The following is a 209,892-nucleotide window of genomic DNA, read 5'->3' on the forward strand; positions in this document are numbered from 1 at the left end:
GGGCAGAGAGAGAGAGGGAGACACAGAATCCAAAGCAGGGTCCAGGCTCCAATTTGTCAGCACAGAGCTGGACATGGGGCTTGAACCTATGAATTGTAAGATCATGACCAAGCTAAAGTGGGACGCTTAACCCACTGAGCCACTCAGGCACCCCTCACTTTTGCTTCAATTTCGATTCCATAAAAACTCCTATGTTAGTCTGGCCCTAATCAAAGGCTCCAAACAAGAGACACCTATCTTCCTTGATAGATGTTTATTTTATCAGATAGATGTAAATTCTGCTGTTTATAACATAAATAAAAATTTGTTTAAATTAATATAAAAATTGATGACACACACGTAACAATACGTTTTTCCTATTCTATAGTTTATTTTGACATTTCTCATCTCATACTTACAGGTTTTGATTTTCAGTTCCTCCTTGTGGAGGAAATGCAGGCTGTCTACTCTGATGCTTAAGAAAGGCTGATGATAGGTGGCTGGGCCCAATGGGTCCTATGCTCTACACAAAACGCAGAGGCCAAGGCCCTGTTCCCTGGAAATGGAGGTACCAGCAACTCTTTCCTTTTTCTTTTTTTTTTTTTTTAAGTAAGACAAATTCTTTATGAAAACAGTCAACTTGAAACAGTATAATAAAATACTGTATTTAAAAGATGAAATTTCTTTATTTGTATAGCAAGCTTTTAAAGAAAGCAAATAGTTATGGATACTTTGCTACCTTTCCCTCTAATCTTTTATCAGTTTGGTCCAGTCCATAATGTTATTAACACACTTAGATTTGACAGCTCCTTTGTGATTTACTAACGTCCTTAAAATGTAGGGTCAAACACCCCCATTCCCTCGGAATTTTAAAATACTGTAATTTGGTATCAAAATGCCTCAAGGGATGTCTCGGCCAGGTGACTACCTAGGAGCTAGCTAACTCCTTATCAGCAAGGAAGGTTGCTTTTTTCTCCTATCACTTAATTTCATCTTCTCTCTACACAGGCCAAAAAAGAAATTGATAGTATCCTAAAGCTTCTGTAATTGCAATCTCTCCCTGTATCTTCCTTTCTGTTAAGAAAGCAACTTTCTTTTTTCCCTGAAGGGATGAAGAACCCTCAAATAGTTTTCCCCATTAACTCACCTAGAAATCACTGGCATTTAAATTCAAAAGTACAGCTTACAGACTAAATATTTTACTGATCTCCTTAACAGTTGCTCTAATATAAAAAGCTTGTTCAGCTACAGACTGCTTTCTGGTATAGCAAAATAATTTAAATTTTAAATTAGAGAACAATTCTTATGGTTAAAGTTTCTGACAGAGTACTCACAGTGGGAGGATTTCAGTGTGCCCAGGAGCATTCTGGGATGGAGTACTGGGTGGGATGGAAAAGCAAGATTTGAATCATGAATAGGTGGGATTCAGACGGGATTGAAGGGGTGGGTGAAGGGAGCAGATGAACAAAAGACCATCAGTGAAATTGAAGGCAGAAATGAGCATGGTAAGTTTAAATGATTGTGGTAAGAGTGGTTGAGATTGATTTGGGAAAGGCCTGGAAGAAGATTTAGGGTGAAGCATATGTCATTTAACTAAAAAAAAATACGTATTAAGTGCTTCCAAAGTGACAGGCACTGCTCTAAGCACTATGGATGCCAAGGTGAAGAGTACTTTCTGCAGTCAAGAAACTTAATGTTTGTGGTGGAGTGGGGGATAGGAAATAACTACATAAATATTTTCAAAAGACAATTTCAGACTGTGATGAAGTTTGATTGATTTATCAGATTGTGATAAAAGAGAAACAGACTATAGATTTTGTAAATTGTGGGCCTTTCTAGATAAAATTATAACGGGCATCCTCTGTATGTGTTTTATTTTGTTAGTTTATGTTTGCATTATTATTATCTTCCATATGAATTTTATTTAATGTTTATTTATTTTTGAGAGAGAGAGAGAGCAGGGGAGGGGCAGAGAGAGGGAGACAGAGGGTCTGAAGCAGGCTCTGCAGAGCCCAATGTGGGGCTCAAACTTAAAACTGTGAGATCATGATGCAAGCTGAAGTTGGACACTTAACCAAGTCACCCAGGTGCCCCCCCCCCCCCATATGAATTTCTTAATAGGAATCTTTTAAAGTCACTTACCCATTTTGTGAAGGCTGGCTTGCTTAGCACTCTATCTTACAATCTTCATAATTCTGGTTGTAGTTTAGAGTTAGCCAGAGAAGACTGTGCCCATATAAGGGGCAACCCATTGTTGCAATGCACTGAAAGCCACTGACTGACTGAGGACACGTGTCAATGCCTCCCAGTTGTGTATGTCTCACTTTTTCTGCAGGAAATCTCCATGTGACCCATGACCACTTGACAAATGCATTAAGTGAAGCTGTAAGTATCAACTACTAGGTTCAGATTTATAGCAAATCTTCAGCTCTTTCTTATTTTTTAGACAAAAATATTCATGAATATTCTCATTTCACCCACTCCAGAGGGTGTACACAACTCGACTTTGGAAAGCACTATACTAGAGAGGGTCTGGGGACAAGATGACAATTTCATTACAGAGTCTCTGTGAAGTGACATTTAAGCTGAAACTCAAATAATGAGGTAGGAACAGCTATGCGAAGAAGGTGGCACAGGTGTATCAGTTAGGAAAACAGAGGCTCTCTGAGTATTGTGGGAATAAAGAATTTACTATAGGAATAACATCTTATACAGATGAGGAAGGATCTTTGGAAGCAAAAGTCTGGCAGAATATTTAAGGGGTTGGAGAAATATTCACCAATCAATCCTTCAGAAGTACTTCCAAGTATCTGGTGGAGGGTTTGGGACCATTGTTAGTCACAAGGCCAGCAGTCATGAAGATGAGGTAAACATGGAGGACTGCAAGGGCAAGCTGGAATCCCCTGGATACCACTGTGTCTGTCATTATACCTATTCAAGAGTAATGGTCATTCCCTCACTTCTGCCTTCCAAATCTCACGCCTCTTTGGTTAACTCTAACCTAGAACTACACAGGGAAGAGAATTCTGGAAAACAGAGTTCCCAGATTAACCGAGTTGATATAGCACAGCCCAGCACAACAGAGAATAGCATACACAAAGACCCTGAGAAGGAAATGAACTCAGTGTGCTTGAGAGACAAAAAGGTGAGGCTGAAGCTAGTATTTGAACGGGAAGGATGGAGGGAGCATGGTCAGAAAGGCACACAAAGCCTAAACTCATATGGGGCTTTGTAGACCCTGGTATGTTTGACTTAATTCTAAATTACAGGATTTTGAGCAAAGTGGTGGTATTCTATGAATTATGCTTTGCAAGGATCATTCTAGCTGTCAGAACGGTAAGGAAGCAAGAGAAAAGTTGACTAAGAGAGACAGGAGGTAAAATAGGGAGGCTATTGTCATCTAGGAAATGGACAATGATGGTCTGGAAAATGAGTATAAAAAATGTAGATACACAAAACTTGTCAAATGAGCTTTTGGTCTCATTTTTCCAATACATTTTTTTAGTCCTGGGAACATCTTTCCATGTATGAGATGTGGAACCCTCTGTTGCAAGGAAAGTGCAGCAGAGCTAAGTGGTCAGGGAAGGTTGGGACTAACATTGAGTACTTTCTATGCATCAGGTATATGCTGGGCCAGTTCCTCACAACAATCCTGAATAAGGGAACTGGTGTATAGGGAGATTAAACAGTATATTTGAACTGAGGTCACATAGCTAATTAGTGGTAGGCTTCTGATCTTAACTAAGATATCTCAGAATCCAGAATCTTAGCTCTTTTCACAGCATCCTGTAGTTTCTTAGGTTAAGGCCCTTGTGAGTAGTCATGTCCACCATCAGCAGCTGCTACCTGCCCAAACATCATACCTTTCTGGCCTCTCAAGTGTACTTCAAATGTACAAGGCTGATATTCGTTGTTCATTCTCAACCTTCTTAGTCCACACTGCATAATACCTCCAGCCTAAGTTTCCTGGACCCTTAAAGAAGTTTAGAGCTCCATCATAACTACTTGAGGCTTTATAATATTTCAATATATATACTTTCAGGATATGGAAAAGGGTTAGGACAGTTTTGGTTTCCTGGTTTATATCTCATTGGAATAACATTAACTTTCAGGACTAGGAAATAAATTGCATTCTACATAACTCTTCAAAATCAATGTTGTTATAAGGCATTGTTGTCATATTTTCCATAGAAGTTTTTCTTCTGTCTCCAAAGAGCTCTATAAAGGGCTTCCATGTCTTTATCTCAACTATAGCCTATCTGACATGGAAACAAATGAAAAAGGACATCTAATAATTACTGTTAAACATGTAATGATTGAGGTGCATGTCCAAGATATTAAAAAAATCAGTATTTTTTTAAAATGCAGGTCTTATTTTGAGAGAGAGAGAGCGAGCACGCGCAAAAGCAGGGGAGGGGCAGAGAGAGAGGAAGAGAGAGAATCTGAACCAGGTTCTGTGCTGTCATGCTGTCCTATGAACTGTGAGATCATAACCTGAGCCGAAACCAAGAGTCAAACGCTTAACTGAGCCACCCAGGTGCCCCAATCAGTATTTGTTTTCTGATCAACGGTCTATTTATTGATGCCCTTGCCTTTAAAGAAAGAAAATATTTCAAAGTACAAGGTATATATGCCAGAACTGCTTTGAACTTAATAATTATTTGCTTAGAGAGTATACATATATATATAAATGATGAATGCTTATCACGTATATATATGTCATAGGTACTTAGTCAAAACATGTTGTCTCTGGTTGTTACACACTGTCCACTTTACCTGTGGGAACTGGGTCACACTCTCAAATTATGAAATGTTCAGAGTTTTCAGGGGTTTCATGGAAGGAGCTAAAGAGTTTCACAATTAGATATGATGATGTTTGGGTGCGATCATCGCTGGGCAACACTAAAAATCACCTGCAGTGTAAGAAGTGACAGAATCTGGCAAAGTAGGTGTAAGTTTAAATTCTGGCCAAAGATGTCCTTTCCTACATAATTCACTGAACCTCTTCTTCAAGAGGGTTTCCAAGCCCTTTTGAGGCTAACTGGGCACCAGCCATGTCACCACTAACAGGATTTGCTACTCTCTCCAGCTCTTGGTTTCTTCATATCCTTCCCCCTTTCTCATGAGACCTGGGATGGCAATTGATAATCACAATACTTTACAAACTCTGAAATAGGTTAAACTGAGAATGAAATTTATATTTATCTAAAATGAGTTTTCAAAAGGAACTTGGTGGTTTTCTTGTCAGACACAGACAACTGAGGCTTGTCCCAGGAATAGTATTAAAGGAATTTTTGTACGAGGTGGGTAAAAGTTGGACAGGAAAGCTCCTTCCTATTGTAAGATTCTGTGATACTCAGTATCCTGTATTATTTTATGAAAATAGTTCAGAATATCCGGTGTTCTAAGCATTTTTGTTTGTTCAAAAGGTGAAGTTAACATCCTGTCATGAAACAAGAATGTTGCATCAGCTCCTATTCCTGCAGTGACAATGGCGTAAAGATAATGAGTAGAAGAGGTTACCAGGGGTTAAACATTATGGAGCAGCCAATATAGCCAGATCCTGCCCTGAGGAGGCAGTCTGGCTGCCCTCCTACTTGTAAAATTTGTAATTAAAAAATTATTCAAAACCTAGTTCATAGTATACTAGGCATGGTGACAGAATCAAGGAAATGAACTGTGGTCCCTGCCCTCAAGGGGCTGACAATCTGGTTTGAGAAATAAACATGCAAAAAATAATCAGAAAACAATTGAGTGTTCACCTGTATTGCATTGAACACAAGTGAACTTGGAGTTTTAAAATAATCCAAGTGTCCAGAAGATTTTAGTTAAGAGGCAGGATTAAACTGAACCAAAGACTGGGTCAAATGAGGATGAGTGGGGAGAAGAAGGCATTCCTATGGAGTGCTAGCATAAGAGTGAAAAGGAGTAGACCCAGGTAAATGAGGACATGACGTTATAGCAGAGATAGGCACTAAATTGTGGTAGAATGGTGAGGAACAGGCTTGACTGAAGCAAAGGTGAACAATAAGATCAGCGTGGGCAGGCATGCTGGAGTCTAATGTCCTCAAAAGCTGGACAGAAGGTTCTGAAAGCCAAGTGCTAGTGTTCTTCAGCTGTGGCCCCCAGAAACAACCAGCATGGGTCTGTCAGATACACTGTGAGGCCTGTGGGCAGATTCAAATACAGATGCAGATGGCCATGGCAGCTTGGTGAGGTCCGGCTCGATTCCAAACTGCTAGGCTTATTAGCATGCTGACAGGCTGGGGCTTGCTGACATGTGCCTCAGAATATTCTCTAGAGGCTGGAATTTGTGGCCTGGGAAGTGCAGGGCTGATCTTCTAAGCAGCTGTTGTGTGTGGGATGTGACTGTGTACAGGATATGATTCTGTGCACATTTGTCCAGATGTGGGTGTTAAGACCGTGGTCTTAACATGATGAAATTCAGTTGGCTGGAGGTGGAAGAACAAAGTCAAACTATAGCCTGTAACAATTCTTAATGTTTAGATTTCAAAAGCAACTTTCTAGCTTTAATTACAATTTCATAATAATGCTTGAAAATTTCCAGTCAAATAAAAAGCTTATGGATTAAGATGCCATCTCCTTTTGGAATTATTTCATCATAATTAAGAAAACCTTTTGGGCATAAGGTTGGTAAAGTGGTTGCTCATGTGGTCTTCTTTTGATGAGGATGTTGAGATTTTTTAACTTTAAAAATTTTCCTGCTTTTTTGAGTTTTTTTCCCTTTCTTTTGCTTTTTCTTTTGGCTCACCTGTAAGGAGAAGGAAAACAAGGGTAATGTTTCTTTATCTTACCATTTTTCCTTCTTTACATTATATTTGGACTTTCCAGACTGTGGTTTTGTTTTGTTTTTAAGTCTTCAAACCTGGTTTAAAGTTGCTTCACTCTCAGAGGGGCTCCTTTTGCTTCTCTTTATATCACTGACTTTGAGCAGGAGGCCACAGCCTTGTAACTGATCTTCTTTTGTCTATTCTCTTGGCCTATTACTGCCTTTACTCTCATTCTGCTTACAACCCACCTGTCCAAACTACAACCTTCTGAGGCTGGTACTATTATCATCCACTTTTTACAGAGGAGGAGAGGGAGGCCTAGAGAGGGTGGCTTGCCCAAAGTTGCATAGCTAGTATGTGGCAGAACCACCAGACTGTCAGACTCCTGAAGCCAAGTTCCCAGCTACATATTCTGTGGCCCTCTTCAAATTTAACTCCTGAGCACATTACACAGGATTCTTCCCACTTTGTCCTGGTCTACTTTTCTACTTTTCACTCCCTTCATACAACTCCAGCCACATTACTTGAGGCTCCCCGAATACAGCAAGCTCTCTCATGGTCTATGCTTCTTTTTCATGCTGTCCTTACTCTCTTGGTGAACTACTTATTCTTCAAGACCCCAGTCATATGAAAAGTCTTCCTTAACACTTTCTCCCTGCCCCTCCTTCTGGCAAAATTAATTACCCCTTCTATAATCTTCAAGACTCTTGTACATATCTTTATTTTATATTTCTCACATTGTGCTATAACTGTTAGTGCATTTGCTACATCAGGGAGGGCTTATACTTTATTACCTTTCCATCCTCAGTGTCTACCTTTCAATTCAATACACATGTACTTCTAGTGGGGGAGACAGACAAGTGATACTACATGCAAAAATACAATTATACCTTACAGTGATGACATTATTCTAGGAACAAGATAGAAGTGCAATAACATAAATGAAAAACATATCCTTAAAGGAACCACATAAATTCTTTGTCTTTAAAAGTTAATTTCTGAAAGAAAGAAAACTTTGTTCCTCCTAGTCACTAACCTGTTTCTCCCACTCTTTAATCAATTCTTTCACATCTGCTGAATCTGGGTTTAGACACGTTTGATCCCCATTCTTCATTGTCACACTGCCAAGGAAATAGCAACAAGATTTATTTTACTTCCAATAATTTAAATTCCTCATCTTACTCTCAGAATGAAGTCCCCCAATTAAAATGTATTTGTGTTATCACAATAAGCATCTGAGACTTCCAGTCTTCCTTCCTGCCTATTCGTTTTCTTAGTGAGTGAGGGGACTTAGGCAAATTTCTAGGATAGCACACAGCCCTAAATTAAAAAAATCCAACTGAAATATGCAATAAGAGAAACTTAAACTTATATGTAACGACAATATTAGTGCTGCTCTGTTGGAAATAGTTATTTATGTTTAAGTGAAGAAGCAAAATAGAAAAGCTGTCAATATAGCTACTTTTTTTTTTTTTGTAGAAACTGTGAAAATCAACATGCGTTATGCTAAATTTTCTAATGAAACTCCCTAAAACATAAAATATTTTTCTGAAACACAATTAACGGACTGGTTGAATTTTTTAAATTACTCACAGCAGACTCTCCAGGAACAATTAAAAATTTTTTTCTTTAATTTCTCTGTATAATCTGAGGATACGAATACCTGTTCTATAGATCAGCCTTGATTTAGGTTTCCAAAGACTGAAACTAGCGATTCTAATCTTTAGAAATGTTATTATTGAGTTTTTATTTAAATTCCAATTAACAGTGTACTATTAGTTTCAGGTGTGCAATATCGTGATTCAACACTTCCATATAACACCCCATGAAAAGTTATTATTAATAGGAAAGAACTAAAGACACAATACTGCCACAGTAACAGTTTGATTTCAATAGCAAAATATTGGAAATAATCTACATTTAAGCATTGCTCATATAAATTATGGTACATCCATAGGATGGAATATAATTTGGCCATTAACAATGACATCAGAAAAAATGGTATTATAGAAGATTTACCGACATGAGGAAATGTTCATGATATGGTGTTAATAAAAAGGCAGTCTATAAGAGTATGTACTGTATGATTTTATTTTTGTGTATGTATATGTATATATATGTGGCAACTATATATGCACACAAACACAAATAAGGGAAATTTGGAAGACAAGGGCAAGGAGTGACTAGCATTTATCACTGGTGGTAGAATTATAAATGATTTTTATTTTCTTCTTTTGGGTTATCTGCATTAAATATTTTCTACATGCTTGATTATATATTATCCTTGGTTCTAATCTCTACCAGAAGTTCCTTATTATTTAGAACTAAAAAAAGAAGTAGCTCAGATTTATGGAGGGGAAATCATCTGAATTTGAACAAGTGTTCTGAGGCTAATAGTCACACTAAATTTAATGTTCCTGCCAATATGGTACATGTGTTTTGGATGAGTTGTTACTTACATGATTTCAGTTTTCTCACAAGAAGGGCTTGGGGCAAATTGTTTAAGGTCCTTTAAGGATTTTAGGTGGATTGTCCCTTGGCTGGTGTTGATGCAGAAACAGCGTCTATTCCTCATTATTAGGGTTCCTAAGGGAAAGAAGGTAGAGCACATTGATTTAAGGCAATGTCTCTATTTATTTATTTGTTTATTTAGAGCATGTGCTAGAGTGAGGGACAGAGGGAGAGAATCTTAAGCAGGCTGTACGCTCAAGTGGAGCCTGATGCAGGGCTCCATCCCATGACCCTAGGATCATGACCTGAGCTGAAACCAGGAGTCAGATGCTCAACAGACTGAGATACCCAGGCACCCCAAGGCAAAGTTTCAATTTAGGTGATCCATCAAAATGATACATTTGACTGAGTCATGATTATTACTGTCACATTAGTGTCTGTCTGTTGGGGAAAGAAAAAAGGTTACTGCTAATTGACCTATGAGCTGGACCTGGGCCCCAGGAGACTCCTCTTCCCCTCCCCTGTCCTTGGAATAAGGGTTCCTCTTGCTTTTCTGGCTCCCAGAGGCTTCTCCAAGCCAAGGACACAGCCTTGAGATGGTGATGTGATGTTGAAAATACCTGCATTGCATACATGACTAAGCCAAGTTAGGGCCTCTTTATAAGTTTTTAGGGGTTGGTGGGCACTCAAGACAAGCCTCCTATGTAAGTTCCCTTTGATATTATTACAACTGCAACCTACCAACTTGGAGTGGCCTGCCTCTTTTTTGATCTCTCCCTGCCCTCTGATTAAGGGGGCCCGTTTTAGATCACACCAGAAAGGCTCCCAAGCTGTGAACCCACACTGTTAATCATTTCCACAAACTCTGAAGGAGGTATTATCCTCATTTTATAGCTAAAGAAGCTAAGGTTCAAAGAAGTTATGTAAAGAACACAGTAATTTAGCTTTTGGGGGCAGGAGCAGTATTTCAGTTTAGGTTTTTTTGAGTCCAAATGCATTGCTTTTAACTACCATATCTTACAACCTTAGGAAAGGAAATTAAAAAAAAAATTTTTTTTAACGTTTATTTTTGAGAGAGACAGAACGTAAGCGGGGCATGGGCAGAGAGAGAAAGGGAGACACAGAATCTGAAGCAGGCTCCAGGCTTTGAGCTGTCAGCCCAGAGCCTGATGTGGGGCTTGGACTCATGAACTGTGAGATCATGACCTGAAGTTGGACACTTAACCAACTGAGCCACCCAGGCGCCCCTGGAGATTTTTGCAATATTTAACAAATGCCTATCACAGGTCAGACACACACCTGATTCATGTGTGCTATTTGGACCACAATTTCTTAAGCAACTCCTAAAGCCATTTATTACTGACATTAGGGGAATGGAGCTGGTTTTAGAAAGCTATACTTATAATAACCAATTGCAACCATCATCCTCATCCTCCCCACTGCCTTGCTTTTTGATAGTGCTTTAAACCTTTAAAAACCCTTTGAAATACACTATCTTCATTCCTTAATTCTTTCATTCATTCAACATATATTTACTCAGTGCTTACTATATGCCACACATCGAGTGGTAGGTAGTAAAAGCATGACTATAAATCTCCATTTTACAACTGAGGAAACTCAAGTCTAGAAAAGTTCATTAATTTGCCCAATGGTAGTTAGTAAACAGATTAGAGACCTGATTATTGGACACTTAATTGGTTAACCACAGACATATTATCAAGAAACAGTATTAAGGGCTATAAAAATGATTTAGGGGACAAACCTTGTGATCTCATTATCACCCCATTCAACACGCATTTACTCAACAGTTACTGCATGTCAGGAATTCAGACATCCAGACCGAGAAGATCAATGTTTGACTTAGCAGGTCTTAGAAATCAACTTTGTAGGGATGCCTGGGTAGCTCAGTAGGTTAAGCATCTGTCTCTGACTCAGGTCATGATCTCATGGTTCGTGAGTTCGAGCCCCGCTCTGGGTGAGCCCCACTTTGTGTGAGCCCCGCTTCTCTCTTTCTCCCTCTCTCTGCCCTTCACGGGATTCTTGTGCTCTCTCTCTGCCTCTTGCTCACCTGCACCCCCTCCTCTCTCTCTCAGGAAAAAAAAATCAACTTTGGGCAATCAACTACATCACTTAGAACCTTTCATGAATGACTTATATCACTATCTGATGCATGTAATCAACTCTATTGGGAAAATCAAGAGACTTCAATAGCAATTTATATCTCTAACTTTACTAACCTAATATAACTCAGAACCCCTTACCTTGACCGCCAAGCAGAGTCAGGAAGATGATACTCAACAAGAGAGGAATACCACTTTTCTTCATAGTGATAGAATGGAGTTCTATTGAATCACTTCTGTATTGGATTTCAAGCCTGAGAATTTCTATAGAGAACACGCTCCTGGGAATCATATTTATTTGGAAAATCCAATTCTCTCCTAAACTCTGATTGGCTGGTATTTTTAGCTGATGTAGCTAAACTGACCACAAACTTAATTGTGCTGGGGGAAACCCTACTCTCATATCCAAGGGAATTTCTGCATGTTTTACTTCCATTTCACATAAATGGGTAGTTTATTATAAAGATATGAAACCAGAATCACCAGCAGCCTTTAGCAAAATCACAGCTACTCACCTGGGTGAAGAATAGGTTACATAATGAATATTACACAACAAGGGTTGCAGATGTGCTTCCAGACAGAAAATACTAAAGTCCAGATAAATAATACACTTTCCAAATTTTCTTACTATTTATAAAATATCCTTCTGTATGGCTACATTTATTTTTTCTGTATTTTCTACCCAAAAATCTTAAACAGTCAGCATCTTAATATCCTTAGGGACCAGGTCATTTTCTACTGTGGCAAGCTCATTTTTTTTTTTTTTTTGTATCACTCCTGCTACAGTTTATTATTTTCTAAAATGGTTAGACTAGTTAGTATAGGGACCAGTTGAAAAAAGATAAATGGGACTACATCAAACTTAGAAATTTTTACAATCAAAGGAAACAATAGAGTAAAAAAGGAACCAATGGAATGAATTCAAATGACATATCTGATAAGGAGTTAAGATCCAAATATATAAGGAACTTCTATAACACAACAACAAAACTCCAATAACTGGTTTAAAAAGCAGGCAAAGACTTGAATAGACATTTCTGTAAAGAAAATATACAAAAGGCCCAAGCACATAAAAAGATGCTCAACATCACTAATTGTTAGGGAAATGCAAATCAAAACCACAGTGAAATATCACCTCAAACTCATCAGGATGCCACTATCAAAAACCAGAAAATAACAAGTGTTGGAAAGGATGTAGAGAAGTTGGAACTCCTGTACACAGTTGGTAGGAATATAAAATGGTGTAGCCATTACAGAAAAAAATATGGAGGTTTCTTAAAAAATGGAAAATGGAATTACCATTTGATCCAGCAATCCCACTTCTGGGAATATATCCAAAAGAATCCATAGCAGGCTCTCAAAGAGATATTTGCACACCCATGTTCATCTTAGCATTATTTACAATACCCAAGAGGCACAGCAACCCAAATGTCTGTTTACAGTTGAATGGATAAAGAAAATGTAGTATATATACATAATTATGTTGTCTTAAAAAAGGAAATCTTGTCACATGCTACAACATGGATGATCCTTGGTATTATGCTAAGTGAAATAAGCCAGTCACAAAAGGACAATATTCATATGAAATATCTAAAGTCAAATCTTAGAAACAGAGAGTGGGAAGGTGGCTGCAAAGGGCTGGGGGAAAGGGTGAGGTGAAATTAGTCTTTAGTGGGGAAAGAGTTTTGGGGTTATAAGATTAAAAACTTCTAGAGATCAGTTGTACAACAATGTGAATATAACTAAACACTACTGAACTGTACACTTAGAAATGATTAAAATGGTAGATTTGATGTTATGCTTTTTTTAACCATAATAATAAATTTAAAAAGGAACAAGGGATTAGTTGCATATAATGGAGACCCAAATTGATAGTGACTAATACAGAAGTGTATTTCTCCCTGACAGAGGCAGGTGGACTAGGGCTTGTATGGTGGTTCTGCTGCATTAAGTCTCTCAGGCTCCTTTTTTTTTTCTTTTTTAAAATTTTTTAATGTTTCTTTATTTCTGAGAGAGAGAGAGAGAGAGAGAGTAAGCATGAGCAGGGGAGGAGCAGAGAGAGGGAGACACAGAATCCAAAGCAGGCTTCAGCTTCTGAGCTGTCAGCACAGAGCCCCATGCGGGGCTTGAACTCACGAACTGCGAGATCATGACCTGAGCCAAAGTTGGACGCTTAACTGACTGAGCCACCCAGGTGCCCCAACTTAGGCTCCTTCTATCATTTGCTTTATTATCATCTCTAGGTTCATGTCCCCAGTATATGTCTAGGTATATGTTCATGTCTAGGTATATGGCTCAAAGGGGCTTGCCATCATGTCTACTTTCTAGGGACAGGATGGTGGTATGGCAGAAAAAGGGCATGTTTCTCATTTTCAGACCTATCTGGAAGTTTTACTCATCACTTTCCATGGGTCAGAGCTTATTCATGTGGTCACACCTAGCTGCACAGGAAGTTAGGAAATGTGATCTTTATTTTGGTTGATCCACTAAAATTTGGAGGTTCCATTACTGCAAAAAAACAGTTCTTTTTTTTTAAAGTTTTATTTTTTTAATGTTTATTTATTTTTGAGAGAGAACACAAGCAGGAGAGGGGCAGAGAGAGAGCTAGACAGAGAAACGGAAGCAAGCTCCAGGCTCTGAGCTGTTAGCACAGAGCCCGATGTGGGGCTTGAACTCACCAACTGTGAAATAATGACCTGAGCTGAAGTCGGACACTTAACCGACTGAGCCAACCAGGTGCCCCTAAAGTTTTATTTTAAGGCCCAGTAACATATAGTGTAATATTAGTTTCAGGTGTACAACATAGTGTCAACAATTCCATACACCTGGTGCTCATCACAAGTGCACTCCTTAATCCCCAGCACCTATTCAACCCATCCCTCACTCACCTTCCTTCTGGTAACCATCAGTTTGGTCTCCATAGTTAAGAGTCTATTTCTTGATTTGCCTCTCTGTTTTTTTCCCCTTTGCTCATTTGTTTTGTTGTTTAAATTCCACATATGAGTGAAATCATATGGTATTTTCTCTGACTTATTTCACTTAGCATAATACTCTCTGGCTCCATCCGTGTTATTGCAAATGGCAAGATTTCATTTTTTTTATGGCCAAATAATATTTCGTTGTCTATACCTCATTGTTTTCATCCATTCATCAATTGATGGATATTTGGGCTCACAACATCTAACTTTTTTTTTTTTTTTTGTTATTGCCTCTCCTGAGATTAAATTAAAACGAACCCAAATCGTAATTAAATTTCTTCTTAAAGAGAAAAATTAGATATTAAAAAATAAGATTTTGTTGGGTAGGATTAAATTGGCTGGGCCACTAATATGTGTAACATCTAAAATTTTTTCAGTTCCCCAAGGACCAATTTTTGTTCCCTTGAGGGTAATCTCCTTCCCCATCCCATCCCCAATGCGAATGCATGCTGTAGAATAATGGGGAACATATATTAGGATTTTCTGTAACATGGTGTGCATTTTTTGACCGATTTTTTGATGACTTTTAATGCAGAACTCTTTTCAAAGAAAACTTGTGGTGACCTTTGATACAGCTTATTCACTCGGTAATGCTTAATTCTGGTAATGACTGACCGTGCATAGCGCAGAGCTGAGTTTAAGTCCCAGCTTTGCTACTTAATGACTGCAAAATACTTAACTTCTGCAAGCTTCTGCTCCCTGTGCTGATAAAACTATTACTGACCTCACAGGTCGTTAAAGTTAATGGCAACAATTCATTGTCAACCGCAAAGTACCACAAAGCTAGAGATCATTCTTTCTAGCAAAGAAAAAGGAGACAAAAATTTCTTAGGATAAACACTAAGGTCCAGCATGGTCGGCCCTTGCCCACCTTTCCAGACTCTGCCTGCAGGACTCTGCTCCCACACCCTTTCTTCCCTCCATTCTTCAAAGGGACCATGCCTCTTACCCATCGCGCTGTTTTTGCTCGTGGCCTCCCTGCCTGGAATGCTGCGCCTGCGCTGCCTTGCTAGCCTAGTAGTAGTAACCTTACCTTAGATATCCAGGATGGCATTAACTCTGGGAAGATTTCACTGACCCCCAGACTTGTTCAGGGTTCTTACAGATAATCTCACACCACCGAGTGCTGACATTGAAGGCAATGTCACCTTCACCAGAAATCCTATAGTCCAATCTCCATCCGCCACAGGAACGAGGAAGGCTTTCGAACATCTCCGTCCCACCACCGTGCCTGGCGCGCAGGACAGAGGGAATACAAGAATGAACGAAGGCTCCCGGCCTGTCTCGACACTGCGCGTGCGTGCGTGCGTGGCACTGTCTTGTATCGCGGAAGTTGAGAGGGGGGAGGCGGGAGGCCAGACCAGGTGACCTCCCTAGAGGCTGTGGTGCGAGCACTGCGCATGCCCAGCCAGCCCGCTTCCAGAACTTTCAGTGGAGAGGCTACAGGCGCAGCTCGCTCCCGCCTGTGGTGCCCGTGCTGAGGTGGCTGGAGGAACGCATCGAGAGAAAGGTAGTGGCTGAGCTCCTTGGGAGTTCTCCTCTCTGCCCCGTATCTGGCCCACAGCCCCCCGACCCCGGAGGCCACGTTTCCTTGGGGGACGCCAGGAGCGGGGCCTGTTTTGCAGTTTCCACACGAGGCTTGGGTTGACGCTGGAGTGATCAATGGCCTCCAAAGGGCTTGGTTATCGGGGCTGAGGCGGCCAGGTGAGGCTTGGGAGGGTCCTCCGACCATGGTTTGTAGTGACAGGGACAAGGCGTTTTGGACAAGAGAAAGGGGGTCCTAGGATCAGGAGCCGCGGAAGGCCAGCCTTGTTTATATTACACAGAAGGGGCTAATTTACGCCGCAAACAAGCCGGATGGGAGGGCTCGTGTGGAGGCCCCGCTGAGGGGTGGGACTGTTCCCCACCAAGCACCTAGGGGTAGGGGTGGCCCGTGGAAATGAAGGCTGACGCTGTTGCCCTCAGCCCAGGCCTGTGCTGTCGCTTGTTTCCAAAGAAGCCTTTCCGAAAGTGCCTTGAAAGCTTTGAGAAAAAACCCCACTTTTCTGCCTGGGCAGAAGGACAGGGAAAATCCCATCGAAGCGCTGTTTATGGCTAGAGAGGGCTTTTAGGAGAAACAGAAACTCAGCAAGAGGATATTGCAGGCAGTTCTCACAGTCCTGGGAAAAGAGCCAAGGATTATCAGCGCAGTTGAAATCAACAGATAATTCCACTTTCCCTTTGGACGTGGTTTTAACCTGTTTTGCCCCCCAAAAATCCCCGACCCCCAAGGAACCAAATGCTCAGGTAACCTTCAAGAGCAGGACTGCAGGATTTTGTTTTCGTGTGTGTGGCAGGATTTTGCAGAGGCAGGGTTTTGTTTTCATGTGCGTGTCTGGACTTCCGCCTTTCTCTTTTTGATTATGGAATCTGTGTGGTCTGTTTAATTATGGACATAGTTTTAGAGTCTGTCACAGTGACAATAAGTCTTCCTTTTTGCTTGTGAAAGGGGAAGTTTCTTTTCATAATGAAATCCCCAGGCCTGTTTGAATTTTTGCAGGGTGGACTTCCCCTTCTCTCAGTAGGTATTGCTAGTTTTAAAGGACGCTGACTTGAAAAGGGTTTATTTCTTGAAAGTCTCAGAAGCCCCTACTTAGCATTCTGATTTTTTCTTTTTTCCTCTTTTTTTCCCCCCATGCAGGGAGTCATTTCTTCCTTCCACAATATTCTTGTATGGTAAGGTGTCTGCAGGCAAATAATAGGTGTGTGTGGGGGGGGGGGGGGGGGTTCAAGTCCTGTCCACTTCTCAGATAACAGAAGGGAACAAGTTTTACCTTTACTGATCTTGATACCTGGCCTCCTGGTTTATATTTTTTAGGTAAAGCTAGAGGATTGGATTAAATCTATTAACTATTCTGAGAGGGAATGTTAGGACATCATTTAAAGGACAGCTGTGGCTAAATTCTGGCAGTAATACATTTTTGCTCTGTGGTAGTCTGACGACCTGTTACCATAAGTTTTAAGCTGCCGCCTGATTGAAGAAAAATTATCCTGAAGAGCGAGAAAATATTTTTGTTTAAAAATCAATATTTATTTAAAGTGACTTACATTCACATTGTTTCGGTAAAATTACAAGAAAAATTCGTATTCTTCATTTACTCTTTATCATTCATTAATGTCATTTATCAAGCTGTTATTCTATACTTTTAGGACACAAATAGGAACAAAAATCTGCCCTCAAAGAGCTCACAGTTTTGTGGGGAGAAAGTGTAGCGAGTCCTGTATTGGAAGTGGTATGATAAAGGACTGTACTCAATTATTGGAGGCGCAGAGAAGGTCACAGCTCTGGTTGAATTCGGTGTGGAAGGGAGAGTTGGTTGGAATTTGTTACTAGAAGATGAGTGGGGGAGGCATTTTGAGCAAGAGGCATGAGAAAAAGGATGTCAAAATTTGGAAACTGCAAGAACCTTGGTAGGATGAAGGGTACAGTGATAATAAAATTGGAGTGGTGAGAAAGGAGGCTAGAAATACAGTAGCCACCGGACGATGAAGGGCCTTGTACATCTCTATGTGCTGAGCAAACCTTGAAGAGTTTTAAACAAAGGAGTGAGGTGAGGAGATTCACAAAGACCCCTGTTTATGCTTATATCCACATCTGACCCTTGTCATTAAGCAATATCTTTAAATAATCTTATTTTACATTAACATTTCCTTATATCTACATAGTTTATATTTTAAAAATGTTTTTTCTATTTGTAGCCTGTTTATTCTGTCATCCCTGGAGTTGTTTCTATTGGAGTTGTTTCTATTTCAGAATTCAAAAAATACCTCTTAATAGTTTTTGAAAGATTTTACTTTCTTGGGATATTTTCCTTTTTGGGAAGTATAGAGACAAGGGTTAAAACATCTTTATATCTTCTATAACATTTTAACAGATTACATGCCAGAAAGAGTAGATTAATTTTGTAATGCCCCCATCGATATATACATGTACCGGTTTCCCAATTCTTTTGTCATTTGTATTTATTTTGTTTAATATGTGAGACTTGGCACCTGAGATCAGTGCTTATTTCAGTTTCTTGTTGACCTTTTAGTTTGTGTTGGCTTAATACCTGAATCTGCTACCTTTTCAAGATCCCTTGTCAAGTGGAGTCAGAGTGTTGACTTTCTAAATGTATGTCAATTCTTTGCATATTTTATAGGAAACTTTAATCCATTTTTAGTTAAAATATCTGCCTTTTTGTTGCCTTCATTTCTTGCATAATTTTTATTGAAGTGTATCACATGTTCTAAGCAATTCTCTGTCCACTCAAAATATGGTATGTTGAAGTTCTAACCACCAGTACTTCAGAATGTGACTGTGTTTGGGGACAGAGACTTTAAAGAGGTATGAGGTCATTAGGTGGGCCCTAATCCATTATGACTGATGTCCTTATGAGAACATAAGGATGTAGCGATGTACAGAGAAGACCATGTGAGGACACAGGGAAAGGAGGGCTGTCAACAAGCCAAGGAGAGAGGTCTCACAAAGAAACCAACTGAGTTCACTCCTTGATCTTGGAATTCTAGTCTCCAGAATTGTGAAAAAATAAATTTGTTGCTTAAGCCACTCAGTCTGTGGTATTTTGTGTGACAGCCTCAGCTAATTAATATAACCAATAGACAGGGGGAAATAGGTGTATGTATAGAAAAGTGTATCAGCATTGTGGCTCAGTGGATTTTCACCAAATTTCAGTGACGTGACAATACTTTTCTTCTTCCCTAAAGCTATACCGTCAATGAATTTGCCTATTTTTGAACTATATAAATGGTACTGTGTATGTCCTATTTAGAGTCTCATCCCTATCACTAAACGTTTGTGAGATTCATCTGTGTCATGTATGGAAGAGTGTTCATTCACTTTAATTGCCCTGTTATATTCTATTGTATGACTTACCACGAGGTATATATTCAGTTAATGGACATTTTGATTTTTTCCCAATTTTGGGCTAAACTGAATGTTGCAGTTATGAATGTTCTTGTGCATATTTTTTGGCGCATATATGTATGTGTTTGTTGAGTGTATTATTAGGAGTGGAATTGCTGGTTCTTAGAGTGTGTGTATATACAACTTAATTTGTACTGTTTATGCTTCCACCAGCAGTGAAAGAGGGTTTCATTGACCCTATATCCCCATCTATATTTAATATTATTAGGCTCATTGCCTTCTTTTTATCTTAAGTTTTTGCTGTTAACTGTTGAGAAGTTTTTCATTTTTACATAATACTGACCTATGTTCACTTCAGATATATTTTTTCCCCTTTCTTTTTTAAGTAGGCTTCATACCCAGCATGGAGCTTGAATTCACAACTCTGAGATCCAGAGTCACATGCTCTGCTGACTGGGCTAGCCAGATACCCTGTAGTGTATAGATATTCAATAGTTGATGGTTTCAAGCTGTAAATTATTGTCTGATATCGTATAAAGAGTAGATGTAAGTTTCTTTTTTTTTAATGGTCACGTTTTTATTTAAATTCCAGTAAGTAGGGGTGCCTGGGTGTCTTGTTAAATGTCTGACTCTTGATTTCAGCTCAGGTCATTGTTTGTGGGATTGAGCTCCACATTGGGCTCTGCACTGACAGTGTGGAGCCTGCTTGAGATTCTCTCTCCCCCTCTCTCTCTGCCCCTCCCCCACTCATGCTTGTGTGTTCTCTCTCTCAAAATACATAAATACACTTAAAAAAAATTCCAGTTAGCATATAGTGTATTAGTTTCAGTAGTAGAACCCAGTGATTGATCCTTTACATGTAATACCCAGTGCTCATTACAACCAGTGCCCTCCTTAATACCTATCATCCATTTAACCCATCTCTCTGCCCACTTCCCCTCCAGCAACCCTCAGTTCTCTATAGTTAAGAGTCTATTTTATGGTTTGCCTCTCTTCCCCCTGCCACCATGTTTATCTGTTTTGTTTCTTAAATTCCACATATGAGTGAAATAATATGGTTTTTGTCTTTCTCTGACTAATTTCACTTAGCATAGTACACTCAGGCTTCATCCATGTTGTTACAAATGGCAATATTTCATTCTTTTTTATTGTTGAGTAATCTTTCATCGCGTGTGTGTATGTGTGTATGCCACAAGTTCTTTGTCCATTCAGTAATTGATGGACATTTGGGCTGTTTCCATAATTTGGCTATTGTCAATAAAACTAAAAGGCAGCCTTTGGAATGGGAGAAGATATTTGTAAATAACGTATCTGATAAAGGATTAGTATCCAAAATCTATAAAGAACTTACCAAACTCAACACCCAAAAAACAAATAATCCAGTTAAGACATGGGAATAAGATATGAATAGACATTTTTGAAAAGGAGACATATAGGTGGCTAGCATTCACATGAAAAGATACTCAACATTGAAAAGATACTCACATGAAAAGATACTCACCTCACACCTATCAGAATGGCTAAAATTAACAACACAGGAAACTGATGTTGGCAAGGATGTGGAGAAAGGAGAACCCTCTTACGTTGTTGGTGAAAATGTAAATTGCTGCAGCCACTGTGGAAAACAGTATGGAGGTTCCTCAAAAAGTTGAAAATAGAATTATCCTATAATCCAGCAATTGCACTACTAGATATTTACCCAAAGGATACAAAAATACTGATTAGAAGGGGTACATGCACCCCGATGTTTATAGCAGCATTATCAACAGTAGCCGAATTATGGATTTAAGTTTTTTGATCTCCAAATTAATATCTAATTTTCCCACCAAAGTTTTTTAAATAGTGATTTTTCTCCAGTTGCAATCAAGTAGTAGTGGCTGGGTCTGAAGACATCTGGAGGGTTGGCCAAAATAGCATCATGGACTGCCTCCATGTGGCCTCCTTCCCTAGCAGTATAGCCCAGGGGTTAAATGGCCCCTGAACACTTCACCTTGTGGGCTCTCTCTCCAGCAATATAGCCTAGGTAGCTGTAGTTCCTCCTATTCCTCCTCCTCCACTTTTTTCTGCCTTCATCCTTCCTTCTCCTTTTTCTCTTCCTCCTCCTTCACTACGTAGTTACCCACATTGGGCTCTGCACTGACAGTGTGGAGCCTGCTTGAGATTCTCTCTCCCCCTCTCTGCCCCTCCCCCACTCATGCTTGCATGTTCTTTCTCTCAAAATACATTTTTCTCTTCCTTCATACTGCTTCAGTTTACTGACTAGTGTTCTTTCATTTTAGCCTGAAGGACTCCCTTTAACATTTTTTTGTAGGGCAAATCCAATGGTAATGAACTCTCTTAGCTTCTGTTTATCTTGAATTGTCTTCATTTCTCCTTCATTCTTAAAGGGTAGCTTTGCCAGATCTAGAATTCTTCGTTGACAGATCTTTTTCCAGCAACTTAAATATGTAATCCTATTCCTTCTGGTCTCTAACATTTGTGAGAAATTGGCTGTCAGTCTTATTGAGGATCCCTTGTATGTGAGGAGTCCCTTCTCTCTTGATGCTTTCAGGAGTCTCTGTCTCTGTTTTGACCATTTGACTACCATGTGGATCTCTTTGGGTTTATCCTTCTTGGAGTTCATTTAGATTCTTGGGTGTGTGGATTCATGTAGTCCATCAGATTTGGGAAGTTTTCTGTCATTTATGCATATATTCTCTCTGCTCCTTTTTATTCTCTTTCTGGGCCTTGCATTATGAGTCTACTGGTTCATTTGATGCTATTCTAGGTCCCTTAGGCTCCACTTTTTTTTTTTCCTTTCTGCTTTTCAGACTCAGTATTTTTAGTTGTCCTGTTTTCAAATTGCTGATTCTTTAGCTGACTCACAGCTGCTGGTGAATCCCTCTAGTGAATTTTTCATTTCAGTTTTTTACTTACCTGCTCCAGAATTTCTATTTGGTTCCTTTTTATAATTTGTGTCTCTTTATCGATGTTCTCATTTTATTCACACATTTTCCCAGTTTCCTCTTATTCTTTGTACATGGGTTCCTTTAGCTCTTTGAGGATACTTAATGCAGTTGACTTAATATATTTATCTAGTAAGTCCACTGAATGTCTGGGCTTCCTCAGGAATGATTTTTTGTCAGTTCTTTCTTTTGATTGGGCCATACTTTCTTGTTTATTGTATGCTTTGTGATTTTTTGTTAAAAACTAGACATTGAGGGGCGCCTGGGTGGCGCAGTCGGTTAAGCGTCCAACTTCAGCCAGGTCACGATCTCGCGGTCCGTGAGTTCGAGCCCTGCGTCGGGCTCTGGGCTGATGGCTCGGAGCCTGGAGCCTGTTTCCGATTCTGTGTCTCCCTCTCTCTCTGCCCCTCCCCCGTTCATGCTCTGTCTCTCTCTGTCCCAAAAATAAATAAAAAATGTTGAAAAAAAAAAAAAAAAACAAAAAACTAGACATTGAGTATTGTGCTAACTCTGGGAATCTGATCCTCTCACTCTTCAGGGGTTGTTGATTTTGCTTGTTGACTGCTGGAACTATCCATTGGTAACTTTCCCAAATATTTGTGCAAAGTAGATATTTCTTGTGTGTGGTTACTGAAGTTTCCATTCAATTGTGGTCAGCCAGTGACTTGACATACCTGTATAAATATTGGTCAAGAGAAGTAGAATGACACACAAAGCTTGCTCTTGTGTGATAGGATAAAACTTATTTGGAGTAAATTTCAGGAAGTTATCTGTGAAACCTGAATCAAAGTTGAATTCCGAAAATTACCTTTGTGTATTTTCTCTCAAAATGAGGAAATTACATCTGTCTTTGCAATATATATTTAATTCATACCTTAAGTAAAAGTTTTTCCTTTATCTACACATGTATGTTCACAACCTAATAACCATCCCCTTCAAATCTTACCACTAACTGGTACTCAACTCAGAATTAAATGGTGTTGTTTTGAAAATGTGCTCATTTTCTACCATTCAGAGGACCTGCAAATTGTGAAATACAGGAAATAGCAACAAAAGCTAGCTTTTGGGAACTAAAAGCCCCTTTTGTATTGTACTCTGGTACCAGAAAAATCAAACTTGAATTTAAAATAAAACATATACTTCTTTTGAAACCAAAAGTGCCTATTAGTGTTTACAGCAAATAAATGTTAATATATCGCATTAACAACAAAGTTTATTCCAAATCTTTTTCTTTTTCTTTTTCTTTTTCTTTTCTTAGAACCTCTGTCAGCCATGAAGATTGTATACGTTTTTTTAAAATAATTTTTAATTACAAAAATAATAGTTGCTACTGTTTTTCAGATTATAGAATTGAATGTGTATTTTCAAACCAAACTTGCCACTTACTGCAAGATACAATGTGCTTCTGGTAGGAATGGTGGTAGTGCTCCCAGCTGAAGTTGTGCTCTAACATTCTTAACTCATGAGGTCCATCATTGTGTATATGTTCTATTTTACTTTTTTCTTTGGTTTTGTGGTATTTGTTACTAGGTTTTGTGGTTTCTTGTATGTCATTGTTGAAAATCCTTTGTTCTTAGTTTGATAGTAAGTTTTTTTTTTTTTTTAAGTTTATTTTGAAAGAGAGACCGAGCACACACATACACAGGTGAGGGGGGGCAGAGAGAGAGAGGGAGAAAGAGAGAATCCCATTCAGGCTCCACACTGTCAGTGCAGAGCCCGATGTGAGGCTTGAACTCATGAACCTTAAGATTAGGACCTGAGCTGAAGTCGGACACTTAACTGACTGAGCCACCCAGGTGCGCTGATTGTAAGTTTTTATTTTGAGTTATTTAGCCAGATGTAGACATATTATTAGTTACATTTGTTCCCTAAAAATGTATAATTCCAATTTAGTTTTTGCTTATTCCAAAAAAATACAGAATATGCTTTTTAAAATAGAGTCTCAAGTCTGTGACTTGAGATTTTAATGTTTCTAGTATTTGTTTTTCCTCAATCCGGTCTTTCTCTAAATAGCTAAATAATACTATACAAGCTAAATAATACGTTAGTGCCATAGGTATGTTTATTTATAGAAGTCTGTATGTGTACATAGACAGTGTATGTCTACAATGCTGATTCTGTGATTCTTGCCCCCTGGCTAAGCTGAACTTCTCTGAATGCTCCTTAGTTAAGTTTCACTTAGGTTACTTTGAGCAGACAACTACAAATTCTGCTTACTTTGTCAAATCTTCCTTGACTATACCACGGCTCTAGGTCATCTATTCCTTTCCTGAATCCTTTACACTTATTTCCAGCATTTGTAATGTTGAATCATTTGCCCTATTCCCATTAGCATTCCTTGTGAGTAATCATGGAGCGTTGACAAGAATAGATGAGACAACATGTGTCCACACACATTTCATTTATTTGTATTGATAACCCATCATCAGGAGATACAACTGCTCTACAAGATCTAAATTCATGAGCAGTATGCTTAGTATAATTCTTTATAACTATAATTGAAGATTTCTTTATGAACTGTTGAAATAAATAAGGAGGCTGTTAGATTGAGGTTGCTTGGAAGCCTACGCAAGCAAACCAAAATCTAAGCTGTAGTCAATACACTTGAATCTGAGAAAATAAAACTTAGGAACAACCAATCACAGATAGACAAGTAGGCTTTCCCAAATAAGGCACCTATTAAAGTCATAGCCAATCGGATAATTTCCTTGATTCATTTCAATGTCTTTTCTATAAAAATCTCTCCCCTAGCTCCTGTCAGTGGAGTGTTCCTAACCACCTTTCGTTTGGTGCTGCCCATTTTGAATTGATGTATGCTCAAATAAAGTCTTGACAATTTCAGTGTGCCTCAACTCTTCCTTGCACAGAAGCTTTCCAAGCTCCTCCCTAGAACTGCTTTTAAGGTGGAGCTAGCTAGATCGTATATTATTCTCCTACTATGGTTGACTTTATTGCTGTGTGAAATTTTTTCTTTTTTTTTTTTTTTTTTTAATTTAATTAATTTAGAGAGAGTGCATGCATGCAGGGGAGGGGCAGAGGGAGAGAGAGAGTCCCAGGCAGGCTCTGTGCTATCAGTGCAGAGCCCATGTGGGGTTCAGTCTCACAAATTGTGAGATCATGACTTGAGCCAAGACCAAGAGTTGGAGGCTTAACTGACTGAGCCACCCACACACCCCTATGTGTGTAATTTGTTTACTATCATTGACAAGATGAGAAGTTCTATTACCATATGGTGAGTGGCACATTCATGGTTTAGTCCTGATTTTACTCTTTATTCATTCCATTTTGTCAAGTTATAACTTTGACCTTTGTTCATTTCATTCTCATGATTGCAAGAATATAAGCATTCTTTAATTTTATCTTTAAAACTTTACCTTGTTTTATATCCCTACAGAGCTTTCATTATATTTACATGTTTCTCTGATTTAACACCTATTTCTACTAACTGTATCCAACGCATTTGTCACTTCCAACATGCTAGATTTCTTTTTTGATCAGTTTTATTTACAAATACCACTTATCTGAGTACTGGTATGCTTATCTTTTGTTGTTGGCGGCATTTGAATTACATATGTTTTTTGTTTCCTCAGCTAGATTATTATAATTTTATGGCCAGGCATCATGTGTTGATTGTCCTTGTTTGTGCCATTGGATCTTGAAGTTAGGAGGGGCATAGCAATTATTTATTAAGTTGAACTTGATTGCATTGAGAATATTCTAGGCTTAGTTCCCTTTCACCTCATATAATTAAAGGTCTCTAATTTCTAACAACAGAGCCAAGTTTGTGCCTTAGTGGTTCTAGAGGTAAAAAAAAAAAAAAAAAAAAAAAGTGTGTGTGTGTGTGTGTTATTATTATGATTAATGCAGTAGGTCAGATGGTCTTGTAAATTTTAGGAATACTTGGGAAATAACCATTAATGTCTCCTTTAGGACCCAGATCTCTGAGATGAGCTTAGGTTTGTTAAATCCCCACACTGGCCTAGTATTTCCAGTATTTGAATGTAAGATTACATAGATATGAAGTACATATATTAGTATCCATATGGTCTAAAGTGAATGCTCTACAAAGTGATGTGGTGTGTTGAAGGTCTGTGATGAATTAGGACAGACTTATGAATTTTAACCACTTGAAGGTTGTAGAACTGAGACTGGTAAAAAACTATGGATACATGTATGTTTATATATTTTGCTTATAATTTTAGGGAAGTTGCTGAGCCCTAAAAATGACACATCCCAAGATCATCTGCTCTGGGAATAACAGCATTGCAGGTTCAGACTGATGTTGAACTTTTTTCAGCTGTCCTTTTTCTTTTCTCCCCGTTTCCCATTCTACAGTTAACTAAGGGGATTTCTTGGATCTGAGTCTAGAGAATGAGATAGCCACGCTATTCTGGCTTTAATTAGATTTGAGTGTCCTGGGAAAATGTTGCATAATATGTAAACAACATGCTCTTCTCTATCTCAAGTGAAAATAACACAAGTTATTTTTTATTTTGAAAGAATCATCTTTCAGGATGAAACTTGGAGTGGAGGGGACTTTCCCCTCCTCTGAACAGCTGTTGCTACTATTAAAACATTAAACTTAGTTTTGGAACATTTTTATTTTTGAAAGTCCTGTAAGCCCCTGCTTAAAACCTTAATTCTTTTCCCACGGGACTCTCATAGTCTAGTAAACAGTTTGCCAGTGCACATGCTGGATATTGTAATGGAAGAAGGTCATAATTTCTTCTGTGGGTATATGGTGATTCAACAAAACTAGTAAGCTCTTTATTTCTAAGTTTACTTTCTTCTAAGGTTTAAGAACTATCTAATGTCTTTGGGAAGTGGTCCTGTCCTTGGAGTGAATACCAATTTCCAACGGATTCTAGCTATGGCAAATGTCAGTAACTTATTCATTCATTCAGTGAGTATTGAGCATTACTGTGTGTCAGGTACACCGGTAGATACCAATGATACAGTGGTAAATAAGACAGGTGTAGTTTCTGCTCTCGTAGACCTTTTTGAGGATATGGAATAAACAGATGAAAAAGTATGTAATATATTTACAGATAGTGATAATGGGTATAAAAAGGAGGGTAAAGAGATTGAGAGTGATAGAAGTGATATTATTTTTAATAGATTGGTGAAGAAAGCCGCTTCTGAGAAGGTGATATTTGAGCAGGGACCTGAATAAAGTGAAGGAATAAACTATGGAAATGATGGGAATGTGTTTGCTGTGCTTGAGAAGCAATAAGAGGCTGTATAGCTGGAATGGAAACATTGAGGGGAGAATGGTAGGAATGAGGTGGAAGAGTTATGTAGAGCTTTACAGACTATAAGGAAACATTTTGGGTATCATTTAAAGTGTGATGGGATGCTTTTGGAAAGATGAAACCAGGGGTATCCATAATCTCATTTATGTTTTAAAACTACTACATTGGCTGTTGTGTAGAGAGTAAATGGTAGCAGGCAAGAGGGTGAGCAGGGAAACTAATAATGACATATTATTGTCTGGTGACCTGAAATATATATCTAGTAGTTGTTTAATGATTTTTTAATATAAGCAATTAAATTTTAGTACAGCATTGGACAAAAGTTCTGAGGTATATGTATGTATATGTGTGTATGTATATGTACACATGCATGTATGTATCTGTATGTATACACACATGTGTGTATACATACATGCATACAGTGGCAAATTAGGTGTAGTTTCTGCTCTCATAGACCTCATTTTGGGAGACTGTTTTTATTTCAGATCTTTTCCAGAGATGCATCATTTCATGAAGGTCACTAACAACATAAATCCTAGTCCTTTAAGATAAGCATGCATATATATAGTGTCTTTGAAAATTGGTTTTCACTTAATTTTTTTTCTCTCTGATTAGAAATGGTAGAAATATTCCTTGTAGAAAACTTGTAAAATAAAAGTAAAAAATAAAAATCATCTATAATTCTATCACCTGTAAATAGTATTTGAACTATTAATAATTTATTTTAGTGACATTTAGTAATATTTCTGGAGGATTCCTTTTTTTTTTAATTTAAAAAAATTTTAATGTTTGTTTTAGAGAGAGAGAGAAAAGGGGAGGGGCAGAGAGAGAGGGAGACACTGAATCTGAAGCAGGCTCCAGGCTCTGAGCTGTCAGCACAGAGCCTGCTGTGGGGGTCGAACTCACAAGCCATGAGATCATCACCTGAGCCAAAGTTGGATGCTTCACCAACTGAGTCACCCAGGTGCCCCTGGAGGATTTCTGTTTCTACCTATATAAATGAGAAAACAGGTGCAGGAAGACTTTAATGACTTGTGCGAATCACCAGAGTAATCATTGTCATATTCTTACTGCTTTAGTGAGGTTCTTGACCTGCCCCTGAATGAAGCAAGAATGGTGTTATCAAATTCTAAATATGAACAGTGAATTAACTAAGTAGACTATGACAAAGAAAATTAAGAGACACAATTACAATCACTTTCCCCTTTTCCTTAAGGCCAGTATTCTTAGATCATGTTGCAATATATAGATCATTGTGGGCCATGTATTTTCCTAGAAAAAGGAGATTTCTCTCCCTCGGATTTATAACATGACCATACTACAGTAGATGGGTTCATTTGTTCTCTGTGTACCTCAAATTTTATTTACTTCGGACATTGGTGAACTTTCTACCCAGAAAAGGAATTCTTCTTCACCCCTGATCTAATTTATTTCAGAAAATAGACTTAAAATCTGTTTAGACTTTTTCTGAGCTGGATTTCTGCATGAGCCTTGGTTTTTGTCTTACAATTAAAAAAAAAAAAACTTATCTAAGAAATTACCTACTTATGCAGAGACAAGTGCACTTCCCCTTCCAGTTTCTATCCCTCATTTAGATTAGGGAAGGCAAGACCTTGTTCAGGACAAGGTAATGTGGGCTGTAGCATTTAAGAGCCAGTATGCCACTTCTCCCTTTGTCTTTTCTGTCATGACAGTGTGCAGTTGAGACAGGGGGGACTGTATTATTGAGTCAACATAGAGGCATTGCCAAGCTACATGGAACTTTGAGCAAAAAATAAACTTTCATTGTGTTAGATCTTTAGTATTTTGGGAGTTTGGTCTAACAATCTGTTATTTTTTGTGTATATTTTATAACATGCATACAGCTTATAAATATACATTGATGGTGATGGCATACCTAGCAAATAAAGGCTCTCATAATGTAATTCTTATCTGTCTCTCCATCATTTTCTTTTTTTTTTAAATTTTTTTTTTTTAATGTTTATTTATTTCTGAGACAGGGAGAGACAGAGCATGAGTGAGGGAGGGGCAGAGAGAGAGGGAGACACAGAATCAGAAGCAGGCTCCAGGCTCTGAACTGTCAGCACAGAGCCCGACGCGGGGCTCGAACTCACAAACCATGAGATCGTGACCTGAGCCGAAGTCGGTCTCTCAACCGACTGAGCCACCCAGGCGCCCCTCTCCATCATTTTCTACAATATTCATATCTCTAGTTTTATATTTACATTATTCCAGGTTGAAAACACTGTGCTATCTCACCCCTATGTCTTTGATCACATTCTTTGCGCTAGAATTCACTTTTTTCCTTTTACCTATTCTCTCTCTGTCTTTTTGGTATTACATTAGGGTTTTTTTTTCTAAGTTTCTCCCATTGACGTATAGTTGACAAATAACATTATGTTGGTTTCAAGTGTATAACATGATTTGATGTTTGTTTATGTTGTGAAATGATTTCCCACAATAAGTCATTGTAGTAAGAATATTTTTCTTTTGATGAGAATTAATTTTTATTTGATTTAACTTTATTTTTTGTTTTTTAATATTTACATCCAAATTAGTATATAGTGAAGCAATGATTTCAGTAGATTACTTAATGCCCCTTAACCGTTTAGCCCACCCCCCCTCCCACAACTCCTCCAGCAACCCTCAGTTTGTTCTCCATATTTATGAGTCTTTTTTGTTTTGTCCTCCTCCCTGTTTTTATATTATTTTTGTTTCCCTTCCCTTATGTTCATCTGTTTTATTTCTTAAAGTCCTCATATGAGTGAAGTCCTATGATTTTTGTCTTTCTCTAATTTCACTTAGCATAATACCCTCCAGTTCCATCCACGTAGTTGCAAATGGCAAGATTTCATTCTTTTTGATTGCTGAGTAATACTCCATTGTGTGTGTGTGTGTGTGTGTGTGTGTGTGTATACCACATTTTCTTTATCCATTCATCCATCTATGGACATTTGGGTTCTTTCCATATTTTGGCTATTGTTGATAGTGCTGCTATAAACATGGGGGTCTTGTGATGAGAAATTTTAAGATGTATTCTCTTAGCAGCTTTCGGATACTCAGTACAGTATTATAAACTGTAGTCACCATGCTATAGTTTACATCCCCAGTGATAGCTCTCTTTATTCTTCTATTTTGCTATGTAAAGTTGTTTGATATTCATGAAGATATCTCACAATTGGTTATATCCTGGAATTTTTCATTTCTTTGCTAGTTTGTTATGCTCTTTTAATGTAAAACATAACATTTTTAAAAAGATATATTTATAAAGTTATTTTGAGAGAGAGCAAGTGTGCATGCAAGAGTGAGGGAGGGGCAGAGAGATAGTCCCAAGCAGGTTCCTTGCTGTCAGCACAGAGGCCTAAGTGGGCCTTGATCCCGTAAACGGAGCCCATATCAAGAGTCAGATGCTTAACTGACTGAGCTACTCAGGCACCCCTATATAAGTTTTTGTTTAAATTCCAGTTAGCTAACAAAGTGTAATATTAGTTTCAGGTGTACAGTATAGTAATTCAGCGCTTCCATACAACACGTGGTGCTCATCACAAGTGCACTCCTTACTCCCCATCACCTATTTAACCCATCCCTCTACCCACCTCCCCTCTGGTAATCATCAGTTTGTTCTCTATAGTTAAGAGTCTGTTTCTTGGTTTGCCTTTTTCCCCGTGCTCCTTTGTTTCTTCAATTCCATATATGAGTGAAATCATGTGGTGTTTGTCTTTCTCTGACTTACTTCACTTAGAATAATATTCTCTAGCTTCGTCCATGTCGTTGCAAATAGCTATATTTCAGTATTTTTTGTGGCTGAATAATAGTCGTGTGTATATACTTACATCACATTTTCTTTATCCATTCATCTGTCATTGGATCCCTGGGCTTTCCATAATTTGGCTATTGTTGATAATGCAGTTATAAACGTCGGGGTGCATATATCCCTTTTAATTTTTTTGTATTCTTTGGGTAAATACCTAGTATTGCAATTCCTGGATCCTAGGGTATCTGTTTTTAACTTTTTGAGGAATCTCCATACTGCTTTCCAGAGTGGATGCACCAGTTTGCATTCCCATCAACCGTGCAAGAGGGTTCCCTTTTTCCACATCCTCACCGACATCCTGATTTGTATTTCCCTGATGATCAGTGATGTTGAGCATCTTTTCATGACTGTTTGTCATCTGTATGTCTTATTTGGAAAAATGTATTCATGTCTTCTGCTTATTTTTCAATTGGATTGTTTGCTTTTTTGTGTATTAAGTTGCATAAGTTTTTTTTTTTTTTACATATTTTAGATGTTAATTAACCCTTTATCAGATATATCATTTGCAAATATCTTCTCCCATTCCGTAGGTTGCTTTTTAGTTTTGTTGATTGTTTTCTTTGCTGTGCAAAAGCTTTTTAGTTTCATGAGGTCCCAATAGTTGATTTTTGCTTTTGTTCCCCTTGCCTCAGGAGACATATCTAGAAAGAAGTTGCTTTGGCTGATGTCAAAGAGGTTACTGTCTGTGTTCTTCTTTAAGATTTTGATGGTTTCATGTCTTACATTTAGGTTTTTAATTACTTTTGATTTTATTTTTTGTGTCTGGTGTGAGGAAGTGGTTTCATTCTTTAGCATGTTGCTATCCAGTTTTCCCAGCACCATTTGGTTGAAGACACTTTTTTCCATTTGATATTCTTTCTTGCTTTGTCAAAGCTTAATTGACCATATAATTAGGTTCATTTCTGGGTTTTCCATTCTGTTGTATTGATTTATGTGTCTGTTTTTGTGCTAGTACTATACTGGTTTGATTACTACAGCTTTGTAATAGAACTTGGAAGTCTGGAATTGTGATGCCTCCAGTTTTGTTCTGCTTTTTCAAGACTGGTTTGGCTATTTGGGGTCTTTTGTGGTTTCATGTAAATTTTAGGATTGTTTTTTCTAACTCTGAAAAACGCTGGTGGTATATTGAGGGGGATTGTATTAAATGTGTAGATTGCTTTGAGTAGTATAGACGTTTTAACAATATTTTTTCTTCCCATGCATGAGTGTGGAATGTCTTTCCATTTCTTTGTATCATCTTGGATTTTTTTCATCAGTGTTTTACAGTTTTCAGAGTATAGGTCTTTCACCTCTTTGGTTTGGTTTGTTCCTAGGTATCTTATTGTTTTGGTATAGTTGTAAATGGGATGGATTCCTTCATTTCTCTTTCTGCTGCTTCATTATTGGCACACAGAAATGAAACCAATTTCTGTATGTTGATTGTTTTTCTGCGACTTTACTGAATTTGTGTATCGGTTTTAGCAGTTTTTTGGTAGTCTTTCTGGTTTTCTGTGTAGAGTATGATGTCATCTGCAAATAGTGGAAGTTTGACATCTTCCTTGCTAATTTGGATGCTTTTTGTTTCTTTTTGTTGTCTGATTGCTGTGGCTAAGACTTACATTACGATGTTGAATAAAAGTGGTGAGAGTGGACATCCCTGTCTTGTTCCTGATTGTAGAGGAACCTACTGAAAAACTGAGACCTCTCGGTTTTTCCCCATTGAGGATGATATTAGCTGTGGGTTTTTCATATAAGGCCTTTATTATGTTGAGGTATGTTCTCTCTAACCCTACTTTGTTGGGAGTTTTTATCATGAATGGATGTTGTACTTTGTCAAATGCTTTTTCTGCATCGATCCAAATGATCATATAATTTTTATCTGTTCTTAATGAGGTGTGTCATGTTGAGTGGTTGATTTGCAAATGTTCAACCATCTTTGCAACCAGGAAATAAATCCCACTTGATTGTGTTGAGTTTTTTTTTTTTTTTTTTTACTGTGCTTGATTTGGTTTGTTAGTATTTTATTTAGAATTTTTGCATCTGTGTTCATCAGGCATATGGGTCTGTAGTTCTCTTTTTTGGTGAGGTCTTTATCTGGTTTTGGCGTCAGGGCAATGCTGGCTTCATAGAATGAATTTGGAAGTTTTCCTTTTTTTCTATTTTTTGGAATAGTTTGAGAAGAATAGGTATTAATTCATCTTGAAATGTTTGGTACAATTTGCTTGTGAAGCCATCCGGTCCTTGACTTTTGTTTGTTGGGAGTTTTAAAATTACTGATTTAATTTCTTTGTTGGTAATTGGTATGTTCAAGTTTTCTATTTTTTTCTGTTTCAGTGTTGGTAGTTTATGTATTTCTAGGAATTATCCATTTCTTATAGGTTGTTCAGTATATTGGCATACAGTTTTTCATAATCTCTTATCATTGTATTTCTGTAGAGTTGGTCGTTATTTTTTCTCTCTCATTTGTGATGCATTTGGGTCCTTTCTCTTTTTAATAGAGGTTAGAGGTTAGAGGTTAATTTTTTCAAAGAACCAGCTCCTGGTTTCATTGATCTGTTCTGTTTTTTAAGTTTCTGTATCATTTATTTCTGCTCTAATCTTTTTTACTTTATTCCTTCTACTGGCTTTAGGCTTCACTTTTTAAAAAATTTATTTAAATTCAAGTTAGTTAACATACAGCAAGTATTGGTTTCAGGAGTAGAACCCAGTGATTCATCACTTACATATAATATACAGTGCTCGTCTCCCTTTCCTCCCCTCCAGCAACCCTCAGGTCTCTGTATTTTTTATTTTTTTCCCCTCGTTTCTTCAGGTGTAAGGTTAGGCTGTCGGTACTTTTATTCTTGATGTAGGTGTGTATTGCTATACACTTCCCTCTTTGGACCACTTTTGCTGCATCCCAAAGATTTTGTACGTTTGTATTTTCATTTGTTTCTGTGTATTTTTTTATTTCTTCTTTGATTTCTTGGTTGACCCATTCATTATTGAGTAGCATGTTGTTTAATCTCCATGTGTTTGTGGTCTTTATGAATTAAAAAAAAATGTGTAGGTACAGATTAAAGAACAAATTTTCACGTACTCACTACCTAGGTAAAAAATAGAACTTTACTTTTCTCACTTTCTGAAGTAGTTACCATCCCGAATTTTATGGAAACCATTCCTTTTGTGTGTGTGTGTTCATCATATATGTCTTCATTCCTAAATCCAGTGTTAAGTTTGCCTGTTTTAGAATTTCATAGTAAATAGAACTATGCTGTATGTACTATTCTGTGACATGCTTCTTTTGTGCAAGACTGTTTTTGAGATCACCCATGTTGATGTATATAGTTCCATTTTGTGTATTTCTACTGTTGTGTAATACTTCATTGAATTAGTATACCCTTATTTACTTATCCATTCTATTTATGGACATTTGGATTGTGTCCAGAGTTTGCTATTATAAACAATGCTGCTGTAACATTCTTTAATATATGTAATATACAAGAATTTATCCGTGGTGTATGCATAGTAGCAGAATTGCTAGGACATAGAGTGCACACGTTAAATTTTACAAGATAATACCAACCTGGTTTTCTTTTTTTTTTTTTTTTTTAACGTTTATTCAGTTTTGAGAGAGAGTGTGAACAGAGGGAAGGGCAGAGAGAGAGGGAGACACAGAATCCGAAGCAGAATCCAGGCTCTGGGCTGTCAGCACAGAGCCCAACGCGGGGCTTGAACTCACAAACCGTGAGATCGTGACCTGAGCAGAAGCTGGACCCTTAACCAACTGAGCCACCCAGGCGCCCCCCAACCTGGTTTTCGAACCAGTTACGGTAGCTCTTTCCTCTCTCACCAGCAGTAGAGGGGCATTCCTCATTGCTCTACTCTTCCTGTCTCTTGGTATTTATCCAACTTAAAGAATTTTGCCGGTCTTGTGGTGTCAAATGGTATCCCAAAATGATTTGAATGTGGATGTCCCTGATTACTAATGATGCAGAACAATTTTATATGTTGAGGACTTGTGCATTTTTTTTTCCTGTGACATTCCTATTCATTTCTATTTCCCATTTTTCGCTTAGTTATCTATCTTTTCCTATTTTTCTTTTTATATATTCTAGATACAATTAATTTGCTGACTAAATGCATTGTAAATACCTCCTTAGTGATTAATTGGATGTGGGAGGTGAGAGAGGAATGTAGAATTACTTCCAGGTTTCTGGTTCGGGGAACTGAGTGGATGATATTGCTGTTAAACTAGGACATTTAAAAAAGGCAGAGAACTAGATCTGGGGAAGAAGAAAATTTGAGATATTTTAGAGTTTGATATTTCTGTAGGATATTCAGGTGGAGATATCACATAGATCTCTCCCTATAAGGGTCTGAAGCTCAGGCAAAGTCTGTTATGCCACATCAGTCCTGAAGGAATCTTGTATGATGGGTCTTTCAGCAGACTGCAGTTGGAAGGAATATGGTAATTCTCAAAGTCATTTGTCTTCTACTGTGAGATTCTTTTATGAAATATATATTAGTTATTATTTTAATACCTTTTTGATTTGTTAACAATTGTATAATCTTTCTTAATGTTGCCGAGGGAGGGTGTCTGGGTGGCTCAGTCGTTAAGCATCTGACTTTGGTTCAGGTCATGATCTCATGGTTCATGAGCTTGTGCCCCTCTTCCTCACCTCCCTCCCTCCCCTGCACCCCCTCCCTCTGCCCCTCTTGGGATTCTCTCACTTTCTCTGCCCCTCACTCACTTGCACACATACTCTCTCAAAAAAATTACTGCTAAAGGAGTACAGCATTTTTATTTTGAAAAACATCCAGGGTATGCCTTACATAACATGCATAGTATATATCTAGACTTAAAATTTTTTATTCATTCATGTGTAGTACTTCATTACACAAGTTATTCCATACACACTGAAAACAATATAAGACATATGTACGTCTGAGAACTCAACTTTGTGCAGTTTTCATTAAATAATAGTATTTTCACATACATTTTCAGACATTTTTAGGTTCTTTTATGTATTTGGAATTGTGTATATATAACCACTGGAAGAATATGGGCCCCTTGGGAGGATAGCAGTAGAATCCCATGGAGTAAAGATCTTTCTTAAAAAAAGAAATTGTATTATGGCTATTTGTTTTTCTTAAGTTCTGAGAACTTGGATAAACCCAGAGGTGGGAATATCTTTAATAACCTTTAGAAGATATGAAAGGTGAGGAAAGTGTTAGTAGCAGGGCTAGGACCTGGTACATTCACTAAAAATGTAGCACCTTTAGCTTACAGTGCCAGAGCAGAGTTCGTACTAAACAGCTCAGGGTGATGAACCATCCACCTCCCTCAAGGAGTAGTAGCAGCTTATTTGGTGACAGTGGTTGGTCACCTTTTAGGAGAACTGCAATCCAGGGACAATTAGGGCTTGACAAGTATGTAGGGAAATGATGGCAGAGGTAGTCTCTTTCTGGTCCATCTTTGTCAGTACAGTGATTATGCTTCTGTGTTCAAGGAGATCTTTTAGACCTGTAGGAAGAGAAAGGGGATGTAAAAGTGTGATATGCTCAACTCTGGCTTCAGCCTGGGTTCTGCTTAGAACATTCTGAGTTCATAGGTAACTCGTAAGTCCCCAGGCAAAGTGGTGAGCTTTCCTGATGCTACATAGTCATTGTGGATTGCAAGAGCTGCTTTTTTAGGGACAGGAGAGGCTTGGGGAAAATTTGGTAGCTTTGCTTGGATAGTTCTAGCTCTGCCTCAAGGTTAAAATGACCTATTGACACTTCTAGTTAGGTAGCTAACTTTTGATACCACAGACGATGGCAATCTCAGTATAAAAATAAATACAGGTAGTGGCAGGCATGGTGGTAAACACACTTTTAAGCCAAGGGATCCCACAGGAAAGCTCACTGCAAATATTTCTGACTTCCCCAAATTGACATTTCTTAAAGAGCAATTCTGCAAATGACAGCAAACCTACCTTTCCTTGCTAATTGCTTTCACTAAATTCTTGATGGTCTTAGACTCTGGATTCAGGCATGTTTTCTCCCCATTCTTTTTCATTGTAGCACTGTAGAAGTAAGAGGGAAAATATTTAGAATGATGTTGGGCCAATAAAACAGGTGTAATATACAGTTTTTAAGCCAGATGTTTATGTTTCACTCTAGATGTTTCCCTTTGCTATGTAGAAGTCTTAGAATCATACAAAGCATTTATTGATTTTGTGATCATACATATTTAATATATGATTACAACTAGAGAAGTGACTTTCAGAAGGCATTTACTCACATGATTTCAACACGTGGACAAAAGTGACTTGCAGGAATCACTTCAAGTTTTTCTAAGGACCTTAGATTTACAGATAGTTCACTAATCTTGATACAGGTACATCGTGGTGTTCTAGAGAGAGGTATTCCTGTGGGGGAAAAAAGACAAGTACAGTAGGGGAGGTTAGTGCAGTTTTCGTTTTAGTCGTTTAGTGTGGATTGGCTACTACTTAGCAGAACCTATATCCCCATGTTATTTGAGGTAATCTGAGAGGGAATGATCCTATTATAATACAGCTCTGAATGATTGATTAGTTGATTATCTGAAAGAATGGAATTGCAACTTGTGAATTGTAAACTTATACCCCTGAGCCCAGTTCCTATGGTTAATTGAGTTACTTAAGAAGTATCTGTCTCATTCTCTCTGTCCTCATTCCCTTACATTTTCTCTATCCTCTTACTCTTCTGTTCCCCCATCCTTTTATTCCATTTGCCTTTCTGACCTGTGACCAGAGAGAATCTCTGCTCATTTAGTCTTCATTTATAGGCAGGCTGTAAAACTTTTGCAAATATGCTATTCCTGTAATTATAGAACTTCTACGCAGTCCTATTTCTGACCTTAGAAATTAAATACCCTTTCATGTTCCTTACCTTGAGTTCCACTCAGAGTCAGAAAGATAAGACAGAAAATAAGAACAGCTCGTTGGTTCATGGTGCTGTGACTGGAGGTTCCTCTGTGGTAGGCTCAGAATGTCTAAGCAGTTGAGTGTCTCAGAAAACGTGGGGCTGGGATGCAGTATTTATTTGTAAAGGCACTTTCCCTCTCTAACTCTGATTGGATAACATTCTAGTTGACTAAGCAAAACCTGATGCCTGTTTCTTGGGGAAGTCCCATGTTGCAGAATCAAAGGTATTATTAGTATTTATTGTGGCTCGGAGTTATGGAATTTCCCTCCACCCCCATTTTTCACTAAGAGTGAGTTAGGTTTCACTTTCTAAAACATGAACTATTTCTTGAAAAACAGAACTTCATTGCATATGTGGTTATTTTTAATGAAAAAAAATTTAATGAAACTTTTTATTTTTTTTTTAATTTTTTTCTTTAATGTTTATTTATTTTTGAGACAGAGAGAGACAGAGCATGAACGGGGGAGGGTCAGAGAGAGGGAGACACAGAATAGGAAACAGGCTCCAGGCTCTGAGCTGTCAGCACAGAGCCCGATGTGGGGCTCGAACTCACAGACCGCGAGATCATGACCTGAGCCGAAGTTAGCCGCTTAACCAACTGAGCCACCCAGGCGCCCCTAATGAAACTTTTTAATTTATTTTTTTTTGGGGGACAGAGAGAGACAGAGCATGAACGGGTGAGGGGCAGAGAGAGAGGGAGACACAGAATCGGAAACAGGCTCCAGGCTCCGAGCCATCAGCCCAGAGCCTGACGCGGGGCTCGAACTCACGGACCGCGAGATCGTGACCTGAGCCGAAGTCGGCCGCTTAACCGACTGAGCCACCCAGGCACCCCTTGAATCTATCTTAATTTGCAGCAGTAAGGCATGAATATGGATATATTCACTTCATGAGTTTCAGAGATGTCATTTTTTAAATTTCTACAATAACTTGTTTCTAAAATTTTTTTTTTTTTATGTTCATTTATCTTTGAGAGACAGACAGAGAGTGGGGGAGGAGCAGAGAGAGAGAGTGACACAGAATCTGAGGCAGGCTCCAGGCTCTGGGCAGTCAGCACATTGCCCAACATGGGGCTCGAACCCACAAACTGCAAGATCATGACCTGAGCCGAAGTCAGACACTTAACTGACTGAGCTACCCAGGCGCCCCTATTTTTACAATAACTTGTAAAAAAAAAATAGGAAAGTTATTTTCATTTTGTATATGGAAAAAGAACCTTAGGGATGAGATAATTGTGTTAGGTCACACAAAGGTTGTCATCTATTTAGTCTACCTATAATGCTTTTTCTCAGCATTTATCTTACATTTCTGTAATTACTTTCAGAGGGTAAGAAAAAATTTTTTTTAATTTAAAAAATTTTTTAAATATTTTTTATTTTTTTATTTTTTTAATTTTATTTTTTATTTCTTAAAATGTACATCCAAATTAGTTAGCATATAGTGCAGCAATGATTTCAGGAGTAGATTCCTTAGTGCCTCTTACCCATTTAGCTCATCCCCCCTCCCACAACCCCTCCAGTAAACCCTCAGTTTGTTCTCCATATTTATGAGTCTCTTCTGTTTTGTCTCCCTCCCTGTTTTTATATTTTTGTTTCCCTTCCCTTATGTTCATCTGTTTTGTCTCTTAAAGTCCTCATATGAGTGAAGTCATATGATTTTTTCTTTCTCTGACTAATTTCACTTATCATAATACCCTCCAGTTCCATCCACCTAGTTGCAAATGGCAAGATTTCATTCTTTTTGATTGCTGAGTAATACTCCATTGTATATATATATATATATATATATATATATATATATATATATATATACACACCACATCTTCTTTATCCATTCATCCATTGATGGACATTTGGGTTCTTTCCATACTTTGGCTATTGTTGATAGTGCTGCTATAAACATGGGGGTGCATGTGTCCCTTCAAACCAGCACACCTGTATCCCATTGATAAATGCCTAGTAGTGCAATTGCTGAGTCAGAGTGTAGTTCTATTTTTAGTTTTTTGAGGAACCTCCATACTGTTTTCCAGAGCGGCTGCACCAGCTTGCATTCCCACTAACAGTGCAAAAGAGATCCTCTTTCTCCCAGTCCTCGCCAACATCTGTTGTTGCCTGAGTTGTTAATGTTAGCCATTATGACAGGTGTAAGGTGGTATCTCATTGTGGTTCTGATTTGTATTTCCCTGATGATGAGTGATTTGAGCATTTTTTCATGTGTCAGCTGGCCATCTGGATGTCTTCTTTGGAGAAGTGTCTATTCATGTCTTTTGTCCATTTCTTCACTGGATTGTTTGTTTTTTGGGTGTTGAGGTTGTAAGTTCTTTATAGATTTTGGATACTAACCCTTTATCTGATGTGTCATTTGCAAGTATCTTCTCCCATTCTGTCGGTTGCCTTTTAGTTTTGCTGATTGTTTCCTTCACTGTGCAGAAGCTTTTTATTTTGATGAGGTCCCAGTAGTTCATTTTTGCTTTTGTTTCCCTTGCCTCCGGAAACGTGTTGAGTAGGAAGTTGATGCAGCCAAGATCAAAGAGGTTTTTGCTTGCTTTCTCCTTGAGGATTTTGATGGCTTCCTGTCTTACATTTAGGTCTTTCATCCATTTTGAGTTATTTTTGTGTATGGTGTAAGAAAGTGGTCCAGGTTCATTCTTCTGCATGTCGCTGTCCAGTTTTCCCAGTACCACTTGCTGAAGAGACTGTCTTTATTCCATTGGATCTTCTTTCCTGCTTTGTCAAAGATTAGTTGGCCATAGGTTTGTGGGTCCATTTCTGGACTCTCTATGCTGTTCCATTGATCTGAGTGTCTGTTCTTGTGCCAGCACCATACTGTGTTGATGATTGCAGCATTGTAGTATAGCTTGAAGTCCAGGATTGTGATGCCTCCTGCTTTGGTTTTCTTTTTCAAGATTGCTTTGGCTATTCAGGGTCTTTTCTGGTTCCATACAAATTTTAGGATTAATTGTTCTAGCTCTGTGAAGAATGCTGGTGTTATTTTGATAGGGATTGCATTGAATATGTAGATTGCTTTGGGTAGTATTGACATTTTAACAATATTTGTTCTTCTTATGCAGGAGCATGGAATCTTTTTCCATTTTTTTGTGTTTTCTTCAGTTTCTTTCCTAAGGTTTCTATAGTTTTCAGTGTATAGATTTTTCACCTCTTTGGTTAGATTTATTCCTAGGTATTTTATGGTTTTTTGTGCAACTCTAAATGGAATCGATTCCTTGATTTCTCTTTCTGTTGCTTCATTGTTGGTGTATAGGAATGCAACCAGTTTCTGTGTGTTGATTTTATATCCTGAAACTTTGCTGAATTCATGAATCAATTCTAGCATTTTTTTGGTGGAATCTTTTGGGTTTTCCATATAGAGTATCATGTCATCTGCGAAGAGTGAAAGTTTGACCTCCTCCTGGCCAATTTGGATGCCTTTTCTTTCTTTGTGTTGTCTGATTGCAGAGGCTAAGACTTCCAATACCATGTTGAATAACAGTGGTGAGAGTGGACATCCCTGTCTTGTTCCTGACCTTAGGGGGAAAGCTCTCAGTTTTTCTCCATTGAGGCTGATATTAGCATTGGGTCATTCATATATGGCTTTTATGATCTCGAGGTATGATCCTTCTGTCCTTACTTTCTTGAGGGTTTTTATCAAAGGATGCTGTATTTTGTCAAATGCTTTCTCTGCATCTATTGAGAGGATCATATGGTTCTTGTCCTTTCTTTCAGTGATGTGATGAATCACATTAATTGTTCTGTGGATATTGAACCAGCCCTGCATCCCAGGTATAAATCCCACTTGGTTGTGGTGAATAATTTTTTTAATGTATTGTTGGAGCCAGTTGGCTAATATCTTACTGAGGATTTTTACATCCATGTTAATCAGGGAAATTGGTCTGTAGTTCTCCTTTTTAGTGGGGTCTCTGTCTGGTTTTGGAATCAAGGTAATGCTGGCTTCATAGAAAGAGTTTGGAAGTTTTCCTTCCATTTCTATATTTTGGAACAGCTTCAAGAGAATAGGTGTTAACTCTTCCTTAAATGTTTGGTAGAATTCCCCGGAAAGCCATGTGTCCCTGGACTCTTGTTTTTTTGGCAGATTTTTGATTACTAATTCGATTTCCTTACTGGTTATGGGTGTGTTCAAATTTTCTATTTCTTCCTGTTTCAGTTTTGGTAGTGTATATGTTTCTAGGAATTTGTCCATTTCTTCCAGATTGCCCATTTTTTGGGCATATAATTGCTCATAATATTCTCTTATTGTTTTCATTTCTGCTGTGTTGCTTGTGCTCTTTCATTCATGATTTTATTTATTTGGGTCCTTTCCTTTTTATTTTTGATCAAACTGGCTAGTGGTTTATCAATTTTGTTAATTCTTTCAAAGAACCAGCTTCTGGTTTCATTGATCTGTTCTGTTTTTTTTTTTTTTTTTTTTTTTTTTGTTGTTGTTGTTGTTGTTGTTGTTTCAATAGCATTAATTTCTGCCCTAGTTTTTATTATTTCCTGTCTTCTGCTGGTTTTGGGTTTTATTTGCTGGTCTTTTTCCAGCTCCATAAGGTGTAAGGTTAGGTTGTGTATCTGAGATCTTTCTTCCTTCTTTAGGAAGGCCTGGATTGCTGTATACTTTCCTCTTATGACCGCCTTTGCTGTGTCCCAGAGGTTTTGGGTTGTGGTGTTATCATTTTCTTTGACTTCCATATACTTTTTAATTTCCTCTTTAACTTCTTGGTTAGCCCATTCTTTCTTTAGTAAGATGTTCTTCAGTCTCCAAGTATTTGTTACCTTTCCAAATTTTTTCTTGTGGTTGATTTTGAGTTTCATAGTGTTGTGGTCTGAAAATATGCACAGTATGAGCTTGATCTTTTTGTATTTACTTAGGGCTGATTTGTGTCCCAGTATATGGTGTGTTCTGGAGAACGTTCCATGTTCACTGGAGAAGAATGTATATTCTGCTGCTTTAGGATGAAATGTTCTGAATATATCTGTTAAGTCCATCTGGTCCAGTGTGTCATTCAAAGCTATTGTTTCCTTGTTGATTTTTTTTTTTTTTTAATTTTTTTTTTTAACATTTATTCATTTTTGAGACAGAGAGAGACAGAGCATGAACGGGGGAAGGTCAGAGAGAGAGGGAGACACAGAATCCGAAACAGGCTCCAGGCTCTGAGCTGTCCGCACAGAACCCGACGCAGGGCTCGAACTCACAGACCGCGAGATCATGACCTGAGCCGAAGTCGGACGTCCAACCGACTGAGCCACCCAGGCGCCCCTCCTTGTTGATTTTTTGATTAGATGATCTGTCCATTGCTGTGAGTGGGGTGTTGAAGTCTTCTACTATTATGGTATTACTATCGATGAGTTTCTTTATGTTTGTGATTAATTGATTTATGTATTTGGGTGCTGTCACATTTGGCACATAAATGTTTACAATTGTTAGGTCTTCTTGGTGGATAGACCCTTTGATTATGATATAATGCCCTTCTGCATCTCTTGATACAGTCTTTATTTTAAAGTCTAGATTGTCTGATATAAGTATGGCTACTCTGATTTTCTTTTGTTGACCATTAGCATGATAGATGGTTGGTTCTCCATTCCCTTACTTTCAGTCTGAAGGTGTCTTTAGGTCTAAAGTGGGTCTCTTGTAAACAGCATATAGATGGATCTTGTTTTCTTACCCATTCTGTTACCTTATATCTTTTGATTGGAGCATTGAGCCCATTGACATTTAGAGTGAGTACTGAAAGATATGAATTTATTGCCATAATGATGCTTGTAAAGTTGGAGTTTCTGGCGGTGTTCTCTGGTCCTTTCTAATCTTTGTTGCTTTTGAGGTATATATATGTGTGTGTGTGTATATATATATATGTATATATATATATATATGTATGTGTGTATACACACACATACGTATATATATATATATATATATACATATATATATACACATATATACACACACACACACACACATATATATATATATATATATATTCCCCCCCCCCCCATATTTTCTCCTCTCAGTCCCCCTTAAAATTTATTGCAGGGCTGGTTTAGTGGTCACAAACTCCTTTAATTTTTGTCTGGGAAACTTTTTCTCTCTCCTTCTATTTTGAATGACAGCATTGCTGGATAAAGAATTCTTGGCTGCATATTTTTCTGATTCAGCACACTGAATATATCCTGCCACTCCTTTCTGGCCTGCCAAGTTTCTGTGGATAGGTCTGCTGCAAACCTGATCTGTCTTCCCTTTAGGTTAGGGACTTTTTGTCCCTTGCTGCTTTCATGATTCTCTCCTTGCCTGAGTATTTTGTGAATTTGACTATGATATGCCTTGCTGATGGTTGGTTTTGTTGAATCTCATGGGGGTCCTCTGTGCTTCCTGGATTTTGATGTCTGTGTCTTTCCCCAGGTTAGTAAAGTTTTCCTCTTCTGGGACCCCTATGATTCTGATGTTCCTTTTTAATGAGTCACTGATTTCTCTGATTCTTACATCGTGCTCTTTTGGCCTTAATCTCCCTCTTTTTTTCTGCTTCATTATTCTCTATAAGTTTGTCCTCTGTGTTGCTAATTCTCTGTTCTGCCTCATCCATCCTTGCCGCCGCGGCATCCATGCGTGATTGAAGCTCAGTTACAACATTTTTAATTTCGTTCTGGCCATTTTTTACTTCTTTTATCTCTGCAAAAAGGGATTCTAATCTATTTTTGACTCCAGCTGGTATTCTTATCGTGATTCTAAATTCTGGTGCAGACATCTTGTGTGTATCTGTGTTGGTTAAATCCCTGGCTGTTGTTTCTTTGTGCTCTTTCTTTTGGGGTGAATTCCTTTGTTTTGTCATTTTGAAGGGAGAAAAGGAATTAATGAGGTAGAAAAATAGAAATAAAAAAATTTTAAAAATTAAAAACACACACAAATTGAATAAATGATGCTATATCTTAGGTGTGTTTTGGTCTGGGTGTTTGTAAGTGGTTTGACAGAGAAGAAAAAGGGGGGGTCAAGAAAAGAAAAAGGAAATCGTTTGAAAATTTGAAAAAGTGAATACACTGTAGTAGACTAAAATAAAATGATGGAAGTAAAATAGAATTTGAAAAAATTTACATAAAAGCAAAAAATATAGTGAAAAAATTAAAGAAAAATATTTTTAATAGAAATTGAAACTAAAAATTAAGCTTTTCTGTTTCTGCATTCGAGAAAAAGAAAAGAAACGAAAAGCAGAAAAAGGAAATTGTTTGAAAATTTGAAAAGGTGAATACACTGACGTAGACTAAAGTGAAATGATGGAAGTAAAATAGAATTTGAAAAAATTTACAGAAAAGTAAAAAATATAGTGATAAAAAAATTTTTTTTTCAACTTTTTTTTTTTTTTTTTTTTAAATTTATTTTTGGGACAGAGAGAGACAGAGCATGAATGGGGGAGGGGCAGAGAGAGAGGGAGACACAGAATCGGAAACAGGCTCCAGGCTCCGAGCCATCAGCCCAGAGCCTGACGCGGGGCTCGAACTCACGGACCGCGAGATCGTAACCTGGCTGAAGTCGGACGCTTAACCGACTGCGCCACCCCGGCGCCCCGAAAAATATTTTTAATAATTGAAAATAAAAATGAATTTTTTCTCTTTGTGTATTCAAGAAAAAGAAAAGTGTAGAAGAGAAAAAAAAAGAAAAAAAATTGAATAGATAGACTTGCTAACAGATTGAAGTAGGACTGAAATTACTTCGTTTTCCTCTAGAAGTCAGTTGATGTAGTGCTTTATAGTCCATAAAGGAAGCTGGCGGTGAGACTTGTGTTCCTGAAGAGCCAAGTTGGCCCAGTTGGGCAGGGCTCGGTGTAATGGCTCTGCTTTCCACTAGATGGCGCTGCTAGCCTCCTGGGGTGTATTGTTGCTGCGCTTGTAGGAGTGTATGCGCGGGAGTGGTGAAAATGGTGCCACCCAGCTACCCAGTCTGTTCTCCCAGATCAGCAATTGCGCACCCGTCTTCTGTCTTCAGCTTTTGTCCACTCCCCACGTTTTCACTCTCCATGACCAGGCCCCAGGCAGTACCTCTCTCCCGAGTTTTGTCTCAGATGTGGCTGTTTTCCCTGGCCCCTTGTGAAGGACTGCAGCTTTGACCTGTTCCGCCCCTCTGCAGGAGGGTCTCATCAACCAGTGGCCAAATGAGCAATGGCCGAATGTTAGCTGCTCCCAGGAACGCTTGCTGGACCCTGCTGCTGCTGGTGCCCCAGACTGTGGCCAGACGCCAGCCGCCCCAGAAAAAGTTCGCGAGATAGTGTAGCAGCAGCGTTTCAGGGATTATGGAAAATTACAACACACATCTGGCACCAGGCTTCACTCTTAACGACCTTGTTCCAGCACCAGTGAATGTGGCCGTTTTCTGGGGTCTGCTGGGACCAGGTGGCTTCAACAGTTTCCACCAAATGTCCTTCCAGCAGTGGAGCTGCTTTTCCCCATGTGGCCGGAGAACCTCCCGGCCCCCACTCTGTTCCTGGGGATTTGCCCTTCCCACCAGAGCACCGACAGGTATCGAGCTGCAGGGTTGCAGACTTCGCGCTCCCCTTGTTTACAGTCTTAATGGCATTTAAACCCTCTCCTTTCTCCCTTTTTAGTTTAGTCCCTGCAGCTGTTTCCAATTTTCCACTTTCTCTCCAGCTGCTTTTGGGGGGAGGTGCTTTTCCCATATTCTCATCCCCTCCCCAGTCTCCATCCTCTCTCTGCCCACAGAAGCAGCTCCCTACCCTCTTCAGCTTCTTGCTCCCCAAATTCACCTCTTTGTGCCGTGTACCTGCTGAATTCTGTGGTTCAGGTTGTGTTAATCCTCCAATCAGTTTTCTAGGTGTGTTGGTCCGGCTGTATATCATGGACGCAAGACACACAAAAAACTTCCATGCTGTTCCACCATCTTGCCTGCTCCCCTGAGAGTAAGAAAATTTTAAAAATTCTTAAGTAATAGCAATTTTTCATCCTTTGTAGTTAAATCCAATTTTTGGAAATAGTTCAGCCAAGCATTGTCTTTTTATCAAATACTGTAAGTAATAGGTTTGCTCTTCTTGGACAAGGTCAAAGGTATGGAACTGGCAAGTTTTAAAGAATTCCAGATACGGAGTAAGCATCTGACTTTGGCTCGGTTATGATCTCGTGGTCGGTGGGTTTGAGCCCCGTCTCTGTGCTGAGAACTCAGAGCCGGGAGCCTGCTTCAGATTCTGTGTCTCCCTCTCTTTCTCTGCCCCTCCCCACTTATGCTCTGTCTCTCTGTCTGTCTTCTCAAAAATAATGTTAAAAAAAAAATTAACTCCAGACATGTTTTGGACAATTGTAACATCATTAGAATAAGTGAATAGTCTCCAACATGTAACTATTTTGACAGAAAACATTACTCATTTGGCTATCTGATTACTGTTAGTAAACAGAGTCTGATTTTTGTTAGTGTTAGTAAACAGTTTTTGTGTATTACAGGAAAGTCCCTGAATGAAACATTATAAGACAACATCTAGACTGGCATAGGAAAATGATTAATAACTGTAATAAGGTTATTGCAAAAAACCAAAGGATTTCCTTTTTGAAGAAAACTTTTAAAAGGGTTCATGAGTAGAGAGACCTTGGTGGGAGAACAGGATGGAAACAGGTTGACTTGACATTGATACAGCTCTAAGACATTGTCAAATGCAAAGCAAAGGGGAAAAAAGGTATTCAATTAGTAGCAGTAATAACAACTTAGCATAATTTTAAGTTGGCAAATAGGGGCAAAAACTGGTTTCTTAGTATTCAGTAGCACTTGGCAGATTATTCATAGCAGACAACATCAGTAGGAGGCAGATGATACCCGTATAATGTAACATGTTGGGCCTAACAGTGGAAGTTCAGTACCCAACTGATAGAACAGTCTGATTATGTTCTTTGCAAGTGATTGGCAATGGGATCCAAGATGAAATGCTGTTCAAAATACAGGCATTACACTGCAGTGGGAAATCTGTTTAGGTAAATACTTGGAATCTAGGGAAATATCTGGGGAGGTCTTTTCATAGTTAGCTAAGTTACAACAATCTTCAGATAAGCCAGGGAAAGGCAAAACTTCCATCCTAGGATTAAACTAGTTTAGCTGGTACATACAGGTTTAAAACTTGGCATAGACACCAAGATAAAGCCTATATCTGCAAACTGGGCACACGTAAAACTTGGAACCTCAAATGTAGGAATTTCATCATCAGAACTGTGTCTGAGTTGCCTGAGGCAGGCCAAAATTGCTGGAGTGCTGAATCCCAGGTCAGTCTGTTCCAGGGATAAGCTTTCCAGTCAGTAAGTCAGGGGATTTGTGGGAAACTGGAAAGACAAAAGGGAGAGAAATGAGGCAGGAACTGATAGAACCCAGAAGACTTTCACCCAGGAAAGAGACTTTCATCTGATGAGGAGGGAGAGGCTTATGAGAGACAGGGACAGAAGGGGACCTCCCATAGCTGTTTGTGCAGAATTAAAAATTAGACTGTGAGTAAAAATGCCAAAAATTTCAGAGAAATGTCTGACATGAATGGAAGAGGCTTTGAACAGTTCCAACATCAAACAAACAAAAAAGTATGTGGTGATAATTTCACTTTTGTTAGGATCTAAGTTCTCAGATAAGATGCTCTCTGTTTAGCAAAAGTAAAGAGAGTTTGAGGCACATTACATATGAAGTGGACCAAGTATCTCTTATTGATGAGAAAATATTTTTTATTTAATATTTTTTATTTAGTTAAACATTACATAGCAAAAACTGTGGGTCAGGCTATGTTTGAAGTGCTTTATGATTATTGGCTCAGTTATTCTTTAAATAATGACTCATTTAACCCAGTAATTCTAACTCTAAAGTCCATGTTCTTAACAGCTCTGTTATGCTACCTCTTTACAGAGAGTATTGTTCTCGATTTTGATTTCTGATTTCCGTTTTCTCTAAATGGCTAAAGCCATCTTTGTAGTTACTTTGGGTGCCTCAGTAATTGAACACTCAGAGAAAAAGTTTAATAAATAAATAAAAATAAATAAATAAAACTTAAATAAATAAATAAAACTTAAAAACTGGGTTTAATATTAAAGTGAAAGATGGTATTGTACATATAAGTTATTCATGTAAACATACAGATACACATGAATGTTAGCTAGTAAACAATTAGATAGTGTGTATATACTTCAAAGTACTTTTATTCACTTAATTTTTTTAAGTTTTTAATTTTAATTCCTGTATAGTTAGCATAGTGTTATATTTCAGTACAATATGGTAATTCAACAGTTCTATATATTACTCAGTGCTCATCGTGATTAATATACTCTGTAATCCCTATCACCTATTTCACCCATCTCCCTACCCACCTCTCCTCTGGTAACCATGAGTTTGTTCTCTATAGCTGAGTCTGTTTCTTAATTTGTCTTTTTTCCTATGCTAGTTTGTTTTATTTCTTAAATTCCACATACAAGTGAAATTGTACACTGTCTTTCTCTGACTTATTTTGCTTAGCATTATACTCTCTAGTTCCATCCATATTATTGGAAATAGTGGAAATGTGTGTACACACACACACACACACACACACATATATATGCACATACATACACACCCCCCCCCCCCAACATTTTCTTTATCCATTCATTTATTGGTTGATACTTGGCCTGCTTTCATAATTTGACTATTGTAAATAATGCTGTGGTAAACATAGGAGTGCCATGTATCCCTTTGAATTAGTGTTTTTGTATTTTTTGGGTAAATACCCAGTAGCATGATTGCTGAATCCTAGGATAATTCTTTTTTTTAAATTCATTTTAATTTTTAAAATTTTTTTTTGAGAGAGAGCACACAGGCAGGGGAGAGGGGCAGAGGGAGAGAGAGAATCCCAAGCAGACTCCATGCTCAGCACCAAGCCCAATGTCGGGCCTGATCCCATGACCCAGGCGTAAGTTGGGAGTCAGACACTCAGCTGACTGAGGCACCCACGCACCCCCTGAATCTTAGGGTAGTTCTCTTCTTAATTTCTTGAGGAATCTCCATATTGTTTTCCACAGTGGCTGTACCACTTTGCATTCCTACCAGTAGTGCATGAGGGTTCCTTTTTCTCCATATCCTCACCAACACTTGTGTTTTGTTTTTAGCCATTCTGACAGTTATGAGGTGATATCTCATTGTAGTTTTGATTCGCATTTCCCTGATGAATGATGTTGAGTGTCTTTTCATGCTGTCTGTTGGCCATTTGTATGTCTTCTTTGGAGAAATGTCTATTCATGTCTTCTGCCCATTTTAATCAGAGTATTTGTGTTTTGTTTGTTGAGTTGTATCAGTTCATTAGGTGTTTTGGATACTAACCTTTATCACATGTGACATTTTCAAATACATACTCTCATTTAGTAGGTTGTTTTTTAGCTTTGTTGATTATTTCCTTCATTATGCAGAAGCTTTTTATTTTGATGTCCCAATGGTTTATTTTTCTTTTATTTCCCTTGCCTCAGGAGATGCATCTAGAAAAATGCTGCTATAGCCAATGCCAGAAATTACTGCGTGTGTTCTCTTAAGGATTTTTATGGTTTTACATCTCATATTTAGGTCCTTAATCTGTTTTGAGGATTTTTTTTTTTTAAGTTTTTTTTTTTTTAACGTTTTATTTCTTTTTGAGACAGAGAGAGACAGAGCATGAACGGGGGAGGGGCAGAGAGAGAGGGAGACACAGAATCGGAAGCAGGCTCCAGGCTCTGAGCCATCAGCCCAGAGCCCGACGCGGGGCTCGAACTCACGGACCACGAGATCGTGACCTGAGCTGAAGTCGGACGCTTAACCGACTGAGCCACCCAGGTGCCCCTGTTTTGAGGATTTTTTTAATGTGGTATAAGAAAGTGGTCTAGTTTCATTCTTTGCATTTGGCTGTCCAGTTTTCCCAGCACCATTTGTTGAAGAAACAGTCTTTTTTCCATTGCATAGTCTTTCCTCCTTTGTTGAAGATGAATTGACCATATATTTGTGTGTTTATTTTTTGGGTTTTCTATTCTGTTCTTTTGATCCATCTGTCTGTTTTTGTGCTAGTACTATACTCTTTTGATTACTGTAGCTTTGTAATACGACTTTGGAAATCTGGGATTGTGATGCCTCCTGTTTTGTTCTGCTTTTCCTTTTTAAAAAATTTTTTAAATGTTAATTTATTTTGGCGGGGGGAGAGGAGGGAGGGACAGAGAGAAATGGAGACCCAGCATCCAAAGCAGACTCCAGGCTCTGAGCTGTCAGCACAGAGCCCAATGCAGAGCTTGGACCCACGAGCTGTGAGATCACAACCTGAGCCAAAGTCGGATGCTTAATCAACTGAGCCACCCAGGCACCCCTGATTGTTTTTGTTTTTTTTTTTTTTACCAGAAATCTAGATCCCTTACAAAAGTTCTTGATATTATTCTTAACCATTGCAGTTTGTTAAATCATTATAAAATGTCATTCTTTATCTCTAACACTTTTTGTCTTGTCTATTAGTGTAGCTACTCAGCTCTCTTTTGGTTACTATTAGCATGATGTTTTTCTGTTCTTTAAACTATTTTGTCTTTGAATCTAAATTATGTCTCATCTAAAAAGTGTACAGTTGGATCAGGTTTCTTTAAAAATCCATTCTGCCAATGTCTGACTTCTGATTGGAGTGTTTAGTCCATTTACATTTAATGTAATTAATAATAAGGTAGGCTTTACATCTGACATTTTGCTATTTTCTTCCTCTATGTCTTGTCTTTTTTACTTCTCTTTTCTCGTATTACTGCTACCTTTTGTGTTACACAGATATTTTTAGTTCATTATTTGATTTCAATAAAGAAAATGTTTGATTAACGCATTTAAAGTATATAGTTCAAAGGTTTTTAAGTATATTCACAGAGTTGTACAACAGTCATCTCTTTCATTTTGAAATATTGTTTTGCAGGATAATTCTTGGTGATAGTATTTTTCTTTTAATACTTTAATTTAAAAGCCAGAGGGCAGGAATGTGACATTTTCATAGTTTCTGATGAGACCTTAGTTGTTCATCTTTTTTTAAAATTAATTAATTAATTTATTTAGAGAGAGAGAGAGTGTGTGCAAGCGGGGGAGGGGCAGAGAGGGAGGGGGAGAGAGAGAATCCCAAGCAGGCTCCACACTGTCAGTGCAGAGCCCAGTGTGGGCCTCAAAGTCACAAACTGTGAGATCATGACCTGAGCTGAAATCAAGAGTTGGACACTCAACCAGCTGAGCCACCCAGAAACCCCTATTTGTTAGTCTTACTGAGGCTCCCTTGTGCATGATAAAGCACTTTTCTCTTGCTGCTTTAAAGATTCAGTCTTTGAATTTTGACAGTTTGACTATAATATTTTAGTTGTAGATCTCTGGAGTTTGTTGAGTTTCTCAGATACTCAGGTTAATGTTTTCATCAAATTTTGGAATATCTTGGCTATTATTTCTTCAGATATTCCTTCTGCCCCTTCTTTCTCTTTCCTCCTATTACGTATATGGTGGTATGCTTTATGGTGTTATGTTCATCTCTGAGTCTCTGTCCATTTTTCTTTATTCTTTTTTTTTTTTTTTTTTTTCTGAAAATTTCAGTTACCTTGTCTTCAGGTTTGCTGATTTTTTTCTTTTGCAAGTTTAAATTATCTGTTGCACCTTTCTAGTGAATTTCTTACATCGGTTATTATACTTTTTAAAGCTGGAGATTCTTTTTTATAATTTTTTACTGATATTCTTTATTCAGTAAGGTGGTGTTCTCATTCTTTCTTTTAATTCTTCAGACATGGGCTTCCTTTAGTTCTTTGAACATGTTTATAATAGCGGCTTAAAGTCTTTGTCTAGTAGGTCCAGTGAAGAAGTCCCTGGGCTTTTTCTGGAATAGTTTCTATTGAATGCTCTCTAAGTGTGTATGAGTCATACTTTCCTCTTTCTTTGCATGTTTCTTTGTATTTTTTTGTTGTTGTTGTTAAAGCTCGATATTTTAAATAATGTAGTAACTTGGGAAATCTGGTTTCTCCCCTCCTGGGGATTTGCTGTTGTTGCTGTTTCTTTAGTGATTTTCCTGAACTAATTCTGTAATGTCTTTATCATTTATTGTGTATAGCCACTGACATCTTTGTTTAGTTAGCTTAATGGTGAGCTAATGATTGGGCTAAGATTTCTTTTTTCTTTTTTTTGATGTTTACTTATTTATTTTGAGAGAGAGAGCACATGCAAGTAGGTGAGAGGCAGAGGGCGGGGAGAGAAAATCCCAAGCAGGCTCTCAATGCTGTCAGTGTGGAGCCCATCGCGGGGCTCGATCCCACGAACTGTGAGATCATGACCTGAGCTGAAATTAAGTGTCGGACACTTAACGAACTGAACCAACCAGGCACTCTTGGACTAAGATTTCTTTAAATGCCTTGAACCAATAAATCTCCCAGCCTTTAACAAGGGCTCCGTGTATGTGTTGGGTTATGCCTTCAGGGCTCTGAGAGGCTGTCTACAGTTCTGCTTTAGCCTTCATTTCCAGTTTGTGCAGAGCCTCAGGGTCAGCTTGAGGTGAAAGATTAGGGCCATTTCAGGTTTCTTCTGAATGTGCACACAGCCCTGCACTAGTGTGTGAACTTCTAGATTCTTAGGACTATATTGGAGCTTTTCAAAGCCCTCCATAGACCTCTCATTCCCTAGTCTTTCCTTTAAAATAAGTTTCAGTTTTTTATTAGACCCACCTACTTCAGGCATTTAATAATTGTTAAACAATTACTTTTTCACAGTAAGTGAGTCCAGGGTCAAGTTAAATAAAGACAAGCCATGTGAGGTTTTAAGAAAGCTTTTAACCAAGTCACTAGTGATAATCATCTAGGATGGGCTTTTTGAGAGCTCCAAACTGATTCTCCCTCTCCATTGGTTTTGAGGCAGCTTTTCAGAGATACATAGTTGTGAGGCTGTTATTTTTCAAAGCTACTGGGAGAGGGGAATGAGAATAGGACAGTGAAAAGTGCCAGAAAATTTTCTGTTCTTACTGAGATCAAGCTGTTTCTTAGATATTTTCCCTACTGCTGCAGACTGTTGGTTAATTGAAGAGTTTTGAAAAATAGGGTTTTGACAATTTTTTCCAGTGCTGTTTTTGCTTTTACAGAGGTCATTACTTCATCATCCCAGAAGTGCTTTCAATAGTTAGGTTTTATAGTTCTTTTTTTAAATTTTTTTTTTTTTTTTTTTTAGAGCGAAAGAGAATACAAGCAGGGGAGGGGCGGGGGGGGGGGGGGGACACAGAATCCAAAGCAGGCTCCAGGCTCAGAGCTGTCAGCACAGAGCCTGATGTGGGGCTTGAACTCATGAACTGAGAGATCATGACCTGAGCTGAAGCCAGACACATAAGTGACTGAGCCACCTAGGTGCCCCTTATGGTTCCTTTTTGAGGTAAAATTCATGTATGTTGAAAAGTTCAGATCCTAAGTGTACCAGTAAATCAATCTTAGAATTACATACACTTGTATATCCAAGTTATCCAAACCCCTATCAAGTTATAGAACATCACCACCACTCCAGAAAGTTCCCTCACGCTACCTGCCAGTCAGTCCTCACCCCATCTCCTCTTCTCTTGACACCACTACTCTTTTGAATTTTTTAAATATAGATTTGTTCTCTTCTAGAAATTCATATAAACAGAACAATTTTAGTATGTATTCTTTGGTTCAAGGCTTTTTCTCAGCATATTTTTAATATTTATTTATATGTTTACATATTTTATTTTTTTCACATTTTAACTTAAATTCTAGTTTTAATTAAATTCTAATTTTAAATTCTAGTTAGTTACCCTCTAGTTAACATAGAGGGTACAATTGGTTCCATGGATAGAATTTATTAATTCATCACTTACATATAAACTCAGCTCATTACAAGTGCCCACCTTAATACCCATCACCCATGTAGCCCATCGCCCACCCACATCCCTTCATCAGCCCTCAGTTCTCTATAGTTAAGAGTCTCTTACAGTTTGCTTTTCTTTCTCTCTTTTTTTTCCCTTACCTGTGTTTATCTGTATTGTTTCTTAAATTACACATATGAGTGAAATCATGGTATTTGTTTTTCTCTGCCTGACTTATTTCACTCAGCATAATACACTCCAGCTCTGTGTTGTTGCAAAAAGCAAGATTTCTTTTTTTTTTTTTTTTTTTTTAAATTTTCGAGCGACAGAGAGCAGGCAGGGGAGAAGGGCAGAAGGAGAGAGGGAGAATCTTAACCAGGCTCTGCATTCAGTGTGAAGCCTGACACAGGGCTCAGTCTCATGACTGTGGGACCATGAACTGAGCCAAAATCAAGAGTTGGTGGCTCAACTGACTGAGCCACCCAGGTGCCCCAAGATTTCATTTTTTTTGATGGCTGAGTAATATTCCATTGTATACATATACTGCTTGTTCTTTATCCACTTAGCAGTTGGTGGACATTTGGCTCTTTCCATAATTCATCTATTGTTGATAATGCTGCTGTACACATCAGGGTGCATGTGCCCCTCAGAGTCAGTATTTTTGTATCCTTTGGGTAAATACCTAGTAGTGTAGTGCAATTGCTGGGTCTTAGGGTAGTTGTATTTTTAATTTTTTTTTCTTTAGAGAGAGGATGTGAGCAAGGGAGAGGAGCAGGGGGGAGAGGGAGGAATCTCAAACAGGCTCCATGCTGAACATGGCATGATGCAAGGCTTGATCCCACAACCCTGGGATCATGACCTGAGCCAAAATCAAGAGTTGGATGCTCAACCAACTGAGTCATCGAGGCACCTCTATTTTTAACCTTTTGAGGAACCTCCATACTGTTTTCCAGAGTAGCTGCACCAGTTTGCATTTCCACAAACAGTGTTAAGAGTGTTCCCTTTCACCATGTCCTTTCCAAAACCTGTTGTTTTATTTGTTGTTAATTTTAGCTATTCTGACAGGTGTGAGGTGGTATGTCATTGTGGTTTTGATGTGTATTTTCCTGATGATGAGTGACGTTGAGCATCTTTTCATGTGTCTGTTAGCCAGCTGGATGTCTTCTTTGGAAAAATGTTCCTGTATTATGCCCATTACTTAACCAGATTTTTTATTTTTGGGGTGTTGAGTTTGATAAGTTCTTCATTAATTTTGGATACTAACCTTTTATCTGATATGTCATTTGCAAATATCTTCTTCCATTTTGTAGATATTCTTTTAGTTTTGTTGATTGTTTCTTTCACTGTACAGAAGCCTTTTATCTTGATGAAATCACAATAGTTCATGTTTGCTTTTGTTTTCTGTGCCTCCAGAGACATGTCTAGTAAGGAGTTGCTGCAGCCGAGGTCATAGGAGTTGCTGCCTGTGTTATCTAAGATTTTGATGGTTTCTTGGGTCACATTTAGGCTGCTTTCATGTAGTTTGAGTTTATTTTTGTGTACAGTGTAGGAAAAGTGTCCATCTTCATTCTGCATGTTCAGTTTTCCCAACACCATTTGTTGAAGAGACATTTTTTTTTTTTCCCATTGGGTATTCTTTCTTGGTTTGTCAAAGATTAGTTGGCCTATAGTTGTGGATCCATTTCTGGTTTTTTTATTCTCTTCCACTGATCCAGTTTCATTGGCAATACTATGCTATCTTAATGATCATAGCCTTTATAATATAGCTTGAAGTCCAGAATTGTGATGCCTCCAGGTTTGCTTTTATTTTTCAAGATTTCTTTGGCTATTTGGGATCTTCTGTGATTCTGTATAAATTATAGAATTGTTCTAGCTCTGTGAAACATGATAGTGGTATTTTGGTAGGGATTACATTAAATACATAGTTTGCTTTGGGTATTATAGACATTTTAACAATATTTCTTCTTCCAGTTCATGAGCATGGAATGTTTTTCCATTTATTTGGGTTGTCTTCAGTTTCTTTCATAAGTGTTCTATAGTTTCAGAATGCATATCTTTTGCCTCTTTTGTTAGGTTTATTCCTAGATACCTTATGGATTTTTGTGCACTTGATTTCTCTTCTTGCTGCTTTATTGTTGGTGTATAGAAATGTAACAGATTTCTGTATTTTCATTTTATATCAGACTTTGCTGAACTCACATATCAGTTCTAGCAATTTTTTGGTGGAGTCTTTTGGATTTTCTATGTAGAGTTATCACATAGTCTGTGAATAGTGAAAGTTTGACTTCTTACTTGCCATTTTGGGTGTCTTTTAAATTTCTTTATGTTGTCTCATTGATGAGGCTAGGACTCCTAGCCTAGCCCTCTCAGTGGATATTCCTGTCTTATTTCTGACTAGAGGAAAAGCTCTCATTTTTTCCCCATTGAAGATGATATTATTTGTGGGTCTTTCCTATGTGGCTTTTATGATCTTGAGGTATGTTCCCTCTATTTCTATTTTGTTGAGGGCTTTTATCAAATGGATGCTGTCTTTTGTCAAATTCTTTTTTGCATCTAGTGAGAGGATCAAATAGTTCTTACTGTTTCTTTTATTAATGTGGTGTATCACGTTGATTGATTTGCAAATATTAGATCACCCTTGCAGCCCAGGAATAAATCTCACTTGATAGTGGTGAATGATTCTTTTAATGTACTATTGGACTTGATTTGCTGATATCTTGCTGAGAATGTTTGCATCCATGTTCATCAGGGATATTGGCCTGCAATTCTCCTTTTTAGTGGGGTCTTTGGTTTTGGAATCAAGGTAATGCTGGCCTTGTAGAATGAGTTTGGAAGTTTTCCTTCCATTTGCATTTTTTGGAACAGTTTGATAAGAATAGGTATTCACTCTTCTCTAAATGTCTGGTAGAATTCCCCTGGGAAGTCATCTGGTCCTGGACTTTTGTTTGTTGGGAGATTTTTATTACTGCTTCAATTTCTTTGTTGGTAATGGGTCTGTTCAAATTGTCTATTCCTGTTTCAGTTTTGGTAGTTTGTATGCTCCTTAGAATTTATCCATTTCTTCCAGATTGCCCAATTTGTTAGCATATAGTTTTTCATAATGGTTTATATGATCTCACAATGGTTTGTGTTTCTCCTGTATTGGTTGTGATCTTTAGTCTTTTCATTTGTAATTTTATTTGGGTCCTTTCTCTTTTCTTTTTGGTAAGTCTGGCTAAAGGTTTATTAATTTTACTTATTATTTTAAAGAAGTAGCTCTTATTTTCGTTGAGCTGTTCTGCTGGTTTTTTATTTTGTTTCTGTATCATTTATTTTTTCTCTGATCTTTATTATTTCTCTTCTCTTGGGCTTAGGCTGTATTTTCTGTTCTTTTTTTAGGTCCTTTAGGTATAAGGTTAGATTGTATATTTGAGAGTTTTCTTCATTTTTGAGGTAGACCCATATTGCTATATACTTCCCTCTTAGTACCACCTTTGCTGTATCCCAAATGTTTTGGACTGTCCTGTTTTCATTTTCATTTGCTTCCATGTAAATTTTAATTTCTTTTTTAATTCCTTGGTTAACCCATTCATTCTTTAGTAGGATGTTCTTTAACCTCCATGTATTGGTGGCCTTTCCATATTTTTTCTTGTGCTTGACTTTAAGTTTCATAGCATTGTGGTCTGAAAGTATGCATGATATGATCTCAGTCTTTTTATACTTGTTGAGGGTTGATTTGTGTCCCAGTATGTGATCTATTCTGTTCCATGTGCACTTGAGAAGAATATGATTTCTGCTGCTTTAGAATGAAATATTCTGAATATATGTGTTAAGTCCATCTTGTCTGGTGTGTCACTCAAAGCCATTGTTTCTTTGTTGATTGTCTGCTTAGATTATTTGTCCATTTCTTAAGTGGGGTGTTAAAGCCCCCTATTATTATTATAATTATCAATGAGTTTCTTTATATTATTTATTGATTTATATATTTGGGTGTTTTCAAGTTGGGGGCATAAATGTTTACAATTGTTAGATCTTGTTGGATAGACCCTTAATTATGATATAGTACCCTTCATCTCTTGTTACAGTCTTTGGCTTAAAATCTAGTTTTTTTGATAGAAGTATGGCTAGTCCACCTTTCCTTTGATGTCCATTGGCATGATAGATGATTCTCCATTCCCTCACTTTAGATCTGCAGGTTCTTTAGGGCTAAATTGAGGCTTCTGGGGAGCCTTGTGGCTCAGTCAATTAAGTGTCCAACTTTGGCTCAGGTCATGATATTGGGGTTCATGGGTTCAAGACCTGTGTTGGGCTTTGTGCTGACAGCTCAGAGCCTGGAGCCTGCTTTGGGTTCTGTGTCTTCCTCTCTCTCTCTCTGCCCCTCCCCTGCTTGCACTTGGTCTCTCTCTCAAAAATAAAAATTAAAAAAAAAAAATTTAAATGAGTCTTCTGTAAGCAGCTTATAGTTAGGTCTTGTTTCCTTATCCATTCTGATACCCTTTTTCTTTGGTTTGGAGCAGTTAGTCCATTTACATTCAGAGTAATTATGGCTAGATAAGAATTTAGTGCCATTGTGTTATTTCTAAAGTTGCTGTTTCCAGAGATTTTTTTCTGTTTCCCCCCACCCCCTAGTCTTTGTTGCTTTTGGTCTTTCCCACTCAGCATGTCCCCTTTAATATTTCTTGCAGGGCTGGGTTAGTGGTCTCCTTTTTGTTTGGCTGCCAGTGAAACTCTTTATCTCTCCTTTTATTCTGAATGACACCTTTGCTGGATAAAGCATTCATGGCTGCATTCAACAGGTTGAATATATCATACCACTCTGTTATGGCCTGCCAGGTTTCTGTGGAGAGAGATGCTGTGAACCCTATTTTTCTTCCCTTGTAGGTTAGTTGTAGGTTTGTTGAATTTAATGGGAGTTCTCTGTGCCTCCTGGAGTTTGATATCTGTTTCCTTCTCCAGATAGGGAGTTTTTTAGCTAGTTTTGCTCAAATAAATCTGCTCTTCTCCTCTTGCTCCTTTTAAGACTTTTATGATACAAATATTATTATACTTTATGGAGTCGCTGAGTTCCTTAAGTTTGCATTTGTGATCCAATAATTTCCCTTTCCTCTTCTTTTCAGGTTCATATTTTATATAATTTTATCTGTTCTGTTACTAATTTATTCTTCTACTTTGTCTATCTTCATTGTCATTATATCTAGTCGTTTTTGCATCTTTGTTATAGCATTTTTTACTTGGCCTGATTAGTTTTTAGTTCTTTTATCTCTGAAGTAAGGGATTCTCTAGTGTCTTTTATGCCTTTCTCAAGTCTATCTAGTATCCTTGATTGTTGTTGTAAATTCTGGTTCAGGAATATTACTTATCTATTTTGATTAGATCCCTGACTTAGAGCTCTTCCTCGTCTTTCTTTTGGGGTGAATTCATCCATTTTGGCATTTTGTCTGTGTGTCACTGTTTTTTTGTGTATTAGGAAAGCCTAGTATATTTCATTCTCCTGAGAGTAACGACTATATTAAGAAAAAGATCTATACTGTCTAGGGCCTTGTGTTTCGGAATTGTTTCAAAGTGTGCACTCTTTTGTTGTGTTTTGGCTGTTCTTTCCCTCAGGTCAGTTCACTGCAGAGTTTCTCCTTGCCTGCATAGGGAGTGTTTGGACCTTGTCCACTGTGTGGCAAGTTTTAATTAGGTGTGTTTTGGTTTGCTTGTTAAAAGAGGCTAGATCCTATTTCCCCTAGAGCTGAAGCTTTGCGGAACTCTATGATCAGTAGCCTTCGTGTGTGCAAGGGGTTTATGCTGGTCTTCTGGTGGAGGGGTTTGCTGAGCTGGTTCTCAGGCCAACTTGGCCTAATAAAGATGCATGCACAGGGTGCAGGGAGATGGGGCTTGGTGTAAGTGCCTCCAGCCTCCACTTGGGGATGCTGTGTTGCTCACTGAGGTCTGTCAGTGCTAGTGGGTGGGAGTGGGGAGGGTGGGGAGTTGGGAAGGGAACGGCATTAGCCCACTCTCCTCCCCAGAGATGGGAGTTTGTACCCACCGCTGTTCAGGAAGCCCTTCACAGAAGAGTGAACAATTTCCCCTTTTGTGTCCCCAGCTTCCATCAGATCCCTGCCTTCACCCAGTGTCCAAGCTATCTGCATGTTAGGAGGCACGCTAGTCCCGTGTTTTTTTCTTTTTTTTTTAAATTTTTTTTTTTCAACGTTTTTTATTTATTTTTGGGACAGAGAGAGACAGAGCATGAACGGGGGAGGGGCAGAGAGAGAGGGAGACACAGAATCGGAAACAGGCTCCAGGCTCCAGGCTCCGAGCCATCAGCCCAGAGCCTGACGCGGGGCTCGAACTCACGGACCGCGAGATCGTGACCTGGCTGAAGTCGGACGCTTAACCGACTGCGCCACCCAGGCGCCCCCCGTGTTTTTTTCTTAGGCATGCACCTGGGTTTCAGAACTCCAAATTTTGGGGACCTGGCCAGGTTGGAACAGGCACTGATCCTCGGGGGGGGGGGGGGGGGGGGGGGGAGTGTCTTACCACTCTGCAGCTGGTGCTGGTTAGTCCAGAAAAGCTGTAGCAGCTTTTGCACAGGTGTTGGGGTTGATGGTAAAGCACAGCAAAGAGCTGGCACCAAGTTTGGTGCTTTCAGCAGGTATCTCTGTTCCTATGCTAATTCGCACATTGGTGCCCATCAGCTCTTTTGTCTCCTGAAAGACCATGCCACTTCTCCCAGGTGCACTCCAGGAAGAGAAACTGTCTCTCACAGTGTGACTTAGGGGATCCTCAGATCACGTTGTCTGCTCTGGGCCTTTGCCCTCCTTCCCCACAGGAGCACCACTGTGCCTGTCAGGCTCTACCTGGTGGTGGTGCAGACTTTTAAAACTTCAGACTTTGAGCTCCACTGCTTGTTAAAACTTGGAATAATCAGGCTTTCTAGTTTTCCCAGTCAACAGTTTTTGGGAAATGTTTCTGTTCTGCAATCCCCTGTGCTGCTTTCTGTTTCTCTTTCTCTCTCCTCTCTCAGAGATCAAGGTTCCTTCCCCTCCACAGTAGCCGCAATTCTTTTATCCCCAGAATCACATCTCCATACCTCCTACCTTCCACGATGTGACTTCTTTTCTCCCTCTAGTTCTTCAGTTTATTCTCACAGCATTCTTATCAGTTTCTTGGATGTTGGGAATTATTGGGTATTTATCTAGCTGTGTTCAAAAGTTGAGGCAAGCATAGGGTCCCCCTACTGCTCTGCCATCTTAACTCCTCCTCAAACCCTCTCAGCATATTTTTTTAGATTCATCTACATAGTTGCATGAGTCAGTATTTTGTATGTCTTTACTGCGGCATAGTATTCCATTGAACAAATACACCAGTTGGTTTATCAATTCTCTTGTCAGTGGACACCTCATCTCTTTCGAGATTTTAGTTCTTACATATAAAGCTACCACAAACATTTTTGTAGAAATCTTTTTCTAGATGTATGCTTTCATTCTTTTTCATTCCTGTAGCAGAGCAGAGTGATTTTTTTTTTTCTCATACCCTGAGATCAAGACCTGAGCTGAAATCAAGAGTCAGATGCCTAAGCCACCCAGGCACCCCAAGAGGGATATTTTTAAAACATAAGTCACATGGCACTCCTCTTCTTATGACCCTCCAGCAACTTCTAGTTATGTTTAGAATTAAACCTAATTTTGTAACTGACTTTTTTAACGGAGTTCTCTGTGATCTGTCCCTTACCTATTCATCCGTCTTCATCTCATATTGTTTTCTCTCAGCTACTATACTCCAGTCACAGTGATTAGCTGTTTTCTTTATCTGGAATGCTTTTTCCTGTTTATGCATGGGTGATTTCCTTCTTGGCATTTGGAGTTTAGTGCCTTTTTTTAATTTTTAAAAAATATTTATTTAGTTTTGAGAGGCAGACACACAGAGCATGAACAGGGAAGGGGGCAGAGAGAGAGGGAGACACAGAATCCAAAGCAGGCTCCAGGCTCTGAGCCATCAGTACAGAGCCTGATGGGGGCTTGAATCCACTAACCATGAGATCATGACCTGAGCTGAAGTTGGAAGCTTAACCGACTGAGCCACCCAGATACCCCTTTAGTGCCTTTTCTTAGCGTACGGTCTAAAGCAGCCATGATCTTACTTTAATTCTCTGCCTGGTATTTCTCTTTATCTGATATTTGGTTAGTTTTTTATTAGTTTAGTGTCTATTTCTCCACAATAAAATGTAAGGCCCAAAAGAGCAGGTACCTTATCAGTCTTATTCACAACTGCATCCCTAGCCATTTAGAATATCACCTGGCATATGGAAGGTATTCAGTAAATACTGGATAAGAAGATGGATAGATGAATGAATCTATACAGACTTTAAGAAACAACATAAATAAGAATTGTATGTCTTGAAAAAGAATTTCCATTGATTCAGATTTCTACATTAGGACATGGGTATTATTGATTTTTCTAGATTGAAGAACGAAGTTTAATTTAAGATTGTAATTTCCCCAGAAGTTAGTATGGATTCAAGTAGGTAGAATCAATACAAATATTCTCAGCTAGCTATAGTCCAGAGTCTTCATTCCAAGGACTATGGGGTAAATATACAAAGGGTGATACTCCTAAAAAGCTTCTTAAGTAAATGAAGGAATGCAAACTCTTCCATGTACATTACATATACGGCCATGGATAGTGTTGGAGGAATAATGAGGAGAGTTGTGCTTGTTCTCGTTGTTTGTGTACTTTATGTTAGTAATCAAGCTAATCCCAGGGGATATATCGATCCAGTGTCTGTTGTTAATGGTTGAATTCTAATTGCAAAGAGCAAAAATTATGAAACAGTATCAATAAAAGAAACTATGATCAGTGCCAATTGAGTGATTCAGACAATAAGTAATATGGAGGTTCATAGAAGAATGTACTCCTTATGATCAGGAGTGTTCACATGAATATTGTATTCATTTAGAAAGATGGCCAGGAAGGGAAAACAGCACATGCAATTAGAGAAATGTCACAACAAAAGGCAGGAAGCCAGCCAACCAGTCAGGCTGGTTGGTAGAATCTCATGGGAATGGTAACACCTTTTTGGGATTCTGTAGGGCCTAGTTCTCAGTTTTACAGTCCAGAAACTCCCATTTTTTTCCTAATCATCCAGAGTAAAGAATTAATTTTGTCAAATAATTAGTTCAGTTGACCAAATCTACAGGAGACTAAGACTATTTATTTATTTATTTATTTATTTATAATTAGGATCTCCCAGTGACTGGGAATATTCAGTCTGGTATCCATGTCACTCTTTTCCAGTATCACGGTATCTAGAAAGTTGAATTAGCAATCAGAGTGTTGTCTGGTGAGCATAGAATCAAAACAAAGGATCCTTCTATTCTTGTTTTGAATGGGGATTTGCCTCAGGGGAGAGAAACTTTGTGTTATCAATATGAAGAAAAATTAGGGGAAAAAAATCAACCGTTTAGGGACAATAGCAAGCCAGCTCTTCTTGTTACATCCACAGCCAAGACTACATGAATCATTTGAATAAAAATCTAAATTACAGTTTTCCTTAAATTCATATTCCAGTTTTTTCAAAGCTTTGGATATATTCTCTTTCTTTGTATTCATTGATCTGAGTCCAGTTTTTATTTTTATTTATTTATTTTTTTTTTTTAATTAATTTTTTTTTTTTAACGTTTATTTATTTTTGAGACAGAGAGAGACAGAGCATGAACAGGGGAGGGGCAAAGAGAGGGAGACACAGAATCTGAAACAGGCTCCAGGCTCTGAGCCATCAGCCCAGAGCTTGACGCGGGGCTCAAACTCACGGACCGTGAGATCGTGACCCGAGCCGAAGTCGGACGCCCAACCGACTGAGCCACCCAGGTGCCCCAATCTGAGTCCAGTTTTTAAAGAAAACAAGAGTTAAGGAAATATTCTGTCTTTAGTTTCAGTTTCAGATGCTGCTGATTGATCTTTAATCCTCCAATTATGGCATCAGGCCAAAAGAAACAGAGCACTCTGACCTATTTGTTGTAGACCAAGAAAAAAATGCTTTCCGAGAAACCAGTGTGCTTAGAAGAAATTTCCTAAAAAAGTGAGCAGGAGTTCAGTGATTTCTGTAGACTTGGGAATTCCCTCAGTTGATGTATAATATTCCTTGGACGTGTGGGAGAGGAGGGCATAGCTTTCCCTTTCATAGTTTTTATTGAACTCCCATAAGATTCTCTTAGCTGATGTTTGGTAATACTGGTTACACACTTTTAAATTATTTATATGTTTCCTCGTTCATAGCCAGCATGAGCAAAGTGCAAAGTGGGTGGGTAGATCCTTAAAATCATCATGATTGGGAAGGCTGAGAATAACTTCTGTTTAGATGCATTTTAGACCATATGGTGTTTTGCTTTCTTCACACTTGATAGGATGATGAGATGGGCTAGACATTTAGATATATAATATATAAATCTGCCTCTGACTTGCTCTGTTATCTTAGACAAATGTTACATCTGTATGCGTTTCAGTTTTCTTATTCTCAGGTACTCCTTGTAACACCTAACCCATCCACGTTTCAGGCTGTTCTAAAGATGACAGCAGATTAGAAGGGTATTTTAACAAATCTAAATGAGTTTTTCACCAGCCAGCGTTTCACAAATGTAGCCGCTCTCTGACCAGATTTCAGCTTTTCTCCCATGTGCAACAAATAGTATTTCCTTTCTGGATGATGAAGTTATTTGTGTTGTCAGATGTTTCTGTTAGTCTGCAGCTAAAGGTGTGACTCTCCTGTTAGAACTGGGGGTTGGAATCATGCAGCAGATACACTTAGGAAAGGGCTTATTTAGCTAACTTGTCTTACCTATTATAAAGAACACTGGGAATTTACAAAACAAGACAGAGATGCCCATTTTTCACTTCTTTTTTATTGTGCTGTAGGTCCTAGCCTGAAAAATTAAACAAAAAAGAGGAATTCATAAGAATTGGGGGTGGGGGGAGGAAGAAATAAAATTTTGCAGAGAAGATTGTCTGCATAGAATACTCAAAAAGAAATTTATTAAGTGTTGGAAGTAATACCAAAGTGGATAGGTAGAAGGTCAATGCATTATGCTTCCTTTTTCTTTAAGTTTATTTGTTTTGAGAAAGAGAACCAGTTGGGAGGGGCAGAGATAGAGGGGGACAGAAGATCTAAAGTGGGCTCAGAACCCAATGTGGGGCTTGAACTCACAGACTGTGAGATCATGACCCGAGAGATCATGACCCGAGCTGAAGTTGGACACTTAACTGACTAAGCCACCCAGGCACCCCTAGATCCAAGTCTTAAAACTATCCAGGGAATTGATATAGAGGTCTCATTTCAGTATGGAAATTTATATAAGTTTATGATCTATATTTAAATCTATATGCTGTATATCTATATTATATATTATGTCTTTATACTGTATATATATTATATATCATAGTGTAAATATGTGATATAGATTATAGAGACTTATATACAAATATCTTGGATAACAGCTGACTTCTCATTATTGCTTGTGGGCACCAGTAAAAAAGCCAGTCATTTAGAGGGCTTGTTTGGTGTCAGGCACCCTGCTCTGCTATTTACTTTTCTGTCCATTCTCTGATCTTCTTTATGGTTGGCTCTTCGATATCAATGGGAAAGATACACAAATGATACATTAAAATCTTTTTTGTTTTTAAATTAACAAATACCTGATTATGATAATTTTGTAACAAATATTTTCATTTTTCAAATGTATAGGTGTCTATATAAAGTGCTGTATCAGCTGAGATTTTTAGTTACATGCAGAGAAACCAACACTGTTTAGCTTCAGGAGAAAACAAATTTAGTTGTTAGTTGAAGAATCTACAGAAAGACTGAAGAATCAGGCTTGGAAAATAGACAAAAATCTAAAGGGAACTAGGTTGCAGGAGGGACTATCCATAGTCATGCTACAGGAATATGTCTTAGGAAGCCATTATTCTGATTTACACTACTACTACTGTAACTTTAAATACTTTTCTATTGATAGTATCTTTGTGGTGGTAGCTGGAGTTAAAAGTCTGGGATCAGAGTGGTCTGGCTAAGACCTTGCTTTGGTTACTGGAAGGATCTTCCTTTGGTTTTCTCTTGGGCCTCCAACCCAGACTCCAGGGGTTTGAACCTAGGAAGGCCCCTTTAAAAAAAGGAGACAGTTGTTTTTCACAACTACCCATTATAATATAGTTCTTAACAATTCTGTGTGATGCCAGGTGACTGTATATTTCTTGAAATACAAGTTAAAAATTTTAAAGGTATTTTAATTTTTGGAAAACATAAGATTGTTTCTGTTTTAAGAAGGGTTGTGGGATTTTGGTAGAAAAAAAACTGATTTGGATTCTTTTCAAAGTAAAACTGTGTAGGTATCCCAAAATTTTAGGATGTAAGCATGACTAAAAAAGTAGGTTAGGTGTTTTTCTAAGAAAAAGAATCCCAGATTACAGATCTTTTATCTCTTTTGTTAGGTTTATTCCTAGATATCTTATGTATTTTGGCACAATTGTAAATGGGATTGATTCCATGTTTTCTTTTTCTGCTGCTTCATTATTGGTGTATAGAAATGCAACGACAGTATGGACGTTCCTCAAAAAACTAAAAATAGAACTACCCTACAACCCAGCAATTGCACTACTAGGTATTTATCCAAGGGATACAGGTGTGCTGTTTCGAAGGGACACATGCACCCTAATGTTTATAGCAGCACTGTCAACAATAGCCAAAGTATGGAAAGAGCCCAAATGTCCATCGATGGATGATGAATGGATAAAGAAGATGTGGTATATATACATATATATACAATGGGAGTATTACTCGGCAGTCAAAAAGAATGAAATCTTGCCATTTGCAACTAGGTGGATGGAACTGGAGGGTATTATGCTAAGTGAAATTAGAGAAGGACAAAAATCATATGACTTCACTCATATGTGGACTTTAAGAGACAAAACAGACGAACATAAGAGAAGGGAAACAAAAATAATATAAAAACAGGGAGGGAGACAAAACAGAAGAGACTCATAAATATGGAGAACAAACAGAGGGTTACTGGAGGGGTTGTGGGAGGGGGGATGGGCTAAATGGGTAAGGGGCACTAAGGAATCTACTCCTGAAATCATTGTTGCACTATATGCTAACTAATTTGGATGTAAATTTTAAAAAATAAAAAATAAAAAAAATGCAACAGATTTCTGTACATTGATTTTGTATCCTGTGACTTTACTGAATTTGTGTATCAGTTCTAGCAGTTTTTTGGTAGAGTCTTTCGTTTTCTATGTAGGGTATCGTGTCATCTGCAGATAGTGAAAGTTTGACTGCCCTCCTTGCTGATTTGGATGCCTTTTCTTTTTGTTGTCTGATTGCTGTGGCTAGAATTTCTAGTACTGTGTTAAATAACAGTGGTGAGAGTGGACATCCCTGCCTTGTTCCTGGCCATAGAGAAAAAGCTCTCATTCTTTCCCCATTGAGGATAATGTTATCTGTGAGTCTTTTGTATATGGCCTTTAGTATGTTGAGGTATGTTCCCCCTAACCCTACTTTGTTGAGGATTTTTATCATGAATGAATATTGTACTTTGTGAAATGCCACATTATGGAAAGAGCCCAAATCCATTGACTGATGAATAAAGAAGAAATGGAATTATTTCTCAGGTATCCAGAGGAATGAAATCTTGCCGTTTGCAATGGATGGAGCTGGAGAGTATTATGCTAAGCGACATAAGAGAAAGACGAATACCATATGATTTCACTCTTTTGTGGAATTTAAGAAAACAAATGAACCTGGGAGGGAAAAAAAAGGCAAAATGAGAAACAGACTCTTTAACTCTAGAAAACAAACTGATGGTCACCAGAGGGGAGGTGTGGGGGTGGGGGGGCTAAATAGGTGATGGGGAGTAAGGAGGGCACTTGTGATGAGCACCGGATGTTGTATGAATCACAGAATTCTACACCTGAAACTAATACTACACTGTATGTTAATTAATTGGAATTTAAATTAAAAAAGAAAAGAATCCCAAAAACTAAAGGTGACTGCCAGACATTTGCATATATTTATTTTTCAACATTTTTTTGGTAGACAAAAGTGTTGTTATATTTAAAATGTGTCCAAAATATTGCTACAGTTTACAAGAATAGATAAAATACACAATAGACACACACACCTTTATTGCATTAAAACATCTCAATGAAAAGTTGCTGAAAAAAATCAAATTAAGACCAAAGCTACTAATTCAGTTATAAAATATTTGCACTCATACCAGTTTTCCTTAGCTTATGTTTTTCATAGTACATTTCATAAATTATAGCCTTTTATAAAATGGGAATATATATAAGAACTTCTTCCCTAGATATATATGTGCTGTATGATTTTAGGGTAAAAAATGGATTTGTATTAAAACTATTTGGGGAATGTTTATTACACACATGTATGCTTTTGACTTATAAGGTCTTCTTGAGTCCAGTAATGTTATGTCTCCATTGTAACTAAAGGTTGTAATATGGCAGATAGATCAAGTACAGAGACATAACTTCTAGAGACAGAAATGTTTTCATTGTCACAGAATAATTATAACCATCAGAACTCTGAGGTTCACTGATGCAGAAATGGATGAATGTACATTGCAACAGGCAGGAGAAAATCACTTTCCTCTTGTGGAATTCTTATCACTTCAGTTGTCACGGTTAAACTTGTTCTAGGTTTTCAAATTTTCTTTCCCAGGACTTCATACATCTTGATATTTTAAAAAATTCATTCTTTTAATTTTCTGAAATGAGAAAATGAGAGTTTTAAAAACATTGTGCTATTCTTGTTTCCAAGTGATTGAGGTGACATGTAAAATATATGGCAGGAGAGGAAAACTAGTCATAACCAAAGACCTCTTATCAAAATGCTTCACATAAAATCATAGCAGAATCCTATTTGCAGCTGTTTTTTCAAAAGATCTGTCGTGGATAAAACCAGTTATAAAATGGAAGTAATCTGGTACCCTACCTTGATTATAATGTTTGCTTGCTTCGATTTGGGATTTAGGCATCTTTGTCCTTTATGTGCTTTCAAGGTGATACTGTTAAGGAAGATCCAAAACAGTCTTAAATTTTGGATGGAAAAACATAAGTAAAACAAAAACACAAAACAAAAAAGCTTCTACCACTGTCATCTTTAGCGAGTTCATTACTTACATCACTTCTATTTTGTTACAGTTGTTACTTGGGTAAATTATGGTGGCTTTCTCAATATCTGCCACTTTCACTCCTTTTACTCCAGGGCCTATGCAAAGACAGCGTCCCCCTTTGAACATGGGGAAACCTAGAACAGATCATAGCATCAGTTACTAATACATCTGATTGCAGCAGATCTCTGTAGTTTATAATCCTGGTGAAAAACATAAGCAGGGTTTTCATTAAGGATAAAGATAGCAATTTGTCAAATAGCACTTGACACTGCTGTCACTGGGAAAGGAACTAAAGTCAGGTGTTAATTTTTCTCTTTAAATTTGTGAACAAACCACATTAAAGAATAAAGGGAAACATGAAGGTTTATTGGAGGTTAAGCTTATTTGCCTCTTGCTTTTAGGCTCAAGAATTTTTCCAGTAAGCTAATAACATTACTTCATATAAATCTTAACAGACATTTAAGATTATTGCTTAAGGCTCTTGGCAGATATTGTAGCCAAATCAAAAATTCCATGAAGTATATCATTTCTAGTTTCAATAATCATCTCTAGTGCCTTACATACTTCAAACATTTTCTGCCAAAGCAGTAGTAACTTCTAATGTATGAGGTTAAATAAAAATTGAATCTTTTAGGAAAAGATGGAAGAAAAGACATTTGAAGCACTAGAAAAGAAATTTATAGGTTAAGAAATAAAAAGTAGCATATACCTTGAACAATTGTAGCACAGAATATCACAGCCAAGACTATAACCATGCCCTTCACACTCATGTTTGTCTTTCACTGCTGTTGCTGCTGCTTCAGCATTAGTACTCTTCTTGGAGGGAATAGAAATGCTGAACATGAAAGGCAGTTCTTTATCAGCATATGTAGGGCATTTTTATACACGTGCATTCCTCTTAGGGCAACAGGAATTCCCCTCCTTGAGTCATGGTGCTTTTTTGCTTCCATGAGTTTCTGTTTTGTTATTTTCTAAATATCACTGTCCTTTCCTATATGTTACAGTGCTGCAAGTAATAGGAATGTGAAAGCACTTTTTAAAGAGTAAAGAGCTATATAAATATAGAATAGGGGCACCCAGATGGGAACTAGCCTTCTCAAAGTAGCATTTCCTAGAAATGTATTTCATTATGGAACTAACAACGAACAATGAATTCTGATTGCCATTCAGGAAGATTGTCTTCCAATTTTCAGTCTATTCATCCTCCCTTCTTCACATAACTGTATAAAAGAACATTTTTATTTTTATTTTTTTATCACTTTACTTTTGCTTTTAGGTCCAGATTCTCACCTGTAAGGGGTACCTTATTTGACATCAAATGACATTTATTTAACCTTATTTATATGCTGACTATAATTGCACATTTAAACAAGTGTCCCTGTACTTCTGAATTTATATCCATTTCTTTTTGCACATTTAACAGTTTTTACTTTATATATATTTTAGCACTGTTATTTACTGTATAAAGTTGTGGGACTTGTTGATTTAAAAAAAAAATGACCGTCTTTTCTTATGTATCTTTACCTTTTCCACTTAAGCTTTCTAGAGCTTTTTGTTTTAAGTGGGTCATATATGCTGGGGTGCCTGGGTGGCTCAGTCAGTTAAGCGTCCAGCTTTGGCTCAGGTCATGATCTCACGGCTTGTGAGTTCGAGCCCTGTGTTGCACTCTGTGCTGACAGCTCAGAGCCTGGAGCCTGCTTCAGATTCTGTGTCTCCCCTCTCTACCCCTCCCCTGCTCACTCTCTGTCTCTCTGTCTCTCAAAAATAAATACTAAAAAAAGAATAAATGGATCATATGCAGATACTTTAAAATGTCATACCTAAAGGACTTTTAATGGGTGAATTTATTTAGTGGATAACTGGTTGTCTGTAAACTTTTAAAAATGCTTTCCTGCTATTTTTTGTTTTCTTTTTTCTAAGTTACAGTACAGTTAATAGTGTTCTATTAGTTTCTGGTGTACAATATAGTGATTAAAAAATTACGTACTTTTACTCAGTGTTCCTCATGATAGATGAATTCTTAAGCTTCTTCACCTATTTCACTCATTCCCCCCACTCACCTCCTCTCTGGTAACTGTCAGCTTGTTCTCTATAGTTAAGGGTCGGTTTTTTGGTTTGTGTCTTTTTTTTCATTGTTTTTCGTAAATTCCATATAAAAGTGAGATCATATGGTATTTGTCTTCTCTGGGTGACTTATTTCACTTAGTATTACACTTTTTAGATCCATCCATGTTGTTGCAAATGGCAAGATTAAGATTTCATTCTTTTTTATGGCTGAGTAATATTTTGTGTGTGTGTGTGTCACCTTTATCCATTCATCTCTGGATGGACACTAGGGCTGTTTCTGTGACTATTATAAATAAGGTTGCATATATCCTTTTGAATTAGTGTTTTTGTATTCTTCGGTTAAATACCCAGTAGTGTGATTATTGGATCGTATGGTAGTTCTATTTTAAAATTTTGAGGAATCTCTTATTTTTTCCATAGGCACGGCAGCGGTTTGCATTCACAGATTGCCTTCTCAATTTAAATTTCTTTTCTTTAACGTTTTTTTTTATGTGACTTGAAAAGAATACATTGTTTTACATTTTGCTAGTAATCTTTAAAATTTTTGTTACCTTTTCTATTTACATCAACTGTAAATAGTAGCTTATAGTTCCTCCTTTTGTAAGATGAGAATATAACCTAATTTTGTTACATAATCTGGGATATATAGATAGTGTTTTCAGGTGATTATTTTTTATTATTGAGCTTCTTTTTTGAGAATTATCATTTACATTTTATCCTGAAATCACATACTTATTTACATATATTCCACATACAAAATTCTTTTAAAAATTAAAAATTTTTAAATTTAATCTTTATTATTTTCACAGTCTAATTTTTATTGAGATATAATTTAGATCTCCCAAAATTTACCTTTTTAAAGTATACAGTTTAGCGGTTTTTAGTAAGGTGGTATATAATATCTGATAATAAAAACTATTTTGTTTTCATTCCATTAGTCTTGGCTTCAGGAGTAGATTTACTGGATTCGTCACTTACATACAACACCCAGTGCTCATCCCAATAAGTGCCCTCCTCAATGCCCATCACCTATTTTCCCCACCCCCCAACCCTCCACCCTAATAAACCTTCAGTTATCTGTATTTAAGAGTCTCTTATGGTTTCCCTCCCTCTCTGTTTGTATCTTATTTTTCCTTCCCTTCCCCTATGGTTTTCTGTTAAGTTTCTCAAATACCACACATGAGTGAAATCATATGGTATCTTTCTCTGACTTATTTCACTTAGCATTAATACCCTCCATTTCCATCCACATTGTTGCAAATGGCAAGGTTGATACTATACATGGAAAACCAGAAAGACTCCACCAAAAAACTGCTAGAACTGATACATGAATTTGGCAGAGTCGCAGGACATAAAATCAGTGTACAGAAATTGGTTGCATTTCTATACACCAATAATGAAGCAACAGAAAGATATCAAGGAATTGATTCCATTTACAATTGCACCAAGAACCATAGTATACCTAGGAATAAACCTAACCAAAGAGGTAAAAGAAAACAACACTGAAAACTATAGAAAGGTTATAAAAGAAATTGAAGAAGACACAAAGAAATGGAAAAGCATTCCTTGCTCATGGACTGGAAAAACAAATACCGTTAAAATGTCGATACTACCCAAAGCAATCTACACATTCAGTGCAATCCCAATCAAAATAGCACCAGTATTCTTCTCAGAGTTAGAACAAAGAATCCTAAAATTTGTATGGAACCACAAAAGACCCCAAAAAGCCAAAGTAATGTTGAAAAAGACAGCCAATGCTAGAGGCATCACAATCCCAGAATTTAGCCTGTATTACAAATCTGTAATCATCAATACAGTATGGTATTGGCACGAAAACAGACGCATAGACCAATGGAATAGAATAAGAAAACCCAGAAATTCCTTGAGGCTTCTAATGTGTCACCTGTTATTTACTGCCTTTGCCTCCAGCTCATGTCTAACTGACTGCCTACTCTGTCAGTCCTTTCTTCTCTTTCTGTCATGGTTTGCTGGCTTTCTTCAGTGTTACATTTGCATTTCTTTTTATTTATTCTTTTCATGTCTATTACTGGATTTTGATTTATTGTTACCATTATGGTTGTATGTAATCTTTTGTGCACATAGCTATCTATATTATGTTGATGATCTTTTAAGTTTGAAACCAATTTTTAGTCCCTTTATCCCCATGTTTTAGGTATATGGTGTCATATTTTACATCTTTTAATTTTGTGAGTTCCTTGACTGATTTTTTTAATAAAAATATTCATTTTTGCTGCTTTTGTGTTTCTTATTTTCATACTGTCATTTTGGTCTTTCCACTCAGAGTCCTCTTTAATATTTCTTTCAGGTCTAGTTTAGTAGTCCATGAACTCCTTTCATTTTTGTTTTTCTGGAAAACTCTTTATCTCTCCTTCTATTGTGAATGATAGCCTGGCTAGATAGTGTATTTTTGGCTGTAGATTTTTTCCCATTCAGCACTCATGTTAGTCTTGCCAGCTTTATGCTGAAAAATCACTGATAGAGTTAGGAGATTTCCCTTGTATGTAATTGTTTTCTTTGGTCTTGATGCTTAATTTTTCAACATTCTGCCATTTTAATTACAATATATCTTGGTGTGGATCTGCTTTTGTTGATTTTGTTGTGGGTTCTTGGTGCCTCCTGGCTCTGGATATTAGTTTCCTTCTCCCAGATTAGTGAAGCTAATAATTTCTTAAAATAAATTTTTCTGCCCCTTTAACCTTCTTTTGGAAGAATGTTATTTTATTTTATCCATCAAATGTTATACATTTGATGGAATCACTGAGTTGCCTAAGTCTGTTCCACTTTGTAGATGTCTTTCTCCTCTTTTGTTCAGCTTGATTACTTTCCATTACTCTGTTTTCTAGGTCACTAATTCATTCCTGCGCTTCTTCCAGCCTGCTGTTCATTCCATCAAATGTGTTTCTCATTTCATTTAGTAAACCCTTTGTCTCTGTGTTATTCCTTCCGTAGCCATAATAACCATACTGACCTTCCCATGCTTGAGAGAGCCACTGCTAGCCATTTATCTTTCTTTTCCTTCTCAGAATGCCAGAAATAATGGAATCAGAATCTTGGCACACCTTGTATGAAAGATTACTGAACTCAACCAAAGTTCTGGTTTTAAAGGAAAGACATCTGAAAGATAAACACAAAGAGAAAAAATAAGCTTTGAGTTTCCAGTGATTGAAGATTTGAAAAATAGTTACAGTTCAGTTTCCTTTTCTTCTTAACTATGCTTGTTCATCATCAGATACAGGCTATCTATTGTATCTTGTTCCTGGAGTTGAATGGTGGTTTTCCATTGTCTTAATTAAATTTATTGCAAAGGAGAGGGTTTCCAGGAATAGCTAAGCTACAGGTGATTTATTGAACTACAGCTTTTTCATTTTTTTGGAAATTAGTCAATTAAGATTTTGATCTACCATTCCTTGTCAGAAAGGAAGGCTAATGTTTACCTTCTTGGAATGAGAGTTATCAAATAACAATCATTATTTGCCTTTTAAAATCTGGCAAAGCATAGCATATAAATATTATTTGTGTTTTTTAGGGCCAAATTTACTTGCCTTGGCATGTTACTTTTTGCCAGGTTTACTGCCAAGTTATTTTAGTAGGTTATAATTAACAAGTGTCAAAGAAACTACTTGATTTGTTTTTTCAGTAATTCAGAAGGAAAAAAAGAATAGGGGTTTACAATGAATTACTTCCCTTTAAAATTAAGATAAAATTTAAAAACCTCAAATATTAAAATTTAGAACCCAGAAGAAGAGACAATCAAGTTCTATTATATCATTAAATAGATTAACCCTCTTTCCCATGTCTTCTGTACTCCTCACAGAATGCTGCCAGTAGCGTGTATTGGGCCGGGAGCAGTGGGTTGTACAGAGCAACTTCAATATCACCATAAACTTCAGAGAAATTATTTTTCTCACAACAAAGGCAGCTTTGTGCGTGGCCTTCAACTGGCCGCCTGGAAAATGACTGCAGTCTACAACTGCCAGGTCAATGTGGATGTTCATGTTAATTTTCCAAGTTGGGAAACAAGATGCCCTATTGTTAAGGGATAGAAACATGTGAGAGATTAGCAATGAACAACTACAAACAACTAACTGAAAAGTTTCATTCAGTAAGGGAAAATTGTGCAGTAGCTTTACTTATCATTAGTTTATTTCCATTGCTCTTCAGAAAAGTTGGAAAAGAGAAGAAAATAGATCTGGCTGGTATTATTTCAGGGCTGGTTGGAAAAAGAGTATTGCACAAGAGGATTGTTCCTGGAGAGATGAGTCCCGCATGTGCATGTTAGAGGAGCTATGTGTGTAAGGTATGAAGCTGCATTGGATTTATTTGTACTGCATATATTTTTTAGTAAGATAAGTAAAATAGCCATTTATAAGGAGCATTTTGGTACATGTGGCTTGCCAGTTGCAGCTAAAGGTTAGTCAGTGTAATGTTTTAAATAGATATAGACAAGACTATAAAAACAGAAAGACTGGAAGGGTATTTTTGTTACAAATATTTCTTAGATTATCTTGATACTTAGAATAAATGACTTTCTTTTGGAAAGGAAACAATTGTTTAAGAAAACAATTCTTAAATATTTAGATGGGCTGTGTATTATTTTTATTTTGTATATTATACTGAATGCCATTTTCCTTTTTTATTAAAAGCCAACAAAACTTTATTCTCATTTCTAAGATTTTCCTCACTTCTTGAAAGGTTCCATCTTAGAAACATATCTATCCTACCTTACTTTCTATGTTTCCTAACTGCCCTATTCTTATTTTTAATGTGGGGGTAGGTGAGCGCTCAGAGGTGTGGTTAGGGAAGCATGGCTCACTCATCAGCTCTAGTTCTGCCTTTCACCTTGCATCTGTAGCAGTTATGGGCTGAATAATGGTAACAGGATTGGCGATACAGACCAAAACTGCTGTCATTTGTTGGATGCCTGCCATATGCTATGTATTGTACATAGTGTCTCACTAGTGCTCACAATAATCCTGCAAGAAAGGGTACTACCACTTGCTTTTTAAAGAAGAAAATGAGGCTTCAAGAGATTATGTAACCCTCCTTCAAAAATTTAACACATTTAGTAACACTTTAGTACTAAAGTTGCAGAGTTGAGACAACAGCAATGATAAAGCACACTCACGTTCCCTTCTTCTGTGATGGAAGAGGGGAGTGAAAGGCAATCTCAAAGGTCTGACTTTGTAACTCCTAGATACAGGCCACCTTTGAAAATAGAAAACTCCAAAGAAGATTGAAGTAGAAAACTAAGTATGGAACAGTTTTGAATAAATGGAATCTGAGAGTCCTGGTGAGAAAGCAGCTAAGAAAGCTTGAGAATGTCTAGAGCTCCATTTAATTTACGCTGTGAGGCTTCTTAAAATTTCCCCTTTGTTAGTAATGTTTATCCTCTATTTCTCCATCATGGGTAGTAGTAGTGACCCTTAGAAAACTTAAGTACAACTGATACTTACTCCAAGTATAGAGAAAAAGGAAAGAAGCCTATGTTCTTTTAACAATTAGCTGAGATGGACAGAAACTCTGGTCTTAGGTAGTAAGTAGCTAATGTCAGTGCAGTAGGCCATTCTTCGCCATTTGAGCCCTGTTTCCTAACCCTCAATTTTGGCAATATGTTCAGAGCCTCTCAGGATGTGAGAGCCTCTCAGGATGTGAGAGGCTCTGAACATATTGCCAAAATTGAGGGTTCGGAAATAGGGTTCAAATGGTGAGGAATCCAACAGTTATGGAAAAGAGGCAGTTTTAGAGTAAGTGGAGAGCAGTCCTGGGAATTGCTAACAACAAGTATTATTACTTAACAGCAGCTAAATAATGAAATGTTGAATGTATTTAGATAGACCAGGAAAGAGACAGAGTTCCTGTTGCCCATCAGGTTGGGGACAGAGTGAATAAGACAGAAATGTATTCCTGACATTTTGAGACCTGTAGTATATTTCTCCCTAGAAAAATAATACATATTAGATTAGTTGGATTTCTAGGCTAGTCTGCTAAACTAGAGTTACTTCATAAGCCTGCTAAAATAGAATTACCTCTTGACTTGAAATATAGACCCTGTTGTGGGGGAAAAAAAATCATCTTGATCGAAAATAATGAGTCTTCAGGGTGCTTGGATGGCTCAGACGGTTGAGCACCTGACTCTTGATTTTGGTCAGGTCATGCTCTCATGGTCGTGGGATTGAGCTCCTCATCGGGCTCTGTGCTGACAGCCTGGAGCTTGCTTGCGATTCTCTCTTTCCCTCTGTCTCTGTCCCTTCCCTGCTCATGTGCACGCGCTCTCTCTGAATAAACATAAAAAAAAAATAATGGGTCTTCAAATGAATTTTTGAATTAAGTTCCACTGATAAGTGGAGAACTACATGTAAATTAGAATTAAAGAAAATGTAGTCAAACTTTGGGAAGTTTTCATGGTTTATAGATATTCTTTAACATGATAATTTACTCTTAATTTTTATCAAATCAAAAATAATAGTGACACTTTTGAGTAATACTGATCAGTTATTTTATAGAATGTTTCACAATTTTGGCTTATTTTTATGTCAATGAGGTTATGCATTTTTTGGTAAGAAAACTGGAAAATGTGGTTATGTGTTTCTCAGTGTATCATATAAAGGAATTCATAATGTTAATATGTTTTATTACTAGTAATACTCATTTTAATCATTTTGTTAAGTTTGTGTCTGCCAGGAAGAACTGCCACAGACTGGGGCAGATTAAGAAGAAATAATGAAATACAGTGTGGGTCTTGGATAGGATCCTAGCAGAAAGGACATTGGTGGAAAAATCGGTGAAATTATTTCTTCAGTAAAGTGTGTAGTTTAGTCACCAATGTTCATTTTCTTTTCCTGATAACTGTACTGAGGTGACGTAAGATGTTAACAGTGGGAGAAGAAGAGTGAGGGAGATAAGGATACACTGTACTATTTTTTCAACTTTGTAAAAGTCTAAAATTAACTCAGAAGTTAAAAATAGTACCTAATACTTACATAGTGCCTAGTATGTACCAGACTATGCATCTGTTTACTCTTTGATTCCTCTCAACAACCTTGGGAGGGGAGCTATTATTATGCCCAGTTGGCAGATAAGCAAACTGGATACAGAGAGGGGCACCTGAGTGGCTCACTTAGCTGTCTGACTTCTGCTCAGGTCATGATTTCAGTTTGTGGGTTCAAGTCCTGCATCGGGCTCTGCGCTGACAGCTCAGAGCCTGGAACCTGCTTCAGTTTCTGTGTCTCTGTCTCTCTCTGCCCGTCTCCTCGCACTGTGTGTCTCTATCAAAAATAAACATTAAAAAAAAAAAAAAAACTCAACACAGAAGTAAAAAACAAGCCCAGTGTTATGTGGTTATTAAGAGGTCACATAACGATTCAAGAGGAAGGGAAGATGGCGGCGTAGGAGGACGCTGGGCTCACCGCACGTCCTGCTGATCACTTAGATTCCACCCACACCTGCCTAAATAACCCAGAAAACCACCAGAAGACTAGCAGAATGGAGTCTCCGGAGCCAAGCGAAGACAAGAGGCCCACGGAAGAGGGTAGGAAGGGCGGTGAGGGGTGCATGATACACAGACTGGCGGGAGGGAGCCGGGGCAGAGGGGCAGCCGGCCGGCAAAGCAGAGCCCCCGAGTCTGACTTGCAAAGGCAGAGGGGCTGGACGGAGTGTGTTCTGACAGCAAGCAGGATTTAACATCTGTAAGGTTATAAGTTAACAGCTCTGCTCGGAGAGCGGGAGGGCTGGAGGACAACGGGAGGGAGAGTTGTTGAGCCCCGGAGGGAGAGTTGTTGAGCCCCGGATGGACGACAGAGTTCAGCTTGGCGGGGAACAAAGGCGCTCGCCAGCGCCATCTCCCTCGCCCATCCCTCAGCCAAAATTCCAAAGGGAACCAGTTCCTGCCAGGGAACTTGCTTGCACCGAGCAAACACCCATCGTTGTGCTTCTGCGGATCCATCCCTCCAGCGACAGGTCTGACTCCCTCCTGGTGCCACAGGGCCCCTCCCAAAGTGGATCTCTGAAGGAAAAGCAAGCTGAGCCTGCTCCTCCTGCCCCTGTGCACCTTGCCAATCCACCCCAGCTAATACGCCAGATCCCCAGCACCACAAGCCTGGCAGTGTTCAAGTAGCCCAGACGGGCCACGCCACCCCACAGTGAATCCCACCCCTAGGAGAGGGGAAGAGAAGGTACACACCAGTCTGAGTGTGGTCCCAGCGGTGGGCTGGGGCAGACATCAGGTCTGACTGTGGCCCTGCCCACCAGCGCAGGTTACTCCAGACAGCACAGAGGAAGAGCCCTGCAGTTCCGCACCACTCCAGGGACTATCCAAAATGACAAAACGGAAGAATTCCCCTCAAAAGAATCTCCAGGATATAGCAACAGCTCACGAACTGATCAAAAACGATTTAAACAATATAACAGAAAGTGAATTTAGGATAATAGTCATAAAATTAATCTCTGGGCTTGAAAACAGTATAAATGACAGCAGAGCATCTATTGCTACAGAGATCGAGGGACTAAGTAACAGCCAGGAGGAGCTAAAAAATGCTATTAATGAGCTGCAAAATAAAATGGAGATGACCACAGCTTGGATTGAAGAGGCAGAGGAGAGAATAGGTGAACTAGAAGATACAATTATGGAAAAAGAAGAAGCTGAGAAAAAGATAAAAAAATCCAGGAGTGTGAGGGGAAAATTAGAGAACTAAGTGATGCACTAAAGAGAAATAATCTACGCATAATTGGTATTCCAGAGGAGGAACAGAGAGGGAAAGGTGCTGAAGGTGTGCTTGAAGAAATAATAGCTGAGAACTTCCCTGATCTGGGGAAGGAAAAAGGCATTGAAATCCAAGAGGCACAGAGAATTCCCTTCAGACATAACTTGAATCGATCTTCTGCATGACATATCATAGTGAAACTGGCAAAATACAAGGATAAAGAGAAAATTCTGAAAGCAGGTAGGGATAAACGTGCTCTAACATATAAAGGGAGACGAATAAGACTCGTGACAGATCTCTCTACTGAAACTTGGCAGGCCAGAAAGGGATGGCAGGAAATCATCAATGTGCTGAACAGAAAAAAATATGCAGCCGAGAATCCTCTATCCAGCAAGTCTGTCATTTAGAACAGAAGGAGAGATAAAAGTCTTCCCAAACAAATAAAAACTGAAGGAATTCATCATCACTAAACCAGCCCTACAAGAGATCCTAAGGGGGATCCTATGAGACAAAGTACCAGAGACATCACTACAAGCATGAAACCTACAGACGTCACAATGACTCTAAACCCATATCTTTCTATAATAACACTGAACGTAAATGGACTAAATGCGCCAACCAAAAGACATAGGGTATCAGAATGGAGAAAAAAACAAGACCCATCTATTTGCTGTCTACAAGAGACTCATTTTAGACCTGAGGACACCTTCAGATTGAAAGTTGAGGGGATGGAGAACTATTTATCATGCTACTAGAAGTCAAAAGAAAGCTGGAGTAGCCATACTTACATCAAATAAACTAGACTTTAAATTGAAGGCTGTAACAAGAGATGAAGAAGGGCATTATATAATAATTACAGGGTTTATCCATCAGGAAGGGCTAACAATTATAAATGTTTATGCACTGAATACGGGAGCCCCCAAATATATAAAACAATTACAAACATAAGCAACCTTACTGATAAGAATGTGGTAATTGCAGGGGACTTTAATACTTCACTTACAACAATGGATAGATCATCTAAACACATGGTCAATAAAGAAACAAGGGCCGTGAATGATACATTGGATCAGATAGACTTGACAGATATATTAGAACTCTGCATCCCAAAGCAACAGAATATACTTTCTTCTCGAGTGCACATGGAACCTTCTCCAAGATAGATCACATACTGGGTCATAAAACAGCCCTTCATAAGTATACAAGAATTGAGATCATACCATGCACACTTTCAGACCACAATGCTATGAAGCTTGAAATCAACCACAGGAAAAAGTCTGGAAAACCTCCAAAGCATGGAGGTTAAAGAACACCCTACTAAAGAATGAATGGGTCAACCAGGCAATTAGAGAAGAAATTAAAAAATATATGGAAACAAACGAAAATGAAAATACAACAATCCAAACGCTTTGGGACGCAGTGAAGGCAGTCCTGAGAGGAAAATACATTGCAATCCAGGCCTATCTCAAGAAACAAGAAAAATCCCAAACACAAAATCTAACAGCACACCTAAAGGAAATAGAAGCAGAAGAGCAAAGACAGCCTAAACCCAGCAGAAGAAGAGAAATAATAAAGATCAGAGCAGAAATAAACAATATAGAGTCTAAAAGAACTGTAGAGCAGATCAATGAAACCAAGAGTTGGTTTTTTGAAAAAATAAACAAGATTGATAAACCTCTAGCCAGGCTTCTCAAAAAGAAAAGGGAGATGACCCAAATAGATAAAATCATGAATGGAAATGGAATTATTACAACCAATCCCTCAGAAATACAAGCAATTATCAGGGAATACTATGAAAAATTATATGCCAACAAACTGGAAAACCTGGAAGAAATGGGCAAATTCTGAAACACCCACACACTTCCAAAACTCAATCAGGAGGAAATAGAAAGCTTGAACAGACCCATAACCAGCAAAGAAATGGAATCAATCATCAAAAATCTCCCAACAAATAAGAGTCCAGGGCCAGATGGCTTCCCAGGGAAGTTCTACCAGACGTTTAAAGCAGAGATAATGCCTATCCTTCTCAAGCTATTCCGAAAAATAGGGAAGGAAAACTTCCAGACTCGTTCTGTGAAGCCAGTATTACTTTGATTCCTAAACCAGACAGAGACCCAGTAAAAAAAGAGAACTACAGGCCAATATCCCTGATGAATATAGATGCAAAAATTCTCAATAAGATACTAGCAAATCGAATTCAACAGCATGTAAAAAGAATTATTCACCATGACCAAGCGGGATTTATTCCTGGGATGCAGGGCTGGTTCAGCATTTGCAAATCAATCAACGTGATACATCACCTTAATAAAAGAAAAGATAAGAACCATATGATCCTGTCAATCGATGCAGAAAAAGCATTTGACAAAATTCAGCATCCTTTCTTAATAAAAACCCTTGAGTAAGTCGGGATAGAAGGAACATACTTAAACATCATAAAAGCCATTTATGAAAAGCCCACAGCTAATATCATCCTCAACGGGGAAAAACTGAGAGCTTTTTCCCTGAGATCAGGAACACAACAGGGATGTCCACTTTCACCGCTGTTGTTTAACATAATGTTGGAAGTTCTAGCATCAGCAATCAGACAACAAAAGGAAATCAAAGGCATCAAAATTGGCAAAGATGAAGTGAAGATTTCACTTTTTGCAGATGACATGATATTATACATGGAAAATCCGATAGACTCCACCAAAAGTCTGCTAGAACTGATACATGAATTCAGCAAAGTTGCAGGATACAAAATCAATGTACAAAAATCAGTTGCATTATCATACACTAACAATGAAGCAACAGAAAGACAAAGAAACTGATCCCATTCACAATTGCACCAAAAGGCATAAAATACCTAGGAATAAATCTAACCAAAGATGTAAAAGGTCTGTATGCTGAAAACTATAGAAAGCTTATGAAGGAAATTGAAGAAGATATAAATAAATGGAAAAACATTCCGTGCTCATGGATTGAAGAATAAATATTGTCAAAATGTCAATACTACCCAAAGCTATCTACACATTCAATGCAATCCCAATCAAAATTGCACCAGCATTCTTCTTGAAGCTAGAACAAGCAATCCTAAAATTCATATGGAACCACAAAAGGCCCCGAATAACCAAAGTAATTTTGAAGAAGAAGACCAAAGCAGGAGGCATCACAATCCCAGACTTTAGCCTCTACTACAAAGCTGTAATCATCAAGACAGCATGGTATTGGCACAAAAACAGACACATAGACCAATGGAATAGAATAGAAACCCCAGAACTAGACCCACGAAAGTATGGCCAACTAATCTTAGACAAAGCAGGAAAGAATATCCAATGGAAAAAAGACAGTTTCTTTAACAAATGGTGCTGGATAGCAACATGCAGAAGGTTGAAACTAGACCACTTTCTCACACCATTCACAAAAATAAACTCAAAATGGATAAAGGACCTGAATGTGAGACAGGAAACCATCAAAACCCTAGAGGAGAAAGCAGGAAAAGACCTGTCTGACCTCAGCCGTAGCAATTTCTTACTTGACACATCCCCAAAGGCAAGGGAATTAAAATCAAAAATGAACTATTGGGACCTCATGAAGATAAAAAGCTTCTGAACAGCAAAGGAAATAACCAACAAAACTAAAAGGCAACCAACTGAATGGGAAAATATATTTGCAAATGACACATCGGACAAAGGGCTAGTATCCAAAATCCATAAAGAGTTCACCAAACTCCACACCTGAAAAACAAATAATCCAGTGAAGAAATGGGCAGAAAACATGAATAGACACTTTTCTAAAGAAGACATCTGGATGGCAAACAGGCACATGAAAAGATGCTCAATGTTGCTCCTCATCAGGGAAATACAAATCAAAACCACACTCAGATACCACCTTATACCAGAGTGGCCAAAATGAACAAATCAGGAGACTAAAGATGCTGGAGAGGATGTGGATAAATGGGAACCCTCTTGCACTGTTGGTGGGAATGCAAACTGGTGCAGCCGCTCTGGAAAACAGTGTGGAGGTTCCTCAGAAAATTAAAAATAGACCTACCCTATGACCCGGCAGTAGCACTGCTAGGAATTTACCCAAGGGATACAGGAGTGCTGATGCATAGGGGCACTTGTACCCCAATGTTTATAGCAGCACTCTCAACAATAGCCAAATTGTGGAAAGAGCCTAAATGTCCACCAACTGATGAATGGAATAAAGAAATTGTGGTTTATATGCACAATGGAGTACTACGTGGCAATGAGAAAGAATGAAATATGGCCCTGTGTAGCAACGTGGATGGAACTGGAGAGTGTGATGCTAAGTGAAATAAGCCATACAGAGAAAGACAGATACCATATGTTTTCACTCTTATGTGGATCCTGAGAAACTTAACAGAAACCCATGGGGGAGGGGAAGGGAAAAAAAAAAAAACGAGGTTAGAGTGGGAGAGAGCCAAAGCATAAGAGAGTCTTAAAAACTGAGAATGAACTGAAGGTTGATGGGGGGTGGGAGGGGGGAGGGTGGGTGATGGGTATTGAAGAGGACATCTTTTGGGATGAGCACTGAGTGTTGTATGAGTGTCAAACCAATTTGACAATAAATCTCATATATTAAAAAAAAAGGTCATTGGGGCGCCTGGGTGGCGCAGTCGGTTAAGCGTCCGACTTCAGCCAGGTCACGATCTCGCGGTCCGTGAGTTCGAGCCCCGCGTCAGGCTCTGGGCTGATGGCTCGGAGCCTGGAGCCTGTTTCCGATTCTGTGTCTCCCTCTCTCTCTGCCCCTCCCCCATTCATGCTCTGTCTCTCTCTGTCCCAAAAATAAATAAAAAACGTTGAAAAAAAAATTTTTTTTTTAAAAATAAAAAAACAGGTCACATAGCTAGAAAATGTCTATGTTGGGGTTTAAACTGAGGCGTTTTGGATCTGGAAATTCATTGCATCATACTGGCTTTCACTGTGCGCCTATGCATGTGCACAGATTTCCCCCTACCCTGTTTGTCTTCCCACCCCTGTATGTATGGTTTAAGACTAATTTATAAAGAGATGAGTTCAAGATGGCCATATAGGAGGATCCTGAACTCACTTCCTCTCATAGACACAACAGATTTACAACTACATATGGAATAATTTCCTCTAAAATAAGACCTAAAAACCAGAGGAACAGAATCTCTACAACAAAGGATAAAAGGTCAGCATTGAAACAGGTATGAGAGGCAGAGACACAACCTCTCAAAAAAAAAAAAAAAAAAGAAAGAAAAGAAAAGAGAAAACAGACCATAGGCAATCCACAACCAGGAAGGATCTGAAAAATATGGAACTTTTCCTTGAGAATCAAGGATCTGTGCTGCATATCAGGCACTGTAGCTTTCATAAGAGAGATGAATCCTCAATATGCCTGGCTTTGAAAATCAACATGGATTATGTTCAGGAAAACCACAGAACTTTAGGGAATAGAGAATTTACTCTTAAATAGCTTGTACATAGATTCACTCATCCTTTGACCCCGTGCTAAAACACCAGTTTGGAAAGCACCTAGATTATAAGTGAAGAACATCTACTTAATTAATCTTAAGGTGTCTGCCTGAGATGCAGGAACTTGTTGGGATTCTGCTGACATGGAGGCACTTATAGGTGCCATTTTTGCAATCTTATTCTAATATGCTGGTGCTAGCCCTAGTGGTTGCCATTTGGAACTCTTTCTCTAGCCTGTGGGTCCAGGAGGGTACAACCCGCACTGCAGCCTTGCATCACAGCCAGACCAGTGACAGCTCCAGCCACCCTCATGTTGTCGCCCCACCAAGGTAGGTGGGTGTGCACAGTTCCCACAGGGGGTGTCCCTACAGTGCTTGGCACAGGTGGCCAGAGGATATACCACTTCTGAGTTTCATGGGATATCTCCTACACAAAACTACTTCAGGGCTGGGAGAGTTAGCTGATTTGCCTAATACAAAACACAAAGACAGGCAAAATGAGGAAATGGAGGAATATCCAAATGTGAAAGAATAAGACAGAACTTCAGAAAAAGACCTTAATGAAACAGGTAATAAATCTGCCTAATAAACAGTTCAAAGTAACAGTCATTAATATGCTCTAAACTTGGATAAGAATGGGTGAACACAGTGAGAGCTTCAACAAAGAGAAAATGTAAGAAATTAACAAACAGAACTTACAGGGCTGAAGAATACAATAACTGAAAAATTTACTAGAGGGGTTCAACAGCAGATTGTAGTGAAGCAGAACATATCAGTGAGCTAGAAGACAGAGCAATGGCACTCATCCACACAGAGCAACAAAGAGAAAAAAGAGTTTTAAAAATAGTGAAGATACCTTAGGGGCTTTTGGGACAATATCTGGAGGAATAACATTTACATTACAGGGATCCCAGAAGGAAAAGAGAGAGAGATAGTGCCACAAAACTTACTTTAAGAAATAATGGCTGAAAACTTCTCTAATCTGGGGAAGGAGACAGACATTCAAGTTCTGGAAGCCCACAAAGTTCCAAATAGGATGAATCCAAAAAGATCTACACCAAGATACATTAATAATAAGAATTGTAAAAGTTAAATAGAGTCTTAAAAGCAGCAAGAGAGAAACAACTTGTTGTGTACAAAGGAAATTCCATAATGCTATCAGCAGATTTTTTTTAGCAGAAACTTTGCAGACCAGCAAGGAGTGGGATGACATATGAAAAGTGCTACAAGGAAAAAACTTCCAATCAAGAATTCTTTAACTGGCAAAGTTATCATTTAGAATTAAAGAGGAGATCTGATGCGTTTTCCAGATAAGCAAAACTAAAGGTGTACATCACCATTTACTGGACTTACAAGAAATGTTAGAGACTTCTTTAAACCGAAAAGAGATGACACTAGTTAGTAACAAGAAAACATACAAAAGGGTTGGAATGGAAAAGGTAAATATATAGTAAAGATAGTGGAATAACTTATAAAGGAATTATGAAGGTTAAAAGACAATAGTAGTAAAAGTAACTAAAACTACAATAATTAGTTAAGGGATACATAAAATAAAACGATGTAAAATGTGACATTAAGAATATAAAACATGGGGGGTGAATAAAAATGTAAAATTCTGGAGTATGTTCAAATTTAAGCTCCTATGAAAACCAACTGTTATATACATAGTATGTTATACATGAACCTCATGGTAATCATAAGCAAAAACTTATTGTAAATACACTAAGGAAAATGAGAAAGAAATCTAACTATAACCCTGAAGAGTACCATCAAATCACAGTGGAACAGGGGTGTCTGGGTGGCTCAGTTGGTTAAGCATTCGACTCTTGATTTTGGCTCAGGTCATGATCTCACACTTGGTGAGATTGAGCCCCATGCTGGGCTCTGCACTGACAGCATGATGCACATGTGTGCATGCTCTCTCTCAAAATAAATAAATATACTTAAAAAAATCACAGGAAGAGAGAGAAGGAGGAAGGAATAGAGAGGAACTACAAAAACAACCAGAAAACAGTTAACAAAATGGCATAATTACATACCTCTCAATAGTTAAGTGTAAATTCTCTAATCAAAAGATAAATAGTGGATGAATGAATTAAAAAAAGAGACCCATTTGTATATGATGCCTATAAGAAACTCTCTTCTGAAGTAAAGACACACAGATTGAAGTGAGGGGATAGAGAAAGATGTTCTATGTAAATGGAAATTTAAAGAAATCTGGCATAGCTATACTTACATCAGACAAAATAGATTTTCTTAAAAAATTCATTTTAGATAAAATAGACTTGAAAACTGTAAAAAGACAAGGGCATTACAAAACAATAAAGGGGTCAGTCCAGTAAGAAGAGATAATGTAAACATACATGCACCCAGCATAGAAGCACCAAAATATATAAAGCAAATATTTATAGACCTAAAGGGAGATATTGACAATATTGACAGCAATACAAGAATAGTAGGGGATTTTAACACTCCACTTATATCATTGGATAGATCAGCCAGACGGAAAATCAATAAGGAAACATCAGCCTTACGTGGCAAATTAGATCAGATAAACTTACAAGATACATACAGAATACTACATCCAAAAGTAGCAGAATACACATTCTTCTCAAGTGCATATTCTTCAGGATAGATTGTATGTTAGGCCACAAAACAAGTCTTAATAAATTTAGAAGACTGAAATCATGTCAAGCATCTTTTCTCACCACAATGGTATGAAACTAGAAATTGATTAAAAGAAGAAAACTGGAAAAAAAAATCCCACAAAAATCTGTATTTTAAACAACATGCTACTCAACAACCAGTGGATCATGAAGAAGTCAAAGGAGAAATCAAAGAATACCCAGAGACAAATGAAAACAGAAATACAGTATACCAAAATCTGTCAGATGCAACAGAAGCATTTCAAAGGCAGAGGGGTGGGGTGGGGTGGGGTGGGGGGAGGGGGGTGAAGTTCATAGTATTACAGGCCTTCCTCAAGAAACAAGAAAAATATCAAATAAATGGGGGCACCTGGGTGGCTCAGTCAGTTAAGCATCCGACTTTGGCTCAGGTCAGGATCTCACGGCTTGTGAGTTCAAGCCCTGTGTTGGGCTCTGTGCTGACAGCTCAGAGCCTGGAGCCTGCTTTGGATTCTGTGTCTCCCGCTCTCTCTCTCCCCCTCCCCTGCTCACTCTCTGTCTCTCTCTCAAAAATAAATATTTAAAAAATTAAAAAAAAATCAAAGATCACACTTTACACCTAAAGGAACTAGAAAAGGAACAAATGAAGCCAAAGATTTAGTAGAAGGAAGTAAATAATAAAGAGCAGAGCGGAAATAAATAATATAGAGACGAAAAAGACAAGATCGAAAAATCAGTAAAATGAAGAGCTGGTTCTTTGCAAAGATTTAAAAAAAAAAAAAAAAAAAAAAGACATTCCTTTAGCTGGATGCACCAAGAGAGAAAGAGAAGGTTCAAATAAATAAAATCAGAGATGAAATTAATTAAACTAACGTATCTCTGTATGCTAACTATACTGGAATTAAAACTTTAAAAGTCAGAAAAAAAGAAATTAACAGAAATATACAAGATCATAACAAAGTACAGTAGACTCTTGAAGAACACCAGAGTTAGGGACACTGACCCCTTGCTTAGTCAGAAATCCACATATAACTTTTGACTCCCCCCCATAATTAACTACTAATAGCCTACTGTCAACTGGAAGCCTTATTGATAACATAAGCAGTCAATAAACATACTTCATATGTCGTATCTGTTATATACTGGATTCTTACAATAAAGTAACCTAGAGAAAATAAAACGTTATTAGGAAAATTTTAAGGAAGAGAAAGTACATTCATAGTACTGTATTTATTGAAAACAAAATTCATGTATAAGTGGACCTGCACAATTCAAACCCATTTTTGTTCAAGGGTCAACTGTATTATGAACATTTATGTGCCAACAAATGGAATACCTTGAAGAAATGGATAAATTCCTAGAAACACAATCTTCCAAGACTGAATCATGGAAAAATTGAAAATCTGAATAGACAGAATTCTAGTAGAAGTTTGGGTCATAATAAAAAACCTCCCAGCAAAACCCCAGACTAGACAGTTTCACTGGTGAATTCTACTAAACTTTCAAAAAAGATTAATACCTATTCTCAAACACTTCCAAAATTTGAGGAGGGAATGCTTCTAAAGTCATTTTATGAGGCTGGCATTACCTGGACACCAAAACCAGACAAGGAAACCACAAAAAAAGAAAAGAAAAGGCCAGTATCCTTGATGAACACAGATGCACAAATTCTCAATAAAATAGTAGCAAACTGAATTCAACAAGACATTAGAAGGATCATATGCCACAATGAAGTATTTATTCCAGGGATGTAATAATGGCTCAACATCCACAAATCAAACTGCAGTACCCCACATTAGCTAACCAAATGAAGGATAAAAGTCATATAGGCATCTGAATAGATGTTTAAAAAAACAGTTAACAAAATTCAACATCCATTTATGATAAAAACTCTCAACAATGTGAGTATAGAGGGAACATACCTCAACATCATAAAGGCTATATATGACAACCCCATAGCTCATATCATGCTCAGTGATCAAAAGATGAAAGCTTTTCCTTTAATATCAGGAATAAGACAAGGATATATACTCTTACCACTTTTATTCAGCATAGTATTAGAAGTCTTGGTGACATCAGTACAGCAAGCAAAAAGAAAAAAGCATACAGAGTGGAAAGGAAGAAATAAAGCTGTCACTATTTGCAGATGACATAATACTATATACAGAAAACTTTAAGGTCTCCACTAAAAAACTATTAGAATAAACTAATTCACTAAAGTTGGAGGATACAAAATCAATATACAGAAATCAGTGGCATTTCTTTACACTAATAAACTATTAGGGAAATTAAGAAAGCAGTCCTATTTACAATTGCGTCAAAAAGAGTGAAATACTTTGGACTGAATTTAACCAAGGAGGTAAAAGACCTATAGAGTGGAAGTGTAAGACATTGATGAAGAACACAAATAACTGGAAAGATACTCTGTGCTCATAGATTAGAATTGATGCTGTTAAAATGTCCATATTATCCAAAGCAATGTACAGTTTCAGTGTAATGCCGATCAAAATTTCAGTGAATAGTATTTTTCATAGAACTAGAACAAGTAATTACAATTTTATATAGAACCACATAAAATACCAAATAACTAAAACAATGTTGAGAAAGAACAAAGCTGGGAGTATCATGCTCTGTGGCCTCAAAATATACTATAAAGCTATATTAATCAGAACAGTATGGTGTTAGCATAAAAACAGACACAGAGATCAATGAAACAGAATTGAGAACCCAGAAATAAATCTGCATGTATATGGGTAATTAATTTATGACCAAGAAGCCAAGAACATACAACAGAGAAAGGATGTTTCTTCAATATGTGATGCTGGGGAAATTGGACAGCCACATGCAAAAGAATGAAAGTATAGTACTATCTTCATACACAAAAATTAAAATGGATTAAAGAAATGATTTGAAAATACAAAATTCCTAGAAGAAAGCATAGGTGGTAAGCTTTTTGACACTGATATTAGGGATGTGTTTGTTGGGTCTGACTCCAAAGGCAAGAGAAACAAAAATCAACTAAAAACCTTCTGCACAATGAAGGAAACCATCATCAAAACAAAAAGGCAACCTACCAAATGGAAAAGTTCTTTGCAGATCATATACACAATAAGGGGCTAATATCTGAAATCTATAAAGAACTCCTACAACTCAACAAGGAAAAAAATTAGCAGATAACAAAATTGGCAGAAGATCTGAATAGAAGTTGTTCCAAGGAAGATATACAGGTGGCCAACAGTCACGTGAAAAGATGTTCAGCATCACTAGTTATTAGGGAAATGAAAATCAAAACCACAATGAGATAGTACTTCACACCTGTTAGAATGATGGTTATCAAAAAGATAAGAAATAACAAGTTTGGAAGGGATGTGGTGGGACTGTAAATTGGTACAGCTTCTACTTGGAAACAGGATGGGGATTCCTCAAAAAATTAAGAATAGATGTAACTAAATGATCCAGTTATTCCACTTTTTGGGTGTTTATCCAAAGAATGTGAAAAGACTAATTTAAAAGGATATATGTACCCCTGTTTTCATTGCAGCATTATTTCCAATAGCCAAGATATGGAAACAACCCAAATATCCATTGATAGATGAATGGATGAAGAAGCTGTGGTATATGTATAATGGAATATTACTGAGCCATAAATAAGAATGAAATGTTGTCATTTGCAGACATGAATGAACATTGAGGGTAGTATGCCAAGTGCTAAGTCAGATGCAGAAGGACAACAAATACCATATGATTTCATTTGTGTAGAATGTAAAGAAAAAAAAAACTCCCAACAAAACAACAAAGCAAACAGTACAAAAGCAAACTCATAGATACAGAGAACAGATTGTTGTTTATCAGAGGGGAAGGGAGTGGAGAGTTGGTGAAATGGGTGAAGGGGGTCGATTGTATGGTGATAGATGGTAACTAGACTTTGTAGTGCATAAAGATATCGAATGTTGTACACCTGAAACTGAAAAATGTTATATACCTATTTTATCTAATTAAAAAAATGAAAATAATTCATACTTAGTAAAACAGGTCTTTGCTCTCCTGAGGCAATCTCTGTTAACTAGGTTTTTTTAATCCTTCAGAGGATTGAACATTGATAACAACCCACTTTGGTTTTTGTCCATGATATTCAGAGCTATGCTTTGGCATGGTTTTGTTCTCTTTTCAGAAACTTCTTACAGCATGTTGACTAGTATAGATAGCAATTGTGTTGGAAACTAGGGAATCCCATCAGAGATGGTCCAACAAGAAGCCTATCTCAGTACAACTGACCCTTGAATAATAAGGGTTTGAACTGTATGGGTCCACTGATATGTGGATATGTTTTGATAAATATAGTACTGTAAATATATTTTCTCTTCCATATGATTTTCTTAACATTTTCTTTTCTCTAGCTTAAGAATACAATATATAATACATATAACATACAAAATCTGTTAATCAACTGTTTATGTTACTAATAAGGCTTCTGGCCGACAGCAGGCTATTAACTTTTTGGGAATCAAAAGTTATACATGAATTTTCAACTATCTGGGGATTCAGTGCCCCTAATCCCTGCTTTGTTCAAGGGTCAGTTGTAAAGTGTTCATTGCTCACAAGTGATGGGTGCAGTCTGCACAATAAAATTAAGTAGGATCAAACTTTTTTAGAATTTAGCCAAGAAGTTCTGGCTATTCTCATAAATGTTTCAGTTAATATGAATGCCCATTTCATGTTAATATTGAGGTTTCCTATTTCTTTAAAAAAACCCCAGCTTGGTAGCCATGTAACAATGGCTTTGTTTGTATTCTTTAAAATGAAGGAAGGTTATGATGTGTGGAGTACTGTAGATAGGAACTTTGGGAGTTTGAATGAATTACTTGAGTCTGGTTACCAGTTAATGTAGAGACTGAACCTGAGCTGCTTATAACTGCTAGAGCTAGATGTTTCTACAAGGTGTGTATTGCTCTGAAGAAAAGATTCTTCCAGTGAAAGTGAAAGTTGATAAAATGCATGTATTAACAGTTATCTGAGTAAGCTTTATAATTCGAGGAATTAATCACTACTGATGCATTTGTTTAGAGAAATTCATTTCTTTCTGTCATCTGGGACAAAAAAGAAAAAAGAAACTAGTTATTTAAAAGGTGAGAAAAAGAACAGAAATTTCCTATTTATGTACATATAGACAAACATAGCAACTATGTAGTCTTTGTTGCAGAAGCAACTTCTATTTTTCCTTTCCATAGTTAGGGTATTTTTTCTTGAGTTTTGAATTAAAATTTGTAAACAGCAGCAATAGTGATCTCTCCTGACTTTGGATTCACGGTGCAGGGGAAAAAGCTAATTGCAGACATTTGCTTTAGAAAGTCCAAAGGCCAGAGTTCTTTTAGCTTTCTGCTTCTTTTTCTTTTGCTCCTTTACAAATTTTTAGGGGTGCCTAGGTGGCTTAGTTGATTAAGCGTCTGACTTCAGCTCAGGTCATGATCTTGCGGTTTGTGAGTTCAAGCCCCGTGTTGGACTCTGTGCCTGCTCAGAGCCTGGAGCCTGCTTCAGATTCTGTCTCCCTCTCCCTCTCTGCTCCTCCCCCGCCCATGCCTCTGTTTACCCCTCTTTTTCTCTCTCTCTGTCTCAAAAGTAAATAAACATTAAAAAAATTTCAAATTTTTATTCACATCCCCAATTTTTTTCTATTTCTTCATTCTTTCTTTTTAATTGATTATAATATGGAATGGGATTTTTAAAAAATGTCTATAAAATTTATTTTTAAAAGGTTATTTTGTGGTTTTAAGTTTAAAAGATTGTTAGTTGAACCTTTGAACTTAGAAAAACTATGTTAGTTTTTCTCTAACTAAAAACTTGAATTAAGTGGCTTTTAGCTTACATTTTCAATTTTTCTCATTTGATGTTTCTCCTTGTAGGTACCTCAGAAGAAAATAAATGTTTTTTACTTGCCATTTACTCCCATTACACATTCAGACAATCCCTAATTGTGTGGACATCTCAGTTAAACTACCAAATGACTTTGACATTAACAAAAAATGAATTAGTGAAATTCAGTAACATTAAGGGTAGGAGAATTTACTTGAAGAAAACAAACAAACAAGCAAGGGGTGCTTGGATGTCTCACTCAGTTAAGTATCTGACTCTTGAATTCGGCTCAGGTCATTATGTCGTAGTTCATGGGATTGAGCCCTGCATTGGGCTCTGTGCTGACAGCGTGGAGCCTGCTTGGGATTCTCTCTCTGTCCCCCCACATCTCTGATCATTCCTTCTCTCTTGATATCTAAATAAATAAACATTAAAAAAAAACAAGCAAACCACATAAATATGAATTGGAGAACTACCACATTTTTATACATGTCTGACAAAGAGAGTTGAGGGATACCGAATAAACCATTAGCTAAATATGAGTTGGATATGTAGCACTAACACTAATAAAATAAGCAGAAAGGTTGTTGATGGGGATATAGTCAAGAAATCTGTGAGTTATGGGTTATAGATGTTAAAATGATAGTGTAATTGTTAAACTTGAGAGGTCCCTCCAGGACAGGAACTTTGATTTATCTAATTCCTCCTAATTGTCTTATATAACATTTTTTTCTCTCCATATACACACAGATACATATAAATGTATATGTATCTGTGTGTATAGATGTATTTATATATATGAATATTTAAGTTGAGGTATAATTAACATACAATACTAGTTTTAGGTGTACAGCATGAGTTGTTATTTGTAAGTATTGCAAAGTGATCACCACAAGTCTAGTGAATGTCACAATACATATAGCATTTTTTTCTTGTGATAAGAGCTTTTAAGATCTACTCTCAGAAACTTTCATATATGCAATACAGTATTAACTATAGTTGCCATGCTATGTTTTACATCCCATGACTCATTTTATACTGGAAGCTTGTACTTTTTGACTCCCTTCCTCCATTTCACCAACCTCCCAGCCCTCCATCTCTGGCCATCTGATTTCTCTTTGAGCTTGGTTGTTTTTTTTTTTTTTTTTTTTTTTTTTAGGATTCCACATGTAAGTGAGGTAAAGTGAAGTCATTTTTATTTAAGTTTACTTAGTTAATGAGGGAGAGAGAGCACACAAGATAGGGAGGGGCAGAGAAAGAGGGAGGAGAAAGAGAATCCCAATTAAGCTCCAAGCTCAGTGCAGAGTCCGACTCAGAGCTCGATCTTACAGCTGTGAGATCATGACCTGAGCAAAATCAAGATTTGGATGCTTAACTGACTGAGCCACCCAGGTGCCACACAAGTAAAGTTTTAATAAATATATTACGTGATTCTTGGCTTACAAAATCTAGTTAATTTCTAAGGTACCTGAAATTCAAGCTCAAGAGTACCTTAGAACGTAGCCATTAAGTAATAACATCTTACAGAGTTGTTGTAAGGTGTTGCTGAAACTTCCCTCTCTCCTTTCTTTCTCTTTCTGGCCACTAGCCACTGTAGACCTGTACCTGAATCTGTCCTAGGGCAAGGAAGAGTAGCTTGAGGATGGCTGTGATCTCAGGAAAACCTGGTATTTGCAATGGACAAATGGGGAGGCATGAAGGAACAGGAAACCTCAGAATCTCATGCAGTGCTTCTGGATTGGGAAAGGGTGTCTTTCTGGTTAGTGAACCAGTCTGCTGATGCTGAGCTATAAAGGATATGTAATAATCAGTTATGCTAAATGGTACATTAGGTAAATCATGGGGGACCTGTGAGTTAGAGTCAAATATCTATGTCCAAATTTTATTAGTGTTGTCATATATTCTATTTAAGTCTTTGATACAGGTGTACTTCATTTTATTGAGTTTCACTGTATTGCACTTTGAAGATAATGTGTTGGGGTTTTTGTTTTGTTTTTTTTTTTTTTTTGCAGATTGAAGATTTGTGGTAACCCTGTATTGAGCACAATTTTTTCCAACATTTGCTAATTTTGTGTTGTGTAACATTTTGGTAATTCTTGTAATATTTCAAACTTTTTTCATTATTATATTTGTTATTGTGATCTGTGATCAGTGATTGATGTTACTGTTGTAATTATTTTGGGGGGTCATGAGTTGTGCCTATATAAGATGGTGAACTTAATACATGTTGTATGTGTTCTGACTGCTCCACTGTTCTATTTTTCTCCCTCTCCCTCCCTATTCCCTGAGGAATATTGAAATCAGGCCAGTTGCTAATCCTACAATGGCCTCTAAGTGTTCAAGAGAAAAGAAGAGTCACACATCTCTCATTTTAGATCAAAAGCTAGAAATGATTAAGGTTAGTGAGGAAAACATGTTGAAAGCCAAGGTACGCTACATCTATACCTCTTTCATCAAACAGTCAAGTTTTAAATGCAGAGAAAAAGTTCTTGAAGGAAATTAAAAGTGTTAGTATAGTGAACATATGAATGATAAGAAAGTGAAATAGCCTTATTGCTGATATGGAGAAAATTTTAGTGGTCTGGATAGAAGATCAAACCAGCTACAACATTTTAAGCCAAAGCTTAATCCAGAGCAAGGCTTTAATTCTCTTCAATTCTGTGAAGGTTGAAAGAGGTGAGGGAGTTGCAAGGACGTGTTTGAAGCTAGCATGTTGGTTTATGAGATTTAACCAGCAAGTGCTGATGTAGAAGCTGCGGCAAGTTATTTGGAAGGGCTAGCTGTGACAATTAATGAAAATGGCTACACTAAACAGAGTTTCAGTATAGACAAAATAGCCTTCTATTGGAATAAGATGCCATCTGTGACTTTCATAGCTAGAGAGAAGTCAATACCTGGTTTCAAAGCTTCAGTGGACAGGCTGACTCTTGTTAGGGGCTGATGCAGCTGGTGATTTTAAGTTGAAGCCAGTGCTCATTTTTACCATTCCAAAAACCTAGGGCTTTTACGAACTATGCTAAATGTACTTAGTTTGTGCCCTGTACAATAAATAAAACAACAAAGCCTCGGTGACAGCACATCTGTTTACAAAATGGTTTACTGAAGGGGCGCCTGGGTGGCTCAGTTGGTTGAGTGTCTGACTCTTGATTCTGGCTCAGGTCGTGATCCCGGGGTTGTGGGATTGAGCCCAACGTCAGGCTCTGCACTGAGCCTGGAACATGCGTAAGATTCTCTCCGTCTTTCTCTCTCCCTCTCCCCCACTTGCATGCACTCTCTCTAAAATAAAAAATATTACAAATTAAAAAAAATTCAAAGTGGTTTACTGAATATTTTTTAAGTTTTTATTTAAATTCCAGTTAACATACAGTGTAATATTAGTTTCAAGTGTACCATGTAGTGATTCAGGACTTCCATAGAATATTAAAATATTAGAATATTACATAAACTGAGTTAATATAGCAGCCACAGGGTTTGATAGCTTTGACCCCAATTTTGGAAGGCAGCTGTGCTAACCACTATACCACCAACGCAGTTGACCCCAATTTTGAAAGAAGTTCTGCTGTGGGTAAAATGTTGTCAGACAGCATCAGATGTTACAGAGAAATTGTTGATGAAAGGAAGAGTTCATTGATGCAGCAAACTTTATTGTTGTCTTATTTTAAGAAATTGCTACAGCTACCCCAACCTTCAGCAACTACCACCCTGATCAGCAGCCATCGACATAGAGGCAAGATCCTCTGCCAGCAAAAAGGTTATGACTTTCTTTTAAAAGCTCAGATGATACTTGACATTCTTTTAGCCACAAAGTATCTTTTAATTAAGGTATGTACATTGAGTTTTAAGACATAATGCTATTTTACACTTAATAGACTACAGTGACTATAGTAGAGTGTAACCATATTTTTCATATGCACTGGGAAACCGAAAAATTTATTTGACTCACTTCTTTGCAACAATTTGTTTTATTGCGGTTGTCTGGAGCTGAACCTGTCATATCTCTGAGGTATGCCTGTGCAAGAAGAGTCTTAATTCAAATCCTACAGAAATTAAGAAGGGAAGTGTCTTAAATAAAAAAATCTCAATTAACTATCCACCCCAGAGTGGTGTAGACAGTGTGAAACAACAAGGGTGTCTACAGATATAAAACAAAAACAGAAAACCCAGCAACTGTGTTGAGACCGTGCATTAGTTTGAAATGTGATGGTATTCATACAGAGAATGGAGTTAGAAGCAGGATTTGGGACAGAGACTATGGAGATCTTGTCTTGACAGGATAGTTCCTTATTTTAAAGTATTATGGGTTCCTAGATTATTAAGTCATAAGCCAATCGCAGATGTAAAGATTATTTTCTAGATACCACTACTTCCCCCAACTGAAATAATATTCCAAAAACAAATTAATTTTGAATTACCCACCATTGGATTGCTTATATATGGAATATGTTTACCTCTGTATAAAACATAATTTAGAATTGACTATAGGGTGCTCATAATAATTACCTTAATTGCCTCTGCCATGTAAAATTACATAGGAAAAGGAAAGAGACTGTGCCCCATGTACCTACCTTTCTATCACCTGTCCCTTCCTTCCTACCCACCCCCCTTTTTAAATTTTTGTTTGTCTGTCATCTCTCTCTGGTGCCGAACTTTTAATACTACCCCAGCGAGAGAGGATAACTGAATATGCCAACTTAACAGTCAAAGAGTTATGTTCCATACCTCTCTTCCAGTTGTTTCTCAGTTAAATAGTCATTTGAATGAATACAAAGAATGTAGGATGCTATTCTGAAACCGTGATGTGTAATAACTTTGGTTAGGGGTGGTGGGGATGGGTGGGGGTAGGGAGTGGGTGGCAACTTATTTTCTTGCTGCAGTTTAATTTAGAGTTGGTGAATGGATTATGATTTAGGACTTGGAGAAGCTTTAGAAATATGAATGGATTATGATTTCTCTAGAATCTCTAGAGAGATTCTCTAGAGATGGATTATGATTTAGGACTTGGAGAAGCTTTAGAAATATGACTTTAAAACATTTTTTTAATGTTTATTTTTGAGAGAGAGAGAAGAGACAGTGCAAGCTGGGGAGTGGCAGAGAGAGAGGGAGACACAGAATCTGAAGCAGGCTCCAGGCTCTGAGCTGTCAGCACAGAGCCTGATGCAGGGCTCAGACTCACAGGCCATAAGATTACTTAACCAACTGAACGACCTAGACACCCCAGCCCTTTGACAGTTTTATGTAAAAGCTAACAAAAGAGCATTTGTACTTGGTATTTGGGTTAGGAGTAAATAGGAACTCACTTCTTTCAGAAGAGAAAGCAATTATGGATAAAGAGACACATGTAAGAAAGCTACCAGACTCATTTATGTAATCAACTCCTTTCCATCTACAAAAGGAACTACCCCTTTTAGTTTTGCTTCCCCCCCTTTTTTTTTTTAAAGGAAAGATTTCTTGTTCTAGAAAGGAGTAAGCTTAAATTAGCAAGCATTAAATATCTTCAGTTTTCTTTTGAGTTTGAATGGTGTTCTAACTAATTACTTCATGGGGGTTTCCAGCTTTGGGAAAAGAGTTAATAACTAAACTCTTGAATACAACATTAGTCAGGCCCAGGAACAGAATGTTGCTCTGTCCTTCATGTTATATAAAATGCTCACCTTTTTAATAGTGTTCTTTATGCATTTAAAAATGAAATGTACAGGGCAAAAATAAAAATTCCTTTTTTCCGCTCTCTTACTTAGAAGGCATAACATCCACATGGCCTTTCCGGTTAGTAAATCAGATCCTGTTTACTCTTGCTTTGTATTCCTTTTTAAAAAAATGTTTACTTACTAATTTTGAGAGAGTTTGCATGCACAAGCATGTGCACGAGCAGGGTAGGGGCAGAGAGAGAGAGAGGGAGAGAGAGAATTCCAAGCAGGTTTCAACCTGTCAGCCCTGTGCCTGACCAGTGCTTGATGTCACAAACCATGAGCTCATGATCTGAGCCAAAACCAAGGGTTGGATTCTTAACTGACTGAGCCACCCAGGTGCCCCTATCCTTGTTTTGTTTTCTTAATCCACAGGGTTGCATGCAATTTTGGACATTTTACAGTTGCTGAATGAATGAAAATAGCATATTTTTAATCCCACTTAGAAGCCTTTTTTTTCATCCCCAGATCTATGTTAATTAATAAATTTTGTATCATATGGAGAAAAATGAACAGGAAAATATAGTTATTGTTTCCAACTGCTTTAGAAAAATAAAATACTAACAAAAATACATACAGCTATTGCATAGATGATGGTGATTAATATGGTATAAGAAAGGAAATACAAAGAGCTGTTTCCTAGTTGAGGAGAAGCAGCCTTGGATGAAAGGAGATAATGATGTGGAGAATGAAGGAACGGTGGACTAGGTCTGACCTGACACTACTAGAGTCTCTGTCTCTATGGGTCTGGGACCATGGGGACTGGGTTAACCTACTTGTTGAAAGCTGTCCAGTCCTGCTCACCGCCAAGATTTTAATAAGGCTTGACTGTTACCCCTTTCTTCTCACCATTGTCCTTTATGTCATGTTACAGTGCATCGGCATGATAGGGACACAAAATGGTTTTCTAGAAATTTCTGACACCTGGTTTCAAGTGTCAATTCTGCCTCCAACCTTGCATTTTCAGTCACTGTCATTGTTATCAGAGAAAGGTTTGAAAGGTTTAAGAAGACCTGCACCTCTCTGACCTCATCTTATGCTATATTATTCACTCACTCAGTTCAGCAACGTTTACTTTTGAGCTGTCTTGGTTTTCTTCAGACCTAGCAGGAAGGCTTCTTGTTCTAGCTCAGTGTTGTTCAAAAGAAATGTGAAGCAATTCACATGTGTAATTTAAAATTTTCCAGTAGCAATACTAAAAAAGGTAAAAATAAACAAATGAAATTAATTTTATTAGTATAACTTATTTAACCCAATATATCTAAATAAGATGTTTTATATTTTTCTTACTATGTGTTTGAAATCTGAATATCTTACACTGTTCTAGCACATCTCATTTGGGTGCTGAATTTTTATCAGATATTTGATCTTTATTTAGATTTTATAAAATTTATAGTTGAAACAGACTCACATACTTGAATTGTTGCACACATACTTAAGATTTTTTTGAATAAATCAAATATCATTTTAAAAACTTAAATAAAATGAAATACAATAAAAATTTAGTTCCTTCACTAAGTCACTTAGTCACTGAGAACATTTTAAGTTCTCAGTAGCCATAGATGTTATTGGACAATGCAGTTCTAGCTATTTTCTCTGTAAAGATTGCTTTGGTACAGATAACCACTTGGCTGACTCCTTCATCTCCTTCAAGTATATGCTTATATCTTACCCTCTCTCAGTGAGGCCTTCCTTGGCCACTATTTAATACTACAACCTGCCCCTTCCCACACTTCACACTTCCAATCTGACTTACTCTGGTATGCTTCATCTCTCTTCACTATGTAACGGCTAATTTATTTTCGTTTTCACTTGCCTCCCTCCCTTTCTTCCACTGCTTGCTAGACATAGGTTTCCTGAAGGCAGAGATCTTTGTTTTCTTCATTGATACATCCCAACACCTAGAATAGTATTTAACCTATAGCAGGTCCTCAGTAAACATTTAGGATAAGTTGGTTAAATGAATGAATCATGATAAAAACTTTCTGAAATCATTAATATATATTAGATTCTGGATATAATTCATACAGGATTAAAAGTATCATTTATTAAATCCTTCATAAATGTATCTCAAACTCATTCTGTGTACCTTATACTGTTTTAAACTGAGAGTAGTGGGGAGAGGAATGAGTACAAATGAAATATATGATCTAGTTAGGCAATATTCACAAAAAGAGAAGAGAAAATATGAAAAATGCTGCATTCTGTTGCAAACACTAGAGAAATGACTTAAAATACAGTGCCTTGGAATTGCTGCATGTATTCCTTAGAAAATTTCCCAGTAAATATCTAAGTAGTTACATGTTTATCATTAACTATTTGGAGACTTGGGGAACACAAAAAATAGGAAAACTAAGTGTATTATGAAACTACACTTGAAAACTAGTTTAAAACCATGCCAATGTTTATAGTGGTGTTATCAACAGTAGCCAAACTATGGAGAGAGCCCAAATGCTCCCCCACAAAGTAACATATTACTTAGCCATCAAAAAGAATGAAATCTTGTAATTTGCAATAACATGGATGGAGCTAGTGTGTACTATACTAAGCAAAATAAGTCAGAGAAAGACAAATACCAAATGATTTCATTCATGTGGAATTTCAGAAACAAAACAGATGAACACGTGGGAAGGAGGGTAAAAGAAGAGAGGGAAACAAACCACAGGAGACTCTTAACAATAGAGAACAGAAGGTTGATGGAGGTGGTTGGAGATGAGCTATGTGGGTGGTGGTTATTAAAAAGGGCACTTGTTTTGATGAGCACTGGGTGTTGTATGTAAGTCATGAATTGCTGCATTCTATTCCTTAAATAGTGCACTGTATGTTAAGTAACTAAGTTTAAATTAAGAAAAATGGCAATGAGAAAGAATAATTTCAGTTCTAATTGAATTTAGGTAAAATAATCTTTTTTTTTAATTTTTTTTTTTAACGTTTATTTATTTTTGAGACAGAGAAAGACAGAGCATGAATGGGGGAGGGTCAGAGAGAGGGAGACACAGAGTCGGAAACAGGCTCCAGGCTCTGAGCTGTCAGCACAGAGCCCAACGTGGGGCTTGAACTCACGGACCGCGAGATCATGACCTGAGCCGAAGTCGGCTGCTTAACCGACTGAGCCACCCAGGCGCCCCTAAAATAATCTTTTTAAGATATGGTGCTGGAACAACTGGACATCCACATGCAAAAGAATGAATCTAGTCACAGACCTGACACCATTCACAAAAATTAACTCAAGATGGATCATAAACCTAAATGTAAAATGCAAAATTCTAAAAGATAAGCCATGTAACTGTATAGTTTTAGTTATATAAATTAGATAATTATAAAAGACATTCTAGAAGATAACATATGAGAAAGTCCAGATGACTTTGAGTATGGTGATGACTTTTTAGATACAACACTGAAGTACAACCCTTGAAAGAAATAAGTAATAAGCTGGACTTCATTAAAATTAACAACAATTTCTCTGTGGGACACCTGGGTGGCTCAGTTGGCTGGGTGTCCAACCTTTGATTTTACCTCAGGTTACAATCTCATGGTTCATGAGATTGATCCCTGTGTTGGATTCCACACTGAACGTGGAGCCTGCTTGGGATATTCTCATTCTCTCATATTCATTCTCTCTCTCTCTCTCTCTCTCTCTCTCTCTCTCTCTCTCCCTCTCTCCCTCCCTCCCTCCCTCCCTCCCTCTCTCTCTCCCTCTGCCCCTTTCTGGCTTGCACATGCTTGCTTGCTCTCTCTCTCTCTCTCAAAATAAATAAATGTAAAAAAAAAAAAAACCCACATGGCAAACTAATCTTTGACAAAGCAGGAAAGAATATCCAGTGGAATAAAGACAGTTTCTTCAGCAAGTGGTGCTAAGAAAACTGGACAGCAACATGCAGAATGAACCTGGACCACTTTCTTACACCATACACAAAAATAACTCAAAATGGATGAAAGACCTAAATGTAAGACAGGAAGCCATCAAAATCCTCAAGGAGAAAGCAGGCAAAAACCTCTTTGATCTTGGCTGCATCAACTTCCTACTCAACACGTTTCCGGAGGCAAGGGAAACAAAAGCAAAAATGAACTACTGGGACCTCATCAAAATAAAAAGCTTCTGCACAGTGAAGGAAACAATCAGCAAAACTAAAAGGCAACCGACAGAATGGGAGAAGATACTTGCAAATGACACATCAGATAAAGGGTTAGTATCCAAAATCTATAAAGAACTTACAACCTCAACACCCAAAAAACAAACAATCCAGTGAAGAAATGGACAAAAGACATGAATAGACACTTCTCCAAAGAAGACATCCAGATGGCCAACTGATGCATGATAAAATGCTCAAATCACCCATCATCAGGGAAATACAAATCAAAACCACAAATGAGATACCACCTTACACCTGTCAGAATGGCTGACATTAACATCTCAGGCAACAACAGATGCTGGCGAGGATGCAGAGAAAGAAGATCTTTTTTGCATTGTTGGTGGGAATGCAAGCTGGTACAGCCACTCTGGAAAGGAGTATGGAGGTTCCTCAAAAAACTAAAAATAGAACTAACCTACAACCCAGCAATTGCACTACTAGGCATTTATCCATGGGATACAGGTGTGCTGGTTTGAAGGGACACATACACCCCCATGTTTATAGCAGCACTGTCAACAATAACCAAAGTATGGAAAGAGCCCAAATGTCCATCAATGGATGAATGGATAAAGAAGATGTGGTATATATATATACAATGGAGTATTACTCAGCAATCAAAAAGAATGAAATCTTGACATTTGCAACTAGGTGGATGGAACTGGAGGGTATTATGCTAAGTGAAATTAGGCAGAGAAAGACAAAAATCATATGACTTCACTCATATGAGGACTTTAAGAGACAAAACAGATGAACATAAGGGAAGGGAAACAAATAATATAAAAACAGGGAGGGGGACAAAACATAAGAGACTCATAAATAAGGAGAACAAACTAAGGGTTACTGGAGGGGTTTTGGGAGGGGGGATGGGCTAAATGGGTAAGGGGCACTAAGGAATCTACTCCTGAAATCATTGTTGCACTATATGCTAACTAATTTGGATGTAAATTTAAAAAAATTAAAAATTTTAAAACCCCACAACTTCTCTGTGAGATACAGTGTTAGAGAATGAGAAGACAAGCCACAGACTGAGAGAAAATATTTACAAAGACACATCTAATAAATTGTTGTTCAAAATATATAAAGAACTCTTAGAAGTCAACAATAAGAAAACAAAAAACCTGATTAAAAAATGGGCCAAAGATCTTAAGATACTTCACCAAAGAAGATACATAGATGGCAAATAAGGTATATGAAAAGGTGCTCCACATCAGATGTCATCATGGAATGCCAATTAAAACAACAATGGGGGTACCTGGGTGGCTCAGTTGGTTAAGCTTCCGACTTCAGCTCAGGTCATGATCTCGCAGTTCATGGGTTCAAGCCTCACATCGGGCTCTGTGCTGACAGCACAGAGCCTGGAGTATAAGCCCTCTGAAATAATTAATGTTTAAGCTGTATGTATTACTTACATAAAAAATTTTAAGATAATATATACTTTTAAATAGATAAATATTTAGAAGAACGGTAATTATAAGCCAATATTCTTTAGAGGAAAACCAAATTATATATTTGTAAGAAAGAGACTGTGCTGCTTATCAGGACTGTTCCTTTCTAGCAATATAATGATACCCAAACTTCCTCATGTTAAATCTATTACCATCACCAGACAACATCTTGAGGCCAGAAATTCTGTCTTAAAAATGTTAAGATTCCTCACCTGACTTAACCATAGCTCTCAATAAATATTTATGAATTGTTTGTATAAACCTTCTGTGCAGTTAAGGTTCAGGTCACCCTACTGAAGCAGAGTGAGATATAAAGGTGTCACATTCACATGGCATTAGTTTCCATCCAGCACCTAGGAAAATGCCAGATAACTCAGTGCTTCCTACTTGCAAGTATTCCTATCACAATAGTGAAGAAAATGAAGTTAATTTACAAGTATTAGAACATTGACATTGAGCTCTGGTCTGGCCCATAGTAGACAACTCAAGATTTTGTGGGGTTTTTTTTTAATAGTAAATGAATAAATGAATGAATGACTGCCTTTGCAGAATTATATGGATACAGACAATTCCACTAAAGTCGGTCTTTAGAGTTGCCCATATAACCAGTCAGTCACTTAAGATTGGGCTCTTGTCTAGAGAAGAATTCTGATGATGTTGACTCCTATGTGCTGTGTATTTGCATCTCCTTTTTAAGTCTCTGTTCCTAGATTTTTTATACTTTTCTCTTTTTAAGTACTTTGTGAGTGCAAGGAATCCCCTAATTTTACTAATGTCCTATTTCAGTTTTTGGTTTTCTTTCTGACTTAGTGTTAACATTGTTCTCAGTAAGAAGTTTCAGTTACACTCCATTGTCCCAGAATTTGGTTTGCAAGTTTGGAGTATTCTGAAAGGATGGACTGCAAGTGAGAATGATCATATGCCCTATTTCTTTTCCTCAGAGGTGGTCTGTTATCCAAGTCACTGATTGGTGTATGAGAAACCAAATCCTCAACAATTACCATTGGTCATTCATATTTGTTGAGTGGTGTCTGCCTAGAACATTTGGGGGTTATTTAATAAAATGATTCTCTAGTTTGCTTTTAAAATTTTTGCCACATTAGTCTTAGTTCTTCTGTTTCTGTGGTGAATATTTATAGATTGGACTCTGCAGCTTTACTCCACAGAAAAGAGAATTGCTGACTTCGTGGTTCTTGTCTAGATTGCTTGACAAACCAGCCAAATTACCCAATTTAAATAATAAACTAATAGATGACTAGATTTCAGTGTAGTAAAAAATTTGTAGGGTGAAATACAGGGCTGAAAAAGAGATTTGTAAGACCATACAGGTTAGCTAAGAGCGGTCACAATTCACTAGGCTTTAGCCTCCATTCAGCATCAGCACATAGGAAAATACTCATGTGATGACTTAGCGCTTCCCACTTACAAACACTTCTGTCACAGTGGTGAAGAAAATAAAGTTAGTTTACAAATATTAGAGCATTGACATTGAACTCCATGGTTTGGCATATAGTGTTGTTTGTGAATTTGTGACTGAGTTTGTGTAACATGTTCCAATAGTACAAGATTGCTGAGTCATAGAGGGATATGCTTTCCAGTGGTAGTTCTAATTGTTCAGTGAGGCCAAGATTATAAATCCAGGTGAGCAGAAATAGGACACCTTACCACTTTTGCTGAAAGTTCTTATTAATTTCTTCCCAAGGTAGTAGACACATTAGATCTAGTTGGAAAGACTAAATTGTTGCCTCTGGTAACTGAGGATTCTGATACTGTTCTGCTAATGTTTGTCCTGGAAATTTAAGCCTAGTGAGGCTACTGGCCTTCTTTACTCCCTCTTTCCATCCTTCTCTTTGTTCATTTCATAAATATTTATGAAGTGCTCACAGTGTGAAAGACGTAAGTATTATAGGAGATGCAAAGATATGCTGATGACATATATAATGAGGGACATATGAGAAGTTTCTGAAGTTACACCTCTTGCACTCTAATATAACTTACTCCACACATATACATACACACTTTGAAATCATTGCCATAGAAACCCATTGTCCTTGATAAGAATGTGTTTCTCACTGTGGGAGAAAAAAAGTTGAGAATTAAAGCCTAGAGGCTTAAAATCTACCAAGAGAGTAGTGTCTCTAAATATTACACTGTAATCATTATATGTTGTATGTTATAGGGGTAATATTCTGAATTATTTTTAAAATACTAAGTAGATTCTATAAAGTTTGTTATCTCTGTATTCCACTCAATTCATCTTTAAGATTAAGTCATTAATAGTAGTCCAAGAGAAGGAGTAAGTAGATAATGCCAGAAAAAGGAGGTTCATAGGATAGAGGAGGAAATAGCCTATTAAGAAGTACCCCTAACTAATATTGGGATTAGAAGAGTTGGTTCCCAAGCAAAAAGAAAAGGAGTCAAGATTAGACTCCTGTGTCTTGGCTTCTCTGGACTGAAACCCTGGAAACGGTTGATGTAGTTTAAGAAATAACATGATAAGTTTCAAGGAATCCTTGAACAGCAGGGATTGCCTCTCTTTGAACCAGAGGCAGATGGTCTCTTTGGACCATTTTCAAGGTCTCTTAGAAAAGCACCAAGTCTAACGTGGAACCACCCAAGCAGTAATTTGGAAACACCAAAGTAGCAGAATATGTTGAGAACAAAGATTCCTTTCCAGTTTTCTACAAAATCAAGGTTATTGTGATGGAATTCCTAATTCCTAGGTTTGCCTTTGGGCCTAGTTAAGGTAACAGCACAAACCAGTTATAATTTTCTGTAGGAAGATGCCCAACAAAGCCAAGGAAACTCATCTGTGGTAATAGATGAGTAATAATTTAAAGAATAATTTAAAGAAATAAATAATAATAAAGGAAATAAAGTAATAATTTAAAGAAATTAAAGAAATTGTTCTTTAGAATACTCAATGCCAACTGGGCCCCCAAAGCGATAGAAAATACTTAGTACTGAACCAGAAATTAAATGTCACCAGTGCTAGAGACCAGCCTAACCACTAGAGCTAGCAGAGAACAGACAACAGTTTCCCCTAACAGAAGAGTGCCAACAATGTAGAGGGGGAACCATATGCAACAAGGAAACCAAACCATATTTCTCTGTATTGGAACTCAACTTAATTCACAAACCCTTGTGTCCACTAATGGTAGAAACGTTAATATTACCAGTTAAAACTTAGTCATTTATAAGTTGAAATAGTCTTCTTTGAGTAAATATTTAGTTCAATTTAGAATTTTTTCCTCCCCTTCTGTCCTTCCTAAGAGCAATTTAAAATCCTGCCATTGGAAGAAAGGTACTTGTTCTGGTGCTGACCTCTAGTGGTTACTGGCCTGCACTGAGGCATCTGATCCTGCTTGTTTTTCTTTGGATGATGGTAATTTGCCTTTACTGCTGTAATGTCCCAGCTTGGCCTCCAGTCTCTAATACACATACATATACTTTGCATTATCTGATCACAACCCTGAGCTCCTTTCAGCCTCATCATTGGGCCATTACAATATTACAGATGCTTTCCAGTAGTAGTTTTCAAATTGGGATACAAATAACTCATGGGGTACCAAAGACATTCCAAGGAATATGAAAGAATTTGTTATTGGGGCGCCTGGGTGGCTCAGTCGGTTGAGCGGCCGACTTCGGCTCAGGTCATGATCTCACGGTCCGTGAGTTCAAGCCCCGCGTCGGGCTCTGTGCTGACAGCTCGGAGCCTGGAGCCTGTTTCCGATTCTGTGTCTCCCTCTCTCTGACCCTCCCCTGTTCATGCTCTGTCTCTCTCTGTCTCAAAAATAAATAAACGTTAAAAAAAATTAAAAAAAAAAAAGAATTTGTTATTTTTATTTTTAAAAAATGTTTATTAATTTTGAGAGAGAGAGAGAATCCCAAGCAGGCTCCATCCATGCTGTCAGTGCAGACCCAGTGCGGGGCTTGATCTTACATATGGTCAGATCATAACCTGAGCTGAAATCAAGAGTCAGATGCTTAACCGACTGAGCCACCCACGTGCCCCTATTGTTGTCTATTTTTAAAAATCAGTTGCATTTAGGTATGATTTATACAAATGTATATATTCTAAGTGTACAACTCTCTGACTTTTGATAAATTTATATCATCAAGTAACCACTAAAACAATCATGATATAAAACATTTCTTTACCCCCCCCCCCCCCAAAAGTTCTCTCATGCCCCTTGTAGTCTTCTCCCTCCATCCAGGTCCCTGGCAATCACAGATCTTTTTTTTTTTTTAATACAATTTTTTGTCAAATTGGCTAACATACAGTGTGTAATGTGTGCTCTTGGCTTTTGAGGTAGATTCCCATGGTTCAGCACTTACATACAACACCCAGTGCTCATCCCAACAAGTGCCCTCCTCAATGCCCATCACCGATTTTCCCCTTTCCCCAGCCCTCATCCATGCTCGGTTTATTCTCTGTATTTAAGAGTCTCTTAAGGTTTGCCTCCCTCCCTCTCTATTTGTAACGATTTTTTTCCCTTCCCTTCCCCCATGATCTTCTGTTAAGTTTCTCAAGATCCACATGTGGGTGAAAACATATGATATCTGTCTTTCTCTGACTTACTTCACTTAGCATAATACCTTCCAGTTCCATCCATGTTGCTGCAAGTGACATTATTTCATTCTTTCTCATTGCCAAGTAGTATTTCATTGTATATCTAAACCGTATCTTCTTTATCCGTTCATCAGTTGAAGGACATTTAGGCTCTTTTCATAATTTGGCTATTGTTGAAAGCACTGCTAGAAACATTGCGGTACATGTGCCCCTATGAATCAGCCCTTCTGTATCCTTTGGATAAATTCCTAGTAGTGCTATTGCTGGGTCATAGGGTAATTCTGTTTTTATTTTTTTGAGGAACCTCCACACTGTTTTCCAGAGTGGCTGCACCAGTTTGCATTCCCACTGACAGTGCAAGAGGATTCCCATTTCTCCACATCCTCACCAGCATCTGTTGTTTCTCGACTTAATTTTAGCCACTCTGACCAGTATGAGGTGGTATCTGAATGTGGTTTTGATTTGTGTTTCCCTGATGATGAGTGACATTGATCATCTTTTCATGTGTCTGTTGGCCATCTGGATGTCTTCTTTGGAGAAGTGTCTATTCATGTCTTTCCATTTCTTCACTGGATTATTTGTTTTTCGGGTGTTGAGTTTGGTGATTCCTTTATAGCTTTTGGATACTCTTTATCCTATATGTCATTCACAAATATCTTTTCCCATTCCATCGGTTGCCTTTTAGTTTTGTTGATTGTTTCCTTTGCAGTGCAGAAGCTTTTTTTTTTTTTTTTTTTTTTTTAATGAGATCCCAGTAGTTCATTTTTGCTTTTAATTCCCTTGTTTTGGAGATGTGTCAAGCAAGAAATTGCTGCAGCTGAGGTCAAAGAGGTTGTTGCGTGTTTTCTTCTCTAGGGTTTTGATGGTTTCCTATCTCACATTAAGGTCTTTCATCCATTTTGAGTTTATTTTTGTATACGGTGTAAGAAAGTGGTACAGTTTCATTCTTCTGCTTGTTGCCGTCCAGTTCTTTCAGCACCATTTGCTAAGGAGACTGTCTTTTTTTCCATTGGATACTGTTTCCTGCTTTGTCAAAGATTAGTTGGCCATACATTTGTGGGTCCAATTCTTGGTTCTCTATTCTATCCCACTGGTCTTCTTGGTTCTCTATTCTATCCCACTGGTCTATGTGTCTGTTTTTGTGCCAATACCATGCTGTCTTGATGATTACAGCTTTGTAGTAGAGGCTGAAGTCTGGGATTCTGATGCCTTCCTCTTTGGTTTTCTTCTTTTTTTTTTTTTTTTAATGTTTATTCATATTAGAGACAGAGGGTGAGTGGGGGAGGGGCAGAGAGTGAAGGAGACACAGAATCTGAAGCAGGCTCCAGGTTCTGAGCTGTCAGCACAGAGCCTGATGCGGGGCTCAAACTCAACAAACCGTGAGATCATGACATGAGCTAAAGTCGGATGCTTAACCAGCTGAGCCACACAGGGGCCCCTGCTTTTATTTTTCAATATTGCTTTGGCTATTTGGGGTCTTTTGTGGTTCCATACAAATTTTAGGATTGTTTGTCCTAGCTTTGAGAAGAATGCCAGTACAATTTTGATTGGGATTGCATTAATGTGTAGATTGCTTTGGGTAGTATTGACATTTGAATATTTATTCTTCCAATCCATGAGCATGGAATGTTTTCCCATTTCTTTGTGTCTTCTTCAATTATTTCCTTCATAAGTTTTCTATAGTTTTCAGTATATGGATCTTTTACATCTTTGGTTAGGTTTATTCCTAGGTATTTTATGGTTCTTGGTGCAATTGTAAATGGGATGCATTTCTTGATTTGTCTTGCTTTTGCTTCATTATTGGTGTATAGAAATGTAACCGGTTTCTGTACATTGATTTTGTACAACTTTGCTGTACAACTTTGCTGAATTAGTGTATCAGTTCTAGCAGACTTTTGGTGGAGTCTTTTGGTTTTTTGATGAATATCATGTTGTCTGCAAAAAGTGAAAGTTTGGTTTCTTTGCCAATTTTGATGCCTTTTATTTCATTTTGTTATGTGATTGCTGATGCTAGGACTTCCAACACTATGTTAAACAATGGTGGTGAGAGTGGACATCCCTATCGTGTTCCTGGTCTCGGGCGGAAAGCTCTCAGTTTTTTTCTATTGAGGATATTAGCTGTGGCTCATTTCATATAAATGGCTTTCATGATGTTTAGGTATGTTTCTTCTATCTCGACTTTCTTGAGGGTTTTTATTATTAAGAAAGGATGCCGTGTTTTGTCAAATGCTTTTTCTGCATCTATTGATAGGATCATATGGTTCCCATCCTTTCTTTTATTAATGTGATAGGTCACATAGATTTGTGAATATTGAACCAGCCCTACAGCCCAGGAATGAATCCCACTTGATCATGGTGAATAATACCTTTTATATGTTGTTGAATTCGATTTGCTAGTATCTTGTTGAGAATTTTTGCATCCATGTTCATCAGGAATATTGGCCTGTAATTCTCCTTTTTTGGTGGGGTCTCTGTCTGGTTTGGGAATCAAGGTAATGCTGGCTTCATAGAATGAGTCTGGGACTTTTCCTTCCATTTCTGTTTTTTTGGAACAGCTTGAGAAGGATAGGTATTAACTCTGCTTTAAATGTCTGGTAGAATTCCCCTGGGAAGCCATCTGGCCCAGGACTCTAATTTGTTGGGAGATTTTTGGTAACTAATTCAATTTCTTCACTAGTTACGGGTCTCTTCAAATTTTCTATTTCTTCCCGTTTGAGTTTTGGTAGCATGTGGGTGTCTAGGAATTTGTCCATTTCTTCTAGGTTGTCCAGTTTGTTGGCATATAATTTTTCATAGTATTTGCTGATAATTGCTTGTATTTCTGAGGGATTAGTTGTGATAAATCCATTTTCATTCGTGATTTTATCTATTTGGGTCCTCTCTCTTTTTGAGAAGTCTGGCTAGGGGTTTATCAGTTTTGTTTATTTTTTCAAAAAACCAGCCTTTAGTTTCATTGATCTGTTCTGTGTTTTTGGATTCTATATTGTTTATTTCTGCTCTGATCTTTATTTCTCTTCTTCTGCTGACCTTGAGGTTTCTTTGTTGTTCTGCTTCTAGTTCCTTTAGGTGTGCTGTTAGATTTTATATTTGGGATTTTTCTTGTTTCTTGAGATAGGCCTGGATTGCAAGGTATTTTCCTCTTAGGACTGCCTTTGCTGCATCCCATTGAGTTTTGGGCTGTTGTGTTTTCATTTTAATTTGTTTCCATATATTCTTTAATTTCTTCTTTAATTGCCTGGTTGACCCATTCATTCTTTAGTAGGATGTTCTTTCCAAACTTTTTCCTGTGGTTGATTTCAAGTTTCATAGCGTTGTGATCTGAAAATGTGCATGGTATGATTTCAGTTCTTTTATATTTATTGAGGGATGTTTTGTGACCTAGTATGTGATCTATCTTGGAGAATGTTCCATGTGCGCTTGAGAAGAATGTATATTCTGCTTTAGGATGAAAAGTTCTGAATATATCTGTCAAGTCCATCTGGTCCAGTGTATCATTCAGGGCCATTGTTTCTTTATTTACTATATAGATGATCTGTCTATTGCTGTAAGTAGAGTATTAAAGTCCCCTGCAATTACCACATTTTTCCCAATAAGATTGCTTATGTTATTAATTGTTTTATATATTTGGGTGCTCTTGAACTTGGTTCATAGACATTTATAATTGTTAGCTCTTCTTGATGGATAGATCCTGTAATTATGATATAATGCCCTTTTTCATCTCTTGTTACAGCCTTTAGTTTGTCTGATATAAGTATGGCTACTCTAGGTTACTTGTGACTTCCAGTAGCATCATAGATCTCCATCCCCTCACTTTGCAATCTGAAGGTGTCCTCAGGTCTAAAATGGGTCTTTTGTGGACAGCAAATAGATGGGTCTTGTTTTTTAATCAATTCTGATACCCTGTGTCTTTTGATTGGAGCATTTTGTCCATTTACATTCAGTGTTATTATTGAAAGATACGGATTTAGAGTCATTGTGTTATCTGTAGGTTTCATGCTTGCAGTGATGTCTTTGGTCCCTTGTGGTCTTTGCAACATTACACTCACAGAGTCCCCCTTAGGATCTCTTGTAGGACTGGTGTAGTGGTGATGAACTCCTTCAGGTTTTTTGTTTGTTTTTTTTGTCTAAGAAAACCTTTATCTCTCCTCCTTTCTGAATGACAGGCTTGCTGGATAAAGGATTCTTGGCTGCGTATTTTTCCTATTCAGCACATTGAAAATTTCTTGCCACTCCTTTCTGGCCTGCCAAGTTTCAGTAGATAGGTCTGCTACTACCCTTATGTCTACCCTTGTAGGTTAAGGCCCATTTGTCGCTAGCTGCTTTCAGAATTCTCTCTTTATCTTTGTATTTTGCCAGTTTCACTATGATATGTCATGTAGAAGGTCAATTCCTGTTACATCTGAAGGGAGTTTTCTGTGCCTCCTGGATTTCAGTGTCTGTTTCCTTCCCCAAATTGGGGAAGTTCTCAGCTATGATTTGTTCAAGTACACCTTCCACCCCTTTCTTTCTCTCTTCTTCTTACTGGAACTCCTATGATACGGATATTATTACATTTCATTGAATCACTTAGTTGTCTAATTATTCCCTTGTGGTCCAGAATTTTTTTTATCTTTTTCTCAGCTTCATCTTTTTCCATAATTTTATCTTCTGTTTCACTTATTCTCCCTGCTTCCTCTTCAGTCCTCACTGTTACTGCCTCTAGTTTATTTTGCACCTCATTTACAACATTTTTTAATTTCATCATGACTATTTTTTTAGTTCCTTGATCTCTGAAGCAGTAGATTCTCTGCTGTCTTACATGCTTTTTTCCAAGCCCAATGATTAATCTTATGACTATTATTCTAAATTCTTGTTCAGTTATATTGTGTATATCTGTTTTGATCAATTTTTTAGCTGTCATTTCTTCCTGGAATTTCTTTTGAGGAGAATTCTTCTGTTTCATTGTTTGGGCTAGTTTTCTGTCCTTTATGTGATTTAAAAGCTTGTTATGTGTCCTGCACCTGCAAGCACTACTGTATTAAAGAGGGATTATACAGTGTCCAGGGCCTGGCCCTTCAAGAGGTGTTTTTTGGCATGTGTTACTTGCTCTCTGTTGTTGTTTTTTGGAGTTGTTACTTGCTCTCTGTTGGTTTATTTCCCTACTCCTAGTGATGTTTTGGACCCTCAACCAGGTGTGCTTTGATTTGTTCATAGAAGTAGCCCTGGAAAAGAAAACAAACACACAAACAAACAAAAACACCAGCTACAACAAAACAATGGTGTAGGGGAGTGGTTGATGGAAGAGGCCATACAAAGAGAGAAATGACAGGGGTGGGGAAAAAGAAATGAAAATTCACCAGGCAGAGAAACCAAATGGCTTAATCCAGAGTGAGAGAGAGGAAAATAAAGAAGGAGATATAGAACAGGTGTAAATAAAGAGAATAGATTAAATATGTCTGCTTAAACAAACCAACAGCCAGAATAACCAGACTAGAGAAGGGAAGAAATAAGGAGAATAGGAAGAAGGGGTGGGGAACTAAATATATATAATGTATATATAATATATATGTGTATATATAATATATATGTGTATATATAATATATATGTGTATATATAATATATATATGTGTGTGTGTGTGTATATATATATATATATATATATATATATATATATATATACATACAGAACATGAATTGTCCCACACTTAAATCAGGAAATGCAAAACCTCTGGGTGCCTTGGAACTGGTGGCCATGCTGGTCTGGAGGAGGGGCTGTCTGGTTCATCAGCATCAATCCCATTCCTGTAGATATGCAGGTACCAGGCACGGAGGGGTGTGGTTTGTTGTAGGTGGGTCCCACCTTCACTGTGGGCCCACCTTCTGTTCCCTGAAGCCCCGCCTTGTTGGTGAGGGGGAGAAAAATGGCCATACCCCATTCTCTCTTCTATGGACCAGGTGTCCCAAGCCACTATGTTCAGGCCATCCTTGCAATGCTTCAGGCATGAACCAGGTGGTCTGTCCCACTCTGACGACTTCCTTGCTTCCCTGGCACTCAGCTGGGATTTAAACCCTGATGTCTTACAGATTCCCACTCCATGAGTCCTGGTTTCGGGGAAATACCACTCCGTGCCACTGATATATGGCCTCTGGCTGGTGGGAGCAGGCAGTGTTTGTCCTCCAAATGGTTATATACCTTCTTCCCACAGCACTCCAGGGAAGGGATTGCTTTCTCCCACTATGGACTGCACCTCTGAACTAGTTAGTCCTGGGCTGGCTCCTCTCCTCCCCAGGTGCTTGAACAGGGCAGTTGGCCCCAGTCCAGAGAAAGCCCCGCAGTTAGAGATTGATCCATGGTCCTGGTCCATGGTTTTTCTCTCATCCAGATACAGTCCTGTGCTTCCCCAGCCTCTCTTTCTCTTCCTTTTGTCTCTCCCCAGAAGGGGTCCCTCCCATCTGTGCCTACCTGGCCTGTTTTATCTCTTCCATTCCACAGTCACACAGCACAGCTATGGCCTGCCAAGTTGTCCCCATGGGCCCCTGGAGACATCTTTGTCAGTCTGCAGCCTGGACTCTTGGAATTCAAAGTCCTTTGGCCTCCATACTGCTGTGTTTGAGGGACAAGGGAACCTACTTCTCTGCCTTGTTGGATCTCCCCCACAGATCTGCTTTTTGTCACAACAGTTTTGCCTTTTCTAGAATGTCATTTAAATATTTTCATACCATATATAGTCTGGTCATACCATATAGTCATACCATATAGTCAGTTTGGTAACTGACTTCTTAGCATAATGCTTTTGAGATTCATCTTTGTTGTTGCATATATCAACAAGTCATGCCTTTTTAAAAAACAGCTTTATCGAGATGTAATTCACATACCAAACAACTCATCTGTTTAGAATATACAATTTAATGGTTTTGAGTATATTCACAGAATTGTGCAGCCATCACTGCAGTTTTAGAACTACAGATTAATGCAACAGTGTGAATGGATTTCAAAGTATTGTGCTAATCCTTTGGACTCATGGAGCAGGAATCTTTAAGACATCAGGGTTTAAATCCCAGCTGAGTGCCAGGGAAGCGTGGGAGTCGTTGGAGTGGGACAGACCACCTGGTTCATGCCTGAAGCATTGCAAGGATGGCCTGAACACAGTGGCTTGGGACACATGGTCCATAGAAGAGAGACTGGGGTATGGCCATTTTTCTCCCCCTCACCAACAAGGCGGGGCTTCAGGGAACAGTAGGCAGGCCCACAGTGGAGGTGGGACCCACCTACAACAAACCACGCCCCTCCGCACTTGGTACCTGCTATCTGCGGAAGCGGGGTTGACGCTGATTGAACCAGACAGCCCCTCCTCCAGACCAGTGTGGCCACCAGTTCCAAGGCACCCAGTCAGTCACACCCTGACTACCATTACTGTTACTATCCTGGTTCAAACCACCGTAATCTCTGCTTTCATTATTGTAATAACCTGCAAGCTGCTCTTCCTACTTCATCCCTACAGACTCTTCTCCCCATAACAGCCAGAGTGAGCCTCTTGAAAAATAAGTGAGATCATGTCATACCTCTGCTCAAACTTTTCCTCCATTCTATTTAGCATAAAATCCAGCATTTTTACAATGGCCTGCAAAGGTTTATATGATCTTTCCACAACCACCCCCCCCCCTTACCTCTGTGACCTTATTATCTCCTACCACTCTGTGGTTACCTATTATTCTGATGTTCCATATTGACCTTTTGTATTTCCTCTGCCTGACTGCTCTTCCACCATAGTCTTCGTAGCTGACTGCCATACCTTCTCCAAATCTTTGCCCACATATTACCTTTTCAGTGAGTCCTCCCTAATCATTGAATTTAAATTGTAAACTCTTCATGTACTCCCAGTCTCCCTTGTAATACTTTTATTTTTTTTTTTAATTTTTTTTAATGTTTATTTATTTTTGAGACAGAGAGAGACACAGCACGAGCAGGGAAGGGGCAGAGAGAGTGAGGGAGACACAGAATGTGAAGCAGGCTCCAGGCTCTGAGCTGTCGGCACAGAGCCCAACGCGGGGCTCGAACTCACGAACCGTGAGATCATGACCTGAGCCGAAGTCGGCCGCTTAACCGACTGAGCCACCCAGGCGCCCCCCTTGTAATACTTTTAAAAAACAGTAGTACTTAATATATTCTAACATACTCACATAATTTGCTTGTTTTGTTATTTGACTCCCTTCTGCCACAAGAATATAAACTTGACAGGAGCAAGGTGTTTATTTATTTTGTTCATTGATCTACCCCCTGTATCTCAAACAGTGCCTGGAACATTGTGAGGACTCCTGGGGAGGTGCAGAGATAGCAGACTGAAACACACACCTAGTGTTTCTGAGAAAGACCTGTTTGTCCAGGAGCTTTGGACTGAGGGGCAGGCTTTCGGTTTGGCACACATGGGCGGGGTGTGCTCCATAACCGGTCTTAGAGAACAGTGGCCAATAGATGCATTCTTTGTTCTCTCCCTTGTTCCAGCTTTCCAGTATCTTCTATAAAGGAGCTTACATTACTCTCTGGTGCCCTGATTTTTGCTACCAGGGGATGCCTCTACATCACCTAGGTTTGGTGGTGGCATTCCCATGAGACTATACCTTACAGAGATAGAGTTCTTAAATAGCTACTGCCCCACGGGCTACCACAGCAAGAGGCAAGTCTTTCTGTGAGAGAGGCTTATTAGCTTACATATATGGTAAATTAAATTATGATAAAGGCACCAAGAATATACAATGGGGAAAGGACAGTATCTTTAATAGATGGTGTTGGGAAAACTGGATAGCCACATGCAAAAGAATGAAACTGGACCACTTTCTTAGACCATACACAAAAATTCACTCAAAATGGTTTAAAGACTTAAATGTAAGAAAATAAACCATAAAAACTCTGGAAGAAAACATAGGGAATAAGCTCCTTGATATCAATCTTGGCAGTAAATTTTGGATTTGAGACCAAAAGCAAAGGCAACGAAAGCAAAAGTCCACAATTGGGACTACCTCAAACTAAAAAGTTTCTGCACAGCAAAAGAAACTATTAACAAAAATGAAAAGGCAGTGTACTAAATGGGAGAGAATATTTGCAAATCATGTATGTGATAAGGGGTTAATATCCAAAATATATTAAAAAAAACTCCTACAACTCAACAGTAAAAAAATAAACAGTTTTAAAAATGAGCAGAGGTTCTGAACAGACATTTTTCCAAAGGAGACATACAGAAGGCCAACAGGTAAATGAAAAGACCATCAAAGTCACTAATCATCAGGGAAATTCAAGTAAAAACCACAGTGAGCTATTGCCTCACATTTGTTAGAATGGCTACAGTCAGAAGAAAGGGGTCAGGCTACAGGGGGAAAAAAAAAGAAACATGAAATGTTGGAAAGGATGTGAAAAAAAGAGATCTCTGTGTACTGTTGGTGGTAAGTATATATTGGAGCAGCCACTATGAAAAACAATATGGAGTTCCTCAAAAAACTGAAAATAGAACTACCATATGATCTAGCAATTTCACTTCTGGATATTTATATGAAGAAAACAAAACACTAACTTGGGAAGATACGTAGGCACCACCATGTCATTATAGCATTATTTACAGTAGCCAGGATATGGAAACAAACTATATGTCCAACAACAGATGAATGGATAGAGAAATTGTGTGTGTGTATACATACACATACATGTATACAACTATGTAAATAAAATGGGATATCATCAGCCATTGAAAAGAATGAAACCTGGCCATTTGTGAGAACATGGATAGACCTTGAGGACACTATGCTAGGTGAAATAAGTCAAAGACAAATATCTTATGATCTCACTTATATGTGGAATCTAAAAAAACAAAAAAAACCCCACCACAAAACAAAACTAAAAAAACCAAGCTCCCTGATACAGAGAACAGATAGGTAGTTTCCAGAGTTGAGGATTGGGAGTGGTGGGCGAAATGGGTGAAGGGAGTCAAAGGTGCAAGTTTCCAGTTATAGAATAAATGTCGTAGGGATGTAATTTACAACATGGTGATTGTAGGTAATACTGTATTGCATATTTGAAAGTTGTTGAGAGAGTAAGGCTTAAAAGTTACCACATACACAAAAATTTATAACTGTGTGGTAACATATTAACTAGACTTATCATTTTGTAATATATACAAATATCAAAACATTATGTTGTTATACCTAAATCTAATATATCGTATGTTAATTATATATTAATTTTAAAAAGGTAATAACTGGAATAAAACAGGAGTGGAGCAAAACCGTATTGGGCATAAACAAGGCCAGTCCTGCCTTGAACTTCCTGTGGTGTTTGTTAGGTTCTTTTTGGTGAACTTTGTCTTTTGTGTGATATGTAGATGAATCTGGAAGGCTTCAGCTTCAAAGACAGGAAAACTCCACTACTGCATTTCCCATAGGCTCACATGCCTGAGACTTAAAACAGTGTCAGTGTGAACATAATGCTTGAAACGTGTACAAACCCTCTTTTTTCCTTTTGACCAAACTTTTTTCTTTAATGATGTTATTGCTGGGAGTCTATTCAGTGTATTAAATTGTATCTTAAATTGCTTAGCCAGTGGGGTGGGAAGAGGTTAGAGGTTTTGAAGGCTGAAGATTAGAGATGGGTTTTGTAAAAATGGGTACACTTTATTTAAAATGTTTACTTGAGTAATAATATATGTATACATGTATACGTACAGAGGAAAATACACATAAATGTATAGCTTAGTAATTTTCACAAACTGAATATATCAGTATAGTCAACACCCAGAACTAAAACCAGCATCCTAAATGCTCTCCTTGTTCCTCTTCAAGTTAATACCTCCTACTCAGAGTAACCGTATTCTGACTCTAATGCTATAGATGTGTTTTGCTTGATTTTGTTACTTTGTATGAATTAAGTCATACAGTCACTTAAATGCATAAATGTTAAGATTTATCCACATTTCTTACATATGGTTAGAGTTTATTCATTTTCAGTGCTATACAAAATACCATTGTGTGACTATAACGATGTATCCCATTCTACTGTTGTTAGCCATTTGGATGGTTTCCACGTTGGGGCCATTATACATAGTGTACTATCCTAATACATTCTTTTAATGTATTTTGATTTATATATATGCATAAATTGCCTAGGACATTTCACAGTTTTTTATCTATAGTCCATAAACTCTACGTGTTCTTTGGCGTTACAGTCAATATATTTACTATGTGTACCATACTCAAATGAGAGCTACAGTTCCAAGTGTTACCAAATCCTTCCCTTCTTGGTGTTCTCACTAGACTTTTTCTAAAATTCACTTAGGTTTTTAACATGTATTTTGGTTAAGTATGCATATTAATGTGTTTTATCGCATCGTGAGTACTTTTTAGTACTTTGTTTTACGTGCTTGTGTATCCCAGCAGCTGGCACAGTATCTGAAAAATAGTAAGCTGGGTGAGTGAATGGTGATAGTCATTATTGCCAGAGATTAACACAGCAAGTTCCCCTAGTTATGTGAACCATCTTGCTAGGGTAAAATCCTTGCTTTAGTTCGACATCTCAGAGTCAAAGGTTAGGAAAGGAGGTGATCACACTCTGAGAAGCCTACAGTAGGGTTCAGAACTGAACATGGTGTGTGGTTAGAGGGAATTGCTGTGGCTTTACAAGCCTCTTGGAGATTTCATGTGTTAACAGCAGTGATTCCAAAGGCTAGTGTGGGGGCCAGATATAAATAGCAGGACACAAATGGGGTAATGTGCCACTGCCAGGCTACTGCTGGGGGTGTTTATAAAAAGAAAAGTATTCCCTTCTCAGCTCTCACTGTCAACAACCTCCTATCCTGAAGACACGCTTACCACAACTGAAAGAGTGGGGAAACAGTTTGAGACCTAGCATCATTTAAACTTCCTCCACAGGCAGAAAAGCCAGGTAAACATTTTGACTTATTTACACTCAGACTACGGAAGTAAAGAATTTTCAAGAAAACCCTAATTCAGAGCTTGCTTGGCACGTACTGCCTCATGACAATTATCTATCAAGTATTATATTTTGAATCATTTTTAGAAAGTGAAGTTTAACACAAAAGTGACATTTTGGTAGTATATGTTAGTATCTCTAGTGAAAGAGGCTGCTCCTGAATAAAAATAGGAATGTGGGGCCAAAGGGAAGACTTTCCTTTCCCCCGTGCTTTTCATTCCCATTTGCAGATGCCAGAATATGGTGAATGGTAGGATAAAATAGAGGTCTCGGTTCAGTTCCAGTAATGTCAACTTTGTTGTAGGTATGTGGAAGGAACTGTAGACCAACCTTTAATTGACTCATTTAATGGCTGTGAGAGAGCTTCAGCTCTTGAGGGCCTCTCACCCTCCTGTTTACCCCCTTTCAGTCTCATAAACATCGGGACAAGGATTGGGTGTGTGGCCAATAGAGTTGTATAATCTTATTAGAATTGTTGCTTACCACGTTTTTTCTTATTTTCATTCCCACCATCAGAAATGTATGCAAGACACTTGTTTTATCCTTGAGCTTCTTTTGAATGTAAATATTTGGGGGAAGGAGGACCCCTTGGTAACTCTCTGGTTTGTACCACTACTGGGCTCATCATTCCTTCCATCCTACCCAAATATGTGTGACTTGGTTTGCAAAGAAGTTAAGAGAATGCATGATGTGCATGGACAGTAACTACTGGAGACCTTTTGGAAACTGGGAACTTGGAGATCACCAATCTAAAATGGTGATTTTTAGTTTATATTATTTCTTGTGTATGCTGAGGAGAAACTTAGAGACAGGAAGAAATTATGACTACCAGTGACTGACTATGGTAGAAGAGACAACACAACTGGAAATGGATAGATTTAATCTTGAGCAAATTGCTAAAGTTCTTGGAGCTTTTGCTTCCTCATTTGTAGAATGAGAGTCTTAGACCACCAGACAAATTATTTTTTTTTTTTTTTTTTTTTTTTTAAATTTTTTTTCCAACGTTTTTTTATTTATTTTTGGGACAGAGAGAGACAGAGCATGAACGGGGGAGGGGCAGAGAGAGAGGGAGACACAGAATCGGAAACAGGCTCCAGGCTCCGAGCCGTCAGCCCAGAGCCTGACGCGGGGCTCGAACTCACGGACCGCGAGATCGTGACCTGGCCGAAGTCGGACGCTTAACCGACTGCGCCACCCAGGCGCCCCATCACCAGACAAATTATAATAGCCCTTACAGCCATTGGAAACTTACTGATGATCACTTCCTGACCATCATGATACTTTCACCGTGAATGAAAATATATGTAGTGTGTCATCCTGCTGTACGTACCTAAACCTCTTTTTTAAAACAACTAAATTGGAATTCTCCCTTTTAATTTAGAAGAGAAAAATGAAGACAGGACATTTTGATATGGTCACCATGCTGCTGGCAGCGGTGATTCTAATGGACATTTTCCAGGTAATGTTTGGAATGGGAAGTATGTGGTCATTGGAATGGGAACTCTTGATATAATGTTGCCTGAGGCATCCATGTGGGTTGATGATGGAAATGAGAGCGGATAGAATAGGTAAACTTGTTTTTTACAAGTAGCTTTTATTTTTTCATTTTACACTTTGATACAGGCTGACTGTAGAAAGTTGAAAAAATTAAAATTAAGCAAACAGAGGAAACTGAAAATCATCCACAGTCCCTCTACTCAGAGGGAAAGAGTCTTAATCTGTTGGTGTATATAGTCTTCTTGGTTTTTTTCTGTGTGTATGTAACCCATTTAGAAAAATGGGTTCACAGTGTGCATACTATTTTTTTGCTTTTTAAGTTACTACTGTGCTACAAATGTCTTTGTCATTAAATATTCTTAAAATATGTATTTGGTTCAAATAAGACGACAGTGCAGTGTTTGGTTATGTATATTTTATTGAACTACGTAATGACCATTTTCTCACATCTAGTGTTCTTTTTTTCTGATAGAACTTTCATGATTTTATTTTTTGCAGTTGAATCTTCAAGCATTCTGTAACATATTTTTATGTATATATGAGACTGATATCTCATTTGGTTTCTTTCCCCACCATGCTTGCTTCACATTGCTACTGAATATCTAATGATTTGAAGTCTCTTCTTTAAAATATGTTAAATTATTAAAATGTCATTTTTGAATTTAATATTCTGATCCCTTGTCTGTGGAATCATTGTATATTCTGTTGCCTGTGCTTCAGTATGATTTTTTAAATTGAGGAATAATTCACATGTCATTAAAAAAGCACACTTTTTTTTTTTTTTAATTTTTTTTTTTTCAACGTTTTTTATTTATTTTTGGGACGGAGAGAGACAGAGCATGAACAGGGGAGGGGCAGAGAGAGAGGGAGACACAGAATCGGAAACAGGCTCCAGGCTCCGAGCCGTCAGCCCAGAGCCCGACGCGGGGCTCGAACTCAAGGACCGCGAGATCGCGACCTGGCTGAAGTCGGATGCTTAACCGACTGCGCCACCCAGGCGCCCCTAAAAAAGCACACTTTTAAAGTGCATAATATATGGTGGTTTTCGTAAATTCACTATGTTGTACAATGATCACCATTATCTCATTACAGAACATTCCCATCACCCCAAAAAGAAGCCCTGTAGCTATTAGCAGTCAGTCGCAATTCCCTCTTCCCAGCATCCGCTGGCAGCCATTAATCTACTTTCTGTTTCTTTGGATTTGCCTATTCTGAAAATTTAACCTGAATGGAATCATGCAGTATCTGGCCCTTTGCGGGGCTTCTTTCACCTAGTATATTGTTTTCAAGGTTCATTCATGTTGTAGCATATACTAGACTTCATTACTTTTTAGAGCTGAATAATTCCATTGTGTGATTATGCCACATTTTGTTTCTCCATTTATATATTGATGGACATTTGGGTTCTCACTTTTTGGCTTTTATGAATGAATAATTCTGCTCTGAATTTTCATGAACTTTCATGTGAACATGTTTTCAGTTCTCTTGGATATATACCTATGAGTAAAATTTCTGGGTCATATGGTAACTTTATGGGGTTTTTTTGTTTTTTTTAATTTTTTTTAACGTTTATTTATTTTTGAGACAGAGAGAGACAGAGCATGAATGGGGGAGGGTCAGAGAGAGGGAGACACAGAATTGGAAACAAGCTCCAGGCTCTGAGCTGTCAGCACAGAGCCTGACTCGGGGCTCAAACTCACGGACCGTGAGATTATAACCTGAGCCAAAGTTGGCCGCTTAACCGACTGAGCCACCCAGGCGCCCCGGTAACTTTATGTTTTAATATTTGAGAACTGCCAAACTGTTTTCCACTGTGGCTGCACTATTTTATATTCCTACCAGCAATGTATGAGGGTTCAGTTTCTCTACATTTTTGCCAACATTAATTTCCCTCCCCCCCCCCCATTATTATGGCCATTCTAATGGATGTGAAGTGGTATCTCCCTGGGGTTTTGCTATGCATTTTTAACATTGTTTTGTAACATAATTTTCATGTGTGTTCTGTGAATGTTCTGTAATTTGTTTAACCAATTTCTTTTTGTGAACATTCAGGCCATTTCCACATTTTTAATAATATTTTTGTAGGAAATTTGAGGTAATTAAATTTCCTTAGTTTGGGATTTTGTTTCAGTGGATGAATCAGAGGAAGAAAATATAATCAGTGTGTTCATGTAGCCTTTTGGACATGTCCCTTAATGTCCATTCAGTTGTCCCTGAATGGTGGTGGCACTTGTGAACTTTTTCACTGCCCAAGGCACTCACTGTACAGAACACACAATCAACTGTGGCCTTGGGCCAGAAAGACTGGATGTCTAAAATTAAACCTGTGGAGACTGGTTAGAGGCATGTGGAAAAGACTGGAACATACTGGATATGATATGATGTGCCTCTGATATGATGTGAGGAATGTGGGAAGTCATATCATGGTATGCTGTCTTATAATATGTTAAGTCTTGAAGATAAATCAGGCATCGGTGCCCAAGATACCTTGTGGTATATTCTGTGCTGCAGAGAAAAGTACCTTTCTTGGGTAGGAGATGGCAGTGATTTGATCTCCTGTAGCTCAAATTCCCACATCAGGAAACTGACCTACAGACCCAGGAGTTCAGGGGTCTCAAGGACTTCCCCAGAAGAATATTTTATAGCTGGTAATAAAGACAGTTTCTGATGCTAGCACAGTCTCTTCATTTGTAAAATGGTGTTATGAATTGTCTGTCTATCCTTTCATAAGAGTTGTTACAAGGAGAAAATTAAAGTCTTCTGAAAGAGCTGTGTCAATGTCAGTGGTTTTTATCACTGGAAACAGGACATTTTGTTTAAAAGGACAGATTCCGGGGCCAGATTTCCTGGCTTCAAATCTCAATTTCAGACAGGCTAATCTGTCTTACTTTCCTCATCCTTAAGAAGGGACTATAACAGTACCTACCTCACAGGGTTGCCATGAAGATTAAATGAGTTCATTAATATATATGAACACTTTGTGATTGGCATACAGAAAACACTCTGGAGAAGTTTGTTAGGTCTTAGTGATGGAGTGATCCCAGAGGGTGACTGGGAGGAGGATACCTGGGAAAACTAAAAAATGAATAGATGGTTCTGTGTACGGACCAGGTTGTTGTTGGTGGTTGTCGTCAGTAAGATTATAAGTTTGGTCTTAGACTATTAACATTTGAAGGGTCTTTGAGCAATTCAAGTGGAATTACTAAGTAGGCAGTTGATAATACAGGTTTGGCACTTACAAGGACAGGTCAGAGGTATTTAGATGATAATTGAAACTATGAACATGTATACAATTGCCTAAGAGTAGAGTTGAGAGTTAAAAAAATAAGTATCCCAGGAGCACCTGGGTGGCTCAGTCAGTTAAGCATTCGACTTCGGCTCAGGTCATGATCTCATGGTTCATGAGTTCGAGCCCCACGTCAGGCTCTGTGCTGACAGCTCGAAGTTTGGAGCCTGCTTCCGATTCTGTGTTTCCCTCTCTCTCTCTCTCTCTGTGCCCCTCCCCTGCTCATGCTCTCTCTCTGTCTCTCAAAAATAAATAAACATTAAAAAAAAAAAAAAAACTATCCCTAAGAAACTCCAGCATTTAATGGCTAGTAGGACATGTTGGGTCTTCAAAAGAATATAAGAGGTGTTCCTTAATGAGAGCTGTTTGGGTGGAGGAATGGGAATGATAAGCCAGATTGGGAAGGATTGAGATATGAGTGGAAATGAAATGGAGATGACAAGGGTAAACATTTCTTTCAAGAAGTTTGTGAGGGAGAGAAGAGTGATGTTAGGAAGCAAATAGCCAACCTGGGTTATCTATTTTGCTTTCTTAAATCGATTATTTCTCTCTCTCTCTCTCTCTCTCTCCCTCCCTCACTCCCTCCCTCTCCCCCCCTCCCCCTCTCCCCCTCTCCCTCCCCCCTCCCTCCCCCCTCTCCCCCTCTCCCTCCCCTTCTCCCTCCCCTTCTCTCTCTCCCTCTCCCTCTCCCTCCCCCTCCCCCTCCCCCTCCCTGCCCTTAACTCTTTCCCCTCACCCCACCACAAACTTTCATGCACACACACTACTCACACACTTTATAAGACTCATTCACGTGAAGGATGCAGCTTTAACAGCCCCTGGCTAAGGATCTTTTTAACGTTTCAACTGAGGTCTCCAGCTTAGGTTGCAGCTTATGTAGCCAATGTACTATTGCAAGTATAGGATAGTGGAAAGAGAAAATGGTAAGGGCATTATCCTTTTGTTTGTAGATATCCTTAAATGGTGTCCGTGGGCATATTTGCTCATTCTGTGTTTTGATCTATAGGCCAGAGTACAGGGTTTTCATTTAGTTCACTTGAATATTTTGCTAGTTGCTATGCTAGAAGCTTGGAATTGAAAAGGTAAATGTGATACAAATCCTTGAGGAACATATAGTAGTTCATGTATTCCTATCATAAAATAATGAAGATAACCACAGTTTGTTGAAGGCTTAGTACGTAGTAGGCATTGTGGGTAGGGGCTTTGCATATATTCATTTTGTCATTAATTCTTTACACGACAGTCTTGCAGTTAAGATATTATTTCCTTTAGATGAAATAATTGAAGCTCAGAAATAACGAGTAACTTTCTCATATCCAACTAGACCTATTTATGGAATTTGAACTCAGATCTGTCTGGCTCTAGGCTAGTGCTAATTACATTTCACCACCCTGCTTATTATGTTATATGTATCATTTAAAGATATATTAGGCCCTTTTCAATTGTATATGACAGAAACACTATTCAAACTAGCTAAAGCAAATAGGGAATTTATTGATACTTATAACTGAGGTAGAATAAAGTCTTCAGGTACAGCTAGACCCAGGTCCTTAATTAATGTTATCAGGGCCTCGTCTCTCTACCTTTTAGCTCTGCAAACCTTCCTTTGTTGGCTTTATTTATAAACAGGATTCTCCATGGAACTAAAAGGATAACTATTGACTGCCCCAAGCCAATATTATCCTTAGAGCTTATGAATACAGAGGAAGAAAGCTTTTTTCCTCCCCGCTGCGAGTGCCCTGGTTTTTAAATCTGCATCATTGCTTATCATTGGAGCCAAAGGTGCAGAATCAGTCCTACTCAAACCACATAGACAAGGGAGAAGGAATATTTACAATTATGTGTTTATCATGTACAATATTTCACACGTGATGTTCGATTCATTTAGCAGTCTTAAGGGGTTGAGGCAATCTAGCTAAGAATATTGTTCAAAACCAGGACTGCCACTCATTTCTTCGCTTTCACACTCATTCTTTCCTCTGCATCATAAGGTTCAAATGAATGAGTTACAGGCATAATTGTTGCCATACTTTTCACTGCTCACATTTACTATTTAATACAAATAGGTCACAGCTGAGAAGAGTTATCAGTAGCAATGGAATATACTTCCTACATAAAAGTCATGTCCAAAGTTGTTTCTAAGCAAGGGAGAAATTCTAGGCAGGGCATGAGAGGGTGGGGACAGTAAATGAGTGAAAATGATATACAGCAAATATCTTCTTTCAAGGGTGTTAATTTCCTTTTCCTTTTCCTTTGAAGGTGAAGGCTGAAATGTTAGACATGGCAGAAAATGCATTTGATGATGAATACCTGAAATGCACTGACAGAATGGAAGTCAAATATGTTCCCCAGCTGCTCAAGGAGGAAAAAGCAAGCCATGCACTCTTGAAGGCTGTGTGGGAAAATGCAGAAGTGAAGTGGGAAGCCAGGAAGACGCAGATCTTTCTCCCTATGAGTTTTAAAGATAACCATGGAATAGCACTGATGGCATATGTTTCGGAAGCTCGAGAGCAGACTGCTTTTTACCGTATGTTCAATGAAGCTGTGAGGATGGCTGGTCTCTCTCGAAAAGAATATGTCTATGACTTCCAGTTCAAAGCTTTTCATTTTTACCTGACAAAAGCCCTGCAGTTGCTGAGAAGACCTTGTGAGGAAAGTTACAAAAATGTGGTGTATAGTGTAAGCCGGGACACCTCATTTAAATTTGGAGGGCTCAACCAAGCCAGGTTGGGCCATTTCACTCTGGCATATTCAGCCAAGCCTCAAGCTCCTGATGACCAACACATTCTGTTAACCATCCACGCGTGCTTTGGAGTTGCCATTGAAAAATTTTTTGATAAAGAAAGTGAAAGAATTATTTTAATACCTCTCAATGAGATTTTTAACGTGTCACAGGATGGGACCAGCAATAACCTTATCCTTCAAAGCATAAACAAGACCTGCAGCCATTACGAGTGTGCATTTCTAGGTGGTAAGTATCTCTGTTCTCTCTGTGCTTGTCTGGAAGGGAAGGAGTGGGATTCTTAGCCCCAGGGAAAGGTCAGAAAAGAAACTTTAAGGTATTTTAAAAGAGAAATGATGCTGATGGTCTTAGTCTACCTCCTTTCATATAATTAGGGTTTTTTTTCCCTGAAATGTAATTTTATCAAAAGAATACATTTCTAGCATTCTAGAAGGTTAAAGAAATAAAATACTGTAGGGCTCCGGTTCTCAACCAGGGGCAGTTTTGCCCTGCTGGGTCATTTGGCAATAACTAGAATTTTTTGATTGTCACGGTTATCCCTAGTTGCTACTAGTAGTATCTGATGGGTGGATGCCAAGGACACTGCTAAACAAAATGCACAGAACAGTCCTGCTAACAAAGAAGTACCTGGTCCATAATCCTGCTTGTAAGGCTTACAATGAAAAATAGCAGCTCCCTGCCCCACCACTCCCTGTCCCCAATTTTCACTCCTCAGGGGTATCGATTTTTAATTTTTCAGCCAAAGTTTTTAATAACAGGCTTCAGAATGTTATCTCTTGATTGTTAGATTTTTAGACCTCATCAGTTACATCATCAGTAATTCAGACTCTATTCTGTTCCACCAATCTTAGCATGTTGGGTTTATGGATTCATATTTGCAGTGTGACTGTTGCAGCTGTAGGCCTCAATCCATGTTCAAGACAAAAAGAAAGGGAAGGGATCCGGATGGCAGCTAAATCTGCCTGTTTAATAAGGAAAGTAAAAGCTTTCCCAGAAACTGCTAGTAGATTTCTGATTCTGTATCATTAACCAGAATAGCTACTTGGTAATTTATAACTTGAAGAAAAATGTGGAAAGAAGGTAATTAGCTTTTCCTCTGAAGGGTACGGAGGCAAGAGAGAAGGGAGTTTGAAATAGCTGTTATAGCAGTAAACCAAACATATGTGATAACCACCATCCTCCTCCTCAGTGTTTGTGTATGTCCCCTTTCCAGTCTTCCACTGTAGTAAAGACTGGTACCTTTTTAAATACCTCTTTTACCCAGAGTTATTAGCTTTTTTGTATCCTTAGTTTTTAATATCCCATCAATAATTCATCCCCAAATCCTTAGAAATATAAATCTCTTCTTTTTTTTGTTATAAAAAAATTTTTTTTAATGTTTATTTTTGAGAGAGAGCGAGAGAGTGCGAGCAGGGGAGGGGCAGAGAGAGGAAGATACAGAATCCAAAGCAGGCTCTAGGCTCCGAGCTGCCCCAGAGCCAGATGTGGGACTCAAACTCATAAACCATGAGATCATGACTTGACCTGAAGTCAGACACTTAACTGACTGAGCCACCCAGGTGCCCTGAAATATAAATCTCTTCTTAATACATCAGACATATCAGACACTCTTATGGGTTTTGTTTTTTTTTTTTTTAATATACTCCTTCTGGATTCTCCCATCAAACTGCTCTGTGATATACTCTTTAGGCCTGCTATTGAATAGTCTAAAATCTCTCCTCACAATTATTGAGACTTTCTTTTGCTTCTTCCCTGTGAGGAGTCCTCTATATCTTAGATTTTTCTCCTCTTTCTTGAATTACTCCTTTGTTTGGCAGGGGTATGGGTTCTCTAAAAGTTTTCTGAGAAAAGGGACATTGAGGGAAATTTTTAAGACTTTACATGTTTGTAAAGTCTACTTACAGGCTTGAGTAATAGTTTGTGTAGGTTTGTATTTCTGTTTTGGAAATATTTTCCTTGGAATTTTGGAGTTATTCTTCCATTGTCTTCTGGTTTCTGGTGCTGCCGTTAAAAAGTATGAAGCCATTCTAATTACTAAAGCTTTGAATGAGACCTCATTTCTTTTCTCTGGATGGTTTTAGAATGTTTTCTTTATCCCCAGCATTCTGAAATTTAATGATGTTGTGCCTTGGTGTATGTGAGTGAAAGGTTAACAAAACCCTTTCTCCATTATCCTGTGGGAATGACCTACTGTTGCTCTTCTCCTCACACTGTTTCTCTGTAATCTGCTGAAGGTCGAATGGCAGCTGTGTAAACATGGAACACTGCGTAAGGGTAAACATAGCCCTTGATTGGTAAAATGCATCTGAGCTGGGAGGGTTGTGAATAAACTATAAATACTTGGGGGAAGCCATAGTTTTGGGCATTCCTGAATGTGGTATGACATACCCAGGTGTTTTTCTTGCTGAGTCCTGAAACTGCACTCATGGACTGGTCTCAGAGATATCATCGTCTTTATGTGGCATGAGGCTACTAAACTAGAATGGTTCCTCTAACCACTTGTATAAATATGTTTCCTTGTACCTGAGCTATAATTCTGGGATTAAAGAATAGCCTTGGGCAGCTGTGATGACTTGCGCCAAAGGTATGTATCTGCTGCTGCCCTGCTGCTAAATAGTGTGCAGTGTTCTTGCCTTGTATTCTTCTGCCAAACTAAGTAAACAGGTGGGAGGAGAACCTTTTTGGGTCTTAGCAGTGTGACGGTCTAGCTGAACCCAAAACCAAAACCACTGATGAAGCAGAATGAGTATTACAGTAGGGCTTCAGAAGTGGGATAGACTTTTAGACTTTGATTCAGTATGTCCAAGGCACTATGAGATAAAAAAGAACAGGTAGGGAAGCGCTGATAAGACATCATGCCAGGGTGGGAGGCTGATCTGCTTTTGATTTAATGGCAGAAACTGTGTGGTCATTGAGGTGCCTGGGGCACAAAATTTAAGGAAGGTCCTTATTCTTAGGATCATACACTTGTGCCATCTGCAAACTTGCATGATCCTAAGAGTAAGTGCCTTTTAAATTTTGCACTCATAGGCACCTCATTTGCCTCACCCTAATCCTGGACCTGAGTTGCAAGTCAGTGAAACTAACTATTCACCTTAAGAGGACAGATGAAGACTAGAGCGAGTAAATTTGCGTTGAGGGGAAAAGTACCCATTCCCCTCATCAACCATACAATGGACCTGTCCAAAAACCAAGCCAGTCAGAGCTGGTTCATACCAGCTCTTGGGAGCTGATTGTGGGCATACATCTCTTCCCAGTTCCTCATATATCACAGGAGTTTGAAGTTCACCATGGTTGAGAGTTTTACCATGGAAATCAGTGAATGCTACAAATTAGGACCCCACCACCCACCCCAAAACCTGTTCACCTAAACCACATTATAGCCAAGAAACCCATTTGAAGCTAGGCTAACAAAATGATACCACTTTTGGTGTTCCTGATGCATTCAGCCAAATGCCATTTGTGGAGGCATTGGTTACACTGTCAGAAGCCCTGGCTGCATTAGCTGTATGCCAAATTAATCACTGATATCTGGTTGATAGACAAAAGATGGGCAGTGGAACCCACAGAGTTGGTTGTGAATTGGATTATAAAGAACAAAATGGGTGGAGCCATTGGGTTGACTAAGAATGAGCCAGGGCTCAGATCTGTATGTGGAAGTGCAATATGAGCTTCTGTGAGGAGGGAAGAGAGGAATATGCATACCACTGTGGGCATCCCCACAAGGTCAGGCAGAGGCTGCACAGCAAGTTAATGTTCAAACCAGCCACAAGGAGAGACATTTGTGGAGGCTCACAGGCACGATTTCTTTGGAGAGCTCTGACAAAGGCCACTGCAAATGATTGTATAGATTTAATGCTAAACTGGAATCTAACCAGCATCCTCTGCTGCTATCTAGAAACAGCTAATGGGATCTCAGGGACAAAACCTCTCAAAGTAATAATTACAGGTAGGCTGTTTTAGAAAAGGTGAAGGCAGGTATCTGATGGAAGCCTGAGACACCAGAAGGGAGATTGTTCGCTCTTCTGTGAAGGCTTCCTGAGCAGCAGCAGGTGCACACTCCCCTCTCTGGTCATGAGAACAGGCTGACACCATTTTTAACCCCTCCTGTCAGCACCAGTGGGCTTCAGAGAGAGGCACAGAAACTAGTGGAGGCTTGAGGTGCTTATACCAAGCCCTTGCCTCCCTGTACTCTGAATGTCTTTTTTTTTTTTTTTTTTTTAAACTGTGGACTTGAGAGCCAGAGCAGCAGTGGGCCCCTACCCCAGAAGACCAGCACAAGTACCAAGTCTACTAACCATAGAATGCTGCAAAGCTTCAGCTCTAGGGGAAATAGGATCTAGCCTTTTTTTTTTTTTTTTTTTTTTAAGTATTTTTTTTTTTAATGTTTATTTACTTTATGGAGAGACAGAGTGTGAGCAGGGCAGGAGCAGAGAGAGAGGGAAACACAGAACCCGAAGCAGGCTCCAGGCTCTGAGCTGTCAGCACAGAGCCCGATGCAGGGCTCGAGCTCACGAACCGTGAGATCATGACTTGAGCCAAAGTCAGACACTCAACCCACTGAGCCACCCAGGTGCCCAAGGATCTAGCCTTTTTAAACAAGCAGATCAAAACACACAGGGTTAAAATTTTCTACACACTAGACAAGGCCAAACACTTCCACTGTAGGCAAGGAGAAGCACTGCAGAGAACTGACCTAAGGAAAAGAACAGCCAAAACACAACAGTGCACACAGCATATACCAAAAACACTTCCTGGGGTGTATCCTGAAGCCCTGAACAGCCTATGACTTCTTAATACAGCTGTTGATCTCAGGAGCAGGAAACATAACAGGCTTTCCTAACACACAGAAGACTGAGATCTAAACAAAATGACAAGCTGCAGGAATTCTTCCCAATAGAACAAGAAGAGGTCATGAGCAGGGATCTAATCAAAATAGGTATAAGTAATATGCCTGAATCACAATTTAAAACAGCACTCATAAGGGTACTACCTGGACTTGAGAAAAGTATAGAAGACACCAGGGAGTCCTTTATCATGGAGATCAAAAGACCTAAAAACTAGCCTAAATAAAAAATCCAGTAACCGAGATGCTAAACAGACTGTAATGACCAGGATGGAGAAGCAGAGGAATGAATAACTGATATAGAAGATAAAATAATTGGGGTGCCTGGGTGGGTCAGTCAGTTAAGTGTTGGACTTTGACTCAGGTCATGAACTCAAAGTTCGTGAGTTCAAGTCCTGCATTGGGCTGTCTGCTGTCAGCACAGAGCCCACCTGAGATCTTCTGTCTGTCTCTTTGCTCCTCCCCTACTCATTCCCTCTTTCTCTCTCTCTTTCACAAATAAACATTTAAGAAAAGATAAAATTATGAAAAATGATGAAGCTGAAAAAATGAAAAGAAAATTACTGGATCACGAATGTATAAATTGTCTCCATAAAGCATTATAACATTTGTATCATAGAAGTCCCAGAAGAAGAGAGGGGGAAAGGGGAAGAAGGTTTATTTGAGCATATTATAGTTGAAAACTTCCCACATCTGAGGAGGGAAACAGACATCCAAATCCAGAAGGCACAGAGAACTCCCATCAAAATCAACAAAGGCAGGCCAACACCAGGACATATCATAGTAAAATTTGCAAAATACAGAGATGAGCAAAGAATCCTGAAAGCAGCAAAGGAAAAGAAATCCCTAACCTACAAGAGAAGACAAAAAAGGTTAGCAACAGATCTCGCCACAGAAACTTGGCAAGCCAGAAGGGAGTGGCATGATATATTCAATATGCTGACTGGGAAAAATATGAAGCCAAGAATCCTTTATCTATCCAGCAAGGCTGTCATTCAGAATAGAAGGAGAGATAAAGAGTTTCTCAGACAAACAAAAACTAAAGGAGTTCATGACCACTAAACCAGCCCTGCAATAAATAGTAAAGAGGACTCATTGAATAGGATAGAAAGGCCAAAAGCAACAAAGACTAGAAAGGAACAGAGAAAATCTCCAGAAACCCTGATTTTACAGGTAGTACAGTGGCACTAAATTCTTACCTAATAATCACTCTGAATGTAAATGCACTAAATGCTCCAATCAAAAGACATAGGGTATCAGATTGCATAAAAATATTAAGACCCTCAATATGCTGCCTATGAGAGACTCATTTTAGAACTAAAGACACAGCCGGATTGAAAGTGAGGAGTTGAGAACCATTTCTAATGCTAATAGATGTCAAAAAGAGCCAGAGGAGCCATAGTTACATCAGACCAATTAGATTTTAAACCAAAGACTCTAAAAAGAGACGAAAAGGGCACCATATCATAATAAAGGGGTCTATCCAACAAAAAGAGCTAACAATTATAAATACATATGCCCCAAACTTGAAACACCCAAATATAGAAATCAATCAAAACATAAACTCATTGATAATAATACCATAATAGTAGGGGACTTCAACACCCAACTTACAGTAGTGGACAGATCATTTAAGCAGAAAATCAACAAGGAAACGATGGCTTTGACCGACACACTGGACCAGATGGACTTAATATATATTCAGAACATTTTATCCTAAAGCAGCAGAATACACATTTTTCTTGAGTGAACATGGAACATTCTCCAGAGTAGATCACATAGTGGGACACAAATCAATCCTCAACAAGTACAAAAAGATCAAGATCATGACATGCATATGTTCAGACCACAATGCTATGAATCTCAAAATCAACCACAAGAAAAAATTTGGAAGAACCACAAATAGCTTGGAGATTAAAGAACATCCTATTAAAGAATGAATGGGTTAACCAAGAAATTAAAGAAGAAATTAAAAAGTACATGGAAGCTAATGAAAATGATAACACAACAGCCCAAAACCTCTGGGATGCAGCAAAGGCAGTCATAAGAGGGAAGTATATAGCAATCCAGGCCTTCCTAAAGAAGAAAGAAAGGTCTCAGATACACAACCTAATCTTATACCTTAAAGAGCTGGAAAAAGAAAGCAAGTAAAATCCAAATCCAGAAGAAGATAGGAAATAATAAAGATTAGAGCAGAAATCAATGCTATCGAAATCAAAATAACAGAACAGATCAATGAAACTGGGAGCTGGTTTAAGAATTAACAAAATTGATAAACCCTTAGCCAGTTTGATCAAAAAGAAAAAGGAAAGGACCCAGGGGGTGCCTGGGTGGCTCACTCAGTTAAGTGTCCAACTTCAGCTCAGGGCATGATCTCGCAGTCCATGAGCTCAAGCCCCACGTTGGGCTCTGTGCTGACAACTCAGAGCCTGGAGCCTGCTTCCAATTCTGTGTCTCCCTCCCTCTCTGCCCCTCCCCCCCCTCAAATAAACATTAAAACATATATATATTTTTCAAGAAAAAGGAAAGGACCCAAATAAATCAAGAATGAAAGAGGACAGATCACAACTAACACTGAAGAAATAAAAACATTAATAAGAGATTATTATGAGCAATTATATGTCAATAAATTGGGCAATCTGGAAGAAATGGACAAATTCCTAGAAACATATAAACTACCGAAACACTTGTTGAGATGAGCACAGAATGTTATATGTAGGGGATGAATCACTGGATTCTACTCCTGAAATCATTTTTGCACTATATACTAACTTGGATGTACATATATATATATATATATATATATATATATATATATATATGTGTGTGTGTGTGTGTGTATGTATATATATATATGTGTGTGTGTGTGTGTATGTATATATGTGTATATTATATTTAAATCAGTAACAAATACAAAGAAACTCATTGACAATAATACAATAGTAAGGGACTTTAATACCCCCTACTATGGGTGTTATAGACAGATCATCTAAGCAGAAAATCAGCAAGGAAACAATGGCTTTGAATGGCACAGTGGACCAGATGGGCTTAACAGAGATTCAGAACATTTCATTCTAAAGCAGCAGAATACACATTCTTTTTGAGTGTATATGGAACATTCTCCAGAGTAGATCACATCTTGGGTCACAAATCAGGCCTCAACTAGTACAAAAAGATTGAGATTGTACCATACATATTTTCAGACCACAGTGCTATGAAACTTGAAGTCAACCACAAGGAAAAATTCTGGAAAGACCACAAATACATGGAGGTTAAAGAACATCCACTGGAGAATGAATGGGTTAACCAGGAAATTAAATAAGAAATTTAAAAAGTGCATGGAAGCAAATGAAAATGAAAACATGACAGTCCAAAACCTTTGGGATGCAACAAAGGTGATCCTAAGAGGGAAGTATATAGCAATACAGGCCTACATCAAGAAACAAGAAAAGTCCAAAAAAACAACCTAACCCTACACTTAAAGGAGCTAGAAAAGGAACAGCAAATTAAAGCCTAGAAAAGCCATCAGATGGGAAATAATAAAGATAAAAAAATGATATAGAAAAAAATCCCAGTAGAACAGATGAATGAAACTAAGAGCTGGGTCTTCGAAAGAATTAATAAAATTGGTAAATTCCTAGCCAGACTTATCAAAAAGGAGAGAGAAAGGACCCAAATAGATAAAATCACAAATAAAAGAGGAGAGATCACAACTAACACCATAGAGATACAAACAATTAGAATGTTATGAAAAATTACATGCCAACAGATTGGGCATTCTGGAGGAAATGGAGAAGTTCCTAAATATACAAACTACCAAAACTGAAACAGGAAGAATAGGAAATTTGAACAGATCCATAACCAGCAAAGAAGGTAAATCAGTAATCAAAAGGCTCCCAACAAACAAGAATCCAAGACCAGATGACTTCCCAGGGGAATTACACCAGACACTTGAAGAAGAGTTAATACCTCTTCTTCTCAAACTATTCCAAAAAAATATAAATGGAAGTAAAAATTCAAAACTCATTCTATGAGGCCACATTTACCTTGATTTCAAAATGAGACCAGAACCCCACTAAAGCAGAATTACAGGGAATTCATCCCTGATAAACCTGTATGAAAAAATTCTCAACAAGATACTAGCAAATCGAGTCCAACAACACATTAAAAGAACCATTCACCACAGTCAAGTGGGATTTATTCCTGGGCTTCAGGGGTGGTTCAGTATCCACAAATCAAACAATGTGATACACCACATTAATAAAAGGTAAGAAACACATTATCTTCTCAATAGATGCAGAAAAAGCATTTGACAAAATACAGTGTCCATATTTGATAAAAACTCTGAAGAAAGTAGGGATAGATGGAATGTACCTCAACATCATGAAAGCCATATTGAAAAGACCCACAGCTAATATTATCCTCAATGAGGAAAACCTGAGAGCTTTTTCTCTAAGCCCCATAGTAAGACAGGGATGTCCACTCTCACTCCTGTTATTATCATACTGGAAGTCCTAGCCTTAGCAATCAGACAACAGGAAGAAAGAAAAGGCATCCGAATTAAGTCAAAGTAAGAAGTCAAACTTTGATTTTTCACAATGACATGATATTCTTATGTAGAAAACCCGAAAGACCCTACCAAAAAACTGCTAGAACTGATACACGAATTCAGCAAAGTTGCAGAATATGATATCAACGTACATAAATCTGTTGCATTTCTATCCACCAATAATGAAGCAGCACAAAGGGAAATCAAGTAATCAGTCCCATTCACAATTGTACAGAAAACCATATGATACTAGGAATAAACCTAACCAAAGAGGTAAAAGATCTGTACTGTGAAAACTAGAGAGCTTATGAAAGAAATTGAAGATGACAAAATAGAAATGGAAAACATTTCATGATCATGAATTAGAAGAATAGATATTGTTAAAATGTCTATACTACCCAAAGCAATCTACACATTTAATGCAATCCCTATCACAATACCACCAGCATGTTTCACAGGGCTAGAAAAAATCGTAAAATTTGTAGGAGCCAGAAAATACCCTTAGAGTCCAAAGCATTCTTGAAAAAGCAAAGCAAAGCTGGAGGCATAACAATTTCAGACTTCAAGCTGTATTACAAAGCTATAGGTCATCAAGACAGTATGGGATAGGCACAAAAATATACACATGGATCAATGGAATAAAATAGAAAACCTGGAAATGGACCCATAACTATATAGTCAACTAATCTTTGACAAAGCTGGAAGGAATATCCACTGGAAATAAGACTGACTCTTCAACAAATGGTGTTGGGAAAATTGGACAGCAACATGCAGAAGAATGAAACTGGACAACTTTCTTACACCATACACAAAAATAAAAATGGATAAAAGACCTAAGTATGAGACAAATCAAAATCCTAGAGGAGAATACAGGCATCAACCTCTTTGACCTTGGCCACAGCAACTTCTTACTAGACACATCTCTGGAGGCAAGAGAAACAAAAACAAAAATGAACTATTGGGATTTCACCAAGTAAAAAACCTTCTGCACAATGAAGGAAAGAACAAAACTGAAATACTACTTACAGAATGGAAGAGGATATTTGCAAATGACATATCTGATAAAGGATTAGTATCCAAAATCTATAAAGAACTTATCAAACTCAACACCCTAAAGGTAATCCAGTTAAGAAATGGGCAGAAGACATTAACAGGCATTTTCCCAAAGAAGACATTCACGTAGCTAACAGACACATGAAAAGATGCTCAACTTCACTCATCATCAGAGAAATACAAGTCAAAACCACAATGAGATACCACCTCACACCTGTCATAATGGCTAAAATTAACACAGGAAACAACAGACGTTGGTGAGAATGCAGAGAAAGGGGAACCCTCTTAACACTGTTTGTGGGAATGCAAACTAGTGCAGCCACTCTGGAAAGCAGTATGGAGGTTCCTCAAGAAGTTAAAAATAGAACTACCCTATGACCCAGCAGTTGTGTTACTATGCATTACCTAAAAGATACAAAAATACTGATTTGAAGGGGCACATGCACCCTGATGTTTATAACAGCATTATCAACAATAGCTAAATTATGAAAAGAGCCCAAATGTCCATCACCTGATGAATGGAGAAAGAAGATGTGGTGTGTGTGTGTGTGTGTGTGTGTGTGTGTGTGTGTGTATGTGTGTATACACACACATATAATAGAACATTACCTATCAAAAAGAATGAAATCTTCCCATTTGCAATTACATGGATTGAGCTAGAGAGTCTTCTGCTAAGTGAAATAAGTCAATCAGGGAAAGAAAGAAATACCATATGATTTCACTTGGATGTGGCATTTAAGAAACAAAACAGATGAACATAGGGGAAGGGGGAAAAAAACGGAGGCAAACCATAAGAGACTCTCAACTATAAAGAACAAACTGAGGGTGGGCTGGTGACGGAGGGTACTTTTTGTGAAGAGCACTGGGTGTTATATGTAAGTGATGAATCGCTAGACTCTACTCCTGAAACCAGTATTACGCTACATATTAACTTACCAGAATTTAAATGAAAACTTGAAACAAGAAAATAAGTAAAATAAAAAATAAAAACAGAAATGTGTATAAACTAGTTTGAGCTAAAGAAAAAGAATAATAAAGGTAGGCTCTTTTTTAAGTTTTTTTGTCTTGTTTTTTAATTTTAATGTTTATTCACTTTTTGAGAGAGAGCGCGCACATGCGCGTGGGTGGGGGAGGGGCAGAGAGAGAGGGAGACACAGAATCCAAAGCAGGCCCCAGGCTCTGAGCCGTTGGCACAGAGCCCAACGCGGGACTCGAACTCAGAATGACGAGATCATGACCTGAGCCAAAGCTGGACACCCAACTGACTGAGCCACCCAGGCGCCCCTTAAGGTTTTTTTTAATGTTTATTTTTGAGGGGGGGGGGCAGAGTCAGAGTGTGAGCAGGGGAGGAGCAGAGAGAGAGGGAGACAGGGAATCTGAAGCAGGCTCCAGGCTTTGAGCTGTCGGCACAGAGCCTGACATGGGGCTCAAACTCATGAACTGTGAGATCATGATCTGAGCCGAGTCGGATACTTAAGTGACTGAGCCACCTAGATGCCCCAAAGCTAGGCTTTTTGGATAATCAGGGATTTTAAAAACTCAAGCCAGATGGATATAATCAGAACCTTGTTCCAATGTCACTGAATATAACTCTGGATGAAAAAAATGTATTTCTAGAAGGTATAAAAAATTATACTAAATTTAGCTCTAATATAGTTCTCTGTTAATGGTTTTAAACTTGTGTATGATTTCCAAGGTAAAAATTTATTGTGGGCCTTACAAAAACTAGTTATCCCCCCTCCACCCAAAAAATAGGTCAGTTGGTTATGAATTGGAGAAAACATTGGTGTAGTACAATTTTCTGGTGGTCAAAAGTACTAATTTTGGTTGTAATCAAAGATTGTATGAGTGAACTGTGGGGTAAATGGAAACAAAATCCTTACTCCTTTCTCATGGGGAAGTTACTGCAGGCTAACCTTCTTCTGTACCATTTTCCTAGAAAACTTGATAAAGGTAGAATGTGAATGTGAATGGTACAATCATGCTACATTCCTTATTTTAAAAATGACCCATTGGAAAATTGTACCTGGATTGAGAAAACTATAGATGAATTATGATACCTTGTGGAAAACCATAGCTTTGGGATTCCCTGTGCCTTATAGTGCAAATATAAGATTTATTGGAAGGAAACTTCGAGAAATAGTACAATATACATCATACTCTGATCTCTCATTGTTTTACTGAACAGGCTAGGCATAGATCATCTGGCATTTTGGCCAGTGTTTCTATAGAGAGGGTCAAGATTGTATATATGTAAATATGTTCTACATATTAGTAGAGTCATGGGGCCAGGGAATATATCAAGGTTCTTTAGCTGGAAAAGTAACCCTGTTACTTTTACTCCAGAGGAGCCCCTGGATTCCAGTGGCTGGTTTTAGTCTATTTTATTAATCTTACTGAGACCTGTTGAGCCAGTTCTCTGCTAAGCCATCAAAAGAGGGAAGGAAGATAAACCTGTAGGACTGTCCAAATTTAGTTTTCATAAATCCACCCCTAGCCCTTGAGGGCTCATTAAACATAAGTATATTCACTGGTTCTGATTAACACTCCTTTTTAGCCTCCCTTGAGAGGAGTAAAGTTCCAGTAAGTCATAGTCTTTCACAGCCTAATCATGGAAGTAACGTCTCATCACCTTTGCTGTATTCTGTTTGCTAAAAACAAGTCATTAGGCTCAGTCCACATGCAAGAGGAGAGGATTATATAAGGGCGTGAGTACCAGGAGGCAGGATCACTGGGAACCATGTCAGAAGCTGCCTACCATAATCCCATCCCGTTACAGTTGGTCACTTCCTCTTGAGGATGATCCAGATTGGCTGTCCTTTTTCCACAATAATCAGTTCCATGGTGACCTCTGTGGCAAAGGAGTCTAGCTACAGAACCACTGGAAGCAAAGTCAACCTCCAGTTTCATGTACTCATGGTTTTGATCTAATCAATATGATCTATTTGTTTGCTGAGGTCATATGAAATATGTATTGATTTACTGAAGTAAAAGCAGGTGTTGTGTGAATGTCTATCCATCCACTGAGGTCAGAACAAGCACACCCACACAGAAAAGAGGAGAGTATGCTATTCCTCCAGTTCACCTCATTCTTTAACACCTAATTCCTTGATACTTGGAAAATTAGCTAACAGAGGTTAGCATGGTTTAATGCAACTTATAAATATCTCAAGACAGCCAACCAGTCAGTCTTGTAGAGATCTTCATTGGAAGGCAAATAGAATTTTTCGTTCGAGGTCCTAATCCTTTATAAATGACTTCCTTACTGTGGTAGATTTGCTTAGAGAGCCAGAAGCTATAGTAGATGATGGCCTCACATGCCTGATTTGCTTTGCCAGTCCCCAGGTGCTTTTCTCTAGGTGCATTCACTTCATATAAGCATGTACACATGTAGCATAAAGCTTGAGTTCTTGAGTTGTATTTGATGCATTTGTTTATGTAGAGAGGGACTACATATGGCTTTATCTTTAGTAATCCAGTTCTCAGTGTCTCAGGGGCCTGATCATACAGTCTAGAGCATTAGGATTGGCACATGAGTGTATATAAAGGTAGATTTTAGTCAGTCCCAGGGCGGTGTACTTCCTGCCAGGATCACCATTTGAAGTTCAGCTACTCGCAAGAGCATCCAAGAAAATGAATATTATAATGGATGGATGCAGCACTCCATTGGATGTGTCTAACCTGGGGGAAGGCTGTTTTATTAGAGAACTGTGCTGTCTTTTCAGGTGTGAAGTCTTGTAGCTAAGGTCTCCGTTGAGCCAGTAGTTCAGGGTAAAGGAGTACATAAGGCTTTTGTGATGTTTGATGTGGAGGTTCTCAGATTTTCTTGGTTCATGGTGTTCCTAGTGTTGTAATTGTTTTGACAGTATCCATATGCTAAAAGAAATACCTAAAAGGTTCCATTTATAGAGTCAAACAACTCAGTAAGTGTTTATGTTCTAACACCTTAGTAAGTGTTTGAAAAAGTAATATACATAAACAGTTTTCTAAAGATTATTTTATTCTTAGCTACAGTAACTTGCTAATGGGATATATATGCCTGTTTAACACTGCACAGTTTGTCAGACTTTGCAATCAGATTAGACACCACTTATTTCCTGATCCACATTGATTTTTCACATATATTTGCTTTTTGTCATAATTGCTGAAAACCCAGCCTTGCAAATATGTCCATCAAACAGAATATTGACATGGGATGACTTTGCAACTGAGTTCCACTTCAAGTTGTAGTTCTTGCTCTGCCTGACAGATACCAAGTACATCTGCGTTTGTCCTGAAATTTTAAAACATCCTTTGGTAGCCCTGTGAATTTGCTATAGCATTCACGGACACCTCCGCCACTGTTTGGAGACTGCAGGTCCCATAGACAGCCACTTGTTTGTGAAAGTGGTCAAGGCCTTAGGAGTCAGGTTTGGCTCTTAATTGGAAGTAAATCTCCATGGACAATGGAACTTCTGGGGTTTTATCTTACTGGTGGAACTTAAATTCAGGGAGAGCCCATCGCATGATAAGATAGTGGGTTGGAGAGACATGACTTTTCTTGCAGTGAGACAGTCTCAGTCCCAGTAACAGGCAAGCAGTAGCAGCTCCCAAAGGGAAGAAGTGCTTATGTGCAGAAACCCAGTGATTAACAAATACTGCCTTAGTCTTGTTGCTGGAAATTCCAATCAGCTCTGAGTTTGGTTATAGACATTTGTAATTTCTGGGGATCTGAAGGAGAAAGGGAACTCCGGAGAGGGCTTTATTTACTGTTGTCTGGACTGTTTCTAAGTCTTCTTACTGTAGAGTTCTCTGCTAAAATGGCAGTTTACAAGGTTTTCTAGTGTGACTGGTAAAAATAGGCACCATTCGTGTTCTCATGGATTCTTTCCCTGGCCTCAGGTAGTTTCCCCATACCCGATCACATAAGTTGATCCGTATTTTGCTCAGTATTCAAAGGAAACCCTTTGAAGATCTCTGGGGTTCTCTCTGTACAGCACCCTCCTCTTTAGTACTCTGTAAAAACCAAATTATCTTTGTATTTTTTTTATGGAAAAAATTTAAACTAATGGTTATAGTACCATTCAAATTTCTATTTATTCTTGAGTTTTAATAAGTTCTATTTTTCTAGGCATTTGTTCTATATTTCAAATTTATTGGTGTAAATCTAGTCACAGTAATCTTGTGGGTTTTTTTACACCTATCAAATCTGTGGTTATAGTCCCTTCTTTAATTCTCTATATATTTGTGCTTTCTCCTGTTTATTTCTGCACCAGTCTCCTCTCTTTTAACCCAAAGTAGTTTACTTTTTTGCTGTTGAAAAACTAATGGAAAATTAAATTCAGTCAAATAGGGAAGAGAAATGCAGTCTTGAATAAATGGATCTGTGTTAAACATTAAAGAAGATCCATTCTCTATTACTGGAGGCTCTCAAAAATTTTGTGCTTAAAAATCACTTGGGATTTCTTGTTTAAAATGCAGAATACAAGGCATCACCCCCAGAAATTCTGTATCAGTCCGGAGTCCTGGCTAGGGCCCTGGTGTACTTTTTAATAAGCACCCAGATGATTCTTAAGTATGTGACTAGAAGACTACACTTTGAGAAATATACTCTAATGTGTGGTACAGACGAAAGATAAAAGTTTTAAAATCCCCCAGTGTCTAGTCCCCTGACCAAATCTTTCTATTATACCAATAGCTTTCTTATCCACATCTTCCCTCACCTTTACCTCACCCTCAACTAAGTCCTCTGAGTAAGGCTTGCACTTACTCATTTCCTGCTAAAGCAGTATTTTGTATTAGTCTCTAGACTGTTCTTAAAAAATGTCTAGTCTAGGGGCGCCTGGGTGGCTCAGTCAGTTGAGCGTCCAACTTCCGCTCAGGTCATGATCTCGCGGTGTGTGAGTTTGAGCCCCGCGTCAGGCTCTGTGCTGACAGCTCGGAGCCTGGAGCCTGTTTCAGATTCCGTGTCTCCCTCTCTCTCTGACCTTCCCCTGCTCATGCTCTGTCTCTCTCTGTCTCAAAAATAAATAAAAACATTAAAAAAAAATAAAAAAAAAAAGTCTAGTCTAAGGGCGCCTGGATGGCTCAGTCTGTTAAGTGTCTGACTCTTGGTTTTGGCTCAGTTCATTATCTCACGGTTTGTGGGTGCGAGTCCCGTGTTGGGCTCTACACTGGCAGTGCAGAGCCTGCTTGGGATTCTCTCCCTCCCTCTCTCTGCCCCTCCCCCGGATGTGTGCACGTGCACTCTCTCTCTCTCCGCCTCTCTCTCAAAATAAATAGATAAACAAAAATTTCAGTCTAGTCAGACACCTGAGGTTAGCCTCAGGGCACCATCCAGATTTGAACAGATCCCTACCATTTCCTTGACCAGTGGAAACTGGACCAAGACACCTAGATTCTTGGTTCAACTCCTACACAAGATGGTACAGGATTTGAGAGCAGATTATGGAAAAGTGCATCTCTCATAGTGAAGCCAGACATCTTGGGGATCCCCCCCCACCCCCGCCATTTTAGATGGATAGATTCATCCTCAGGTAGCTGAATATCCAGATTAGATCAGTGAGTTAGCCAAACATGGAGAAGAGACCATGGGACTCTAGATCCTCATGTGACTTTCTAGGAAGCCCTCCATATTTCATGGTGGCTCCAAATCTAAACATCCTCTCACTGAAGTTCTTGCCATAACCATAGTTGGGCATATCAGAGTTGTTGCTGCAGCACTGGTGACTTTTTCTAGGGCATCACCAAGGAGAGAGACTAGGACCTTATAAAGATACACTAGTAGGTGCCATATTCCTGCTCTCCAAAAACTAGAATTTTCTTATATATGTAGATCAGTGTTCTGGAACAGACCATAGATTAATGTTTGGGGTAGACCAACTTGTTGCCTTATATGAATGTGAAGGATCTTTCTTTATATATTCAAGGATCTAGAAGACCTGATTGAGATTCTCTTTCTCCAGTGAATAGGAATTGTCATAGTAAAAGGATAGGTTTGCTGTTGAGGACATTTAGTATCTGAAGAGAAGATTAACTGAACAGATGGGTAAATTTTTTCCTAACTTTTGCAAACTAATCATAAAATAGAATCATAAAATGTTAGCCTTGGATGGGTATTTAGAGGTCATTTGAAGCAAATTCCCAGTAAAAGGTACAGCTAAGGAAACTTAATTCCAGAAGCATTAGATGTTTTATCAAAGATCATACTGTTTGGTGGCTGTAATATAAATACAAAAATGTAATTGTTCTGCATTTTGAATCCCACCAAATTAGGATCTTATAGACTAAAGCTGACAAATTAAGTTATCAGTAGCCATAAAACCAATTTGAAATCTTTACTAAGACAGATTGTGTTTAACAAAGCTGTATCTTCATATTTCAGGACTAAAAGCTGAAAATTGTATTGAGAACATGGGTAAGATATGCTTTTAAAGTATTCTCTTTCTAAGGGGAATTTTATCAGTGTTCCTCTCCCAGGCATGCGGCAGAGCCACCCCACCATATTGTCATACCATCAGCCATCATTTTCTTGAGGCTAAGATGTGCTGCTGCTGCTACCACTGCCACCGCCGCCGCCGCCACCACCACCACCACCATGTCAGGTGGAGGGCCCAGGAGCCTCTGCTGCTTACTCTCCACCCCTAGCCACGCCTGGGGCTGTGCTCTCAAACACAGCATTTGCCTTGGGCATGCAGGGACCATGCTACTCTCACCGTAGCCTGTCCATGTAGGAGCTTAAGGACTTCTAAATGCCCCTACATGATTCCTATGCACAGAGCTAGATTCATAGTCTTATATTTTGATATCTTAGGAGATAGCATCTGGGGGACTGACAAAGGGAAGAAGTAGAGTGCATTTGGCTTAAGGAGGGAATTGGGGGGGACAGAATGGTAATATGGTTTGTCTGTCTCTGCTTCCTCAGTGAAAAATAAGAGGAGGTAACAAAAATAATCTTTCTCAGAGGACCATAGGAAAAATTTGGGAAGAAAAACAGGATTTCTATGAGGAATGGCATTATCAGATAAGCCCAATAGATTTGAACCAAGGTTTCCAGAAAATGCTTTAGGCTAATGCATGCTTTGGGTGGATCCTTTTGAAGATTTCCTTGCTAAAAAGTTTGAGAATAACGGTCTGCTTCTAGCTGTCTTCCTGGCTAGTTTTTCTGTGAATTCTTCATGTAATTAAAATAAATCCATATCCATTTGCTTTGAGATTAAAATCTTAAATTTCTCATACTACTGTATTTTTGTAAGCCAACCTAAATCTTTATTATTAACAAGCATTTAAAAATAGAGTGAACCTGACATTTATTTAAATCTGATGATAGTACTTAGGTAATGAAAACGTGTTTGTATTTCAGAATATTCTCAACCCATCTATATCTACAACCCTGGTAAGTGTGCTCTAATTTTTAAAAATAATCTTTAAATGGATGTTTAATATTTAGCAGCTCTTTCCTGCAAATTAGCAAATTCACTTCTTAGCTGAAGAAAGAGTACTTTGCAGACAGGAAGGGAAGTAACTTGACAGATAAGCGGGGGTGGGGGGTGGTAATCTATTTTGGGGAAACTTACCTTCCTACAAATGAGAGGGGTTGGGTCTTTGGAGATCTGAAGAATATGGAAACGTTCAGGAGAGTAGACCTGAAGAGCTAGTTGCTTTTGACAGGTCTGAGGACCTCTTATGTATAGTTCTGTATTTAGTCATTGAAATTAGCCTGTGTGGCACCACACATCCAGATGAAAGTAGAAAAGCTACTCATTTGCATCTGTCAGAGATGCTGATATTTGCTATCATTTGACTAAAGTATCTAGGTGATTAGATGCTTTTCCTCCCTAAGTTTCCACTTATGGTGATATGACTCAGATCACTTCTTTGCATTTAAGTTCCTTACTATGTGTTTGGCCCATGTAGCTACAGTATGTTTTTCTTTATTGATGAGAGAACAGCATCTGGCTTTTTCTTAAGTATGCAATTTACTTGATTTTTAGCAGATATTTCCTGTCCTGATGTGAAGCATTTTATGCCCTTGAGGACTTGCTTTGCAACACTTCTTATTGGCCCATTGCAGCCACAAGTTTTACTGGTCATTTCACAGAGATTTCAGCAAACTCTTCAAGACAGACATTTTTCTAGCTCATTGAGATCCCCAAGAGATTTGCTATATGTGATGATTTTTCTTTATAAAGGGGGCCAGAGGAAGGTTCCAATTAGGTACATTTAGACTCTGGCTTACATTTAGTAGCTTTAGTTGACTGGATGTACCAAGTGATTCTTTATGGCTATCATACCTGAAAATAGTTTGTTGTAACTATAGTAATTCTCAGTTATTTTGTCTTATCACTAAAACGGATAAGTTTCTTCTTATAACTTAGGTGAGAAAAACCAGAATCTTGAAGACTCTGGTAAGACATTTTCATAAACTCTGGGGGTTTTCATTTGCAATATGGCTCTCTTAGTGATGGAAACAGGTAAGCATGGCATGGTAAGGAAAAGTCAGAAGAAGGCAGAACCCACTTTAGCGTACTCGTTTGGTATATCAGAGCCCTCCTGAGTTACAGATGGACCTTCTTTGTAAAGATGACACAGCAGCTCTCTCTCTTACCTATCTGTCTTATCTCCAAGATGACCCACAGAGCAGTTAGAGACATGACATGAGGAATTAGTTCTAAAGAGCATATTTTCTGCTTTTATATAAGGTCAGCTGTTACATGGGTAGAGGAAGGTATGACTAATTACTCACAAACTCTTGTGACCTAGGGTTAGGGTGTTGGGCAGGAGCATTAAAAAATGGCATTATTCTTTTCTAAATTAAAATGATTTTGTGTATTTATTTCTGCTTCCAGCAATCTGAGTAATAAATGCTGTTAACTATATACATCTGATTGTTTAGTGTATTTCAAAGTACAACTCATTTCCAGGTTTTTGTTTTTGTCTTTTTTTTTATAATGATATTACTCAAATGTCCTCAAGGGTGCTGAGACAGGGACCCTCATAAATTAATGATAAGATTGTAAATTGGAACTTTTTTGAAGGGCAGTTTGATAGTATGTAGCCTTAAAAATGTCCATGCCTTTTAACCTAGTTTTAACACTTTTTAGATATTTGTCCTAAGGAAATATAAAGATTTGTGTGCAAAATGTTTACACTGTGATGGTAGCCAGAATTTATAAATAACCTTAGTGTCCAACAGTGGGGTATTAACTAATATCCATATTATGAAACACTAAACAACTTAAAAATCATGTTTTTGAAAAATATTTAAAGACATGAGAAACTGCTTATAGTGGCAAGTAAAAATATGTAAAACAGTGTACAGACTGTAATGGCAACTTCATTTTAACTATCAAAAGATACAAACATCCACTTCCAAATAAGTACTGGGTATGTAATGTAAAGAATGATGACTAGACTACTGCTGTATGGCACATTTTAAAGTTGTTAAGAGAGTAGATCTTGTCACAAGGGAAAAATTCTTTCTTTTTTAAAATAACTACATGAGATGCTTTTTAAAATTCTCCATTCTTTTTTTTTTAAATAACTATATGAGATGCTGGATGTTAATTGTAATCATTTCACAATATATATAATTCAAATCATCATGCTATACACCTTAAACTTACAGTGCTATCAATTACATCATCAATAAAGTTGGGAAAAATGCTTAAAAATGTATATGAACATACATTATACATAGCAAAGAAATTGAAAGGAGATATACCAAAAATGTTGAGCATGAGTAGCTCTGAAATCTGGATTTTGAGTAATTTTTAATAATTTCCTGTGTTTTTCCAAATTATCTGTAATTGTATGTAATCGAGAAGTTTTATTTTTAAGAAATAAATCTAGGTCAGAGTCTTTGGACTGAATCTTAAAAAATCAACAAGAGCTGAGAGGAAGTTTTGCTTACTTTCAGAGAGCTCCTGGGTCAGTAGCCATAGTTGTTCTCACCGTTAAGTCAGACTCCAGGCCCCTGTCCCCTGCCACCTCTCAGAGCTTTTAGTTTTCCACTGTAAAAAGCCATATAAATATAAGGTTACATTAATTTTCAAGTTGATTGTATTTTTCACTAAACAATTTCTGCTCTCATCTTTAGGAACGAAAAGCCAGGAGACCACTGTCTTACCTGGTAAGTGATCTTTTCCGTACCCTCTGAGACTGGCTATAAGGTTAGGAGGTGACATGAGGACTGACTCCTAGGACTAAGGCCATTGTTGGACATGGAAGAGTTTGAGGAATGAGTTAAGCCAGAACAGAGGGACTCCGTTAATTGAATGTTTAATATGTTCCACGCAGTGTACTAAGCACTTTTATGATGTATCTCCTTTAATTATCATTTACTACAAACCTACAGTGTAAGTATTTCTTGGCATAAATAAGGAATTGAAGCTCAGAGAGATTAGAAGCCTGCCCAATCACAGAACTAATAATTATAATGACAATAGTACTAGACCAAGCAGACTCTTAGACCCAGCACTATTTCGTTTAAAAGCCAATGTGCTAGGACTGCCTTATAAAGATTGATTGAAGATATATGGGCCATATCATGAAAGTTCTTGAAGACCAGGCTAAAGAGTGGGCTTGCTTTGTCAGAGGATGAAGAGCCATTGAAAGGTGTTTGGGGTGGGGGGGAGTACCTGGGTGGCTCAGTTGGTTAAACGTCCAGCATTTCATTTTCACTCAGGTCATGATCTCGCGGCTCGTGGCATTGAGCCCCGTGTCAGGCTATGCATTGGCCGCACAGAGCCTGTTGGGATTTTCTCCCTCTCTCTCTCTCTGACCCTCCCCCACTTGTGCATGTGCTCGCTCTCTCTCAAATAAATTAAAAAATTAAAAAATTAATTAATTAAAAATAAAAGATGGGGTGCCTGCGTGGCTCAGTCGGTTAAGCGTCCAACTCTTGATTTTGGCTCAGGTCATAATCTCATAGTTTGTGGGTTCCAGCCCCATGTGGGGCTGTGCACTGATAGCATGGACCCTGCTTGGGGTTCTCTCTCTCCCTCTCTCTCTGCCCCTCCCTTGCTCTCTTTTTCTCAAAAATAAATAAAACTTAAAAAAAAAAAAAAAGGTGTTTTTGTTGATAGTTTTCTTTTCCCTTTTTTTTTTTTTTTTTAAAGGATTGGAGATGGGGGAAGTGTAGACAGAGGGGACCATTCACAATGCAAGACAATTGATTAACACTAATATTTATTTTTGTCTTGAGGTGTGATGAGCCATGAACCCACGCAAATACCTGGTAAGACAGCTTTCTTTTTAATCTTTGGGTCCAAGTATGAGGTGAGAAGAATTCCCCCAGGCATTAAGAAATATATCTTCATGAGACTATTATTCATTAGCATTTCCCTTACAGCCTACTGCTAGCCATTCTACTAAGATTTAGCTGGGGAGGAGAGTAGAAAGGAAAAAAAGTGTCTTTCTTCCCTAGCATTCATATGTTCCTAGAGCAGGAAACTTAGCTTGTTAGGGGCATGGCTGAAGGCAAGGCTGCTGGGACCTGGAGGCATGCAGGCCAGCACCTTCTAGGTTCTATAGCTTAAGTTACTCAGAAAATTCAGTGTCATGAAGACGCTGACTATTCGCTTTGGCTAACATTTCAGCATCTAGAATTTCCAGGTAACAAAATACAGTCTTCTAGCATACAGACAAGCCATGGCAGAAAGCTTCTCTAAGCTTGAAGTGGATTTGCACAGTGAGGGCTCTCATAGCCATAGCTTTTAAATAAAAAGCCAGGAATCACAGTGCAGTGGGAGCTTTGGCATTTATATCACTTAAGCTCATCAGACAAGAAGAGTTGGGAGAACGTACTCATTGGAGCAAACTGTAAGTCACTGAAAACTTCTTTCTCGTTTAGGAATGAAAATTCCAGAAACTTTTTCACTACCTGGTAAGCAGTGGTTGGCATATGAGAGAAGAAGTTACCCATTTGGGGGGTTTAGTTAACAGTTGTCACCATTAGATATGCAGGGGAGCCTCAGTACTTTGCACAAGATCACGTAAGTGAGTGAAGGACCCAGGTCTCTTAACTTACGGCCAAGTACCCATTATTCCTGAAGACTTTGGTTCCTTAAGTGTTTTTCCAGTTTTATTTACCATGGCACATTTAGCCTACCAATAAAATATAATCATGAAAAAAGATATTTAAACAGTGTGAGGCTGTGGTGAGGACAAGGCTATTGAGGAGCCTTGAGCTTCTGTGACCAGAGAAACTGTATAGTGTTTCCTGTCAAGTTCCTCAGAAGGGGCTCAGAAAATATGCTTACAGAGGAGGAAAAATGTTGAAAGGCCCCCAAACTTCATTTTTTTTTCCTGGATTTGCCGTGTTGTGTCACACATTTATTTGGTTACAACTTTGAAGTGAACCTCTAACAACACTGATGACACACCTTGTGTGTCTACAACTCTTCAGCTCAGTGGCCCGAGTTTGCATAGTATTTTCATTGGCTCCTTTGAGATACAGTGGTTATCTGAAAGGCAGCTGCTGAGCCAGGTGTCGGGAATGAACACAGGCTGTATAGACAGACAGTCCCAGCTTAATGAAGTCTTTCCTCTGCCATTTTCACAGGGTAATTTTTTATGTAAGCTATTTCACTTTCCTGTGCTGGTGCTTCTGCTTCCGCTTCCACATCTGTAAAATGAAAATTTATGTCTTGCAGGACTGATTAAAGTCCTAATGAGATAAAGTTTGGCAAAATGAATGGTAGTTTAAAATAGTTAAAATAGTAGTAAGTTGTAGCTGTCTTTATTATTATTATCTGAAATTCTTTCTCATTTAGGAATAAAAGTGGTGCAACTGGATGAAAAACCTGGTAATAAATTCTTTTTTGGGGGTGGAGGTACCATGGGGTTCTGGGTCCTTTAATATTATCATTCAGTTAGCTCAGTCTTAAGGGGGTTAAGGAAGACACCTGGGCTGCACAGCTTCTCTGATACCCCAGTATGCAAGCCAGAGGGAGGAAATATTGAGAACCCCTTTCAGTGTGAGCAGCAGGCTGCTATTATGGCTCTCTGGGCTAAGCAAAGAAAAAGATAGTTGACCGGCAACTGGAAGAGTTGGCTTCCAGCTGCACATGTGTATTGCAGAATGGAACAGGAGGCTTCCCAGGGTCAGGTGGCTACTGTGAGGGGATCTGTAGTAACAGGAACAGCATCATCGGAGAGGTGTGTATGAGAAGCCTACAGCATGAGACCAGTCATTCTGTGTTCCTCACTGCACTTGCCATGTCCTCCAGAGAGGCCACTAGGTTTTGCTGGGAATGTTTTGTATTGTGCTCTCTCCTAGAAAGCTGTGTGTAGTGCAAGCTTTTTAAAAGTGTCAAAACATTTACACAGGATCTCGTTTAATCGTTAAGATAAATATTGTTATTGCCATTTCAGAGATGAAAGTATGGAATATAGGAAATTTAAGGAACCTGTAAAGGACTAGAAAGAGAAAACCAGGACTCACACTTTTCAAATTTTGTTCACTTTCTGTCATATGACACTTGTCTTCCAGCCAGATTTAGTTATAAAAAAAATACGCCTCTATCCTGGGCTCCTGGAATGGGTATCTGGCTTCAAAACTATCAAAATATGGCAATATTGTAATATTTCAATGCTAGCACAGCATTGTAATTGAGGTGGTATATCATAGTAATGGAGAACAGAGGCTTTGAAATCAGACATTGCTACCACTGATTGCCTCTGTGATTTTGTGCAAGTTTTGAGGAACATCTGTATAATACTGATAACTATATCTACTGGGACTGTAAGAAATCTGACAATTACATAAATCGTTTACACATGCATGACACATAGAAAGCACTCAGTAAATAGTTGGTATTAATGTTGTACTTGGGAATCTTAGTTCAACATGCAGAAAAAGTACTTTTTTGTAAATAAAATTTTAATTTTTCTTTTAATGGAAACACATGTACATACAAGGTAAACAAAATTTCAAAGAGCACAAGTGAGTAAAAATTAAACCCTTCCCCAACCCCACACATACATATAAGCCCAATACCCTGCCCTGCAGGCCCATTCTCAGAGATAACCATGTTTGCTTAATCATTTAGTCAGATTTTTCTCTTTCTGGATATATAGATGTACAATGCAACTAACTCAAAATCTGTTTCTATTTTAGAAGACCAAAGTCAGGAAGATATCGGCAATCCTAGTAAGAAATACTTCATTTCCTTAGTTGATAAGTGTCTGATCTGCAATATAAAAGAAGTGACAAATTTATTTTTCTTCAATAACAGGAACAAAGTTTCAAGAGTTTCAGGAATCATAGTAATGGAATATAATGTCATATCCAAATGCTTATTGTGTGTATATGGTGGGAGCAACTGGGCTTTATTTCTTAAGCAGTCATTTTCAGCTGTGTTCTGTTTAGAGTTGTGGTTCTCAACCCTATCAACCCACTTCTCCCTTTTTATAACAAGTATTTATAAAGCCTTTATACTATCCTGAAGTACCATTCATAGATAAGAAGACCCACCTGCACCCATAAAAATATCAGTATAATTTTTTAATTATAATTTATAACAAAATTATGTACATTTCAATATGTAAGTGCCTACATTATACTAAAAGACATAATGGACAGATGATTGTATTTACTTAACACAAATTGGATTTAAGAGAAGACTGGAAGCTATTCTATGCAAGTATAAGAAAATGAAAGAGAAGAAGTAGAAACTAGATGGAAACTAATGTTTATTAAAACTATCCAAAAATACTTTGTTTCTACATAAAATTGATTTTGGTTCTGGGTTTAAGCATTATAAATAGATTATTAACTTACATGTGTGTCTGGCGGTGCATTTGAAGTTTGTGTGGAAGTGGGTTAATTTTTCATTGTGCAAACACTGTCCAGAGCATTGGACAGCATCCATCTTGCCTTCTGTACTTCTACCTCACTATTGTGACTATCAAAAAATATTCTGACAAGTTCCCAAACTGCCTCTTAGGGGACAGTACTGCTCCCTTGAGAACCACGGCTCTGTAGTAACAAACTAATGTATGAATACACCTGCCTCTCCATTTCCCCATCTGTATACATACAAATGCATGGCAAGTAAATTGATAATATGAGTTAAAGATTTATAAAATTTATTGCCTGTTTCTCTGTGTTTCATGTATGAAATCTGAGTGGTGATCCCATTTGGATACTTCCTAGTTCTCCCTTGTATGGTCTAAACCAAAATATAGCCATAATTTAGTTAAGGGATAACTGAATTATCATGTGAAACATCATCCTCACATGGATGGACTGCACTGTTCCTCTTCACTAGTTCCTATGTAAGGGAAGCCATTTTCTACAGTGTTTCATGTATGGAGGGGAAAAGTTAATTTATTTTATCAGCTGGCAGGACTCAGCATTTAAAAGTGCAGCTATATTTAATCATTTATTAGTCGCTGGTGGCATATATATATTAGATATAGCCTTACTTGAAATAAACACAGAATTAAACTTTACCTTGCATGTATATACAGAAAATGAAAACAGAAAATTGCTATGAAATTCTAGAGAACTTGAACAACAACAACAAAGTATGTTGTCTGCATAGATATTAAAAAGGCTGTGGAATCCTCGATGAAACCTAGAGCAGCATACCCTGATGGTATATATGAAAATGTAGCCTGAAATCTGTAATGAACTATATTTATTTCAACATTGTTTCTGGTTAGAAGTATTTTAGTTAAGTTTGTGACTCAGGCTAAATGTCTGCATGGTTTAGGTGGATAAAACTCAGTATCAGAAATGACATGTGTCAGTCACTGTGTCTTCTCATTAACAGCTCCAGGTCCGGTTCCAGTTCCAGGTCCCAAAACCCATCCCTCTGCATCCTCTGGCAAAATGCTCCTTCCACCATTGGCGACGTTCATCATTTTAATCATTGCTTCTGCTGTAAATCTCTTTGTTGCTCTGTAGTCTGTTACATTCTTTATTACTTAAAATATCCTGAGGGATCCCACAGGAAACCATCAAAAGGAATGATGTATTTTTCACTTTTGGTCAAAGTCACTTGATAACATGAGGACTGCACATTTGTTATTTACTTTGCAAATTCAGAGTTGGTCCAGATATGTCATAGAATTCATTTTTCATTTATTTCTATATTAATTTATGATTGCAAAAAACTCGCCTGTATACTTCTGATTGAATTCAATAAAAGAATTTAAGATTGTTGGATATAATTTCAGAATTGCCAGATTATTAAAATATCAATACTGTTAGTGATTAACATGAATTTAATTCCTGAATTAGAATTTTAAAGATTCTTTTACTCATCTTTCAGTGATCAGACTTTAACTTCAAATAGCATCATCCCTCAATCTCTTCATCTTCCCTCAATATATGAACACTTACATAAACACAGTCGTTAACGAAGTGTTTCATTTATAGTCCCTGAGTTAAATCTCATATTAACCCAGGAAAGTAGACAGTAGTGAATGAATATATGTGCTAAATAAGCAAGGAAAAATGCGGTTATACAGTGTGGTATCCTTTCCCCAAGATACTGTGGTGGTTGAATAGTGACTTATTTAGGCCTAGGCTTTGATAACTGGCACTTGTTTACATTTTGCAATGTTTCAAAGAGGATTTAAGTCCACTTTGAAAGATCAGAGAAAAACTAAAAATGTAAACTAGGTGTTAGCGGTTCAATGTGCTTTTTTTAAAAAGTCTGTACACTTTTTTCCCCCCTTGTTTGGCTTATTTTATATCTAATTTTTAATTTTTTTAAATGTTTGTTTTTGAGAGCGAGAGACCGAGCACAAGTGGGGGAGGGGCAGAGAGAGAGAAGGAGACAGAATCCGAAGCAGGCTCCAGGCTCTGAACTATCCAAGAGACCACACAGGGCTTGAACCCATGGACTGAGGGATCATGACCTGAACTGAAGTCGGATGTTTAACTGAGTGAGCCACCCAGACACCCCTATTTTTAAAATGTTTAATTACAATTGACACAGAATATTAGTTTCAGGTGTACAACAGTGATTTAAGAATTACATACATTTTGAAATGCTTACCACAGTAAGTGTAGTTACCAGCTATCACTGCACAAAAGTTAATTACAGTATTATGGACTACATTGCCTATGCTTTGTATTTCATCCCTGTGACTTATTTTATAACTGGAAGTTTGTACCTCTTAATCCCTTTCATCCATTTTGCACACCTCCCTGCCCCCACCTCTCTGGCAACCACCAGGTCTCTGTATTTATGAGTTTGTTTCTGTGTTTTGTTTGTTCATTTGTTTTGTTTCTTAGCACATATAAATGAAATCATATGGTATTTGTCTTTCCCTGTCTGACATAGTCTAAATACCCTTTGGTTCATCCATGTCATCACAGACAGCAAGGTTTCATTATTTTTATGGCTGAGTCATATTCCATTGTATATATAAATACCGCAACTTCTTTGTGCATTCATCTATCAGTGGACACTTGAGTTGCTTCCATACCTTGGCTATTATAAACAATGCCACAATGAACTTGGGGTGCATATTACTTTGCGAGTTAGAGTTTTGGCTTGCTTTGGCTAAATACCTAGTAGTGGAACTACCGGATTATATAGTATTTCTGTTTTTAATTTTTTGAGGAACCCCCATACTGTTTTCCATCCTGGTTGTGCCAATTTACATTCCCACCATCAATGCACAAGTGTTCCCTTTTCTCTACATCCTCGCCAACACTTGTTATCTCTTGTCTCCTTGGTACTAGGCTTTCTGACTGTTATGAGGTGATACTTCATTGTGGTTTTGGTTTGCATTTTCCTGATATAGTGATGTTGAGCATCTCTCTTCATGTGTATGTTGGCCATCTGTATGTCTTCTTTGAAAAATGCCTATTTAGATCCTCTGCCCATTTTTAATCTGATTGTTGGTTTTCTTGGCATTTAGTTGTATGAATTCGTTCTTTTTTTGGTGGGGGGGGGGGGGAGGAAATTATCCCTTTATTGGATATATCATTTGCAGATACATTGTCCCATTCCATAGGTTGCCTCTTTGTTTTGTTGATGGTCCTTTGCTGTGCAAAAGCCTTTTTATCTTATATAGTCTCAGTTGTTTAGTTTTGCTTTTGTTTCCCATGCCTGAGGGGACAGATCTAGGAAAATAATTCTGGGGCTGATGTCCAGAATTACCTCTATGTTTTCTTTTAGGAGTTTTATGGTTTTAGGTCTCACATTTAAGTCTTCAATTCATTTTTAGTTTATTTTTGTGTGTGGTATAAAAAAGTGGCCAAATTTCATTCTTTTGCATGTAGTTTTCTAGTTTTCCCGGTACCATTTATTAAAGAGACTGTCTTTTCCTTGTGGTGCGTTCTTGCCTTCTTTATCACAGATTAATTCACCATATATATGTGGGTTTATTTCTGGGCTTTCTGTTCTATTTAGTTGATCCATGTGTCTTTTTATGTGCCAGTACCATACTGTTTTGATTACAATAGATTTGTGCTATATTTGTAGTATATTTGTAGCGTGATACCTCCAGTTTTGTTCTTCTTTCTCAAGATTGCTTCGGCTATTTCATATCCTTTGTGGTTCCATACAAATTTTAGAATTATTTGTTCTGTGAAAAATACTATTGGCATTTTGATAGGGATTGTACTCAATCTGTAGATTGCTTTGGTTGGTATGGAAATTTAACATTATCCTTCCAGTTCATTAGCACAGAAAATCTTCCCATTTATCTGTGTCATCTTCAGTTTCTTCATGTCATCAATATCTTAATAATTTTCAGAGTGCAGGTCTTTGACCTCCTTGGTTAAATTTATTCCCTAGGTATTTTATTCTTTTTGATGTAATTGTACATGGGATTGTTTTCTTAATTTCTTTTTCTGATAGTTTGTTATTAGTGTATAGAAACAATAGATTGTGTTTATTAATTGTGTATTCTGAAACTTTACTGAATCATTTATTAGTCCTGGTAGTTTTTTGGTGGAGCATTAAGGTGTTCTTTATATAGTGTCATGCAGGTAGTGACAGTTTCATTTTTCTTTACCAGTTTGGATGCCTTTTATTTCCTTGTCTGATTGCTGCAGCTTGGACTTCCAATACTATGTTGAATAAGTGTGGTGAGAGTTTTATTAGTTTATTAGACCACTTAATTAGTTCTCAACTAGTAACTAATTAACCAGTTGATTAGTTGATTAGAACAACAAAATAAGTTGTCTTGTTCCTTAGAAGAAAAGCTTTCATCTTTTCACCATTGAGTATGTTCACTATAGGCTTGTCACATGTGGCCTGTTATGTTGAGGTACATTCCCTCTCTACCCGCTCTGTTGAGAATTTGTATCATAAATAGATGTTGAATTCTGTCACATGCTTTTTCTGCATCTATTGAAATGATCATACGATTTTTATCCTTCATTTTCTTAATATGTATCATGTTGATTTATTTGTAGATATTGAACTGTCCTTGCATCCCTGAAATAAATTCAAAATAAATTGATCATGGTGGATGATCCTTTTTTTTTTTTTTTAAACATACTGTTGAATTCAATTTATGAATATTTTGTTGAGGATTTTTACATCTATGTTATTCTGGGGTGTTTGCAATTTTTAATTTTTTTCATACTGTCTCTGTCTGGGTTTGGTATCAGGGTGATGCTGGTCTCCGAGAATGAATTTGGAATCATCCTCTAATATTTTTTTGGAATAGCTTGAGAAGGATAGGTATTAACTCTTCTTTAAATGTTTTGTACAAGTCACCTATGAAGCCATCTGGTCCTAGACTTTTTATGTTAGAGGTTTTTTGATTACTGATTCAATTTCATTACCTGTAATTGGTCTGTTCACATTTTCTGCTTATTCCTGATTTAATCTTAGAAGATTGTATGTGTCTGGAAATTTAGGTCTTTCTTCTAGGTTGTCAAATTTGTTGACATAACACTTTTTCATAGTAGTCTTGATCCTTTGTATTTCTGTGGGGTCATTTGTAACTTCTCTTTCATTTCTGATTATTTGGTTCCTCTTTTTTTCTTGAGGAGTTTGGTTAAAGGTTTATCACTATTATTTATCTTTTCAAAAAACCATTTCAGGGGCGCCTGGGTGGTTCAGTTGTTTAGCATTCTACTCTTAATTTTGGCTCAAGTCATGATCTCACAGTCCGTGGGTTCAAGCCCCACATCAGGCTCTGTGCTGACAGCATGGAGCCTGCTTGAGACTGACTCTCTCTCTCTCTCTTTCTTTTTCTCTTTCTCCCTCTGCCCCTCCCCCCACTTGCTGTCTGTCTCTCTCTCTCTCAAAATACATAAATTAACTTAAAAAAAAAAACTGCTTAGTTAGATTAATCATTTGTATTTTGGTTTTTAGTCTGTATGTCATTTATTTCTACTCCAATCTATTATTTTCTTCCTTCTATTAACTTTGGGCTTTGTTCTTTTCTAGTTCCTTCAGGTGGAAGGTTAGATTGTGTGACATTTTTCTTATTTTTTGATAGGTTTAGTGCTGTAGACATCCCTCTTAGAACTGCTTTTGCTGCATCCCAAAGATTTTGAACCATTGTATTGCGATTTTCATTTGTCTCAAAGTAATTTTTCATTTCCTCTTTGATTTCTTTCTTGACCCATTCATTGTTTATTGAGTAGTATGTTGTTCAGTCTTCATGTGGTTATGTTTGATCAAGTTTTCCTTGTAACAGAGTTCTGGTTTCATGCTGTTATGGTTGGAAAAGACACTTGATATGATTTCAGTTGCCTTAAATTCATTGAGATTTGTTTTGCGGCCTAACATGTGATGTGTTCTGGAAAATGTTGCCTGTGCACTTGAAAAAATGTATATTCTGTTGTTGGATGGAATGATCTGTATACATCTGTTAAGTCCATCTGGCCTAATATATTGTTCAAAATCACTCTTTCCTTATTGATTTTCTGTCTGGATGGTCTGTTGATGTAAGTGTGGTGTTAAAATCTCCTATTATTGGGGCGCCTGGGTGGCTCAGTCAGTTGAGCGGCCGGCTTCGGCTCAGGTCATGATCTCGCGGTCGTGAGTTCAAGCCCCGCGTCGGCCTCTGTGCTGACAGCTCAGAGCCTGGAGCCTGTTTCAGATTCTGTGTCTCCCTCTCTCTGCCCCTCCCCCATTCATGCTCTGTCTCTCTCTGTCTCATAAATAAACGTTAAAAAAAATTAAAAAAAAAATAAATAAAAATCTCCTATTATTGTATTAGAGATAGTTTCTCCCTTTAAGGTTTGTTAATATTTGTTTAGGTGCTCCCACATTGGATGCACATTTACAATTGTTAAACCCTCTTGTTGGAAAGATCCCCTTTTCGTTATTTAATGCCTTTGTTCCTTCTGACAGTCTTCATTTTATTTATTTATTTACCTACTTATTTATTTATTTTTAATTAATTATTTTAATTTTTTTCATTAGGGTAAGTGTAGTTTTTCATCCCTACCCACTACTTCCCTCAACTCCTACCCACCTACCCTCTGGTAACCATCAGTTTGTTCTCTGTAGTTAAGAGTCTGTTCCTTGGGGCACCTGGGTGGCTCAGTTGGTTAAGTGGCATCCAACTTCAGCTCAGGTCATGATCTCACAGTTTTGGGTTTGAGCCCTGCATTGGGCTCTGTACTGACAGCTCAGAGCCTGGAGCCTGCTTCAGATTCTGTGTCTCCCTCCCTCTCTGCCCCTCCCCTGCTTGTGCTCTCACTCTCTCTTGCTCGCGCTCTCAAAAATAAACATTAAACATTTTTTTAAAAAATGGGTCCATTCCTTGGTTTCTCTCTCTCTCTCTCTTTTTATTTTCCTTTGCTCATTTGTTTGACTTCTTAAATTCCACATGAGTGAAATCATATGGTATTTGTCTTTCTCTGAATGACTTATTTTGCGTAGCATTACATCTAGCTCCATCCATGTTGTTGCAAATGACAAGATGTCATTCTTTGTTATGGCTGAATAATATTCTAATATATATATATATATATATATATATATATGTAGTGTGTGTGTATGTATATACATATATGTGTGTGTGTATGTGTGTGTGTGTGTATATACATATATATATATATACACACACATATATATATATATACACACACATATATATATATACACACACATATATATATATACACATATATATATATATATATATATATATATATATATATACACACACACACACACACACACCGCATCATCTTTATCTAGTCATCTGTCAGTGGACAGTCTGCTTCCCTGTTTGGCTATTGTAAATAATGCTGCAATAAACATAGGGGTGCATGTATCCCTTTGAATTAATGGTTTTGTATTCTTCGGATAAATACCCAGTAGTGCAATTCCTCGATCTTAGGATAGTTCTATTTTTTAATTTTTTGAGGAACATCCATACTGTTTTCAACAACAGTTGCACCAATTTGTGTTCCCACCAACACAAGAGAGTTCCTTTTTCTCCACCTCCTCACTGACACGGTTTCATGTGTTTTTGATTTTAGCCATTCTGAGAGGTGTGAGGTGATATCTCATTGTGGTTTTGATTTGCATTTCCCTGATGATGAGTGATGTTGAGTGTCTTTTCAGGTGTCTGTTGGCCATCTGTATGTCTTCTTTGAAGAAATGTCTGATCATGTCTTCTGCCCATTTTTTTTTCTTTTTTTCTTTTTTTAACATTTATTTACTGTTCAGAGACAGAGACAGAGCATGAGCAGGGGAGGGGCAGAGAGAGAGGGAGACAGAATCTGAAGCAGGCTCCAGGCTCTGAGCTGTCAGCACAGAGTCTGATGCCGGGCTCGAACTCATGAACTGTGAGATCATGACCTGAGCTGAAGTCAGACACTTAACTGACTGAGACACCCAGGTGCCCCCTTCTGCCCATTTTTTAATTAGATTGTTTGTTTTTGGGGTATTGAGTTGGATCCATTGTTTATATATTTTAGACACTGTTTATTGGATATGATATTTTGCAAATATCTTCTCCCATTCAGTAGTTTGCCTTTTAGCTTTATTGTTTCCTTCACTGTTGAAGAAGGTTTTTATTTTGATGAAGTCCCAACAGTTCATGTTTCCTTTTACTTCCCTTGCTTAAGAAGATATATCTAGAAAAATACTGCTATGGCTGATATCAGAAATTACTGCCTATGCTCTCTTCAAGGACTTTTGTTTCAGGTCTCACATTTAGGTCTTTAATCCATTTTGAGTTTATTTTTGTGTCTGGTGAAAGAAAGTGGTTCATTTTCATTCTTTTGCATATTTCCAGTTTTCCCAGCACCATTTGTTGAAAGACTCTTTCCCATATTCATTCCTCCTTTGTTGAAGATAAATTGACCGTATACTTGTGGGTTTATTTCTGGATTTTCTGTTCTTTTCCATTCTTATGTATGTCTGTTTTTACGCCATACTGTTTTAATTACTGCCACTTTGTAATAAAACTTGAAATCTGGAAGTGTGATACCTCTCGTTTTGTTTTTCTTTTTCAAGACTGCTTTTGCTATTCAGGGTTTTTTGTGTTCCATACAAATTTTAGGATTGTTTGTTCTAGCTCTGTGAAAAATGCTGGTGGTATTTTGGTAGGGATTGTATTAAATCTGTAGATTGCTTTGGGTAGTATAGACGTTTTAACAGTATTTATTCATCCAATCCAGAGCATGGAATTTCTTTCCATTTCTTTGCATCATCTTTAATTTCAGCAGTTTTTCATGGTTTTCAGAGCACAGATCTCTCACCTCTTACTAGATATTTTATCATTTTTTGGTGCAGTTGTAAATGGGATTGTTTTCTTAATTTCACTTTCTGATGTCTCATTTTTAGTATATAGGACAGCAACAAATTTCTGTACCTTGATTTTGTATCCTGTGACTACTGAATTAATTTATCAGTTCTAGTAGTTTTCTGGTGGAGTCTTTAGGGTTTTCTACATATACTGTCATGTCATCTGCAAATAGTGAAAGCTTTACTTCTCCCTTACCATGGATACCTTTTATTTCTTTTCGTTGTCTGATTGCGGTGGGTAGGACTTCTACTATTGTACTGAATAAAAATGGTGAAAGTGGACATTTTTTTTTTTTAACGTTTATTTATTTTTGAGACAGAGAGAGACAGAGCATGAACAGGGGAGGGGCAGAGAGAGAGGGAGACACAGAATCGGAAGCAGGCTCCAGGCTCTGAGCCATCAGCCCAGAGCCCGACGCGGGGCTCGAACTCACGGACTGTGAGATCGTGACCTGAGCTGAAGTCGGACGCTTAACCGACTGAGCCACTCAGGTGCCCCGAAAGTGGACATTCTTGTCTGTTCCCTGACCTTGGGGGAGAAAAGCTCTCCATTTTTCACCATTGAATATGATGTTGGGTGTGGCTTTTTCATAGAAGGTCTTTATTATGTTGAGGTATGTTCCTTTTAGGCCGATTTTGTTGAGGGTTTTTATCATGAATGGATGTTGTACTTTGTCAAATACTTTTTTCTGCATGTGTTGAAATGATCATACAGTTTTCATCCTTTTTTTCTTGATGTGACACATGTTGATTGTCCTGCAAATACTGAACCACCCTTGAATCTCTGGGATAAATCCAGCTTGATCCTGGTATATCTTTTAATGTATTATTGGATTCAGTTTCCCTCCTGGGAAGGATGATTGTTGATGATTTTTTGCATCTGTATTTATGAGAGTTATTGTCCTCTAGTTTTCTTTTTTGTAGTGTCTTTATCTGGTTTTGGTATCAGGGTGATACTAGCCTCATAGACTGAATATGGAAGTTTTCCTTCCTCTTGTATTTTTTGGAATAGATCAAGAAAAATGGATATTAACTCTTCTTTAAGTGTTTGGTAGAATTTTCCTGTGAAGCCATCTGGTCCTGGACTTTTGTTTTTTGGGAGTTTTTTGATTACTGATTCAATTTCATTGCCGATAATTGGTTGCTCACATTTTCTATTTTTTCTTGATTCAGTTTTGGTAGGTTATATGTTTCTAGGAATTTATTAATTTCTTCTAAGTTGTCTAGTCTGTTGGCCTGTAGGTTTTTAAAAAACATTCTGTTACAATTGTTTTTATTTCTGCTGTGTTGGTTGTTATTTCTCCTTTTTCATTAGAGGTTTTGTTGATTTGAATCTTCTCTTTTTTACGAGTCTTGGTAAGAGGTTTATCAATTTTGTTGATCTTTTCGGAGAATGAACTTTCTATGTTCATTGATCTGTTGTTTTGTTTTTTAGTTTCTTTTTTTTTTTTAATTTTTTTTTTTTTTTTTTAACATTTATTTATTTTTGAGACAGAGAGAGACAGAGCATGAACGGGGGAGGGGCAGAGAGAGAGGGAGACACAGAATCGGAAACAGGCTCCAGGCTCTGAGCCATCAGCCCAACTCGGGGCTCGAACTCACGGACCGTGAGATCGTGACCTGAGCCGAAGTCGGACGCTCAACCGACCGAGCCACCCAGGCGCCCCTTGTTTTTTAGTTTCTACATCATGTATTTCTGCTCTAATGTTTCTTCTTCTTCTTTTTTTTTTTTTTTTTTTTTTAATTTTTAGAAAGAGTGGGGGAAAGAGGCAGAGGGAAAGAGAATCTTAAGCAGGCTCCACCACAACCCTGGCATCATGATGTGGGCCAAATCAAGAGGATGCTCAACCAACTGAGCCACCCAGGTGTTCCTGCTTTAATCTTTATTATTTCCTTTCTTATGCTGGATTTGGGTTTTGTTTGTTCTTTTTCTAACTCCTTTAGGTGTAAGGTTAAGTTGTTTACTTGAGATTTTTCTTGCTTCTTAAACAGGCCTGTATTGCTTTAAACTTCCCTCTTAGAACCAGTTTTGCTGCATCCCAAAGATTTTGGGCTGTTGTATTTTCATATTCATTTGTTTTCATGTAATTTTTAATTTCTTCTTTGAATTCTTAGTTGACCCATTCATTGTTCAATAGCATGTTATTTAACCTCAATGTATTTGTGGTCTTTCCATGTCTTTTCTTGTGATTGATTTCTAGCTTCACGGTGTTGTGGTCAGAAAAGATGCATGGTATAGCTTTGATTCCTTTGAAATTGTTGAAACTTGTTTTGTGTCCTAATACGTGATCTTTTCTGGAGAATGTTCTGTGTGCACTTGCAGAGAATATATTATGTTCTTTTAGGATGGAAGGTTCTGAATAGGTATGTTAAGTCCATCTGGTCCAGTGTGTCTTTCAAAGCCTCTGCTTTCTTGTTGATTTTGTTCAGATGATCTGTCCATTGATGTAAGTGGACATACTATTATTGTATTGCTATGATTTCTTTTATGATCATTATTATTAACTGTTATTAACATTGTTATTAACTGTTTTCTATATTGGGGTGCTCCCAGATTGGGTGCATAAATATTTACAGTTGTTATATCCTCTTATTGGATTTTCCCCTTTATTATTATTATTATTATATAGTGTCCTTTGTTTCTTGTTGTAGTCTTTGTTTTAAAGTCTAATTTGTCTGATAAAAGTATTGCTACCCCAGCTTTCTTTTGGCATCCATTTGCATGATAAATGTTTCTCTGTCCCCTCACTTTCATTTTTTTTTTTAACATTTATTCATTTTTTGAGAGACAGTGTGTGAGTAGTGGAAGGGCAGAAAGAGAGTGAGACACAGAATTCGAAGCAGGCTCCAGGCTCTGAGCTGCAGCACAGAGTCTGATGCAGGGCCCGAACATAATAGGCTGGGAAATCATGACCTGAGCCAAAGTCAGACACCCAAATGACTGAACCACCCAGGCACCCCCTCCATCCCCTCACTTTCAATCTGCAGGAGTCTTTCAGCCTGAAATGAGTCTCTTGTAGGCAGCATAGAGATGTCTTATTTTTTTTATCCACTCTGTCACCCAGTGTCTTTTGATTGGAATGGTTAGTGCATTTACGTTCAAAGTAATTATTGATAGACCTGTATTGTTGCCATTTTGTTACTTGTGTGATTTTACTGTAGATTTTCTCTAATTCTTGTCTTGCTCTCTTTCATGGTTTTGGCTTTCTTAAGTGGTATACTTGGATCCCTTTCTCTTTATTATTTGCATATCTATTATTGGTTTTTGATTTGTGATTACCAGTAGGCTTGTGTATAACATCTTTTGCATATAGCAGTCTATATTAAGTTGATGGTACTGAAGTTTTAACCTGTTCTTTATTCCTGTCCTCCCCACATTTTAGTTATATGGTGTCATATTTTACTTCCTTGTTTTTTTTTTTAATCCCTTGACAGATTTTTACAGAAATATTTATTTTCACTGCTTTTGTGTTTATTTTTCATACTCTCACTTACAGTCTTTCTTTACATTCTGAGTCCCCTTTATTTCTTGTAGGACCGGTTTAGTGGGCATGAACTCCTTAGTTTTGTTTGAGAAACTCCTTATCTCTCCTACTCTGAATGATAGCTTTGCTGGATAGAGTATTATTGGCTGCAGATTTTTCTCTCTCAGCACTTTGAATATATCATGCCACTCCTTTCTGGCCTGCAAAGTTTCTGCTGAAAAATCCTCTGATAGCTTTAGGGGGGTTCCCCCTTGTATAGAACTATCTTCTTTCACTGCTTTTAACATTTTTTCTTCATTGCTATTTTTTGCCAGCTTAATTACTGTGTGTCTTGGTGTAGACCTCCTTGGGTTGGAGAGAGTGGGAATCTATGCCTCCTGGATCTGGATATCTGTCTCCTTCCCCAAATTAGGGAAGTTTTCAGCTGTTATTTCTTCAGATAAATGTTCTGCCCCCTTATCTCTCTTCTTCTCAGATCCCTCTAATGTGGATGTTATTACACTTGATAGAGTCAGTGAGTTCCCTAAGACTATTCTCAGCTCACATAATTTTCTTTCTGTCCTTTTCTCAGCTTGGTCACTTTGCATTACTTATCTTTCAGGTTGTTAATTCATTCCTTTGCTTCATCTAGCCTGCTATTTACTCCATAAAGTGTATTAAAAAAAATTTTTTTTTTAACATTTATTTTTTAGAGAGAGACAGCATGTGAGCAGGGAGGAGCAGAGAGAGGAGGAGCGGAGAGAGAGGGAGACAGAATCTGAAGCAGGCTCCAGGCTCTGAGCTGTCAGCACAGAGCCTGATTCCAGGCTCGAACTCCCGAGCTGCAAGATCATGACCTGAGCCGAAGTCGGACGCTTAACTGACTGAGCCACCCAGGTGCCCCTCCATAAAGTGTATTTTTAATTTCATTAATTGTATTTATCTCTGATGGGGTTTTTTTTTTTTAATCTGTTTTAAAGGTTTCACTGATGTCTTCTGCTCTTTTCTCCAGTCCAGTGGGTATCTTTATGATAATTACTTTAAATTCTCTATCAGGCATATTACATACATCCATTTCATTTTGGTCTGTTGTGGTTTGGTCCTCTTCTTTCATTCGGGAGATGTTTCTTGTCTCCTTATTTTGTCTGTATGTGTTAGGAAAGTCAGCTACTTTCTTGTTCTTAACAATAATAGCCTTATGAAGAAGATGTCCTGTGGTGCCTTGAAGTGCAGTGTCTCCTGTTCCCCAATGCCTGGTGCTTTAGGGAGTGTCTCCCATGTGTGTTATGTGTGCTCTGCTGTTGAGTCTTGGCCTCTTTTTCCTTCAGTTGTCTTCAGAGGTTCTTTGCTTCTTGTGGGTGGCAAGGTGTGCAGTGATCTGCTTGCAAAATGAGACCTACCCCCTTGCATGGGGAACTGAGTTCCTGGAAAACGGACAGGTGGATCAGGACAGGTGGTGTTGGCAGGGTTTGCACAGGTCTTCTCGGGGAGGGGCCCATGGCACCAGGACTCAGGCAGATGTGACTGGGGAGGGCGGATCCACCCAAGCAATGGAGGATGGGGCTTGGTGCTAGTAAGTTAGGTAAGGAGGGTCAGCACCTTGCTGGTTTTCCCAGGTGGCCATTGTTTGGGGTGGGGGTGGAAGAGGGAAATGGTGCCTGCCAGCTCCTTTGTTCTTGGAGGGCTCTCCCTGTGATCCTTGTCTTTCCTGGCTATGATGAGATGGTCAAATCATTCTCCCTCCCATCGGCTCCCCATTGTTTTTCAACTTGATAGTTCTACACTGTATCTGTGTAGGCTGTTGTGCTGTTTCTAATGTCCTAATGCCATCCAGGCTTTCTGAGCTGAACCCACTGATTTTTCAAATTTTAGGCTTTAAGTCCTGCTGGTTTTAAGAACGCAAAATATTCAGCACCTTTGACTGTTAGAGGCAAATATGGAGATTTGTCCTCCTCATTCATGGGCTCCCCGGTGTGAAAGTATGTTTTCTGGCTTTCTCTGCACCACCAGCTGTGTGGATGGGCATGGTCCGTTTTGCTCCTAGACCACATCTTCACTCTTCTTTGATGTGGCCTGTTCCCTGCCTTAGTTGTGGAGTTTGTCCTGCCAAGTCTTCAGGTCATTTTCTGGGTTATTTATTCTGATATGGGTGTTATCTAATTGTATCTGGGGGACTAAGGAAGCTCCAGGTCCTCTTACTCCCCCATCTTCCCAGCCTTCCCAGTCTTTATTTTAAAGTCTACTTCATCTGACATATGTATTGGTACCCTGGTGTGTTTTTTGGGTGAGGAGGGCTCCTTTTGCATGGAATATCCTTTTCTTGCCCTTCAGTTTCAGTCTGTATGTCTTTAGGTCTGAAGTGAATATCTTGTAGGCAACATGTAGGTGGGTCTTGTCTTTTTATCCATTCCATCACCTTTTGTCTTTTGATTAGAACATTTAGTCTCTTTACATTTAATTATTGGTAGGCATGAACTTCATTGCCATTTTATTGTTTTCTGGTTGTTTCATATAGTTTTGTTCCTTTTTTCTTATCTTGCTTTCTTTTATGATTTGATGACATTCTTTAGTGTTGTGCTTTAATTCCTCTTTATTTTTTGTATATGTATTACAGGTTTTTGGTTTGTGGCTACCTTGATGTTCATGTATAACATTCTGTGTATATATACAATATCTAGATTCTATGTAATCTAGATCTATAAGTTAATGGTCACTTAAATCCAAACATACTCTAAAAGCACTACATTTTTACTTGCCTCCTTCATGTTTTAGGATGGCCTGTTTTACATCTTTTTGTGTATCCTTTAATTATTGTAGATATAACTGATGTTACTACTTTTGTCTTTTAACCTGCAATACTAGCTTTATAAGTGATCTAGTACCTTTGCTATATGTTTGCTTTCATCAGTGAAATATTTTTCATTCAGAATTTTCTATTTATGGCCTTAAAGAAGTCCCTTTAACATTTCTTGTAAGGTTGGTTTAGCTTCAAATCTAAATGATAACTTTGCTGGGTAGAATATTCTTGATTGTACCTTTTTTTTCCCCCTTGTAGCACTTTTAATATATTCTGCCACTCCCTTCTAGCCTGCAACGTTTCTGGTGAACAGACAGCTCATAGCCTTATGGGGGCTTCATTGTATGTAACTAGTTGCTTTCCCTTGTTGCTTCTAAGATGTTATCTTTAATTTTTGATAGTTTAATTATTATGTGTCTTAGTGTGGACCTCTTTGGGTTTATTTTGTTAGGGGTTTCTTTGTGCTTCCTGGACTTGGATGCCTGTTTTCCTTCCCCAGATTAGGGAAGCTTTCTACTTTTATTTCTTCAAATAAGTTTTCTGGCTCTTTCTCTCCTCTTTTGGGATCCCTATAATACAAATGTTAGTACACTTGTTGTTGCAGAGCTCACTTAATCTTAACTTCATTTAATTTTTTTTTCTTTTTGCTGTTCAGCTTTAGTGGTTTCTGCTACCCTGTCTTCTAGATTAGTGATCTGTACTACATCCTCTAACGTGCTATTGATTCCCTGTAATGTATTTTTTATTTCAGTACTGAATTCTTCACCTCTTATTGGTTGTTATATTTTCTATTTCTTTGTTGAAGTTCTGAGTTCATCCACTCTTGTCTTAAGTCCAGTGAACATCTTTATCACCATGACTTTGAACTCAGGTAAATTGCTGTTTCATGTAGTTTTTTTCTGAGGTTTGTTTTCTTTCATTGTCTCATTTTGTCTGACTCTGTTTCTGAGTGTTAGGTAGGTCAGCTGCATCTCCTGGTCTTGAAAGTAGTGACCTTATATAGAAGTCATCCTTTGGGGTCCAGTAGCATAGTCCCGTTGGTCACCAGAACCAGGCATTCTGAGGGTGTCCCGGGTGGGCTGCATGCACCCTCCTGTTGTGACTGGGCCAGGACAGCTGAGGGTGTACTGGTGGGTGGTGCTGGCCCCCAGCACAGGTGGATGTGAGGCCTGGCTGCCGCTGCTGCAGGTACACTGGTGGGCAGGGCTGCTGCAATGACTGGTCATGACTGCTGTGGGCAGACTGGTGTGCAGGGCTCGTCCCCTGCTTGGCTGGCTAAGAGGTGTGCCTGTAGCTGTAATGGGTGTACTGATGGAGTGGGGTTAGTTCCTGGTACGGCTGGCTGCAACTGCTGCATGTGTGGTGGAAGACAGGGCTTGGTCCTTCCCCCCACTTTCCTGGGGCAGGATAGGTTTTGGAGGGGCACAGGGCTATAAGGAGGCTGCCTGCTGAGTTTTGCATGGTGGGAGCTACTGTCAAAGAGAGCCTGCTGGGGCAGGTCCACAGGAGAACACCAGGGCTAGGTAAGCAGTAATAGGCAAGTAGATGGAGTGTAAATACTAGCTCCTGCCAGCGGCTGGCCAGCTAGGCTTAAAGAGGAGGGCAAGAAAAATTGTGTGCACCAGCATGTCCATTCATGGAGAAAGTGTCTACGGAACCCTTCCCCTCCAGCACGTAGCCTAAAATTAGTCAATAAAGACTGCAGATACTAGCCAGACACTTTAAACTGCTGCCTCTGTTTTGGTCTTGAACCTAATGATATAGGGTTCTGGCTCTTTAAGAGTGGAATGAGTTTCCTGTTGCCCTCTCAAGTCTCCCAGAGAGAAGTCCTGCTGATTTTCAAAGCCAGATGTTATGGGGGCTCATGTTCCCAGTGCATGTCTCCAGGGTTGGAAGCACTCCATGTGTCCCATGTGGGGTCTGATCCCCTCACTCCTCAGGGAAGACCTCCATTCCTTGTGGGTCACCACACTAGCTGTTTGGTTCTCAGGTTCATCTTCGCCTCCCGAACCCTTCTCAGTGTGGTTTTTTTATATCCCTAGCTGCAAGAGAGCCGTTTTGCTAGTCTTCAGGTCATTTTCAGAGTTAGTTGCATCCTCAGTGTGTCTGTGGGAGGAGGTGGGCCTGGGATCCTCCTGTGTGGTCATCTTCCCTGCAGTCTCAGTGTGCTTTCTTCTCTTCGCCTCTGTTCATGTTCAGAATTTTGAGTCGACTGTCTGTAAGAACTGTTAGCCAGTTGAAGATTAAACACAGAACTTGTATAAATAGCACTGGAGAATACAGCTTAGTCCTAAGGCCAAACTGGGTCCTTCCTCCTCCTACCCACCCAAACTGGAACTTGACTTACTTGCTTGGACCACACCTGTAGTTTGACCAAGTCCAATTATCTAACAGCCTATATGAATGAGGGTAATAAGCCTGCCTTAACACATGAAGTTAGTGGGATTGAAACTTGGGAGGCTGACTGGCCCTGTCTAGGAGTATTTACCTTGTGAAATTAGCCTAAGAGTATCAGAGCACAAAAAACGAAAGGCAAGAGAAGTGAACATAGCATATGTGACTCGCAGTCTGTCCACTAGAGTATGTGGCTCAGTGAGTAACAATTCTCATCAGTTACATCAGCAACTCTCCCTACTGTAGGAGGGTATACAGAGGGCCAGAAACTCCTTCCATACTCTGCTACATGGATGAGGATGGGACTGACTGCCTGTTTTCTGGCTGAGGAAGAAAACACAGGAAAATAGACAAATTCCTCTTTTGGGACTGTTGGAATTGCCACAATGAGTAGGAAAGTATGATGGAAGAGAATATAGCAAGTTTGCATGGCATTAACTTGGCAAAAGTGGCTGGAAATTTTCAGCACCTAACTTGGAAAGAATCATTTTTGAAGTTCCCAGTCTTCTACACATCTTTAACCTAGTTTACAGCTGGACAGAACTTCCTTCAGTGAGATCTGAGAGGATGGCCTCTTGATAAGTATCATATCCCTCACCATCCCCATAAACACAGTGTGGCAAGATTCATGGGGCTATTTCTCAAAACACTTCTCATTACAAGCCAAAGCACGACAGAAATGAAAAGTTGAAGCACCACAAGAGGGGTCAACATACAGCCCAGGGGTGAAGTTTGTAGTCAGAAATTGTTCAAAATGTTAAAAAAAAAAAAAATCATTTCATATCATGATGTCTAATTCAGATTTTTCTAGTGTTTTCAGTTCCGAATGATACATTAAGGAATTTTTTTAATGTTTATTTTTGAGAGAGCACAAGAGAGGCAGGAGCAGAAAGAGGGGGACAGAGGATCTAAAGCTGGCTCTGCACTGACAGGCTGACAGCAATGAGCTGGATGTGGGGGGCTTGAACTCACAAACCGCATGATCATGACCTGAGCCAAAGTCAGATGCTCAACTGCACTGAGCCACCCAGGTGCCCCAGGGGATTCTTTACCATAGATGATACTTGAAATAAGTTTTACTTGCCATAACCTAGTCAAACTAGGTCAGCATTGATACATTTTCCAGGAGGGAAAAATCAAACTCAAGACTAGAATTCTTAAATTGCGGTTATGATTTAATACTTGTGAGGAGAGCCAAATAAAGCATCAGACAGAATTATATAAAAGTAATTACAATCAAGAATTTATTTGTTTTCATCATTTTTTTAAGAAATAAAGATCTAAAAAGCAAAAAAAGTTGCAAAAATGATAAAATGTAATTCTGTTATATCCTAATTGCTTAAGTGTGTTCTGTAAATTCCAAATAAGTAAAATAATATAAAAATATATTTTCAAATCTTTATAGGATGAAAAGATAACCACAATCATTAAATACTCTTGGATTTCCTTTACTCCTCCCACAGATGAATTCACAAATATATAAAAACTGACGTACATTTACATTCTGAAGTACAAAGCTCCAACAGCCAAATAGTTACACAGTTTATTTTGTTATGTGCAAAGTAGGTATTTCATATTTACTTGCTATGGAAAGCAGAGTACAGGCTCAATGGAGAATAATCATTAAACACTGATTAGTTTTAAGAATAATGCTGTTGTCCAAATGTACAGCGGCACATACTTTTCGTAATTATGTACTTCTCTTTTACAGTAACAGCTTTCAGGTATGAATCTTTCAAAGGCTATCTTTGAACAGCTGTGAAGTGGATGTTATTTCAGATCTGATGAAAATAATTTGACAGTAGCCTCCTCAAAAGCCAGGAGAGGATTTTCTTTTTCTCCCCTCCATGTGGTTTCATTCTTAAGGAAGGCCTGATGTTGCAAGAAGATACATTTCACAAACCCTTAACATAAGTTTGTGAATTGTCAACTAAAGACACCACCTCTGATGTGGATGGTTTCATTCAATCCATGTTCTACCAACTTTATATCTTCTAGGTCATCTTTTATGATGCTAATCAAATGGCTAAGGCCTTCCTGTTGTTGTTTCAAATGCTAGAAGGAATTAAAATATATATTAATGTATTAAGCCATTAAACTGCACACTATGCACAGGAAAAAGGACTTTTTCACTATTTTACTAGCAATACAGCACTTGGTAGCTGCTCTAAATAGAGTGGACATGCATATTAAAACATTTCATACTACAGCTTGTGCTAACACATTTCTATGACCTATAGTAAACAAAACCAAAAAAAATGAACAGTATTTTCCATAGAAATTGTACAGAAGATATAGATTTTTAAAATATAATGCAAGAAGGTATTCAGATATGGAGGACTAGCAAAATAATTCTGAAAACTAAAAGTTTTCATGTTTTGAAGTACCAAGTATATAATGATAACAGAACTACAATTGCTAACATTTTAAAGCATCCAAGTGTTAAAGCAGTTTTCAGAGCTTCATGGGTAGTAACAAAATTTTTTTAAGCACTCTTTGGGGATGCATTACAGCATCTCTACAGATAGAAAAATTGAGATGCAGGTAGGAAACCCGCTCAAGGTCCTAAACTAGGTGATGAGCTGTGATCCAGTCCCAAAACAAGTGTTCATGTTATTCGAAACTTTATTGCATAATCACTCTATCAATATACTGGAATCTTTCTCAGCTAGTGTTTTGTAGTTATTTACAATGGAATATAGTCAGGTGGATGTATATGTCCCAAAAACCTAGGAGCCAAACTGGATTTTAGTTGTATAATATAGCAATATCCCTTCTAAAGCACATAATAAAACTGGATTTGTAGGTGACAATTATAACCATCTAAAAATGCCCCAGGCCATGACAACAGCCCTAAGATGTTCCTCAAAATTTACCATTTTAATACCTTTAGATACAGTCACTGGTTAGACAGCTTTCATTAAATCAATCTGTAGTTATACTGAGGAAAATAAACTAGAGCAGTACTTTCCAAACTTTTCACACCAGATGAGCTAAAAGTAGTTGGAGGGGTTCTGGCCACCCCAACCTCCACCTGGGTCCCCTGAGGGCTGAGGAGATCAATGATTGGTACATATTTACAATTTATATGTGACATACAGGTTGGGCATAGAGGACAGAGCAGTTACTTCTCAAATTGTACATACAAATCACTCTGATCTTAATAAAATGTACATTAAGTAGGTTTGGAGTAAGGACTGAGATTATGCATTTGTAATGACCTCTCGTGTGTTGCTGTTGCCACCTACAAATTGAGTAGCAGGGTGTAGGGAACTGTGGTGCCTCCACTAACTGAATTCATCTTTTATTATAAAATATACAAAACACAAAAATACCCATCTTAACCCTTTTTAAAAACACACAGTTCAGTAACATTAGTATATTCACATTATGCAAAATCACTACAATCTGTATTTTTAGAACTTTTTCATCTTCCCCAAATCTGTACCCATTAAATATTAATTCCCCATTCTCCCTCCCCTCAGGCTCCTGGCAACGACCATTCTATGAGCTGAATTACACTGTATAAGTGTACTATATAATTATACTATATCCTTTTAAACTGGCTTATTTCACTTGGCGTAACATTTTCAAGACTCATCTGTGTTGTAGTGAGTGTTAGTTTCCTTCATTTTTAAGGCTGAATAATACTCCACGATGTGTGTGTGTGTGTGTGTGTATACACACACACACACACACACACACATATATACACACGTACATACACACTGTATTTAGTTTATCCATTCATCTGTCTTTGAATACTTGAGTTGCTTCGACATCTTGGCTATTGTGAATGCTGCTGCTAAGAACATATGTGCGTCCCTGCTTTCAATTCTTTTAGGTATATATCCAGAAGCAGAACTGCTAGATCATGTATCAGCTAGATGTTTAATTTTTTGAGGAACTGTTTCCACAGCACTTGCACCATTTTACATCACCACCAGAAATACACAAAAGTTGTTTTCTTCACAGTCTTGTCAATACTTGTTATTTACTGTTCTTTTGGGTAATAGCAAGCCTAACAGATGTGAAGTGAATTCTCCTTTTAAAATGTGCACCCTAGCCCTAGTGCACTTACCTGCTTGATTTCTCGTAACAGATCTGCATCTATGTAATATCTTTCCTCAGATTTGACTGCTCCAAAATGATTCTGCATCCTGATTTGGGACATCAGTTCATTTAGTCGGCCCTAAAAATAAGACCGAGTCAAATTACAACTGCTAATGACAGCAACCACTTCTAAAAGAGAATTTTTTCTTTTAAAAGGATGGGTACTACTCTTATAAAGTTGTGTAATTCTCCCTCTGTACGTTATGTGAAACATTAACGTAAGCCAAAACCACATCATTAAGAATCTACTTTAAAAAAGTTTTGATTAAAGAGAACAAAATACTTAATAAAAGTATACATAATTCCTCTTTTTGAAGACTGACAAATTCTAGCTCTATGGTCCTATAAATGCCTACCTTAAACTGGGTAGGTGCATTCAGTTCACACTGAATTGTATCTAGCTGAACTCGCAACTGCTCTTCATCAGCTTGAATGGCATACCCACTCTTCCTCTGAATTTCCTGTTTGATTAGGACCTATACAAAGAAAATCCACCAACAATACCAACAGAATCATGAGTCTCTTTTTAGTTATGCAAGTAATTTTCTTACAGTTATTTGTTGAAAGAAACCAGCTGAATACACTTACAGTAGGAATCTTAACAGTTTGAGAGTTGGATTAGGTTTGTCCATTTTTATTAGGCAATCTACATTAGAATATTGACATGCCTCTAATTTGTTTTTAATGACTGCATAATTTGTCATGCATTAATAACCAATAATTTATTCAGTTATTCCTCCTATTGAGGGGTATATATTCTGTTTCTAGTAATAAACTTTTATAGAGAGATACTGATCTAGACCCCCAAGAATGAGACCGCTGGGTTTAAAAGCACGTGTTTTCAGTCTAACAGAAGCTGCTAGATTGTTTTACAATTTAAATTCATAAACCACATGAGAGTACCCTTTTCCCCACAATGCTATCAGCAAGAAGTTATTTAAGTTTTCCCCAAACTGACGAGTGTGAATGGAGCTCACATTTCTTCTCTAATCTGTACTTCCCTGAAAAGTTAAAGGAGCATCCTTTAATAGTCAAAAACTACTTTGCATTTGCTCTTCTATGAACTGCCTTTACACATTTTTTGCCCATACTGTGAGTTTTTTGGTAAAAAAACAATCTCTTTGTATAGTACGAATAATCACCATTTGCAAATTCAATTTTCTTTTTCTGGTATCTGTCACATGACTTGACAAATAGCTTCTGATATCTTTTGCTGTGCAAAATTCTAATTAGCCAATTTTATTTTATAGTTTCTGGCTTTCTGGCCAAAAATCTCTCCAATGTCTACAGTCAAGCATGTAGCTTCATAAATTTTTTAGTTAAATCTTTAATCCACCTATTTTTGTCTATGGTATGATACAGAGGTCCAGTTTCTTTTTTTCCCAGACAGCCAGTTACTCTAGCATTATTTATTAAATAAACCAACTGAATTGAGATACCACCTTCATCATATGAAGCATGAAGATGTAGTTGGCATCTATTTCTGGATTCTCTATTCTGTTTATCTTTACTGTCCAATCTTATGCCAGTCCCACACTGATTTGTCACAGAACCTTTAAGATAGGTTCTAAAGTCTTGCAAGTCCCCTTCACTATTTCCTTTTTGTTCCCCCAAAAGCTGTTCTGAAAACACTTATCCTTCTTGAGGAACTGAAAGATTTCTTGATCAAGTCTTTAAAAGTTGGAAATTATTTTCAAACTTTATAAAGTGGATAGTGAATCTTCTCATCTAAATATGGTTTATACGTCATTTTGTAAAGATGAATTCAGATTTTGTACTTCCCTCAAAAATTTATTCCTAAGTATCTTACAATTTTTACATCACAATATTTTCCTGTTTTCACTAATGGTATGCTGGTTTGGGTACATTTATCTTGTATCTAGCCATTTTAACCACATTCTCTGGTTTTCTCGTAAGAGTTTTCTAGATATTACAATCGTGCCATCAGCAAAAAGACAATTTAATCTTGTCCAATGTTTATATTAGTTACCTAATTACCTTGTTATATTTATGAAAACTCCAAGATAATGGATATTACTTTTTCTGGTGGTGGGGGGGATTACTTTCTGAATGGGATTTTAATGCTTTGCTTCTTTGAATATTTGCTGTTCATTTTGGTAACAGTCTCTATATTTTTCCTTTATGATAGATTTCCTGTTATAAAACCAACCCTGCATTCCTGAAATAAACCTTACTTCATCACAGTATATTCCTTTAGGATTTGATAAATAGTTGGATCCTTTATGCATTTACGTTGCTTTTGGTCACATTTATTGAGGTGTAGTCCACATGTAAGAAAATCACCCATTTTAGGTGCTCAGTTACTATGAATTTTGACAAAATCCTGTTACCATCACCACAATCAAGGTACAGAACGTTTCCATCTACTCCTTGTTGTCACTGCTCTCCCTTTATTACCTGCCCCTGGCAACTACTGACCTGTTACCAGTCTCTCATTTTGCTTTTTGCATAACATCATATAAATGGAATCATGCCTTTTGTAGCCTTGAAATCTGGCTTCTTTCACTTAGCATAATCTGCCTCTATTTATTAGAAATGTACATGAATAGATTTTATTTGGGGGTACCAGAAGCAGAGATGTAAAGTAGCACAGCTGCTCTGGAAAAGTTTTCAGCAATTCTTCCAAAAGTTAAACAGAGTTACCATACGACCAAGCAATTCCAATCCTAGATTTAGGTACCCAAGAAAAATGAAAACACACGTCCACGCAAATATTTGTACACAAATGTTAATAGCAACATATGTTAAGAACCAAACGGGGGAGACAACCAAAATGTTAATGAATTGATGAATATTGGTATTTTCATGTAATGGAGTATTATTCAGCAATAAAAAGGAAGTAATACTACATGCTACAACACAGATGAACCTTAAAAACACTACGCTACATGAAAGAAGCCAGTCACAAAAGACTACATCTCTTGATGCCATTTATCTGAAGTATCCAGGATAGGCACATCCACAGAGACAGAAAGTGGTTGCTTGGACAGGGTTTTGGGATGAAATGGGGAGTGACTGCTAAAAGGAATAAAGTTTTGTTTTAGGGTGAGGAAAATGTCATAAAATTAACTGTGGCAATGTTGCACAGACTAAATATACTAAAAACCACTAACTATATACACTTTAAATAAATGAACTATATACACTGAAATGTATGGTGGGTGAATTATATCTCAAAGTGATTTTAAATGGGGAAATGGTCTATAGATTTTTCCTTTTGTCTAAAGGAATTAGCTCTTTAGTGGTTAGACAAAGTTAAGCAGTTAAACATCTGGCCTTGGTATTTTTCCATGGTTGATCTTTAAGAAGTTTCTCATTTATATATTTGTCCATTTAAGATTTTTGCACCTATGTAGATGATTTTTTAGCAAAATTGAAATCACCAAAATTAATCTGTTTTCTCTAGCTCCCAAATGTGTTGTCCTGAATTGCATGCAGTATTTTCTCATTCTGTTCTGTTGTCTGTAGTAATGTTTCCTTTCTCCTTTTCCTCATGAGATGTTTAGCCATTTCAAAGATCTTTTCAAAGAAACAGCTTTCGATTTATTCTCTGTACTATGATTAATTTTATTTCACTTATTTCATATCTGTATTTCTCTCTCACTGGCTTCTCTTGAGAGTCTTTCTAACTTCTTAAGATAAGTACCAGTTCCTTATTCTTTGCGTTTGTATTTTAAGGATGATAACTAAGTGTCCGACTTCAGCTCAGGCTCAGGTCATAATCTCGCAGTTCATGGGTGCAAGCCCCACGTCAGGCTGTGTGCCGACAGCTCAGAGCCTGGAACCTGTTTCTGATTCTGTGTCTCCCTCTCTCTCTGCCCTTCCCCCACTCATGCTCAGTCTCCATCTCTCTCAAAAAGTGGATAAACATTTAAAAAAAATTTTTTTAAGTGAAAGCTTAAATGCTACAAATTTTATTCTGCATACAGCTCTTGATATATTCAATTGATTCTGGTACCTAATGTTTCTGTTTTCATGATAGTTTAAAATTTCAGTTTTTGTTGCTATTCATGCTTTTACTCCCTCTTGTTAATTTTGAAGTTCCACTGTTGTTTTTTCATCTGGCCGTTTCATTAATAGTTATACTCCCTTTTCTAGCACTGAAAATCAAATATTTTTCTTTTACTTTTATGAGAACTAGATATATGCTTTCTGTGCTCCGAGATGATTTACTTCTTCACTGCTTCTACCCTCTCAATAAGATGTGAATTTTAGAATACATTTATTTTCTTCACCCACTCCTATGAGACCTCTCATCTGACTTCTAGATTTTACTGAGAAAGTTTGGTACTTACAGTTTCAAATTACTATTCCTTCCTTTCAGTGTGTTTTTCTCTATCCGGCACTATCACACATATAATCTTACAGATGTTCAAAAAAATTCCAAATTACTACCTGTAAAGTTCTGTGGGAAAGGTCCATGAGTTTCCTCTTGTATTGTGCAATTTTGGCCATAGTTGTGGTTTGATTCTTCTGTAATTCGCTAATATCTTCAGATATGATCTGTTTTTCAAAAGAAAGTTTTGAAGGTGAGTATAAACATCACAAATATTTATCAGGTTTATATGAAAAATTTGATTCTAAGAGGAGACGGAGATTCATCTTTCAAAATATAAACACCTCTACATCTGTCTTTATAGTTCTTCCCGTCTATGCACCCATAAAATTAAAAAGTACCATTCAAAGGCTTCTTAAGAGCTCTAGGAAATTTAGTGATGAGGCAAAGTGTATAGAAAAATAAGTGTATACTTGAAAAATATTGAGGTATAGGACCAACAACCAGGCCCTGAATGGAAAAAGTATCTATGAAGTCACATCCAGGAGTGGCCTTAACAGACAATCTGAAAAGTACAGTATAGTCCAGTATTAAGTGCTGAATATTTTAGACAGAGTGATCAAAGTGGAGGGGAAAGGAAGAATATTTATTATACAACCTAATACATTTTTATGCCTTGGCATCATGGATTTGCTCTTTGGCCTGAAATCGTTACTGTTCTGCCTTAACAGAAGTCTTAACCTTACAGAGTTAAAAACTCATTTCATTAAAGCTACCCAACCTGAATCCCATAACCGTTCCTATCATAATCATTCTGTGGCACTGCCTTGAGATGTTGTAAGAAAAGAGGGTAAGAAGAAGATTGTGCAAGACATTTAGTCCACTGCCTTTTAAGGGAACTTTCCAGTGACAGGTCATGCTGAAGGAACAAAATTAGGTGGCCATGTTTTACATTACATAACCTAGGCACTTTCTCCACCCCAGTTTTAAAAAGTTGACAGGCTTCCAGACGCAAGAATAATATAGTGGTCTTCTCAACCAACAATAACTAAGAAAAGTAGAAATGGTTGCCATTTAGTATTTATTCACAAACACGAAAACAATCTAAGGAGTTAACCCAAGAAAGAAGGCACAGGGTTTTTAAAATTATTAGTTCTTCATTTAAAGTTTATTTATTTTGAGAGAGACCGAATTCCAAGCAGGTTCCATGCTGTCAGTGCAGAACCTGGTGTGGGGCTTGAAAGCATGAACTGTGAGATCATGGCCTGAGCCAAGATTAAGAGTTGAAGCTTAATTGAGTAAGCCACCCAGGTGCCCCAGAAGGCACAAGGTTTTTAAAGAAAATATTTAAGGGGCACCTGGGTGGCTCAGTCACTTAAGCATCTGACTCTATTTTGGCTCAGGTCATTATCTCAGAGTTGTGAGACTGAGCCCTGCATCTGTGCTGGGCATGGCGCCAGCTTAAGATGCTCTCTCTGCCTCTCTGTTCCTTCCCCCCACCTCAAGAAAAAAGTTTTTTAAACTGTTTCAAAAGACTACCTCAATGAGTAAAGACCTCAGTGAGTAAAAGAACATAGTGTGTTCATAATGGAATAATTTATTAAGATTCAGTTCTCTACAAATATGTTTAATGCAGTTTCAACTAAAATTCTAGCATTTTGACAAATAGATTCTGAGACTGTTACAGAACAGTAAAGATCCATAAAGATGAAACAACTCTGAAAAGAACAAAGATCAGAGATTCACTCTACCACACATTGAGATACACTACAAAGCCACAACGTAAAAAAAAAGAAAAAGGTAAAACTGACTTAAGAACAGAATAGATAACATATACATATATGGGAATTTGGTTGGATAAATTTGCTTTGATAAATCACTGGGTAAAATAACACTGGGTATTATTTATGGATGACATTGGCAAACTTGACCCACTAGAGAAAAATAAAGTTGGGTTCATACCACTTACTGTACAAAGTCAAACTCCATGAAGACAGAAGACCCCAATGTGGAAGGTTAAACTCTAAATAAAATGTCAGAAAAATAATGTAGGAGACTCTCAGACCTTGGATTGAAGAATGACTTCTTGAGCAAAATCCCAAGAAGAAAAACAAGGCAAGAAACTAGTGGGTATTGTTATGTTAAAATTAAGGATTTCTGTTCAACTGAGGACACAAAAAAGCAGAGTTGGCAGAGAGGTGAGAAAGTAGGAGACATCTGTACCATTTAAATCAGACTAGGGATTAAAATCTAGAGTAAACAGTGAACTCCTGAAATTCAGTAACGAAAGGATAAATCCAACATAAAAACTAGGAAAAGATAGGAATAACTTTTTCTAAATGCTTATTTTTATGAGAGGGAGAGTGCATAAGCCAGGGAGGGGCAGAGGGAGACAGAGAATGTGAAGCAGGCTCCAGGCTCCAGGCTGTCAGCACAGAGCCCGATGTAGGGCTCGAACTCATGAAGTATGAGATCATAACCTGATCTGAAGTCAGATGCTTAACCTACCGAACCACCCAGGCGTCCCCCAACAATGTTTTTTAAAGTAGGCTCCACACCCGGTGTGGAGCCCAACGTGGGGCTTGAATTCACGACCCTCATAATCAAGATCTGAGCTGAGATCAAGAGTCGGAAGCCTAACTGACTGAGCCCCCTAGGTACCCCAAGATAGGAAAAATTTTGATTCTGGACAAGATGGGCTTTAGTATATGCCACTCTTATCTCACCTACTGAATATAGCTATAAAACTTAGACTGCACGGGCAACTATTTGAAAAATAAATAGTGGCAGGAGGATTGGGGAAGGAGACATGAACTGAAGTACCACTGAACTGGTGGGTGAGGTTACCATTTCCCCCAATTCTGGCACACCCCACAGGTTTCAACAAAGCCCAAAACTGACAAGTGAGCATAATGCTGACAACTCCAAGAAAAGCCTTTTAGTTCCGATGGAGGAGACACACTGTAATATCTAGAGGTTTGCTCAGCTTCAGTACTACAGCAGTACCCCTCATCCACACAACCCCCATGCCTAACACCATGGATGGTACCAGATCCTATATATAGGATGTTTCTTCCTATACATGCACATATTTGATAAAGCTTAATTTATAAATTAGGCACAGTAAGAGATTAACAATAAAATGGAACAATTATAACAATCTACTGGAATAAGTTACATGAATGTGGTCTCTCAAAATATTGTTCTGCACTACTGTTCTTATGATGTGAGATGATAAAATGCCTACTTGATGAGATGAAGTGAAGTGAATGACACAGGCATTGTGACACAGCATTAGGCTACTACTGACCCGATGATTCATCAGGACGATCATCTGCTTCCAGATGGCGGTTAAGGGGGGAACCACTGTATTGATTTGGGCCAGATAACTGTCGCAGAGGCACTGTTCTGTACACAGTAGGATGTTTATCAGCACCCTCGCCTCATCTCAGTAGATGCCTATAGCACTCACCCAGTTCTAACAACCAAAGAAGTCTCCAGACATTGCCAAATGTGCCCCGGGGGATAAAGCACCAACACCATTACCACCACCTTCCATCCACTGAGAAAGGCCCAAGAGCAATCACTTAAAGAATTGAAAGGAGCAAAGGACAAAACCCACAATTCTAGCTGGAGACTTCAACCCTCACAATAGAACTACTAAACAGAAAAATCAATATAGTAGAACTGAAGAATTAACCAACTGGATCTCACTGACACTAACAGAAAACTTCACCCAGAACAGCAGAATGCACATTCTATTCAAAGGCATGTGGGTTAAACACCTTAAAAAAATTCAAATCATACAAAGTTCTCTGACAATAATAGAACTAACTAGACTAGAAATCAATGAGAGTAAAAGGAAAATTTCCAAAGATGTGGAAATGAAACATACTTCTAAAATAATCTATTAGTCAAAAAGATCCAACAGTCAAACAGAACTCCCACAAGTGTGGAGTTCTGTTCCACAATTCTAAGTTCTAATTCCACAAATTAGAAAATATCTTTAATGCATCGGAGATTAAACTATAACATTATCAAAATTTGCACGATTGAGGTAAAGCAGTGCTTAGAAGGAAATTAACAGCATTAAAGTGCTATATTAGAAAGGAAAGGTCTCGTTAGAAAAAGAGAAAAACCCAAAGCAAGCAGAATGAAGGAAATGGTTAAAAGCAGAGATTAATGAAATTACTAACAGTACTACAGAAAAAAAAAAAAATCAACGAAACCAAAAACTTGGTTCTTTACTAAGATCAATAAAATTGACAAACCTCTACCAAGACTGACAAAACTAAAGGCAAGTAATAGCTTCTGTGGTCTTACTTTGAAGAACTTTGGTCAAACCCTATTTGTAGTACTACTGTAACTCATTTTAAAAGTGATGGGAATAAATTCAGTGTGTCCAGCCTAAGATGATGAAGGCGCTGGAAATCATGTCACATGAAAAACGACTTGGGGGCACCTAGGTGGGTCAGTCAGTTAAGCGTCCAACTCTTGGTTTCAATTCAAGTCATGATCTCACGGTTCGGGAGTTCAAGCCCCACATTGGGACTGTCAGTGCACAGCCTGCTTGGGATTCTCTCTCTCTTCCTCTCCCTGCCCCTCCCACTCACTTTGTCTCTCTCTCTCCTTCTCTCTCAGAATAAACTTAAAAAACAAAACAAAAAACATGCTTGAATTTACATGCCAGAGAAGGGAATACTAAAAAAGAAGAATTGTTCAAAAGAACAATGTTCAAATATCTACAGTGCTATCACAGGAAGCACAGCTATCGCTTACAAAGCAATGCCAGGGAAAAAGGGTATAAATTATACCAAGGCAGATACTAGATCAATGTAAGAAAGAGAATTTTTATCAGAGCTAGCTGACAGTGAAATGGGTTGCTTCATAAAGCAGGAAGCTTTTCACTATTCAGTCTGAATGAATATGTTATCAGGATTTCCACATACGAGAATGTGGAGGTAACCCTTAAGAACCTTTAAGTATTTGATTACTAGGTCTACTTACTAAAACATTAAGTAGATTTAAGCATTCAGTAATTTAAATTTGCTTCATCAATCTACAATTATACTACACCAACATAAAGAATCATAACTGTAGCCTTCATTTTGGTAAGGCCTCATAAATATAATTGCTTAATTAAGAAAGTATGCATTCTCTGGCTCGAAATGGAAATTACAAACTAATAGCAATGCTAACAATTCTAAATTCATTGTTAAAATGTATCAAATAAGATTTACATATTTTGGAGGCTCTATATTAAGTACTTGCACAAAACTGTAATTGTTAACTTACAGTGTACACTATCTTGTTTCCCTGTAAAACAAAACGGTAATGTGCATGGTCAAAATAAGTGTCTATAATCTCTTTTACTACTCCTAGAAGCAGAGAATGAAGCTAAATGCTTACATCTAATCTGGTCTGATGTTGCTTAGTCATCTGATCTTGAACCTTCAGTCTTCGAAGAAGTTCTTTGAAACCCACCATGGGTACCGGAATTAACCTGAAGAAATCCAACTGGTTAATTTTCATACCTTAAGCCTTTTACTGTTATTACAAAGTATAAGAAATTAGGGTTTTCATAATAACATCCACATAATTTAACAATACATTTCTAGGGTTCAAAGGCAGATCAAGGACTATGAAATCAATCATGTTAAATCACAATGATTTTATTCAACCTCCTTATTTTATTTTACAAATGAGGAAATAAAGTTCGGTCAGAAGTTGTATTTTTAAAAGCAAGTATAATTAGGGGACTGGTACTCAGATTTCAATGTTTACACTACACTACACTGCCTTACCAGTGAACATTCTTTAAAAAGCAATGAAACTGAAATTCAACTCAAAGGTAGGAATTGTAATTAATAGTTGGCATTTGTTGGCTTCCCTAGTAGCAAATATTAGTTTTTATATGAAAACAAGATGAAGATATACTTACTTTTCAGAATCAGGATTATCTACCTTGGCTTGTTCCCAAATAATAGGATCAACACCTACCAAAAAGACAAATTTTTTTTTCTGGAAAAACAAAACAAAACAAAACAAAAAACAAAACAAAAACCAAAAACACAAAACCAAAATCAAAAAAATAAAAGCTATTCTCCATTTTCATATTTGTATGGGAAAGGCCTTCTTAAAAGTAAGACAAAAAACTCAAAAGCTGTGATAAAAAATGACTCTCAAATATAACCATTACAAAAATGAAAATTTTTGTAGGATAAAGCTTAAAAAAATATTATAGATTGAAAGAAAATACCTACAACCTATAGGAAAATAGATTACCCTCCAGGATATAGAAAGAGTTCCTATAAATCAGAAAGGAAGACAAAAACATCTAACAGAAAATGGGCAGGGGTGTCCAGGTGGCTCAGTCAGTTGAGCGTACAACTCTTGATTTTAGCTCAGGTCATGATCGTATGGTTGGTGGGATTGAGCCCCACAGTGGGCTCCAGGCTATGAGTGGGAGCCTGTTTGGGATTCTCTTTCTCCCCCTCTCTCTGCCCATTCTCCACTTGCACACATGCTCACTCTCTCAAAATAAACATAAAAAAAAATGGGTAAAGGACATGAATAGGTAATTCATAAAAGATACAAACATGTGGCTAATAAACATACAAAAAGATGTTTTACTTAGTAAAACATACTTTGTTACTTAGTAATCAATTTTACTTAGCTTTAATTTTACTGTATAAGGGAAATACAAATCAAAGTAAGTATTAAGTTTTTCCAATCAGAGTGGCAAAATTAAAAAGACTGACAACCTCCACTGTAGGCAAAAATAAATCAAAATGAGAAAATACTAGAAAAATTAAAAATGAGAAGAAACACCTTTGTGTTATAATGTGTACAACTTTCTTTGAAGAGCAATTTGTATCTAACAATACATAAAATATACTCAATCTTGACTCAAAAATTTCATTACCAGGGATCTATTCTAAAAAAATACAGATCCACATGTTCTAAGACATATTTACAAGGATGTTAATATCATAAGAAAAGGTGGAAATGACTTAGAAGTGAAGTACGGTACATCCGTGGTATTCCATGTAGATTTTAAAAAGAATATTTTCATGTACTAACATGGAAAGTGCTAAGAAATACTGTAACTGAAAGGCAAGTTGCAGTAAATGTACAGTGCAGAATCCCTTTTTTTTTTTTTTTTTAGCACTTCCATGTACATACACATGTACAACAAATTATTAATAGTAGCGGTTTCTGTGGAAAGGAGATAAAAAGGATCTGTCATATAGGTCATATACTCAATTTAGTTATGCTATCTACAATCTTTTATGGTGAGAACACATATTTTACTTGAATACTCAGAACAACAAATAAGCTAGAAAAAAAAAAATATTAAAAGTGAATTACCTTTGGGTAGCTTATGGACTATTTTTCTTTAGTTCAACATTTCCCAAAATTTCTAACAAACATATTAACCATGATAAAAAAAAAGCTAAGCGACAATGAATTAGTACAATGAAAACATTCAAAACTATGTCCCAAAATAGCAGACATGATAAACACTGATTTTATTAATAACCAACTACTATTGCCCAAAATAGAGGAAGCATATATGTTTCTAAATCTATCATTTCCTCAACTCTTGTGATTCTAAAACATACCAGCAGGAGGATTCTGTAAAAGTTGTTTGATCTGTGCTGGAGAAAGTTCTGTTCTAGTCATAGAAAGGGTTACACCAAGTTGCTGCAACTGTGTTTTTATATTAGTTTGTTCAAAATGGGCATATAGTGTTGTAGCTGGAACTCTTCTTGAAGTACCATTTGGAGAACGCTCAACAACATAAATGACAACTTCCGTCCTGGGGGAAAAATAATTAAGTTATAAAACAGCACACAACTCATAGCTCCAAATATCACTACAGCATGTGATTTTAGAAAGGTGCTACTTGAATTCAAAGATCGTTGTTTTAGAAGAGAATTAAAATAGCATTTTCTTAAATCTTGGAAAATAAAGAACCCTTACTTCACAAGTTCACCTCTAAATCAACCTAAATGATAAAGTTAAAATGAGACAGACATATATTTGTAAAAGGTTTGCTTAGCTGCAAAGTCCTATATCTTCCAGAACTGAGAAGTACTTTGGAGATTCTGTTGAAGCTTATCTGATCTCAGTTATTATATCTCACTGATAATAATTCTTCTAACCCAAAATATCCTCAAGTAAATGTTTTCGCCACTAAGTATGAAAATTATATAGAAGACAAGGGAAGGGAAGTCAGTCATATTTAGCCATGAATGGACATGAATAGTAATCACACTTTCCAGTAACATCTTTGTGGGCTTTGATTTGCATACAGCCATGATTAATGTTTCTTCCTGTTTCTGAATGGAAAATCTAAGGAATTATTAGCATCCTGTGGGTTAAGAACTCCAAGATTAAGAAAAAAGTTTTTAAACAAATGTTGCTGTCAATACTGAATGGTCACTAGCTGAGAAATAACATTCTGCTCTAAGATTTAATCTGTGTTTTATCAACAAAAACACTGTTGATCACTCTTTCTGGACGCAGGCACATAGAAATAAATAGTACATCTAATGTATACTTACTGATCATCTGGCAGTGTTTTAATACCCTCTACATTTACAGTAAGGGTCTGGTTTCCTCCCAAAACTTTATGCAATGATTCTACCAACTGCTGTTGCTGGCTTCGAATATCTGTTTCTTTTTTGTTGAAAACTAAAACCACTAGCCCATCTTCGTCTTTATTATTGGGCATACAACTATAACCTACTGCCTGTAGAATGACAAAATAAACAATATCAAAAATATGTAGATTTTAAATCAGATGTTTAATATCTTAAATATCTGCCTAAACAAGGAAAACAGCTTAATGTCTGCTAAAGAAGGAAATAATGATTCTTCCCACCACTCTGTGCCCTATAGCATCACACAATTATAAAAAGAAACTATTTTAACCAAAAATAATATAAACTTAAAGTGAAATTTAAATTTCCTCTCCAACAGAGTAACCAAATAGCTTTCTCCTCTGAAAAACTTTGATATTTGTTATCGTTGGGTGTTTCTGAACTCTGATGAAACAATTCTGCATGTAACTGTAAAAGTAACTGCAAAAGTCATGGACCAAGATCTAATTTATTTTACTATATACTTACAGGATCTTAAACTAAGTTTTAGATATATAAAAAAATGACTTACTGAACATAAATACTTCTAAAGTAGAATAACACTGTCAAATTTAAAAATATTATAAGGACTATCTACCTCATTTTATAGTTTCATGTAATACAAAACTTTATGAAGCATGTTAGTTTTTAATATAATAATAAATATGACGAACCATGGCTTTCTAAGCACTCTTTTAGATAGAAGTCTTCTCTTTGGTCACCACTTATGCAACTCTAAAAAAATAATTTAAAAATGGGGCTCAGTGGTTAAGCATCTGACTTCGGCTCAGGTCATGTTCTCGAGGTTCACAGGTTCGTGCCCCACATTAGGGTCTGTGCTGGCAGCTTGGAGCCTGCTTCGGATTCTGTGTCTCCCTCTCTATCTGCCCCTCCCTTGCTCATGCTCTGTCTCTCTCTCAAAAATAAAAATAAACACTAAAAAAATTTTTTTTTAATTTAAATTCATTCTACACTAGTTTGCATTTTACCGTATGTATGTTATATATCAGATTTAAAAAAATGTCCACTGTATAGCTCTCACTAAACAAAAGTATTAAAATTTCAACTATAAACACTCAAAAACTTTTTGTTAAAGTGATGAGATAAAGAGATGTTCTTTAATAAGGTAAGCTAGTCACTTTTTGTTGTTTAACCATGTTCAAAGGGTCTGATCCTCAGCCTTGCAGCTCCAAACAAGGGCTTATGTACATATTGATTAGTGACTGACATAGGCAGCAAAAAAGTGGGTTTGTGTGGTTTTTTGCCAAAGTGGCTGAACTATAAACTGGATTGCAATACATTAATTTGTTATGAAAAATACACCATCAAGTTGACCTAAATACTCTCACTAGCTGATGAAACAGAATCTCTGAGAAGTTAAATTCAAATGAAAAGGTTGTTTGGTAGGCAAGGAATCAGAAAGAAAATAGACTACACTGTTTCAATGGCTTTAGCATCCAGCTGTAATAGTGCCAAGAGAATTATACATGCCAAACAGAACATCTACTTCTGTCTGCTGGTTAGGGTGTACTTTCCTGGACACTGTTGGATGAATACCACTAAATTCTAATTTTGGGTCTCCCCTTTATAGATGCCAAGCAGACCACTCCCCTTCTGTTAACACTTTTTCCTCAGTTTTAAGTTATATTCTAATCACACCTTCCTTCAGTCATATTCTGGTCACCTTCAATCACATATATGTAAGAAATCACTTCATTTTAATAACTTCTATATTTTTAAAGCAAAAGCATAACTGTACTGTGTTCAAGGAGTGCTAAAAACCAAGCAATTGTTTTCTTGGTATTATTTTAATCCAAACACTACATTCTCTTACACACACTCTTCAAGTAAGGATCAAAAGAAGTACTAATACCTTAAATCGGCAAAAGGGATTTTCTTGTGTGAATTCCACTGGTGGAATGTTGTTGTTGAAATATCCTTTTCCTGTTCCCCAAAAGGCCTGCAGCTGATTCCATTTTGCCAAAATAGCATCCCTCTCATCTCCCAACAGTGTTGGAGCAGAAAGAGCACTTGCAGTATTTATCAGTTGGTTGGACTGGGTAGGAGCTTGTGTAGGCTGACTGAAGAGACCACCTAATGCTAAAAGTGTACCCCATAATTAGTATTTCAAGAAAAAAAATCAATTCAGAACCTAGATATGGTAGGCAGAATAATACCCCCCCACCACCTCCCCCACTCCCACAACGTCCACATCCTAATCCTCAGAACCTATGTTACCTTACACAGCAAAAGAAACTTTGCAGATGTGATTAAATTTAGAGACTGAGTTGAGACTATCCCAGATTATCAGAGTGGGCTCAACACAATCATGAAGGTTCTAAAGAGGGAAGTGTGAGGTCAGAGTCAAAGTGAGGTCTGAAGATGGAGGAAGGGACTATAAGCCAAGAAATGGAGAGAAAGACTAGAAGCTGGACAAGGCAAGGGGATGGATACTCTCCTGGAGCCTGAAGAAGTAACACAGGGTTTATGTATATAAGTTGCCTTACCACCACCTTGATTTTAGGCCAATGAAACCCATTTCTCAATCTCTGATCTCTAGAACTGTAGCTAATAAATCTGTGTTGTTTTAAGCCACTAAGTCTGTGATACTTTGTTACGGCAACATTAGGAAACTAATATACTAGGACAATCCTTACAATGTTAACTTGCTTTTCTAATGATTATCTTCTTCATACAAGTAATTCCATTACCAGTATACAAGGTAGATCCATATTAGACCCACACCAAAAAAAAAAAAAAAAAAAGAAAAAAGAATGCATACGGATATGAAATGGAAAAGTAAAGTTTGTGAAGTTGTGGAATTGTTTTTTAAACCTTTATTGCTATTAAATGTGTATAATAAACACAAATTGGAGGAAACAAGCAGCAAGAATCATTATATCAGTGTTTTATCAGTATCAACTTAATCACTTTTCCTTCTCTCATAACAAAGAAATATATAACAAAAAGAACAAATGAACTAATCATCAAGATTCTAAACTAAAAGCTTTAACAGGTCATGGGGCGCCTGGGTGGCTCAGTTGGTTGGTTAACTGTCCGAGTCTTGATCTCAGCTCAGGTCAAGATCTCATGGGTTTGTGACTTTGAGCTCCATATCAGGCTATGCACTGTCAGTGCGGGGCCTGCTTGGGATTCTCTCTCTCCCGTCTCCTCTGTCACTCCCCTGCTCATGTGCTCTCTCTCAGAATAAATTAAAAAACTTAAAAAAAAAAATTTTTTTTTTAAAGCTTTAGCAGGTTATATAGCTTTGGGTAAGTCACTTAACCTCTCTGGGGTACAATTTCTCCAACAAAATGGGTGAAGTTGTTAGATCAGATCAATATTTCCAAAGTGGGAGACAAATATCCCCAGAACATGAAATTATAGCTATCAGGCAACAGCTGAGTCACTAAATGGACTAATTCACCTAACAAAAAAATATCTTTTAATTATCTCATAATACATTTTATTTTTTTTAATCAATCAAGAAGAATTTGAGTGTCCGTAATATGCTCACCACTAGGCACTAGATGTGGCAAAGATTGTTGCTTGCCCTATATTTACTTTTCCTTGTTTTTATTAATTTTTTTTTCAATATATGAAATTTATTGTCAAATTGGTTTCCATACAACACCCAGTCCTCATCCCAAAAGGTGCCCTCCTCAATACCCATCACCCACCCTCCCCTCCTCCCACCCCCCATCAACCCTCAGTTTGTTCTCAGTTTTTAAGAGTCTCTTATGCTTTGGCTCTCTCCCACTCTAACCTCTTTTTTTTTTTTTTCCTTCCCCTCCCCCATGGGTTTCTGTTAAGTTTCTCAGGATCCACATAAGAGTGAAAACATATGGTATCTGTCTTTCTCTGTTCTCATAATACGTTTTAAAAAGTCTAGGTTGGATGCCAGTATGCCTTTAATGCCTCACATCTGCTTATCTCACTTTCTATCAAAGAACAAGTCTAGGAGCACCTAGTCTGGGTAGCTCAGTTGGGTGAGCATCCAACTCTTAGTTTAGGCTCAGGTCATAATCTCACAATTTGTGAGTTTGAGCCCTACATCAGGCTCTGTGCTGACAGCAGCGAGCCCAACATGGGACTCGAACTCACGAACTGTGAGATCATGACCTGAGTCGAAGTCAGGCACTTAACCAACTTATCCACCCAGATGCCCCTAAAGAAAATTCTTAATAACACAAATGGTAAGTAGGTAAGAGAAAAATCATGAAAATATTACCAAAATGATCTGAGTTTTAGGGCCACTATATTAGATGATAGTTAAGTTTCTTTCAGGTCTAAAGATTTTAAGTACCATATGGTCACTGGGGCCTCTACAGGGCTAGAGAGGGGCTACTATTACCCCCCTAGATGAATAGTATAAATTCCCAAATGGGCACATATAAACACTGTAAAGAACTGGACTAGAAGCCACAAGACTTGAATCCTGGTATTATAAGCTCAATATTTATTGTATTTATTGTAGCCTTGGCTAAGAAATTCCTAGGTTTTATCTCAACTTTTTTTTTTTTTTAACGTTTATTTATTATTTTTGAGACAGAGAGAGACACAGAATCTGAAACAGGCTCCAGGCTCTGAGCTGTCAGCACAGAGCCCGACGTGGGGCTCGAACTCACGGACCACGAGATCATGACCTGAGCCGAAGTCGGCCACTTAACCGACTGAGCCACCCAGGCGCCCCAATCTCCTCAACTTTTAAATGAGATAAACTATGATCTGTACTGATTCATTTAGCTGCCTTTTTACATTTCACACTAGATTACAACCACACTAGTCTACTCAGAGTTCACTCACTGGAAGGCACTTAGGAACTCAAATTATAAAATTCAATACATTCTTTTCAACCCCTTAGCATTATTAGACCTCTCATACCTCTCTACCTTCTCAGGGTCCTCATGCTGTAGATTGTTCCTTTAGCTCCCAAAGAAAATCTTCAACTTTCACTGAACACACATCCTCCTAGGAAATGCTCTTCTTCCTTAGATTTCCTCACAATACATAGTCTCATCTGGTTTTATCTTTGATAACATACATTCATTCACTCATTCAACAAGTATTTACTGAGTATCCCCTAAATGTTAGACACAGAGCTAAATACTAAGGACAGCATGGTGAACAAACTCAGCACATCAAACAAATATTTACAATTGTGGTAAGTTCCTTAGAGAAATACAGAGGCTATGAGAGTACTGAATGAGGGAGCTAATCAAGTCGGGTCGGGTGGGGGAGGAGGGAGACAAGAGAAGACTGCTCCATTAGAATTTCACTAAGGCCTAAAGGAAGCAGTCAGCCAAGCCATGAGGTAGGGGCAAAGATGAACAGCATGTGCAAACCTCTGGCAAAAAGGAGGGGGAAGATGAACCAGTGGAAGCAATAAGGAGTACTAAACAATAAGGTAAGAAATAACAGACCAGGGTATTGTTCAAGGGCTCATATTGACCAAAACTGTGATAATTTGAGCATCAAAAAGAATAATGAATGCAACCAACTCAAGCACAGTCAATTTATGAAAACTCATGCATTCAAAATTACAGTTTTTAAAAGTAAAGATCAAAAACTTAAAATTCAATTCCTTGGACACCACTGGAAATAATCAGGCCAACAACAACTTCTTATAAAAACTGTCAATTGAAAAGAATTTTTAGGGGCGCCTAGGTGGCTCAGTCAGCTGGACATCTGACTCTTGATTTCAGCTCAGGTCATGGGATAGAGCCCTGTGTTGGACTCTGCACTGAGCGTGTAGCCTGCTTAAGATTCTCCCCCACTCTCCCTCTGCCCTTCCCCTCCGCTCGCACTCTCTCTCTAAAATAAAAAAAATTAAAGAAAAAATTTTTAGCCTACTCTTCCTATACAAATTCTATTTCAGGGTGACCAAACAGTCGCCTGGGGGGAGAAAACCTTTGTTTCACGGAAGAATTCTAGTGTAGAAGGGAGGGCAGAAATGGGAGATCACCATTTTGCAACTCCTAATAAAATAACTGACTGAGGCAATGATCATCAATGAATGAAACCATTAGGTTAAAGACTGATGAGGAACTTTACAAGACAGATTGGCTGTCACCACCTGAACCCAAAGATCAATCTTAGCATCACCAAAAGAGGGAAAAAAACTTTCAATGTGATATAGTATGAAGCACGTAGCACAACTGGCAAAGTATCTGTGCCAAAAAGTCAAACTTGAATATAAAGTACCTAAAGCTAACTTCATTAACCAGAAAAGTGGGGGATAAAGTTAAATGATACTACAAGGATACAAATCTAGAATGGGGGACATTTCATAGGACAAGTGGCCCAGTTTCTCCAACAATTCATGAAGGGGGGAAAAAGGAGCAAGGGAACACTCTATACTAAAAAGAAACTTGAGACACAACAAGAAAATAAATGTGGAGACCTTGTTTGGATCACTATTTGAGTAAACCAGCTGAAGAAAACTTCAATGAAACATAAATGGAAATGTGATTAAGAACTAGGTATTAGAGGATACCAAGGAATTATTAATAGCAAGTTGGAGAGATGCCCATATTTTTAAAGAGAGAAGCATAGTAAAGTGACAGTGAAGGGACATATTGGGATTTGCTTTAAAATACTTCAGCAATCTGGGGAGCGTCAGTGGCTCAGTTGGTTAATGTTGGACTCTGGATTTCGGTTCAGGTCATGATCTCATAGTTGATGAGATGAGCTCCATGTTAGGCTCTGTGCTGTCAATGCAGAGCCTGCCTCAGATTCTCTTAGCCTTTCCCCCACTTGCGTGTGTGCTCTCTCTCTCTCAAAATAAATAAACATAAAAACAAAATAGAAACTTCGTAGAATTACCAGGCAGTGCTGAGGCCCCAACTTAGGTCAGCGATTAGGAATTTAGTGGTACTGGGGCGCCTGGGTGGCTCAGTCGGTTAAGTGTCCAACTTAAGCAGAGATCATGATCTCATGGTTCCTGAGTTCTAGTCCCACATCAGGCTCTATGCTGACAGCTCAGAGCCTAGAGCCTGCTTTGTAATTCTGTGTCTCCTCTCTCTGCCCCTCTCCCGCTTGCGCTCTCTTTCTCTCAAAAATAAACAAACATTAAAAAAAAAATTAACGGGGGAGCCTGGGCGGCTCAGTCGATTGAGCGTCCGACTTCAGCTCAGGTCACAAACTTGCGTTCATGGGTTCAAGACCCGCATCGGGCTCTGTGCTGACAGCTTATAGCCTGGAGGCTGCTTTGGATTCTGTGTCTCCCTCTTTCTCTGTCCCTTCCTTGCTCATGGTCTGTTTCTCAAAAAATAAAATAACATGTTAAAAAAAAAAAAGAATTTAGAGATACTATTTAATCCTTTGTATTATGTGATTTTCTCAAGCAGTATCTAGACAGACAGTTGGGCTTACACCAGCTTGGATTTTTTTCCCCCTCAGGCACATAATACAATGACGAAGAAGTTTAGCATACTGCCAATCAGTGACTGAAATGGCAGGCTATGGAATCTAAGCTAATTAGAGAGTATAGACAAGAAGCTGATGGAAGAATAGAAAATGGTCTAAACGAAAATGTCACTGTCTAAAGCTCCTAATGAGGTCTAGGAATAGCTACACTGGAAGTAGTTAAAAAGGCAGGCTAAAAGAATAGGTTGTGGGATGTTCACATTAGTGATTCTGAACATTTTCAGATGTTGCCAAGGTCCAGGGTAAAAAGTATGGTTTAAGTGAAATGGAAGAAGTCTCTGGAATAAAAGTTAGATGGCATGGCTATCTCAGTATATAGCCATGTGATGTTTAAATAACCCAGACAGAAGTTGAAAAGAAAAGCAAAACTGAGAGCCAGTTGCCAAAGTTTTCATTGAATAAGAGGTACTGTCCAGGAAGTCAGCAGGTAACTGAAATTAAACACATCTCAGATGGAACAGACAGCAAGCACCTCATACAAGCAGGGGTTTGAAAAGTAAGGCAACAGCTCCATAATCTTTGCAGATTAAGCTCAAAACTCCTTACAGCAGCAGGTCCCAAATTCATCATGCTATGCCATACACTGATGCTTCTGTCAGTTACCCCTCTACATGGAATATCCTTTCCTGACTTTATCCAACTAATTCTTTCAAGACTCAGCTCTTCCTCTGTATTCCATAGTACCTTGTATGGGTCTGTTTTAGTGCTTTCAAACATATGTGTATTTTTGATAACTTGGAGTTTATTATTCTAATTAAATGTTCGTTATTCTACCTCCCTGTAGACTATAAGCAGGGACTGTGGCTTTCAACCTTATATACCCAATGCATGACATACAAACATACAGTCAGTAAGTGGCTGCTACATAACTGAATAAGCCCCTTTCATTATACAAATGAATAGCACCAAATTCAACTTCCCATTTTTCCTAACCAAAGTAAGTTTAACTACAGTAATGGATAGTTAGAGAGATATTATTTTAAAGAAAATTTCAAAAGAAAAAAACTTCACTTTCCCTTTCTTCTCCTAAAGTACTTGGATTTCCAACAAACTTTCTATTTTTGCAGGAAGATAACAGAAAAGAGGAATAATTAGAATACCAGAAAGAATTCTGAGACTATTATTATCTTTGTCCTTTTGGCTAGACAATTCCTTAAATTTATGTTTAATAACTACTAATCTTGAATAACTTTAGTAGGATGAATTTTAGCCAATCAATCAAGTTACCTAAGAAAAGTGAAGCAAAAGTGATTTAAGAGGTAGAAGACTGGAAAAGTGAAAAGAGCATTACGTAGGAAGTCAAAAAATTCACATTCGTGTTTCTATACTACTTCCTGGGAGGTATATGGAAAAGTCACAATCCCTCTTCACCTATAAAATGGAAATACCATGAGTACCATTTCATAGGATTCTCGTGAGAATTAAATAAATTAGCCCATACAAGAGAACCCTGGAACACACTGCCATACCAGATAGTAAGGAAGCTATCAAAAACCAATTCCAGGGACGTGTGGGTGGCTCAGTCAGTTAAGCATCCGACTCTTGATTTTGGGTCGGGTCATGATCTCATGGTTCATGGGTTCAAGCCCCGCATTGGGCTCTGTGCTAACAGTGGAGAGCCTGCTTGGGATTCTCACTCTCTCTCCCTCTCTCTGCCCCTCCTCACCATTCTCTCTCAAAATAAATAAATAAATTTTAAAAAATAAATAAATAAAAGACTAATTCTACGTTGTGTCAAAGGACTTGAGAGCCAGTCTGAAGAGGCTTGCATCTTTGGCCACAGATGCAACATTTAAGCATCAATAAGGATAATAACTGCAACAGATTAAAAATACCAAATATAGGTAGCTGAAATATTTAAGTTCCTAACATTATAAAAAAATTAATTGGTTTCCTTTAGAGAATGATAGGGAACCAATTCTTTATTTTGAAAACTAATAATAAATATGGGAAAGGATGAATCAAATAGTGGATAAAGTTTCTTGTTATTAAAGTATTCCAACAAATACATGGAAAAGGAATCATAGGGTTGGAATAAATACCATTTTGCAACCCCTAATGAATTAACGGATCTACGTAACAATCACCAATGGCTGCTGCTTATACAATGAAAAAGAGAGACATTATATACCTCTTGATAAAGTATACAACACTACTGGAGTGCCTGGGTGGCTCAGTCGGTTTAAGCATCCAACTGTTGGTTTTTCTCAGGTCATGATCTCATGGTTGTGGGATTGAGCCCTACATCAAGCTCTGCACTGACAGTGTGGAGCCTGCTTGGGATTCTCTATCTTTCTCTGGCCATCACCTGCTCACTCTCTCTCTCGAAACAAATAAACATTAAAAAAAAGGAATACAACACTATCCATAAAGTAGTCTTGAAACCAAACAAAAAACAACTATCAACATAAATAAGTGCCTATATCCAACCCAATTTACAAAAAACACAGAAAACAACGAAATATGTTAAACTATACCACAGGAATGCAATCCACTAGAGTCCTGACTTGAAAAACTCTACAGGAAAAATGGTCCGATTTAACAAATAGGAAAAAGAAAAAAAAGGGGGTAGGGCTAACAGGGGAAATTACACAGATTTAAGACACATAAAACTAAACAATACTGTTTACACACTTACGTGACAAAACTGTAAAGAAAAGTAAAGAATAGATCACCATGAAAGACAGGACTATAGTTCCTCTGATTGGGAAATGACTGGGAGGGCAATGTAGAGGGCTTCTCAAGTGGTTGGCCAGGGGCCACCTCCTGACTTAGGTACTGGTTCCAAGGGTGTTCACTTTATTATATATACAATTCATTAAGCTGTACTTTTATGCAGATTTACTTTTGTATTACTTTTAGCAACAAAAATTTACATAGACTGTTACTAAACACAGAAGTTTTATAATCCTCATCCTGCTAATCAGTCTTCTCCCCAGTTGCTATTATCATATATTGACATGAGAAGTAGCTTTTGGAATCTTGTGGAACATACTGATAAATTTTCAAAAAACAAAAAAGGTATCATTAAAGTGTTTTGAACAGTGCACTCGATGTCAGCTATATCGTACAGTTTTATATATAAAGTCATATAAAGTAAGATAAAGGCCCCTTATACTTACTAGTTTGCTGTTGCTGCTGCTGTGTATTAAATCCTCCAAATCCCAGTCCAGTTCCCAAACCAGTACCTAAACCAGTACTACTTCCAGTTGTTGTGCCAAAACCAGTACCAAATCCAAACCCTTTGTTCTGAGTACCACCGAAGAGTCCTTTGAAGGAAAAATTAAAATTGCATAAGTTAACCAAAAAACCAAGCTCTAGCTCATTCATTTCTACAAATGGCGTACGATGTCCTCTTACCAGTAGTGCCTGTGTTAGCTGGAGCAGAAAAGCTGAATGCAGAACCAGCTGTTGTAGATGTTGTCCCAAATCCTCCAAACCCAACTAATTAAAAAAGGATAAATAAAACAGACACAATCTTTTATATACATACATTTCTTTTTCAAATTATTTTATGTCGTTGCCACATATAGAGACAAAATCTATTGATCTAATTTTTCCTTCCTCTACTTTCAACTTCAATTTTTAAAAAACTATACTACTAATCAAGAAGTCAAATGTTGCAAGAAGTGACTAAGTATTTAAAACAGAAATAGCACAATGCAATACATACTCTTCAACATACCCTTAAGTCACAGCTGAGAAAACATGTTAAGCCTACTAGCATGCTTAACAAACTCTAAAATGACTATGTATATACTTTTAGAGCAGGAGTTGCAAATTCAAATGCCTGTAAGATTTAGGCTGATAACATTAATAAGTGAAATAGACCAGGTGTTAACTGACTGGTAGAACTGTTCAATGTGAACAGTTTTTAAAAATGGAAGCAGTTTCTAAATTCAAGCAGATTACTGCCACAGGAAAAAGGCAGTAATGTTGTTTATTCCCATCCGCCCCCCCCCCCCAAACCCGAAGATCTAGATTTTCTCTGTGAAATTTACAGAATTTTAGACCCTAATTAACTAATTAATTTTTTGGAACGAATTCAAATATTTTTAAAGTAGCGTGCTAAACAAATCGTATTAGCAGACTGTGGTGCCAGTTTGAAACTTTGGCTTTGGTGAATTAACTTAGGTTCTATTTTAGCTTCCTTTCTACTTAGTCTTCATGAAAATTTACCAACTTTCCCAAGGAAACATACTGACCTCCCTACAACAAGAATGTGTTTCTTGAAGGAAGAGTGAAGGGGGAAAAACTAGGGAAAGAGAGAACTAGCACAGCCCTCTGGACCAAGTTGGCAACTAACAGATCTACAAATTTCATTTTTAGATTTAAGTTTAGAGATGAAACTAATCTTAACCATATGTAACTTGACATATGGATGGAATGGAATACTGACGAGCTAAAATTGTTTTATGTTTTTTCCCTTATTGTCAGTCTGATTACCAAGGTGATACCAAAAAGACTTTTAAGAAAAATATTTGAACCATCAGTGATCTCGGAGTTATGCCACAGGTTTTCTGGAATTCTAATTTTTAATCTCATATATTTCTAGTATAAGAGACAGGGATTCATGTTATATAAAAGATATAAGGAAAAAACCCAACCCTTTTGATATCATATAATTTTAATTTGGAAAATTACTCACAAATAGACTGCATGTTGCAGCCATAACCAGGTAGGTTCTACTGTAGTATTGCAAACTATAAACATTTTGATAAAAATCACCTAAAGTACAGAACACTGTTCTCAATCTTTTTCATTATTCTTCACTTCCATAGAAAAACTATGATATATTCTGGATTGGCTACACAATAAAAATATTAGTATCTTATCATGTTCCATAATACCAAAAATGTTTATTTGTAATAGTGGATCTGCAAAGATACAAAATAAACAAGGGTTTCTATCCCTTTGCTGAAGATTCAGTTAATGAACATATATATAAAGTAGTTAAAATACAGTTATATTATCACAACTCAACACTTAACAGTGGTAACTCCAAATGAACATGAAATCAAGCAAATACCAACAAGTTTATTTACTGTTGTTGAATTACAAGCTGGGTGGCTTTGTTCAGAAACACAAATTTCAAAATAATATTGCTGTTTTACCCAGTGCCAATTTTAAGCAAACAGGGAAAAGTAAACATACCAAATGGCAGTGATACATGATTATTTAATAATGGATTATTTTATCTTTGGAATTCAAGGTTTCAAGTATTCTTCAAAAAGGTTTCAAACCAGATGCCAAGATGATTTTCGCACTGTGCTAACAAATACTGCACGAACACCAGACTTCCCAAGTAAATTTTAGAGAATAAATAATAATGTTTACCAAATGCATATAATTGGCACGGGCATAAGTGGCGTAATGTAAGAGAATATGGACAAGAAATTCATATACGAGCAGCAGAGGAACAAGACTATTCTATAGGGTGACTGTATGTAAAGGACACATAGACCTATTTTAAATTTATATACACATATACACACATTATAGTTTGTGTTTTGCAAATTTCCAAGGAGCTTCAATCCACATAGACACTAAAATCTTCCTAATTATCTCTTTGAATGCAAATATGTCTAGCCTACCTACTTGAACTCAATGCTACTTGACAATAAATTGCTCTAATCATTTCTCAAAAATCCAGTAAAAAACTGGGGGCTCTTTCCATAACTACAAATCTTATAGAAATGTGTCCTAATCTGGGGTTGACCAAAGAAATACATTATTGTTGTTACACACCATAAAAAACAAGGCAAGTTACTGCTGTTCGTATAAGACTTGTTTGGGAAACACAAGGACAATCAAATGAAATTCCAATGAAAGATGCAGGAAAAATGGAAAAAAGAAAAAATGACTGCAGGAGTCCAAGAATCCCAGAAAAACGAGCCTGACTGCTGAGCTTTTATTTTGGAAGAGATACGTAATAATTTGGAAAACATAATCTACTCAAAATAATAATCCATTCGAAATTCTCATCACTTGGAAGGTATATTGTTTAATTAAATGCAAGCTTAAAAAAGGAACATTATAACTTGCAAGACTTCCTAAAACCGAATCTTTTAAGGCAGTCAAAACTGGATACAAATGTTTTTGATTCCACACTAGAAAGTGAATTTCCTTTCCTCATTAGGCAAGCCAGTGTTCTTTCCCAAACTAGGAACCACAAAATATTCTTGGACTCCGGCTCCCAACATTCGTTACACATACGACCCGCAGTATCTACCTGCACTTGCCAGACTGTTACCAAAATTGAACGGAGTCGCCGAGGTAGTAGAAACACCGAAATTGCCAATATTAAAGTTCACTGCAGGATTAGCAGTTAATCCGAAACCCCCAAAATTAAACCCACTGGCGGTGGAGTTGGCAGTCTCAAGCCCACCAAATCCTGATAGGCGTGTAGGCAAAGAAACAAAATTTTAAAATGGGAAAGAAGAAAAAGAAAAGAAAGCAAGAGGATTAGAAGAGTCAGCAGGTTTCACAGAAGTGAGCAAAGACAAACCTTGACTTAGCTCCAAACGAGTTAAGAAAGCGGAGGAGGTGGGGACAGGAGGAAGGAGCAGGAGCGTGAAGTCCCGCAGCAAGAACCAAAGGGGCCAGGACCGAAGGAGCCGCAGGGCACCGCCCCGGGGTCCCTAGCCCTAACCTCACCAAGCCCAGCAGCGGGAGCTAAGCAGGGATTCCCGCGGGTCCGGGAGGCTGAGGTGGGGAGGGCAGGGCGGGTCTCCGGCAATGGGAAAGAGGAGCCGTCCTCCAGTCTCTCCGAGTCCGACTCGCCGGCGGCGGGAAGCGAACCCTAGGAGGACAGGGCACTGCAGGGATCCACGCACAGCGTGGGAGCCACAGGCTGGGCCTCAAGTTCCGTAGCGGCCTCCTCAGGAGCCGCCTGGGCCCGCTCTGCCGCAGCCCGCCCTTTTCCCGGGCACCTAAAGTCTCCAAGTGGCCAAGAGACCCCAGGTTCGCCGGACTGGAGAGTCTCGGACCGAGGGGGCTGACCAGAGGCCTCCCTTTCTCCCCGGGAGAAGGTCTGGGAGGATCACTTACCCGCGGGGGCCGCGGTGGCTGCAGCGGTGCCAGAGGTGCCCGAGGGAGCCCCAAAGTTGAAGGCCATGTCGCGGGAGCAGGGGACCAAAGCACTGCTCCCGCGACACTAGGTGCTCTCGGCTTTCCGGTCCGGCGGGAAACTGCCCTAGGATAACGGAGTCCCGCCTCTTTTCTGGCCTAGCCAAAGAGACTGGAGCGCAGGCAAGGCGCAGGAGGCGGGGATTGGAGGGGGAACGCCCCCCGGCCCGCCAACTTCCGGGGGCTTAGCGGCCTCACGTGGCGTGGAGCGTCACAACTGGGAGGAAATGCTGGCAAATTAGCGGCTGCTTGGCGCCTGAAAGCCCTTAAAGGCTTGGAAAAGGTGTGCGTTAACAAGCAGTTGGGTTCGTGAGTTCGGGCTCCGCATTGGGCTGTCTGCTGGGTGCGCAGAGACCGCTTCGGGGCCTCTGTACTCCACTCTCTGCCCCTCCCGTTTTCACAGGCGCGCCGGGCACTGTGGCTCAAAAAAAAAAAAAAAAAAAAAAAAGAAAAAAAGATGTGCGTGGGGATGAATGCGACTGTGTAATGAGTACTGGATAGGTAGGCCAAATCCTCATCTCCGTAGTGTAGGGTCAATGGATAATGCTAAAACTCATGAAAATTACTGAAGCAGCTTGTTACCTAGTCATGGGGGTAAATTAAAAACAAAACAAAAAACCTAACAGAGGTGCCTTTGAGAATGATGTCTACTTAGGTTTTTTTTAATAACAAACCTGAGAGAATTATTTGATTCTGAAATCCATGTGCTTGTATACCTGTTAAAAGAAAAACAATAACAAGCCGTTGTGTCTATCAAAATTAGAAATCCTTGGACGTAGCAATGCTACTTCTAAGAATTTATCTTATAAATGATTAGGCAAAGTTATGAAATACAAGGTATAACAAGTGATTGGAAACAAATGGGTTTGCTTAAATAGTTGCATTTATGAAAAGGAATGCTATTCAGACCTGAAATGGGAACAGTAAAGCTCTTTATGTACTGAAAAGATAGATCTGAAAGATAAATTACATGAAAAACAATTAGAACACTGTCTATGCTGTGCTACAATTTAGATGACAAAAAAGGGTTAGAATGTAGAAATGCACATTTTTGTATAAAATATTCCTGGAAAGATATATATAAGAAAGTGAATAACATTAGTTGCCTCTGGGAAGATGAACTGGGTGTCTGGGAGATGGGTGGAGGACTTTTCCCATAAAGCCCTTTTTCACTTGAGAATATAAATGTGTTACCTATTCAAAAAATTAAATCTTTCTATTAGTGGTAATTGCATGTGTCCCAGTGAGAGTGCTGATACAGGGAGGAGGACAGCGGGAAGGGAGATGGCAGCAGATGGACTTGACTGATGGGATGTGGAGAGAAGGGTAGGAGGAGTCTAGCAAGAGTCCCTGGTTTCTGGCTTGTACAGCTGGGTAGATTGTGATGGGAATTTGGAACGAAGACCAGAAAAAATGAATTCCTTTCTTAACTTTCTGGACTTGAGGACAGTCTGGCTGAGGACATCCAGCACGTGTTTGGTGTGTGCGACTGAGGTTGAACAGAGACCCGTGTTTGGGTTGTGATTGAAGTCAGGGAGTGGCTGGAATTGTCAGGAAGAGTATCAAGTGAGAAGAGGTGGCAGCTGAGCACAGCATCAAGCATGGAGCAGGGGTGCCTGGGTGACTCAGTCGTTTCAGCATATGACTCTTGATTGCGGCTCAGGTCATGATCTCATGGTCGTGAGATCCAGCCCCACGTAGAGCTCTGTGATGACAGTGCAGAGCCTGCTTGGGATTCTCTCTCTCCCTCTCTCTCTGTCCCTCCCTTGCTTGTGCCCTCTCTTCTTTCAAATAAATAAATAAACAAGAAAGAAAGAAAGAAAGAAAGAAAGAAAGAAAGAAAGAAAGAAAGAAAGAGAAAAGAAGAAAGCAAACAGCCCTCAAGGGAGCCTGAGAGAGCTTGGCCAGAAAGGTAGGAGAACCAGCAGAGTGAAATCACAGAAATAACGGATGGAAGGGGAGAAGGATCAGGGATGAAAAATAATGGGTGAGTATTTCTTCCATAAGAAGCTTTCCCTGACCACCCTTTCTAAAATAGCACATTCAACTCCTGTCACTATGGCTACTTAAATATTCTTAGTAATTACCACCACCTATTTATTGATTCCCCTATTTAATATAAGCTAAATGAGGGCAGGGAACTTTTTTTTTTTTTACTGGTTGTATCCCTACTGCTAGCAGAATGCCTCCTCCCATCCCCACAGACCTTAGTCAATACTGTAGAATGGATGAATGAGTTCCTTGACATGTCCCTGTTCCTTGCCTTTCCTATATTCTCCAAGTCCTACATATTTTATCTTTAAACATTTCTAAAATACTTTGTCTCCGCTGCCATCTCCCTGATTCAAATTGCCATAATCTTTTGCCTAGGCCAGGGATTAGCAGATGATGGCCAAATTGTGCACTGTCAACTTTTTTGTGTAAATACAGTTTTGGAGGGGGGTGTTGTTTTTTAGAGAGAGAGCACACAAAGGGGGGAGATTGACCGGGGGGAGAGAGAGAGAGAGAGGGATAATCCCAAGCAGGCTTCATGCTCAGCATGGACTCTGACACAGGACTCGATCTCATGATCCTGGAATCATGACCTGAGCCAAAATCAAGAGTTGGACACTAAACCAACTGAGCCACCCAAGTCGCCCCATAAATAGAGTTTTACTGGAACACAGACACGTCCATTTGTTTACATGTTGTTTATGACTGCTTTTATGTTACAAGAGCAGAACTGAGTGGTTGGGACAAGAGAGGCTTGCAAAGCCAAAACTATTTTTCATCTGGCCCTTTACAGAAAAGGTTTGCCAACCCCTACCTAGACACTGCAGTGGCCCCTGCAGTGCAGCGAGCAGGGCTATTATACTATGACCTCATTCTGGGTTGCCTGGTGAACAGGCTGGCGTGGCTACGACTTCCCCCTTCTCCTGGGGAAAGGGACTGCACCCAAACTCAAGTCCCATGGAAACAGTGTCTTCTTTACCCTAGCAGTGGAGATGGTGACATTCCATGGGCAGCTGACATTCCCAGACAATTTCTACAAAGCATTCACCCCAAATCCAAACTGTCTGTTGCTCAGCGGCTTCTACATTCCTCCATTGACAAGACTGCTTCTTCACGCTTGCCTCATAAAAAGAGGGACTAAAAGGCAGATATGTGCTCCGTACTGAGACCAAACAGTACTCTGGCCCTTGGCTTGCCTCTCCATGGGATGACAGGAGGATTGAGGGGCTTTGCCTTTTTTCTTGCTGTCCTGGCCCTATACATTTTTATTTTCCTCAATAAAGCCCATTATTTAGCCCCTGCTATGCAGCTTTGTGGAATTCACCCTGGAGGCTGGTGCACAACACCCAGACAATATCCATCCTGCATGCCAATGGAGACCCCAAAGGGACCCACCTAATACAGCAACTGCCTAACTGACCTCCCTGCTTCCACATAGACTCTTCCAATTTATTCACCCTGCAGCTAGAATAGGTCTTTCTAAACAAACCTGCCATGTCTCCCATGTCTCCCCCACCCCCTCAATCCTATTTACAATACTTCAGTGGCTTCCTGTGGGTCTTAAAATAAACCAAAATTTTTTACATGGCTTAATAAGATCCAAGTTGATCTGACCCCTGCCTTTCTCTCCAACCTTATCTCCTACTGTTCTTCCTTCTCTGAGCTCCAAGCAAACATCTTCTTAGTCATTTGTAAACCTGTTCCTTCCTGCTGCTGGGCATGACCTCCTTCCACTATCTGAAATGCTGAAATGCTTCCTTTGCCTAATTAACACCTATTCATCAGTCTCAGTCAGATGTTATTTCCTTAGGGAAACCTTCCTGCGACTCTAAGCCGTGTTCCCAGAGCATCATGAAACTTAGTTGAAATTTTACATTTATAATTATTTGGTTGCTTTCCCACCCCACCCCTCCACTAGACCCTAAGATCCAGATGTCTCTTTGTGATTACCAATAGCCTAGTTTATAGTGCCTGGCATAAAGTGGCTGCCCAATAAAGTTGGTTGAATACATTATTTTATTTTATTTTATTTTATTTATTTTTTTAATTTTATTTTCTATTCTATTCTAGTTTAGAGAGAGAGCATGAATGGCAGAGAGGGGCAGAGAGAGAGAGAGAGAGAGAGAGAATTTCAAGCAGGCTTTCTGCTGAGCAGAGCAGGACCAATCCCACGATCCTGGGATCATGACCTGAGCCGAAATCAAGAGTTGGATACAACCAACTGAGCCACCTAGGTGCCCTGAATGCATTATTTTAAAGTATAATGTATAAAGAAGCCAGGCCCTAAAGACCACACACCGTATGATTTTTTTTTTTCCAAATAGTTATTTATTTTGAGAGAGAGTGCACACGTGCGTGAGTGGGGGAGGGGTAGAGAGAGAGGGAGAGAGAAAATCCC

At 38.1% G+C, this 209,892-nt stretch overlaps 5 protein-coding genes across 12 annotated transcripts; 1 reads left to right on the forward strand and 4 right to left on the reverse strand.

Moving 5' to 3' along the window:
- Window positions 1–4,359: 4,359 nt before the first annotated feature.
- On the reverse strand, window positions 4,360–11,620 carry CXCL9 (C-X-C motif chemokine ligand 9). The gene is made up of 4 exons (XM_060654837.3): window positions 11,483–11,620; window positions 9,230–9,356; window positions 7,807–7,891; window positions 4,360–6,751 (listed from the first exon to the last, which is right to left on the reverse strand). The coding sequence occupies exons 1-4, from the start codon at window positions 11,544–11,546 to the stop codon at window positions 6,647–6,649; spliced, it is 381 nt and encodes a 126-aa protein (XP_060510820.3). The 5' UTR covers window positions 11,547–11,620; the 3' UTR covers window positions 4,360–6,646.
- Window positions 11,621–15,719: 4,099 nt separating this feature from the next.
- Window positions 15,720–157,716, forward strand: ART3 (ADP-ribosyltransferase 3 (inactive)). Of its 7 annotated transcripts, none has more exons than XM_078446021.2 (12): window positions 15,720–15,829; window positions 123,964–124,041; window positions 129,625–130,336; window positions 147,920–147,952; window positions 148,898–148,930; window positions 149,913–149,942; window positions 151,634–151,666; window positions 152,741–152,773; window positions 153,389–153,421; window positions 154,311–154,343; window positions 155,657–155,689; window positions 157,317–157,716. In XM_078446021.2, the coding sequence occupies exons 2-12, from the start codon at window positions 123,973–123,975 to the stop codon at window positions 157,448–157,450; spliced, it is 1,176 nt and encodes a 391-aa protein (XP_078302147.2). In that variant the 5' UTR covers window positions 15,720–15,829; window positions 123,964–123,972; the 3' UTR covers window positions 157,451–157,716. The 7 variants fall into 7 exon arrangements, with proteins under 7 accessions (XP_078302147.2, XP_078302142.2, XP_078302143.2 ...); XM_078446016.2 differs by lacking the exon at window positions 15,720–15,829 and adding an exon at window positions 26,881–26,928; XM_078446017.2 differs by lacking the exon at window positions 15,720–15,829 and adding an exon at window positions 76,365–76,474.
- Window positions 36,482–38,244, reverse strand: CXCL10 (C-X-C motif chemokine ligand 10). The gene is made up of 4 exons (XM_060628899.3): window positions 38,110–38,244; window positions 37,481–37,607; window positions 37,173–37,262; window positions 36,482–36,721 (listed from the first exon to the last, which is right to left on the reverse strand). Exons 1-4 carry the CDS (start codon window positions 38,168–38,170, stop codon window positions 36,703–36,705), a joined length of 297 nt encoding a protein of 98 aa, XP_060484882.1. The 5' UTR covers window positions 38,171–38,244; the 3' UTR covers window positions 36,482–36,702.
- Window positions 68,945–70,936, reverse strand: CXCL11 (C-X-C motif chemokine ligand 11). Its single transcript, XM_060654836.3, has 4 exons — window positions 70,799–70,936; window positions 70,097–70,223; window positions 69,909–69,981; window positions 68,945–69,681 (listed from the first exon to the last, which is right to left on the reverse strand). The coding sequence occupies exons 1-4, from the start codon at window positions 70,857–70,859 to the stop codon at window positions 69,640–69,642; spliced, it is 303 nt and encodes a 100-aa protein (XP_060510819.3). The 5' UTR covers window positions 70,860–70,936; the 3' UTR covers window positions 68,945–69,639.
- Window positions 157,717–175,271: 17,555 nt separating the features above from the next.
- On the reverse strand, window positions 175,272–205,613 carry NUP54 (nucleoporin 54). Of its 2 annotated transcripts, XM_078446013.2 has the most exons (13): window positions 205,425–205,613; window positions 204,607–204,768; window positions 201,735–201,818; window positions 201,497–201,643; window positions 192,820–193,046; window positions 190,869–191,056; window positions 189,924–190,120; window positions 188,240–188,294; window positions 187,708–187,801; window positions 182,418–182,525; window positions 178,358–178,477; window positions 177,970–178,080; window positions 175,272–175,943 (listed from the first exon to the last, which is right to left on the reverse strand). In XM_078446013.2, the coding sequence occupies exons 1-13, from the start codon at window positions 205,489–205,491 to the stop codon at window positions 175,815–175,817; spliced, it is 1,689 nt and encodes a 562-aa protein (XP_078302139.1). In that variant the 5' UTR covers window positions 205,492–205,613; the 3' UTR covers window positions 175,272–175,814. The 2 variants fall into 2 exon arrangements, with proteins under 2 accessions (XP_078302139.1, XP_078302140.1); XM_078446014.2 differs by lacking the exon at window positions 204,607–204,768 and having other exon boundaries at window positions 205,425–205,608.
- Between the last annotated feature and the right edge of the window lie 4,279 nt (window positions 205,614–209,892).

The sequence above is a fragment of the Panthera onca genome, chromosome B1 (assembly GCF_046562875.1).
Source record: "Panthera onca isolate mPanOnc1 chromosome B1, mPanOnc1 haplotype 2, whole genome shotgun sequence".
NCBI classification, from domain to species: domain Eukaryota; kingdom Metazoa; phylum Chordata; class Mammalia; order Carnivora; family Felidae; genus Panthera; species Panthera onca.

What these genes read in the sequence shown, in the direction of transcription:
- ART3 (XM_078446021.2), top strand. Translation starts at nt 123,973, where the DNA reads ATGAAGACAGGACATTTTGATATGGTCACCATGCTGCTGGCAGCGGTG. An exon ending in TTCTAATGGACATTTTCCAG is followed by an intron (nt 124,042 to 129,624) that starts GTAATGTTTGGA and finishes TTTCCTTTGAAG; the next exon opens with GTGAAGGCTGAAATGTTAGA. An exon ending in CCAGAATCTTGAAGACTCTG is followed by an intron (nt 149,943 to 151,633) that starts GTAAGACATTTT and finishes TCTCATCTTTAG; the next exon opens with GAACGAAAAGCCAGGAGACC.
- CXCL11 (XM_060654836.3), bottom strand. Translation starts at nt 70,859, where the DNA reads ATGAGTGTGAAGGGCATGGTTATAGTCTTGGCTGTGATATTCTGTGCT. An exon ending in TGTAACAAAATAGAAGTGAT is followed by an intron (nt 69,982 to 70,096) that starts GTAAGTAATGAA and finishes CTTCCTTAACAG; the next exon opens with TATCACCTTGAAAGCACATA. An exon ending in AAGCAAACATTATAATCAAG is followed by an intron (nt 69,682 to 69,908) that starts GTAGGGTACCAG and finishes TTCTCATTTCAG; the next exon opens with AAAATTAAAAGAATGAATTT.
- NUP54 (XM_078446013.2), bottom strand. Translation starts at nt 205,491, where the DNA reads ATGGCCTTCAACTTTGGGGCTCCCTCGGGCACCTCTGGCACCGCTGCA. An exon ending in AACATCAGACCAGATTAGAT is followed by an intron (nt 182,526 to 187,707) that starts GTAAGCATTTAG and finishes TTTGAAAAACAG; the next exon opens with ATCATATCTGAAGATATTAG. An exon ending in TGTTACGAGAAATCAAGCAG is followed by an intron (nt 175,944 to 177,969) that starts GTAAGTGCACTA and finishes AATTCCTTCTAG; the next exon opens with CATTTGAAACAACAACAGGA.
- CXCL9 (XM_060654837.3), bottom strand. Translation starts at nt 11,546, where the DNA reads ATGAAGAAAAGTGGTATTCCTCTCTTGTTGAGTATCATCTTCCTGACT. An exon ending in GACTCTGCTTGGCGGTCAAG is followed by an intron (nt 9,357 to 11,482) that starts GTAAGGGGTTCT and finishes TCTTTCCCTTAG; the next exon opens with GAACCCTAATAATGAGGAAT. An exon ending in TTAAAGAGTGGGAGAAACAG is followed by an intron (nt 6,752 to 7,806) that starts GTTAGTGACTAG and finishes TTCTCCTTACAG; the next exon opens with GTGAGCCAAAAGAAAAAGCA.
- CXCL10 (XM_060628899.3), bottom strand. Translation starts at nt 38,170, where the DNA reads ATGAACCAACGAGCTGTTCTTATTTTCTGTCTTATCTTTCTGACTCTG. An exon ending in GACTCTGAGTGGAACTCAAG is followed by an intron (nt 37,608 to 38,109) that starts GTAAGGAACATG and finishes TTTCCCCCACAG; the next exon opens with GAATACCTCTCTCTAGAACA. An exon ending in TGTCCACGTGTTGAAATCAT is followed by an intron (nt 37,263 to 37,480) that starts GTGAGTAAATGC and finishes TTACTTCTACAG; the next exon opens with TGCTACAATGAAAAAGAATG.